The 288,358-nt window shown below is 34.1% G+C and overlaps 18 protein-coding genes and 3 long non-coding RNA genes across 31 annotated transcripts; 19 read left to right on the top strand and 2 right to left on the bottom strand.

Moving 5' to 3' along the window:
• Nucleotides 1-7,846: 7,846 nt before the first annotated feature.
• LOC123682500 lies at nt 7,847-11,227 on the top strand. Its single transcript, XM_045621145.1, has 2 exons — nt 7,847-9,363; nt 10,907-11,227. The coding sequence occupies exons 1-2, from the start codon at nt 8,282-8,284 to the stop codon at nt 10,929-10,931; spliced, it is 1,107 nt and encodes a 368-aa protein (XP_045477101.1). The 5' UTR covers nt 7,847-8,281; the 3' UTR covers nt 10,932-11,227.
• A 4,722-nt stretch (nt 11,228-15,949) lies between these two features.
• LOC123682491 lies at nt 15,950-19,009 on the top strand. Its single transcript, XM_045621129.1, has 2 exons — nt 15,950-17,144; nt 18,687-19,009. The coding sequence occupies exons 1-2, from the start codon at nt 16,063-16,065 to the stop codon at nt 18,709-18,711; spliced, it is 1,107 nt and encodes a 368-aa protein (XP_045477085.1). The 5' UTR covers nt 15,950-16,062; the 3' UTR covers nt 18,712-19,009.
• A 5,257-nt stretch (nt 19,010-24,266) lies between these two features.
• On the top strand, nt 24,267-27,445 carry LOC123682526. Its single transcript, XM_045621173.1, has 2 exons — nt 24,267-25,580; nt 27,123-27,445. The coding sequence occupies exons 1-2, from the start codon at nt 24,499-24,501 to the stop codon at nt 27,145-27,147; spliced, it is 1,107 nt and encodes a 368-aa protein (XP_045477129.1). The 5' UTR covers nt 24,267-24,498; the 3' UTR covers nt 27,148-27,445.
• A 5,245-nt stretch (nt 27,446-32,690) lies between these two features.
• Nucleotides 32,691-35,872, top strand: LOC123682017. Its single transcript, XM_045620391.1, has 2 exons — nt 32,691-34,007; nt 35,550-35,872. The coding sequence occupies exons 1-2, from the start codon at nt 32,926-32,928 to the stop codon at nt 35,572-35,574; spliced, it is 1,107 nt and encodes a 368-aa protein (XP_045476347.1). The 5' UTR covers nt 32,691-32,925; the 3' UTR covers nt 35,575-35,872.
• Nucleotides 35,873-36,731: 859 nt separating this feature from the next.
• On the top strand, nt 36,732-38,461 carry LOC123682019. 6 transcript variants are annotated; one of them, XR_006747760.1, is made up of 5 exons: nt 36,732-36,955; nt 37,011-37,148; nt 37,206-37,690; nt 37,753-37,924; nt 38,225-38,461. It is a non-coding gene; the product is annotated as an uncharacterized LOC123682019 (long non-coding RNA). The 6 variants fall into 6 exon arrangements; XR_006747763.1 differs by having other exon boundaries at nt 36,737-37,148; nt 37,206-37,507; nt 37,562-37,690; XR_006747762.1 differs by having other exon boundaries at nt 36,740-37,148; nt 37,206-37,471; nt 37,545-37,690.
• A 7,906-nt stretch (nt 38,462-46,367) lies between these two features.
• On the top strand, nt 46,368-49,534 carry LOC123682018. The gene is made up of 2 exons (XM_045620392.1): nt 46,368-47,681; nt 49,212-49,534. The coding sequence occupies exons 1-2, from the start codon at nt 46,600-46,602 to the stop codon at nt 49,234-49,236; spliced, it is 1,107 nt and encodes a 368-aa protein (XP_045476348.1). The 5' UTR covers nt 46,368-46,599; the 3' UTR covers nt 49,237-49,534.
• Nucleotides 49,535-54,788: 5,254 nt separating this feature from the next.
• Nucleotides 54,789-57,957, top strand: LOC123682523. The gene is made up of 2 exons (XM_045621170.1): nt 54,789-56,104; nt 57,635-57,957. The coding sequence occupies exons 1-2, from the start codon at nt 55,023-55,025 to the stop codon at nt 57,657-57,659; spliced, it is 1,107 nt and encodes a 368-aa protein (XP_045477126.1). The 5' UTR covers nt 54,789-55,022; the 3' UTR covers nt 57,660-57,957.
• A 3,246-nt stretch (nt 57,958-61,203) lies between these two features.
• LOC123682518 lies at nt 61,204-64,374 on the top strand. The gene is made up of 2 exons (XM_045621164.1): nt 61,204-62,521; nt 64,052-64,374. Exons 1-2 carry the CDS (start codon nt 61,440-61,442, stop codon nt 64,074-64,076), a joined length of 1,107 nt encoding a protein of 368 aa, XP_045477120.1. The 5' UTR covers nt 61,204-61,439; the 3' UTR covers nt 64,077-64,374.
• A 3,397-nt stretch (nt 64,375-67,771) lies between these two features.
• Nucleotides 67,772-70,790, top strand: LOC123682532. The gene is made up of 2 exons (XM_045621180.1): nt 67,772-68,937; nt 70,468-70,790. The coding sequence occupies exons 1-2, from the start codon at nt 67,856-67,858 to the stop codon at nt 70,490-70,492; spliced, it is 1,107 nt and encodes a 368-aa protein (XP_045477136.1). The 5' UTR covers nt 67,772-67,855; the 3' UTR covers nt 70,493-70,790.
• Nucleotides 70,791-74,036: 3,246 nt separating this feature from the next.
• On the top strand, nt 74,037-77,207 carry LOC123682464. Its single transcript, XM_045621077.1, has 2 exons — nt 74,037-75,354; nt 76,885-77,207. The coding sequence occupies exons 1-2, from the start codon at nt 74,273-74,275 to the stop codon at nt 76,907-76,909; spliced, it is 1,107 nt and encodes a 368-aa protein (XP_045477033.1). The 5' UTR covers nt 74,037-74,272; the 3' UTR covers nt 76,910-77,207.
• A 3,229-nt stretch (nt 77,208-80,436) lies between these two features.
• LOC123682628 lies at nt 80,437-83,622 on the top strand. The gene is made up of 2 exons (XM_045621362.1): nt 80,437-81,771; nt 83,300-83,622. The coding sequence occupies exons 1-2, from the start codon at nt 80,690-80,692 to the stop codon at nt 83,322-83,324; spliced, it is 1,107 nt and encodes a 368-aa protein (XP_045477318.1). The 5' UTR covers nt 80,437-80,689; the 3' UTR covers nt 83,325-83,622.
• A 3,221-nt stretch (nt 83,623-86,843) lies between these two features.
• On the top strand, nt 86,844-96,407 carry LOC123682124. Of its 3 annotated transcripts, none has more exons than XR_006747785.1 (3): nt 86,844-88,161; nt 89,693-93,730; nt 96,085-96,407. XR_006747785.1 is itself a non-coding variant. In XM_045620534.1 (2 exons), the coding sequence occupies exons 1-2, from the start codon at nt 93,473-93,475 to the stop codon at nt 96,107-96,109; spliced, it is 1,107 nt and encodes a 368-aa protein (XP_045476490.1). In that variant the 5' UTR covers nt 93,237-93,472; the 3' UTR covers nt 96,110-96,407. The 3 variants fall into 3 exon arrangements, 1 of the variants encoding a protein (XP_045476490.1); XR_006747784.1 differs by having other exon boundaries at nt 89,693-94,554; XM_045620534.1 differs by lacking the exon at nt 86,844-88,161 and having other exon boundaries at nt 93,237-94,554.
• A 3,221-nt stretch (nt 96,408-99,628) lies between these two features.
• LOC123681949 lies at nt 99,629-102,799 on the top strand. Its single transcript, XM_045620334.1, has 2 exons — nt 99,629-100,946; nt 102,477-102,799. The coding sequence occupies exons 1-2, from the start codon at nt 99,865-99,867 to the stop codon at nt 102,499-102,501; spliced, it is 1,107 nt and encodes a 368-aa protein (XP_045476290.1). The 5' UTR covers nt 99,629-99,864; the 3' UTR covers nt 102,502-102,799.
• A 3,221-nt stretch (nt 102,800-106,020) lies between these two features.
• Nucleotides 106,021-109,203, top strand: LOC123681950. The gene is made up of 2 exons (XM_045620335.1): nt 106,021-107,338; nt 108,881-109,203. Exons 1-2 carry the CDS (start codon nt 106,257-106,259, stop codon nt 108,903-108,905), a joined length of 1,107 nt encoding a protein of 368 aa, XP_045476291.1. The 5' UTR covers nt 106,021-106,256; the 3' UTR covers nt 108,906-109,203.
• A 3,269-nt stretch (nt 109,204-112,472) lies between these two features.
• On the top strand, nt 112,473-115,619 carry LOC123681951. The gene is made up of 2 exons (XM_045620336.1): nt 112,473-113,766; nt 115,297-115,619. The coding sequence occupies exons 1-2, from the start codon at nt 112,685-112,687 to the stop codon at nt 115,319-115,321; spliced, it is 1,107 nt and encodes a 368-aa protein (XP_045476292.1). The 5' UTR covers nt 112,473-112,684; the 3' UTR covers nt 115,322-115,619.
• A 3,310-nt stretch (nt 115,620-118,929) lies between these two features.
• On the top strand, nt 118,930-124,338 carry LOC123682827. The gene is made up of 2 exons (XR_006747886.1): nt 118,930-119,743; nt 124,010-124,338. It is a non-coding gene; the product is annotated as an uncharacterized LOC123682827 (long non-coding RNA).
• A 522-nt stretch (nt 124,339-124,860) lies between these two features.
• Nucleotides 124,861-130,593, top strand: LOC123682524. Its single transcript, XM_045621171.1, has 3 exons — nt 124,861-124,999; nt 127,580-128,075; nt 128,718-130,593. The coding sequence occupies exon 3, from the start codon at nt 128,876-128,878 to the stop codon at nt 130,400-130,402; it is 1,527 nt and encodes a 508-aa protein (XP_045477127.1). The 5' UTR covers nt 124,861-124,999; nt 127,580-128,075; nt 128,718-128,875; the 3' UTR covers nt 130,403-130,593.
• A 12,572-nt stretch (nt 130,594-143,165) lies between these two features.
• Nucleotides 143,166-159,415, top strand: LOC123681939 (serine/threonine-protein kinase pelle-like). Its single transcript, XM_045620319.1, has 7 exons — nt 143,166-143,468; nt 146,080-146,415; nt 149,318-149,465; nt 149,597-149,744; nt 154,272-154,406; nt 156,060-158,656; nt 158,716-159,415. The coding sequence occupies exons 1-6, from the start codon at nt 143,328-143,330 to the stop codon at nt 156,559-156,561; spliced, it is 1,410 nt and encodes a 469-aa protein (XP_045476275.1). The 5' UTR covers nt 143,166-143,327; the 3' UTR covers nt 156,562-158,656; nt 158,716-159,415.
• Nucleotides 159,416-166,714: 7,299 nt separating this feature from the next.
• Nucleotides 166,715-280,601, top strand: LOC123682301. 4 transcript variants are annotated; one of them, XM_045620855.1, is made up of 13 exons: nt 166,715-166,891; nt 186,050-186,373; nt 195,776-196,047; nt 198,348-198,622; nt 210,036-210,183; nt 232,072-232,531; nt 245,710-246,170; nt 247,000-247,300; nt 251,054-251,619; nt 261,530-262,191; nt 267,946-268,057; nt 271,206-271,417; nt 280,213-280,601. In XM_045620855.1, the coding sequence occupies exons 1-13, from the start codon at nt 166,855-166,857 to the stop codon at nt 280,403-280,405; spliced, it is 4,023 nt and encodes a 1,340-aa protein (XP_045476811.1). In that variant the 5' UTR covers nt 166,715-166,854; the 3' UTR covers nt 280,406-280,601. The 4 variants fall into 4 exon arrangements, with proteins under 4 accessions (XP_045476811.1, XP_045476810.1, XP_045476809.1 ...); XM_045620854.1 differs by having other exon boundaries at nt 166,716-166,891; nt 186,047-186,373; XM_045620853.1 differs by lacking the exon at nt 166,715-166,891 and adding an exon at nt 170,514-170,659 and having other exon boundaries at nt 186,047-186,373.
• Nucleotides 221,121-222,280, bottom strand: LOC123682303. Its single transcript, XM_045620859.1, has one exon. The coding sequence runs from the start codon at nt 222,263-222,265 to the stop codon at nt 221,276-221,278; it is 990 nt and encodes a 329-aa protein (XP_045476815.1). The 5' UTR covers nt 222,266-222,280; the 3' UTR covers nt 221,121-221,275.
• Nucleotides 269,045-270,338, bottom strand: LOC123682304. The gene is made up of 3 exons (XR_006747811.1): nt 269,913-270,338; nt 269,548-269,689; nt 269,045-269,223 (listed from the first exon to the last, which is right to left on the bottom strand). It is a non-coding gene; the product is annotated as an uncharacterized LOC123682304 (long non-coding RNA).
• Nucleotides 280,602-288,358: the final 7,757 nt, after the last annotated feature.

Genomic DNA, 288,358 nt, shown 5'->3' with positions numbered 1-288,358 from the left:
CTGGAGTTATATCTGTAGAATACCGCTCATTTTTCATCTTCACAAAAGCATGATCTAAGCAGGTAGCGGTAGTATGAGTTACTCTAGTAGAGGCATTAATGAGCGATACGAATCCCTTTTCAGATAACAAATTTATATATTCTTGAGTTAATTCATCGCTATCATCCATAAGGTCTATATTGATATCACCTATGATATAAAATTGGTCATATATTTCCACATTTACATTACTCAAAAAATGTTCGAGCCTATCATTGAACATCTGAATTGAGGTCGATGGTGATCGATAGATCGATATTATCGAGATTTTTTTCTTACTAATGTTAAATTCAGTAAAGACTGCCTGTGTTTCACCTAAGTTAATCCGTTTCGAAGTGGAACGAATAGTATCCCTAATATATACCATAATACCGTCACTTTTATTCAGGGGACTGCCATTGTATACACTGTTGTAACCGTGCATATTAAACAAACTAATATCATGCACTTTCCAAGTTTCAGATAAAATAATGCAAGATATGGGGTATTGATTTTCGAATTGAGACATGTATGCCTGAAACTCGTCGAAGTTTTTGCCCATACTGCGGATGTTTGTATGGAAAATTGTCAACTCGCTCTTGTTTTCAAGGATTACCTTTGGTCCCTCATGACTTTCCCTCACTAGTGTGCTTATAGGATCCACTTTATAGTCTCTAATATACTCATTCATTTTTATTTAAGCTACTTGTACGCTAGTTTGTGCAGGACAGTCTAATCAGTCGTCCTGGTTTTTAAATTCACCATCTCAGGAGCGAGTACTTGATGAAGAACCAGATCTTAAACTTTTGAGCCTATCTTTTTCTGCTGGGGCGGCAGTTGCCTTTGGATTGCTGTTTCTGTTAGTATTGATAGGTGTCTTTTTATCTCTTTTTGTTTCCTCTGGTATATTTTCCCTTTCGGGCTGAGCACCCTGCAGTAACACTTCGTCAAAGTTACGTGTCCTTGGCGTTGGTGGAGCACTGCTTGCTTTTCGTTCTTCTAGGCAGCTTTTTTCGTTTTTCTCTAGTTCCCCAACAGTATACGCTACATTATTGATATACAATCTGCTGCCTTTTATGTATGAGTTGTCATCCGGGTTTTGTCTTGCTTTATTAAGGTAATTTCTCAGGATTTTATTTTCGCACCTCTGTTTATAGGTAAGATCGTTAGAAATTCCAATGCCAGTTCCCCTTAACTTTCTGCACTGCTTTATGACCTCGAGTTTCTTCAAGTACGAAACGAATTCGACCTTCAGTGGGTTTCTTCCTTGCGTTCTCAATTTGTAGAGATTATTTAAGTCCGATGTATGGACATCAACATTCAAAAGTTTCTTGAGATATTTACAGATACCGGAAGGGGACACCTCTTCAGAGTCTTCTAACCCAAATATAATGATGTTATTTTTTCTTGTGGTTATCTCTAAGGCTTCTATTTTATCGTTGAGGACTGCATTTTCAGCTTCCAAATTGTTCACTCGGTGGTTAAGTTCCTCTATCTTCAACAGTAATTTACTTTCCGACGCCTCAATAGCGGATTTGATCTCTTTTCTGTTTTGGATAATTTCTTCTTTCAGTATTCTTACAGCTTTGTTCCAATCATCTGCCATTGAAATAATTAATTTTTAACCTGACGAAATGGTCCAAAATTTTCCACCACAGGTACCTTCAATGAATTCAATTTTCCGCGAAAGATTGCTTGCAGCAGAAACACACTCCACCAGCCACCGCAAAAAACTGCTAATCAGGCGAAAATCAAAAAGAAAGGGAAAAAAGGACAAAAAAAAAACAAGGACACACGCTTCACTCCTCTGTGGCCCGTCAGGGAGACTCAAATATGACAGACAGAAAAAGGCCACGGATGGAATAGGTGAAAAAACACAGCTGAGACAATCAGGGGATATTTGAAGGAGAGTGTGTGGTTTCCCTTATCGAGGGAACTCCCAACATCAGTCAGATGTTCGACTTAATGATAAGGAATCCTGAGGTAAACAAACAATGAAATCACGCCCAAAGAAGAGCGGACAGAATCCTTCAAGGAACAATCTGCAACCACAAAAATGTTATAAGAAGTGTACTTACAACAGGTATCTACTTTTCTAGATTTTAAATCACAACACCTCAACTGTGCGATGAAATTATATCAGAGCAGTGAAATATACGTGTGCATATGTAAATTGACTTGACTATTAGATTACTTAATATCTACTAGTAATATCAATGAAATATAAGCGAAATCAAAGAAATCATCAAAATAATTGAAAACATGCATTTTGAGAAAATGAAATTAAGATCTCGTCAAATAATAGAACATAGTCTGAATTCTCTTATGTTTTTCAAAATGACTGCATATTTTCATCTGAAAAAATCTCATCAATATTTATCGCTCAAATGATCTGTTCAGATGTCTGCAAACTTTTTTAATAATTTCAATATGATTGTGAAAAAAGTTTGCTAACATCTGAGCAGATCATATATGAGAGATGAATATTGAATTTTTAAAGATTGTGTTGTCAACTCTTTGCTATGATGCTGATGTACTTATTCTAATTGTGGGTATTTATTTTATTCCTAATAAGAATTGATTTTGGTGGTTTTCAATTAAATTTTCATGTGTTAAATTCATGTTCATAGGCATTTATTTGAAATAATCATTTAATAATGAATTTTATAGTGTACAATCAAATGTTTGTGATTCAATCTCAAAATTTGTTTTTTAATCAATAAAAGGTTTATTTTAACAGTCTGGCAACGACAATTTCCTTCAATCGCTGACATCTTGCCATTGATGAAATAAAAAAAATAAACACCTATATTTCTTGACATCTTAGTCTATATTCTCCATTTTGAATGATATCTCGAGATTATTTACATTTATTATTCAAGGAGAATATGGTTAATCAAAATGAATAACTTTCTTCATAATATCTACTTGAAGCTATAACGAAAATCATTCTGCAAAACTCAGGAAATACTTAATTTTTTTGATGAACCAAATGACCTCAAAAGTTGAAACTGATAAGTTTGTACATACAATAAAATATTCGATTTTTTTTTCAGTCCTATTTCAATCATTAATTCTTAATTTTTATTGATGTTGTAATGGATGCTTATAAATGTTGAAAGAGTAATACAAACACATTTATCTGAAGCAAGTGATGAAAATTGAAAACAACTTCTTCCTAGTGAAGATCATATAATGAAGAAAGACAGTTGAAGGCCTAAACTGTTTTATAATGTTTACTTGGGTCCATCAAGTGGAGTTGAGTATATTCAATATCAATATCAAATATATCAAATATGGAACTTATGTTTATTTTGTAAAAATTCAGTGTATAATGTCTCATTTTTTTATGTTTTCCTAATAAAACTTCATTTTTTAATTATTATTTCCAATAGAAAATCCTTTGAAATCATTGAAAAAAATTGAATTTATAAATTTATATCTTACTCAATATTTCGAAAACCATAATAATATTTGAGAAGCATTATTGAAGAAGAAAAATCAAACACTACGTTAACAAAAAAATTTATTTTTTATTTTCAGAGATGACTAATGAATCTTGGAGTTTGGTACATCCATTAGTACGTTAAATATTCATTTATATTTTTTATTTATTCAACATTAGCAAGAATTACAATTACAAGGATTCATAAAAAAAAAGAAGAAATTTACAATTGATAATGAACATAAACTATCAGATAAAACTCTTAAATATCAACAATATCACATAAAATAAACAACTCAGTAATTTCTACATAGGTACAAATATTCTTTCTTTAAAACAACTTGGGAAATGTTGAAAATGTCAATAAAGAAATGTGCTAGTCATAAAACCGCATGGTTCTAAAAAAAATGGATTTATTACATTATCTCAGTGAACACGAACAGGAAACACGTATATTTCGAATACTCTGTGGCAGACTGTGTTTTCTAATAGTTGTGATAATGATAGTGATCAAATTGTTTGTGAGTTATGAATAGTAAGATCTGATTGATAGATTCTACTAACTGTCATGAACGGGTTGGTCAGCGAATGTTGACCAATCGTTCACTTATCTCCGGTTGAGATGTTCTTTTAACCCCTGGAAGAGCGGTTTTCAGAGGTCTCGGAGAATTAATAATTATGTGAATTCACAAAGATCTTATACGTAAGTCCGGCCTGTCGCTTCAATGGACAGGTCTTATTAGTTGAATTTTCTTCTCTAGGGACTGGATTAGTTTATTGGGTCAATGAAAATCGATTTAAATTTTAAATTAAATATAATAAAGAAAAATAAAAATAACCAAAGTTACAATATCCCTTGAAATGTTGACTCAACGGCCAAAATTTTATAAAACAAAAAATGTCTCAAATAATCTGTTATTCAAACAAACGAAACAATATATCAACTTTGAATTTGGGAGAATCAGGACTACTCATATAAACTTATTTTCATCAAAAAAAAAAAACATTCAAACATCAACAAATAAACTAAAAAAGTAAATAGCCAAAAACTTGCCCTTATCCCACGATGCTAGGTGAGTATTTTAGGCCCTGCCTAAACCTAGTTCTAATTTTTTCAAACTGTTCACTCGAAACGTGTAATTCCTTATAGAACACTTCACTCCCGATCCGCGAACTCCGATCTAACCTAATTTATTCCAAAAACAAATTCTACACTTTATCCCAGAAAATTCCTATTTTACTATTTCTGACCTAATTCAACCGTTCTTAGAGTTAAAACAATTCCTTCTTCCAAAAAAACTTAAAATTCCATCAGCTCTCTATCATCTACTAAATTTCCTTTATTTTTGATTCAACCTTTAAAAAAATTACTCAGATCTTCAAAAGAAATTGTTTTAATCTAAGACCGGTTTCGCGACCGACGTTCTAATTCTCAACCTTTCTCAATAAGAGACCCTAAGCGATACTGACTAACTCTTTTGACCTCCACAAAAAATCCTAACATCATACTTCTCTAAGACCGCTCTAACTACTCCTCATGATACCATGTCAATTAGATCATTGGTTAGAACATTTTTCATCTTTTTTCAATAAGAGTCCTTACCTCTACTTCAAACTAAATTTTTCTGTCGATCTCAGCAAGAAACATACTTCAACTCCGCCTAAGACCTTTTTGCTGCGTCATCTGAGAAAGACCCTGACGGTTTTTTCGCATGTATCGAACTCAGATAAGTCAAGATTATTATTATTTTTCTTATCCGTAAAAAATATATCGATTTCACCAACGCCGTGAGACGGTTACTAAGAAAAGCATTGATTGGAAAATAAAACATCCTTATGCTAAGATAAGATCAGTCTAAACAAGTCGCGATCACTCTTTTGAATTTAACGTATATTCTCTCTGCATAATAATTTCTCATAATTTCGATAATTTTCAAATATCCGCTTTACTACACTAACTGCTTCATTAAAATTCTCTGGGGTCATCGAAATTTCAACAATTAATTATTATTATGACCATTCATTTTAAGATATTTGTTCATTTTTCTATAATTATACTTATGCGCATACTATTGCGACTGAACGTGCGTCGCGGCTCCCCACCGAATATTACAAACATCATTGTGTATGTTGCGAATTCCAGCTGTTGGATTCAGTCCACACAAAGTCGTGGGACGGATTGCTGATTTTCAGGTATAATTGGTGGCTGGCGTTTGCGTAATTTCCTTTAATTTTTCTTCCCGTGATCCTATTTCCTCCTTTATCGTGGCCTTCCCATCTGTGGTAAGTCTTCCTTACAGGCCCAAGGAAGTGAAGGGTTTACTTGTTTTCCTTGCAACCCTTTAATTTTCTTCAGATTCTTTGAGAAAGTATCAGTATGCCTCAGATTTGTCCTGTCTGTTCTAATATTACTGAAGGCGCTGGTCCGACGCATCAGTGCTCTGTATGTAGAAAACTTTTTCATTTAAGATTCGTTAATTTATCGGAAACGGAGGTCGATTATATGAGGAATTCTAACACTAAATGGCGGTGCCCCACTTGTGATTCTCGTAAACGAACTCTTCGTGGCAAGTCTCGGGGAGATAAATCGATCACTATGGAGCATTTTACGTTCCTTATGCAGCAAATAACGACAATTGCGGAAGAAGTCAAATCCATGAGAGATAACCAGGCTGTGTTGGTTGAGGAACTCGCAAAGTGCCGTACTACACTAGGGAACCATTCTTCTGTTCTGTCTGAGCATAGGAATGAGATCGATGAATGCCATGCTAAAATAGCTGCGCAAGAGGATCATCAGTCAAGTCTTAGCAGACATATTGAGAAAGTCCAGCAGGAAGTCAATGTTTTGGGAAGCTCTTCTCCTCGTGGGGGACCGCAGTCTGTCATATCGTCGTTTAATTTGATCCTAAATAATGTTCCGAAAAATTCGTCCGTGGAGGGTGGTAATCGGAAGGCATCGTATATTTTGCGCTCAATTGGGGAAATGTGTCTGTTCAAACGATTAGAACAAAACGTCTGGGTAGGATTTCGAATTCGAGGACAAGAGTCACGCTCCAGAGTGCTATGGATGTGATGTCTTTGCTGGGGAATAAGAAAAAATTACTGAACAATGAAACTTATAAACGTGTTACTGTCACGAATGATAAAACACCAATCCAACTTGCCGAAATGCAGTGCCTACGGAAGGAGCTCAAAACCAGAGAGGCGAAAAGTGAAAGAGACATAACTATCAAGTATAAAAAAGGCATTCCATCTATCGATACTTGAGTTGCTTCATTAAAAAACTAGCCCTTACAGTGAATGAGTGGAAATTTATTTACACCAATGGTCAATCCCTTCAAAGCTCAAAACTTTCTGAATTTTTGGTCTTCGTGCAGTCTTATAAACCCTTTATCATTTTCATTTCCGAATTCTGGCTCCAACCCTCTGTAGCAGACTCTGTTGTTAATATTTCAAATTACCAGCTTTATAGAGCTGACAGTACTACCACAGTAGGACATCGACGAGTTTGCATTTATTGAGGGATATTTTCCTTTTTTTTCTACAATCTCTGCCCATCGCGTTGATGTTTCTGGAAATGATAACATCTTCGTTGATATCATGTTTGGTTGTTTCCAGTTAACTATAGGCTGTGTTTATCGTCCGAGAGCCAGCCAATTTGACAGTATATTTTCTGCCCATTTGGCCTCCCTATCTAGAGAGAAAAAGAATCTGCTTATTGTAATAAGCAGATTCTATTTCTCTCTAGATGAAGTCTCCTGTAGGAGACTTCAACCTTCCTAACATCGATTGGCCTCTTGGCGGCTGCCTGCCTATCTGATCGCCTTCATATTTTTATGCAGAGATAGTCCTTGATTCGAGTCTTGTTCAGCTTGTGACCGGCCCCACTAGATTCCAAGCCGATCAGAATTAATCTCTGTTGGATTTGATATTGGTTAATGATGAAGACCTTATCTCAGATATCAACTGTTTACCACCATTTGGAAAATCTGACCATTTAACACTTGAATCAAACATTCAGTTTACTACATCGAAGAAGACCAACATTGTCAGGAGAATGATTAAGTCCATCGATTGTGATTCAAGTTTGAATAATATTCCTAAAATTGAAGAAATAATGGATATATGTTGCGCGGTTGTGAACATATCCAGCCTCATTTTTTCTGAAGATATTTTCTGAATGTTTTATTATTTTGTCTTAAAGTTCATTAGCCAATATAAATGGAAAATATGAAGAAACTAGTGTGTAGTCAAGCAATGGTTATTTGAATAATATGTATTTCGGCAAAGTATTATTGTTTTCAATTCATAATAATCATTCTTCTTAAATATTATTTTAAAATTTTCTTAATTATTTATAATCCATTCACCAGGTCAGAGGTGTGCTCAGCTTAAATATGAAGTTATTTTCCAACCTTTTATTAAATTCCTATTATTTGGATTTGTTTCTAAATATCAAAAATATTCAGTAGTACTGAGAAAAAAATTATTTTCATTTTTCATCATATTTTTTTCCTCAATAAATATCACAAGTATTCACGAAATACTTCTGGTTACCTACACTTGAAACGGATGTTTTAGAGGGCGCAGCCTACCCTTAAATAGGGATCAACTGATGAACCATAGAATAGAGCGCAGACATCACGTGCTTCTAAAAATAAATTTTAGGCGGGAAGACTCGACGACAATGTTTTTATTATCAATTATCGTGGAAAGATGCGATAATTGCGATCCTTATTTCATCAACTTTCTGTATTTTGATTAGGGCACTAAAATAGCTGTGATTGATTAATAGGTACTGACATGTTAGTTTGAATTATGGATCCTATTAGTTTTTCTGGAGACGACGATAATATAATTGAATTCCAAAAAAATACCTTGCAATTCAAAAAGGAACAAGAAGAGAGATGGACATCATTTTTTTCGAAACATTCAGTTGATATGGACTTGGAGTCTATTCCATCTGTTGGTATATATGAAGTCCGAAATGACTTCGATTCAAAAAGCGATGAGAACTCCTCAGTTGACCAATCTGACGAAATAATTGAATGCAAAAACAATGTAGAAGTAGCAAATGTGAGTAAAAATAATAGAAAAAAAGGGTTTCCTAAAAAAGTACCTACAGTCATAAGGGTAAATGATGAAAAAACTGATTCCTTACTTGAGCAGTCTGAAGAAATAATTAAATCAGAAAGTCATGAAGTACTTGAAAATATTGAAACCATCAAGAAAAATAAACTACCTAAAATAGTTCCTAAAAATAAAATAATAGGGTCAGATATATTACCAGTCAATGCAATTGAAAAAAGCAATACAAACTTTATTGTCGAACAATCGAAAAGAATCATTGAAACTGAAAGCAATGACGGAGAAAATGTAGGAAAAAAGAACAATAAAAAGGAGGTCTGTCAAATGATATCTACAGTTACAAATAGTTATTCTAAAGGATGTGGATATCAATTAAAATTATCAGATAATATGTCACAAATAGTAATCCAAAAAGTGCTGGTAAATTTTATTGAAGGTGAATTGAAAAGTAGATTAGGATATTATTTTGTTTTCTTATATAGCTCTTGCATACAAAGAGACAAAAATCAGGGCCTATGGAGAGATGTATTTGTGAAGGAGCTTATTAAGGTGGGAAAAAAAGTGAATAACAAGGACATTCTTACATACATACAAAGAATTTTTGATCCTGCTAAACCTATAAATTCTAAAGCTCTTATTGATACAGTAGAAAATAAATATAAAAGTGAACTAAGATCATATTTTGAAAGAGCATATGATAGTGATCATTCTTCTGATGAGGAAATTTGGAATAAGATACATTTGGAATGGAATAGATTGAATAAAAATATTCCTGAAAAATGTCTTTGTATATATCATAGACAACTATTTGGGTATGTATTGCTAAACTACTACTATATACAGGGTGTGTCAATAGTATAAGTACTTGATCGGTCGCTAACTCTGGTAAAATTTGGTCTGGGAGAATGATTCCAATTTTGACTAATTCAACATCAGTCAGCGCATAAGCTTGAATTATTTTTGAGCCTACAGGCTGGTCTGAAAGTTGTGAAACACCATACGTCCCTGGTTTTTCAAATGGCAATGCCAAATTTTAATATCATACTCATGATCTCTAGGAAATTCTGATTTCAAAATACCCCACTTGTATCATTTATGTGTGGTACTTTTTGATGTAGGCTACTTTTTTTTTGAAAAATTTCATGATTATAATGGTTTAAACTAAAGATCTTGAAAACCCTTCAAGATAATTGTTTTGAATTCCCAAAAAGTTTTCAAGTCTTCTGCAAATTTACAGATCAGTCTACATGAGGTCCAAAAGCCACTGCAATTTTTGAAAAATGACCTTTGAAGAATTTCAATACCTAAGTCCATTTTTTCATGCGCCCAATTTTTTTTCCTTTCGGATAGCCTAGTGAGCTGTCTTCTTTTTTTTGTCTAGATGTGTCTAAGATGAATAATTGAATAATTTTCAAATTGCTTCGCATTTCATGTTTCTTCCTGGGGGTAGTAGTATACTTTTCACACATACAATTTCACAGGGATAAGATTACTTAATATCTACTAGTAATATCAATGAAATATAAGCGAAATCAAAGAAATCATCAAAATAATTGAAAACATGCATTTTGAGAAAATGAAATTAAGATCTCGTCAAATAATAGAACATAGTCTGAATTCTCTTATATTTTTCAAAATGACTGCATATTTTCATCTGAAAAAATCTCATCAATATTTATCGCTCAAATGATCTGTTCAGATGTCTGCAAACTTTTTTAATAATTTCAATATGATTGTGAAAAAAGTTTGCTAACATCTGAGCAGATCATATATGAGAGATGAATATTGAATTTTTAAAGTTTGTGTTGTCAACTCTTTGCTATGATGCTGATGTACTTATTCTAATTGTGGGTATTTATTTTATTCCTAATAAGAATTGATTTTGGTGGTTTTCAATTAAATTTTCATGTGTTATATTCCTGTTCATTGGCATTTATTTGAAATAATCATTTAATAATGAATTTTATAGTGTACAATCAAATGTTTGTGATTCAATCTCAAAATTTGTTTTGTAATCAATAAAAGGTTTATTTTAACAGTCTGGCAACGACAATTTCCTTCAATCGCTGACATCTTGCCATTGATGAAATAAAAAAAATAAACACCTATATTTCTTGACATCTTAGTCTATATTCTCCATTTTGAATGATATCTCGAGATTATTTACATTTATTATTCAAGGAGAATATGGTTAATCAAAATGAATAACTTTCTTCATAATATCTACTTGAAGCTATAACGAAAATCATTCTGCAAAACTCAGGAAATACTTAATTTTTTTGATGAACCAAATGACCTCAAAAGTTGAAACTGATAAGTTTGTACATACAATAAAATATTCGATTTTTTTTTCAGTCCTATTTCAATCATTAATTCTTAATTTTTATTGATGTTGTAATGGATGCTTATAAATGTTGAAAGAGTAATACAAACACATTTATCTGAAGCAAGTGATGAAAATTGAAAACGACTTCTTCCTAGTGAAGATCATAATGAAGAAAGAAAGTTGAAGGCCTAAACTGTTTTATAATGTTTACTTGGGTCCATCAAGTGGAGTTGAGTATATTCAATATCAATATCAAATATATCAAATATGGAACTTATGTTTATTTTGTAAAAATTCAGTGTATAATGTCTCATTTTTTTATGTTTTCCTAATAAAACTTCATTTTTTAATTATTATTTCCAATAGAAAATCCTTTGAAATCATTGAAAAAAATTGAATTTATAAATTTATATCTTACTCAATATTTCGAAAACCATAATAATATTTGAGAAGCATTATTGAAGAAGAAAAATCAAATACTACGTTAACAAAAAAATTTATTTTTTATTTTCAGAGATGACTAATGAATCTTGGAGTTTGGTACATCCATTAGTACGTTAAATATTCATTTATATTTTTTATTTATTCAACATTAGCAAGAATTACAATTACAAGGATTCATAAAAAAAAAGAAGAAATTTACAATTGATAATGAACATAAACTATCAGATAAAACTCTTAAATATCAACAATATCACATAAAATAAACAACTCAGTAATTTCTACATAGGTACAAATATTCTTTCTTTAAAACAACTTGGGAAATGTTGAAAATGTCAATAAAGAAATGTGCTAGTCATAAAACCGCATGGTTCTAAAAAAAATGGAGTTATTACATTATCTCAGTGAACACGAACAAGAAACACGTATATTTCGAATACTCTGTGGCAGACTGTGTTTTCTAATAGTTGTGATAATGATAGTGATCAAATTGTTTGTGAGTTATGAATAGTAAGATCTGATTGATAGATTCTACTAACTGCTTCATTAAAATTCTCTGGGGTCATCGAAATTTCAACAATTAATTATTATTATGACCATTCATTTTAAGATATTTGTTCATTTTTCTATAATTATACTTATAATAATAATAATATATAGTTTATTGAAAAAGTACAATCTGTATAAAAAATCAATAACATTTAAAATATTGTTTCAATAAACCGCAAAAAACTCACTAAGGCAGATTGCCTGTGCGTGAGTTGTCAGGATTTAAGATATTGGCTGCTATACTAATTCTATTTTAAAAAATGTGTATAAACAAAATGTAGACAAGGAACAGATACCATGTAGATAAAAATGTATAATACTTATATAAATAAAATGTACAAACAAAACATTGCACACCTACAAAGCGTGCACAGATAAAATGGTATAGATCAAATGTGCACTAATGAAGGCATATATATATATACAATATAAAACGCAAGATATAAGAAGGTACCAACATAATACAGTGTCACAAATGTTTATTTTCTCATGTCTATTATTTTGACGAGTTCATTTCTCGGGTACTTTGCAATAAATTCATTCAATTTTTTCCTGAAGAGGCGTAGATTATGAAGTTCTCTTAGACTTTTGGGTAGAATCTGATACATTCTCGGTGCCAAATAAGCAAAACTGCGTTGGCCAACTGTTTTAGCTGAAAATGGAGTTTTGTAGCAAGTGCCATGGTTCCTCGTGTCATATTGATGTGTCAGAGATTGTAGACTTGATTTATTTTTGAATTGATATACCACAATGGAACGATAAAACGACTGCTTTATGTCGAAGATTTTTGCTTCTGTGTAGAGAATATCTGTCGGGTAGGTATGAGGTTTTCTTAAGATTATTTTCGAGATTTTTTTTTGTATTATACTAATTTTTTTGAGGTGTGTGTTCATTGCTCCACCCCACCCTATGATACCATAGTTTAATCGTGAACTTACTAAAGCATGATAGACCATTTTGAGTTTGGTTGTGTCCAGAAAGGTTCTCAGAAGTCTAAATTTATAGAGTAAACACCTGAGATTTCTGCTGAGGTTATCTATATGTTTATCCCATCTCAAATGTCTATCTATAATGATGCCCAAATATTTGATATAGTCGGTTCTTTCAATCTCATAATTCTCATCAATTTTCAGTGTTTCATAGTCTGGTAAGTTTCTATTTAAGCAAGAGAATGTGATATATTTTGTTTTTTCGAAGTTAATTGTCAATAAATTATAATCCATCCAATCTTTGATAGATTTCATGTCATTTTCAGCTTGGTCTTTGAGTTCTTTCCAGCTATCAGCTTGATATAAAATGGCTGTATCGTCTGCGAAACTAATTATCTTTCCACGGCTATCCAACTCAAGTAGATTATTTATATAAATAGTGAATAATATAGGCCCCAATACAGTTCCTTGTGGGACTCCAAACTTTACCTCGAAAGCGTCACTTATACAATTCCCTATTTATGCGCATACTATTGCGACTGAACGTGCGTCGCGGCTCCCCACCGAATATTACAAACATCATTGTGTATGTTGCGAATTCCAGCTGTTGGATTCAGTCCACACAAAGTCGTGGGACGGATTGCTGATTTTCAGGTATAATTGGTGGCTGGCGTTTGCGTAATTTCCTTTAATTTTTCTTCCCGTGATCCTATTTCCTCCTTTATCGTGGCCTTCCCATCTGTGGTAAGTCTTCCTTACAGGCCCAAGGAAGTGAAGGGTTTACTTGTTTTCCTTGCAACCCTTTAATTTTCTTCAGATTCTTTGAGAAAGTATCAGTATGCCTCAGATTTGTCCTGTCTGTTCTAATATTACTGAAGGCGCTGGTCCGACGCATCAGTGCTCTGTATGTAGAAAACTTTTTCATTTAAGATTCGTTAATTTATCGGAAACGGAGGTCGATTATATGAGGGATTCTAACACTAAATGGCGGTGCCCCACTTGTGATTCTCGTAAACGAACTCTTCGTGGCAAGTCTCAGGGAGATCAATCAATCACTATGGAGCATTTTACGCTCCTTATGCAGCAAATAACGACAATTGCGGAAGAAGTCAAATCCATAAGAGATAACCAGGCTGTGTTGGTTGAGGAACTCGCAAAGTGCCGTACTACACTAGGGAACCATTCTTCTGTTCTGAGCATAGGAATGAGATCGATGAATGCCATGCTAAAATAGCTGCGCAAGAGGATCATCAGTCAAGTCTTAGCAGACATATTGAGAAAGTCCAGCAGGAAGTCAATGTTTTGGGAAGCTCTTCTCCTCGTGGGGGACCGCAGTCTGTCATATCGTCGTTTAATTTGATCCTAAATAATGTTCCGAAAAATTCGTCCGTGGAAGGTGGTAATCGGAAGGCATCGTATATTTTGCGCTCAATTGGGGAAATGTGTCTGTTCAAACGATTAGAACAAAACGTCTGGGTAGGATTTCGAATTCGAGGACAAGAGTCACTCTCCAGAGTGCTATGGATGTGATGTCTTTGCTGGGGAATAAGAAAAAATTACTGAACAATGAAACTTATAAACGTGTTACTGTCACGAATGATAAAACACCAATCCAACTTGCCGAAATGCAGTGCCTACGGAAGGAGCTCAAAACCAGAGAGGCGAAAAGTGAAAGAGACATAACTATCAAGTATAAAAAGGCATTCCATCTATCGATACTTGAGTTGCTTCATTAAAAAACTAGCCCTTACAGTGAATGAGTGGAAATTTATTTACACCAATGGTCAATCCCTTCAAAGCTCAAAACTTTCTGAATTTTTGGTCTTCGTACAGTCGTATAAACCCTTTATCATTTTCATTTCCGAATTCTGGCTCCAACCCTCTGTAGCAGACTCTGTTGTTAATATTTCAAATTACCAGCTTTATAGAGCTGACAGTACTACCACAAAAGGACATGGACGAGTTTGCATTTATTGAGGGAAATTTCCTTTTTTTTTCTACAATCTCTGCCCATCGCGTTGATGTTTCTGGAATTGATAACATCTTCGTTGATATCATGTTTGGTAGTTTCCAGTTAACTATAGGCTGTGTTTATCGTCCGAGAGCCAGCCAATTTGACAGTATATTTTCTGCCCATTTGGCCTCCCTATCTAGAGAGAAAAAGAATCTGCTTATTGTAATAAGCAGATTCTATTTCTCTCTAGATGAAGTCTCCTGTAGGAGACTTCAACCTTCCTAACATCGATTGGCCTCTTGGCGGCTGCCTGCCTATCTGATCGCCTTCATATTTTTATGCAGAGATAGTCCTTGATTCGAGTCTTGTTCAGCTTGTGACCGGCCCCACTAGATTCCGAGCCGATCAAAATTCATCTCTGTTGGATTTGATATTGGTTAATGATGAAGACCTTATCTCAGATATCAACTGTTTACCCCCATTTGGAAAATCTGACCATTTAACACTTGAATCAAAAATTCAGTTTACTACATCGAAGAAGACCAACATTGTCAGGAGAATGATTAAGTCCATCGATTGTGATTCAAGTTTGAATAATATTCCTAAAATTGAAGAAATAATGTTGCGCGGTTATGAACATATCCAGCCCCATTTTTTCTGAAGATATTTTCTGAATGTTTTATTATTTTGTCTTAAAGTTCATTAGCCAATATAAATGGAAAATATGAAGAAACTAGTGTGTAGTGAAGCAACGGTTATTTGAATAATATGTATTTCGGCAAAGTATTATTGTTTTCAATTCATAATAATCATTCTTCTTAAATGTTATTTTAAAATTTTTTTAATTATGTATAATCCATTCACCAGGTCAGAGGGGTGCTCAGCTTAAATATGAAGATATTTTCCAACCTTTTATTAAATTCCTATTATTTGGATTTGTTTCTAAATATCAAAAATATTCAGTAATACTGAGAAAAAAATTATGTTCATTTTTCATCATATTTTTTTCCTCAATAAATATCACAAGTATTCACGAAATACTTCTGGTTACCTACATTTGAAACGAATGTTTTAGAGGGCGCAGCCTACCCTTAAATAGGGATCAACTGATGAACCATAGAATAGAGCGCAGACATCACGTGCGTCTAAAAATAAATTTTAGGCGGGAAGACTCGACGACAATGTTTTTATTATCAATTATCGTGGAAAGATGAGATAATTGCGATCCTTATTTCATCAACTTTCTGTATTTTGATTAGGGCACTAATATAGCTGTGATTGATTAATAGGTACTGACATGTTAGTTTGAATTATGGATCCTATTAGTTTTTCTGGAGACGACGATAATATAATTGAATTCCAAAAAAATACCTTGCAATTCGAAAAGGAACAAGAAGAGAGATGGACATCATTTTTTTCAAAACATTCAGTTGATATGGACTTGGAGTCTATTCCATCTGTTGGTATATATGAAGTCCGAAATGACTTCGATTCAAAAAGCGATGAGAATTCCTCAGTTGACCAATCTGACGAAATAATTGAATGCAAAAACAACGTAGAAGTAGCAAATGTGAGTAAAAATAATAGAAAAAAAGGGTTTCCTAAAAAAGTACCTACAGTCATAAGGGTAAATGATGAAAAAACTGATTCCTTACTTGAGCAGTCTGAAGAAATAATTAAATCAGAAAGTCATGAAGTACTTGAAAATATTGAAACCATCAAGAAAAATAAACTACCTAAAATAGTTCCTAAAAATAAAATAATAGGGTCAGATATATTATCAGTCAATGCAATTGAAAAAAGCAATACAAACTTTATTGTCGAACAATCGAAAAGAATCATTGAAACTGAAAGCAATGACGGAGAAAATGTAGGAAAAAAGAACAATAAAAAGGAGGTCTGTCAAATGATATCTACAGTTACAAATAGTTATTCTAAAGGATGTGGATATCAATTAAAATTATCAGATAATATGTCACAAATAGTAATCCAAAAAGTGCTGGTAAATTTTATTGAAGGTGAATTGAAAAGTAGATTAGGATATTATTTTGTTTTCTTATATAGCTCTTGCATACAAAGAGACAAAAATCAGGGCCTATGGAGAGATGTATTTGTGAAGGAGCTTATTAAGGTGGGAAAAAAAGTGAATAACAAGGACATTCTTACATACATACAAAGAATTTTTGATCCTGCTAAACCTATAAATTCTAAAGCTCTTATTGATACAGTAGAAAATAAATATAAAAGTGAACTAAGATCATATTTTGAAAGAGCATATGATAGTGATCATTCTTCTGATGAGGAAATTTGGAATAAGATACATTTGGAATGGAATAGATTGAATAAAAATATTCCTGAAAAATGTCTTTGTATATATCATAGACAACTATTTGGGTATGTATTGCTAAACTACTACTATATACAGGGTGTGTCAATAGTATAAGTACTTGATCGGTCGCTAACTCCTGTAAAATTTGGTCTGGGAGAATGATTCCAATTTTGACTAATTCAACATCAGTCAGCGCATAAGCTTGAATTATTTTTGAGCCTACAGGCTGGTCTGAAAGTTGTGAAACACAATACGTCCCTGGTTTTTCAAATGGCAATGCCAAATTTCAATATCATACTCATGATCTCTAGGAAATTCTGATTTCAAAATACCCCACTTGTATCATTTATGTGTGGTACTTTTTGATGTAGGCTACTTTTTTTTGAAAAATTTCATGATCATAATGGTTTAAACTAAAGATCTTGAAAACCCTTCAAGATAATTGTTTTGAATTCCCAAAAAAATTTTCAAGTCTTCTGCAAATTTACAGATCAGTCTACATGAGGTCCAAAAGCCACTGCAATTTTTGAAAAATGACCTTTGAAGAATTTCAATACCTAAGTCCATTTTTTCATGCGCCCAATTTTTTTTCCTTTCGGATAGCCTAGTGAGCTGTCTTCTTTTTATTGTCTAGATGTGTCTAAGATGAATAATTGAATAATTTTCAAATTGCTTCGCATTTCATGTTTCTTCCTGGGGGTAGTAGTATACTTTTCACACATACAATTTCACAGGGATAAGATTACTTAATATCTACTAGTAATATCAATGAAATATAAGCGAAATCAAAGAAATCATCAAAATAATTGAAAACATGCATTTTGAGAAAATGAAATTAAGATCTCGTCAAATAATAGAACATAGTCTGAATTCTCTTATATTTTTCAAAATGACTGCATATTTTCATCTGAAAAAATCTCATCAATATTTATCGCTCAAATGATCTGTTCAGATGTCTGCAAACTTTTTTAATAATTTCAATATGATTGTGAAAAAAGTTTGCTAACATCTGAGCAGATCATATGAGAGATGAATATTGAATTTTTAAAGTTTGTGTTGTCAACTCTTTGCTATGATGCTGATGTACTTATTCTAATTGTGGGTATTTATTTTATTCCTAATAAGAATTGATTTTGGTGGTTTTCAATTAAATTTTCATGTGTTATATTCATGTTCATTGGCATTTATTTGAAATAATCATTTAATAATGAATTTTATAGTGTACAATCAAATGTTTGTGATTCAATCTCAAAATTTGTTTTGTAATCAATAAAAGGTTTATTTTAACAGTCTGGCAACGACAATTTCCTTCATTCGCTGACATCTTGCCATTGATAAAATTAAAAAAATAAACTCCTATATTTCTTGACATCTTAGTCTGTATTCTCCATTTTGAATGATATCTCGAGATTATTTACATTTATTATTCAAGGAGAATATGGTTAATCAAAATGAATAACTTTCTTCATAATATCTACTTGAAGCTATAACAAAAATCATTCTGCAAAACTCAGGAAATACTTAATTTTTTTGATGAACCAAATGACCTCAAAAGTTGAAACTGATAAGTTTGTACATACAATAAAATATTCGATTTTTTTTTTCAGTCCTATTTCAATCATTAATTCTTAATTTTTATTGATGTTGTAATGGATGCTTATAAATGTTGAAAGAGTAATACAAACACATTTATCTGAAGCAAGTGATGAAAATTGAAAACGACTTCTTCCTAGTGAAGATCATATAATGAAGAAAGACAGTTGAAGGCCTAAACTGTTTTATAATGTTTACTTGGGTCCATCAAGTGGAGTTGAGTATATTCAATATCAATATCAAATATATCAAATATGGAACTTATGTTTATTTTGTAAAAATTCAGTGTATAATGTCTCATTTTTTTATGTTTTCCTAATAAAACTTCATTTTTTAATTATTATTTCCAATAGAAAATCCTTTGAAATCATTGAAAAAAATTGAATTTATAAATTTATATCTTACTCAATATTTCGAAAACCATAATAATATTTGAGAAGCATTATTGAAGAAGAAAAATCAAACACTACGTTAACAAAAAAATTTATTTTTTATTTTCAGAGATGACTAATGAATCTTGGAGTTTGGTACATCCATTAGTACGTTAAATATTCATTTATATTTTTTATTTATTCAACATTAGCAAGAATTACAATTACAAGGATTCATAAAAAAAAAAGAAGAAATTTACAATTGATAATGAACATAAACTATCAGATAAAACTCTTAAATATCAACAATATCACATAAAATAAACAACTCAGTAATTTCTACATAGGTACAAATATTCTTTCTTTAAAACAACTTGGGAAATGTTGAAAATGTCAATAAAGAAATGTGCTAGTCATAAAACCGCATGGTTCTAAAAAAAATGGAGTTATTACATTATCTCAGTGAACACGAACAAGAAACACGTATATTTCGAATACTCTGTGGCAGACTGTGTTTTCTAATAGTTGTGATGATGATAGTGATCAAATTGTTTGTGAGTTATGAATAGTAAGATCTGATTGATAGATTCTACTAACTGCTTCATTAAAATTCTCTGGGGTCATCGAAATTTCAACAATTAATTATTATTATGACCATTCATTTTAAGATATTTGTTCATTTTTCTATAATTATACTTATGCGCATACTATTGCGACTGAACGTGCGTCGCGGCTCCCCACCGAATATTACAAACATCATTGTGTATGTTGCGAATTCCAGCTGTTGGATTCAGTCCACACAAAGTCGTGGGACGGATTGCTGATTTTCAGGTATAATTGGTGGCTGGCGTTTGCGTAATTTCCTTTAATTTTTCTTCCCGTGATCCTATTTCCTCCTTTATCGTGGCCTTCCCATCTGTGGTAAGTCTTCCTTACAGGCCCAAGGAAGTGAAGGGTTTACTTGTTTTCCTTGCAACCCTTTAATTTTCTTCAGATTCTTTGAGAAAGTATCAGTATGCCTCAGATTTGTCCTGTCTGTTCTAATATTACTGAAGGCGCTGGTCCGACGCATCAGTGCTCTGTATGTAGAAAACTTTTTCATTTAAGATTCGTTAATTTATCGGAAACGGAGGTCGATTATATGAGGGATTCTAACACTAAATGGCGGTGCCCCACTTGTGATTCTCGTGAACGAACCCTTCGTGCCAAGTCTCAGGGAGATCAATCAATCACTATGGAGCATTTTACGCTCCTTATGCAGCAAATAACGACAATTGCGGAAGAAGTCAAATCCATAAGAGATAACCAGGCTGTGTTGGTTGAGGAACTCGCAAAGTGCCGTACTACACCAGGGAACCATTCTTCTGTTCTGTCTGAGCATAGGAATGAGATCGATGAATGCCATGCTAAAATAGCTGCGCAAGATGATCGTCAGTCAAGTCTTAGCAGACATTTTGAGAAAGTCCAGCAGGAAGTCAATGTTTTGGGAAGCTCTTCTCCTCGTGGGGGACCGCAGTCTGTCATATCGTCGTTTAATTTGATCCTAAATAATGTTCCGAAAAATTCGTCCGTGGAAGGTGGTAATCGGAAGGCATCGTATATTTTGCGCTCAATTGGGGAAATGTGTCTGTTCAAACGATTAGAACAAAACGTCTGGGTAGGATTTCGAATTCGAGGACAAGAGTCACTCTCCAGAGTGCTATGGATGTGATGTCTTTGCTGGGGAATAAGAAAAAATTACTGAACAATGAAACTTATAAACGTGTTACTGTCACGAATGATAAAACACCAATCCAACTTGCCGAAATGCAGTGCCTACGGAAGGAGCTCAAAACCAGAGAGGCGAAAAGTGAAAGAGACATAACTATCAAGTATAAAAAGGCATTCCATCTATCGATACTTGAGTTGCTTCTTTAAAAAACTAGCCCTTACAGTGAATGAGTGGAAATTTATTTACACCAATGGTCAATCCCTTCAAAGCTCAAAACTTTCTGAATTTTTGGTCTTCGTACAGTCGTATAAACCCTTTATCATTTTCATTTCCGAATTCTGGCTCCAACCCTCTGTAGCAGACTCTGTTGTTAATATTTCAAATTACCAGCTTTATAGAGCTGACAGTACCTACTACCACAAAAGGACATGGACGAGTTTGCATTTATTGAGGGAAATTTCCTTTTTTTTTCTACAATCTCTGCCCATCGCGTTGATGTTTCTGGAATTGATAACATCTTCGTTGATATCATGTTTGGTAGTTTCCAGTTAACTATAGGCTGTGTTTATCGTCCGAGAGCCAGCCAATTTGACAGTATATTTTCTGCCCATTTGGCCTCCCTATCTAGAGAGAAAAAGAATCTGCTTATTGTAATAAGCAGATTCTATTTCTCTCTAGATGAAGTCTCCTGTAGGAGACTTCAACCTTCCTAACATCGATTGGCCTCTTGGCGGCTGCCTGCCTATCTGATCGCCTTCATATTTTTATGCAGAGATAGTCCTTGATTCGAGTCTTGTTCAGCTTGTGACCGGCCCCACTAGATTCCGAGCCGACCAGAATTCATCTCTGTTGGATTTGATATTGGTTAATGATGAAGATCTTATCTCAGATATCAACTGTTTACCCCCATTTGGAAAATCTGACCATTTAACACTTGAATCAAAAATTCAGTTTACTACATCGAAGAAGACCAACATTGTCAGGAGAATGATTAAGTCCATCGATTGTGATTCAAGTTTGAATAATATTCCTAAAATTGAAGAAATAATGTTGCGCGGTTGTGAACATATCCAGCCCCATTTTTTCTGAAGATATTTTCTGAATGTTTTATTATTTTGTCTTAAAGTTCATTAGCCAATATAATAATAATAATAATAATAATTGACTTTATTCCCACAAAACAAGATCAATACAAATAATTTTACAAAGAAAAAAAATAACCTCGAAAATGTGAGAATAGGCGGAGTCCAGTGATGCACCTAAGTACATCTTCTGTTCAACTCAACCTAAACAAAATATAACAAATTTCATTGGTATAAAACAACCTAAGACGTCTAATTACATTAGAAAATTTATACATATATAATATTTACAATAACTCTCTCTCTCTCTCTCTCTCTCTCTCTCTCTCTTTCTCTCTCTCTCTTTCATTTGGTTAGGACTATTTAAATACACAATTCAGTCCTTCAAATTCGATTCTGCTCAAGTTGGTAATGAGAAAAAATACTGGACTTGAATTTTTGCAGGTTCAATATTTTTAGTTGAGAAGGAAGGGCATTGTACACAGAAGCGATGTTGTATGTGAAACACCTCTGGAAAAAAGTCGTCCTATGCGCCGGTGGTGTTATTAAACCTCTACTTCGTACATTTATATTGTGTACATGACTTCTGTAGATTATTTTTCGGTAGAGATATTTAGGTACTTTATTTACCAGGATTTTATGATAAAAACATGCAGCGTGATATTTACGGCGATAATCCATATTGAGCCAACTAATCTCTTTTAATTTATGCGATATTCTTTCGTATTTTCGGATACCATAAATGAAGCGCAGACATGAATTCTGAACCCTCTGAATTCTCAGTCTCTGAGCACTAGTGAGGCAATTGCCATAGACAACATCGGCGTAGTTGAAGGTTGATAGAACAAGAGAATCGCATAATAGTTTCTTCAATTTTTCCGGGATGAAATGGCGATTATTGTATATCGTTCTTAGTTTATACCGAGCACGTTGAATACAACTGGAAACATGTTTATCGAACCTTAAATTTGAATCCAATGTAAGTCCTAGATTTCGTTTGGCGTCTTCTATTTTCAGCAAATTATCTCCTATTTTTATTTTTATCATTTTCTTGATATCTTGAAAATGACTCCTTGGACCGAACAACATAACACAACACTTCTCTGGGTTTAGAAATAAATTGTGATCCAATGAGTACTTGCTCAATTCAGCGAGTTCGCGATTCATTGTTTCACATGTGTCATGAGCATTTTCCCTGTTGAATGACAAGTATACTTGAGTATCGTCAGCGTAATAATGTACTTTTGATTTTTTAAAGCAGCAGTTTTGCCCTGAGGTATAAATGGCATATAAAGCGGGGCCTAAGATTGAGCCCTGCATTACGCCGGTTGTGGTTATCAGATCCTGCGATACGGTGTTATCGATTATTACCCTCTGTGATGTTCCCTCAAAGTAGCTTCTGAAGAACTGGACTGCGCCCTCGTCCAGTCCGATATAGTGGAGCATTGCTAACAATACTGAACGATCCAAAGTATCAAAAGCTCGAGTGTAATCCAACAACACCAGCATGGTATACTGGTTATTGTCGGCTGCTCGAACTATATCATCTACGATATCAGATAGCGCAGTAGAGCAGCTGTGATCCTTACGAAATCCAGATTGCGTTTCTGGTAGTATGTTATTTGAGGTTATGTAGTTTAGAAGTTGTCCATTAATTACCTTCTCTAGGATTTTAGATAGGCATGGGAGAATGCTGATAGGTCTGAGATCTTTATACTCATTGGGCATGTTCACCTTAGGTTTCGGAATTAGAAGGGCTTTCTTCCATGATTTTGGATATATAGATTTTGTGATGCAGAAATTAATAGTATGAGTCAAATAAGGAAGGATGAAAGGACAGCATAGATGGATAGTATACATTCCTATTTCATCTAAACCGCATGCCTTGGATTTGATTTGGCTGATAATTTTGAGGATCTCAATTTCCGTTACAGTCTCGAATTTCAGTACAGAAGTCAAATTTTCTCTCTTGTTACTTGAATAATATGCAATTGTTTGATCTAAGTTTCTTGTGGTTTGAGGGATTGAGGAGATGAAATATTGATTGATTGATTGATTGATATAAATGGAAAATATGAAGAAACTAGTGTGTAGTGAAGCAACGGTTATTTGAATAATATGTATTTCGGCAAAGTATTATTGTTTTCAATTCCTAATAATCATTCTTCTTAAATGTTATTTTGAAATTTTTTTAATTATGTATAATCCATTCACCAGGTCAGAGGGGTGCTCAGCTTAAATATGAAGATATTTTCCAACCTTTTATTAAATTCCTATTATTTGGATTTGTTTCTAAATATCAAAAATATTCAGTAATACTGAGAAAAAAATTATGTTCATTTTTCATCATATTTTTTTCCTCAATAAATATCACAAGTATTCACGAAATACTTCTGGTTACCTACATTTGAAACGAATGTTTTAGAGGGCGCAGCCTACCCTTAAATAGGGATCAACTGATGAACCATAGAATAGAGCGCTGACATCACGTGCGTCTAAAAATAAATTTTAGGCGGGAAGACTCGACGACAATGTTTTTATTATCAATTATCGTGGAAAGATGCGATAATTGCGATCCTTATTTCATCAACTTTCTGTATTTTGATTAGGGCACTAATATAGCTGTGATTGATTAATAGGTACTGACATGTTAGTTTGAATTATGGATCCTATTAGTTTTTCTGGAGACGACGATAATATAATTGAATTCCAAAAAAATACCTTGCAATTCGAAAAGGAACAAGAAGAGAGATGGACATCATTTTTTTCAAAACATTCAGTTGATATGGACTTGGAGTCTATTCCATCTGTTGGTATATATGAAGTCCGAAATGACTTCGATTCAAAAAGCGATGAGAACTCCTCAGTTGACCAATCTGACGAAATAATTGAATGCAAAAACAATGTAGAAGTAGCAAATGTGAGTAAAAATAATAGAAAAAAAGGGTTTCCTAAAAAAGTACCTACAGTCATAAGGGTAAATGATGAAAAAACTGATTCCTTACTTGAGCAGTCTGAAGAAATAATTAAATCAGAAAGTCATGAAGTACTTGAAAATATTGAAACCATCAAGAAAAATAAACTACCTAAAATAGTTCCTAAAAATAAAATAATAGGGTCAGATATATTATCAGTCAATGCAATTGAAAAAAGCAATACAAACTTTATTGTCGAACAATCGAAAAGAATCATTGAAACTGAAAGCAATGACGGAGAAAATGTAGGAAAAAAGAACAATAAAAAGGAGGTCTGTCAAATGATATCTACAGTTACAAATAGTTATTCTAAAGGATGTGGATATCAATTAAAATTATCAGATAATATGTCACAAATAGTAATCCAAAAAGTGCTGGTAAATTTTATTGAAGGTGAATTGAAAAGTAGATTAGGATATTATTTTGTTTTCTTATATAGCTCTTGCATACAAAGAGACAAAAATCAGGGCCTATGGAGAGATGTATTTGTGAAGGAGCTTATTAAGGTGGGAAAAAAAGTGAATAACAAGGACATTCTTACATACATACAAAGAATTTTTGATCCTGCTAAACCTATAAATTCTAAAGCTCTTATTGATACAGTAGAAAATAAATATAAAAGTGAACTAAGATCATATTTTGAAAGAGCATATGATAGTGATCATTCTTCTGATGAGGAAATTTGGAATAAGATACATTTGGAATGGAATAGATTGAATAAAAATATTCCTGAAAAATGTCTTTGTATATATCATAGACAACTATTTGGGTATGTATTGCTAAACTACTACTATATACAGGGTGTGTCAATAGTATAAGTACTTGATCGGTCGCTAACTCCTGTAAAATTTGGTCTGGGAGAATGATTCCAATTTTGACTAATTCAACATCAGTCAGCGCATAAGCTTGAATTATTTTTGAGCCTACAGGCTGGTCTGAAAGTTGTGAAACACAATACGTCCCTGGTTTTTCAAATGGCAATGCCAAATTTCAATATCATACTCATGATCTCTAGGAAATTCTGATTTCAAAATACCCCACTTGTATCATTTATGTGTGGTACTTTTTGATGTAGGCTACTTTTTTTTGAAAAATTTCATGATCATAATGGTTTAAACTAAAGATCTTGAAAACCCTTCAAGATAATTGTTTTGAATTCCCAAAACAATTTTCAAGTCTTCTGCAAATTTACAGATCAGTCTACATGAGGTCCAAAAGCCACTGCAATTTTTGAAAAATGACCTTTGAAGAATTTCAATACCTAAGTCCATTTTTTCATGCGCCCAATTTTTTTTCCTTTCGGATAGCCTAGTGAGCTGTCTTCTTTTTATTGTCTAGATGTGTCTAAGATGAATAATTGAATAATTTTCAAATTGCTTCGCATTTCATGTTTCTTCCTGGGGGTAGTAGTATACTTTTCACACATACAATTTCACAGGGATAAGATTACTTAATATCTACTAGTAATATCAATGAAATATAAGCGAAATCAAAGAAATCATCAAAATAATTGAAAACATGCATTTTGAGAAAATGAAATTAAGATCTCGTCAAATAATAGAACATAGTCTGAATTCTCTTATATTTTTCAAAATGACTGCATATTTTCATCTGAAAAAATCTCATCAATATTTATCGCTCAAATGATCTGTTCAGATGTCTGCAAACTTTTTTAATAATTTCAATATGATTGTGAAAAAAGTTTGCTAACATCTGAGCAGATCATATGAGAGATGAATATTGAATTTTTAAAGTTTGTGTTGTCAACTCTTTGCTATGATGCTGATGTACTTATTCTAATTGTGGGTATTTATTTTATTCCTAATAAGAATTGATTTTGGTGGTTTTCAATTAAATTTTCATGTGTTATATTCATGTTCATTGGCATTTATTTGAAATAATCATTTAATAATGAATTTTATAGTGTACAATCAAATGTTTGTGATTCAATCTCAAAATTTGTTTTGTAATCAATAAAAGGTTTATTTTAACAGTCTGGCAACGACAATTTCCTTCATTCGCTGACATCTTGCCATTGATAAAATAAAAAAAATAAACTCCTATATTTCTTGACATCTTAGTCTGTATTCTCCATTTTGAATGATATCTCGAGATTATTTACATTTATTATTCAAGGAGAATATGGTTAATCAAAATGAATAACTTTCTTCATAATATCTACTTGAAGCTATAACAAAAATCATTCTGCAAAACTCAGGAAATACTTAATTTTTTTGATGAACCAAATGACCTCAAAAGTTGAAACTGATAAGTTTGTACATACAATAAAATATTCGATTTTTTTTTTCAGTCCTATTTCAATCATTAATTCTTAATTTTTATTGATGTTGTAATGGATGCTTATAAATGTTGAAAGAGTAATACAAACACATTTATCTGAAGCAAGTGATGAAAATTGAAAACGACTTCTTCCTAGTGAAGATCATATAATGAAGAAAGACAGTTGAAGGCCTAAACTGTTTTATAATGTTTACTTGGGTCCATCAAGTGGAGTTGAGTATATTCAATATCAATATCAAATATATCAAATATGGAACTTATGTTTATTTTGTAAAAATTCAGTGTATAATGTCTCATTTTTTTATGTTTTCCTAATAAAACTTCATTTTTTAATTATTATTTCCAATAGAAAATCCTTTGAAATCATTGAAAAAAATTGAATTTATAAATTTATATCTTACTCAATATTTCGAAAACCATAATAATATTTGAGAAGCATTATTGAAGAAGAAAAATCAAACACTACGTTAACAAAAAAATTTATTTTTTATTTTCAGAGATGACTAATGAATCTTGGAGTTTGGTACATCCATTAGTACGTTAAATATTCATTTATATTTTTTATTTATTCAACATTAGCAAGAATTACAATTACAAGGATTCATAAAAAAAAAAAGAAGAAATTTACAATTGATAATGAACATAAACTATCAGATAAAACTCTTAAATATCAACAATATCACATAAAATAAACAACTCAGTAATTTCTACATAGGTACAAATATTCTTTCTTTAAAACAACTTGGGAAATGTTGAAAATGTCAATAAAGAAATGTGCTAGTCATAAAACCGCATGGTTCTAAAAAAAATGGAGTTATTACATTATCTCAGTGAACACGAACAAGAAACACGTATATTTCGAATACTCTGTGGCAGACTGTGTTTTCTAATAGTTGTGATGATGATAGTGATCAAATTGTTTGTGAGTTATGAATAGTAAGATCTGATTGATAGATTCTACTAACTGCTTCATTAAAATTCTCTGGGGTCATCGAAATTTCAACAATTAATTATTATTATGACCATTCATTTTAAGATATTTGTTCATTTTTCTATAATTATACTTATGCGCATACTATTGCGACTGAACGTGCGTCGCGGCTCCCCACCGAATATTACAAACATCATTGTGTATGTTGCGAATTCCAGCTGTTGGATTCAGTCCACACAAAGTCGTGGGACGGATTGCTGATTTTCAGGTATAATTGGTGGCTGGCGTTTGCGTAATTTCCTTTAATTTTTCTTCCCGTGATCCTATTTCCTCCTTTATCGTGGCCTTCCCATCTGTGGTAAGTCTTCCTTACAGGCCCAAGGAAGTGAAGGGTTTACTTGTTTTCCTTGCAACCCTTTAATTTTCTTCAGATTCTTTGAGAAAGTATCAGTATGCCTCAGATTTGTCCTGTCTGTTCTAATATTACTGAAGGCGCTGGTCCGACGCATCAGTGCTCTGTATGTAGAAAACTTTTTCATTTAAGATTCGTTAATTTATCGGAAACGGAGGTCGATTATATGAGGGATTCTAACACTAAATGGCGGTGCCTCACTTGTGATTCTCGTGAACGAACTCTTCGTGGCAAGTCTCAGGGAGATCAATCAATCACTATGGAGCATTTTACGCTCCTTATGCAGCAAATAACGACAATTGCGGAAGAAGTCAAATCCATAAGAGATAACCAGGCTGTGTTGGTTGAGGAACTCGCAAAGTGCCGTACTACACCAGGGAACCATTCTTCTGTTCTGTCTGAGCATAGGAATGAGATCGATGAATGCCATGCTAAAATAGCTGCGCAAGATGATCGTCAGTCAAGTCTTAGCAGACATTTTGAGAAAGTCCAGCAGGAAGTCAATGTTTTGGGAAGCTCTTCTCCTCGTGGGGGACCGCAGTCTGTCATATCGTCGTTTAATTTGATCCTAAATAATGTTCCGAAAAATTCGTCCGTGGAAGGTGGTAATCGGAAGGCATCGTATATTTTGCGCTCAATTGGGGAAATGTGTCTGTTCAAACGATTAGAACAAAACGTCTGGGTAGGATTTCGAATTCGAGGACAAGAGTCACTCTCCAGAGTGCTATGGATGTGATGTCTTTGCTGGGGAATAAGAAAAAATTACTGAACAATGAAACTTATAAACGTGTTACTGTCACGAATGATAAAACACCAATCCAACTTGCCGAAATGCAGTGCCTACGGAAGGAGCTCAAAACCAGAGAGGCGAAAAGTGAAAGAGACATAACTATCAAGTATAAAAAGGCATTCCATCTATCGATACTTGAGTTGCTTCTTTAAAAAACTAGCCCTTACAGTGAATGAGTGGAAATTTATTTACACCAATGGTCAATCCCTTCAAAGCTCAAAACTTTCTGAATTTTTGGTCTTCGTACAGTCGTATAAACCCTTTATCATTTTCATTTCCGAATTCTGGCTCCAACCCTCTGTAGCAGACTCTGTTGTTAATATTTCAAATTACCAGCTTTATAGAGCTGACAGTACCTACTACCACAAAAGGACATGGACGAGTTTGCATTTATTGAGGGAAATTTCCTTTTTTTTTCTACAATCTCTGCCCATCGCGTTGATGTTTCTGGAATTGATAACATCTTCGTTGATATCATGTTTGGTAGTTTCCAGTTAACTATAGGCTGTGTTTATCGTCCGAGAGCCAGCCAATTTGACAGTATATTTTCTGCCCATTTGGCCTCCCTATCTAGAGAGAAAAAGAATCTGCTTATTGTAATAAGCAGATTCTATTTCTCTCTAGATGAAGTCTCCTGTAGGAGACTTCAACCTTCCTAACATCGATTGGCCTCTTGGCGGCTGCCTGCCTATCTGATCGCCTTCATATTTTTATGCAGAGATAGTCCTTGATTCGAGTCTTGTTCAGCTTGTGACCGGCCCCACTAGATTCCGAGCCGACCAGAATTCATCTCTGTTGGATTTGATATTGGTTAATGATGAAGATCTTATCTCAGATATCAACTGTTTACCCCCATTTGGAAAATCTGACCATTTAACACTTGAATCAAAAATTCAGTTTACTACATCGAAGAAGACCAACATTGTCAGGAGAATGATTAAGTCCATCGATTGTGATTCAAGTTTGAATAATATTCCTAAAATTGAAGAAATAATGTTGCGCGGTTGTGAACATATCCAGCCCCATTTTTTCTGAAGATATTTTCTGAATGTTTTATTATTTTGTCTTAAAGTTCATTAGCCAATATAATAATAATAATAATTGACTTTATTCCCACAAAACAAGATCAATACAAATAATTTTACAAAGAAAAAAAATAACCTCGAAAATGTGAGAATAGGCGGAGTCCAGTGATGCACCTAAGTACATCTTCTGTTCAACTCAACCTAAACAAAATATAACAAATTTCATTGGTATAAAACAACCTAAGACGTCTAATTACATTAGAAAATTTATACATATATAATATTTACAATAACTCTCTCTCTCTCTCTCTCTCTCTCTCTCTTTCTCTCTCTCTCTTTCATTTGGTTAGGACTATTTAAATACACAATTCAGTCCTTCAAATTCGATTCTGCTCAAGTTGGTAATGAGAAAAAATACTGGACTTGAATTTTTGCAGGTTCAATATTTTTAGTTGAGAAGGAAGGGCATTGTACACAGAAGCGATGTTGTATGTGAAACACCTCTGGAAAAAAGTCGTCCTATGCGCCGGTGGTGTTATTAAACCTCTACTTCGTACATTTATATTGTGTACATGACTTCTGTAGATTATTTTTCGGTAGAGATATTTAGGTACTTTATTTACCAGGATTTTATGATAAAAACATGCAGCGTGATATTTACGGCGATAATCCATATTGAGCCAACTAATCTCTTTTAATTTATGCGATATTCTTTCGTATTTTCGGATACCATAAATGAAGCGCAGACATGAATTCTGAACCCTCTGAATTCTCAGTCTCTGAGCACTAGTGAGGCAATTGCCATAGACAACATCGGCGTAGTTGAAGGTTGATAGAACAAGAGAATCGCATAATAGTTTCTTCAATTTTTCCGGGATGAAATGGCGATTATTGTATATCGTTCTTAGTTTATACCGAGCACGTTGAATACAACTGGAAACATGTTTATCGAACCTTAAATTTGAATCCAATGTAAGTCCTAGATTTCGTTTGGCGTCTTCTATTTTCAGCAAATTATCTCCTATTTTTATTTTTATCATTTTCTTGATATCTTGAAAATGACTCCTTGGACCGAACAACATAACACAACACTTCTCTGGGTTTAGAAATAAATTGTGATCCAATGAGTACTTGCTCAATTCAGCGAGTTCGCGATTCATTGTTTCACATGTGTCATGAGCATTTTCCCTGTTGAATGACAAGTATACTTGAGTATCGTCAGCGTAATAATGTACTTTTGATTTTTTAAAGCAGCAGTTTTGCCCTGAGGTATAAATGGCATATAAAGCGGGGCCTAAGATTGAGCCCTGCATTACGCCGGTTGTGGTTATCAGATCCTGCGATACGGTGTTATCGATTATTACCCTCTGTGATGTTCCCTCAAAGTAGCTTCTGAAGAACTGGACTGCGCCCTCGTCCAGTCCGATATAGTGGAGCATTGCTAACAATACTGAACGATCCAAAGTATCAAAAGCTCGAGTGTAATCCAACAACACCAGCATGGTATACTGGTTATTGTCGGCTGCTCGAACTATATCATCTACGATATCAGATAGCGCAGTAGAGCAGCTGTGATCCTTACGAAATCCAGATTGCGTTTCTGGTAGTATGTTATTTGAGGTTATGTAGTTTAGAAGTTGTCCATTAATTACCTTCTCTAGGATTTTAGATAGGCATGGGAGAATGCTGATAGGTCTGAGATCTTTATACTCATTGGGCATGTTCACCTTAGGTTTCGGAATTAGAAGGGCTTTCTTCCATGATTTTGGATATATAGATTTTGTGATGCAGAAATTAATAGTATGAGTCAAATAAGGAAGGATGAAAGGACAGCATAGATGGATAGTATACATTCCTATTTCATCTAAACCGCATGCCTTGGATTTGATTTGGCTGATAATTTTGAGGATCTCAATTTCCGTTACAGTCTCGAATTTCAGTACAGAAGTCAAATTTTCTCTCTTGTTACTTGAATAATATGCAATTGTTTGATCTAAGTTTCTTGTGGTTTGAGGGATTGAGGAGATGAAATATTGATTGATTGATTGATTGATATAAATGGAAAATATGAAGAAACTAGTGTGTAGTGAAGCAACGGTTATTTGAATAATATGTATTTCGGCAAAGTATTATTGTTTTCAATTCCTAATAATCATTCTTCTTAAATGTTATTTTGAAATTTTTTTAATTATGTATAATCCATTCACCAGGTCAGAGGGGTGCTCAGCTTAAATATGAAGATATTTTCCAACCTTTTATTAAATTCCTATTATTTGGATTTGTTTCTAAATATCAAAAATATTCAGTAATACTGAGAAAAAAATTATGTTCATTTTTCATCATATTTTTTTCCTCAATAAATATCACAAGTATTCACGAAATACTTCTGGTTACCTACATTTGAAAGGAATGTTTTAGAGGGCGCAGCCTACCCTTAAATAGGGATCAACTGATGAACCATAGAATAGAGCGCTGACATCACGTGCGTCTAAAAATAAATTTTAGGCGGGAAGACTCGACGACAATGTTTTTATTATCAATTATCGTGGAAAGATGCGATAATTGCGATCCTTATTTCATCAACTTTCTGTATTTTGATTAGGGCACTAATATAGCTGTGATTGATTAATAGGTACTGACATGTTAGTTTGAATTATGGATCCTATTAGTTTTTCTGGAGACGACGATAATATAATTGAATTCCAAAAAAATACCTTGCAATTCGAAAAGGAACAAGAAGAGAGATGGACATCATTTTTTTCAAAACATTCAGTTGATATGGACTTGGAGTCTATTCCATCTGTTGGTATATATGAAGTCCGAAATGACTTCGATTCAAAAAGCGATGAGAACTCCTCAGTTGACCAATCTGACGAAATAATTGAATGCAAAAACAATGTAGAAGTAGCAAATGTGAGTAAAAATAATAGAAAAAAAGGGTTTCCTAAAAAAGTACCTACAGTCATAAGGGTAAATGATGAAAAAACTGATTCCTTACTTGAGCAGTCTGAAGAAATAATTAAATCAGAAAGTCATGAAGTACTTGAAAATATTGAAACCATCAAGAAAAATAAACTACCTAAAATAGTTCCTAAAAATAAAATAATAGGGTCAGATATATTATCAGTCAATGCAATTGAAAAAAGCAATACAAACTTTATTGTCGAACAATCGAAAAGAATCATTGAAACTGAAAGCAATGACGGAGAAAATGTAGGAAAAAAGAACAATAAAAAGGAGGTCTGTCAAATGATATCTACAGTTACAAATAGTTATTCTAAAGGATGTGGATATCAATTAAAATTATCAGATAATATGTCACAAATAGTAATCCAAAAAGTGCTGGTAAATTTTATTGAAGGTGAATTGAAAAGTAGATTAGGATATTATTTTGTTTTCTTATATAGCTCTTGCATACAAAGAGACAAAAATCAGGGCCTATGGAGAGATGTATTTGTGAAGGAGCTTATTAAGGTGGGAAAAAAAGTGAATAACAAGGACATTCTTACATACATACAAAGAATTTTTGATCCTGCTAAACCTATAAATTCTAAAGCTCTTATTGATACAGTAGAAAATAAATATAAAAGTGAACTAAGATCATATTTTGAAAGAGCATATGATAGTGATCATTCTTCTGATGAGGAAATTTGGAATAAGATACATTTGGAATGGAATAGATTGAATAAAAATATTCCTGAAAAATGTCTTTGTATATATCATAGACAACTATTTGGGTATGTATTGCTAAACTACTACTATATACAGGGTGTGTCAATAGTATAAGTACTTGATCGGTCGCTAACTCCTGTAAAATTTGGTCTGGGAGAATGATTCCAATTTTGACTAATTCAACATCAGTCAGCGCATAAGCTTGAATTATTTTTGAGCCTACAGGCTGGTCTGAAAGTTGTGAAACACAATACGTCCCTGGTTTTTCAAATGGCAATGCCAAATTTCAATATCATACTCATGATCTCTAGGAAATTCTGATTTCAAAATACCCCACTTGTATCATTTATGTGTGGTACTTTTTGATGTAGGCTACTTTTTTTTGAAAAATTTCATGATCATAATGGTTTAAACTAAAGATCTTGAAAACCCTTCAAGATAATTGTTTTGAATTCCCAAAAAAATTTTCAAGTCTTCTGCAAATTTACAGATCAGTCTACATGAGGTCCAAAAGCCACTGCAATTTTTGAAAAATGACCTTTGAAGAATTTCAATACCTAAGTCCATTTTTTCATGCGCCCAATTTTTTTTCCTTTCGGATAGCCTAGTGAGCTGTCTTCTTTTTATTGTCTAGATGTGTCTAAGATGAATAATTGAATAATTTTCAAATTGCTTCGCATTTCATGTTTCTTCCTGGGGGTAGTAGTATACTTTTCACACATACAATTTCACAGGGATAAGATTACTTAATATCTACTAGTAATATCAATGAAATATAAGCGAAATCAAAGAAATCATCAAAATAATTGAAAACATGCATTTTGAGAAAATGAAATTAAGATCTCGTCAAATAATAGAACATAGTCTGAATTCTCTTATATTTTTCAAAATGACTGCATATTTTCATCTGAAAAAATCTCATCAATATTTATCGCTCAAATGATCTGTTCAGATGTCTGCAAACTTTTTTAATAATTTCAATATGATTGTGAAAAAAGTTTGCTAACATCTGAGCAGATCATATGAGAGATGAATATTGAATTTTTAAAGTTTGTGTTGTCAACTCTTTGCTATGATGCTGATGTACTTATTCTAATTGTGGGTATTTATTTTATTCCTAATAAGAATTGATTTTGGTGGTTTTCAATTAAATTTTCATGTGTTATATTCATGTTCATTGGCATTTATTTGAAATAATCATTTAATAATGAATTTTATAGTGTACAATCAAATGTTTGTGATTCAATCTCAAAATTTGTTTTGTAATCAATAAAAGGTTTATTTTAACAGTCTGGCAACGACAATTTCCTTCATTCGCTGACATCTTGCCATTGATAAAATAAAAAAAATAAACTCCTATATTTCTTGACATCTTAGTCTGTATTCTCCATTTTGAATGATATCTCGAGATTATTTACATTTATTATTCAAGGAGAATATGGTTAATCAAAATGAATAACTTTCTTCATAATATCTACTTGAAGCTATAACAAAAATCATTCTGCAAAACTCAGGAAATACTTAATTTTTTTGATGAACCAAATGACCTCAAAAGTTGAAACTGATAAGTTTGTACATACAATAAAATATTCGATTTTTTTTTTCAGTCCTATTTCAATCATTAATTCTTAATTTTTATTGATGTTGTAATGGATGCTTATAAATGTTGAAAGAGTAATACAAACACATTTATCTGAAGCAAGTGATGAAAATTGAAAACGACTTCTTCCTAGTGAAGATCATATAATGAAGAAAGACAGTTGAAGGCCTAAACTGTTTTATAATGTTTACTTGGGTCCATCAAGTGGAGTTGAGTATATTCAATATCAATATCAAATATATCAAATATGGAACTTATGTTTATTTTGTAAAAATTCAGTGTATAATGTCTCATTTTTTTATGTTTTCCTAATAAAACTTCATTTTTTAATTATTATTTCCAATAGAAAATCCTTTGAAATCATTGAAAAAAATTGAATTTATAAATTTATATCTTACTCAATATTTCGAAAACCATAATAATATTTGAGAAGCATTATTGAAGAAGAAAAATCAAACACTACGTTAACAAAAAAATTTATTTTTTATTTTCAGAGATGACTAATGAATCTTGGAGTTTGGTACATCCATTAGTACGTTAAATATTCATTTATATTTTTTATTTATTCAACATTAGCAAGAATTACAATTACAAGGATTCATAAAAAAAAAAAGAAGAAATTTACAATTGATAATGAACATAAACTATCAGATAAAACTCTTAAATATCAACAATATCACATAAAATAAACAACTCAGTAATTTCTACATAGGTACAAATATTCTTTCTTTAAAACAACTTGGGAAATGTTGAAAATGTCAATAAAGAAATGTGCTAGTCATAAAACCGCATGGTTCTAAAAAAAATGGAGTTATTACATTATCTCAGTGAACACGAACAAGAAACACGTATATTTCGAATACTCTGTGGCAGACTGTGTTTTCTAATAGTTGTGATGATGATAGTGATCAAATTGTTTGTGAGTTATGAATAGTAAGATCTGATTGATAGATTCTACTAACTGCTTCATTAAAATTCTCTGGGGTCATCGAAATTTCAACAATTAATTATTATTATGACCATTCATTTTAAGATATTTGTTCATTTTTCTATAATTATACTTATGCGCATACTATTGCGACTGAACGTGCGTCGCGGCTCCCCACCGAATATTACAAAGGATAAGCTAAAACGGACCAAATATTTGGACCCGATCAATGATTCGGGTTTCTTCGTGAATCGGCTGTGTCGTACATCCTCGAGTTCCCGAGGATCTGCAACTAAAATCATTACTTGACACTTGTCAACTGTCATGAATAGACACAGTGACAATATATTTGCCTCTATTTGGGTATATTCGAATTTTTCAAGTGAAAAAGTGTTGAAGAGCAATTTTTATTGCTTAATTCATACAAATATATTGGTTAATGAGGAAGAACAAATTTTACCCAAATTCCTAAATTATCTGAAAAAGTGAGCAGAATTTGGCAGATTGTTTCTAACGAAACTAATCATGGATATTTTTAAGTCATTACTTTCAAAACCAACAGAGAATAATGATGTGGCCTATTGTTAAAGAATATGAGCAGGTATTCATACAAATATGGCGATAGAGAGCTTGAATAAATATCCGAAATCTAATAAAATAGAAGGAAAAGAAAATAAGGTATTATACATAATTCTATTCTTGCAATTATCAATTTAAGAGTATTCATTGTTTTAGAGTTGACAAGCTATCAGATTTGTTGGAAGAAATAGTTGATGAAAAGATGTGGATGAAAATTATGAGAAATGAAAGACCTAACTCCAACAACTATCAACAAAAAATTTCTGTAGAATCTCATAAAAAAGCAGAAACATGAAAGACTTAATAGAGGAGGTCTGTATATGATGATAAATATTATAATACACAATTTATATCATCATGTGATCCAGATTGTGGTTTAGGATATTGTAGTCATTATTAAATATGCTTGCACAAATATAAATGTGAGTGTTCCACTAATAGCATCAAAGTTATATTGTGTAAGCATTTGCATGCTGTTACTATGTTCGGACAAAGAATAAATTCTGTTTAAGATGACGACAACAATTTAGAAATTAATGAGCCATCAACAAGTTAACTATAATGAAGATGGGGGACATTTTATAGATGAAACCATTTCTAGTTCACAAAATTTCACATCTATAAGCAATGACACAGAAAATGTAAGTTAAAAAAGCAAGCTCAATTCAAGTTTTTGTATAATTCATTATTTCAACTGTTTTAGGATTTGCTGAAATGTGTAAAACAATTGAAGACTCTCAATGCAGAAGGAAAGAGGAGATTATTTGCAACTATCAATGGAAAATTTTCCAAACATAGGGTCAATGCCAAGAAGAACTAACATCTAAGAAGTGAAAATTGAGAAGCAAATCTATTTCCCAAGAAAAAAATGAATAGTATGCATCTTCTATGAAAATGACTTTTCTCTAAATGCATATAAAATACCGTACGCAGACAGTGATTTGGAGACAGAAATGCAGCCCATTCCTTAGATAGAAGATTGAGGAGAAGAAGAAAATCCTGAATCCAAGTTATCTGAAGTCTGACAGTCCAAACAGAGTCCGGCAACCTAAGTTACTTTTGATGTGAGAAGAGAACCGAGAAGGTTATTTGTTCGATGTGCGAATGGCTGAGTCCTAGCACATAGTAAAGGATATAAGAAGAAGAAGAAATGCATATTCTTTTTTCATTTTTAGCAGAGACTACCAGAACTTCATAGCAAATAATTTAGAACATTGAAATGAGATTGACAAAAAAATCGAGGTAATAAATTCTAACTGAACCAGCATGTTACACATATAAGAGACGTACAATGTTCAAATGTGGATAGAAGAACCAGTCAATATCAAAATAAAATATGACATACATCCTTTACATAAATCAATGAAATTAATTATAATTAATATAATATAATTATATATAATTTTGAACAACTGTGAGTTTTCTTACAATAAACTACTTCCTGTATTGATTATACGATTTCATTTCCCATAACTCAATGAAAATGTATTCTCAACTGTATTGAACAGCCAAAATTCTCTATGCTGTAAAGAATTTGATACAGATTTTATTATATTTTCATTATATGCATTATATCCTAATCTGAAAATAAAATTACCTCATTAGCATTTTTAGTGATGGAGCGTCTGCCCAGTAATATCGTTAAACTATTCAGTATATTATTATAGAGTGCAAGAAAACCTAAAAATTAACAATTTGGATCTCTTATTAAAAAAAAAGAAATATTTAATTCATATTTATTATGATACAAGTGACAAAATTGGTCCTCCAATTTTTTTATCAATCATATACTTATTATTGTCCGAGTGTTTACTTAACCATAATCACTGAATGATATTACCCTTCTGTATTGAAACCCCAAGAGAAATCTTTTTTGAGATTCATGAGTGGTTTCTGAAAGATCTATATATAATAGTATAAGGGATGCTACAATCTGAAATAATCTTTTTCTTGCCCTGATCCTTCACATAACACATTGATTTGAAGTTTGAAATTATTATCAAGGTGAAATGTCAAACTAATCTATACTATATTAAACTCGTAAGCGCTCCTCCCACCGAAAATCGAACGATTTTGGACCGATTTTGCGGTCGAGTGTTCTCGGCTCTGGGAGAGATACGAGAAAAACTAAAAGTACGGAAAGAAAGAGAAAATGTCGAATTAACTAACGCGGATATTCCCGTTTCCCGATTTTTCGGGATTACCTGGGAATGAACGGATAAAGTTTGGGAAATTTCCCGACGAATTTCCAGATTCACGTCGACGTGAACGACCAATAGGAAAATACTACGATGTCCTTGGGTAGCAACGGGCCTAGCAACGTCCGCGGCAATTGACGTTTCTAGAATATTTAGGTTTTATATTATTTTTACTGTGTCCATTAGAGGGCTCTTGATGAATAGAACTATTTGAAATATGAATAACTGTATAATAAAATCAAGGATCAATCTAATAATCTATTCAAAATATTCTGACGTTTTAACCAATTCTGTGCTCATTCATGAAATCGTCGAAATACAGAATGAAAATGGGAAACGTCAGATGATATTTTAATGGAAATGTTGAAATTTGGACGAATCGAGAGGAAATATACAAGAAAAGATGAATCAGATGCGATTTATATCCCTTTTTCCATGTATATTTTATGATATTTTCAAGCGGAATCGTTTTGTGTCAGTGGAAAGCTTGGTTTGCCAGAAGCCTCTACAGGAGTCATTTGGTTATTTGAAAAGTTTTTAACGAGAAATTTGAGGAAATAATAGACTACACCTGTATGTACCGCCCTTTTATGATGGTATTTTTGCGTTTTGTTGATATTTTCATGGAAATTGGTCAAATCTTGAAGCATTCCGTTTCATGTGAATTGTTAAGGTAAATATATCATTTTGGAAAGATATCAGCATTTGAGGCGAAAAAAACTGGTAGGTAGAGATATTTTAATTCGATTTCCCTTATATTTAACGATTTTTCAAACGAAATTCATGAATTTATAGAATCTCTGTCACCAGTTATTTTGACATTATTCCTATAAGGAGCACAAATGCACATAATTATGCAAAGGCATTGTGGCCGGGTCGTTAGGGATGCGGTCGTACAATCTGAGGTCTCTTTTGGGATGCGAGTTCAAATCTTGCAGCAGGTGATAATTTTTTTTTTCTTAATTTTTCGCCAGTTATTAATTTTTATATTATTTGGCGGTGAATGCTTCGGATTATTGAAATGGATCAATTTTTTGTTTAGTCTATTGTGTGAATGATTTCGTAGTATACACATATAATTATGTTTTTCCGATTTTCAAAGTACATATAAGAATAACGATTATACATTGTTTTTTTTCAAGTTGCCTATTGGAGGTTTTTCGATAAATTGACCATATTATACAGGGTGTACAATTTTCGAGCGCCAATTATGCTTTTCTGTAAAATTGAAAACTTATGAAATCTGAAAATTGAAATTTCAAGTTAGATTTCTCTCACATAATTTGCGAAGATATACGTGCGATGAATAACGTTTATACAGAGTGTACAATTTCCGAAATGTCTCTGGAGAACTGAAAACTTTTCTTATAGTTGTCATGTTAGCTCTATAGGTTATCATTCAATTGCATAATTCTTGAAGGTATACAGGTGGGGATTGACGATTATATACAGGGTGTACAATTTTCAAGCGCCAATTATACATTTCTGGAAAATCGAGACCTTATGAAATCTGGAAATTGGAATAAGAGCTTTAGATTTGTTTTCTCTTGCATAATTTGCGAAGATATACGTGCGATGAATACTTTTTATACAGTGCGATATCGATTTTACAGGAGATATGGAAGTATTTATGAATGAATTGAAATATAGATCTATGGGCTATATTGATCAACCTAAAAGGTAGATCTATGGGTTATGATGATCTACCTACAAGGTAGATCTATGGACAACATTGATCTACCTACAAGGTAGATCTGTGGGCAACATTGATCTACCTACAAGGTAGATCTATGGACAACATTGATCTACCTATTAGGTAGATCTACAGGATATATTGATCTACCTACAAGGTAGATCTATGGGCGTACTAGTATACTATATTAAACTCGTAAGCGCTCCTCCCACCGAAAATCGAACGATTTTGGACCGATTTTGCGGTCGAGTGTTCTCGGCTCTGGGAGAGATACGAGAAAAACTAAAAGTACGGAAAGAAAGAGAAAATGTCGAATTAACTCCCGCGGATATTCCCGTTTCCCGATTTTTCGGGATTACCTGGGAATGAACGGATAAAGTTTGGGAAATTTCCCGACGAATTTCCAGATTCACGTCGACGTGAACGACCAATAGGAAAATACTACGATGTCCTTGGGTAGCAACGGGCCTAGCAACGTCCGCGGCAATTGACGTTTCTAGAATATTTAGGTTTTATATTATTTTTACTGTGTCCATTAGAGGGCTCTTGATGAATAGAACTATTTGAAATATGAATAACTGTATAATAAAATCAAGGATCAATCTAATAATCTATTCAAAATATTCTGACGTTTTAACCAATTCTGTGCTCATTCATGAAATCGTCGAAATACAGAATGAAAATGGGAAACGTCAGATGATATTTTAATGGAAATGTTGAAATTTGGACGAATCGAGAGGTAATATGCAAGAAAAGATGAATCAGATGCGATTTATATCCCTTTTTCCATGTATATTTTATGATATTTTCAAGCGGAATCGTTTTGTGTCAGTGGAAAGCTTGGTTTGCCAGAAGCCTCTACAGGAGTCATTTGGTTATTTGAAAAGTTTTTAACGAGAAATTTGAGAAAATAATAGACTACACCTGTATGTACCGCCCTTTTATGATGGTATTTTTGCGTTTTGTTGATATTTTCATGGAAATTGGTCAAATCCTGAAGCATTCCGTTTCATGTGAATTGTCAAGGTAAATATATCATTTTGGAAAGATATCAGCATTTGAGTCGAAGAAAACTGGTAGGTAGAGATATTTTAATTCGATTTCCTTTATATTTAACGATTTTTTAAACGAAATTCATGAAAATTCATCAATTTATAGAATCTCTGTCACCAGTTATTTTGACATTTTTCCTATAAGAAGCACAAATGCACCTAATTATGCAAAGGCATTGTGGCCGGGTCGTTATGGATGCGGTCGCACAATCTGAGGTCTCTTTTGGGATGCGAGTTCAAATCTTGCAGCAGGTGATAATTTTTTTTTTCTTAATTTTTCGCCAGTTATTAATTTTTATATTATTTGGCGGTGAATGCTTCGGATTATTGAAATGGATCAATTTTTTGTTTAGTCTATTGTGTGAATGATTTCGTAGTATATACATATAATTATGTTTTTCCGATTTTCAAAGATCATATAAGAATAACGATTATACATTGTTTTTTTTCAAGTTGCCTATTGGAGGTTTTTCGATAAATTGACCATATTATACAGGGTGTACAATTTTCGAGCGCCAATTATGCTTTTCTGTAAAATTGAAAACTTATGAAATCTGAAAATTGAAATTTCAAGTTAGATTTCTCTCACATAATTTGCGAAGATATACGTGCGATGAATAACGTTTATACAGAGTGTACAATTTCCGAGATGTCTCTGGAGAACTGAAAACTTTTCTTATAGTTGTCATGTTAGCTCTATAGGTTATCATTCAATCGCATAATTCTTGAAGGTATACAGGTGGGGATTGACGATTATATACAGGGTGTACAATTTTCAAGCGCCAATTATACATTTCTGGAAAATCGAGACCTTATGAAATCTGGAAATTGGAATAAGAGCTTTAGATTTGTTTTCTCTTGCATAATTTGCGAAGATATACGTGCGATGAATATTTTTTATACAGTGCGATATCGATTTTACAGGAGATATGGAAGTATTTATGAATGAATTAAAATATGGATCTATGGGCTATATTGATCAACCTAAAAGGTAGATCTATGGGCTATGATGATCTACCTACAAGGTAGATCTATGGACAACATTGATCTACCTACAAGGTAGATCTGTGGGCAACATTGATCTACCTACAAGGTAGATCTATGGACAACATTGATCTACCTATTAGGTAGATCTACAGGATATATTGATCTACCTACAAGGTAGATCTATGGGCGTACTAGTCTTGATATGAAACAAGCTAGTAGTATTTTTAAAAATCCATTTCTAGATATTTTAATGTCATTTCTTAAAGTTCAATCCATTATTACAAATAATAAATTTCTCAATTCACATAAAATAATTATAAGAAGCTTTAATTTGAATACTTATTCATAGTAACAAAAGGGCACTTTCAATTCAATCTCATCATACAAACTTCTCTTTCATATTATCAAATCACATTAATTGATCAATCTACAAATAAATATAATAATAATAAACAACTTCTATCATATTCGCATCAATGGTCACTTTAGTTCTATGTTGTGTAGCCTTTAGAAAAGTTTCCTTGGAAATTTTTGCAGTCTTTCCCTTATTGGCACTAGTTCAGTTCTGTATAGTGTGTTTATATTCAAAAATTGGTCTGCAGAAGATTTTGTATATTTTTGTAGCTGTTGATATAATAATACCAAATTTCATCTACAAAGAAAGCTCAATTAAAGACGAATTTTGGAAAATTCTACATATATACTGTTTCATTCCACTCCGCAATTAAAATGGGAAACAACAGAAAATGTAAATTTTGTTGTTGTTTGGAACAAAATAACATCAACGTCAAAATCGTATTTGAAGGGAATTCTCGACATTCTCGCGCATGACAGTTACTTTTCATTTAGGATCTTTGGGAGTACCCGTAACTCATGAGCTTCGGGTCCAAATATTTGGTCCGTTTTAGCTTATCCTATATTACAAACATCATTGTGTATGTTGCGAATTCCAGCTGTTGGATTCAGTCCACACAAAGTCGTGGGACGGATTGCTGATTTTCAGGTATAATTGGTGGCTGGCGTTTGCGTAATTTCCTTTAATTTTTCTTCCCGTGATCCTATTTCCTCCTTTATCGTGGCCTTCCCATCTGTGGTAAGTCTTCCTTACAGGCCCAAGGAAGTGAAGGGTTTACTTGTTTTCCTTGCAACCCTTTAATTTTCTTCAGATTCTTTGAGAAAGTATCAGTATGCCTCAGATTTGTCCTGTCTGTTCTAATATTACTGAAGGCGCTGGTCCGACGCATCAGTGCTCTGTATGTAGAAAACTTTTTCATTTAAGATTCGTTAATTTATCGGAAACGGAGGTCGATTATATGAGGGATTCTAACACTAAATGGCGGTGCCTCACTTGTGATTCTCGTGAACGAACTCTTCGTGGCAAGTCTCAGGGAGATCAATCAATCACTATGGAGCATTTTACGCTCCTTATGCAGCAAATAACGACAATTGCGGAAGAAGTCAAATCCATAAGAGATAACCAGGCTGTGTTGGTTGAGGAACTCGCAAAGTGCCGTACTACACCAGGGAACCATTCTTCTGTTCTGTCTGAGCATAGGAATGAGATCGATGAATGCCATGCTAAAATAGCTGCGCAAGATGATCGTCAGTCAAGTCTTAGCAGACATTTTGAGAAAGTCCAGCAGGAAGTCAATGTTTTGGGAAGCTCTTCTCCTCGTGGGGGACCGCAGTCTGTCATATCGTCGTTTAATTTGATCCTAAATAATGTTCCGAAAAATTCGTCCGTGGAAGGTGGTAATCGGAAGGCATCGTATATTTTGCGCTCAATTGGGGAAATGTGTCTGTTCAAACGATTAGAACAAAACGTCTGGGTAGGATTTCGAATTCGAGGACAAGAGTCACTCTCCAGAGTGCTATGGATGTGATGTCTTTGCTGGGGAATAAGAAAAAATTACTGAACAATGAAACTTATAAACGTGTTACTGTCACGAATGATAAAACACCAATCCAACTTGCCGAAATGCAGTGCCTACGGAAGGAGCTCAAAACCAGAGAGGCGAAAAGTGAAAGAGACATAACTATCAAGTATAAAAAGGCATTCCATCTATCGATCATTGAGTTGCTTCTTTAAAAAACTAGCCCTTACAGTGAATGAGTGGAAATTTATTTACACCAATGGTCAATCCCTTCAAAGCTCAAAACTTTCTGAATTTTTGGTCTTCGTACAGTCGTATAAACCCTTTATCATTTTCATTTCCGAATTCTGGCTCCAACCCTCTGTAGCAGACTCTGTTGTTAATATTTCAAATTACCAGCTTTATAGAGCTGACAGTACTACCACAAAAGGACATGGACGAGTTTGCATTTATTGAGGGAAATTTCCTTTTTTTTTTCTACAATCTCTGCCCATCGCGTTGATGTTTCTGGAATTGATAACATCTTCGTTGATATCATGTTTGGTAGTTTCCAGTTAACTATAGGCTGTGTTTATCGTCCGAGAGCCAGCCAATTTGACAGTATATTTTCTGCCCATTTGGCCTCCCTATCTAGAGAGAAAAAGAATCTGCTTATTGTAATAAGCAGATTCTATTTCTCTCTAGATGAAGTCTCCTGTAGGAGACTTCAACCTTCCTAACATCGATTGGCCTCTTGGCGGCTGCCTGCCTATCTGATCGCCTTCATATTTTTATGCAGAGATAGTCCTTGATTCGAGTCTTGTTCAGCTTGTGACCGGCCCCACTAGATTCCGAGCCGATCAGAATTCATCTCTGTTGGATTTGATATTGGTTAATGATGAAGACCTTATCTCAGATATCAACTGTTTACCCCCATTTGGAAAATCTGACCATTTAACACTTGAATCAAAAATTCAGTTTACTACATCGAAGAAGACCAACATTGTCAGGAGAATGATTAAGTCCATCGATTGTGATTCAAGTTTGAATAATATTCCTAAAATTGAAGAAATAATGTTGCGCGGTTGTGAACATATCCAGCCCCATTTTTTCTGAAGATATTTTCTGAATGTTTTATTATTTTGTCTTAAAGTTCATTAGCCAATATAAATGGAAAATATGAAGAAACTAGTGTGTAGTGAAGCAACGGTTATTTGAATAATATGTATTTCGGCAAAGTATTATTGTTTTCAATTCATAATAATCATTCTTCTTAAATGTTATTTTAAAATTTTTTTAATTATGTATAATCCATTCACCAGGTCAGAGGGGTGCTCAGCTTAAATATGAAGATATTTTCCAACCTTTTATTAAATTCCTATTATTTGGATTTGTTTCTAAATATCAAAAATATTCAGTAATACTGAGAAAAAAATTATGTTCATTTTTCATCATATTTTTTTCCTCAATAAATATCACAAGTATTCACGAAATACTTCTGGTTACCTACATTTGAAACGAATGTTTTAGAGGGCGCAGCCTACCCTTAAATAGGGATCAACTGATGAACCATAGAATAGAGCGCTGACATCACGTGCGTCTAAAAATAAATTTTAGGCGGGAAGACTCGACGACAATGTTTTTATTATCAATTATCGTGGAAAGATGCGATAATTGCGATCCTTATTTCATCAACTTTCTGTATTTTGATTAGGGCACTAATATAGCTGTGATTGATTAATAGGTACTGACATGTTAGTTTGAATTATGGATCCTATTAGTTTTTCTGGAGACGACGATAATATAATTGAATTCCAAAAAAATACCTTGCAATTCGAAAAGGAACAAGAAGAGAGATGGACATCATTTTTTTCAAAACATTCAGTTGATATGGACTTGGAGTCTATTCCATCTGTTGGTATATATGAAGTCCGAAATGACTTCGATTCAAAAAGCGATGAGAACTCCTCAGTTGACCAATCTGACGAAATAATTGAATGCAAAAACAATGTAGAAGTAGCAAATGTGAGTAAAAATAATAGAAAAAAAGGGTTTCCTAAAAAAGTACCTACAGTCATAAGGGTAAATGATGAAAAAACTGATTCCTTACTTGAGCAGTCTGAAGAAATAATTAAATCAGAAAGTCATGAAGTACTTGAAAATATTGAAACCATCAAGAAAAATAAACTACCTAAAATAGTTCCTAAAAATAAAATAATAGGGTCAGATATATTATCAGTCAATGCAATTGAAAAAAGCAATACAAACTTTATTGTCGAACAATCGAAAAGAATCATTGAAACTGAAAGCAATGACGGAGAAAATGTAGGAAAAAAGAACAATAAAAAGGAGGTCTGTCAAATGATATCTACAGTTACAAATAGTTATTCTAAAGGATGTGGATATCAATTAAAATTATCAGATAATATGTCACAAATAGTAATCCAAAAAGTGCTGGTAAATTTTATTGAAGGTGAATTGAAAAGTAGATTAGGATATTATTTTGTTTTCTTATATAGCTCTTGCATACAAAGAGACAAAAATCAGGGCCTATGGAGAGATGTATTTGTGAAGGAGCTTATTAAGGTGGGAAAAAAAGTGAATAACAAGGACATTCTTACATACATACAAAGAATTTTTGATCCTGCTAAACCTATAAATTCTAAAGCTCTTATTGATACAGTAGAAAATAAATATAAAAGTGAACTAAGATCATATTTTGAAAGAGCATATGATAGTGATCATTCTTCTGATGAGGAAATTTGGAATAAGATACATTTGGAATGGAATAGATTGAATAAAAATATTCCTGAAAAATGTCTTTGTATATATCATAGACAACTATTTGGGTATGTATTGCTAAACTACTACTATATACAGGGTGTGTCAATAGTATAAGTACTTGATCGGTCGCTAACTCCTGTAAAATTTGGTCTGGGAGAATGATTCCAATTTTGACTAATTCAACATCAGTCAGCGCATAAGCTTGAATTATTTTTGAGCCTACAGGCTGGTCTGAAAGTTGTGAAACACAATACGTCCCTGGTTTTTCAAATGGCAATGCCAAATTTCAATATCATACTCATGATCTCTAGGAAATTCTGATTTCAAAATACCCCACTTGTATCATTTATGTGTGGTACTTTTTGATGTAGGCTACTTTTTTTTGAAAAATTTCATGATCATAATGGTTTAAACTAAAGATCTTGAAAACCCTTCAAGATAATTGTTTTGAATTCCCAAAAAAATTTTCAAGTCTTCTGCAAATTTACAGATCAGTCTACATGAGGTCCAAAAGCCACTGCAATTTTTGAAAAATGACCTTTGAAGAATTTCAATACCTAAGTCCATTTTTTCATGCGCCCAATTTTTTTTCCTTTCGGATAGCCTAGTGAGCTGTCTTCTTTTTATTGTCTAGATGTGTCTAAGATGAATAATTGAATAATTTTCAAATTGCTTCGCATTTCATGTTTCTTCCTGGGGGTAGTAGTATACTTTTCACACATACAATTTCACAGGGATAAGATTACTTAATATCTACTAGTAATATCAATGAAATATAAGCGAAATCAAAGAAATCATCAAAATAATTGAAAACATGCATTTTGAGAAAATGAAATTAAGATCTCGTCAAATAATAGAACATAGTCTGAATTCTCTTATATTTTTCAAAATGACTGCATATTTTCATCTGAAAAAATCTCATCAATATTTATCGCTCAAATGATCTGTTCAGATGTCTGCAAACTTTTTTAATAATTTCAATATGATTGTGAAAAAAGTTTGCTAACATCTGAGCAGATCATATGAGAGATGAATATTGAATTTTTAAAGTTTGTGTTGTCAACTCTTTGCTATGATGCTGATGTACTTATTCTAATTGTGGGTATTCATTTTATTCCTAATAAGAATTGATTTTGGTGGTTTTCAATTAAATTTTCATGTGTTATATTCATGTTCATTGGCATTTATTTGAAATAATCATTTAATAATGAATTTTATAGTGTACAATCAAATGTTTGTGATTCAATCTCAAAATTTGTAAAAGGTTTATTTTAACAGTCTGGCAACGACAATTTCCTTCATTCGCTGACATCTTGCCATTGATAAAATAAAAAAAATAAACTCCTATATTTCTTGACATCTTAGTCTGTATTCTCCATTTTGAATGATATCTCGAGATTATTTACATTTATTATTCAAGGAGAATATGGTTAATCAAAATGAATAACTTTCTTCATAATATCTACTTGAAGCTATAACAAAAATCATTCTGCAAAACTCAGGAAATACTTAATTTTTTTGATGAACCAAATGACCTCAAAAGTTGAAACTGATAAGTTTGTACATACAATAAAATATTCGATTTTTTTTTTCAGTCCTATTTCAATCATTAATTCTTAATTTTTATTGATGTTGTAATGGATGCTTATAAATGTTGAAAGAGTAATACAAACACATTTATCTGAAGCAAGTGATGAAAATTGAAAACGACTTCTTCCTAGTGAAGATCATATAATGAAGAAAGACAGTTGAAGGCCTAAACTGTTTTATAATGTTTACTTGGGTCCATCAAGTGGAGTTGAGTATATTCAATATCAATATCAAATATATCAAATATGGAACTTATGTTTATTTTGTAAAAATTCAGTGTATAATGTCTCATTTTTTTATGTTTTCCTAATAAAACTTCATTTTTTAATTATTATTTCCAATAGAAAATCCTTTGAAATCATTGAAAAAAATTGAATTTATAAATTTATATCTTACTCAATATTTCGAAAACCATAATAATATTTGAGAAGCATTATTGAAGAAGAAAAATCAAACACTACGTTAACAAAAAAATTTATTTTTTATTTTCAGAGATGACTAATGAATCTTGGAGTTTGGTACATCCATTAGTACGTTAAATATTCATTTATATTTTTTATTTATTCAACATTAGCAAGAATTACAATTACAAGGATTCATAAAAAAAAAAAGAAGAAATTTACAATTGATAATGAACATAAACTATCAGATAAAACTCTTAAATATCAACAATATCACATAAAATAAACAACTCAGTAATTTCTACATAGGTACAAATATTCTTTCTTTAAAACAACTTGGGAAATGTTGAAAATGTCAATAAAGAAATGTGCTAGTCATAAAACCGCATGGTTCTAAAAAAAATGGAGTTATTACATTATCTCAGTGAACACGAACAAGAAACACGTATATTTCGAATACTCTGTGGCAGACTGTGTTTTCTAATAGTTGTGATGATGATAGTGATCAAATTGTTTGTGAGTTATGAATAGTAAGATCTGATTGATAGATTCTACTAACTGCTTCATTAAAATTCTCTGGGGTCATCGAAATTTCAACAATTAATTATTATTATGACCATTCATTTTAAGATATTTGTTCATTTTTCTATAATTATACTTATGCGCATACTATTGCGACTGAACGTGCGTCGCGGCTCCCCACCGAATATTACAAACATCATTGTGTATGTTGCGAATTCCAGCTGTTGGATTCAGTCCACACAAAGTCGTGGGACGGATTGCTGATTTTCAGGTATAATTGGTGGCTGGCGTTTGCGTAATTTCCTTTAATTTTTCTTCCCGTGATCCTATTTCCTCCTTTATCGTGGCCTTCCCATCTGTGGTAAGTCTTCCTTACAGGCCCAAGGAAGTGAAGGGTTTACTTGTTTTCCTTGCAACCCTTTAATTTTCTTCAGATTCTTTGAGAAAGTATCAGTATGCCTCAGATTTGTCCTGTCTGTTCTAATATTACTGAAGGCGCTGGTCCGACGCATCAGTGCTCTGTATGTAGAAAACTTTTTCATTTAAGATTCGTTAATTTATCGGAAACGGAGGTCGATTATATGAGGGATTCTAACACTAAATGGCGGTGCCTCACTTGTGATTCTCGTGAACGAACTCTTCGTGGCAAGTCTCAGGGAGATCAATCAATCACTATGGAGCATTTTACGCTCCTTATGCAGCAAATAACGACAATTGCGGAAGAAGTCAAATCCATAAGAGATAACCAGGCTGTGTTGGTTGAGGAACTCGCAAAGTGCCGTACTACACCAGGGAACCATTCTTCTGTTCTGTCTGAGCATAGGAATGAGATCGATGAATGCCATGCTAAAATAGCTGCGCAAGATGATCGTCAGTCAAGTCTTAGCAGACATTTTGAGAAAGTCCAGCAGGAAGTCAATGTTTTGGGAAGCTCTTCTCCTCGTGGGGGACCGCAGTCTGTCATATCGTCGTTTAATTTGATCCTAAATAATGTTCCGAAAAATTCGTCCGTGGAAGGTGGTAATCGGAAGGCATCGTATATTTTGCGCTCAATTGGGGAAATGTGTCTGTTCAAACGATTAGAACAAAACGTCTGGGTAGGATTTCGAATTCGAGGACAAGAGTCACTCTCCAGAGTGCTATGGATGTGATGTCTTTGCTGGGGAATAAGAAAAAATTACTGAACAATGAAACTTATAAACGTGTTACTGTCACGAATGATAAAACACCAATCCAACTTGCCGAAATGCAGTGCCTACGGAAGGAGCTCAAAACCAGAGAGGCGAAAAGTGAAAGAGACATAACTATCAAGTATAAAAAGGCATTCCATCTATCGATACTTGAGTTGCTTCTTTAAAAAACTAGCCCTTACAGTGAATGAGTGGAAATTTATTTACACCAATGGTCAATCCCTTCAAAGCTCAAAACTTTCTGAATTTTTGGTCTTCGTACAGTCGTATAAACCCTTTATCATTTTCATTTCCGAATTCTGGCTCCAACCCTCTGTAGCAGACTCTGTTGTTAATATTTCAAATTACCAGCTTTATAGAGCTGACAGTACCTACTACCACAAAAGGACATGGACGAGTTTGCATTTATTGAGGGAAATTTCCTTTTTTTTTCTACAATCTCTGCCCATCGCGTTGATGTTTCTGGAATTGATAACATCTTCGTTGATATCATGTTTGGTAGTTTCCAGTTAACTATAGGCTGTGTTTATCGTCCGAGAGCCAGCCAATTTGACAGTATATTTTCTGCCCATTTGGCCTCCCTATCTAGAGAGAAAAAGAATCTGCTTATTGTAATAAGCAGATTCTATTTCTCTCTAGATGAAGTCTCCTGTAGGAGACTTCAACCTTCCTAACATCGATTGGCCTCTTGGCGGCTGCCTGCCTATCTGATCGCCTTCATATTTTTATGCAGAGATAGTCCTTGATTCGAGTCTTGTTCAGCTTGTGACCGGCCCCACTAGATTCCGAGCCGACCAGAATTCATCTCTGTTGGATTTGATATTGGTTAATGATGAAGATCTTATCTCAGATATCAACTGTTTACCCCCATTTGGAAAATCTGACCATTTAACACTTGAATCAAAAATTCAGTTTACTACATCGAAGAAGACCAACATTGTCAGGAGAATGATTAAGTCCATCGATTGTGATTCAAGTTTGAATAATATTCCTAAAATTGAAGAAATAATGTTGCGCGGTTGTGAACATATCCAGCCCCATTTTTTCTGAAGATATTTTCTGAATGTTTTATTATTTTGTCTTAAAGTTCATTAGCCAATATAATAATAATAATAATAATAATTGACTTTATTCCCACAAAACAAGATCAATACAAATAATTTTACAAAGAAAAAAAATAACCTCGAAAATGTGAGAATAGGCGGAGTCCAGTGATGCACCTAAGTACATCTTCTGTTCAACTCAACCTAAACAAAATATAACAAATTTCATTGGTATAAAACAACCTAAGACGTCTAATTACATTAGAAAATTTATACATATATAATATTTACAATAACTCTCTCTCTCTCTCTCTCTCTCTCTCTCTCTTTCTCTCTCTCTCTTTCATTTGGTTAGGACTATTTAAATACACAATTCAGTCCTTCAAATTCGATTCTGCTCAAGTTGGTAATGAGAAAAAATACTGGACTTGAATTTTTGCAGGTTCAATATTTTTAGTTGAGAAGGAAGGGCATTGTACACAGAAGCGATGTTGTATGTGAAACACCTCTGGAAAAAAGTCGTCCTATGCGCCGGTGGTGTTATTAAACCTCTACTTCGTACATTTATATTGTGTACATGACTTCTGTAGATTATTTTTCGGTAGAGATATTTAGGTACTTTATTTACCAGGATTTTATGATAAAAACATGCAGCGTGATATTTACGGCGATAATCCATATTGAGCCAACTAATCTCTTTTAATTTATGCGATATTCTTTCGTATTTTCGGATACCATAAATGAAGCGCAGACATGAATTCTGAACCCTCTGAATTCTCAGTCTCTGAGCACTAGTGAGGCAATTGCCATAGACAACATCGGCGTAGTTGAAGGTTGATAGAACAAGAGAATCGCATAATAGTTTCTTCAATTTTTCCGGGATGAAATGGCGATTATTGTATATCGTTCTTAGTTTATACCGAGCACGTTGAATACAACTGGAAACATGTTTATCGAACCTTAAATTTGAATCCAATGTAAGTCCTAGATTTCGTTTGGCGTCTTCTATTTTCAGCAAATTATCTCCTATTTTTATTTTTATCATTTTCTTGATATCTTGAAAATGACTCCTTGGACCGAACAACATAACACAACACTTCTCTGGGTTTAGAAATAAATTGTGATCCAATGAGTACTTGCTCAATTCAGCGAGTTCGCGATTCATTGTTTCACATGTGTCATGAGCATTTTCCCTGTTGAATGACAAGTATACTTGAGTATCGTCAGCGTAATAATGTACTTTTGATTTTTTAAAGCAGCAGTTTTGCCCTGAGGTATAAATGGCATATAAAGCGGGGCCTAAGATTGAGCCCTGCATTACGCCGGTTGTGGTTATCAGATCCTGCGATACGGTGTTATCGATTATTACCCTCTGTGATGTTCCCTCAAAGTAGCTTCTGAAGAACTGGACTGCGCCCTCGTCCAGTCCGATATAGTGGAGCATTGCTAACAATACTGAACGATCCAAAGTATCAAAAGCTCGAGTGTAATCCAACAACACCAGCATGGTATACTGGTTATTGTCGGCTGCTCGAACTATATCATCTACGATATCAGATAGCGCAGTAGAGCAGCTGTGATCCTTACGAAATCCAGATTGCGTTTCTGGTAGTATGTTATTTGAGGTTATGTAGTTTAGAAGTTGTCCATTAATTACCTTCTCTAGGATTTTAGATAGGCATGGGAGAATGCTGATAGGTCTGAGATCTTTATACTCATTGGGCATGTTCACCTTAGGTTTCGGAATTAGAAGGGCTTTCTTCCATGATTTTGGATATATAGATTTTGTGATGCAGAAATTAATAGTATGAGTCAAATAAGGAAGGATGAAAGGACAGCATAGATGGATAGTATACATTCCTATTTCATCTAAACCGCATGCCTTGGATTTGATTTGGCTGATAATTTTGAGGATCTCAATTTCCGTTACAGTCTCGAATTTCAGTACAGAAGTCAAATTTTCTCTCTTGTTACTTGAATAATATGCAATTGTTTGATCTAAGTTTCTTGTGGTTTGAGGGATTGAGGAGATGAAATATTGATTGATTGATTGATTGATATAAATGGAAAATATGAAGAAACTAGTGTGTAGTGAAGCAACGGTTATTTGAATAATATGTATTTCGGCAAAGTATTATTGTTTTCAATTCCTAATAATCATTCTTCTTAAATGTTATTTTGAAATTTTTTTAATTATGTATAATCCATTCACCAGGTCAGAGGGGTGCTCAGCTTAAATATGAAGATATTTTCCAACCTTTTATTAAATTCCTATTATTTGGATTTGTTTCTAAATATCAAAAATATTCAGTAATACTGAGAAAAAAATTATGTTCATTTTTCATCATATTTTTTTCCTCAATAAATATCACAAGTATTCACGAAATACTTCTGGTTACCTACATTTGAAACGAATGTTTTAGAGGGCGCAGCCTACCCTTAAATAGGGATCAACTGATGAACCATAGAATAGAGCGCTGACATCACGTGCGTCTAAAAATAAATTTTAGGCGGGAAGACTCGACGACAATGTTTTTATTATCAATTATCGTGGAAAGATGCGATAATTGCGATCCTTATTTCATCAACTTTCTGTATTTTGATTAGGGCACTAATATAGCTGTGATTGATTAATAGGTACTGACATGTTAGTTTGAATTATGGATCCTATTAGTTTTTCTGGAGACGACGATAATATAATTGAATTCCAAAAAAATACCTTGCAATTCGAAAAGGAACAAGAAGAGAGATGGACATCATTTTTTTCAAAACATTCAGTTGATATGGACTTGGAGTCTATTCCATCTGTTGGTATATATGAAGTCCGAAATGACTTCGATTCAAAAAGCGATGAGAACTCCTCAGTTGACCAATCTGACGAAATAATTGAATGCAAAAACAATGTAGAAGTAGCAAATGTGAGTAAAAATAATAGAAAAAAAGGGTTTCCTAAAAAAGTACCTACAGTCATAAGGGTAAATGATGAAAAAACTGATTCCTTACTTGAGCAGTCTGAAGAAATAATTAAATCAGAAAGTCATGAAGTACTTGAAAATATTGAAACCATCAAGAAAAATAAACTACCTAAAATAGTTCCTAAAAATAAAATAATAGGGTCAGATATATTATCAGTCAATGCAATTGAAAAAAGCAATACAAACTTTATTGTCGAACAATCGAAAAGAATCATTGAAACTGAAAGCAATGACGGAGAAAATGTAGGAAAAAAGAACAATAAAAAGGAGGTCTGTCAAATGATATCTACAGTTACAAATAGTTATTCTAAAGGATGTGGATATCAATTAAAATTATCAGATAATATGTCACAAATAGTAATCCAAAAAGTGCTGGTAAATTTTATTGAAGGTGAATTGAAAAGTAGATTAGGATATTATTTTGTTTTCTTATATAGCTCTTGCATACAAAGAGACAAAAATCAGGGCCTATGGAGAGATGTATTTGTGAAGGAGCTTATTAAGGTGGGAAAAAAAGTGAATAACAAGGACATTCTTACATACATACAAAGAATTTTTGATCCTGCTAAACCTATAAATTCTAAAGCTCTTATTGATACAGTAGAAAATAAATATAAAAGTGAACTAAGATCATATTTTGAAAGAGCATATGATAGTGATCATTCTTCTGATGAGGAAATTTGGAATAAGATACATTTGGAATGGAATAGATTGAATAAAAATATTCCTGAAAAATGTCTTTGTATATATCATAGACAACTATTTGGGTATGTATTGCTAAACTACTACTATATACAGGGTGTGTCAATAGTATAAGTACTTGATCGGTCGCTAACTCCTGTAAAATTTGGTCTGGGAGAATGATTCCAATTTTGACTAATTCAACATCAGTCAGCGCATAAGCTTGAATTATTTTTGAGCCTACAGGCTGGTCTGAAAGTTGTGAAACACAATACGTCCCTGGTTTTTCAAATGGCAATGCCAAATTTCAATATCATACTCATGATCTCTAGGAAATTCTGATTTCAAAATACCCCACTTGTATCATTTATGTGTGGTACTTTTTGATGTAGGCTACTTTTTTTTGAAAAATTTCATGATCATAATGGTTTAAACTAAAGATCTTGAAAACCCTTCAAGATAATTGTTTTGAATTCCCAAAAAAATTTTCAAGTCTTCTGCAAATTTACAGATCAGTCTACATGAGGTCCAAAAGCCACTGCAATTTTTGAAAAATGACCTTTGAAGAATTTCAATACCTAAGTCCATTTTTTCATGCGCCCAATTTTTTTTCCTTTCGGATAGCCTAGTGAGCTGTCTTCTTTTTATTGTCTAGATGTGTCTAAGATGAATAATTGAATAATTTTCAAATTGCTTCGCATTTCATGTTTCTTCCTGGGGGTAGTAGTATACTTTTCACACATACAATTTCACAGGGATAAGATTACTTAATATCTACTAGTAATATCAATGAAATATAAGCGAAATCAAAGAAATCATCAAAATAATTGAAAACATGCATTTTGAGAAAATGAAATTAAGATCTCGTCAAATAATAGAACATAGTCTGAATTCTCTTATATTTTTCAAAATGACTGCATATTTTCATCTGAAAAAATCTCATCAATATTTATCGCTCAAATGATCTGTTCAGATGTCTGCAAACTTTTTTAATAATTTCAATATGATTGTGAAAAAAGTTTGCTAACATCTGAGCAGATCATATGAGAGATGAATATTGAATTTTTAAAGTTTGTGTTGTCAACTCTTTGCTATGATGCTGATGTACTTATTCTAATTGTGGGTATTTATTTTATTCCTAATAAGAATTGATTTTGGTGGTTTTCAATTAAATTTTCATGTGTTATATTCATGTTCATTGGCATTTATTTGAAATAATCATTTAATAATGAATTTTATAGTGTACAATCAAATGTTTGTGATTCAATCTCAAAATTTGTAAAAGGTTTATTTTAACAGTCTGGCAACGACAATTTCCTTCATTCGCTGACATCTTGCCATTGATAAAATAAAAAAAATAAACTCCTATATTTCTTGACATCTTAGTCTGTATTCTCCATTTTGAATGATATCTCGAGATTATTTACATTTATTATTCAAGGAGAATATGGTTAATCAAAATGAATAACTTTCTTCATAATATCTACTTGAAGCTATAACAAAAATCATTCTGCAAAACTCAGGAAATACTTAATTTTTTTGATGAACCAAATGACCTCAAAAGTTGAAACTGATAAGTTTGTACATACAATAAAATATTCGATTTTTTTTTTCAGTCCTATTTCAATCATTAATTCTTAATTTTTATTGATGTTGTAATGGATGCTTATAAATGTTGAAAGAGTAATACAAACACATTTATCTGAAGCAAGTGATGAAAATTGAAAACGACTTCTTCCTAGTGAAGATCATATAATGAAGAAAGACAGTTGAAGGCCTAAACTGTTTTATAATGTTTACTTGGGTCCATCAAGTGGAGTTGAGTATATTCAATATCAATATCAAATATATCAAATATGGAACTTATGTTTATTTTGTAAAAATTCAGTGTATAATGTCTCATTTTTTTATGTTTTCCTAATAAAACTTCATTTTTTAATTATTATTTCCAATAGAAAATCCTTTGAAATCATTGAAAAAAATTGAATTTATAAATTTATATCTTACTCAATATTTCGAAAACCATAATAATATTTGAGAAGCATTATTGAAGAAGAAAAATCAAACACTACGTTAACAAAAAAATTTATTTTTTATTTTCAGAGATGACTAATGAATCTTGGAGTTTGGTACATCCATTAGTACGTTAAATATTCATTTATATTTTTTATTTATTCAACATTAGCAAGAATTACAATTACAAGGATTCATAAAAAAAAAAAGAAGAAATTTACAATTGATAATGAACATAAACTATCAGATAAAACTCTTAAATATCAACAATATCACATAAAATAAACAACTCAGTAATTTCTACATAGGTACAAATATTCTTTCTTTAAAACAACTTGGGAAATGTTGAAAATGTCAATAAAGAAATGTGCTAGTCATAAAACCGCATGGTTCTAAAAAAAATGGAGTTATTACATTATCTCAGTGAACACGAACAAGAAACACGTATATTTCGAATACTCTGTGGCAGACTGTGTTTTCTAATAGTTGTGATGATGATAGTGATCAAATTGTTTGTGAGTTATGAATAGTAAGATCTGATTGATAGATTCTACTAACTGCTTCATTAAAATTCTCTGGGGTCATCGAAATTTCAACAATTAATTATTATCATGACCATTCATTTTAAGATATTTGTTCATTTTTCTATAATTATACTTATGCGCATACTATTGCGACTGAACGTGCGTCGCGGCTCCCCACCGAATATTACAAACATCATTGTGTATGTTGCGAATTCCAGCTGTTGGATTCAGTCCACACAAAGTCGTGGGACGGATTGCTGATTTTCAGGTATAATTGGTGGCTGGCGTTTGCGTAATTTCCTTTAATTTTTCTTCCCGTGATCCTATTTCCTCCTTTATCGTGGCCTTCCCATCTGTGGTAAGTCTTCCTTACAGGCCCAAGGAAGTGAAGGGTTTACTTGTTTTCCTTGCAACCCTTTAATTTTCTTCAGATTCTTTGAGAAAGTATCAGTATGCCTCAGATTTGTCCTGTCTGTTCTAATATTACTGAAGGCGCTGGTCCGACGCATCAGTGCTCTGTATGTAGAAAACTTTTTCATTTAAGATTCGTTAATTTATCGGAAACGGAGGTCGATTATATGAGGGATTCTAACACTAAATGGCGGTGCCTCACTTGTGATTCTCGTGAACGAACTCTTCGTGGCAAGTCTCAGGGAGATCAATCAATCACTATGGAGCATTTTACGCTCCTTATGCAGCAAATAACGACAATTGCGGAAGAAGTCAAATCCATAAGAGATAACCAGGCTGTGTTGGTTGAGGAACTCGCAAAGTGCCGTACTACACCAGGGAACCATTCTTCTGTTCTGTCTGAGCATAGGAATGAGATCGATGAATGCCATGCTAAAATAGCTGCGCAAGATGATCGTCAGTCAAGTCTTAGCAGACATTTTGAGAAAGTCCAGCAGGAAGTCAATGTTTTGGGAAGCTCTTCTCCTCGTGGGGGACCGCAGTCTGTCATATCGTCGTTTAATTTGATCCTAAATAATGTTCCGAAAAATTCGTCCGTGGAAGGTGGTAATCGGAAGGCATCGTATATTTTGCGCTCAATTGGGGAAATGTGTCTGTTCAAACGATTAGAACAAAACGTCTGGGTAGGATTTCGAATTCGAGGACAAGAGTCACTCTCCAGAGTGCTATGGATGTGATGTCTTTGCTGGGGAATAAGAAAAAATTACTGAACAATGAAACTTATAAACGTGTTACTGTCACGAATGATAAAACACCAATCCAACTTGCCGAAATGCAGTGCCTACGGAAGGAGCTCAAAACCAGAGAGGCGAAAAGTGAAAGAGACATAACTATCAAGTATAAAAAGGCATTCCATCTATCGATCATTGAGTTGCTTCTTTAAAAAACTAGCCCTTACAGTGAATGAGTGGAAATTTATTTACACCAATGGTCAATCCCTTCAAAGCTCAAAACTTTCTGAATTTTTGGTCTTCGTACAGTCGTATAAACCCTTTATCATTTTCATTTCCGAATTCTGGCTCCAACCCTCTGTAGCAGACTCTGTTGTTAATATTTCAAATTACCAGCTTTATAGAGCTGACAGTACTACCACAAAAGGACATGGACGAGTTTGCATTTATTGAGGGAAATTTCCTTTTTTTTTCTACAATCTCTGCCCATCGCGTTGATGTTTCTGGAATTGATAACATCTTCGTTGATATCATGTTTGGTAGTTTCCAGTTAACTATAGGCTGTGTTTATCGTCCGAGAGCCAGCCAATTTGACAGTATATTTTCTGCCCATTTGGCCTCCCTATCTAGAGAGAAAAAGAATCTGCTTATTGTAATAAGCAGATTCTATTTCTCTCTAGATGAAGTCTCCTGTAGGAGACTTCAACCTTCCTAACATCGATTGGCCTCTTGGCGGCTGCCTGCCTATCTGATCGCCTTCATATTTTTATGCAGAGATAGTCCTTGATTCGAGTCTTGTTCAGCTTGTGACCGGCCCCACTAGATTCCGAGCCGATCAGAATTCATCTCTGTTGGATTTGATATTGGTTAATGATGAAGACCTTATCTCAGATATCAACTGTTTACCCCCATTTGGAAAATCTGACCATTTAACACTTGAATCAAAAATTCAGTTTACTACATCGAAGAAGACCAACATTGTCAGGAGAATGATTAAGTCCATCGATTGTGATTCAAGTTTGAATAATATTCCTAAAATTGAAGAAATAATGTTGCGCGGTTGTGAACATATCCAGCCCCATTTTTTCTGAAGATATTTTCTGAATGTTTTATTATTTTGTCTTAAAGTTCATTAGCCAATATAAATGGAAAATATGAAGAAACTAGTGTGTAGTGAAGCAACGGTTATTTGAATAATATGTATTTCGGCAAAGTATTATTGTTTTCAATTCATAATAATCATTCTTCTTAAATGTTATTTTAAAATTTTTTTAATTATGTATAATCCATTCACCAGGTCAGAGGGGTGCTCAGCTTAAATATGAAGATATTTTCCAACCTTTTATTAAATTCCTATTATTTGGATTTGTTTCTAAATATCAAAAATATTCAGTAATACTGAGAAAAAAATTATGTTCATTTTTCATCATATTTTTTTCCTCAATAAATATCACAAGTATTCACGAAATACTTCTGGTTACCTACATTTGAAAGGAATGTTTTAGAGGGCGCAGCCTACCCTTAAATAGGGATCAACTGATGAACCATAGAATAGAGCGCTGACATCACGTGCGTCTAAAAATAAATTTTAGGCGGGAAGACTCGACGACAATGTTTTTATTATCAATTATCGTGGAAAGATGCGATAATTGCGATCCTTATTTCATCAACTTTCTGTATTTTGATTAGGGCACTAATATAGCTGTGATTGATTAATAGGTACTGACATGTTAGTTTGAATTATGGATCCTATTAGTTTTTCTGGAGACGACGATAATATAATTGAATTCCAAAAAAATACCTTGCAATTCGAAAAGGAACAAGAAGAGAGATGGACATCATTTTTTTCAAAACATTCAGTTGATATGGACTTGGAGTCTATTCCATCTGTTGGTATATATGAAGTCCGAAATGACTTCGATTCAAAAAGCGATGAGAACTCCTCAGTTGACCAATCTGACGAAATAATTGAATGCAAAAACAATGTAGAAGTAGCAAATGTGAGTAAAAATAATAGAAAAAAAGGGTTTCCTAAAAAAGTACCTACAGTCATAAGGGTAAATGATGAAAAAACTGATTCCTTACTTGAGCAGTCTGAAGAAATAATTAAATCAGAAAGTCATGAAGTACTTGAAAATATTGAAACCATCAAGAAAAATAAACTACCTAAAATAGTTCCTAAAAATAAAATAATAGGGTCAGATATATTATCAGTCAATGCAATTGAAAAAAGCAATACAAACTTTATTGTCGAACAATCGAAAAGAATCATTGAAACTGAAAGCAATGACGGAGAAAATGTAGGAAAAAAGAACAATAAAAAGGAGGTCTGTCAAATGATATCTACAGTTACAAATAGTTATTCTAAAGGATGTGGATATCAATTAAAATTATCAGATAATATGTCACAAATAGTAATCCAAAAAGTGCTGGTAAATTTTATTGAAGGTGAATTGAAAAGTAGATTAGGATATTATTTTGTTTTCTTATATAGCTCTTGCATACAAAGAGACAAAAATCAGGGCCTATGGAGAGATGTATTTGTGAAGGAGCTTATTAAGGTGGGAAAAAAAGTGAATAACAAGGACATTCTTACATACATACAAAGAATTTTTGATCCTGCTAAACCTATAAATTCTAAAGCTCTTATTGATACAGTAGAAAATAAATATAAAAGTGAACTAAGATCATATTTTGAAAGAGCATATGATAGTGATCATTCTTCTGATGAGGAAATTTGGAATAAGATACATTTGGAATGGAATAGATTGAATAAAAATATTCCTGAAAAATGTCTTTGTATATATCATAGACAACTATTTGGGTATGTATTGCTAAACTACTACTATATACAGGGTGTGTCAATAGTATAAGTACTTGATCGGTCGCTAACTCCTGTAAAATTTGGTCTGGGAGAATGATTCCAATTTTGACTAATTCAACATCAGTCAGCGCATAAGCTTGAATTATTTTTGAGCCTACAGGCTGGTCTGAAAGTTGTGAAACACAATACGTCCCTGGTTTTTCAAATGGCAATGCCAAATTTCAATATCATACTCATGATCTCTAGGAAATTCTGATTTCAAAATACCCCACTTGTATCATTTATGTGTGGTACTTTTTGATGTAGGCTACTTTTTTTTGAAAAATTTCATGATCATAATGGTTTAAACTAAAGATCTTGAAAACCCTTCAAGATAATTGTTTTGAATTCCCAAAAAAATTTTCAAGTCTTCTGCAAATTTACAGATCAGTCTACATGAGGTCCAAAAGCCACTGCAATTTTTGAAAAATGACCTTTGAAGAATTTCAATACCTAAGTCCATTTTTTCATGCGCCCAATTTTTTTTCCTTTCGGATAGCCTAGTGAGCTGTCTTCTTTTTATTGTCTAGATGTGTCTAAGATGAATAATTGAATAATTTTCAAATTGCTTCGCATTTCATGTTTCTTCCTGGGGGTAGTAGTATACTTTTCACACATACAATTTCACAGGGATAAGATTACTTAATATCTACTAGTAATATCAATGAAATATAAGCGAAATCAAAGAAATCATCAAAATAATTGAAAACATGCATTTTGAGAAAATGAAATTAAGATCTCGTCAAATAATAGAACATAGTCTGAATTCTCTTATATTTTTCAAAATGACTGCATATTTTCATCTGAAAAAATCTCATCAATATTTATCGCTCAAATGATCTGTTCAGATGTCTGCAAACTTTTTTAATAATTTCAATATGATTGTGAAAAAAGTTTGCTAACATCTGAGCAGATCATATGAGAGATGAATATTGAATTTTTAAAGTTTGTGTTGTCAACTCTTTGCTATGATGCTGATGTACTTATTCTAATTGTGGGTATTCATTTTATTCCTAATAAGAATTGATTTTGGTGGTTTTCAATTAAATTTTCATGTGTTATATTCATGTTCATTGGCATTTATTTGAAATAATCATTTAATAATGAATTTTATAGTGTACAATCAAATGTTTGTGATTCAATCTCAAAATTTGTAAAAGGTTTATTTTAACAGTCTGGCAACGACAATTTCCTTCATTCGCTGACATCTTGCCATTGATAAAATAAAAAAAATAAACTCCTATATTTCTTGACATCTTAGTCTGTATTCTCCATTTTGAATGATATCTCGAGATTATTTACATTTATTATTCAAGGAGAATATGGTTAATCAAAATGAATAACTTTCTTCATAATATCTACTTGAAGCTATAACAAAAATCATTCTGCAAAACTCAGGAAATACTTAATTTTTTTGATGAACCAAATGACCTCAAAAGTTGAAACTGATAAGTTTGTACATACAATAAAATATTCGATTTTTTTTTTCAGTCCTATTTCAATCATTAATTCTTAATTTTTATTGATGTTGTAATGGATGCTTATAAATGTTGAAAGAGTAATACAAACACATTTATCTGAAGCAAGTGATGAAAATTGAAAACGACTTCTTCCTAGTGAAGATCATATAATGAAGAAAGACAGTTGAAGGCCTAAACTGTTTTATAATGTTTACTTGGGTCCATCAAGTGGAGTTGAGTATATTCAATATCAATATCAAATATATCAAATATGGAACTTATGTTTATTTTGTAAAAATTCAGTGTATAATGTCTCATTTTTTTATGTTTTCCTAATAAAACTTCATTTTTTAATTATTATTTCCAATAGAAAATCCTTTGAAATCATTGAAAAAAATTGAATTTATAAATTTATATCTTACTCAATATTTCGAAAACCATAATAATATTTGAGAAGCATTATTGAAGAAGAAAAATCAAACACTACGTTAACAAAAAAATTTATTTTTTATTTTCAGAGATGACTAATGAATCTTGGAGTTTGGTACATCCATTAGTACGTTAAATATTCATTTATATTTTTTATTTATTCAACATTAGCAAGAATTACAATTACAAGGATTCATAAAAAAAAAAGAAGAAATTTACAATTGATAATGAACATAAACTATCAGATAAAACTCTTAAATATCAACAATATCACATAAAATAAACAACTCAGTAATTTCTACATAGGTACAAATATTCTTTCTTTAAAACAACTTGGGAAATGTTGAAAATGTCAATAAAGAAATGTGCTAGTCATAAAACCGCATGGTTCTAAAAAAAATGGAGTTATTACATTATCTCAGTGAACACGAACAAGAAACACGTATATTTCGAATACTCTGTGGAAGACTGTGTTTTCTAATAGTTGTGATGATGATAGTGATCAAATTGTTTGTGAGTTATGAATAGTAAGATCTGATTGATAGATTCTACTAACTGCTTCATTAAAATTCTCTGGGGTCATCGAAATTTCAACAATTAATTATTATTATGACCATTCATTTTAAGATATTTGTTCATTTTTCTATAATTATACTTATGCGCATACTATTGCGACTGAACGTGCGTCGCGGCTCCCCACCGAATATTACAAACATCATTGTGTATGTTGCGAATTCCAGCTGTTGGATTCAGTCCACACAAAGTCGTGGGACGGATTGCTGATTTTCAGGTATAATTGGTGGCTGGCGTTTGCGTAATTTCCTTTAATTTTTCTTCCCGTGATCCTATTTCCTCCTTTATCGTGGCCTTCCCATCTGTGGTAAGTCTTCCTTACAGGCCCAAGGAAGTGAAGGGTTTACTTGTTTTCCTTGCAACCCTTTAATTTTCTTCAGATTCTTTGAGAAAGTATCAGTATGCCTCAGATTTGTCCTGTCTGTTCTAATATTACTGAAGGCGCTGGTCCGACGCATCAGTGCTCTGTATGTAGAAAACTTTTTCATTTAAGATTCGTTAATTTATCGGAAACGGAGGTCGATTATATGAGGGATTCTAACACTAAATGGCGGTGCCTCACTTGTGATTCTCGTGAACGAACTCTTCGTGGCAAGTCTCAGGGAGATCAATCAATCACTATGGAGCATTTTACGCTCCTTATGCAGCAAATAACGACAATTGCGGAAGAAGTCAAATCCATAAGAGATAACCAGGCTGTGTTGGTTGAGGAACTCGCAAAGTGCCGTACTACACCAGGGAACCATTCTTCTGTTCTGTCTGAGCATAGGAATGAGATCGATGAATGCCATGCTAAAATAGCTGCGCAAGATGATCGTCAGTCAAGTCTTAGCAGACATTTTGAGAAAGTCCAGCAGGAAGTCAATGTTTTGGGAAGCTCTTCTCCTCGTGGGGGACCGCAGTCTGTCATATCGTCGTTTAATTTGATCCTAAATAATGTTCCGAAAAATTCGTCCGTGGAAGGTGGTAATCGGAAGGCATCGTATATTTTGCGCTCAATTGGGGAAATGTGTCTGTTCAAACGATTAGAACAAAACGTCTGGGTAGGATTTCGAATTCGAGGACAAGAGTCACTCTCCAGAGTGCTATGGATGTGATGTCTTAGCTGGGGAATAAGAAAAAATTACTGAACAATGAAACTTATAAACGTGTTACTGTCACGAATGATAAAACACCAATCCAACTTGCCGAAATGCAGTGCCTACGGAAGGAGCTCAAAACCAGAGAGGCGAAAAGTGAAAGAGACATAACTATCAAGTATAAAAAGGCATTCCATCTATCGATCATTGAGTTGCTTCTTTAAAAAACTAGCCCTTACAGTGAATGAGTGGAAATTTATTTACACCAATGGTCAATCCCTTCAAAGCTCAAAACTTTCTGAATTTTTGGTCTTCGTACAGTCGTATAAACCCTTTATCATTTTCATTTCCGAATTCTGGCTCCAACCCTCTGTAGCAGACTCTGTTGTTAATATTTCAAATTACCAGCTTTATAGAGCTGACAGTACTACCACAAAAGGACATGGACGAGTTTGCATTTATTGAGGGAAATTTCCTTTTTTTTTCTACAATCTCTGCCCATCGCGTTGATGTTTCTGGAATTGATAACATCTTCGTTGATATCATGTTTGGTAGTTTCCAGTTAACTATAGGCTGTGTTTATCGTCCGAGAGCCAGCCAATTTGACAGTATATTTTCTGCCCATTTGGCCTCCCTATCTAGAGAGAAAAAGAATCTGCTTATTGTAATAAGCAGATTCTATTTCTCTCTAGATGAAGTCTCCTGTAGGAGACTTCAACCTTCCTAACATCGATTGGCCTCTTGGCGGCTGCCTGCCTATCTGATCGCCTTCATATTTTTATGCAGAGATAGTCCTTGATTCGAGTCTTGTTCAGCTTGTGACCGGCCCCACTAGATTCCGAGCCGATCAAAATTCATCTCTGTTGGATTTGATATTGGTTAATGATGAAGACCTTATCTCAGATATCAACTGTTTACCCCCATTTGGAAAATCTGACCATTTAACACTTGAATCAAAAATTCAGTTTACTACATCGAAGAAGACCAACATTGTCAGGAGAATGATTAAGTCCATCGATTGTGATTCAAGTTTGAATAATATTCCTAAAATTGAAGAAATAATGTTGCGCGGTTGTGAACATATCCAGCCCCATTTTTTCTGAAGATATTTTCTGAATGTTTTATTATTTTGTCTTAAAGTTCATTAGCCAATATAAATGGAAAATATGAAGAAACTAGTGTGTAGTGAAGCAACGGTTATTTGAATAATATGTATTTCGGCAAAGTATTATTGTTTTCAATTCATAATAATCATTCTTCTTAAATGTTATTTTAAAATTTTTTTAATTATGTATAATCCATTCACCAGGTCAGAGGGGTGCTCAGCTTAAATATGAAGATATTTTCCAACCTTTTATTAAATTCCTATTATTTGGATTTGTTTCTAAATATCAAAAATATTCAGTAATACTGAGAAAAAAATTATGTTCATTTTTCATCATATTTTTTTCCTCAATAAATATCACAAGTATTCACGAAATACTTCTGGTTACCTACATTTGAAAGGAATGTTTTAGAGGGCGCAGCCTACCCTTAAATAGGGATCAACTGATGAACCATAGAATAGAGCGCTGACATCACGTGCGTCTAAAAATAAATTTTAGGCGGGAAGACTCGACGACAATGTTTTTATTATCAATTATCGTGGAAAGATGCGATAATTGCGATCCTTATTTCATCAACTTTATGTATTTTGATTAGGGCACTAATATAGCTGTGATTGATTAATAGGTACTGACATGTTAGTTTGAATTATGGATCCTATTAGTTTTTCTGGAGACGACGATAATATAATTGAATTCCAAAAAAATACCTTGCAATTCGAAAAGGAACAAGAAGAGAGATGGACATCATTTTTTTCAAAACATTCAGTTGATATGGACTTGGAGTCTATTCCATCTGTTGGTATATATGAAGTCCGAAATGACTTCGATTCAAAAAGCGATGAGAACTCCTCAGTTGACCAATCTGACGAAATAATTGAATGCAAAAACAATGTAGAAGTAGCAAATGTGAGTAAAAATAATAGAAAAAAAGGGTTTCCTAAAAAAGTACCTACAGTCATAAGGGTAAATGATGAAAAAACTGATTCCTTACTTGAGCAGTCTGAAGAAATAATTAAATCAGAAAGTCATGAAGTACTTGAAAATATTGAAACCATCAAGAAAAATAAACTACCTAAAATAGTTCCTAAAAATAAAATAATAGGGTCAGATATATTATCAGTCAATGCAATTGAAAAAAGCAATACAAACTTTATTGTCGAACAATCGAAAAGAATCATTGAAACTGAAAGCAATGACGGAGAAAATGTAGGAAAAAAGAACAATAAAAAGGAGGTCTGTCAAATGATATCTACAGTTACAAATAGTTATTCTAAAGGATGTGGATATCAATTAAAATTATCAGATAATATGTCACAAATAGTAATCCAAAAAGTGCTGGTAAATTTTATTGAAGGTGAATTGAAAAGTAGATTAGGATATTATTTTGTTTTCTTATATAGCTCTTGCATACAAAGAGACAAAAATCAGGGCCTATGGAGAGATGTATTTGTGAAGGAGCTTATTAAGGTGGGAAAAAAAGTGAATAACAAGGACATTCTTACATACATACAAAGAATTTTTGATCCTGCTAAACCTATAAATTCTAAAGCTCTTATTGATACAGTAGAAAATAAATATAAAAGTGAACTAAGATCATATTTTGAAAGAGCATATGATAGTGATCATTCTTCTGATGAGGAAATTTGGAATAAGATACATTTGGAATGGAATAGATTGAATAAAAATATTCCTGAAAAATGTCTTTGTATATATCATAGACAACTATTTGGGTATGTATTGCTAAACTACTACTATATACAGGGTGTGTCAATAGTATAAGTACTTGATCGGTCGCTAACTCCTGTAAAATTTGGTCTGGGAGAATGATTCCAATTTTGACTAATTCAACATCAGTCAGCGCATAAGCTTGAATTATTTTTGAGCCTACAGGCTGGTCTGAAAGTTGTGAAACACAATACGTCCCTGGTTTTTCAAATGGCAATGCCAAATTTCAATATCATACTCATGATCTCTAGGAAATTCTGATTTCAAAATACCCCACTTGTATCATTTATGTGTGGTACTTTTTGATGTAGGCTACTTTTTTTTGAAAAATTTCATGATCATAATGGTTTAAACTAAAGATCTTGAAAACCCTTCAAGATAATTGTTTTGAATTCCCAAAAAAATTTTCAAGTCTTCTGCAAATTTACAGATCAGTCTACATGAGGTCCAAAAGCCACTGCAATTTTTGAAAAATGACCTTTGAAGAATTTCAATACCTAAGTCCATTTTTTCATGCGCCCAATTTTTTTTCCTTTCGGATAGCCTAGTGAGCTGTCTTCTTTTTATTGTCTAGATGTGTCTAAGATGAATAATTGAATAATTTTCAAATTGCTTCGCATTTCATGTTTCTTCCTGGGGGTAGTAGTATACTTTTCACACATACAATTTCACAGGGATAAGATTACTTAATATCTACTAGTAATATCAATGAAATATAAGCGAAATCAAAGAAATCATCAAAATAATTGAAAACATGCATTTTGAGAAAATGAAATTAAGATCTCGTCAAATAATAGAACATAGTCTGAATTCTCTTATATTTTTCAAAATGACTGCATATTTTCATCTGAAAAAATCTCATCAATATTTATCGCTCAAATGATCTGTTCAGATGTCTGCAAACTTTTTTAATAATTTCAATATGATTGTGAAAAAAGTTTGCTAACATCTGAGCAGATCATATGAGAGATGAATATTGAATTTTTAAAGTTTGTGTTGTCAACTCTTTGCTATGATGCTGATGTACTTATTCTAATTGTGGGTATTTATTTTATTCCTAATAAGAATTGATTTTGGTGGTTTTCAATTAAATTTTCATGTGTTATATTCATGTTCATTGGCATTTATTTGAAATAATCATTTAATAATGAATTTTATAGTGTACAATCAAATGTTTGTGATTCAATCTCAAAATTTGTAAAAGGTTTATTTTAACAGTCTGGCAACGACAATTTCCTTCATTCGCTGACATCTTGCCATTGATAAAATAAAAAAAATAAACTCCTATATTTCTTGACATCTTAGTCTGTATTCTCTATTTTGAATGATATCTCGAGATTATTTACATTTATTATTCAAGGAGAATATGGTTAATCAAAATGAATAACTTTCTTCATAATATCTACTTGAAGCTATAACAAAAATCATTCTGCAAAACTCAGGAAATACTTAATTTTTTTGATGAACCAAATGACCTCAAAAGTTGAAACTGATAAGTTTGTACATACAATAAAATATTCGATTTTTTTTTTCAGTCCTATTTCAATCATTAATTCTTAATTTTTATTGATGTTGTAATGGATGCTTATAAATGTTGAAAGAGTAATACAAACACATTTATCTGAAGCAAGTGATGAAAATTGAAAACGACTTCTTCCTAGTGAAGATCATATAATGAAGAAAGACAGTTGAAGGCCTAAACTGTTTTATAATGTTTACTTGGGTCCATCAAGTGGAGTTGAGTATATTCAATATCAATATCAAATATATCAAATATGGAACTTATGTTTATTTTGTAAAAATTCAGTGTATAATGTCTCATTTTTTTATGTTTTCCTAATAAAACTTCATTTTTTAATTATTATTTCCAATAGAAAATCCTTTGAAATCATTGAAAAAAATTGAATTTATAAATTTATATCTTACTCAATATTTCGAAAACCATAATAATATTTGAGAAGCATTATTGAAGAAGAAAAATCAAACACTACGTTAACAAAAAAATTTATTTTTTATTTTCAGAGATGACTAATGAATCTTGGAGTTTGGTACATCCATTAGTACGTTAAATATTCATTTATATTTTTTATTTATTCAACATTAGCAAGAATTACAATTACAAGGATTCATAAAAAAAAAAAGAAGAAATTTACAATTGATAATGAACATAAACTATCAGATAAAACTCTTAAATATCAACAATATCACATAAAATAAACAACTCAGTAATTTCTACATAGGTACAAATATTCTTTCTTTAAAACAACTTGGGAAATGTTGAAAATGTCAATAAAGAAATGTGCTAGTCATAAAACCGCATGGTTCTAAAAAAAATGGAGTTATTACATTATCTCAGTGAACACGAACAAGAAACACGTATATTTCGAATACTCTGTGGCAGACTGTGTTTTCTAATAGTTGTGATGATGATAGTGATCAAATTGTTTGTGAGTTATGAATAGTAAGATCTGATTGATAGATTCTACTAACTGCTTCATTAAAATTCTCTGGGGTCATCGAAATTTCAACAATTAATTATTATTATGACCATTCATTTTAAGATATTTGTTCATTTTTCTATAATTATACTTATGCGCATACTATTGCGACTGAACGTGCGTCGCGGCTCCCCACCGAATATTACAAACATCATTGTGTATGTTGCGAATTCCAGCTGTTGGATTCAGTCCACACAAAGTCGTGGGACGGATTGCTGATTTTCAGGTATAATTGGTGGCTGGCGTTTGCGTAATTTCCTTTAATTTTTCTTCCCGTGATCCTATTTCCTCCTTTATCGTGGCCTTCCCATCTGTGGTAAGTCTTCCTTACAGGCCCAAGGAAGTGAAGGGTTTACTTGTTTTCCTTGCAACCCTTTAATTTTCTTCAGATTCTTTGAGAAAGTATCAGTATGCCTCAGATTTGTCCTGTCTGTTCTAATATTACTGAAGGCGCTGGTCCGACGCATCAGTGCTCTGTATGTAGAAAACTTTTTCATTTAAGATTCGTTAATTTATCGGAAACGGAGGTCGATTATATGAGGGATTCTAACACTAAATGGCGGTGCCTCACTTGTGATTCTCGTGAACGAACTCTTCGTGGCAAGTCTCAGGGAGATCAATCAATCACTATGGAGCATTTTACGCTCCTTATGCAGCAAATAACGACAATTGCGGAAGAAGTCAAATCCATAAGAGATAACCAGGCTGTGTTGGTTGAGGAACTCGCAAAGTGCCGTACTACACCAGGGAACCATTCTTCTGTTCTGTCTGAGCATAGGAATGAGATCGATGAATGCCATGCTAAAATAGCTGCGCAAGATGATCGTCAGTCAAGTCTTAGCAGACATTTTGAGAAAGTCCAGCAGGAAGTCAATGTTTTGGGAAGCTCTTCTCCTCGTGGGGGACCGCAGTCTGTCATATCGTCGTTTAATTTGATCCTAAATAATGTTCCGAAAAATTCGTCCGTGGAAGGTGGTAATCGGAAGGCATCGTATATTTTGCGCTCAATTGGGGAAATGTGTCTGTTCAAACGATTAGAACAAAACGTCTGGGTAGGATTTCGAATTCGAGGACAAGAGTCACTCTCCAGAGTGCTATGGATGTGATGTCTTTGCTGGGGAATAAGAAAAAATTACTGAACAATGAAACTTATAAACGTGTTACTGTCACGAATGATAAAACACCAATCCAACTTGCCGAAATGCAGTGCCTACGGAAGGAGCTCAAAACCAGAGAGGCGAAAAGTGGAAGAGACATAACTATCAAGTATAAAAAGGCATTCCATCTATCGATACTTGAGTTGCTTCATTAAAAAACTAGCCCTTACAGTGAATGAGTGGAAATTTATTTACACCAATGGTCAATCCCTTCAAAGCTCAAAACTTTCTGAATTTTTGGTCTTCGTACAGTCGTATAAACCCTTTAGCATTTTCATTTCCGAATTCTGGCTCCAACCCTCTGTAGCAGACTCTGTTGTTAATATTTCAAATTACCAGCTTTATAGAGCTGACAGTACTACCACAAAAGGACATGGACGAGTTTGCATTTATTGAGGGAAATTTCCTTTTTTTTTCTACAATCTCTGCCCATCGCGTTGATGTTTCTGGAATTGATAACATCTTCGTTGATATCATGTTTGGTAGTTTCCAGTTAACTATAGGCTGTGTTTATCGTCCGAGAGCCAGCCAATTTGACAGTATATTTTCTGCCCATTTGGCCTCCCTATCTAGAGAGAAAAAGAATCTGCTTATTGTAATAAGCAGATTCTATTTCTCTCTAGATGAAGTCTCCTGTAGGAGACTTCAACCTTCCTAACATCGATTGGCCTCTTGGCGGCTGCCTGCCTATCTGATCGCCTTCATATTTTTATGCAGAGATAGTCCTTGATTCGAGTCTTGTTCAGCTTGTGACCGGCCCCACTAGATTCCGAGCCGATCAGAATTCATCTCTGTTGGATTTGATATTGGTTAATGATGAAGACCTTATCTCAGATATCAACTGTTTACCCCCATTTGGAAAATCTGACCATTTAACACTTGAATCAAAAATTCAGTTTACTACATCGAAGAAGACCAACATTGTCAGGAGAATGATTAAGTCCATCGATTGTGATTCAAGTTTGAATAATATTCCTAAAATTGAAGAAATAATGTTGCGCGGTTGTGAACATATCCAGCCCCATTTTTTCTGAAGATATTTTCTGAATGTTTTATTATTTTGTCTTAAAGTTCATTAGCCAATATAAATGGAAAATATGAAGAAACTAGTGTGTAGTGAAGCAACGGTTATTTGAATAATATGTATTTCGGCAAAGTATTATTGTTTTCAATTCATAATAATCATTCTTCTTAAATGTTATTTTAAAATTTTTTTAATTATGTATAATCCATTCACCAGGTCAGAGGGGTGCTCAGCTTAAATATGAAGATATTTTCCAACCTTTTATTAAATTCCTATTATTTGGATTTGTTTCTAAATATCAAAAATATTCAGTAATACTGAGAAAAAAATTATGTTCATTTTTCATCATATTTTTTTCCTCAATAAATATCACAAGTATTCACGAAATACTTCTGGTTACCTACATTTGAAAGGAATGTTTTAGAGGGCGCAGCCTACCCTTAAATAGGGATCAACTGATGAACCATAGAATAGAGCGCTGACATCACGTGCGTCTAAAAATAAATTTTAGGCGGGAAGACTCGACGACAATGTTTTTATTATCAATTATCGTGGAAAGATGCGATAATTGCGATCCTTATTTCATCAACTTTCTGTATTTTGATTAGGGCACTAATATAGCTGTGATTGATTAATAGGTACTGACATGTTAGTTTGAATTATGGATCCTATTAGTTTTTCTGGAGACGACGATAATATAATTGAATTCCAAAAAAATACCTTGCAATTCGAAAAGGAACAAGAAGAGAGATGGACATCATTTTTTTCAAAACATTCAGTTGATATGGACTTGGAGTCTATTCCATCTGTTGGTATATATGAAGTCCGAAATGACTTCGATTCAAAAAGCGATGAGAACTCCTCAGTTGACCAATCTGACGAAATAATTGAATGCAAAAACAATGTAGAAGTAGCAAATGTGAGTAAAAATAATAGAAAAAAAGGGTTTCCTAAAAAAGTACCTACAGTCATAAGGGTAAATGATGAAAAAACTGATTCCTTACTTGAGCAGTCTGAAGAAATAATTAAATCAGAAAGTCATGAAGTACTTGAAAATATTGAAACCATCAAGAAAAATAAACTACCTAAAATAGTTCCTAAAAATAAAATAATAGGGTCAGATATATTATCAGTCAATGCAATTGAAAAAAGCAATACAAACTTTATTGTCGAACAATCGAAAAGAATCATTGAAACTGAAAGCAATGACGGAGAAAATGTAGGAAAAAAGAACAATAAAAAGGAGGTCTGTCAAATGATATCTACAGTTACAAATAGTTATTCTAAAGGATGTGGATATCAATTAAAATTATCAGATAATATGTCACAAATAGTAATCCAAAAAGTGCTGGTAAATTTTATTGAAGGTGAATTGAAAAGTAGATTAGGATATTATTTTGTTTTCTTATATAGCTCTTGCATACAAAGAGACAAAAATCAGGGCCTATGGAGAGATGTATTTGTGAAGGAGCTTATTAAGGTGGGAAAAAAAGTGAATAACAAGGACATTCTTACATACATACAAAGAATTTTTGATCCTGCTAAACCTATAAATTCTAAAGCTCTTATTGATACAGTAGAAAATAAATATAAAAGTGAACTAAGATCATATTTTGAAAGAGCATATGATAGTGATCATTCTTCTGATGAGGAAATTTGGAATAAGATACATTTGGAATGGAATAGATTGAATAAAAATATTCCTGAAAAATGTCTTTGTATATATCATAGACAACTATTTGGGTATGTATTGCTAAACTACTACTATATACAGGGTGTGTCAATAGTATAAGTACTTGATCGGTCGCTAACTCCTGTAAAATTTGGTCTGGGAGAATGATTCCAATTTTGACTAATTCAACATCAGTCAGCGCATAAGCTTGAATTATTTTTGAGCCTACAGGCTGGTCTGAAAGTTGTGAAACACAATACGTCCCTGGTTTTTCAAATGGCAATGCCAAATTTCAATATCATACTCATGATCTCTAGGAAATTCTGATTTCAAAATACCCCACTTGTATCATTTATGTGTGGTACTTTTTGATGTAGGCTACTTTTTTTTGAAAAATTTCATGATCATAATGGTTTAAACTAAAGATCTTGAAAACCCTTCAAGATAATTGTTTTGAATTCCCAAAAAAATTTTCAAGTCTTCTGCAAATTTACAGATCAGTCTACATGAGGTCCAAAAGCCACTGCAATTTTTGAAAAATGACCTTTGAAGAATTTCAATACCTAAGTCCATTTTTTCATGCGCCCAATTTTTTTTCCTTTCGGATAGCCTAGTGAGCTGTCTTCTTTTTATTGTCTAGATGTGTCTAAGATGAATAATTGAATAATTTTCAAATTGCTTCGCATTTCATGTTTCTTCCTGGGGGTAGTAGTATACTTTTCACACATACAATTTCACAGGGATAAGATTACTTAATATCTACTAGTAATATCAATGAAATATAAGCGAAATCAAAGAAATCATCAAAATAATTGAAAACATGCATTTTGAGAAAATGAAATTAAGATCTCGTCAAATAATAGAACATAGTCTGAATTCTCTTATATTTTTCAAAATGACTGCATATTTTCATCTGAAAAAATCTCATCAATATTTATCGCTCAAATGATCTGTTCAGATGTCTGCAAACTTTTTTAATAATTTCAATATGATTGTGAAAAAAGTTTGCTAACATCTGAGCAGATCATATGAGAGATGAATATTGAATTTTTAAAGTTTGTGTTGTCAACTCTTTGCTATGATGCTGATGTACTTATTCTAATTGTGGGTATTCATTTTATTCCTAATAAGAATTGATTTTGGTGGTTTTCAATTAAATTTTCATGTGTTATATTCATGTTCATTGGCATTTATTTGAAATAATCATTTAATAATGAATTTTATAGTGTACAATCAAATGTTTGTGATTCAATCTCAAAATTTGTAAAAGGTTTATTTTAACAGTCTGGCAACGACAATTTCCTTCATTCGCTGACATCTTGCCATTGATAAAATAAAAAAAATAAACTCCTATATTTCTTGACATCTTAGTCTGTATTCTCCATTTTGAATGATATCTCGAGATTATTTACATTTATTATTCAAGGAGAATATGGTTAATCAAAATGAATAACTTTCTTCATAATATCTACTTGAAGCTATAACAAAAATCATTCTGCAAAACTCAGGAAATACTTAATTTTTTTGATGAACCAAATGACCTCAAAAGTTGAAACTGATAAGTTTGTACATACAATAAAATATTCGATTTTTTTTTTCAGTCCTATTTCAATCATTAATTCTTAATTTTTATTGATGTTGTAATGGATGCTTATAAATGTTGAAAGAGTAATACAAACACATTTATCTGAAGCAAGTGATGAAAATTGAAAACGACTTCTTCCTAGTGAAGATCATATAATGAAGAAAGACAGTTGAAGGCCTAAACTGTTTTATAATGTTTACTTGGGTCCATCAAGTGGAGTTGAGTATATTCAATATCAATATCAAATATATCAAATATGGAACTTATGTTTATTTTGTAAAAATTCAGTGTATAATGTCTCATTTTTTTATGTTTTCCTAATAAAACTTCATTTTTTAATTATTATTTCCAATAGAAAATCCTTTGAAATCATTGAAAAAAATTGAATTTATAAATTTATATCTTACTCAATATTTCGAAAACCATAATAATATTTGAGAAGCATTATTGAAGAAGAAAAATCAAACACTACGTTAACAAAAAAATTTATTTTTTATTTTCAGAGATGACTAATGAATCTTGGAGTTTGGTACATCCATTAGTACGTTAAATATTCATTTATATTTTTTATTTATTCAACATTAGCAAGAATTACAATTACAAGGATTCATAAAAAAAAAAAGAAGAAATTTACAATTGATAATGAACATAAACTATCAGATAAAACTCTTAAATATCAACAATATCACATAAAATAAACAACTCAGTAATTTCTACATAGGTACAAATATTCTTTCTTTAAAACAACTTGGGAAATGTTGAAAATGTCAATAAAGAAATGTGCTAGTCATAAAACCGCATGGTTCTAAAAAAAATGGAGTTATTACATTATCTCAGTGAACACGAACAAGAAACACGTATATTTCGAATACTCTGTGGCAGACTGTGTTTTCTAATAGTTGTGATGATGATAGTGATCAAATTGTTTGTGAGTTATGAATAGTAAGATCTGATTGATAGATTCTACTAACTGCTTCATTAAAATTCTCTGGGGTCATCGAAATTTCAACAATTAATTATTATTATGACCATTCATTTTAAGATATTTGTTCATTTTTCTATAATTATACTTATGCGCATACTATTGCGACTGAACGTGCGTCGCGGCTCCCCACCGAATATTACAAACATCATTGTGTATGTTGCGAATTCCAGCTGTTGGATTCAGTCCACACAAAGTCGTGGGACGGATTGCTGATTTTCAGGTATAATTGGTGGCTGGCGTTTGCGTAATTTCCTTTAATTTTTCTTCCCGTGATCCTATTTCCTCCTTTATCGTGGCCTTCCCATCTGTGGTAAGTCTTCCTTACAGGCCCAAGGAAGTGAAGGGTTTACTTGTTTTCCTTGCAACCCTTTAATTTTCTTCAGATTCTTTGAGAAAGTATCAGTATGCCTCAGATTTGTCCTGTCTGTTCTAATATTACTGAAGGCGCTGGTCCGACGCATCAGTGCTCTGTATGTAGAAAACTTTTTCATTTAAGATTCGTTAATTTATCGGAAACGGAGGTCGATTATATGAGGGATTCTAACACTAAATGGCGGTGCCTCACTTGTGATTCTCGTGAACGAACTCTTCGTGGCAAGTCTCAGGGAGATCAATATATCACTATGGAGCATTTTACGCTCCTTATGCAGCAAATAACGACAATTGCGGAAGAAGTCAAATCCATAAGAGATAACCAGGCTGTGTTGGTTGAGGAACTCGCAAAGTGCCGTACTACACCAGGGAACCATTCTTCTGTTCTGTCTGAGCATAGGAATGAGATCGATGAATGCCATGCTAAAATAGCTGCGCAAGATGATCGTCAGTCAAGTCTTAGCAGACATTTTGAGAAAGTCCAGCAGGAAGTCAATGTTTTGGGAAGCTCTTCTCCTCGTGGGGGACCGCAGTCTGTCATATCGTCGTTTAATTTGATCCTAAATAATGTTCCGAAAAATTCGTCCGTGGAAGGTGGTAATCGGAAGGCATCGTATATTTTGCGCTCAATTGGGGAAATGTGTCTGTTCAAACGATTAGAACAAAACGTCTGGGTAGGATTTCGAATTCGAGGACAAGAGTCACTCTCCAGAGTGCTATGGATGTGATGTCTTTGCTGGGGAATAAGAAAAAATTACTGAACAATGAAACTTATAAACGTGTTACTGTCACGAATGATAAAACACCAATCCAACTTGCCGAAATGCAGTGCCTACGGAAGGAGCTCAAAACCAGAGAGGCGAAAAGTGAAAGAGACATAACTATCAAGTATAAAAAGGCATTCCATCTATCGATCATTGAGTTGCTTCTTTAAAAAACTAGCCCTTACAGTGAATGAGTGGAAATTTATTTACACCAATGGTCAATCCCTTCAAAGCTCAAAACTTTCTGAATTTTTGGTCTTCGTACAGTCGTATAAACCCTTTATCATTTTCATTTCCGAATTCTGGCTCCAACCCTCTGTAGCAGACTCTGTTGTTAATATTTCAAATTACCAGCTTTATAGAGCTGACAGTACTACCACAAAAGGACATGGACGAGTTTGCATTTATTGAGGGAAATTTCCTTTTTTTTTCTACAATCTCTGCCCATCGCGTTGATGTTTCTGGAATTGATAACATCTTCGTTGATATCATGTTTGGTAGTTTCCAGTTAACTATAGGCTGTGTTTATCGTCCGAGAGCCAGCCAATTTGACAGTATATTTTCTGCCCATTTGGCCTCCCTATCTAGAGAGAAAAAGAATCTGCTTATTGTAATAAGCAGATTCTATTTCTCTCTAGATGAAGTCTCCTGTAGGAGACTTCAACCTTCCTAACATCGATTGGCCTCTTGGCGGCTGCCTGCCTATCTGATCGCCTTCATATTTTTATGCAGAGATAGTCCTTGATTCGAGTCTTGTTCAGCTTGTGACCGGCCCCACTAGATTCCGAGCCGATCAGAATTCATCTCTGTTGGATTTGATATTGGTTAATGATGAAGACCTTATCTCAGATATCAACTGTTTACCCCCATTTGGAAAATCTGACCATTTAACACTTGAATCAAAAATTCAGTTTACTACATCGAAGAAGACCAACATTGTCAGGAGAATGATTAAGTCCATCGATTGTGATTCAAGTTTGAATAATATTCCTAAAATTGAAGAAATAATGTTGCGCGGTTGTGAACATATCCAGCCCCATTTTTTCTGAAGATATTTTCTGAATGTTTTATTATTTTGTCTTAAAGTTCATTAGCCAATATAAATGGAAAATATGAAGAAACTAGTGTGTAGTGAAGCAACGGTTATTTGAATAATATGTATTTCGGCAAAGTATTATTGTTTTCAATTCATAATAATCATTCTTTTCAAATGTTATTTTAAAATTTTTTTAATTATGTATAATCCATTCACCAGGTCAGAGGGGTGCTCAGCTTAAATATGAAGATATTTTCCAACCTTTTATTAAATTCCTATTATTTGGATTTGTTTCTAAATATCAAAAATATTCAGTAATACTGAGAAAAAAATTATGTTCATTTTTCATCATATTTTTTTCCTCAATAAATATCACAAGTATTCACGAAATACTTCTGGTTACCTACATTTGAAACGAATGTTTTAGAGGGCGCAGCCTACCCTTAAATAGGGATCAACTGATGAACCATAGAATAGAGCGCTGACATCACGTGCGTCTAAAAATAAATTTTAGGCGGGAAGACTCGACGACAATGTTTTTATTATCAATTATCGTGGAAAGATGCGATAATTGCGATCCTTATTTCATCAACTTTCTGTATTTTGATTAGGGCACTAATATAGCTGTGATTGATTAATAGGTACTGACATGTTAGTTTGAATTATGGATCCTATTAGTTTTTCTGGAGACGACGATAATATAATTGAATTCCAAAAAAATACCTTGCAATTCGAAAAGGAACAAGAAGAGAGATGGACATCATTTTTTTCAAAACATTCAGTTGATATGGACTTGGAGTCTATTCCATCTGTTGGTATATATGAAGTCCGAAATGACTTCGATTCAAAAAGCGATGAGAACTCCTCAGTTGACCACTCTGACGAAATAATTGAATGCAAAAACAATGTAGAAGTAGCAAATGTGAGTAAAAATAATAGAAAAAAAGGGTTTCCTAAAAAAGTACCTACAGTCATAAGGGTAAATGATGAAAAAACTGATTCCTTACTTGAGCAGTCTGAAGAAATAATTAAATCAGAAAGTCATGAAGTACTTGAAAATATTGAAACCATCAAGAAAAATAAACTACCTAAAATAGTTCCTAAAAATAAAATAATAGGGTCAGATATATTATCAGTCAATGCAATTGAAAAAAGCAATACAAACTTTATTGTCGAACAATCGAAAAGAATCATTGAAACTGAAAGCAATGACGGAGAAAATGTAGGAAAAAAGAACAATAAAAAGGAGGTCTGTCAAATGATATCTACAGTTACAAATAGTTATTCTAAAGGATGTGGATATCAATTAAAATTATCAGATAATATGTCACAAATAGTAATCCAAAAAGTGCTGGTAAATTTTATTGAAGGTGAATTGAAAAGTAGATTAGGATATTATTTTGTTTTCTTATATAGCTCTTGCATACAAAGAGACAAAAATCAGGGCCTATGGAGAGATGTATTTGTGAAGGAGCTTATTAAGGTGGGAAAAAAAGTGAATAACAAGGACATTCTTACATACATACAAAGAATTTTTGATCCTGCTAAACCTATAAATTCTAAAGCTCTTATTGATACAGTAGAAAATAAATATAAAAGTGAACTAAGATCATATTTTGAAAGAGCATATGATAGTGATCATTCTTCTGATGAGGAAATTTGGAATAAGATACATTTGGAATGGAATAGATTGAATAAAAATATTCCTGAAAAATGTCTTTGTATATATCATAGACAACTATTTGGGTATGTATTGCTAAACTACTACTATATACAGGGTGTGTCAATAGTATAAGTACTTGATCGGTCGCTAACTCCTGTAAAATTTGGTCTGGGAGAATGATTCCAATTTTGACTAATTCAACATCAGTCAGCGCATAAGCTTGAATTATTTTTGAGCCTACAGGCTGGTCTGAAAGTTGTGAAACACAATACGTCCCTGGTTTTTCAAATGGCAATGCCAAATTTCAATATCATACTCATGATCTCTAGGAAATTCTGATTTCAAAATACCCCACTTGTATCATTTATGTGTGGTACTTTTTGATGTAGGCTACTTTTTTTTGAAAAATTTCATGATCATAATGGTTTAAACTAAAGATCTTGAAAACCCTTCAAGATAATTGTTTTGAATTCCCAAAAAAATTTTCAAGTCTTCTGCAAATTTACAGATCAGTCTACATGAGGTCCAAAAGCCACTGCAATTTTTGAAAAATGACCTTTGAAGAATTTCAATACCTAAGTCCATTTTTTCATGCGCCCAATTTTTTTTCCTTTCGGATAGCCTAGTGAGCTGTCTTCTTTTTATTGTCTAGATGTGCCTAAGATGAATAATTGAATAATTTTCAAATTGCTTCGCATTTCATGTTTCTTCCTGGGGGTAGTAGTATACTTTTCACACATACAATTTCACAGGGATAAGATTACTTAATATCTACTAGTAATATCAATGAAATATAAGCGAAATCAAAGAAATCATCAAAATAATTGAAAACATGCATTTTGAGAAAATGAAATTAAGATCTCGTCAAATAATAGAACATAGTCTGAATTCTCTTATATTTTTCAAAATGACTGCATATTTTCATCTGAAAAAATCTCATCAATATTTATCGCTCAAATGATCTGTTCAGATGTCTGCAAACTTTTTTAATAATTTCAATATGATTGTGAAAAAAGTTTGCTAACATCTGAGCAGATCATATGAGAGATGAATATTGAATTTTTAAAGTTTGTGTTGTCAACTCTTTGCTATGATGCTGATGTACTTATTCTAATTGTGGGTATTCATTTTATTCCTAATAAGAATTGATTTTGGTGGTTTTCAATTAAATTTTCATGTGTTATATTCATGTTCATTGGCATTTATTTGAAATAATCATTTAATAATGAATTTTATAGTGTACAATCAAATGTTTGTGATTCAATCTCAAAATTTGTAAAAGGTTTATTTTAAGTCTGGCAACGACAATTTCCTTCATTCGCTGACATCTTGCCATTGATAAAATAAAAAAAATAAACTCCTATATTTCTTGACATCTTAGTCTGTATTCTCCATTTTGAATGATATCTCGAGATTATTTACATTTATTATTCAAGGAGAATATGGTTAATCAAAATGAATAACTTTCTTCATAATATCTACTTGAAGCTATAACAGAAATCATTCTGCAAAACTCAGGAAATACTTAATTTTTTTGATGAACCAAATGACCTCAAAAGTTGAAACTGATAAGTTTGTACATACAATAAAATATTCGATTTTTTTTTTCAGTCCTATTTCAATCATTAATTCTTAATTTTTATTGATGTTGTAATGGATGCTTATAAATGTTGAAAGAGTAATACAAACACATTTATCTGAAGCAAGTGATGAAAATTGAAAACGACTTCTTCCTAGTGAAGATCATATAATGAAGAAAGACAGTTGAAGGCCTAAACTGTTTTATAATGTTTACTTGGGTCCATCAAGTGGAGTTGAGTATATTCAATATCAATATCAAATATATCAAATATGGAACTTATGTTTATTTTGTAAAAATTCAGTGTATAATGTCTCATTTTTTTATGTTTTCCTAATAAAACTTCATTTTTTAATTATTATTTCCAATAGAAAATCCTTTGAAATCATTGAAAAAAATTGAATTTATAAATTTATATCTTACTCAATATTTCGAAAACCATAATAATATTTGAGAAGCATTATTGAAGAAGAAAAATCAAACACTACGTTAACAAAAAAATTTATTTTTTATTTTCAGAGATGACTAATGAATCTTGGAGTTTGGTACATCCATTAGTACGTTAAATATTCATTTATATTTTTTATTTATTCAACATTAGCAAGAATTACAATTACAAGGATTCATAAAAAAAAAAGAAGAAATTTACAATTGATAATGAACATAAACTATCAGATAAAACTCTTAAATATCAACAATATCACATAAAATAAACAACTCAGTAATTTCTACATAGGTACAAATATTCTTTCTTTAAAACAACTTGGGAAATGTTGAAAATGTCAATAAAGAAATGTGCTAGTCATAAAACCACATGGTTCTAAAAAAAATGGAGTTATTACATTATCTCAGTGAACACGAACAAGAAACACGTATATTTCGAATACTCTGTGGCAGACTGTGTTTTCTAATAGTTGTGATGATGATAGTGATCAAATTGTTTGTGAGTTATGAATAGTAAGATCTGATTGATAGATTCTACTAACTGCTTCATTAAAATTCTCTGGGGTCATCGAAATTTCAACAATTAATTATTATTATGACCATTCATTTTAAGATATTTGTTCATTTTTTTATAATTATACTTATGCGCATACTATTGCGACTGAACGTGCGTCGCGGCTCCCCACCGAATATTACAAACATCATTGTGTATGTTGCAAATTCCAGCTGTTGGATTCAGTCCACACAAAGTCGTGGGACGGATAGCTGATTTTCAGGTATAATTGGTGGCTGGCGTTTGCGTAATTTCCTTTAATTTTTCTTCCCGTGATCCTATTTCCTCCTTTATCGTGGCCTTCCCATCTGTGGTAAGTCTTCCTTACAGGCCCAAGGAAGTGAAGGGTTTACTTGTTTTCCTTGCAACCCTTTAATTTTCTTCAGATTCTTTGAGAAAGTATCAGTATGCCTCAGATTTGTCCTGTCTGTTCTAATATTACTGAAGGCGCTGGTCCGACGCATCAGTGCTCTGTATGTAGAAAACTTTTTCATTTAAGATTCGTTAATTTATCGGAAACGGAGGTCGATTATATGAGGGATTCTAACACTAAATGGCGGTGCCTCACTTGTGATTCTCGTGAACGAACTCTTCGTGGCAAGTCTCAGGGAGATCAATCAATCACTATGGAGCATTTTACGCTCCTTATGCAGCAAATAACGACAATTGCGGAAGAAGTCAAATCCATAAGAGATAACCAGGCTGTGTTGGTTGAGGAACTCGCAAAGTGCCGTACTACACCAGGGAACCATTCTTCTGTTCTGTCTGAGCATAGGAATGAGATCGATGAATGCCATGCTAAAATAGCTGCGCAAGATGATCGTCAGTCAAGTCTTAGCAGACATTTGAGAAAGTCCAGCAGGAAGTCAATGTTTTGGGAAGCTCTTCTCCTCGTGGGGGACCGCAGTCTGTCATATCGTCGTTTAATTTGATCCTAAATAATGTTCCGAAAAATTCGTCCATGGAGGGTGATAATCGGAAGGCATCGTATATTTTGCGCTCAATTGGGGAAATGTGTCTGTTCAAACGATTAGAACAAAACGTCTGGGTAGGATTTCGAATTCGAGGACAAGAGTCACGCTCCAGAGTGCTATGGATGTGATGTCTTTGCTGGGGAATAGGAAAAAATTACTGAACAATGAAACTTATAAACGTGTTACTGTCACGAATGATAAAACACCAATCCAACTTGTCGAACTGCAGTGCCTACGGAAGGAGCTCAAAACCAGAGAGGCGAAAAGTGGAAGAGACATAACTATCAAGTATAAAAAGGCATTCCATCTATCGATACTTGAGTTGCTTCATTAAAAAACTAGCCCTTACAGTGAATGAGTGGAAATTTATTTACACCAATGGTCAATCCCTTCAAAGCTCAAAACTTTCTGAATTTTTGGTCTTCGTACAGTCGTATAAACCCTTTATCATTTTCATTTCCGAATTCTGGCTCCAACCCTCTGTAGCAGACTCTGTTGTTAATATTTCAAATTACCAGCTTTATAGAGCTGACAGTACTACCACAAAAGGACATGGACGAGTTTGCATTTATTGAGGGAAATTTCCTTTTTTTTTCTACAATCTCTGCCCATCGCGTTGATGTTTCTGGAATTGATAACATCTTCGTTGATATCATGTTTGGTAGTCTCCAGTTAACTATAGGCTGTGTTTGACAGTATATTTTCTGCCCATTTGGCCTCCCTATCTAGAGAGAAAAAGAATCTGCTTATTGTAATAAGCAGATTCTATTTCTCTCTAGATGAAGTCTCCTGTAGGAGACTTCAACCTTCCTAACATCGATTGGCCTCTTGGCGGCTGCCTGCTTATCTGATCGCCTTCATATTTTTATGCAGAGATAGTCCTTGATTCGAGTCTTGTTCAGCTTGTGACCGGCCCCACTAGATTCCGAGCCGATCAGAATTCATCTCTGTTGGATTTGATATTGGTTAATGATGAAGACCTTATCTCAGATATCAACTGTTTACCCCCATTTGGAAAATCTGACCATTTAACACTTGAATCAAAAATTCAGTTTACTACATCGAAGAAGACCAACATTGTCAGGAGAATGATTAAGTCCATCGATTGTGATTCAAGTTTGAATAATATTCCTAAAATTGAAGAAATAATGTTGCGCGGTTGTGAACATATCCAGCCCCATTTTTTCTGAAGATATTTTCTGAATGTTTTATTATTTTGTCTTAAAGTTCATTAGCCAATATAAATGGCAAATATGAAGAAACTAGTGTGTAGTGAAGCAACGGTTATTTGAATAATATGTATTTCGGCAAAGTATTATTGTTTTCAATTCATAATAATCATTCTTCTTAAATGTTATTTTAAAATTTTTTTAATTATGTATAATCCATTCACCAGGTCAGAGGGGTGCTCAGCTTAAATATGAAGATATTTTCCAACCTTTTATTAAATTCCTATTATTTGGATTTGTTTCTAAATATCAAAAATATTCAGTAATACTGAGAAAAAAATTATGTTCATTTTTCATCATATTTTTTTCCTCAATAAATATCACAAGTATTCACGAAATACTTCTGGTTACCTACATTTGAAAGGAATGTTTTAGAGGGCGCAGCCTACCCTTAAATAGGGATCAACTGATGAACCATAGAATAGAGCGCTGACATCACGTGCGTCTAAAAATAAATTTTAGGCGGGAAGACTCGACGACAATGTTTTTATTATCAATTATCGTGGAAAGATGCGATAATTGCGATCCTTATTTCATCAACTTTCTGTATTTTGATTAGGGCACTAATATAGCTGTGATTGATTAATAGGTACTGACATGTTAGTTTGAATTATGGATCCTATTAGTTTTTCTGGAGACGACGATAATATAATTGAATTCCAAAAAAATACCTTGCAATTCGAAAAGGAACAAGAAGAGAGATGGACATCATTTTTTTCAAAACATTCAGTTGATATGGACTTGGAGTCTATTCCATCTGTTGGTATATATGAAGTCCGAAATGACTTCGATTCAAAAAGCGATGAGAACTCCTCAGTTGACCAATCTGACGAAATAATTGAATGCAAAAACAATGTAGAAGTAGCAAATGTGAGTAAAAATAATAGAAAAAAAGGGTTTCCTAAAAAAGTACCTACAGTCATAAGGGTAAATGATGAAAAAACTGATTCCTTACTTGAGCAGTCTGAAGAAATAATTAAATCAGAAAGTCATGAAGTACTTGAAAATATTGAAACCATCAAGAAAAATAAACTACCTAAAATAGTTCCTAAAAATAAAATAATAGGGTCAGATATATTATCAGTCAATGCAATTGAAAAAAGCAATACAAACTTTATTGTCGAACAATCGAAAAGAATCATTGAAACTGAAAGCAATGACGGAGAAAATGTAGGAAAAAAGAACAATAAAAAGGAGGTCTGTCAAATGATATCTACAGTTACAAATAGTTATTCTAAAGGATGTGGATATCAATTAAAATTATCAGATAATATGTCACAAATAGTAATCCAAAAAGTGCTGGTAAATTTTATTGAAGGTGAATTGAAAAGTAGATTAGGATATTATTTTGTTTTCTTATATAGCTCTTGCATACAAAGAGACAAAAATCAGGGCCTATGGAGAGATGTATTTGTGAAGGAGCTTATTAAGGTGGGAAAAAAAGTGAATAACAAGGACATTCTTACATACATACAAAGAATTTTTGATCCTGCTAAACCTATAAATTCTAAAGCTCTTATTGATACAGTAGAAAATAAATATAAAAGTGAACTAAGATCATATTTTGAAAGAGCATATGATAGTGATCATTCTTCTGATGAGGAAATTTGGAATAAGATACATTTGGAATGGAATAGATTGAATAAAAATATTCCTGAAAAATGTCTTTGTATATATCATAGACAACTATTTGGGTATGTATTGCTAAACTACTACTATATACAGGGTGTGTCAATAGTATAAGTACTTGATCGGTCGCTAACTCCTGTAAAATTTGGTCTGGGAGAATGATTCCAATTTTGACTAATTCAACATCAGTCAGCGCATAAGCTTGAATTATTTTTGAGCCTACAGGCTGGTCTGAAAGTTGTGAAACACAATACGTCCCTGGTTTTTCAAATGGCAATGCCAAATTTCAATATCATACTCATGATCTCTAGGAAATTCTGATTTCAAAATACCCCACTTGTATCATTTATGTGTGGTACTTTTTGATGTAGGCTACTTTTTTTTGAAAAATTTCATGATCATAATGGTTTAAACTAAAGATCTTGAAAACCCTTCAAGATAATTGTTTTGAATTCCCAAAAAAATTTTCAAGTCTTCTGCAAATTTACAGATCAGTCTACATGAGGTCCAAAAGCCACTGCAATTTTTGAAAAATGACCTTTGAAGAATTTCAATACCTAAGTCCATTTTTTCATGCGCCCAATTTTTTTTCCTTTCGGATAGCCTAGTGAGCTGTCTTCTTTTTATTGTCTAGATGTGTCTAAGATGAATAATTGAATAATTTTCAAATTGCTTCGCATTTCATGTTTCTTCCTGGGGGTAGTAGTATACTTTTCACACATACAATTTCACAGGGATAAGATTACTTAATATCTACTAGTAATATCAATGAAATATAAGCGAAATCAAAGAAATCATCAAAATAATTGAAAACATGCATTTTGAGAAAATGAAATTAAGATCTCGTCAAATAATAGAACATAGTCTGAATTCTCTTATATTTTTCAAAATGACTGCATATTTTCATCTGAAAAAATCTCATCAATATTTATCGCTCAAATGATCTGTTCAGATGTCTGCAAACTTTTTTAATAATTTCAATATGATTGTGAAAAAAGTTTGCTAACATCTGAGCAGATCATATGAGAGATGAATATTGAATTTTTAAAGTTTGTGTTGTCAACTCTTTGCTATGATGCTGATGTACTTATTCTAATTGTGGGTATTTATTTTATTCCTAATAAGAATTGATTTTGGTGGTTTTCAATTAAATTTTCATGTGTTATATTCATGTTCATTGGCATTTATTTGAAATAATCATTTAATAATGAATTTTATAGTGTACAATCAAATGTTTGTGATTCAATCTCAAAATTTGTAAAAGGTTTATTTTAACAGTCTGGCAACGACAATTTCCTTCATTCGCTGACATCTTGCCATTGATAAAATAAAAAAAATAAACTCCTATATTTCTTGACATCTTAGTCTGTATTCTCCATTTTGAATGATATCTCGAGATTATTTACATTTATTATTCAAGGAGAATATGGTTAATCAAAATGAATAACTTTCTTCATAATATCTACTTGAAGCTATAACAAAAATCATTCTGCAAAACTCAGGAAATACTTAATTTTTTTGATGAACCAAATGACCTCAAAAGTTGAAACTGATAAGTTTGTACATACAATAAAATATTCGATTTTTTTTTTTCAGTCCTATTTCAATCATTAATTCTTAATTTTTATTGATGTTGTAATGGATGCTTATAAATGTTGAAAGAGTAATACAAACACATTTATCTGAAGCAAGTGATGAAAATTGAAAACGACTTCTTCCTAGTGAAGATCATATAATGAAGAAAGACAGTTGAAGGCCTAAACTGTTTTATAATGTTTACTTGGGTCCATCAAGTGGAGTTGAGTATATTCAATATCAATATCAAATATATCAAATATGGAACTTATGTTTATTTTGTTAAAATTCAGTGTATAATGTCTCATTTTTTTATGTTTTCCTAATAAAACTTCATTTTTTAATTATTATTTCCAATAGAAAATCCTTTGAAATCATTGAAAAAAATTGAATTTATAAATTTATATCTTACTCAATATTTCGAAAACCATAATAATATTTGAGAAGCATTATTGAAGAAGAAAAATCAAACACTACGTTAACAAAAAAATTTATTTTTTATTTTCAGAGATGACTAATGAATCTTGGAGTTTGGTACATCCATTAGTACGTTAAATATTCATTTATATTTTTTATTTATTCAACATTAGCAAGAATTACAATTACAAGGATTCATAAAAAAAAAAGAAGAAATTTACAATTGATAATGAACATAAACTATCAGATAAAACTCTTAAATATCAACAATATCACATAAAATAAACAACTCAGTAATTTCTACATAGGTACAAATATTCTTTCTTTAAAACAACTTGGGAAATGTTGAAAATGTCAATAAAGAAATGTGCTAGTCATAAAACCACATGGTTCTAAAAAAAATGGAGTTATTACATTATCTCAGTGAACACGAACAAGAAACACGTATATTTCGAATACTCTGTGGCAGACTGTGTTTTCTAATAGTTGTGATGATGATAGTGATCAAATTGTTTGTGAGTTATGAATAGTAAGATCTGATTGATAGATTCTACTAACTGCTTCATTAAAATTCTCTGGGGTCATCGAAATTTCAACAATTAATTATTATTATGACCATTCATTTTAAGATATTTGTTCATTTTTTTATAATTATACTTATGCGCATACTATTGCGACTGAACGTGCGTCGCGGCTCCCCACCGAATATTACAAACATCATTGTGTATGTTGCAAATTCCAGCTGTTGGATTCAGTCCACACAAAGTCGTGGGACGGATAGCTGATTTTCAGGTATAATTGGTGGCTGGCGTTTGCGTAATTTCCTTTAATTTTTCTTCCCGTGATCCTATTTCCTCCTTTATCGTGGCCTTCCCATCTGTGGTAAGTCTTCCTTACAGGCCCAAGGAAGTGAAGGGTTTACTTGTTTTCCTTGCAACCCTTTAATTTTCTTCAGATTCTTTGAGAAAGTATCAGTATGCCTCAGATTTGTCCTGTCTGTTCTAATATTACTGAAGGCGCTGGTCCGACGCATCAGTGCTCTGTATGTAGAAAACTTTTTCATTTAAGATTCGTTAATTTATCGGAAACGGAGGTCGATTATATGAGGGATTCTAACACTAAATGGCGGTGCCTCACTTGTGATTCTCGTGAACGAACTCTTCGTGGCAAGTCTCAGGGAGATCAATCAATCACTATGGAGCATTTTACGCTCCTTATGCAGCAAATAACGACAATTGCGGAAGAAGTCAAATCCATAAGAGATAACCAGGCTGTGTTGGTTGAGGAACTCGCAAAGTGCCGTACTACACCAGGGAACCATTCTTCTGTTCTGTCTGAGCATAGGAATGAGATCGATGAATGCCATGCTAAAATAGCTGCGCAAGATGATCGTCAGTCAAGTCTTAGCAGACATTTGAGAAAGTCCAGCAGGAAGTCAATGTTTTGGGAAGCTCTTCTCCTCGTGGGGGACCGCAGTCTGTCATATCGTCGTTTAATTTGATCCTAAATAATGTTCCGAAAAATTCGTCCATGGAGGGTGATAATCGGAAGGCATCGTATATTTTGCGCTCAATTGGGGAAATGTGTCTGTTCAAACGATTAGAACAAAACGTCTGGGTAGGATTTCGAATTCGAGGACAAGAGTCACGCTCCAGAGTGCTATGGATGTGATGTCTTTGCTGGGGAATAGGAAAAAATTACTGAACAATGAAACTTATAAACGTGTTACTGTCACGAATGATAAAACACCAATCCAACTTGTCGAACTGCAGTGCCTACGGAAGGAGCTCAAAACCAGAGAGGCGAAAAGTGGAAGAGACATAACTATCAAGTATAAAAAGGCATTCCATCTATCGATACTTGAGTTGCTTCATTAAAAAACTAGCCCTTACAGTGAATGAGTGGAAATTTATTTACACCAATGGTCAATCCCTTCAAAGCTCAAAACTTTCTGAATTTTTGGTCTTCGTACAGTCGTATAAACCCTTTATCATTTTCATTTCCGAATTCTGGCTCCAACCCTCTGTAGCAGACTCTGTTGTTAATATTTCAAATTACCAGCTTTATAGAGCTGACAGTACTACCACAAAAGGACATGGACGAGTTTGCATTTATTGAGGGAAATTTCCTTTTTTTTTCTACAATCTCTGCCCATCGCGTTGATGTTTCTGGAATTGATAACATCTTCGTTGATATCATGTTTGGTAGTCTCCAGTTAACTATAGGCTGTGTTTGACAGTATATTTTCTGCCCATTTGGCCTCCCTATCTAGAGAGAAAAAGAATCTGCTTATTGTAATAAGCAGATTCTATTTCTCTCTAGATGAAGTCTCCTGTAGGAGACTTCAACCTTCCTAACATCGATTGGCCTCTTGGCGGCTGCCTGCCTATCTGATCGCCTTCATATTTTTATGCAGAGATAGTCCTTGATTCGAGTCTTGTTCAGCTTGTGACCGGCCCCACTAGATTCCGAGCCGATCAGAATTCATCTCTGTTGGATTTGATATTGGTTAATGATGAAGACCTTATCTCAGATATCAACTGTTTACCCCCATTTGGAAAATCTGACCATTTAACACTTGAATCAAAAATTCAGTTTACTACATCGAAGAAGACCAACATTGTCAGGAGAATGATTAAGTCCATCGATTGTGATTCAAGTTTGAATAATATTCCTAAAATTGAAGAAATAATGTTGCGCGGTTGTGAACATATCCAGCCCCATTTTTTCTGAAGATATTTTCTGAATGTTTTATTATTTTGTCTTAAAGTTCATTAGCCAATATAAATGGAAAATATGAAGAAACTAGTGTGTAGTGAAGCAACGGTTATTTGAATAATATGTATTTCGGCAAAGTATTATTGTTTTCAATTCATAATAATCATTCTTCTTAAATGTTATTTTAAAATTTTTTTAATTATGTATAATCCATTCACCAGGTCAGAGGGGTGCTCAGCTTAAATATGAAGATATTTTCCAACCTTTTATTAAATTCCTATTATTTGGATTTGTTTCTAAATATCAAAAATATTCAGTAATACTGAGAAAAAAATTATGTTCATTTTTCATCATATTTTTTTCCTCAATAAATATCACAAGTATTCACGAAATACTTCTGGTTACCTACATTTGAAAGGAATGTTTTAGAGGGCGCAGCCTACCCTTAAATAGGGATCAACTGATGAACCATAGAATAGAGCGCTGACATCACGTGCGTCTAAAAATAAATTTTAGGCGGGAAGACTCGACGACAATGTTTTTATTATCAATTATCGTGGAAAGATGCGATAATTGCGATCCTTATTTCATCAACTTTCTGTATTTTGATTAGGGCACTAATATAGCTGTGATTGATTAATAGGTACTGACATGTTAGTTTGAATTATGGATCCTATTAGTTTTTCTGGAGACGACGATAATATAATTGAATTCCAAAAAAATACCTTGCAATTCGAAAAGGAACAAGAAGAGAGATGGACATCATTTTTTTCAAAACATTCAGTTGATATGGACTTGGAGTCTATTCCATCTGTTGGTATATATGAAGTCCGAAATGACTTCGATTCAAAAAGCGATGAGAACTCCTCAGTTGACCAATCTGACGAAATAATTGAATGCAAAAACAATGTAGAAGTAGCAAATGTGAGTAAAAATAATAGAAAAAAAGGGTTTCCTAAAAAAGTACCTACAGTCATAAGGGTAAATGATGAAAAAACTGATTCCTTACTTGAGCAGTCTGAAGAAATAATTAAATCAGAAAGTCATGAAGTACTTGAAAATATTGAAACCATCAAGAAAAATAAACTACCTAAAATAGTTCCTAAAAATAAAATAATAGGGTCAGATATATTATCAGTCAATGCAATTGAAAAAAGCAATACAAACTTTATTGTCGAACAATCGAAAAGAATCATTGAAACTGAAAGCAATGACGGAGAAAATGTAGGAAAAAAGAACAATAAAAAGGAGGTCTGTCAAATGATATCTACAGTTACAAATAGTTATTCTAAAGGATGTGGATATCAATTAAAATTATCAGATAATATGTCACAAATAGTAATCCAAAAAGTGCTGGTAAATTTTATTGAAGGTGAATTGAAAAGTAGATTAGGATATTATTTTGTTTTCTTATATAGCTCTTGCATACAAAGAGACAAAAATCAGGGCCTATGGAGAGATGTATTTGTGAAGGAGCTTATTAAGGTGGGAAAAAAAGTGAATAACAAGGACATTCTTACATACATACAAAGAATTTTTGATCCTGCTAAACCTATAAATTCTAAAGCTCTTATTGATACAGTAGAAAATAAATATAAAAGTGAACTAAGATCATATTTTGAAAGAGCATATGATAGTGATCATTCTTCTGATGAGGAAATTTGGAATAAGATACATTTGGAATGGAATAGATTGAATAAAAATATTCCTGAAAAATGTCTTTGTATATATCATAGACAACTATTTGGGTATGTATTGCTAAACTACTACTATATACAGGGTGTGTCAATAGTATAAGTACTTGATCGGTCGCTAACTCCTGTAAAATTTGGTCTGGGAGAATGATTCCAATTTTGACTAATTCAACATCAGTCAGCGCATAAGCTTGAATTATTTTTGAGCCTACAGGCTGGTCTGAAAGTTGTGAAACACAATACGTCCCTGGTTTTTCAAATGGCAATGCCAAATTTCAATATCATACTCATGATCTCTAGGAAATTCTGATTTCAAAATACCCCACTTGTATCATTTATGTGTGGTACTTTTTGATGTAGGCTACTTTTTTTTGAAAAATTTCATGATCATAATGGTTTAAACTAAAGATCTTGAAAACCCTTCAAGATAATTGTTTTGAATTCCCAAAAAAATTTTCAAGTCTTCTGCAAATTTACAGATCAGTCTACATGAGGTCCAAAAGCCACTGCAATTTTTGAAAAATGACCTTTGAAGAATTTCAATACCTAAGTCCATTTTTTCATGCGCCCAATTTTTTTTCCTTTCGGATAGCCTAGTGAGCTGTCTTCTTTTTATTGTCTAGATGTGTCTAAGATGAATAATTGAATAATTTTCAAATTGCTTCGCATTTCATGTTTCTTCCTGGGGGTAGTAGTATACTTTTCACACATACAATTTCACAGGGATAAGATTACTTAATATCTACTAGTAATATCAATGAAATATAAGCGAAATCAAAGAAATCATCAAAATAATTGAAAACATGCATTTTGAGAAAATGAAATTAAGATCTCGTCAAATAATAGAACATAGTCTGAATTCTCTTATATTTTTCAAAATGACTGCATATTTTCATCTGAAAAAATCTCATCAATATTTATCGCTCAAATGATCTGTTCAGATGTCTGCAAACTTTTTTAATAATTTCAATATGATTGTGAAAAAAGTTTGCTAACATCTGAGCAGATCATATGAGAGATGAATATTGAATTTTTAAAGTTTGTGTTGTCAACTCTTTGCTATGATGCTGATGTACTTATTCTAATTGTGGGTATTTATTTTATTCCTAATAAGAATTGATTTTGGTGGTTTTCAATTAAATTTTCATGTGTTATATTCATGTTCATTGGCATTTATTTGAAATAATCATTTAATAATGAATTTTATAGTGTACAATCAAATGTTTGTGATTCAATCTCAAAATTTGTAAAAGGTTTATTTTAACAGTCTGGCAACGACAATTTCCTTCATTCGCTGACATCTTGCCATTGATAAAATAAAAAAAATAAACTCCTATATTTCTTGACATCTTAGTCTGTATTCTCCATTTTGAATGATATCTCGAGATTATTTACATTTATTATTCAAGGAGAATATGGTTAATCAAAATGAATAACTTTCTTCATAATATCTACTTGAAGCTATAACAAAAATCATTCTGCAAAACTCAGGAAATACTTAATTTTTTTGATGAACCAAATGACCTCAAAAGTTGAAACTGATAAGTTTGTACATACAATAAAATATTCGATTTTTTTTTTCAGTCCTATTTCAATCATTAATTCTTAATTTTTATTGATGTTGTAATGGATGCTTATAAATGTTGAAAGAGTAATACAAACACATTTATCTGAAGCAAGTGATGAAAATTGAAAACGACTTCTTCCTAGTGAAGATCATATAATGAAGAAAGACAGTTGAAGGCCTAAACTGTTTTATAATGTTTACTTGGGTCCATCAAGTGGAGTTGAGTATATTCAATATCAATATCAAATATATCAAATATGGAACTTATGTTTATTTTGTAAAAATTCAGTGTATAATGTCTCATTTTTTTATGTTTTCCTAATAAAACTTCATTTTTTAATTATTATTTCCAATAGAAAATCCTTTGAAATCATTGAAAAAAATTGAATTTATAAATTTATATCTTACTCAATATTTCGAAAACCATAATAATATTTGAGAAGCATTATTGAAGAAGAAAAATCAAACACTACGTTAACAAAAAAATTTATTTTTTATTTTCAGAGATGACTAATGAATCTTGGAGTTTGGTACATCCATTAGTACGTTAAATATTCATTTATATTTTTTATTTATTCAACATTAGCAAGAATTACAATTACAAGGATTCATAAAAAAAAAAGAAGAAATTTACAATTGATAATGAACATAAACTATCAGATAAAACTCTTAAATATCAACAATATCACATAAAATAAACAACTCAGTAATTTCTACATAGGTACAAATATTCTTTCTTTAAAACAACTTGGGAAATGTTGAAAATGTCAATAAAGAAATGTGCTAGTCATAAAACCACATGGTTCTAAAAAAAATGGAGTTATTACATTATCTCAGTGAACACGAACAAGAAACACGTATATTTCGAATACTCTGTGGCAGACTGTGTTTTCTAATAGTTGTGATGATGATAGTGATCAAATTGTTTGTGAGTTATGAATAGTAAGATCTGATTGATAGATTCTACTAACTGCTTCATTAAAATTCTCTGGGGTCATCGAAATTTCAACAATTAATTATTATTATGACCATTCATTTTAAGATATTTGTTCATTTTTCTATAATTATACTTATGCGCATACTATTGCGACTGAACGTGCGTCGCGGCTCCCCACCGAATATTACAAACATCATTGTGTATGTTGCAAATTCCAGCTGTTGGATTCAGTCCACACAAAGTCGTGGGACGGATAGCTGATTTTCAGGTATAATTGGTGGCTGGCGTTTGCGTAATTTCCTTTAATTTTTCTTCCCGTGATCCTATTTCCTCCTTTATCGTGGCCTTCCCATCTGTGGTAAGTCTTCCTTACAGGCCCAAGGAAGTGAAGGGTTTACTTGTTTTCCTTGCAACCCTTTAATTTTCTTCAGATTCTTTGAGAAAGTATCAGTATGCCTCAGATTTGTCCTGTCTGTTCTAATATTACTGAAGGCGCTGGTCCGACGCATCAGTGCTCTGTATGTAGAAAACTTTTTCATTTAAGATTCGTTAATTTATCGGAAACGGAGGTCGATTATATGAGGGATTCTAACACTAAATGGCGGTGCCTCACTTGTGATTCTCGTGAACGAACTCTTCGTGGCAAGTCTCAGGGAGATCAATCAATCACTATGGAGCATTTTACGCTCCTTATGCAGCAAATAACGACAATTGCGGAAGAAGTCAAATCCATAAGAGATAACCAGGCTGTGTTGGTTGAGGAACTCGCAAAGTGCCGTACTACACCAGGGAACCATTCTTCTGTTCTGTCTGAGCATAGGAATGAGATCGATGAATGCCATGCTAAAATAGCTGCGCAAGATGATCGTCAGTCAAGTCTTAGCAGACATTTGAGAAAGTCCAGCAGGAAGTCAATGTTTTGGGAAGCTCTTCTCCTCGTGGGGGACCGCAGTCTGTCATATCGTCGTTTAATTTGATCCTAAATAATGTTCCGAAAAATTCGTCCATGGAGGGTGATAATCGGAAGGCATCGTATATTTTGCGCTCAATTGGGGAAATGTGTCTGTTCAAACGATTAGAACAAAACGTCTGGGTAGGATTTCGAATTCGAGGACAAGAGTCACGCTCCAGAGTGCTATGGATGTGATGTCTTTGCTGGGGAATAGGAAAAAATTACTGAACAATGAAACTTATAAACGTGTTACTGTCACGAATGATAAAACACCAATCCAACTTGTCGAACTGCAGTGCCTACGGAAGGAGCTCAAAACCAGAGAGGCGAAAAGTGGAAGAGACATAACTATCAAGTATAAAAAGGCATTCCATCTATCGATACTTGAGTTGCTTCATTAAAAAACTAGCCCTTACAGTGAATGAGTGGAAATTTATTTACACCAATGGTCAATCCCTTCAAAGCTCAAAACTTTCTGAATTTTTGGTCTTCGTACAGTCGTATAAACCCTTTATCATTTTCATTTCCGAATTCTGGCTCCAACCCTCTGTAGCAGACTCTGTTGTTAATATTTCAAATTACCAGCTTTATAGAGCTGACAGTACTACCACAAAAGGACATGGACGAGTTTGCATTTATTGAGGGAAATTTCCTTTTTTTTTCTACAATCTCTGCCCATCGCGTTGATGTTTCTGGAATTGATAACATCTTCGTTGATATCATGTTTGGTAGTCTCCAGTTAACTATAGGCTGTGTTTGACAGTATATTTTCTGCCCATTTGGCCTCCCTATCTAGAGAGAAAAAGAATCTGCTTATTGTAATAAGCAGATTCTATTTCTCTCTAGATGAAGTCTCCTGTAGGAGACTTCAACCTTCCTAACATCGATTGGCCTCTTGGCGGCTGCCTGCCTATCTGATCGCCTTCATATTTTTATGCAGAGATAGTCCTTGATTCGAGTCTTGTTCAGCTTGTGACCGGCCCCACTAGATTCCGAGCCGATCAGAATTCATCTCTGTTGGATTTGATATTGGTTAATGATGAAGACCTTATCTCAGATATCAACTGTTTACCCCCATTTGGAAAATCTGACCATTTAACACTTGAATCAAAAATTCAGTTTACTACATCGAAGAAGACCAACATTGTCAGGAGAATGATTAAGTCCATCGATTGTGATTCAAGTTTGAATAATATTCCTAAAATTGAAGAAATAATGTTGCGCGGTTGTGAACATATCCAGCCCCATTTTTTCTGAAGATATTTTCTGAATGTTTTATTATTTTGTCTTAAAGTTCATTAGCCAATATAAATGGAAAATATGAAGAAACTAGTGTGTAGTGAAGCAACGGTTATTTGAATAATATGTATTTCGGCAAAGTATTATTGTTTTCAATTCATAATAATCATTCTTCTTAAATGTTATTTTAAAATTTTTTTAATTATGTATAATCCATTCACCAGGTCAGAGGGGTGCTCAGCTTAAATATGAAGATATTTTCCAACCTTTTATTAAATTCCTATTATTTGGATTTGTTTCTAAATATCAAAAATATTCAGTAATACTGAGAAAAAAATTATGTTCATTTTTCATCATATTTTTTTCCTCAATAAATATCACAAGTATTCACGAAATACTTCTGGTTACCTACATTTGAAAGGAATGTTTTAGAGGGCGCAGCCTACCCTTAAATAGGGATCAACTGATGAACCATAGAATAGAGCGCTGACATCACGTGCGTCTAAAAATAAATTTTAGGCGGGAAGACTCGACGACAATGTTTTTATTATCAATTATCGTGGAAAGATGCGATAATTGCGATCCTTATTTCATCAACTTTCTGTATTTTGATTAGGGCACTAATATAGCTGTGATTGATTAATAGGTACTGACATGTTAGTTTGAATTATGGATCCTATTAGTTTTTCTGGAGACGACGATAATATAATTGAATTCCAAAAAAATACCTTGCAATTCGAAAAGGAACAAGAAGAGAGATGGACATCATTTTTTTCAAAACATTCAGTTGATATGGACTTGGAGTCTATTCCATCTGTTGGTATATATGAAGTCCGAAATGACTTCGATTCAAAAAGCGATGAGAACTCCTCAGTTGACCAATCTGACGAAATAATTGAATGCAAAAACAATGTAGAAGTAGCAAATGTGAGTAAAAATAATAGAAAAAAAGGGTTTCCTAAAAAAGTACCTACAGTCATAAGGGTAAATGATGAAAAAACTGATTCCTTACTTGAGCAGTCTGAAGAAATAATTAAATCAGAAAGTCATGAAGTACTTGAAAATATTGAAACCATCAAGAAAAATAAACTACCTAAAATAGTTCCTAAAAATAAAATAATAGGGTCAGATATATTATCAGTCAATGCAATTGAAAAAAGCAATACAAACTTTATTGTCGAACAATCGAAAAGAATCATTGAAACTGAAAGCAATGACGGAGAAAATGTAGGAAAAAAGAACAATAAAAAGGAGGTCTGTCAAATGATATCTACAGTTACAAATAGTTATTCTAAAGGATGTGGATATCAATTAAAATTATCAGATAATATGTCACAAATAGTAATCCAAAAAGTGCTGGTAAATTTTATTGAAGGTGAATTGAAAAGTAGATTAGGATATTATTTTGTTTTCTTATATAGCTCTTGCATACAAAGAGACAAAAATCAGGGCCTATGGAGAGATGTATTTGTGAAGGAGCTTATTAAGGTGGGAAAAAAAGTGAATAACAAGGACATTCTTACATACATACAAAGAATTTTTGATCCTGCTAAACCTATAAATTCTAAAGCTCTTATTGATACAGTAGAAAATAAATATAAAAGTGAACTAAGATCATATTTTGAAAGAGCATATGATAGTGATCATTCTTCTGATGAGGAAATTTGGAATAAGATACATTTGGAATGGAATAGATTGAATAAAAATATTCCTGAAAAATGTCTTTGTATATATCATAGACAACTATTTGGGTATGTATTGCTAAACTACTACTATATACAGGGTGTGTCAATAGTATAAGTACTTGATCGGTCGCTAACTCCTGTAAAATTTGGTCTGGGAGAATGATTCCAATTTTGACTAATTCAACATCAGTCAGCGCATAAGCTTGAATTATTTTTGAGCCTACAGGCTGGTCTGAAAGTTGTGAAACACAATACGTCCCTGGTTTTTCAAATGGCAATGCCAAATTTCAATATCATACTCATGATCTCTAGGAAATTCTGATTTCAAAATACCCCACTTGTATCATTTATGTGTGGTACTTTTTGATGTAGGCTACTTTTTTTTGAAAAATTTCATGATCATAATGGTTTAAACTAAAGATCTTGAAAACCCTTCAAGATAATTGTTTTGAATTCCCAAAAAAATTTTCAAGTCTTCTGCAAATTTACAGATCAGTCTACATGAGGTCCAAAAGCCACTGCAATTTTTGAAAAATGACCTTTGAAGAATTTCAATACCTAAGTCCATTTTTTCATGCGCCCAATTTTTTTTCCTTTCGGATAGCCTAGTGAGCTGTCTTCTTTTTATTGTCTAGATGTGTCTAAGATGAATAATTGAATAATTTTCAAATTGCTTCGCATTTCATGTTTCTTCCTGGGGGTAGTAGTATACTTTTCACACATACAATTTCACAGGGATAAGATTACTTAATATCTACTAGTAATATCAATGAAATATAAGCGAAATCAAAGAAATCATCAAAATAATTGAAAACATGCATTTTGAGAAAATGAAAATAAGATCTCGTCAAATAATAGAACATAGTCTGAATTCTCTTATATTTTTCAAAATGACTGCATATTTTCATCTGAAAAAATCTCATCAATATTTATCGCTCAAATGATCTGTTCAGATGTCTGCAAACTTTTTTAATAATTTCAATATGATTGTGAAAAAAGTTTGCTAACATCTGAGCAGATCATATGAGAGATGAATATTGAATTTTTAAAGTTTGTGTTGTCAACTCTTTGCTATGATGCTGATGTACTTATTCTAATTGTGGGTATTTATTTTATTCCTAATAAGAATTGATTTTGGTGGTTTTCAATTAAATTTTCATGTGTTATATTCATGTTCATTGGCATTTATTTGAAATAATCATTTAATAATGAATTTTATAGTGTACAATCAAATGTTTGTGATTCAATCTCAAAATTTGTAAAAGGTTTATTTTAACAGTCTGGCAACGACAATTTCCTTCATTCGCTGACATCTTGCCATTGATAAAATAAAAAAAATAAACTCCTATATTTCTTGACATCTTAGTCTGTATTCTCCATTTTGAATGATATCTCGAGATTATTTACATTTATTATTCAAGGAGAATATGGTTAATCAAAATGAATAACTTTCTTCATAATATCTACTTGAAGCTATAACAAAAATCATTCTGCAAAACTCAGGAAATACTTAATTTTTTTGATGAACCAAATGACCTCAAAAGTTGAAACTGATAAGTTTGTACATACAATAAAATATTCGATTTTTTTTTTCAGTCCTATTTCAATCATTAATTCTTAATTTTTATTGATGTTGTAATGGATGCTTATAAATGTTGAAAGAGTAATACAAACACATTTATCTGAAGCAAGTGATGAAAATTGAAAACGACTTCTTCCTAGTGAAGATCATATAATGAAGAAAGACAGTTGAAGGCCTAAACTGTTTTATAATGTTTACTTGGGTCCATCAAGTGGAGTTGAGTATATTCAATATCAATATCAAATATATCAAATATGGAACTTATGTTTATTTTGTAAAAATTCAGTGTATAATGTCTCATTTTTTTATGTTTTCCTAATAAAACTTCATTTTTTAATTATTATTTCCAATAGAAAATCCTTTGAAATCATTGAAAAAAATTGAATTTATAAATTTATATCTTACTCAATATTTCGAAAACCATAATAATATTTGAGAAGCATTATTGAAGAAGAAAAATCAAACACTACGTTAACAAAAAAATTTATTTTTTATTTTCAGAGATGACTAATGAATCTTGGAGTTTGGTACATCCATTAGTACGTTAAATATTCATTTATATTTTTTATTTATTCAACATTAGCAAGAATTACAATTACAAGGATTCATAAAAAAAAAAGAAGAAATTTACAATTGATAATGAACATAAACTATCAGATAAAACTCTTAAATATCAACAATATCACATAAAATAAACAACTCAGTAATTTCTACATAGGTACAAATATTCTTTCTTTAAAACAACTTGGGAAATGTTGAAAATGTCAATAAAGAAATGTGCTAGTCATAAAACCACATGGTTCTAAAAAAAATGGAGTTATTACATTATCTCAGTGAACACGAACAAGAAACACGTATATTTCGAATACTCTGTGGCAGACTGTGTTTTCTAATAGTTGTGATGATGATAGTGATCAAATTGTTTGTGAGTTATGAATAGTAAGATCTGATTGATAGATTCTACTAACTGCTTCATTAAAATTCTCTGGGGTCATCGAAATTTCAACAATTAATTATTATTATGACCATTCATTTTAAGATATTTGTTCATTTTTCTATAATTATACTTATGCGCATACTATTGCGACTGAACGTGCGTCGCGGCTCCCCACCGAATATTACAAACATCATTGTGTATGTTGCAAATTCCAGCTGTTGGATTCAGTCCACACAAAGTCGTGGGACGGATAGCTGATTTTCAGGTATAATTGGTGGCTGGCGTTTGCGTAATTTCCTTTAATTTTTCTTCCCGTGATCCTATTTCCTCCTTTATCGTGGCCTTCCCATCTGTGGTAAGTCTTCCTTACAGGCCCAAGGAAGTGAAGGGTTTACTTGTTTTCCTTGCAACCCTTTAATTTTCTTCAGATTCTTTGAGAAAGTATCAGTATGCCTCAGATTTGTCCTGTCTGTTCTAATATTACTGAAGGCGCTGGTCCGACGCATCAGTGCTCTGTATGTAGAAAACTTTTTCATTTAAGATTCGTTAATTTATCGGAAACGGAGGTCGATTATATGAGGGATTCTAACACTAAATGGCGGTGCCTCACTTGTGATTCTCGTGAACGAACTCTTCGTGGCAAGTCTCAGGGAGATCAATCAATCACTATGGAGCATTTTACGCTCCTTATGCAGCAAATAACGACAATTGCGGAAGAAGTCAAATCCATAAGAGATAACCAGGCTGTGTTGGTTGAGGAACTCGCAAAGTGCCGTACTACACCAGGGAACCATTCTTCTGTTCTGTCTGAGCATAGGAATGAGATCGATGAATGCCATGCTAAAATAGCTGCGCAAGATGATCGTCAGTCAAGTCTTAGCAGACATTTGAGAAAGTCCAGCAGGAAGTCAATGTTTTGGGAAGCTCTTCTCCTCGTGGGGGACCGCAGTCTGTCATATCGTCGTTTAATTTGATCCTAAATAATGTTCCGAAAAATTCGTCCATGGAGGGTGATAATCGGAAGGCATCGTATATTTTGCGCTCAATTGGGGAAATGTGTCTGTTCAAACGATTAGAACAAAACGTCTGGGTAGGATTTCGAATTCGAGGACAAGAGTCACGCTCCAGAGTGCTATGGATGTGATGTCTTTGCTGGGGAATAGGAAAAAATTACTGAACAATGAAACTTATAAACGTGTTACTGTCACGAATGATAAAACACCAATCCAACTTGTCGAACTGCAGTGCCTACGGAAGGAGCTCAAAACCAGAGAGGCGAAAAGTGGAAGAGACATAACTATCAAGTATAAAAAGGCATTCCATCTATCGATACTTGAGTTGCTTCATTAAAAAACTAGCCCTTACAGTGAATGAGTGGAAATTTATTTACACCAATGGTCAATCCCTTCAAAGCTCAAAACTTTCTGAATTTTTGGTCTTCGTACAGTCGTATAAACCCTTTATCATTTTCATTTCCGAATTCTGGCTCCAACCCTCTGTAGCAGACTCTGTTGTTAATATTTCAAATTACCAGCTTTATAGAGCTGACAGTACTACCACAAAAGGACATGGACGAGTTTGCATTTATTGAGGGAAATTTCCTTTTTTTTTCTACAATCTCTGCCCATCGCGTTGATGTTTCTGGAATTGATAACATCTTCGTTGATATCATGTTTGGTAGTCTCCAGTTAACTATAGGCTGTGTTTGACAGTATATTTTCTGCCCATTTGGCCTCCCTATCTAGAGAGAAAAAGAATCTGCTTATTGTAATAAGCAGATTCTATTTCTCTCTAGATGAAGTCTCCTGTAGGAGACTTCAACCTTCCTAACATCGATTGGCCTCTTGGCGGCTGCCTGCCTATCTGATCGCCTTCATATTTTTATGCAGAGATAGTCCTTGATTCGAGTCTTGTTCAGCTTGTGACCGGCCCCACTAGATTCCGAGCCGATCAGAATTCATCTCTGTTGGATTTGATATTGGTTAATGATGAAGACCTTATCTCAGATATCAACTGTTTACCCCCATTTGGAAAATCTGACCATTTAACACTTGAATCAAAAATTCAGTTTACTACATCGAAGAAGACCAACATTGTCAGGAGAATGATTAAGTCCATCGATTGTGATTCAAGTTTGAATAATATTCCTAAAATTGAAGAAATAATGTTGCGCGGTTGTGAACATATCCAGCCCCATTTTTTCTGAAGATATTTTCTGAATGTTTTATTATTTTGTCTTAAAGTTCATTAGCCAATATAAATGGAAAATATGAAGAAACTAGTGTGTAGTGAAGCAACGGTTATTTGAATAATATGTATTTCGGCAAAGTATTATTGTTTTCAATTCATAATAATCATTCTTCTTAAATGTTATTTTAAAATTTTTTTAATTATGTATAATCCATTCACCAGGTCAGAGGGGTGCTCAGCTTAAATATGAAGATATTTTCCAACCTTTTATTAAATTCCTATTATTTGGATTTGTTTCTAAATATCAAAAATATTCAGTAATACTGAGAAAAAAATTATGTTCATTTTTCATCATATTTTTTTCCTCAATAAATATCACAAGTATTCACGAAATACTTCTGGTTACCTACATTTGAAAGGAATGTTTTAGAGGGCGCAGCCTACCCTTAAATAGGGATCAACTGATGAACCATAGAATAGAGCGCTGACATCACGTGCGTCTAAAAATAAATTTTAGGCGGGAAGACTCGACGACAATGTTTTTATTATCAATTATCGTGGAAAGATGCGATAATTGCGATCCTTATTTCATCAACTTTCTGTATTTTGATTAGGGCACTAATATAGCTGTGATTGATTAATAGGTACTGACATGTTAGTTTGAATTATGGATCCTATTAGTTTTTCTGGAGACGACGATAATATAATTGAATTCCAAAAAAATACCTTGCAATTCGAAAAGGAACAAGAAGAGAGATGGACATCATTTTTTTCAAAACATTCAGTTGATATGGACTTGGAGTCTATTCCATCTGTTGGTATATATGAAGTCCGAAATGACTTCGATTCAAAAAGCGATGAGAACTCCTCAGTTGACCAATCTGACGAAATAATTGAATGCAAAAACAATGTAGAAGTAGCAAATGTGAGTAAAAATAATAGAAAAAAAGGGTTTCCTAAAAAAGTACCTACAGTCATAAGGGTAAATGATGAAAAAACTGATTCCTTACTTGAGCAGTCTGAAGAAATAATTAAATCAGAAAGTCATGAAGTACTTGAAAATATTGAAACCATCAAGAAAAATAAACTACCTAAAATAGTTCCTAAAAATAAAATAATAGGGTCAGATATATTATCAGTCAATGCAATTGAAAAAAGCAATACAAACTTTATTGTCGAACAATCGAAAAGAATCATTGAAACTGAAAGCAATGACGGAGAAAATGTAGGAAAAAAGAACAATAAAAAGGAGGTCTGTCAAATGATATCTACAGTTACAAATAGTTATTCTAAAGGATGTGGATATCAATTAAAATTATCAGATAATATGTCACAAATAGTAATCCAAAAAGTGCTGGTAAATTTTATTGAAGGTGAATTGAAAAGTAGATTAGGATATTATTTTGTTTTCTTATATAGCTCTTGCATACAAAGAGACAAAAATCAGGGCCTATGGAGAGATGTATTTGTGAAGGAGCTTATTAAGGTGGGAAAAAAAGTGAATAACAAGGACATTCTTACATACATACAAAGAATTTTTGATCCTGCTAAACCTATAAATTCTAAAGCTCTTATTGATACAGTAGAAAATAAATATAAAAGTGAACTAAGATCATATTTTGAAAGAGCATATGATAGTGATCATTCTTCTGATGAGGAAATTTGGAATAAGATACATTTGGAATGGAATAGATTGAATAAAAATATTCCTGAAAAATGTCTTTGTATATATCATAGACAACTATTTGGGTATGTATTGCTAAACTACTACTATATACAGGGTGTGTCAATAGTATAAGTACTTGATCGGTCGCTAACTCCTGTAAAATTTGGTCTGGGAGAATGATTCCAATTTTGACTAATTCAACATCAGTCAGCGCATAAGCTTGAATTATTTTTGAGCCTACAGGCTGGTCTGAAAGTTGTGAAACACAATACGTCCCTGGTTTTTCAAATGGCAATGCCAAATTTCAATATCATACTCATGATCTCTAGGAAATTCTGATTTCAAAATACCCCACTTGTATCATTTATGTGTGGTACTTTTTGATGTAGGCTACTTTTTTTTGAAAAATTTCATGATCATAATGGTTTAAACTAAAGATCTTGAAAACCCTTCAAGATAATTGTTTTGAATTCCCAAAAAAATTTTCAAGTCTTCTGCAAATTTACAGATCAGTCTACATGAGGTCCAAAAGCCACTGCAATTTTTGAAAAATGACCTTTGAAGAATTTCAATACCTAAGTCCATTTTTTCATGCGCCCAATTTTTTTTCCTTTCGGATAGCCTAGTGAGCTGTCTTCTTTTTATTGTCTAGATGTGCCTAAGATGAATAATTGAATAATTTTCAAATTGCTTCGCATTTCATGTTTCTTCCTGGGGGTAGTAGTATACTTTTCACACATACAATTTCACAGGGATAAGATTACTTAATATCTACTAGTAATATCAATGAAATATAAGCGAAATCAAAGAAATCATCAAAATAATTGAAAACATGCATTTTGAGAAAATGAAATTAAGATCTCGTCAAATAATAGAACATAGTCTGAATTCTCTTATATTTTTCAAAATGACTGCATATTTTCATCTGAAAAAATCTCATCAATATTTATCGCTCAAATGATCTGTTCAGATGTCTGCAAACTTTTTTAATAATTTCAATATGATTGTGAAAAAAGTTTGCTAACATCTGAGCAGATCATATGAGAGATGAATATTGAATTTTTAAAGTTTGTGTTGTCAACTCTTTGCTATGATGCTGATGTACTTATTCTAATTGTGGGTATTTATTTTATTCCTAATAAGAATTGATTTTGGTGGTTTTCAATTAAATTTTCATGTGTTATATTCATGTTCATTGGCATTTATTTGAAATAATCATTTAATAATGAATTTTATAGTGTACAATCAAATGTTTGTGATTCAATCTCAAAATTTGTTTTGTAATCAATAAAAGGTTTATTTTAACAGTCTGGCAACGACAATTTCCTTCATTCGCTGACATCTTGCCATTGATAAAATAAAAAAAATAAACTCCTATATTTCTTGACATCTTAGTCTGTATTCTCTATTTTGAATGATATCTCGAGATTATTTACATTTATTATTCAAGGAGAATATGGTTAATCAAAATGAATAACTTTCTTCATAATATCTACTTGAAGCTATAACAAAAATCATTCTGCAAAACTCAGGAAATACTTAATTTTTTTGATGAACCAAATGACCTCAAAAGTTGAAACTGATAAGTTTGTACATACAATAAAATATTCGATTTTTTTTTTCAGTCCTATTTCAATCATTAATTCTTAATTTTTATTGATGTTGTAATGGATGCTTATAAATGTTGAAAGAGTAATACAAACACATTTATCTGAAGCAAGTGATGAAAATTGAAAACGACTTCTTCCTAGTGAAGATCATATAATGAAGAAAGACAGTTGAAGGCCTAAACTGTTTTATAATGTTTACTTGGGTCCATCAAGTGGAGTTGAGTATATTCAATATCAATATCAAATATATCAAATATGGAACTTATGTTTATTTTGTAAAAATTCAGTGTATAATGTCTCATTTTTTTATGTTTTCCTAATAAAACTTCATTTTTTAATTATTATTTCCAATAGAAAATCCTTTGAAATCATTGAAAAAAATTGAATTTATAAATTTATATCTTACTCAATATTTCGAAAACCATAATAATATTTGAGAAGCATTATTGAAGAAGAAAAATCAAACACTACGTTAACAAAAAAATTTATTTTTTATTTTCAGAGATGACTAATGAATCTTGGAGTTTGGTACATCCATTAGTACGTTAAATATTCATTTATATTTTTTATTTATTCAACATTAGCAAGAATTACAATTACAAGGATTCATAAAAAAAAAAAGAAGAAATTTACAATTGATAATGAACATAAACTATCAGATAAAACTCTTAAATATCAACAATATCACATAAAATAAACAACTCAGTAATTTCTACATAGGTACAAATATTCTTTCTTTAAAACAACTTGGGAAATGTTGAAAATGTCAATAAAGAAATGTGCTAGTCATAAAACCGCATGGTTCTAAAAAAAATGGAGTTATTACATTATCTCAGTGAACACGAACAAGAAACACGTATATTTCGAATACTCTGTGGCAGACTGTGTTTTCTAATAGTTGTGATGATGATAGTGATCAAATTGTTTGTGAGTTATGAATAGTAAGATCTGATTGATAGATTCTACTAACTGCTTCATTAAAATTCTCTGGGGTCATCGAAATTTCAACAATTAATTATTATTATGACCATTCATTTTAAGATATTTGTTCATTTTTTTATAATTATACTTATGCGCATACTATTGCGACTGAACGTGCGTCGCGGCTCCCCACCGAATATTACAAACATCATTGTGTATGTTGCGAATTCCAGCTGTTGGATTCAGTCCACACAAAGTCGTGGGACGGATTGCTGATTTTCAGGTATAATTGGTGGCTGGCGTTTGCGTAATTTCCTTTAATTTTTCTTCCCGTGATCCTATTTCCTCCTTTATCGTGGCCTTCCCATCTGTGGTAAGTCTTCCTTACAGGCCCAAGGAAGTGAAGGGTTTACTTGTTTTCCTTGCAACCCTTTAATTTTCTTCAGATTCTTTGAGAAAGTATTAGTATGCCTCAGATTTGTCCTGTCTGTTCTAATATTACTGAAGGCGCTGGTCCGACGCATCAGTGCTCTGTATGTAGAAAACTTTTTCATTTAAGATTCGTTAATTTATCGGAAACGGAGGTCGATTATATGAGGGATTCTAACACTAAATGGCGGTGCCTCACTTGTGATTCTCGTGAACGAACTCTTCGTGGCAAGTCTCAGGGAGATAAATCAATCACTATGGAGCATTTTACGCTCCTTATGCAGCAAATAACGACAATTGCGGAAGAAGTCAAATCCATAAGAGATAACCAGGCTGTGTTGGTTGAGGAACTCGCAAAGTGCCGTACTACACCAGGGAACCATTCTTCTGTTCTGTCTGAGCATAGGAATGAGATCGATGAATGCCATGCTAAAATAGCTGCGCAAGATGATCGTCAGTCAAGTCTTAGCAGACATTTTGAGAAAGTCCAGCAGGAAGTCAATGTTTTGGGAAGCTCTTCTCCTCGTGGGGGACCGCAGTCTGTCATATCGTCGTTTAATTTGATCCTAAATAATGTTCCGAAAAATTCGTCCGTGGAAGGTGGTAATCGGAAGGCATCGTATATTTTGCGCTCAATTGGGGAAATGTGTCTGTTCAAACGATTAGAACAAAACGTCTGGGTAGGATTTCGAATTCGAGGACAAGAGTCACTCTACAGAGTGCTATGGATGTGATGTCTTTGCTGGGGAATAAGAAAAAATTACTGAACAATGAAACTTATAAACGTGTTGCTGTCACGAATGATAAAACACCAATCCAACTTGCCGAAATGCAGTGCCTACGGAAGGAGCTCAAAACCAGAGAGGCGAAAAGTGAAAGAGACATAACTATCAAGTATAAAAAGGCATTCCATCTATCGATACTTGAGTTGCTTCATTAAAAAACTAGCCCTTACAGTGAATGAGTGGAAATTTATTTACACCAATGGTCAATCCCTTCAAAGCTCAAAACTTTCTGAATTTTTGGTCTTCGTACAGTCGTATAAACCCTTTATCATTTTCATTTCCGAATTCTGGCTCCAACCCTCTGTAGCAGACTCTGTTGTTAATATTTCAAATTACCAGCTTTATAGAGCTGACAGTACTACCACAAAAGGACATGGACGAGTTTGCATTTATTGAGGGAAATTTCCTTTTTTTTTCTACAATCTCTGCCCATCGCGTTGATGTTTCTGGAATTGATAACATCTTCGTTGATATCATGTTTGGTAGTTTCCAGTTAACTATAGGCTGTGTTTATCGTCCGAGAGCCAGCCAATTTGACAGTATATTTTCTGCCCATTTGGCCTCCCTATCTAGAGAGAAAAAGAATCTGCTTATTGTAATAAGCAGATTCTATTTCTCTCTAGATGAAGTCTCCTGTAGGAGACTTCAACCTTCCTAACATCGATTGGCCTCTTGGCGGCTGCCTGCCTATCTGATCGCCTTCATATTTTTATGCAGAGATAGTCCTTGATTCGAGTCTTGTTCAGCTTGTGACCGGCCCCACTAGATTCCGAGCCGATCAGAATTCATCTCTGTTGGATTTGATATTGGTTAATGATGAAGACCTTATCTCAGATATCAACTGTTTACCCCCATTTGGAAAATCTGACCATTTAACACTTGAATCAAAAATTCAGTTTACTACATCGAAGAAGACCAACATTGTCAGGAGAATGATTAAGTCCATCGATTGTGATTCAAGTTTGAATAATATTCCTAAAATTGAAGAAATAATGTTGCGCGGTTGTGAACATATCCAGCCCCATTTTTTCTGAAGATATTTTCTGAATGTTTTATTATTTTGTCTTAAAGTTCATTAGCCAATATAAATGGAAAATATGAAGAAACTAGTGTGTAGTGAAGCAACGGTTATTTGAATAATATGTATTTCGGCAAAGTATTATTGTTTTCAATTCATAATAATCATTCTTCTTAAATGTTATTTTAAAATTTTTTTAATTATGTATAATCCATTCACCAGGTCAGAGGGGTGCTCAGCTTAAATATGAAGATATTTTCCAACCTTTTATTAAATTCCTATTATTTGGATTTGTTTCTAAATATCAAAAATATTCAGTAATACTGAGAAAAAAATTATGTTCATTTTTCATCATATTTTTTCCTCAATAAATATCACAAGTATTCACGAAATACTTCTGGTTACCTACATTTGAAAGGAATGTTTTAGAGGGCGCAGCCTACCCTTAAATAGGGATCAACTGATGAACCATAGAATAGAGCGCTGACATCACGTGCGTCTAAAAATAAATTTTAGGCGGGAAGACTCGACGACAATGTTTTTATTATCAATTATCGTGGAAAGATGCGATAATTGCGATCCTTATTTCATCAACTTTCTGTATTTTGATTAGGGCACTAATATAGCTGTGATTGATTAATAGGTACTGACATGTTAGTTTGAATTATGGATCCTATTAGTTTTTCTGGAGACGACGATAATATAATTGAATTCCAAAAAAATACCTTGCAATTCGAAAAGGAACAAGAAGAGAGATGGACATCATTTTTTTCAAAACATTCAGTTGATATGGACTTGGAGTCTATTCCATCTGTTGGTATATATGAAGTCCGAAATGACTTCGATTCAAAAAGCGATGAGAACTCCTCAGTTGACCAATCTGACGAAATAATTGAATGCAAAAACAATGTAGAAGTAGCAAATGTGAGTAAAAATAATAGAAAAAAAGGGTTTCCTAAAAAAGTACCTACAGTCATAAGGGTAAATGATGAAAAAACTGATTCCTTACTTGAGCAGTCTGAAGAAATAATTAAATCAGAAAGTCATGAAGTACTTGAAAATATTGAAACCATCAAGAAAAATAAACTACCTAAAATAGTTCCTAAAAATAAAATAATAGGGTCAGATATATTATCAGTCAATGCAATTGAAAAAAGCAATACAAACTTTATTGTCGAACAATCGAAAAGAATCATTGAAACTGAAAGCAATGACGGAGAAAATGTAGGAAAAAAGAACAATAAAAAGGAGGTCTGTCAAATGATATCTACAGTTACAAATAGTTATTCTAAAGGATGTGGATATCAATTAAAATTATCAGATAATATGTCACAAATAGTAATCCAAAAAGTGCTGGTAAATTTTATTGAAGGTGAATTGAAAAGTAGATTAGGATATTATTTTGTTTTCTTATATAGCTCTTGCATACAAAGAGACAAAAATCAGGGCCTATGGAGAGATGTATTTGTGAAGGAGCTTATTAAGGTGGGAAAAAAAGTGAATAACAAGGACATTCTTACATACATACAAAGAATTTTTGATCCTGCTAAACCTATAAATTCTAAAGCTCTTATTGATACAGTAGAAAATAAATATAAAAGTGAACTAAGATCATGTTTTGAAAGAGCATATGATAGTGATCATTCTTCTGATGAGGAAATTTGGAATAAGATACATTTGGAATGGAATAGATTGAATAAAAATATTCCTGAAAAATGTCTTTGTATATATCATAGACAACTATTTGGGTATGTATTGCTAAACTACTACTATATACAGGGTGTGTCAATAGTATAAGTACTTGATCGGTCGCTAACTCCTGTAAAATTTGGTCTGGGAGAATGATTCCAATTTTGACTAATTCAACATCAGTCAGCGCATAAGCTTGAATTATTTTTGAGCCTACAGGCTGGTCTGAAAGTTGTGAAACACAATACGTCCCTGGTTTTTCAAATGGCAATGCCAAATTTCAATATCATACTCATGATCTCTAGGAAATTCTGATTTCAAAATACCCCACTTGTATCATTTATGTGTGGTACTTTTTGATGTAGGCTACTTTTTTTTGAAAAATTTCATGATCATAATGGTTTAAACTAAAGATCTTGAAAACCCTTCAAGATAATTGTTTTGAATTCCCAAAAAAATTTTCAAGTCTTCTGCAAATTTACAGATCAGTCTACATGAGGTCCAAAAGCCACTGCAATTTTTGAAAAATGACCTTTGAAGAATTTCAATACCTAAGTCCATTTTTTCATGCGCCCAATTTTTTTTCCTTTCGGATAGCCTAGTGAGCTGTCTTCTTTTTATTGTCTAGATGTGTCTAAGATGAATAATTGAATAATTTTCAAATTGCTTCGCATTTCATGTTTCTTCCTGGGGGTAGTAGTATACTTTTCACACATACAATTTCACAGGGATAAGATTACTTAATATCTACTAGTAATATCAATGAAATATAAGCGAAATCAAAGAAATCATCAAAATAATTGAAAACATGCATTTTGAGAAAATGAAATTAAGATCTCGTCAAATAATAGAACATAGTCTGAATTCTCTTATATTTTTCAAAATGACTGCATATTTTCATCTGAAAAAATCTCATCAATATTTATCGCTCAAATGATCTGTTCAGATGTCTGCAAACTTTTTTAATAATTTCAATATGATTGTGAAAAAAGTTTGCTAACATCTGAGCAGATCATATGAGAGATGAATATTGAATTTTTAAAGTTTGTGTTGTCAACTCTTTGCTATGATGCTGATGTACTTATTCTAATTGTGGGTATTCATTTTATTCCTAATAAGAATTGATTTTGGTGGTTTTCAATTAAATTTTCATGTGTTATATTCATGTTCATTGGCATTTATTTGAAATAATCATTTAATAATGAATTTTATAGTGTACAATCAAATGTTTGTGATTCAATCTCAAAATTTGTAAAAGGTTTATTTTAACAGTCTGGCAACGACAATTTCCTTCATTCGCTGACATCTTGCCATTGATAAAATAAAAAAAATAAACTCCTATATTTCTTGACATCTTAGTCTGTATTCTCCATTTTGAATGATATCTCGAGATTATTTACATTTATTATTCAAGGAGAATATGGTTAATCAAAATGAATAACTTTCTTCATAATATCTACTTGAAGCTATAACAAAAATCATTCTGCAAAACTCAGGAAATACTTAATTTTTTTGATGAACCAAATGACCTCAAAAGTTGAAACTGATAAGTTTGTACATACAATAAAATATTCGATTTTTTTTTTCAGTCCTATTTCAATCATTAATTCTTAATTTTTATTGATGTTGTAATGGATGCTTATAAATGTTGAAAGAGTAATACAAACACATTTATCTGAAGCAAGTGATGAAAATTGAAAACGACTTCTTCCTAGTGAAGATCATATAATGAAGAAAGACAGTTGAAGGCCTAAACTGTTTTATAATGTTTACTTGGGTCCATCAAGTGGAGTTGAGTATATTCAATATCAATATCAAATATATCAAATATGGAACTTATGTTTATTTTGTAAAAATTCAGTGTATAATGTCTCATTTTTTTATGTTTTCCTAATAAAACTTCATTTTTTAATTATTATTTCCAATAGAAAATCCTTTGAAATCATTGAAAAAAATTGAATTTATGAATTTATATCTTACTCAATATTTCGAAAACCATAATAATATTTGAGAAGCATTATTGAAGAAGAAAAATCAAACACTACGTTAACAAAAAAATTTATTTTTTATTTTCAGAGATGACTAATGAATCTTGGAGTTTGGTACATCCATTAGTACGTTAAATATTCATTTATATTTTTTATTTATTCAACATTAGCAAGAATTACAATTACAAGGATTCATAAAAAAAAAAGAAGAAATTTACAATTGATAATGAACATAAACTATCAGATAAAACTCTTAAATATCAACAATATCACATAAAATAAACAACTCAGTAATTTCTACATAGGTACAAATATTCTTTCTTTAAAACAACTTGGGAAATGTTGAAAATGTCAATAAAGAAATGTGCTAGTCATAAAACCACATGGTTCTAAAAAAAATGGAGTTATTACATTATCTCAGTGAACACGAACAAGAAACACGTATATTTCGAATACTCTGTGGCAGACTGTGTTTTCTAATAGTTGTGATGATGATAGTGATCAAATTGTTTGTGAGTTATGAATAGTAAGATCTGATTGATAGATTCTACTAACTGCTTCATTAAAATTCTCTGGGGTCATCGAAATTTCAACAATTAATTATTATTATGACCATTCATTTTAAGATATTTGTTCATTTTTTTATAATTATACTTATGCGCATACTATTGCGACTGAACGTGCGTCGCGGCTCCCCACCGAATATTACAAACATCATTGTGTATGTTGCGAATTCCAGCTGTTGGATTCAGTCCACACAAAGTCGTGGGACGGATTGCTGATTTTCAGGTATAATTGGTGGCTGGCGTTTGCGTAATTTCCTTTAATTTTTCTTCCCGTGATCCTATTTCCTCCTTTATCGTGGCCTTCCCATCTGTGGTAAGTCTTCCTTACAGGCCCAAGGGAGTGAAGGGTTTACTTGTTTTCCTTGCAACCCTTTAATTTTCTTCAGATTCTTTGAGAAAGTATCAGTATGCCTCAGATTTGTCCTGTCTGTTCTAATATTACTGAAGGCGCTGGTCCGACGCATCAGTGCTCTGTATGTAGAAAACTTTTTCATTTAAGATTCGTTAATTTATCGGAAACGGAGGTCGATTATATGAGGGATTCTAACACTAAATGGCGGTGCCTCACTTGTGATTCTCGTGAACGAACTCTTCGTGGCAAGTCTCAGGGAGATCAATCAATCACTATGGAGCATTTTACGCTCCTTATGCAGCAAATAACGACAATTGCGGAAGAAGTCAAATCCATAAGAGATAACCAGGCTGTGTTGGTTGAGGAACTCGCAAAGTGCCGTACTACACCAGGGAACCATTCTTCTGTTCTGTCTGAGCATAGGAATGAGATCGATGAATGCCATGCTAAAATAGCTGCGCAAGATGATCGTCAGTCAAGTCTTAGCAGACATTTTGAGAAAGTCCAGCAGGAAGTCAATGTTTTGGGAAGCTCTTCTCCTCGTGGGGGACCGCAGTCTGTCATATCGTCGTTTAATTTGATCCTAAATAATGTTCCGAAAAATTCGTCCATGGAGGGTGATAATCGGAAGGCATCGTATATTTTGCGCTCAATTGGGGAAATGTGTCTGTTCAAACGATTAGAACAAAACGTCTGGGTAGGATTTCGAATTCGAGGACAAGAGTCACGCTCCAGAGTGCTATGGATGTGATGTCTTTGCTGGGGAATAAGAAAAAATTACTGAACAATGAAACTTATAAACGTGTTACTGTCACGAATGATAAAAAAAAATCCAACTTGCCGAAATGCAGTGCCTACGGAAGGAGCTCAAAACCAGAGAGGCGAAAAGTGAAAGAGACATAACTATCAAGTATAAAAAGGCATTCCATCTATCGATCATTGAGTTGCTTCTTTAAAAAACTAGCCCTTACAGTGAATGAGTGGAAATTTATTTACACCAATGGTCAATCCCTTCAAAGCTCAAAACTTTCTGAATTTTTGGTCTTCGTACAGTCGTATAAACCCTTTATCATTTTCATTTCCGAATTCTGGCTCCAACCCTCTGTAGCAGACTTTGTTGTTAATATTTCAAATTACCAGCTTTATAGAGCTGACAGTACTACCACAGTAGGACATCGACGAGTTTGCATTTATTGAGGGATATTTTCCTTTTTTTTCTACAATCTCTGCCCATCGCGTTGATGTTTCTGGAATTGATAACATCTTCGTTGATATCATGTTTGGTAGTTTCCAGTTAACTATAGGCTGTGTTTATCGTCCGAGAGCCAGCCAATTTGACAGTATATTTTCTGCCCATTTGGCCTCCCTATCTAGAGAGAAAAAGAATCTGCTTATTGTAATAAGCAGATTCTATTTCTCTCTAGATGAAGTCTCCTGTAGGAGACTTCAACCTTCCTAACATCGATTGGCCTCTTGGCGGCTGCCTGCCTATCTGATCGCCTTCATATTTTTATGCAGAGATAGTCCTTGATTCGAGACTTGTTCAGCTTGTGACCGGCCCCACTAGATTCCGAGCCGATCAGAATTCATCTCTGTTGGATTTGATATTGGTTAATGATGAAGACCTTATCTCAGATATCAACTGTTTACCACCATTTGGAAAATCTGACCATTTCACACTTGAATCAAAAATTCAGTTTACTACATCGAAGAAGACCAACATTGTCGGGAGAATGATTAAGTCCATTGATTGTGATTCAAGTTTGAATAATATTCCTAAAATTGAAGAAATAATGAATATATGTTGCGCGGTTGTGAACATATCCAGCCTCATTTTTTCTGAATGTTTTATCATTTTGTCTTAAAGTTCATTAGCCAATATAAATGGAAAATATGAAGAAACTAGTGTGTAGTGAAGCAATAATGGTTATTTGAATAATATGTATTTCGGCAAAGTATTATTGTTTTCAATTCATAATAATCATTCTTCTTAAATATTATTTTAAAATTTTTTTAATTATTTATAATCCATTCACCAGGTCAGAGGTGTGCTCAGTTTAAATATGAAGTTATTTTCCAACCTTTTATTAAATTCCTATTATTTGGATTTGTTTCTAAATATCAAAAATATTCAGTAATACTGAGAAAAAAATTATTTTCATTTTTCATCATATTTTTTTCCTCAATAAATATCACAAGTATTCACGAAATACTTCTGGTTACCTACACTTGAAACGAATGTTTTAGAGGGCGCAGCCTACCCTTAAATAGGGATCAACTGATGAACCATAGAATAGAGCGCTGATTTCACGTGCGTCTAAAAATAAATTTTAGGCGGGAAGACTCGACGACAATGTTTTTATTATCAATTATCGTGGAAAGATGCGATAATTGCGATCCTTATTTCATCAACTTTCTGTATTTTGATTAGGGCACTAATATAGCTGTGATTGATTAATAGGTACTGACATGTTAGTTTGAATTATGGATCCTATTAGTTTTTCTGGAGACGACGATAATATAATTGAATTCCAAAAAATACCTTGCAATTCAAAAAGGAACAAGAAGAGAGATGGACATCATTTTTTTCGAAACATTCAGTTGATATGGACTTGGAGTCTATTCCATCTGTTGGTATATATGAAGTCCGAAATGACTTCGATTCAAAAAGCGATGAGAACTCCTCAGTTGACCAATCTGACGAAATAATTGAATGCAAAAACAATGTAGAAGTAGCAAATGTGAGTAAAAATAATAGAAAAAAAGGGTTTTCTTAAAAAGTACCTACAGTAATAAGGGTAAATGATGAAAAAACTGATTCCTTGCTTGAGCAGTCTGAAGAAATAATTAAATCAGAAAGTCATGAAGTACTTGAAAATATTGAAACTATCAAGAAAAATAAACTACCTAAAATAGTTCCTAAAAATAAAATAATAGGGTCAGATATATTACCAGTCAATGCAATTGAAAAAAGCAATACAAACTTTATTGTCGAACAATCGAAAAGAATCATTGAAACTGAAAGCAATGACGGAGAAAATGTAGGAAAAAAGAACAATAAAAAGGAGGTCTGTCAAATGATATCTACAGTTACAAATAGTTATTCTAAAGGATGTGGATATCAAATTGGGTATGTATTGCTAAACTACTACTATATACAGGATGTGTCAATAGTATAAGTACTTGATCGGTCGCTAACTCCTGTAAAATTTGGTCTGGGAGAATGATTCCAATTTTGACTAATTCAACATCAGTCAGCGCATAAGCTTGAATTATTTTTGAGCCTACAGGCTGGTCTGAAAGTTGTGAAACACCATACGTCCCTGGTTTTTCAAATGGCAATGCCAAATTTTAATATCATACTCATGATCGCTAGGAAATTCTGATTTCAAAATACCCCACTTGTATCATTTATGTGTGGTACTTTTTGATGTAGGCTACTTTTTTTTTGAAAAATTTCATGATTATAATGGTTTAAACTAAAGATCTTGAAAACCCTTCAAGATAATTGTTTTGAATTCCCAAAAAGTTTTCAAGTCTTCTGCAAAGTTACAGATCAGTCTACATGAGGTCCAAAAGCCACTGCAATTTTTGAAAAATGACCTTTGAAGAATTTCAATACCCAAGTCCATTTTTTCATGCGCCCAATTTTTTTTCCTTTCGGATAGCCTAGTGAGCTGTCTTCTTTTTTTTGTCTAGTTGTGTCTAAGATGAATAATTGAATAATTTTCAAATTGCTTCGCATTTCATGTTTCTTCCTGGGGGTAGTAGTATACTTTTCACACATACAATTTCACAGGGATAAGATTACTTAATATCTACTAGTAATATCAATGAAATATAAGCGAAATCAAAGAAATCATCAAAATAATTGAAAACATGCATTTTGAGAAAATGAAATTAAGATCTCGTCAAATAATAGAACATAGTCTGAATTCTCTTATATTCTTCAAAATGACTGCATATTTTCATCTGAAAAAATCTCATCAATATTTATCGCTCAAATGATCTGTTCAGATGTCTGCAAACTTTTTTAATAATTTCAATATGATTGTGAAAAAAGTTTGCTAACATCTGAGCAGATCATATATGAGAGATGAATATTGAATTTTTAAAGTTTGTGTTGTCAACTCTTTGCTATGATGCTGATGTACTTATTCTAATTGTGGGTATTTATTTTATTCCTAATAAGAATTGATTTTGGTGGTTTTCAATTAAATTTTCATGTGTTATATTCATGTTCATTGGCATTTATTTGAAATAATCATTTAATAATGAATTTTATAGTGTACAGGGTGGGCAAATTTCGATGTTTTAGCACTACAACTTTTAAACCAGAGGAGATAGACAAAATCTGATACCCACTTCTCGATCTCTTTTTCTGAGAAACTAACGAGGGTAGTATTCATTTTTGGCCACCTTCTTTTGTTTTCGAGTTATAAGCTAAAATTGGAAATATGGCGATATCGAAAAACATTTATATCTCCGCTAATACTGATGATAGAGCTCTGAAATTAAAACATTATACAGGCACTTTTTTACGTAGAATCCAGTGGCGTGCTCGTATTTCCAAAAAGGTTTTTAATTACGAAGCTATGACCCAAAGTTATGTTTTTTCAAATGGGAACACTAGATTTTTGTGTCATTTTCTGAAAGCTTGATTTTTCCTGATTTCAAAAATATATAACATCGTATGATTCGGATCAATATAAATAATAGAAAATGGCCAAAAACCTCTTTTCACCTAAGAGTCTCAATATTTCTATGGTTTCAACTGTTGATGAACACAGAAAAATTGAGCTTTCTAAAACAAGAGCAGTGTCCTTCCGTCAATCTGATTATTTCTATGCTTTTCACTTATTTCTAAAAAATTCGAATCTAGATATGTTTCATAAATTTTTTTATAAAAATTTATTTGGAAATAACGGAGAAACCACAAGATCGAATTTTTCAATCGAAATTGTTGTATTGAGATGCATGTATCAGGAGATTATTTACATAGGTCTCTAGAATCAATACGCACAAATACCAATCCATTTTAAACAGCATATGAAACATTGCATATATGATTGAACTCAACATTTTAATTTCGAAGGGACAAACAAGAAATAATATTTAACCTAATAATGATAACAATTGCACAATGCACAGTCGACACCTCTTCTCGATATTTCAATAGATGAATATTTGAAACTGTGTTCAAGCTACCTAGGAAACTTTTTCCAAGTTCGTTCATCTTTTCGAAACTATTTGTTTAAAATAAATATAGATTTGAAGTTTGTAGAAATAAGTGAAAAGCATAGAAATAATCAGATTGACAGAAGGACACTGCTCTTGTTATAGAAAGGCTCATCAACAGTTGAAACCATAGAAATATTGAGACTCTTAAGTAAAAAAAGGTTTTTGACCATTTTCTGTTATTTATTTTGATACGAATCATACGATGTTATATATTTTTGAAATCAGGAAAAATTAAGCTTTCAGAAAATGGCACAAAAATCTAGTGTTCCCATTTGAAAAAACATAACTTTGGGTCTTAGCTTCGTAATTAAAAACCCTTTTGAAAATACGAGCACGCCACTGGATTCTACGTAAAAAAGTGTCTGTATAATGTTTTAATTTCAGAGCTTTATCCTCAGTATTAGCGGAGATATAAATGTTTTTCGATATCGCCATTTTTCCAATTTTCGCTTATAACTCGAAACAAAAGAAGGTGGCCAAAAATGAATACTACCCTCGTTAGTTTCTCAGAAAAAGAGATCGAGAAGTGGGTATCAGATTTTGCCTATCTCCTCTGGTTCAAAAGTTGTAGTGCCAAAACATCGAAACTTGCCCACCCTGTACAGTGCATCCCATTTTGGGTGAGACTGCCAGGTTTCTCACTTGTTATTTAAGATAGAGCCTTGCGGTTTTCACGTTCCTGTCCTACTTTTTCGTGAAACTCAAGTTGGTCTAATCAGATTTTGCATAACTGTTTCCGTTCAAGAGATACAGGGTGATTTTGGAAATTGATACTTTTCGGACCCCTCCTTTATCTCCGAAGTTATTAGAAATAATGCTGAGGTAAAAGCTACGTCTGAATCAGAATTTTGCGTAGAATCCAGTGGCGTACTCAATATTTTTTTTCGGGGTAAGGTTTTGAAGATTCAACACAAACCTATATTTTTTTTAATGGAACACCCTATATATCATTACTTCGTTGAATTCGTTATTTTTTTCCCTTCAACATGATATATGATACTATGTAGGTAGGATGTTCAGAAATGTTAAAAAAACACTAAAACGTCAAATAATGATGATTTTTTTGTAAATGGGCCATGAATTTTCTTTGTTTCAATAAGAGGATTATTACTTTCGATTTTTAAAAATAGTAGGTCATTGATGACACAAACATCCTTGTTGTTATTATGGCTACTATGCATTTGGGAGCATTGTTTTATCAAGTAGGCATTGGAGGGAAAAAACCAATCTGATCTAGCTGTCATCGCTATAAATTATTGTTATTATTATTGATTCTTCTTTTCTATGAGAAATCCATTGCCCATTAACAAAAAATCATCATTATTTGATGTTTTAGTGTGTTTTCAACATTTCTGAAAATCCTACCTACATAGTGTCATATATCATTTTGAAGGGAAAAAAAATAACGAATTCAACGAAGTAATGATGCACATAGTGTTCCATTTAAAAAAACATAAGTTTGTGTTGAATCTTCTAAACCATACCCCGAAAAAAAATATTGAGTACGCCACTGGATTCTACGCAGAATTCTGATTCAGAAGTAGTTTTTACCTCAGCATTATTTCTAATAACTTCGGAGATAAAGAAGGGCTCCGAAAAGTATCAATTTCCAAAATCACCCTGTATTTTTTGAACGGAAACAGTTATGCACAATCTGATTAGACCAACTGTAGTTTCACGAAAAAGTAGGACAGGAACGTGAAAACCCCAAGGCTCTATCTTATATAACAAGCGAGAAACCTGGCTGTCTCACCCAAAATGGGATGCACTGTACAATCAAATGTTTGTGATTCAATCTCAAAATTTGTTTTGTAATCAATAAAAGGTTTATTTTAACAGTCTGGCAACGACAATTTCCTTCAATCGCTGACATCTTGCCATTGATGAAATAAAAAAAATAAACACCAATATTTCTTGACATCTTAGTCTATATTCTCCATTTTGAATGATATCTCGAGATTATTTACATTTATTATTCAAGGAGAATATGGTTAATCAAAATGAATAACTTTCTTCATAATATCTACTTGAAGCTATAACAAAAATCATTCTGCAAAACTCAGGAAATACTTAATTTTTTTGATGAACCAAATGACCTCAAAAGTTGAAACTGATAAGTTTGTACATACAATAAAATATTCGATTTTTTTTTCAGTCCTATTTCAATCATTAATTCTTAATTTTTATTGATGTTGTAATGGATGCTTATAAATGTTGAAAGAGTAATACAAACACATTTATCTGAAGCAAGTGATGAAAATTGAAAACGACTTCTTCCTAGTGAAGATCATATAATGAAGAAAGAAAGTTGAAGGCCTAAACTGTTTTATAATGTTTACTTGGGTCCATCGAGTGGAGTTGAGTATATTCAATATCAATATCAAATATATCAAATATGGAACTTATGTTTATTTTGTAAGAATTCAGTGTATAATGTCTCATTTTTTTATGTTTTCCTAATAAAACTTCATTTTTCAATTATTATTTCCAATAGAAAATCCTTTGAAATCATTGAAAAAAATTGAATTTATAAATTTATATCTTACTCAATATTTCGAAAACCATAATAATATTTGAGAAGCATTATTGAAGAAGAAAAATCAAACACTACGTTAACAAAAAAATTTATTTTTTAATTTCAGAGATGACTAATGAATCTTGGAGTTTGGTACATCCATTAGTACGTTAAATATTCATTTATATTTTTTATTTATTCAACATTAGCAAGAATTACAATTACAAGGATTCATAAAAAAAAAGAAGAAATTTACAATTGATAATGAACATAAACTATCAGATAAAACTCTTAAATATCAACAATATCACATAAAATAAACAACTCAGTAATTTCTACATAGGTACAAATATTCTTCCTTTAAAACAACTTGGGAAATGTTGAAAATGTCAATAAAGAAATGTGCTAGTCATAAAACCGCATGGTTCTAAAAAAAATGGAGTTATTACATTATCTCAGTGAACACGAACAAGAAACACGTATATTTCGAATAAGAAAAAAGAGGTTAACCGTCTTACGAGTGACAGCTCTTCCTAATTTTCTCTCCAAATTTCGCTAATTTTGAGTAAATTTTTGTACTAACAATCAGAAAACTCTACTAACTCAGTGTTGTGTTTGTGGAAACTGTTGGTAAGTCCATTTTTAATTTTTTTCTCACCTTCCTGATTTCACATAAAGGGTTATAAAAAACGGTAGAGTGATAACGAAATAATTTAATACGATCTCAATGGACTGGTCGTCGGGGGATCCTCCGGATCTCCCGGAGGATTCTCCAGACCCCCTTGGGGATTCTTCCACCTCAAGTCAAAGCAAAATCTCTCGCCCTAAACCCCCACTCTCTCCAAAAGTATTTGATCGCTTAACTAAAAAGTCCCAATCTACTTTCTCTTCTATCCTAACCAAGGTACCTGAAGAGTCCTTCTCTCAGTATTCACTAGCAGATGTTGCATTACTTTCTAGGGAAATCAACAGTGTCATAGATATATCTAAGGATGATTCAGAATTATTTGCAGAAGCCTCATGTGCTTCTCAGACAGTTTCTACGCTTTTATCCCGCCTTTCTGAAAATTCTCAGTCTCCAAACAACAAACCCCAAAGGAAGAAAATATCTCATACTTACTCCATCGGTGACTGTGGCCCCTTTATGGTAATTGTAGAATCAAAGGCAAACGACAATATTGGAAATATGCACCCGATGAATTTTGGTAAAGAATTAGTCCGACTCAAGGTTCCAGGCGTCAAAGACGTGAACAAAAAAGGAAAAAAAAGAATTTCTGTAGAATTCACTAACTCTCTTTGTGCCAACGAATTTTTGTCAAAAAATCCTTTCATCAACGACCCCAACATCGATGTCTTCGTTCCTTCACGAATGGTTTCTAGCAGAGGTGTCATAAGAGACGTAGGATCTGATATAACTGAAGAAGATATACTAAATCACTCTCATTCCAGAATAAAAATTATTGGTGCCCGCCAATTGAATAGAAGAGTCACCAGAGAGGGTGTCACTTCTTATATTCCTTCTAACTCTTGGGTTCTCACCTTCCACGGCAAAATTTTGCCTGAGAAGATAGGTATTTTTGGCGTTATAAGACATGTGAATTTGTATGTTGGTCCAGTGATCCAGTGCTACAATTGTTTAAGATACGGCCACACAAAGGTAAACTGTAATTCCCCTAAGGAATCAAGTAAATGTCGAAACTGTGGTGAAAAACATGATGAATCAGAATGCCCCAATACATCAAACCCCAAATGCTTTTTTTGCCATGGTGATCATGCTGCCACAGATAGAAAATGTCCTGAATACTCCAGACAAAAACAAATTAACAATCTAATTGCTCTTGAGAACATCTCATACTTTGAGGCGATGAAGTTGGTCCCAAAATCATATGCTGACAATCTTCCTGATAAGGAAGCAGTGAACCCAGTCACCCGTCCATCATCTTTCCCCCCCTTGGTGCGTCAGGAAAAGAGGTACAACTCCCCTCAGGATGCTACACTAATATCCGTCCAGAACAGAAGCTCTCTCCTCCAACCCAGTCACCCAAGAACATCATATTCAACACAATTGAAACGAAGAAAACTTCCCCAATCCCCTGGTTACAATAGGGAAGCCCACAATAACCAGCTTCTCCACCTATCCCTTCCACTCTCCCCAATTCCTTCAGAAAAATCTAACCTCCCAACAATTCCTTCACAAAAATCTAACCTCCCAACAATTCCTTCAAGAAGTCTTCCCAAAATATCCCTATCAGACGAAGACCTTTTCAAAATTCTAGCACAACGTATATTCAATAATTTTGATTCTGAGTTAGTTAAGAGCCTTATGAACTTTTTGACCAATAATCAACCATCGACATCATCTTCTCAGCTTCCTCAAAATATAAATAAATCTGTTAATCCTGTCCCCACTGTTCCTAATAAATAAACATCAATTATTCCTCTATACCACCTATTTTGCTGTCAGTTTCATTTCCCTCTCTAATCCTAATGTTTAAAATCCTACAGTGGAATATTAGATCTATAACATTCAACAAAGACAACCTACAATATAACATAGAGGAATATCATCCGAACATAATACTCCTTTCAGAAACTTGGCTGAAAATCGACCAAACCTTTAAGATACCAGGCTATAACATAATTAGACAGGATAGAAGTACTAGAGGAGGCGGTATAGCCTCGCTCATTAAAGATAACCTGCTTTTCACTGATCATGTCCTCAGTTTATCTCCCCCAGATGGTGTCAACATTCATGCATTTAAAGTTGACCACCTTTCAATTGTGAACATCTACTGCCCTCCAAATATTGTTCTTCCGTTAGATTTCTGGCATAATCTGACCTCTGCCCTCATTTCTCCCTATCTCATCTGTGGCGACATTAATGCTCAGAACCCCTCCTGGGGTTCTCACAATAGAAACAGAAATGGGAATATTCTTGAACGGTTCCTGCTATCAAGCGATTCATGTCTCCTCAACGACGGATCTTCTACAAGAGTCACCCCTCCAGATAAGTCCAGCTCACCAGATATTTGTCTCTGCTCCCCTGATATTAGGATCGACACTTCATGGGAGGTTCTCCCAGATCCAGGTGGGAGTGACCACTACCCCACTTTAACGACAATTATGGATCTCAGCTTACCTGAATTTCCTCAAAACTTCTTTTCAACCTCCAAATACAACATTAAAAAGGCTAACTGGTTGTTGTTTCAGGAACTAATTATCCACGAGATCGAACGACAAGATATTCAAGGTCTGGATGATATTCGAGCAATAATTTTATCTGCAGCTGATCGTTCAATTCCTGTAAAAAAACACCCTGAAAAACTCTCCAGCTATAGGGTTCCCTGGTGGGACGACGAGCTAACCACTCACGTAAAAAACAGGTCAGAGGCCTATAAAAAATACCGCCTCAATCCCACATTAGAGAATTACTTGAATGCAAAACATAAACAAGCTACAACCAAACGAAAAATCAGAGAAAAGAAGAAAACATCCTTCAGAGAGTTCTGTGAGAGTCTGTCAGTAAAAGATAGTAAAAATCTTTGGAGAAATATCAGAAGATTTCGCTCTGGAGTCTCCCCAAGCCCGTCAAGACGAGCCTCTCCTTCTTGTGGTAGAGAAATCCTCTCTAGACTCTGTCCATCTCCTCAGCTTGATTTGAACGAAGAAGATAGAACCCCTCTTAGGAACATTGATCCTCCGCCAGGTAACCACTCCATGTTATTCTCTCCTTTTACTTTATGTGAGATGTCGAAAACCATCCATCGTAAAAAGGACTCCGCACCTGGTAAAGATGCGATAACGTACTCAATGTTAAAGCATCTTCCCATTCAGGCCAAAAATGTTCTTCTTCAGGTATACAATAGATTATTTACAGACCCCAATATTCCTCCATCCCTCAAAGAAACAATAATTGTTCCCATTTGCAAACCAGGAAAGCCCCCCCACGACCCCAACAGCTACCGTCCCATAGCCCTCACCTCCTGTCTGCTAAAAATTTTTGAGACCCTTATGGCGTCAAGATTGGAGAGAGTTTATGAGCTAAACGTGCCATCAAATGAACCTCAATATGGCTTCCGAAAGGGCAAATCGGTGACTGATGCGCTGACTGCTATTACAGTCCCAATTTACTCGGCGTATGCAATGAATGAGATAACTCTTGTTGTTTTCCTGGATGTTAAACAAGCTTACGACTCTGTAAACTTTGATATTTTAAAATCAGTTTTAATGGCAGAGGGTGTCCCCCTCCAGATTATTAATCTCCTACGAAACCTCATAGTTGATAGAAGTATTTTTCTACTTGACCCATGTCTCAATGAACTAATTGGTCCGGTATCATCTTTCCTAGGCTTGGCTCAGGGTTCCCCCGACAGCTGCCCTCTGTTTAACCTCTTTGTTAAAGGTCTTTCTTCCTTTCTGATCATCCCAGGAGTTGAAGTACTTCAATACGCAGATGACACTACTGTGAAAGCTTCGGGAAAAACATTCAAAGAAGCCTTTGAGAATATGTCCCGGGCATTAGCCCAGGTTGAGGAATGGACACGAAGTAGAGGCCTAACCATTTCGGCAGAGAAATCTCAAGCAATGTGCTTCCACAAGAGAAAAATCTTGGTCAATCTCCCTACTCTTTATATATTCGATAATGCCATCCCCTGGAAAACCTCCACCAAATATCTTGGAGTTACTTTACAGGTCAACATGAATTGGTCCCTCCATATTGAAAACATGTGCTCGAGAGCTACTAGGAACATCAATGTCATGAAGTCGTTGTGTCGGACATGGTGGGGGTCTCACCCTCAAACCATGTTAACAATTTATAATGCAATCGTCCTTCCCTTTCTTGACTATGGATCTGTCTTTCTTGGCAGATGCTCCAAGTCTGTTCTCTCTCGACTTGATAGGGTCCAATATTCGGCTATCAGAGTAGCACTAGGCTACATGAAGTCCACGCCTATAAATGTCCTCCTCGCAGAGAGTGGTCAACTTCCCCTGTCCTACCGTCGCCTCTGGTTGGCGATCAAGTTTTTGTCAAAGCTAGCTAAGATTTCTCCAAATCCCCTTCTCCAAAGGCTGTCACAACTTTTTTCTTGGCGTCATGCATGGGGTAGTAGACCTATGCCACCTATATTAGAAGCTCTCAATATGCTCCCAGAGACTGGCTCCTTCTATTCCTCTCCCCTCCTTCCTTGTTTCCAGGTTCCCTTGTGTGTCCACTATCTTGACGTTCCCTATTATTCTTTGAACCTTCGTAAATTGGACTTAGACAATTCAGGTTTGTTCGATGAGAGATGCAGGGATAAATTCCCCGATTTCTCTTTGCTATTCACTGATGCCTCAAAATCGCGAGACCAGGTTGGTATTGGTATATATAGCCCTGGAAATATTTCTTTCAGTGGGAGAGTCCCCTCAAGCTTTTCCATTTCATCTGCTGAACTCCTCGCGATTGATAAAGCCCTATCCATTATTGAGGGAATGACTGATGATGTCCTCATCATTTCTGACTCCAAGTCCGCTCTTGAAAAACTGAAAGGTTGGTTCCCCCATTCCAGTAACGATCACATAACTCTGTCAATTCGAAATAAAATTTACCGCATCACCCAAACTAATCGACAAATTAAATTTGTGTGGGTTCCCAGCCACACAAACATCACTGGTAATGACCAAGCAGATCGTCTTGCTAAAGAGGGCAGTAAAATGTCCCATACCCTTACTATTAAGGGCGATATAAAAGAACATTGGCCCTCATTCAAACGCAATATATGGGAAAGATGGAAGACGGAATGGAAGCAAACATCTCTTCATAGAGGTCACCTTTATTCGACCATGATTAACGTTGACCATTTTAGTAGAAAACCCTGGTTCCACTCATTTGCTGATCTCCCTAGAGGTAATATCACAACAATGAACAGACTCAGAGCAAATCACTGCTGTTCTCCGGCTCATTTGGCTAAAATACAAGTTAGGGATGATGACCTTTGCGAATGCGGAGAGAGAGAGGGGACTTACAGCACATTTTCTTTTCGTGCTCTCTAAATGATGTCAAGTGCAGAAATTTATATGATGACCTCTGTAAGATATACGCTGATCACAACTTCCCACTTAATATTCAAGATTTGATATTCTCTGAGAATGTACTGATATATAGGTCACTTTATGGTTTTTTAAATTCATGTGGGCTTAAACTGTAATGTTTTTTTTACAAAATACTAATAATCCCTTCATCCTTTCAGTTCCACAAGTGTTGTCTTTTGTACCGCTCCCCCTGCCCTGGAGCTGGAAAAATACCAACCTCTAATAGTATTGATTGTATTGTACATTGTTCTAAGTTCAGAATAAAAGATAATCTAGTTTAACAAATCTCTCAGTTACAACGAAATGTTCCATGTGTAGATGGCCTCGCTGCCAAGCACAATAAAAGAAGAAGAAGAAGAAGATATTTCGAATACTCTGTGGCAGACTGTGTTTTCTAATAGTTGTGATAATGATAGTGATCAAATTGTTTGTGAGTTATGAATAGTAAGATCTGATTGATAGATTCTACTAACTGCTTCATTAAAATTCTCTGGGGTCATCGAAATTTCAACAATTAATTATTATTATGACCATTCATTTTAAGATATTTGTTCATTTTTCTATAATTATACTTATGCGCATACTATTGCGACTGAACGTGCGTCGCGGCTCCCCACCGAATATTACAAACATCATCCTTTAATTTTTCTTCCCGTGATCCTATTTCCTCCTTTATCGTGGCCTTCCCATCTGTGGTAAGTCTTCCTTACAGGCCCAAGGAAGTGAAGGGTTTACTTGTTTTCCTTGCAACCCTTTAATTTTCTTCAGATTCTTTGAGAAAGTATCAGTATGCCTCAGATTTGTCCTGTCTGTTCTAATATTACTGAAGGCGCTGGTCTGACGCATCAGTGCTCTGTATGTAGAAAACTTTTTCATTTAAGATTCGTTAATTTATCGGAAACGGAGGTCGATTATATGAGGGATTCTAACACTAAATGGCGGTGCCTCACTTGTGATTCTCGTAAACGAACTCTTCGTGGCAAGTCTCAGGGAGATCAATCAATTCTCCTGTAGGGATTCTAACACTAAATGGCGGTGCCCCACTTGTGATTCTCGTAAACGAACTCTTCGTGGCAAGTCTCAGGGAGATCAATCAAGTCTCCTGTAGGAGACTTCAACCTTCCTAACATCGATTGGCCTCTTGGCGGCTCCCTGCCTATCTGATCGCCTTCATATTTTTATGCAGAGATAGTCCTTGATTCGAGTCTTGTTCAGCTTGTGACCGGCCCCACTAGATTCCGAGCCGATCAGAATTCATCTCTGTTGGATTTGATATTGGTTAATGATGAAGACCTTATCTCAGATATCAACTGTTTACCACCATTTGGAAAATCTGACCATTTAACACTTGAATCAAAAATTCAGTTCACTACATCGAAGAAGACCAACATTGTCGGGAGAATGATTAAGTCCATTGATTGTGAGTCTGTGTCACAATGCTTGTCGGGTGTCGAATGGGAGAATGAGTTGGGGGATCTGGATGTGAATTCGATGTAGGTCAGGTTCCTGTTGAGCATGCCGTTTCGATGAACACCTCACGCAGGGAAATTAAATACAATGTCAGCAAACCATGGATTGACTTTAACTTGGTGTAGAGGATCCGTCATAAAAAAAAACTCTTTGGCAATTCCTGCGAACTAGACTTGATTCTGACTAACGTATCCACCGCTCTTACTCTGATGCTTTGGATCAAGAGATAAGAAAGGCTAGGAGGCAATACGAGACCAAGATTGGATTGGGCAGTGACCTAAAGAAATTCTTCAAGTACATGCGATCATCCCTCAACTCTGAAGTTTCAACACCACTGGTAAGGAATGCTTCTGGTTCGATATGCGGGAGCCTCCAGGAGACCTCTGAAGTTTTGGCAGATGTTTTTTCGGCTTTTCGTTGAGCCTGATGGTCCTTTACCAGACATGAATTCACCTTATGTAGGTCAATCCCTGTGTGATGTTGAATTCGACCGGGAGACTATTCAGAGACACCTTGAGAGTCTGGACACATCTTCAGCACCGGGCCCTGATGACCTGACAACCCAAATTTTGAGGTCTTCTGTAGCCTCATTATCAAAACGCTAAAAATTATTTTCGAGAAATCTTTCCGGTCTGGCACTCTACTATCTTCCTGGTTGTCGGCGTCAGTCACAGCTATATTTGAAAAGGGTGATAAATTTTATCCACACATCTACCGACCAATCAGTTTGACGTCGCTCGCATGCAAGACTATGGAGAGAATAATTGCGAATCAAATGATGGAATTCCCTCTCGCCAATAAATTAATTCCGAACTGCCAGCACGGGTTTCTGCCCAGTAGATCGGTCATTACCAAACTCCTGGAGTGCCTGGATAACTGGACCAGGAGCAATGATGCGCGAGTCCCTGTTGATGTTATTTACCTGGACATCTCGAGGGCATTTGACAGGGTGCCGTTAAGGCGACTTATTGCGAAGTTAAGAAGGTTCTGGGTAAGGGGTCAATAGATTCGAGCATTTCTAAGTGAGAGGAAGTTCTTTGTGAGGGTTTCTGGATCTGTCTCCAGCACTAAAGATGAAACTAGTGGGGTACCTCAGGCAGGGCCCCCGCAACCGCGCGTTCAACGCGTGCACCGCACGCGGGCGCCACTCTGAAGGGGCGCCAAAATCTCTTATAGACCGCATGAAAAACCGAAAGACCAAAGGTTTTTGAAAAAGTTTTTTTTTTATTTTTTCAACAATTTTCAACGTGCAAATCACACATCCAAACAAGTTCCCGAACCCGAACGTCGCAATCCCCATAAAATAACCTCGGCCACAGATTGCAATTATACGATTCTTTTCGAGTAAACAAATCATAAATAATCATCCCTTTGTCGGTACGGGATTTTTGTATGGACCACCTGCACCGGACGGCGGGCACCATTTCTTCGATCTTCACTAAAACGCATATGGTACACATAAACAATCATAAATACCGAAGCAATAGCTTTTAGCCAGGGGAATTACTGAAACTTTCGCCACCATCTGTAGGAAAAATATACAGGTTACAAAGAATTTCTAAAACTACCAAAATCTGCTTGCTATGCTATAACAGCAGAAACCTATCCAAAGAATAGTTATTTTGTTTCGAAACGTTTAGGGGTTGAGGTCAAGACGCAAAAAATTAAAATACTCAGATAATTAAAAAGATTTGTATTTAGTATAATTGTGGTTTGTTTTTTTTCTGTTTAAAATGGTGCACATCCTAAATTAGCCATACCTATATACTATAATATTATTTTTATTTGCTTCAAATAAGGAAGTATTGTTTGTAATCGTGAAAAAATTGAATCGACTTTGATATTTTGAATTTGTTACCTGCGGCCACCATCATATTATACTTAATTTTTTTTTTTAATATGCACCCTGGATCTGTATTATTTATTTGATGTTCGTAGCCGCTTGACATTCTAAAAAAATTATATTTCACCTTTGCCAAAAATTAATTATTATAACAGTAACAGGGTATGTGCTTCAGATCGGTCTTAACTTATTATTATTATTATTAATATTAAATCCGTTTAGGTTTAAAGGCTCGGATTTAAGGTTTAAATTCATAAAAATGAAAACATACGGACATGCGGTTTTGATCGAATGCTTGAATAAAATAATGAAAACTTTAAAAAATGTATTATGCAACAACTGACAGCATAAAGTTCCATCCAATAAAGGTTGCTGATAGTTTTTTGAACCCTTCTACAAATAAATTCCTAACAAAAACTGAAACATTTTTTGCCGATTATCCTGCGACGTTTTTCTCCACTTCCCCCCTTTAAGGGGCGCCAAAATATTTTCGGCACGCGGGCTTTGATGGCCCTTGCGGGCGCCCTGACCTCAGGGATCCGTTTTGGGGCCACTGTTGTTCCTTCTTTATAAATCTGATTTGCCTACTTTTTTGAGAGTTCTATGCTCGATGTTTGCAGATGGCACCAAGCTTTTTGCTCCTGCCACAGACCATAAAATATTACAGGAAGAATATTCTACTCAAATAGTGTGAAGATTGGCTGCTACCTTTGAACCTCAACAAATGTGTCGTTCTCCACATTGGCAAGAAGAACCTCCGTACTCGCTACGTTATAGCTCACCACCAACTGAAGCAAACTTCCTCGCAGCACGATCTTGGCGTCATCGTCTCCAGCGACTTGAGTTCGTTCCAACACATACAGAATATTTGTGCTAAGGCTCGAAAGATAATACATCAATAGGGGGCCACCCGTATACCATATGGACTTGTTAGACCTGCTTATGATGACCGCTTGAGGATCATGAATTTGCCGAGATTCACTGACCGCAGAGATAGAGGTGATCTGATTTTCACATACAGTCTTGCACAGGAGTCTTGGACTTGATTTATCTGAGCTATATACACTCAACCTTAACAACCTGAGAGAACATAATTTGAAGCTCCACAAAGGAAATTTCCGGACAACGCCAAAACAGCACTTTCTTGCCAACCGAGTTTTCCAAGGTTGGAATTAGTTGCCAAATGGAGTAGTGAACTCACCCAGTGTTAATGTGTTCAAGAATCGGTTAGATCTTCTCAGATTATATGATGTTTGATTCAGTCTAGTGGTATATTTGATTGTGTTAGTTCTTTTGGGATTGCGTAAATTTCGATTGAGTTTGTTGGTACATAGTGAGAGCGTAACCTTTTTTTTCTCCAAATGTTTCGATTGATTATTTAGAATTTTGTGTTCTGTTTATTGCTTTCTGAACATTTCTTTCTAGTATGATTTGAACCGCTTTATTTATGGCATACATCTCCGCAGAGAATACCGACCAATGATCTGGAAGCTTCCCGCATGTTTACATTGACCATGCTAGAATCCACACCCCATAACCAACCGAATCCGGACTATGTGACCTATACGCGTCCGTATACATCTCAACAAACCCAACAAATTTCTCTCTCAGCAAACAATTCAGCATTGCTACATTTTGAATCGAACCTTTCTTCAGATCAGACTGATACATTTCCACTCTCTGGGTTCTGATACCCACATTAGTTAAGAAGTAGGGTAGAGAGGAGTCCTGCCACACTAAGTCACCTTGACCCTCCAACATCTTAAAGGCCTGTATATACCCCGGTATGAGGTCATTGAACCACAAGCCATTCAGCATACACAGGGAATGGAACGAGAATCTATGAAATTTCGTCACATTTGAATGGTAGCCATAGGGCCAGTTGCACCATTTGCCGAATCGTTGATTAAAAATTTAAACATTGATTACTTTCTGATTTCTCTTGCACCATCTGTCAAATGACGTTTAATGTAGCCTAATCACCGATTACACTAAACAGGAAAATTTGGACGTTTATTTTCCCGATTAGTTTTAAACAGGGTTCTTCGCATAGACCTAATATCAATTTGATATAATGTCTATGGTTCTGCGCAACTCAAAACGTCAAAACATATGACTTATTACATAACTAAGATGCATAGAATACCTGGTGTGTCTACTTATACCTGTAAAACTTTCAGACAAAACGGGAGATTTTTCGGATTTATACCTACTTGATTTCGAGGGATCGCGGGCTTTTCAGATGGCGCATACATCGTTTACATTTGACATTTCTCTCAATTCTCGACTCTTGTGAACCAAGGGCGTAGATCTTTTTTTTCTTGGGGAGGGATAATCGAAAAAAAATTTTTGATGACAACTTTTATTCATATCTGTAATGTTAGAAAAAGAAGTTTGATAATGAAGTTTGAACCAAATTACTCGGAATAATTTTTGTTGTTACTAATTCGGTTGTTCCTACCTTGTTCTCAAATAAGTGTTACGAAGGAAAATGAGAAATTACTTGGATAATTTTGAGAAAAAAAAGTTTCATGAATATGAGCCCACAAAGGCTTTGCTTTCAATAAACAGGTTGTTTCTAGTGTGTCGTACAGTTTATCAAATATTCATTAATCTTCGCTACAGATTAGGTAAATAAATACCAAAACTTATAATTAATGCATTCATTAGAGCTTACTAGCTGGATCTTTATAATAATTTGGATTTTCCTGAGGATTACTAGTGATTTTTCTCGAAATCGATAGCAGATACGACAAAACTATAACAAACCAAAAAGTGTAGTACTGGACCAGATTTTTTTTTCTACATTTTTCTAAACTAACAGCCATTCACCAAAATATAGTTTTGGAGGAAGGAAGCAGGCATCCTTCCAGAAAATATATCACCCTGTAGATTTGCATTCAAAATTAGCATATCACATAGTGAAAACTTTAAACTGAAATATCTATGGCCAATTCATATTAAATATCTTGTGAAGGGAAGGTTATACGAGAAAATAACTTGAAATTCAACACAAGTATCTCAAAACAAAATGTTTGGGGACTCATGTTATAGGACTTTTTTTCTTAAAATGATCCGAAAATCTGTCATTTTCATTTGTATCTCCAATTTAGGAGCACCGTGTAATTACCCCCAGTATACCCCTATTTCTACGCTCTTGTCGTGAACTTTGAGTATAGAACAATAATATTTTATATTCTATGGTCTGTCATTATATTCCATTCATTTGAGTGAAAATTCGATATGAACTGAATTGTAATTTATTGTGAATGTTTGCAGTGTCTAAAATCAGTATTTCCTTTATAAACGGCACCAGGCAGATGCGGGAATTCGAAAATTTTTAAAGAGCGCCCCCTTACAGAACTCTGGTGAAGCACACCACCAAAGCCACAGGTGGGTCTCCCAAAAAGTCTGAAACAATATCGAATCAGTAAACACACCAGGTATTCTATGCATCTTATACATAACCATAACCATTATGTCTTTATGGATACAACCTGATGGTGTCACATTATATGTTTCTGTGTTTGGTTTTGTGAGGAATTTCAAAATTGAAATATGGATTCTGATTCACATCGTGAATTATCATGCAATGACAATTTATAATGATAATTTGTGATTTATTTCAACTTTGTCACCACAAGAACAGAGAACATTATACTAGAAAATTGAAATTCCTGATTTTTCTATGATCACCGTCGATATTTTGAAATGTTGCCAAACATATCTCATGTTTAGCTAAACATCGATTATTATCAAACGGTGCAATCGGTAGAAATTATAATCATCGATTAGTACTAAACATTGATTAGGTAAACAGCGTTTATTTTTTGAATGGTGCAATTGGCCCATAATCTTCTGTATTTCAAGGGGGGCTCACCACACTCAGAGAGTAGGACATTTGTAGGAGGGGACCTCATTAAACCCAAAGATGTTCGAATGGCAGTGAATTGGATTTTATCCATCTTATTTAACTCCACTTTGGCACATCTCCTATGGGAGATGTGCAAGGATGCCCCCAAAGTCAAATGATGGTCTGAGAGGTCCCTGTATATGTTTAGGAGAGGGATGAGAATGCCAAGATGGTCTGCACAATCTCTTTATAATCTTGCATTGAGCTGTCGCCTCGACACTCATGTTATCGATATGTTTGCCCCATTTGAGCTTCTGCTGGAATGTGATCCCCAAATATTTCACTTGTTGCGTCCAAAGAAGGCCTGGTCATCAATCACGGTCTGGCTCGATACCGGTGGTGAGATCTCTCTAGAGAAAACAATAGACGATGATTTAGCGGCGTTAATTTTCATATTGCGAGTAGACAGCCATGCATAACTATTTTCAAAGAAACCATTCAACCGGTCAACAATATCAGCCACATCCTTCCCCGAACTCAAAACGACGAAATTACTGCATATTGAATTAACTCAACTTCCTCCGTTCTCTGGCGGGAAACGGGAATATAAGTCAAATAAAGGAGGGCTCAGTGGCGATCCCTGCATCAATCCGTTCATGATTTCCTCCCGAAACTCTTCCTCAGTAGACCCCTCTGATGGTGACGACTCTGTTCCTAAATATCTGGTATATCAAGTTTGTTATGTTTCGAGGAACCCCTGCTTCAATAAGATCCCACCGTAGGATATTCAGGTTCACACTGTCATATGCACCGGATATGTCAAGGAATTGTTACAAATTACAATTACAAATTGTTTTTTATTTGAAGGCATGATATATGTGAGTCGTCAGAAATGTGTGACAGTCAGTGATAGATCTACCCCTGCGAAAGCCAAAGGATTGTGCCGAACCAAGTCGAGCCTCGATAATCCCCTCGATTCTCTCCAACATTTTTTCCAGTATCTTGGTTATGCATGGGGAAATAGTAATTGGGCGGTAGCTGGTGGCAACATTAATAGGGAGCCCCTTCTTTAAGATTGGGACAACGAGGGACGTCTTCATGGCAACGGGACTGTATCCCCCTGCAGAAGACCATTATGCAGGTCCAAGAGGACGATCCTGGCAGACATGGATAAATGAGCCAGAATACTATAGTCCAATCCATCCAAACCGTGAGTGAAATTTTTCCTCACATGTCCCTGCAGCATTGATCCGAAATCCCATTTCCTTCATACCCCGGGGGGTTACCAGAAAACCTTTTCACCAACCTCCAAAATTCGTTTATGTCTCTGATTGATAGATCCTCAGTGAATTTCCTAAAGGATTCTCTCTTCTTCCTCCTAATTACGCGGCTGGTTTTAGCTATTTGCTGTCTGAGCTGTAGGAAGTTCTTGATTGTGGAACTCCTTTTATACTCAGCCATATAAGTTCTCCTATTGGCGATTTCTGCTAATACCTCATCATCCCACCAGTGGACACTGTGTCCAAAATGGTTTTAGCTCATATTTCGGGATAGATCTTTCCGCTGCCTTTCGAATAATATCAACGAGTTCCGAGAATTTACTTATCTGCTGATTATTCATCAGCTCCTCTAGACTCCGGACAAATTGTGCCCAGTCCGCTTTTTTGGTATTATATTCCTAAGAGACCGTCTACTAGTAGGAGGTGCAGTGGAGCTATCCAACACCTCTATGAAAATTGGGAAATGATCACTGTAACCAGCACACTTAATGCCAAGAACCTGTACCAGGTAAGATGGTATGGTAAAATTAAAAATAAAAATATTAAATATAGAAAAATATGTAAATGTGTTCATAATCAATAATGAAAATTTTAAGTCCTCATAGGCCTCGATTGTATTCAAAAATTTAAGTTGATACAAAATGAAAGATGAGAGATAGAACAAAAAGATTCCGAATCTAATAAATTAATGAATGAGTATCAAATTAATTTTAATGAACATGTAGAGATAAATACTTTTAATATTTCAATGAATCATTTGAATAATAGTGAAAGAAAAATAATAACAGATTTAGTAAACAAATATAAAAATATTTTTGCTAAAGATAAGTACGATATAGATACCGTAAAAGACTATGAAGCAAGAATAGATCTCATAGTAGATAAATATTGTAGTAAAATGCCTTATAGATGTACAATTGATGACAAGAAAGAAATAGAAGAACAAATATCTCAATTCCTTGAAAAAAAATTGATAGAAGAATCATATAGCCCTTTTGCTGCCCCGGTAACTCTAGCCTTTAAAAAATATGAAAATAGAAGATCAAGATTATGCATAGATTTTAGAGATTTAAACAGAATAATAGTTCCTCAATCACAACCGTTCCCATTAATAGAAGACCTAGTAATCAAAACAAGAAACTGCAAATTTTTTGATATTAATTCTGCTTTTTGGTCAATCCCTTTACGAATTGAAGATAGAAGAAAAACGGGATTTGTAACCCAAGAAGGTCACTTCCAATGGACTTGCCTACCATTCGGATTAAAAACATCTTCGGCTATTTCCCAAAGAATTCTTAGTAATATAATAAGAAAAAACAAATTATCAGATTTCACAGTTAACTATATAAACGACATTTTAATATTTTCAAAATCCTTTGAAGAACCCATAGATCATTTGACACAGTAGTCATTAGAAGCAATCATGAAAGAAGGATTTCGATTAAAACTCTCGAAATGCACATTGTCCCCAAGTATTCTACTAAACTCAGTCTTGCCATTTGGACCTTAAAAAAGGTACTATTAGAATTCTGTAGTATAATTATGTTGATTGAACCGTTCACATATTATATGCACACGATTGTTTTTCGTCATTTTTCGAAGTCTTCCATCCTTGCATAACTTTCAATATCACTAGTCTGAACTGAAACAAATGATGATACCTACCGCCTTTACCTAAAATGAAAATATTATGTACAGAGTAACACACTTGTTCCTTACGCTGTGTCCTACGTGAGCGAATTATTGCGAGCGATTACAGCGACGCGACCAAACGCGATATATCAAACCTTGGAATATAATAGCGCTGTCCTACGTGCAGTCGTATCGGTCGTAAAACTGTTTCAGCCGAATTTCGCGCTCTGTCGGCGATCAAATTGTTTGATATTTCCAAGCGGAATACGCGCGAACTTCAGTAGTTCTTGTTGATGCAGGCACGTTTGCTTCGACGCTCTACAATGAATGATTTAAACGAAGTTTTAATACTGGCTGTTAGAAATTCCAGTATACTCTGGGACAAGACTGATAAAAGATATCATAATCGACTGTTGGTGGATAGAGAATGGAGTAGAATTGCCGATGAACTGGGGGAAACAAGTGAGATTGACAAATTAACTATAGTATTTTATACACTGGGAGAAGTGTTTATTTGATATTATCGAAAATGCATTATAGTTAATGGATCATTTATTGGATCTATGGTCAAACAAATATTAGTTTCATGGAAATAAATAATTTATTTGAAATCCCACCAAAAATCATCATTTATTATTCCACTTCATTTATTTACGCATAACTTATATTACTAATGCTGAAGAAATATCCATTTGAAGGAAATAAATATAGTTGAGGTTAATATATCATTGAGTAATAATAAATAAACCTTATTTATATGTAATACGTAGGTATCCATGCAGATTGAAAAAAAATATTTCAATTCAGTAATGGTTTACGTATTTGTTAGATTTTTTTTTATTGTTTCTATATAGTCAAATGTTGTAGGAACTGTGGAATAAATTTGGAGAAGTCCTTAATTGTTTATATAAGTGGTGAAACTCTCCAAAATTCATTCGTTCCAAAAAAATTTAATTTGTTGGATTTCTCTTTCTTCCCATTTTTCTGCGTCTTACAATTAGCATTTTTGAAGCCACATTTTCACATATGAATAATTTACGTTTTCTTGACCACCTCATCATAACTGTTTCTCTACAAGCGTATGACAACGGACTGATCTTCCGCAATGCACAATTTCAACCCAACCCAACCATATTTATGTCGCGTCGTGTCGCGTTTGTAGATTTCAACGTAGGACAAAAAAAGTCGCGCTGCTCACATCGCTCGCGTAGTACATAAAATTGGCGTCGCTCGCGTCGTAACATTAGTCGCTCACGTAGGACATAGGGTAATAGCGCTGTCCTACGTGCAGTCGTATCGGTCGTAAAACTGTTTCAGCCGAATTTCGCGCTCTGTCGGCGATCAAATTATTTGATATTTCCAAGCGGAAATCGCGCGAACTTCAGTAGTTCTTGTTGATGCAGGCACGTTTACTTCGACCGCTCTACAATGAATGATTTAAACGAAGTTTTAATACTGGCTATTAGAAATTCCAGTATACTCTGGGACAAGACTGATAAAATATATCATAATCGACTGTTGGTGGATAGAGAATGGAGTAGAATTGCCGATGAACTAGGGGAAACAAGTAAGATTGACGAATTAACTATAGTATTATATACACTGAGAGAAGTGTTTATTTGATATTATCGAAAATGCATTATATTTAATGAATCATTTATTGGATCTATGGTCAAACAAATATTAGTTTCATGGAAATAAATAATTTATTTGAAATCCCACCAATAATCATCATTTATTATTACACTTCATTTATTTACGCATAACTTATATTGAGAATGCTGAAAAAATATCCATTTGAAGGAAATAAATATAGTTGAGGTTAATATATCATTGAGTAATAATAAATGAACCTTATTTATATGTAATATGTATCCATGCAATATTTCAATTCAGTAAAGGTTAACGTATTTCTTAGATTTTTTTTTTGTTGTTTCTATATAGTCAAATGTTCACTATATAGTCAAATGTTGTAGGAAGCAATCTATAATAACTGTGGAATAAATTTGAAGAAGTCCTTAATTGTTTATATAAGTGGTGATACTCTCCAAAATTCATTCGTTCCAAAAAAAATTTATTTGTTGGATTTCTCTTTCTTCCCATTTTTCTGCGTCTTACAATTAGCATTTTTAAAGCCACATTTTTACATATGAATAATTTACGTTTTCTTGACCACCTCATTATAACTGTTTCTCTACAAGCGTATGACAACGGATTGATCTTCCGCAATGCACAATCCCAACCCAACCATATTTATGTCGCGTCGTGTCGCGTTTGTAGATTTCAACGTAGGACAAAAAAGTCGCGCTGCTCACATCGCTCGCGTAGTACATAAAATTGGCGTCGCTCGCGTCGTAACATTAGTCGCTCACGTAGGACATAGGGTTATAGAAGTCTGAAAAGTTTTTATATTTATTGTAAAATCAAATTTTAATAACGCAAATACACACACAACTAATACAACAAAACACTCCAATGTCAACATTCATAGTTCTACGTCTGCTCACCTTAGAGCTGCATTCTTATTTTCAGATGCCTATACATAAGAAAATAATGCCCACTAAAAAAATTCATTTCATTTTGATATTCTATGCTTGGGAGCAATGTTCAAACCATAGATAACCTAGATTGGTTTGTCTATGGTTCAAACGATGTCAGATATATGTCATAATCAGCTGTTAGTAGATATGTAATTGTGGCATTTCTACAATTTTACTTGATGAAAGAGCTTTTGGAATAATGATATTGTTTGTTCTGTTGTGAGAAGTCAGGTTTACTAATTAGTTCTTTTAGAAAGTTCTAAGTAATATGGAATTTACAGCTGATAAAAAATTGTATATATATGAATTACCCTACCTGGAGTTGAAAGCCTGCTGTAATATTTTGGACGAAAAAAAAATTTGGAAAGAATTGAGTATTCATATGGGTTATGATAGGATCACAATTCAGGTATTGAGAAAATATAATATATTCTTTGCTTCATTTACAATAAATGTATTTATTTAGTAATCATGTAGTATAGGTCTCAATTGGATTTCAGTTTTTTGCATTTCCTTGAATATTTTCTTGCAATTTTTTCTTCATCTTGTAAATACCTTTTTTCATTGAGTGGAGTCATTTCAGCATTTGCCAATGGGTCTTCTAGTATTGGGAATTCTGTTTCGAGCAGTCTTAGATTCTACCTGCGTCCATTTCACTGATGTCATCGTTCCGATATCTCCGTTTTGTCCCCTATTGTCAATGTCTCGAATCTGACATTCCTCTGAAATGGTTGCATTCCTCTGTCTGACCCTCACTGTGTACCCAGCTATGGTTTTTAGTGTTCTCATCTCTGAAGTTCATAGGATGGACTTGGTTCTTTTGTTATCTACTCTAGTTTCTATTGCATATGTCGTAATGTGTCTAACACAGATTTTGTAGATCCTGGTTTTGGTATGTTTGCCTATTCAAACTTATGTGCTATTTTATTAGACTGTTGAATTCAACACTATAACCGCTTATGCCACCGACTTACATCTGCTAAGAAGGTCATATCTGAATTTAGGTGAATAGAATGAGATGGAAAATATAGTCAATTCTTGCTGGGTTGAATAGTCTAGCAGCTTTCTGATAATTCCACCTGGATGGGTTAAATACTTCCCTAACGGTGTCATTATTTCTGGTGCTGATTCGCTTAGAGCCAGGAAAGTGAGCGTCTAGCAGTACTCTTAGGCTCTATTCAGGATAATTGATGTAATTCCCGCATGGCTTCTTAATTTGGCCAATTGGGTTAGAGTGTTCTTCAGATAGTCTAGCTGCGGTGGCTGTTTAGTCTATTTCCTCACAGAAGCTTCCCCAGGACTTACTTTTGGCTTTCTAAATTCTTTGTTATAATTTGTGAGGGCCAATCGATAGTCATCCCCGCTGCCCGGTTGCTTGGCTCTATTGAAGGCTTTCCTAGTTCCTCTCTTGAAGTCCTCCAATTCATTATTCCACCAGGGGACGTCCCTGGAGATCGTCTTCTTCCTGAGTGGATAGCTATTTTCATATGCTCCCTTCAAACACGATGTAAAGTGAGCAGATGCATCTTCCCACTCTTCATCTGAGTTGATGTGTATTTCAGGCCTTCCAGGAACATCAGTTCTCAATCGGTCATCGTGGGTATCCTGCACTCAACATCAGTTGAAGAGGTATTCAAATTCGATTGCCATATGGTCGGTCCGATGGTTCATTCGAAATTCTCCAACCCGTGAGCATATTGGAAGTGAAGGTGAAGGTCTATTACTTCCCTTCTGATTGCATTCATATTCTATTGCTCACATTCGCTAACTCTATGTTATAAGAGAAAAGAAAATCAATCAAGTACTCAACTCCACAATTCATCTGTCTGTGCTTCCCCATTTCATGTGTTTTGCATTTGTATCGCAGTACAGGATCATTTGTTTCTTCTCTTTGCGGCACCATTCTACGAGACTTCGAACTTCCTCCGGTGGTGATTCGGCAGCGTCACCCGGAAGGTAACCCGGGCCAAATACTATCTGCCTTCGGCCACTTCCAGCCAGCACCACAACCAGACAGCAGCTAGATTCCTAGTTAGAAACTCTGTAAGTTGAGGGCAAGTTAATCCTTTTCTGAGTATTAGACAAGCTCTTGGACCTACTAACATATCATCTGATATAAGGTATTTGGGAGGCCTCTGATTTGGCCCCCATTTTCCAGGGCAGGCCTATATACTATTGTATATAATTAATAACTAGCTTAAATATGGTTTATTTACTGACCAACTAATATTGGCATTCCAATTCATAAAAAAGGCGATGAGCTATTTGAGAACTACTGCATCGTCAGTACTTTGCCAAGTTTTTCAAACATTTTTGAGCATGTTATGAGCAGGAGATCAAAAAGTTTTATAGAGGAGTGCAACATTTTTCCGACTTCACAATATGGGTCTCTAATTGGATCGTTTTTCTTCTTTTGATTATTTTATATTGTAATAAAACCTCGAATTATGTAGATATTTGTGAATGCAGTAGTGGACTTTAAATAGTCTGTTGTATTCCTTGTATGTAATAAATAAATAAATAAATAAATAAATAATCAACACAGACTGCAATATATGAGTTCACAAAGGTGATACAGAATTGAACAGGACAATCTAGCTCTAATTATTGTCTTGATATTGATGATGGACTATATGTTAGATAGTTTTGGGCTGGGCTTGGCCATCATCCAAGATGATGGAAACAGCCACTATCTAACTATCTAGCTCTAGCCCTGTTCATCAATCTTAGAAGAGCCTATTACTGTATAACCTGACCATACAGCTGCTACCTGATTATTATTATTCATTGGTATATTCATTGTTTGAGATCAGTTATGCAAATTTAGTTTCTGCGATTCTAAGGGTGGCAGTTTGTAAGACATAAATTGTCAAAAAACCTTGAAATGTCATTAAATATAGGTTCTTGATTCAACATTAATTATATTTTAGAATTGTTTTTAAAACAATGTCAACATTCATAATATTAATTTGTTGTACTGGTAGTCAATAAATTTTCAATACTGAAAAATTTTGTTCTAGGAAGTCGAAAGAGAAATATTCCTTGGTAAATCACCATCAGAAAAACTCCTGTCTTTGTGGGGTGACCTGAATCATACAGTTTTGGAGCTCTTCATATTAATTCTTCGCATGAAAAATTATGAAGTTATAAATATTTTGAAGAAATTCATCAATCCAAATGTACTAATGAAGTTGCAATTGAAGGATTATCAAAGATATGAGAAAAAAGATAATACAAACAAAAGTGAAAAAATATTGAATATCCCAAAAACCCCTGATAATTTCATAAGTAATGAAAACAATGAGAGCAGTATAGAAGTGAAAATAAAATCCAAAGTACATCATTTAGTACCTCAAGTAAGTAATTTTCAAAGTTTTTTTTGGGAATATGTAATCTCAGTTAATTTGTTGGATGACAGCTAATGGAACTAATTCAAAATTAAAAAATTTAATTTAAAAAAGTGTCTCGAGCCTGCTTAAGTACTGTGTTTTAGATATAAGTTTAATCTTTTGTCTCTTTTATTAAACTCTACCACATTTTTAAATAATCAGCATTAACGATATTCACTCATTTTTGAAGATGTTATTAATCAACAAAAGTGGAAAATTATCGGCTTTTTAGACATGGTATATTCGCTTTCTCATCTGACATTTCTCTAACTTTGTACAGTTGTACAAACTTGTTGTAGTTTATGTAAGATAGTAGTTGTTTGATATTCTCATCCTTGAATTTTGAAGGTAGTGAGCATGAATGCAAAAGCAATAGAAAAGAGAATATAAGATAAACAGAAGACGTTCGCATTCATTAAAATTTTTTTATGAAAATGTCTAACATACGATTGACGAGCATTTTTTATCGCCTTATTCTTTCAAAATTATGATATTTGAATCCTCGATTAAGTATATTGCAGACGATGCGCTCAACCCGATACACAGGTGGATGGTAGATATTGAATTCTTGATTTTTTCAAATCCACCGAGTAACCCACAATGTCCAAATAAAAAAAAACAGAACACACAAACAACTTGAAGTTGAACACAAAATACCCAAATTTCAGGTCCGTTGAATGACAAATTTAGGTAATGAATCCTAGACACACGACTCCGAATCAAATTCCATATCAGAATATGGTAACGGTATCCAACAAAACGTTCGGGGTTCTCAAGCATCGCGTTTGCCGCTTTACGTCGTTTCGTAAAAAGAAACAGAAGTGCGGAACTTCTGAATACTTTCATAAAAAAAAACGCATTTTTGTTCTTTCAGAATTTGTCAGGGAAGCTGTGCTTCTCTAGCTCCAATGGTAAATAAGCCGCTGTGAAATTAGAACAACATTGACTAATGACTGTGAAACATGTAGGATTATATTTATTTTTTAATATATTGAGAAGATATAATGAGCAATTATACAATTGATAACATCGTCAGTGCTCTGTCTGATGAATCTTCAGATGTCTAACGAAACTAACTCTGCATAATAACTTTCACGAGACCAGGAAAATTTCAGATGAGTCTCTGTTACTCATGTCTGAATGCCTTGATGGTAGGGATTGGTCGGAACTTGTTCGATGAGACTGATTGCAATGCGGTTTTAAGCAAATTCATCGGTAATATGATGAATGTAAGGAAAATTGAAATATGGCAATGACGAAATTGCCTCTTTCCTTGAGGCCAAGTATCTTGGCCTCAGCTTCGACAGTCAGCTGAGTTGGAAAGGGCATGTTGATATGGCTTCATTCTGTTACGCACTCAGAACCATCTCGAGAGTGTTGAATAAAGAGGCTGCTCTTTCAGTCTACTATGGCTATGTTCTGTGGAGTCTGAGCTATAGCATAATGTTCTGTTGGTGGAGGGCATGAGTGTTTAGGATGCAGAAAGTTTATGTGAAATACTAGTTCAGATTACCATGGAGAGAGAGTTGCAGAAACAGATTTATAGAGAACAGAATACTTACCTTGCTTTGTTTGTATGTTCTTCAGGGTGCATTGTTTGTGAGTTACAACACTGCTATTTTTAAGCACAATGAAATATCCCACATTCATGATACTCGAGATAATTCATAACCATTTCCAAGCCATATAAAAATTAAGAAGATGAAAGAATTGGAAAAGGTTGATATATACTTTTAAAAATTTAAATTTTATTGAATTATTTGAAATTAATGAGTTGTGCATTAACGTAGAGAAAACATGCGCTATTCTACTAAAACCCTCACATTCAGGATTTGAAACTCCGTCTCACATCCATCTAAATGATGGCAAAATATCCCTACAGACCTCGGGCTGCTTTTTGGGACTCACAATTGATGAAAACCTGAACTGGAGTGAGCATATATCAAAGCTGTCCATCAATCTGGGATCGATATGCTATTCTTTAGGTTTCTTGAAAAATGAACTAGACAGTGCATCAATGAACATTATTTACCAAGCAACTTTTGAATCCAAGCTAAGATACGGCATCATGTTTTATGGAGGAGCAAGTAATATGGAACAAGTATTTAAGATGCAAAAGCGAGCAATTCGCACAATTATGAGAATGACGAGTAGAGAGACATGCAGAGAAGTATTCCTGAAAAATGGATCACTAACGGCAACTGCCATACACATCCAGGAGTGCTTGATATTCCTCTTCAAGAACAAGAACCACTTTGAAACCAAAACTCCCACCACATATAACACAAGAACAGTAGAATTAAAATTTCCAAAACATCGGCTCACACTAACAGAGAGAGGTCCTGAATATAGATGTATAATGTATTATAATAAGATGGCAAACTTCATAAAAGATTCATCAAACCTTAAGTTATTCAAAAGGCAAATCTACAAACTATTGCTGCAAATTGAACCATACACAATAGAAGAATTTTTGAACTATGATATCAAAAATGGAAACAAATATAATTAATGGGCGTTGAACCCAGTGACACTATTTCAATTCAAGTGGATAATGTAACATTGTATATACATCTTCTTTATTTGAAATAAAGTTTGTTTATTATTATTATTAATGTGAAATATGACCAAGTGTATTGTTTTTTGTAATTTTATCTATATTTTGTAATTGTTTATTATGTTATATTTGTGTATACTATATTTTCCCTCGAAATCGTAGAGAGAAGCAAATCAGATCAATTAATTCAAACATAAGACAGATGATATGACGTGTTTCACACAATAATCGTGAAATGGAATGAAATATACTAATATATAATAATAATATGTAATATACTAATATATAATAATAATATGTTTTTATTGACAGGGCGAATTGACAACAGATTCTGTAAAATCTTGGGTGGATGTGAAATTACCCATACCGACAATACCTTATGATGATTTAAAACAGGCTACTAATAATTGGGATGAACATACATTTTTAGGGAAAGGAGGCTTTGGTACTGTCTTCAGAGGTAATATAAATATTACTTGTGATGATTTTTCTAATATTTTAATCAATTATTTGTATTACAATTTGAAAAATTATTGAAATTTGTATGAGCAGAGGAACCTACAATAATTTTCTATGCAATTCAATTTTCAGGTACTTGGAAATGTACGGAGGTTGCTATCAAACGAATAGAGAGAAAGGAAGAAAATACTAACACTTATATTGAGCAGATGAAGCAATCCATGACAGAACTCTACTGTTTGAATGCTTATAGACATGATAACATACTTCCGTTGTATGGGTATGTAACAATTGTATTCTATGAAGCTTGAGGTATTTTTCAAAAATTATATATTAATTCAAAGAGAGGGATTATCAATCATTATGTTCAATGATCAGACACAAGACCTATAGATTCAATCCATTAAACTATCAAAATATTTTTTGCATGATTTTAACAATTGAATAGCATGTGCAATAATTTTGAAATAAATCAAACCACGGACATTCAATTCTTTCTCAAGCATTTTTCAAAAATTTATTTTTTCGGCAACCGTCCGGGAAGTGCTCACTTCCCGGACGCTTTTTCTCTGAGAAAGTAGCATTTCCCGGCCTAGTCCGGAAAGTACGTACTTCCCGGACTAGTCCGGAAAAGAATCATAGAATCCATAGCAACCGAGATAACGGCTGACAGTTCATATGAAATTAGTTGTCAAAAATTTGCATGTTTTTTGATCGCAATCGCAATAAAATATGGAAAGCAGCAGCGATAGTGTTATTTTACATGGTTGCCGAAAAAATATTGTACGCAACACGCCCGAAAATGGTTTTTTTGGACTCACAGACTTCCAGGACTCGCTAACGCTCGTCCTGGAATTTTGTCTATTCGTCCAAAAAAACCCTATTTTCCGGACTTGTTACGTAAATTACTATTATGAATCTATGAACAGGGTGCTGCAATAGTGCTTTGAGCTTCCATAGCTGCCAAACCAGACATTTTGGCAATTTTGTTGGAAAGCAGGTTCCTTGTACTTTAATTTCTACATCTTGGAATTATTTTTTCTACATGTGTGCGCTTTCAACTCTTTTTCCATATGCATTAAGTCAAAAATAGTCACTTTCTCGCATAGTGCGGGAAAAACTCTTGCTATATCTTTTCCACACGTATATGCGTGCGGGAAAGAAATACTAGTGGATTTTTCCGTACGCAAGTATCAAAGAATAAATTAAATTCTGTCATGTCTCTATGTACCGAACGCCCAATTAAAGTCAAGGATGGGATAACTATGGTAATGACAGAATTACACCCGTCATTCATGTGCCATTGTTAATCTACTCCGCCTTTAAAATATCTTCGAGCTCTTCTTTCGCTTAGTTGCTTACCTCTACCTATCGACCGACGATCCAAACTGAATCCTTATTACCTTATTCCCGAAATCGCTTCATCCCTCAATCTCTACCACCCAATCACACGATGGCTTGATTCGGTTTACGTCGTATAGTCGTAGATCGGCCAACTCGGGCCACAGCTCGAGTTGCAACGGGAACGAACGGGGATTCACGATTTACCGAATCGTATGGTTTCACTGGGTCTTCCGAGTTGACTCGGATAAACGCAAAGGTAAATCGAGCTGACTATTGAGATTGCAAATCGAGTTAATCGAGTTGAACAGCTCGAGTTGCCCATCGCTACTTCATAGCTTCAAAGTTTGCATGGTAAATGGTTTTCAAAGTTTCCTGGTTCAAATATTTGGACAGGACTCTGATTATTAACAGGTGCTGTTGAGTTTTTGTTTGACTTGAGTTATATAACTTTCCCATTTCAATTGATGTACGTTTCATCATATAATGAGACATACATAGGCCATTCTTTACCAGACTTCCGCGTCGTGATGATCATGGAATGAGTCTGTATTTAAAATCAATTTATTTTTCGGAAACCATGTTGTGAGAATTTCGATAACTTTATTACTTTTACTGATCATATTATTACTAGCGCAACCAGTTGCTCTAATCCATTAGGAAATGGAGACGCGCGAGACAACTCCGTTCCCTATGTGTTTAGTGCAACTTATACACTAGTTGTACTAATTCAGTACAACTTATAAATAGTAGTAGTAACAGTCCTTTATTGTTCATAAACAAACAAATGGCCATCGACCTAAGGTCCTTCAGCCTTTTGATTTATACATACATATATAAGTTCTTTTTTACAACTAAATACATATAATATATATTGTATTGTATCTTACATTAATAATTGTACAGTTATTATCCAGTGTTCGCTAGTGCCTCAAATAGGGTCTGTGTGGGCTATTTTCTATGTGTTGAATGATGTTCCTCTCTGTGGTATATTTCAGTTATTGTAGTGATTTCTTTTAGTCTGTTGTAAAATTTCTTGTTCAGTTCAGTGAATCTACTCATTATTGGTTCAATCCCAGTCGACGAATATTATAGTTGATTAGGTGGGTTGTGCAAAATATTGTTGGGGTGCCTTATTCTTGAGATAATTCTAAGGGATGTTGTTTCTGCCACTTGAAGATTTTTTAATGCTGGTGTTCTGCAATTTATATATATTGGATGCGCATATTCTATTAGGGGCCGACATATGGTTTTATATATTTTGGTGACATTTTTTAAATTAATTCCTTTTCTTCTGTGCGTGAGTTTAGAAAAGTACTATTTTGGTCTGTAAGTTGAAGTTCAGTTTGTTATCAATTTGCACACCCAGGTATTTCATTGAAGCTGATGGCCTAATGTTTACTCCATTAATACGGACAGTTTGTGATGTTGGGGATATTCTGTGATTGAATATCATAAAACGGGATTTGTCTGCATTTATCTTCATTCTCCACAATTGAAACCACAGGCATATTTTCTCGGCGAGCAGCTCTGTATTCTTGATGCAGTTATTGATAGATGTCTCATGTGCTATTAATATTGTATCATCTGCATATTGTAAAATATACAAGTTTGGATCAGCAGTGGATATCATCATATCATGGCAAAAAAAAATGAACAAAAGTGCCGAGAGGGGACTTCCTTGAGGGATACCTTGCTCAGGGCTGAAATACTCTGATATACATGTTCCAATTTTAACTGCTAGCTCTCTTTCAAGTAGGAATTGTTGACATATTCTGATGAGTTGGTAAGGAACTTTATTTTCGTACAGCTTGTATAGTAGCCCTCTATGCCACATGGTATCAAAAGCTTTCTGGATATCTAGACTCATTGCCGTAGTTTTATAGTTCTTCAAAGTGGCGTTTTGTGCGTTAGACACCAAAATTGATAGTGGATGAGTAGTTGATCTTTTATTTTGGAAACCAAATTGGAACTTTGGAATACAGTTTTCGATATGACTTGATAGTAGTTTTCTTATTACTTTTTCATACAATTTTCCCAGTACCGGTAGCAGGGTGATAGTCCTGTAGTTTCCAACTTTAGTGTTATCTGAGTTTGGTTTTGGTACATTTATTATGTAACCTTTTTTCCATATTTTCGGGAATATACAATTGTTCAAACAGTATTCATAAATTTTCATTAGGTGTTTATGTGTTGTTTCGCTAATTTGGTTACAAATGACATTTGCTCCCTCTATCTATGTTTATTACTCTGAGGGTGTATGCCTTAAAACAATACAATACTTACATAATATAAATAAAGCTTACAGAAAAAATATAAATTTGGCGAACGTTGTTGTTTTCTCCAATTTTTTTAAAGAATATCACCACTAATAATGAGTTGATAATGTCACTTTTGTGAGCATGTCAGGTGATTTAACTCGCCGTGCTTTGAAGAGTAAACATGATGAGTACCGGCTCATCTCTCTCCGGCCGCCCGTTTTCGGCTTTGCGATTTTCACATTTTTTTTACTGCCCATTGTTTTCAGCTTAAATTCTGTATTTTATGTTTTTGTCACTTGTATATCTCACTTCGTCTATATGACGAGCCAAGATAAATTTATACTTATACATTAGTTTTTGATTTTGTATTTAAGCTATAAGAAGATTTTGAATTGTTGGATGTTTAAGAAGCGTTATATCTTTAACGATTCTCAAACATCAATATTCAAGTTAATTTAAAATAAAAGCAGGTGGAAGGAAAGGATAGGTGTAAAACAAGCCACTTGCGCTTAGGTTGCCTGACTTCCTCTCGATGTGGTATTAGAGATCTTTTTCTATCGATTGTATCACATTTGTACTACACATAAATAAAAATTATAAATCACACCAAAAAAAAGGATTTTCCAATTTCTTTGTGTGTATAATAATTTTTAAAAATTCTGTAAATCAAAAGAAAAAATTAATAATCTCAATCAATCTGCCGCCCCTTAAAATTTGCCGTCCTAGGCTTCAGCCTACTCTGCCTGCTGGTAAATCCTCCACTGCTTTGAAGTAATTTATCCTGACCATCTTATGTATGAAACATTTTTATCTTTGGGAAACTCATTTTATGCGAAGGAGACAAAATGCTTTTCGAGGAGATTAATATTCTGCAAAGAAAAATGATTATTCTCTATTAAACAAATTGCTTGGTCATATTGAATATCTGCATTAGATGACCCTCTGAAGACTAAGAAACTTTAATTGTTATTTCAGTGGATCTTTCAAAATTGGTCATTCAAATTTAATTCTTCTGTGCGGGTGTATCTCACTGAATTTCTCCTAAATGACAGATTTTGATGAGATTTTGTATGTATGTTCAAGTGAATTCCAGAATGGTTTAAGATCCACATTTTTCCCAATGTTTTTTTAATTCATTTTTTATGTACTTCAAAAATTTTAAACTTTTTTTTACTGAATTCTCAAATCTTTTTATTGTACAACAGATTCAGTATGGGCGGTCCACAGCCATGCCTAGTCTATCAATACATGCGAGGAGGAAGCTTGGAAGGAAGACTAAAAAATTCAAAATTGAGTCTAAAATGGTCTACAAGACTCAGTATAGTTACAGGAACTGCTAGGTAAGGAAATTAAAGTTTTTGTCCATGCTGTTTTGTTTCCGTTAAAAAATATGGTAGTTGCAATATAAATACTATTCTAGGGATAGCAAGTGTTCATAAAGTGGGAGTGCTGGTAGTTTTGCCTTTTCAGTGGTTTCTCTATTATAGCTGTGTACTAGTGGTTCCATAATATTTTTGTTATTTTGGTTTTTGATAAATTTAATTTTTTCAGATACACCTAATACTTTTCATCGATAAACACGAATAACGGAACATAAAATGATACTTCTTGCCTTATGTTGTAACTTTCTTCAGCATCTTCAACATCTTCCATAATTTCTCTCCACAAAACGAATCTTTGAAGATTGTTATTCATTATTATTGTAGTAGCTAGCCGATATAACCAGTGATCTAATTTAATTTAATCCGAGCTATGTAGATATCTATAACACAAGATAGATATAATGAAAAGCACAAAACAAAGAAAGAAGTAAGTTTATGTATTCTAAAATGTCACATTATTGGTCCTCCCCGGTTGATCCCCTGAAATTACCCAGTAGAAGCATCAGGGAGCCATCCTTCTATTACCGTCCGATAAAAAGACATTCAAGAATACCATTTATCGATTGTCAGTAGAACCACGTCACCGTTCTCTCGATTGTTCTACTCCCTTGTTTTCAAGAATAGGGTTCCTGGTCCTCTTCCACGCGATCCCGCTGATCCTCGGACCTGTCCGTCACTTACCAGGAACTTTCTCATTGTCCTTGCTGCACCTAAAAGAACAGTTTTTTCATTATATTACATATAGGTATACTCACTGAGTCCTTGGTGCTTGAGATTTTGGTTACTACTCCTGTTTTTGAGATGATAATTGCGATAGTTCCCGTTGATATCATTTCTCCATTGGCACTCATCTGAAACTTGAGATCACTATATTTTGAAATTTTTTCGACGTGCTTTTGACGCATGTTCTTGTTATTTGGTATTGCTACATCGATGAGTATTGCTGTCTTCTTATCTCATCGACTGATAAAATATCAGGTCTGTTGTGGAAACTGTTTCGTCAGTGAAAACCTTACGATCCCAGTACAGTTTATAGCGTTCATTCTCCAGGATGGCCCCGGTCGGTAGTATGGCACTTTTTCCGAATGAATTAGTTTCTAAGTGGTTGCCAATTCTTAGTGGAGTATCTTCCTAAATGCATCATGTCTCTCTTGAAGCAACCTTTTATCTGTCTCTTGTTTGAATTAATTCTTGATTAATTGATTTGATTTGTTTTCCTCTACGATTTCGTGCTAACCTCTTTATATACATTTTCTGCATACATTTGACATCCATCCGTGAATATGTTGGATTGTTTTGAATATGTTTGTAGTAGTTTCTTCTTCTCTTTGAGATCACTTGATCTTAGATGGCGATGGCTAGGAGAAACCCTTCCATTTCAAGATACATTCCTCTTGATGTGATCTAATAGTTTGCAGCTTAAATTATGACATGACCCTGGTTGAACTCGTTGAAATGCCTTCCATACACCCCTCCTCATCTTTTCAGTTTTTCTTGGTGGTATGAAATATGGTCTTTATGCAAGATATTATAATGTTATAAAATATATCGCAAAAAACTTGTAAAACCTCCATGCATATTCGCAATATTATTTGATGTCTTTTTTTACAGAGGCCTACAATTCCTGCACACAATAGGGGAAAAGCCACTTGTACATGGCGATATCAAACCTGCTAATATATTATTAGACGAAAATGATTTTCCTCGTATTGGTGACTTTGGCTTAGCTCGTGAAGGACGTCATGAGGAATACATACACCTGAGCAAAGTCCATGGTACAAGACCATATTTACCGGATGAATTTATCAGGGAAAAAAAGTTTTCGATCAAAGTTGATACTTTCAGTTTTGGAATTGTACTCTTTGAAATTGCCACAGGTCTCAGTGCTTACTCTAATAAAAGATCGCCGCAATTACTTAGAGATTTGGTTCTTGACTATAAGGATGATATTTTGAAACTAAAGGACAATAAGGAAGATGGTGGCATCAATCTTTTTAGAGAACTTATAAGTATTGGGAAGATCTGTGTTAGTAAAAGAGCTAAAGACAGACCTAAAATGGTTGAAGTGCTCAAGAAACTTGAGGACTGTATCAAGCTCGAAGAGCAGACTTAGCATTTTGGCGATGTGTTCTCAAGCCAATTACAGTAACTTTATTCCCACAGAGGCGACAAGGGGTAATATATCTATCAAAAAACAGCCATTTTTTGTCAATCATTTTTGGGGGGGTTTTTGAATTGAATATCGGTATCCTGCGGCTATATTTCATGTTTTGGTCTCTATTCTTTTAAGACGTGATATTCAGCCCTATTCTGTAAAATCAAATTGAATAGAGATGGTATGGGTCGAATAGAAATAGACTGGAATCGTTTCGAATTGGTATTCTGTAACTCAAGTAGAATTACTATAGATATCAATTACGAATTACATTTAGGGATAGAAGAAGAATTGAATACAGAATGCCAAATTTGGATGTGATAGAATTGAAACATATCTTAGATTAAGATCCGAATCATTCGTTTCTATTTGAGTTACAGAATAGAGCCCAATATGTAGTCTATGAATTCGATTCAGTAGATGTTGATTCAAATTAAATGTGGCATGATATCAATTATTCGGAGGGTAGATGAAAATATTGGTAGGAAGCATTCAAAATAGAAGAAATTAATTGAAAATTTTCGAATTTAGTTCCCATTTGCTCAACGAAATACAATATCGGTATAATTGAAATTAAATAAAATAAAACAGGTATTAAATTTTTAATTTTCTCGAAAGATATTATTCTGTTGAAAAGGAATGATGACGTATAATTTTGAAAAATTACTGTTTTTGAAATTGAATTGAAACTAGTTAACAATATGTTCAAATCCAGAGAAGTTTTAGCTCATCATATTGGAATTGTTATATCTGTAGGAGTTTATCATTGATATTTAAATGTAAGAATGGCGCATTCAACAAAAAATAGAAAAAAATAAACTATTAGTGTTTGGCATTTTAATAACAATTTTTTGTTTGTTTCAAGGCCAATAAAATACTTATAGAAATTTTTTTTTATTAATCCCTTGTGTAATACAAAATCTATACATAAAGTCAAATTTTAAAATTTTTACAATGTAAATATAATTTTTTTTTAATTTCACAAGGCTGCTTGTTACAAAGGCCTACATCTGATTGAAAGATTACTTAATCCGACCCTGATCTTTCTCCCATTCTACTGGTCACATTTTTTTCTGGCACTATAACTGCTCATAACGTGTCCTCTCTATTCTATCTCGATGTCCATAGGTTACTTTGTAGCTACATTAGCGCCTCATATTTATCCTTTTCCGCTGTATAGTTTCTCAACACTTCTACCATAAGAGATTATTCCTCCTTATCTCTACCCTCCATAATTCATAGAATATGTATCTATGCTCAAAATAACAGTTATTTTCAATGCCCGACAAAAAATGGCCGATTTGTACTACGTGACCGTGATTAACCAATAGAAAATCGATCCGTCTATGTCGCCATTATGGGAATTTAGTCACTGTTAAGCCAATTTTGAAGGTGCGCCCTCTCTCTGAGCATTGCGGCGTTTCATTCCGAGTCCGAGAGCACTGGTGGAATCATCATTTAGGCAACCCGGTACGTAATACACCTTCCCTCTCCATCGTGGAGGGGTGACTCTGCCTTAGTGCGGTGGGTTTTATATACCCGCATATAGGCCCTTAACCTCAGAATTGTCAAATGATCGTGTCAAAATCAAGACGTCGGACGTAAACATTCCTGAGTTTGGAAGCATTTTTCTTGCGAAATAGAAATAAAAGCTGCGAAATCGATTTATTTGAAGACTTCAGGGAACTATTATGTGAATACTTTGGATCAGTCAACATATTTTCAAAGGATGACCAAAACAACGATTCTCATCTTTCTGGAAGAAATTGAACAGATTTTGGAGTATCCATACAATTAGTTAGTCGAAGAAGAGTAGCGATATACCGGTTTCACCCTTGTTGGGTATCATCAGTACCGCATAACTCAACCCAAGATGACGAACAAAGGAAATAGTAGGCACCTTCTTGAACGCTGGCAGATGCAAAGCAGTATGATTACTGCGATTTATTTATTACAAAAGGAAATTATGGAGAAAAAACAGTTTTATGCAATGGCTGTTTCCCTCTTGTATCAGGACTCATCCATTGCACTCATATCAAGATTGAAACACCAGGTAAACTATTAGTAGATTGTATTAAATCAGCTCTCTACTTTTTTTTTTTTCATTTATAGGGGGAATGATGCAAGAGTGTTTAGCAACAGAAAATGATCATTTTCTATGAACGTGCAAGTTGTTTGAAAAGCTAATGTGGAAGCCATAAATGTTCGTGCAGTTCTCGTCATGATTCAACTTTATTTCAAAATATTAGAATGAGGGATGAATTAGAAGATAGTTAGTATCCTAGTTTTTTGTTACTAGGTTTGTTTCTCATAATATGATAGTGGATATCCTATTAAAAATTATCTTTTAACCCACTTGGACCAACCTTCATCATCATCAGAACATTTATACAATAAATCACTTACTAAAACAAGAAATTCTATTGAACATTTTATTGGAGTATGGAAAAGAAGATTTCCAGTCCTAGTTTATGTAGAAACTACAATGAATATGATAGTTGCCAATGTTATGTTGAACAATATAAGCAGAGAAGTGAATGAACCTCCATCACCTGAAAATATTTTATAAATATCAGAAGAAAACCTATAAAAAAAAGTAATGAATATAAACACTTATAATAATCATGGATCATTGGATTCAGGATTCAGACTGTGTTCACATTTTGTAAGTCAATACTTCGAGACTTTGATAAATTAAAAATTTTCTTCCCCATATTGAAATTAATATGTGAGAATTTATGAATAGTTTTTTCTTGAATTAATTATTTTGTAAAAATGTTTTTTATGGTATAAAATAAATAACTTACATGAGGCAATGTATATTTAATTTCATATTTCCTAAATAAATCTTCCTAGTTTAACACTCGATTTGATTCACATTATGATTTTTTTTCAACATCTACATGATTTTATTCAAGTATCTAACTATAAATTGTTTTTTTGCGGTAAAAGTAGCTAAGTGTCTTGGGCAGTGTTTGCAGTTTTTATTTCTATCTCCAATTGAAAGTGTCTTAGGCACTTTTCGTCTTTTTCATTTCCATCTCCAATTAAAACATTTGGATTTTCATTTCCTACTTGTGTAAATAGCTCTTCGACCAGGCTTCTTCAGAACTTATCATTTACAAGTATTTACAATACTTGCAACGAGATTCACTACTTTTGTGATGTTTTTAATATAGGGTTAATTAACTTTCTGAAAAAATATTCTTATTGCTCGTCAACTTAAACTTTATTCTAAACATGTATCAGGTGTCCCAAATTCGGAGTCTAGTGCCACCTCATAAATTGAACTGTTTTCAAGTTATAAGAGAAAATTGGAAAATGGTGTGAAATGAAAAGTTCTCATAACTTCTTTATTACTGGTGCTATCAACGTGAATCAAAAAGACATTTTACAGGCACTTTTTTCAGTAGAATCCATTAGTGTAAAAAAAACTTTTATTTGCAATTAGTTATAAACAAATTTGTGTTTTTCTAAATCACCTTTTTTTCCCTTAATCTTAAAAAATAGTAATTTTTCGGCAACCGTCCGGGAAGTGCTCACTTCCCGGACGCTCTTTCTCTGAGAAAGTAGCATTTCCCGGCCTAGTCCGGAAAGTACGTACTTCCCGGACTAGGCCGGAAAAGAATCATAGAATCCATAGCAACCGAGATAACGGCTGACAGTTCATATGAAATTAGTTGTCAAAAATTTGTATGTTTTTTTATCGCAATCGCAATAAAATATGGAAAACAGCAGCGATAGTGTTATTTTACATAGTTGCCGAAAAAATATTGTACGCAACACGCCCGAAAATGGTTTTTTTTGGACTCACAGACTTCCAGGACTCGCTTACGCTCGTCCTGGAATTTTGTCTATTCGTCCAAAAAAACCCTATTTTCCGGACTTGTTACGTAAATTACTACTACGTACCAAGTCCGGAAAATAGGGTTTTTTTGGACGAATAGACAAAATTCCAGGACGAGCGTAAGCGAGTCCTGGAAGTCTGTGAGTCAAAAAAAAACATTTTCGGGCGTGTTGCGTACAATATTTTTTCGGCAACCATGTAGAATAACACTATCGCTGCTGCTTTCCATATTTTATTGCGATTGCGATAAAAAAACATGCAAATCTTTGACAACTAATTCCATATGAACTGTCAGCCGTTATCTCGGTTGCTATGGATTCTATGATTCTTTTCCGGCCTAGTCCGGGAAGTACGTACTTTCCGGACTAGGCCGGGAAATGCTACTTTCTCAGAGAAAAAGCGTCCGGGAAGTGAGCACTTCCCGGACGGTTGCCGAAAAAAAAGTTTTTTCAGAGGAAGAAATGCAAAATAACACAAATTGGACTAGTAGTAGTATTGAATGTTATTGAATGGTTTCCTTCAAATCATTATTGAAATAACAGAAAAACATCGTTTTTTTGAAGATCAGAATATAATGAACGTTTGTATAAAACTGAAAGTATCTTGATCACTTACCCCAAATTGAAAGAGAGAAGTCCATTCTCGCCTGCCACATTTTTGTTGTGAACCTCAAAAATACCAAACTTAAATCAAGGAAAAATAAAAAGGTTCACACATACATAAAATATTTCTGTTAATATTTTAACCATACCGAACATGACTATGAAATAACAAACAAATATAAAAGACATAAATATGTATATAAAGAGATATTTCTAAATATCCATGAATATATCTTACTGTGGGCAGGAAGACCTCGGTCGATAGCCCTTTGAAAAGTTTTCAATAAAGTTATTCTCTCTCTCTCTTACTATTTGGATTATGGACCAGTGAAAATCCGATTTTATGGAATCTCAAAGTTGTTACAAAAACTTAAATTACACTTGTAAATAGCTGTTGGAAGGAATTGCTATTTTGATAATTTTTTTTTCTTTCGTTGAAGGCATCGACTGATATGGTCATTAACCTCTAACCTAAGCATCACCGGACATGTACAACATCCATGACCTAGTCAGGATTCGAACCCGGTACCTTCGGCACTACAGTCGATTTCTCTGTCCACTGCACTACCGAGGCAGTCTTTTGGAATTATAGTAAACAGAATTGATTTAAAAAAATCTCTTCTTTCAGAGCAATACTTGGAGTTTCTTCACCAACATACTATTTCGAATGGTACTATACATATAAAAATAATATAAAATAAATAAATGTAATGAAAAATATAAGAGACAGGGCAGGTACGAACGTTCAAATGTTGGTTCTCATCGCCCAAAAGATGGAAGAATTTATACCATGGTTGCGCCAATCTTCACTAGAAATGGCAAGTGTCACTCAAATTTCTGTTTCCATGATGCTCTGGGCTCCTTCAGGTTGTGACACTCTTGGTTGGTTGTTATTGGTTTCAAGTTGGTGGTTGGTTCAGAAAATCATCATAAACATTTGGGTCACCTTGAGAAAAATTGAATAGTGAATTTGTATTAAACATAAAAGATGTTGTAGTGGCTCTGTCAGCTAACAGATGGCGCTATGGGAGTTCGCGCCACAGTACTTCGGCTCCGGCGGATTTAAAGGTGTCGTTGCAACGGAAAAGGAAAGGTCACCTTTCTACTCTGTTATCTGTGGTCACCTCTCACGATGGTGTATGTTTCGCGCAGAGATCGCTGGATAGCCCATCTGAAGTGAAGAGTCTACCAGCGATATCGGGACGAAACACCAAACCCCTGGGAGAGAGCGCATCTCGTAAATTGGCTCGAGAACAACTCGCCAAAATGTGAAAACAATTAAATTTTCATGGGAGATTTTTTGATTAAATTTGCAAAAAAAATTATGTTATCTATCCATTATTAGTATTTACTTGAATTTCTGGTTCCATGTAGCTCCTTCAGGTTATGACATTCTTGATATGATTTCAAGAATTGATGGTTTGTTCACCGAAAAATCAAATACAATGATTACACCTTCAAAAAAATAAAAGAGTATTTAAAGAATAAGTTTTTCATTTGAAGCATAAATGTTTGAGCCGGAAGAATAATTATATAAAACTTACCTGATACCGATTAATGGAACTATTATTATAAAGACCATTATAAAGTAATATCAAGAAAACTTGTAAGGAATGTATGCATGTGTTATATAAGTATTTGAAGACCATTATAAAGTAATAATAATAATTAAATCCTCCTTTAAGACATCATACAAATGTATAGGAATAGTCAACGTGAAAAAAAACATAACATATTGAAAATATAAAGAGAACACAGCTCAAGTAAGAGTAAGTATTAAAAAAGTCTCAAATGATAGAATTAGCAAAAAACTTTGAATTCTGTAAAAGTATTCCATTCAATCAACATTGATTTTACTTCCTTCTTAAATTGTTTTTCACCAATTCCCTTAAAATGTTTAGTGTGATTATATAGTTTAATTCCTGTGAAGATAGGTGACTACTCATACTTTTGAGTATTATGCTTGGGAATACATATGAAATATCATCATGCCTAGTATTGTAGCTATGAAAATCTGTACAGTGCATCCCATTTTGGGTGAGACAGCCATGTTTCTCGCTTGTTATTTAAGATAGAGCCTTGCGGTTTTCACGTTCCTGTCCTACTTTTTCGTGAAACTCAAGTTGGTCTAATCAGATTTTACATAACTGTTTCCGTTCAAAAGATACAGGGTGATTTTGGAAATTGATACTTTTCGGACCCCTCCTTTATCTCCGAAGTTATTAGGAATTATGCTGAGGTAAAAACTACATCTGATTCAGAATTCTGCGTAGAATCCAGTGGCGTACTCAATTTTTTTTTTCGGGGTATGGTTTTGAAGATTCAACACAAACCTATATTTTTTTTAATGGAACACCCTATATATCATTACTTCGTTGAATTTGTTATTTTTTTCCCTTCAAAATGATATATGATACTATATAGGTAGGATGGTCAGAAATGTTGAAAAAACACTAAAACGTCAAATAATGATGATTTTTTGTAAATGGGGCATGAATTTTCTATGTTCCAATAAGAGGATTATTACTTTCGATTTTTAAAAGTAGTAGGTCATTGATGACACAAACATCCTTGTTGTTATTATGGCTACTATACATTTGGGGGCATTGTTTTATCAAGTAGGCATTGGAGGGAAAAAACCAATCTGATCTAGCTGTCATCGCTATAAATTATTGTTATCATTATTGATTCTTCTTTTCTATGGGAAATCCATTGCCCATTAACAAAAAATCATCATTATTTGATGTTTTAGTGTTTTTTTAACATTTCTGAACATCCTACCTACATAGTGTCATATATCATTTTGAAGGGAAAAAATAACGAATTCAACGAAGTAATGATACACATGGTGTTCCATTAAAAAAAAACATAAGTTTGTGTTGAATCTTCAAAACCATACCCCGAAAAAAAAATTGAGTACGCCACTGGATTCTACGCAGAATTCTGATTCAGACGTAGTTTTTACCTCAGCATTATTTCTAATAACTTCGGAGATAAAGAAGGGGTCCGAAAAGTATCAATTTCCAAAATCACCCTGTATCTTTTGAACGGAAACAGTTATGCACAATCTGATTAGACCAACTTGAGTTTCACGAAAAAGTAGGACAGGAACGTGAAAACCGCAAGGCTCTATCTTAAATAACAAGCGAGAAACCTGGCTGTCTCACCCAAAATGGGATGCACTGTACATGTTTCAAGTTTTTTCAAATTTTGGTGAACATAAATTAGACAATTGAACATGTATATAGAAGGGAATGTTAATATTTTATTTCCCTTGAATATGGACGACATGAGTCTCGAGGTCTCATGTTGTAAATGAGACGAAATACACGCTCAGCATCTGGATATGAATCCCATATTGAACCACGTTATATAATAGCAAAGGTGACTATATACACTGCTAAAATACATCCCAACGAGATAATCTAATGATATTGAACTCTTGAGGCGAGAAATAGCAAAGTAGGATTTACTGATTTTGTTACATACGTGGTCAATGTGGGACCATCTTAACTTACTGTCCACACGTACTCCCAGAAAACTGACACACTCCGCTGACCGTCTACAGTGAAATTAAGACCGTCCCTGATCTGAAATTTGATGATCAAGTTATAAAATCCTTTTCAACTTCAAGTTTGTCTTGAAAAAGATGGTCGAGAATTAGAGCTTTATGGTCACTATCACAACATCAAGAAAACTTATAAGGCATGCTTTACAAGTTTTCTTGATGCTACTTTATAATAGTCTTCAATGTCTGCATCACATACTTAATACCTTCGATGAATTACCTCAGCAGGTGAGTTGATAATCTTGAGCCACGATTTTAAAATGATTTGGATTATTCTTAGGAAACCGATCTCTCTTGCTCTGAACATCTTTCCATCCATGTACAAAGCATGTATATTTGTCCAATCTTCATATTTTTCACAATAAATCTAGAAGTGTCAAAATACCTCTTATTACTCGATATTTGGGATAATGTGAGAGACCTATGTCCAACAATGTACGCAAAGGGTTGTATGATGATGATGATGATGATGACTCGATATTTGGGATGACCTCTTCCTACGAAGGTTCGAATTCAAAAAAACTAAAAGCAATATTTCTATCTGTGGATCATTTTTTTTATCGAAAATCAGTAATAACCAGAGATATCTCTGGTTATATGATTAGAGTTTTGCAAACAGGTACCAATGTCCATCAAGAAGGCAACAATTATTGAATAACCTTCGGTGAAAAGGAACATGCATATTTTAATGATCTTCAATGGGGTCTTTCATCTCTTCATCGGATTTCCTTGAAATGTGAAAGCATTCCACTTTATTTTTACGTTATAGAACCTAAATTCCTATATATGAAATCATGACTGTATGATGAAAATAATATAAACTGATTATTTTCTATGTCAATAATTCTGAATGGACTATGGATAGATACATGGGCGCCCGCAAAAATTTTTCTCAGGGGGGGCAAAATGAAAATTATTGAAAAACGATAAGGCGTCCATGATTGTCATTGAAAACAGGAAAATTGTTGTGAATCCATTACTTTCCTTTTTTCCTTGCCCTTTGGATTGAGAAAGTTATATTGAGGGTGAAAAATGAGACATTCGAAATTTCAGGGGGGCCATGGCCCCTCCTGGTTATTTGATATAACGAACCAAATCCATCGTACAAATTTAGTAATAAATAAGGGTTAATTACATAAAATTTCCATTGGATATACCTACGCCATCAATTATCCAAATTTAAGAATGTAATTCAACTAATTGCATAAATAAATTTTAGCGATCATACTCGCCAAAAGAAATCAGAATCATATAGGTAGTATATCACAGGCGTAGCATAGCCAGGATGGGGTTTAAGGGGTTTTGCGGAAATAAAGTTATTTTACTTTCGATCAAATCTGAGTTCAATGTTAATCAATCGAGAAAGACCGAGGTCATAAAAATATTTCGTGTTTAGAACTTTGCCAAACTAACCAACCCCAACAGCCTTGAAAAAGGAGAAATTTGTCTCCGAAACGTCGCGTCGGCGAGTTTTAAAATAAAGATTTGAAAAAGGAAAACAACTGTCCAAATTTCCTCAATCATAGTTCTCACCAAATAAAGATATCAAGTCCATCTCTGGATATTATCTTAAAAGAATGATTTTAGAGGTGGACAAGTGCTTTTTTCCATAAAAACTTCTTCATGAATAATCAATAAGATTAAATAATATAAAGTATAGTACCTAATACATCTGAATGAATGTATTTTGAGATTTGCACTTTTTGCAGTTTTCTGTTTATTGAGAGCTGGTGAGTGGTGAATGATGTCTCGCCATAGTAGAAAGTATAAATTCAATTGATTCAATGAAAATTTATGAGTTTTAGTTTCACCCAATATAGACATAGTGGCTTCAGTAAATCGATAAGGTAAAATGACGAAAAAATTTAAGTTCTCTGTTATACAAGTCGACCAGAAGAATTATTCTATTTTATTATCCTTCGCTCTTATATCTAAAAGGAACACATGAACTCCAGCTAAAACAAGAACCATTCGTTTCCGCCCTATTAAAAAAACGAATACCATCCTGCATCCGTAAATAAACGCTGAACGCTAAGTAGGCACCTGTGACTTCGTAGCTTATTTATTTGAGAAGATCATAGGGGATTGCATATTACACTCTTTTCGTTACCAGTCAGTTTCGCTTTCAAGTGCTTGGCGTCGGCGCACAGAATAGCAAAGCACGTGGGATATAGATTACAGAATAATAACAACAATGTTGAAAGTCCTGTTTCCTTGGAAGCAGAACAATAGAAATGAAAAAGGTGCTCTCCGCAATGAAACAAACTGAAGGTATGTTTTCATTTTTGATTTCTTTCATATTTACAAATCCGTTTTATTATAACATACCTTTAAATGATTGATCCAGACACTTTAAGAATGATAACATAATTCAATATTTGAATCATTGATGTTTATAATTGATCTTATGCTTCAAAATGTATTTGTTTATTTACAATTTTAATCATCTCCTAATCGGATCATTATCATGTTCATTGGAAGGATTTATTAGCGCAAGGAATGATTTCGATTACAGCTTCCATAATTCTTATTATGTATTTATATTCTCCTCATAATCTTTGAAATGACTGCAATTCAAATTCATTTGACAGCTAACCTAACCCCCAAATTTTTGTCAATTTATGATTATTCTTATTTTTATCAATGGTTATCACTATATTTGATTTTATATTATATTGAAATGAAATATGCTAGTGAGGTGAATATACGCACTGGATTATAAATTGACGAGTGGCTGATTCATTGGTGTCTACATCTTTTTTGTAAAATTATTGTTTTCTAACATATTTTCTATCTTTATGGAACAAACAGAAAATCACTATGGTGAATCTCTTTGAAGGAAGGGGATATGAGATTTCATGAAAGATAAAAATATAATAGACAGTGGGTAAAATATAGGTAATATTTACCTACCAAAATATATTTTTGCCACGGAAATATGACTCACCAATTTTAATACCATGAAATCCAGAAAACACTTTTGCATTTTTATAATTTTGTACCATGAAGGAGTGAATACAATTTCTTCGTCATATAGGTACTATTAGCAACTACTTTTTGAAGGTACTTACATTGTTGAATATTTTTATTTCAGAGGAATCTGTGCGATATAGCAATTTAGATTTATATTATTATACAGGGTGTTTCATTTTATACCGAATGAACCTATATAGTCATGTAGATGATACCGAGAGAATCATTTTTTGCCTTATGACATATACCTCGTTTTCAAAGCATAAGCGAGATACAGGCTGTGCAACGTCAATTCTGATCAATATTCTATTGAGTGTGGTCAGTTATGTATAACCTTTGAAGTTATGATTTTCCGTCAAATCAGAGTATTTTTGAGTGCTCAATTCAGAGGAGGTAAAGAACCTTGAAAAAAATTCAAAATGGCGGAAAACCTGCAACGTTTGAAATTTTTTTTTAGACCTAAGATGTCTAAAAACCTTGTGTATGGACTGATTAGATTTTGATTTGCCAATTTTGAGAATATCAGTTAAGCTTCTGATTGGCTAGGATCGGGTTTTAATTAATGAAAAGTATGACACAAAATAAAACAAATATTTTCAATTTGGTTGAATGTCATTACATTCAAAAATTGACGAGTGCATATACTAAGATGTCTAAAAACATAGACATCTTAGCATATACCATGTTTTTAGACATCTTAATTCACAGATTACAAATATCTGTAATCTGTGTCTTAATTGCCTCCTTTTCATTTTTGTTTTCACGATGCTATAAATGTTGAACTGTTTTAGGCGTTACGAACGAAAGATTTATTTATTATATGTTTTTACTCCCAAAGTTGGATATGAACAGTGTATGAAGATCAACTTGAAATAATTTCGAATCTTCGTTGTTATTCAATTTAATCCCCAAATCGTTGATATCCACTTTTTGATAGTAGAAGTTGTAAATTTCTCACGAAAATAATTAGAATATTTTTCCAATGTTATTCTAGAATTTTCTCTATTGATATTTCTCTTGAATTTTCCTTTGGTTTTAGTGAAGCTATCTATACTATTTTTTAGACATTTAAAGTACCTAGTTACTCAACTGGATTCCGAGTTATATGCGTTTATTAGATTTCACATTGATTCAATAAGTGTTAATATCTTTTGTATTGTTATGTTCTCTATGTGGTTCATAGATCGATATATCAATGAATCAGTTCAATCCATAAATGTCAAAATAAACAATAGTTGCCTAACAGGTGTTTTGTTCCGAGGTTTTTCTATAAATAATGGCTCAAGAAAGATATACACATATAACGCATATAACTCGGAATCCAGTTGAGATAGGTATAGGGACGTGAATAAAAAAATTGTAGAGTGTGTTGTACTGATTCCAAAAATTAAAAAATATACTAGGTGTCTAATTTGAAAAAATAGACTTTTTTACAATTTTGTAACTTGGCAAATGATGATTTTTTTTGGTCCGTCCTGTATCATTGACAACCATAATTCAAGAGCAGTGACACAGATCAGATCAATATCTAACGACTTGCAAAATTTCTGACTTAAATCTCAAATATTGAACGAACTAGAGTCATTTTCGTAATACGCCAATTTGATCAAACATTTCGAAAAATAATTAATAACTAAAAAACCGTTGAAGATAGGGAGCGACAAGTAAGAGTGAATAGATTCAATATTTTATGGATTATCATAAAAAAATAGAAATACCGGATGTCCTATTCAAAATAACAAAGTTGTTGCCAAATTGTCGTACATCCGGCAACACTGGAAATGTGAAATTATTTTAAAAATGTACGTTACATGGCCAAATATCTATCCACAAAATTTGAAATCTTTACCATCAATAGTTTCCATAATAATCTAATAGGCCACCCACTTTGGGACACCCGATATACAGAGTGGGCAACATATTGATAGCAACTTCATTTTTTCAAATGGAACACCCTGTATAATTTTCTATATTTGACTAGCTCTTTTTCACCTGATTTCAAATATATAACATATGTTTGGTCTATCTCTCTTATACTGAGTACCACAGAGTTTCAAATTTTAAGAACCACCTGGCAAGCTAAGTAATCAGTTTTCAAGTGGAAGACTGCGATAACTCCAAATGTCCTTTTTTGAGTTATCTCGTTGCCAACGATATACGTTTTTCACTATGAATTGGAATTCGATGATTTGGATTCAACTCCATATATTCTCTCCTTGTAGCTTTCTCATTTTTATTGTTCTCCCCATAAAGCGAAAATATTTCATATTTTTCCGCTTTTGTGTAGTGCATATTCGATGAATGGTTTTATTCAATGACAAACGTATGTTTTATATCGTTGCCAACAAGATAACTTAAAAAAGGGCATTCTGAATTATCGCAGTTTTCCAATTGAAAACAGATTACCTACTTAGCTTGCCTTAAAATATGAAACTCTGTGGTACTCATAATAAGAGAGATAGGCCAAACATATGTTATATATTTGAAATCAAGTGGAAAAGAGCTAGTCAAATATAGAAAAATATACAGGGTGTTCCATTTGAAAAAATGAAGTTGCTATCAATATGTTGCCCACTCTGTATATATTTCGTTTTGTGAAATCATTTTAAAAAACACTAGTCGATTTCATGAAACTTTTGTAGAAAACATTTTTTTGGACCTCTTCTAGTAACAAAGTTAGAGGGGGGGTCAAATAATGTTGAAAAACCCGGTACAAAGCAAGCAATAATTTTTCCGTTGCTTACTATCCTCAAATAGATGAATATATTTGTTTCATCTCACGTTCCGAGAAAGACCAACTATTCATTATTGATTATGTAATCAGAACCTACCTGTTTTGTAAATGAATTATATGCTAATCATCCGTGGCCTTGATGTCTATTGGATTTTCTTAGCACGTCTGTTGTCTTATACGTTCCAGATGAACTTGAACTACCTACTCATGAGTGAAATTGAAAAAGGGAATAGAAATTTGCGATACATAAAATTTTCTTAAGAATTTTTGATGAGCCTGTAAAATGGCGAGGCTATCAAGAACAGACGAATTGAACATCAGAATAAAGAAAGGTAACTGCTATTATTCATTAAAACACTAAAACTCTGCAACTTTCTTTCAGTTACATGCGCCAATAGCGGATTTTGAGACCACACAACTGTATAAATAAAGGCGAACTTGGCGCATGAAAGAAATTGCGTTTAAAATCTTCTGACATCATGTCAGTACTTGGTTCAATTTTTTTTTCTGATATTTTATATTTTCTATGGTCTGAAGACGCTATCAGTACAAAATATCGCACGAATTTGGAATTTGATGTTTAACATCTACTTCGGAAATATTAACTTTGTCGGTTTTATGTTCACGCAAATATTAAGTGATGTTTTCAGATATTCTTCTTGTTTCGGGTGACATAAAATTTTGCATGAAGCTTGAAATTGTAATTTCACATTCAATTGTATTATTTCATTTCGATCGAATTGAATGTCTTGAAATTATCAGGAAAACCTCTAGTCATATTTTGTGAATTGACTTGACTGCGACATTCGAGATACCATTGAGAAAATATAAATTTCTATCATGATATGTATTATGACGGAAAGATAGAGCGATTTTTTCAGTAAACGTGCGCTCAAAACATCAGAAAAATACTGACGTGAAGTCAATTCTACTCAATAATCGTTTATTCCGAAATTTGGATACATACAGGATAAACTTATTCACGGAGGCGTGAGCCTGTACGTGATTTATAATTAACAACATAATTTACAGTATCCTAACAATGAAGTACGATGCAAATCGTGACACATTATTTCTGGATATTATTATGAGATGTGTTTATGTGAACGGAATATAATTGTTCACACCAGTAAGTGTGATAATTTGGGTTTATAAGTGAGTCCTCTTCTCTTTTCCATTATCCAATTTTTCAGTCCTTTCTTGTATCTTTTATATCTGTATATTTTTTAAGATCAGTGATAAAGAGTGATAAAAATGTTTAACAGTGCTCTCTGAGGGAATTTCAAGTTGAGGCTAAACAATTGTGAAATAGTTTACTTAATTGGGACCATTGGAAAGATAGTCAGTTGTTCTACAAATCTATATGGTTTTTAAAAGAGTTGATTCATGCTGAAGTTGATAATTATTCTATAATTTGAATTTTCAGTGTTGATTTTTATCAACATATTTGTAAGTTTACTTTCTGAAATTGAAATTGGCAGGTCACATGTTTGTCGGCATATGCCGGTGTAGTTAGATTAGGCTTCCATACCTCGTTCCATACACTAAAAGATTTCAGAAACTATACTCCTGTGTTTTCTGTTCCTCTGTTTTTACCTTGAGTGACCTAGACCTTCCTGACTGTGTTTAAACTAAAGTCTCCCTGGTCTTTCTCAGTGGAATGAAGCGTGTGTCCCTCGATTTCTCTTCCCTCCTCAAATACAATAGCGAAATATTTTTTTTATTCTTGCTATGAGGTGATATGATGACAAACCAAGATATACAAAACCTCACTTTGGAACAACTTTTCATAGAGATTCGAGAAGTAAAAAATTGTATATCTGTATCAGAAGTGAGTCTTCGATTAAATATTCAAGAGCTGAAAAGTAAATTTGATCTATTGGAGAGGGAAAACAAAGAATAGAGAGAGGGACTCGAGAGTGCTAACCTATTAGGAAACAAGAAAAACATTATAGTTTTCGGATTGGAGCGGGAATCTAAGCTCTCAACGGAGCTACTGTGCTGTGAACTGAATGGATTGTTGGGCACTCGGGTTGATGTGTCGGAAATAAGTGATTACTATAAAAAACTGCCCATTTAAGATAGAATTTGTGTCATACCAAACAAACAAAAATATATTCAACCACGTTAAAAAGTTGAAAGGTTTAACGGTGTCGATTTCGAATGATTTATCACCGAAACAGCGTCAAGAGAATAGGAGGCTCAGATCATTTTTGTTGGAGGCCAGAGAGAAGTCTACAGAAAATTCTTATATAAAGGAAAATAAGTTGGTGGTTGGGCAGGTTGCCTGCGATTTAGAGGATTTGTAGTTTTCCCAGGAAAAAACTAAGGTAAATAGTTCACCGGGTACACCTACAATTGGGAATAGTAACCAAACGCTGGTGGAAATTGGATCCAAACCAATAAATTTAGCTCCTGGACCATCGGCGATTAGTGAAGGGAAATGAGGGAAAAAGATATTGACACCACATTTGGCAACACATAAGAGGTCTAGATACCTATTATTAAAAAATTTTTATATATGTATATGAATATATAGAGTGCACAACATATTATGAAGCGAAATAAATTTCAGATACTAAAACCAAAAAAGATGAAATTAACTCTTACGTTTAGTATTTGTAGTTACATTTTGTATTTGAAGTTGTTGCAATGAATCGGCTTATCAGAGACTACGAATTTATATCACATGACATTACTGTTTTGGAAAACATCTATAACACAAAGGATTACAACTTGAACTAAAAGCTCAACATTCTGCATATGAACATCAGAAGTATTTCACAGAATTGCGTCGAGTTCTGCACATTTCTAGAATATATATCGCAAAATTATGCGATCATCGTATTGTCTGAAACATTCCAGATCGAAAATATTGATTTATTTTGTATAAACGGATATCATTGCATTTACAATGGCGGAGAGTATAATAAGAACGTCATAACGTATATTAGGGAGAATATTTGTTTGAGAGATGAAATTGTTAATATTGGTGAAACTGAAGCTATCGAAATTTCGAAGAAACAGTATTCCGAACTGAAAAATCAATAGAAAAACTTACCCAACATGAAAAAACAAGAATTAGAAAAGTTCATGGCAAAAAACCATTCAGAAACAAAGGCCATCTGGTATTCTGTGAGAAATACTGGGTGTCCCGGGAAGAATGCGACAAACGGATACCATGAATTAAGGTCATCATGGAGGACTAGAATCAAAAGGTTTCAATCCCCTGAGTGCCTCCGTTTGGGATATACAGGGTGATGTTCATCTCATGAGTGAAATTTCACAGTTCAATAACTTTTTAACTAATCGACCGAATAATTTCAAATTTTGCAGTTTTGTCACCCTTTACTATCGCCCTCCTTCAATATTTCTGAAATCGAATAAATCAGATCCGGACTAGGAAAATTTTAGACTTTTTCTATTTTCGTGAATATTAGATCACCCTGTACATGAACATACCGATTTTTTTTTGTTTTCGTAACCACAAAGAATGAATTCATAATAAAAACTCTAAATCTCTGCTTGGCACGGCCATACAGGGTGATCAATAAACCTTTCCTTATGAGTGAAATTTTTTAGTTCAATAACTCTTCAGCTAATCCGTCGAATAATTGAACATTTTGAAGTTTTGTCACGCTTTAGTATCGCCTTCCTTCAATACTTCTGAAATCGAAAAAACCCTGTACGTTAATATCATAATTTTTTCTCGTTTTCGTAATCACAAAGATTTAATTCATAATAAAAACTCTAAATCTCTGCTCGAAACGGTCTTACAGGGTGATCAATGTTCATTCCCTTATGAGCGAAATTTTTTCAGTTCAATAACTCTTCAACTAATCCACCGAATAATTGAAAATTTTGAAGTTTTGTCACGCTTTAGTATCGCCTTCTTTCAATACTTCTGAAATCGAATAAATCCGATCCGGACTAGGAAAATTTCAGACTTTTTCTATTCTCGTGAATATTGGATCACCCTGTACGTTAATATCATGATTTTTGTTTTGTTTTCGTAATCACAAAGATTTAGTTCGCAATGAAAGCTCATGTTAGAATATTACTTCATCCGAACACATTACGAGAGAGACAACCAACATTACATCCTACCCTACACTCGTAGTTACTTCATATCGTAGGGCGGCGCTGCGAGGCTGCGCGTGACGAGGCCATCGAGGGCTATCGAGCGAAAGACCAAGAATCGATCTTCAATGATCTTAGTTTTAGACATCTTAGGTCTAACCTATATGATGAGTCTATTCGACATCGAGCTTGCTCGGAGAGAGATATTGTAGAGAGAATAAACGATTAAAACATTATCTGTGTATTAGTGAATCCTCTGCTAAACCTTTAAATCCAACAACTCTAAATCTCTGCTTGCCACCGTCATACAGAGTGATCAATAAACATTTCCTCATAAGAAAAATTTCATAGTTCAAAAAATCTTGAACTTATTGATAGAATTGTTCCGAATTTTGCAGTTTTGTCACCCTCTACAAGTGGATTCTTTGAAATTTTCTCAAACTGAAAAAACAAATAATTGTTTCAAAATTCTTCACGGCCCATAGGTCAAAAATTACGGGTATTGTTGATTCCATCGCCATCGATTCATCGTTTTTCTATGATCTGTGATCCTCTGAAAAAGCCAATTAAACAATCAAGTTTGACATCTAACCTGCTCCATTTGGCTATTTGCTCTGTTAATAAATTTATGAATGCCTTTTAAATATTCTCACGAAGAATATACGGATATGATTCTCGTGTATAGTTTTTGTGAGTGCAATTCCAGGGAATCAGTAAGAGAATACGCAGAAAATACTCTAACTGAAGAATTCCCCATCATACACTTTTCACAAGAATTTATAGACAGCTCCGTGAGAAGGGAAATTTTGAAATTGAAGTTGATCGTGCCACAAGACAAAGTTCAAATGAAGAGAATATGATCCTGGAACTAGTGACCGAAAATTCATCTACCAGTACACGCAGAATAAGTAAACAGCTGAGGATCTCTAAAAACAGGGCACATAAAACAATAAAAAAAGCTAGAATGCATCCTTATCATCAACAAATTGTGCAAAAATTAGAACAAGGTGATGAAATTCCAAGGCTCATTTTTTCTCAATGGATTATAGGCCATAGAAGAATGATTTCTCGGATTTTGTTCACCGATGAATCGCAATTCACTAGGAATGGAATCAATAGTTCTCGTAATTTCCACTTATGGGTTCAAACTAATATAGTATATCCAAAGTCACTTGGAGGAAGATGAATATTTCAATTATACAAGGTTTGTCCAAGTTTCCAGAAATTCCTTTGGGCCCAGTGAATTTATTGCCTAACAATACTTTTAGATAAACCCCGGTATTTTGCAGATCGCGGTATCCACTTCAAAGGGACATCTATGGCCAAGAGTTTTTATGGAATAGTTCAAGTGACTTTGAATAAACTATACAAGATCAGTAATTAAAAAAAAATCCCAATTCAGAATCTCGGTAAATGTTTGGTGCGGTATCTACAATAATTGTTTGATTGGCCCTCATATATTCGAAAATAGGTTGACAGGAGAAATTTATAAGAATTTTTTGGTACATACTTTGCCTGGTTTATTAGGAAACATTCCAATGGAAACATTGTGGTTGCAACAAGATGGAGCTCCTGCATACTATTCAATAGAAGTGCGCGAATATTTGAATAACATTTTTGAAAAAAAATGGATTGGCAGGGGTGGACTGGTGGACATGTGGCTTGGCCTCCCCGATTCCCTGATCTGACACCCTTAGATTATTTTTTATGGGGAGCGCTTAAACAAGAGGTCTATGCGGTACAGATCAGCAGTAGGGAGCAACTGCTACAAAGAATAATTGATGCTTGCGATATTATCAAATATCGACCGAATATTATAGCGAAATCTGTGAGAGAACTTTATTTACGGGCTCAAAAGAGTATTGAAATGGAGGTATACCATTTTGAACAATTCCTGAACTGCAAATGTTTTCTTTTGTCTCGTTTTTGATAAATTTGTTTTGAGTTCGATATTTTCAATTCATTTGCTCTTTTTCTTTATTATCCAGTTTGTTGATTAAAACATTTCTCAAATAAATTCGTTTTATTTATTTTTATCTACTTAACCAATTTTATTTGGTCATGAAACTAAAATCATAATGTTCACGTACCGGTGATCCAATATTTTACCAGAATAGAAAAAGTATAAAAAATTACTAGTCCGGAACTGATTAATTCGATTTCAGAAGGAAGGCGATAGTGAAGGGTGACAAAACCTCAAAAATTTGAAGTATTCCGTAGATTGGATGAAAAGTTATTCAAATTAAATTTATTCATCAAAATATTGCACTAAAAAATTTCACTTATAAGGGAATGTTCATTGATCACCCTGTAAGACTGTCTCGAGCAGAGATTTAGAGTTTTTATTATGAATTAAATCTTTGTGATTACGAAAACGAGAAAAAATCATGATATTAACGTACAGGCTGATCCAATATTCACGAAAATAAGAGAAGTCTAAAATTATCGTAGTCCGGATCTGATTTTTTCGATTTCAGAAGTATTGAAGGAAGGCGATACTAAAGCGTGACAAAACTTCAAAATTTTCAATTATTCGGTGGATTAGTTGAAGAGTTATTGAACTAAAAAAATTTCACTCATAAGGGAATGTTTATTGATCACCCTGTATGGCCGTGCCAAGCAGAGATTTAGAGTTTTTATTATGAATTCATTCTTTGTGGTTACGAAAACAAAAAAAAATCGGTATGTTCACGTACAGGGTGATCTAATATTCACGAAAATAGAAAAAGTCTAAAATTTTCCTTATCCGGATCTGATTTATTCGATTTCAGAAATATTGAAGGAGGGCGATAGTAAAGGGTCAAAAACTGCAAAATTTGAAATTATTCAGTCGATTAGTTAAAAAGTTATTGGACTGTGAAATATCACTCAAGAGATGAACATCACCCTGTATATCCCAAACGAAGGCACTCAGGTGATTGAAACCTCTTGATGAGGGTCCTCCATGATTACCTCAATTCATGGTATTCGTTTGTCGCATTCTTCCCGGGACACCCTGTATATATAGAGAGGATACACCTGTAACAAGAATATATCACATTAAAACGGAGCGTGGTTCGATCGACAATCAATTGAGTATTGCTGAAGCATTTAATGAATACTTTAGCGCATTAGGACAACAATATGCAGATAATATACCAGATATTAAAGGTTATAGAGAGATTGACACTTGGCAGAATACAACCTTTTTTTTGAAGCCTATAGACCCACAAGAAATAGAATATACTGAAGAAAAACTCGAAATAGGAAAGTCACTCGGAATTGATGGTTTGCGAGCAGAAACGTTGAAACTGATAAAAGTAGAAATTTCCAAACCTCTGGCTTATATAATAAATTATTGCTTCATTTGCTCTCAGAATAGTACTTTTATGAATTTTCTAAAATTGGGCTTAATCAAACCACTCTACAAAACAGGCGACAAAACTGAAATGTACAACTATCTCATTATTGTCTACTATTTCAAAAATTGTTGAAAAGGTAGTGAAGAATAAAATGGTCAGCTTTTTGGAGAAAACCAATGTTTTGGAGGACGCTCATGTGGATTTAGGAGAGGGAGGTCGACGGAGGATGCAATAAGGGAGCTAACTGGAAGAATATATGAATCTTTGGATAAACGGATTCCTAGCTTGTGCATTTTTGTTGACTTTGCAAAAGCCTTCGACACCGTATGCCATGGAAGACTCCTTGGGAAATTGTGGGGAAACGGATTTCGTGGTACAAGTTATAAATTACTTCAATCATATCTTAATAAGAGACAACAAATTGTGGATGTGAACGGAAATTAAAGTTCTCCAAAAATAGTTAATTACGGTGCTCCACAAGGCACAGTGATTGGCCCGCTGCTGTTCCTGATCTACATCAACAGCTTGTTGAAGTCCGGAAGCACGGGTAGAATTTAAAGAAAACCAGATACATGCCTTTTTCCTCTTATAATTCAGATCTGCCATCGATGGAAGATCTTGATATAAATGAACTCGTGACGATACCAGAAATAACATCAATTAAATATCTCGGAATAATGATTGACGCTGACCTGAAATGGGATCACCACATAAAAAATACGGTAAGAAAATTGAGAGGACTTCTATATAAGTTCATACTTATGAAAACATATTTGAATAACACTAATCACCTATTGATGTTATTTAAGGCATTAATAATTAATAATAAAAAAAGAATATAGCTACCAAAAAACAAGAGTAAACAAAAGAATAGGACAAAGATCCTGTTTTTACCTGGCCCCAAGGATACATCAAAAAATTCCTGAAAATCTAAAAAAAAATAAAAAATTACATATATTATAGAAAAAAGGCTAAACTATGGCTAATAGAAAGAAGTAGGGATCATATAAGCAAAATAATGAATCAGGAACAATAAGAATCAAATAAAAAAAATGAAATCAATACTTACTATTTAAAGACACATGAACCCGTATATGAATACCTCCCTCCGATTGGACCTATACCCTATACCCCTGAAATGCTGTTCACCCTTGGAACCTACCCGATTCTGAATCTAGACTCATTAATGCTTCAAGTATGATTCGGTAAGCGAGCATCACCATAAAAAAAAATCTACATTAGAGTTGACCTCAATTAGCAGAACTGAATCTGAGGAACTAAGCAAATTGGCAAATATTGAAAAAATCTCCACTTATCTAATAATAAGATGATGGATTTTGATTCCTTCCACTGGAACAGCATGATGAGTGCTTGACGAGCCGTTGTTCGAGATCTTCTCCTCAGGTGAATGTTCAAGTCCAAAATTCTAGTTATTTTGTTAAAGAATCCCAAAAAAAATCTACGAATGAACACAAAAAATTTATTAGACGTATCAACTTTAACGTGAAAAATAATTATTTTTTAACTTACCCTCAATTTGAGGATTAACGTGACTGAAGGGTGATTCAGGCTATCCGAATTCAATCGTCATAACGCCTCTCGAAAGCATTACAATCTAAGGCTAGGAACATAGTGAAGCGACCAAGAAGTGCGAAGAGGATAGCGGTTCCCGAGAGTAGCGGCGATGACGAGGTGTCATCTCATAGTGAGGCGAACAAGAAATCAAGGCGATAGTCGAGTTTGATTATTATAGAGGAGGCGCGTTTCCGAAAAATGGATTCATACTGTTAGAAAATTCGTTATTGAAACTCCGGTATGTAATGAAAAATGATGAAAATAGAAGAACTTATGGTATTCACGAAATTAATAAATCTAGGAAAGTACATGGTGAATTTCATCACTTGTATAAAGAATTACATGATCATCCAGAGAAATTTCTTTTATATTTCCGTATGAATATTGCAACGACTACATTCTGGAAAAAATTGAATCTTAATTAATGAAAAACTGGACTAATTTCATTCGCGACCCTATCACTCCCACGGATTAATTACTTGTTTGTTTCATTTCATCCGCTACAGCATCCTATAACTTGTCCAAAATATATCAATTATGATGTTGAGCATCTCTCTGATTCCACGAATTACTTTTCACAAACATCGAACTTATGAATGCCTCCTTTTCCAATTTTATTTATTACTTGCGCAGCTGCGCGGCGATCAAAGAAAACAAACTTCCCCGATCTCGCCTCTATCCTCGCTTAACCGCCTCGCGCAACCGCATTTAGGATCGCTGCACTATGTACTACCCTATTAGAATATATTCGTTTGAATTCGCCTCTATCCTCTCTACTATCCTCTTCGCTCCTCTTGGTCGCTTCACTATGTTCCTAGCCTAAGTTCTTCTAGGAATCCAGATTTCTCGGAAAATGTAGATTATGCCGCCCACAAATGTTTGCCGTCCTTCTAGAGCGGTTGAACCATTATTTTAAATTTGAATGCGTCTACGCCCTACACTAGTTGATTTGATCTAAAAAATAATGTGTGAAATTCATTGAATTTGAAGTAATTTGTTATATATATTTTTCTGGGAATTAGGATTTCTCGGAAAAACTAAGAAATGACGCCCTCCAATATTTGGCGCCCCAGCAAAATGCTGGTTTGTCGGCCTCTAGAACGGGCCCGGTTGGCATAGCATCGGTCCTTAACTGTTTTTCCGCGGAAAATAGTCCAAAGGATTGAAATCGTAGTTCCGAGGCCACTCGACATAGCCAAGACGGCATATAATACGATTAGGGAATTTGGTGCGCAAAAGATCGATTGTGACATGAGCTGCATGAGCCAAAGGTCGGCCAAATCCATGTTTTCAATTCCAGTAAAAAAATCTGAAAAAAGGCAGAATTCTCCTCAGTCTAGTGAGATTGATGGCAGGGTGGTGTTCCTGAATAGATTACAGCAACCACATTCTCGTCTGTGCGCACCTTGCGACAACGGGAACCATAAGGCCCGGTGCACACATCCGACTTTTGCAGTTACGACACCCGTTGCGGTGTCGTACCTATTCAATGCACACTACATACGACACCGGCGTGGTTGCGGAGTCGGACAGCGTTGCCGTTCGTACGATAATTATCGTTTTGTACGATAATTTGCTGCTCAATACTATGTACGATACCGCATGTACGATAATAGCGTTTTGTACGATAATTTCAGTGTACCTATCATTTGACCTAAAGTGTTCATAGATACTCAAAATATAATGAAACTCAGTATGACCAGATTTAGTAGATATCCAAATTTTCAGTGGATTTTTGCATTTTCAGGAAGTTTTTAGTAGGAAGAAATAATTTGATAGATTTTAGTAGTTTTAAAAAATCTAACCGAGACAGTTGGTAATGTCTAGACTCAAGAATGTTCCGATGAATCAATTCATTGTTCATTGGGGTTCTACGTTCTACGTGAATCTAGGAGAATGAACCTACTTAAACATAATAAAATCATAAAACTCCTTTGGTGGCTGTCAGTTGAAAATAAATACAAAGAATCATGGAATATCCGAACTCCGGAGGGACGAAGGGTCCTCATTAAAAACAGATGGTGTTCAAACTTCAGTTGAAATACCATTATCTCTCATTTGGTATTCTGTGTAGTGAAAAAAAATTGTTGTAACTGGAATTTCATTGACAAATTTGTCTGGCTGAATATTTCAGATTTGAATATATTCATTTCATATAACAAAATCGTTTTTTTGATGATCTTTATTTTATAGAGAATTTTTACGAAGATATATCTCTGTATTTTCAATCAATTCAATTATTTAGATTCATATTATTTTATATGTGGTTATGGGAGCAAATGTTCAATTGTTGAAAGCACATTAAAAAGACTATCAAAAATATACTGCCGTTTCAATTGAAAAGGGCGTATCTGCAAAAAAGCACATTTGGGATATTTGTCTTTGAAGACTTTCATTTCATCCACAGATTCAACCGACAGTCTGTGAATAGGATAATGCAGGTTGTCTGATCTTGCCTAATAATTAATTAATTATTCATTTACCGTTTTGTTTAAATAAAAAATATATTACTTATTCGATATATTGCTTGTTTTTTCATCCTTGTCCACAAATTATCATATTCTCGCAAAAATTTCCTTTATTTCGAATGTGTACGATAAAAATCAGTGGGATACGATAATATGTACGATAATGTACGATAATTTTGAACACGCGGTACGATATTTTCGGCTTGTCGGCCTGGCAACGCTGGAGTCGGATCAATTCACTAGTTCACACTGCCAGTGTGTGTGTGTGTGCGATCGGCGCTCGATATTATTATATAATATAATATATAATTATATATAGTTATATTATAATGGACGACCATCGCAAAAAAATTGTTCAATGAACTGCTTGATAAAGGGTCAATAAACTATATATTATATTATTATTATTATAATGCTTCTATGAATGCAACTTCATCTCCATTTGACCGACCTTCTAACTCTTATAGTTTTAAAGTTACCAATACAATCCCATTAAAAAAGTGGCCACTCTGTATATTTCCACAAGAGACATGTTTCACATACTTATAATTCAATTTCCATATCCTCGATAAAAATTCAAAGATATTGAAGTGCCGATTTTCAATACTTAATGCTGAATAAAAGGAGTTTTGCACTCGTGTAATCCTTGGTGTTAGCGGTCCTTTCATAAGCACCATAATTTTCAAAACGAAATGAAAGGAGATTTGATATTTAAAATGTGCGTGTGAGGTCTAATTGCGCCAATTAAGTTCATTAACTAATCAAATATTTACGTTTAATGATCCAAGTTAACACCATCTGAAAATTTGTATTTCTAATAACTGGAAAAATAAATATTCATTCGAATAGTTGTTAAAACACGACAAGAAGGCAAAATATCCTGAAAATCATTCCAGTCAAAGATTAAAAAGAGATTCAGTAATTATTCGTTTTATCATGGCATCAGAAAAATAATTATAACGAACTTCAACTCCTTCAACAGAATTAAAAAAATTCATTAAAAATTTCGTTCGTTTTCGTTTCGACATAGGTCATTCGAGAATATTCAACCCTAAAATTTGTCTAGACTTGATAAGTGATTGCCAATTATCGTCGTTTATTATCGCTTACATAAATCTAATGCGATATTTGCATTAATTGAATTTTCGGAGAACAATTTAATTTTCACAATAATAATCGAGTAGGTAACACAAAAACGTCTTATTTCTACCAGTTTGTTATCTCTGACAAAAAGATTCAATCTTTTGATACAGAAACATAATTTTATAAGAAATTTATAAGTTCAATGAATAGCTCAATATCCAATTCCCTCTCCGCCATTTTATGCGAACTCACGACAAACGTCGTATGTGTGCGCGGGCCAATTTGGAATAGAGTACTGAGAGATCGCATCTACGACTGCGGCACAGTTGCGGCCTAGAGGGACATGCTACCAAAAAACGACCGTAGGCTGGCAGTTACGACGTCGCAACAGCACGGCGGGTAGTGTGCATGCTCCCATTTGATTCTTTGTACCACAGGCCGCAAGTACGACACGACGACGGTGTCGTAACTACAAAAATCGGATGTGTGCACCGGGCCTAAGCCCCGGTGCACACATCCGACTTTTGCAGTTACGACACCCGTTGCGGTGTCGTACCTATTCAATGCACACTACATACGACACCGTCGTGGTTGCGGAGCCGGATCAATTCACTTCAATGAAGAGCTCAATATCCAATTCCCTCTCTGCCATTGTGCGAACTCACGACAAACGTCGTATGTGTGCGCAGGCCAATTTGGAATAGAGTACTGAGAGATCGCATGTACGACTGCGGCACAGTTGCGGCCTAGAGGGACATGCTACCAAAAAACGACCGTATGCTGGCAGTTACGACGTCGCAACTGCACGGCCGGTAGTGTGCATGCTCCCATTTGATTCTTTGTACCACAGGCCGCAAGTACGACACAGCAACGGTGTCGTAACTGCAAAAATCGTATGTGTGCACCGGGCCTAAGTGTTGTCCTTGTCCACTAACATACGAGTCTCGCAACCTTTTTGCACAAACTGGGTGACTGCCTCATTTCGGCCAAAACTTCTGTTCAAAAAACCAACTTTGAATAGTATATTCTGAAACAACGCATGAGTGTTGGAATTGCCTTTTGCAACGAGTATTAGACGATATTTTCTCTATTTCAGTCAATTCTTGTGAAATATTGTCGAAATTTAATGCAAAATTCAGATTATACATCCTAGTGACTTTTGTGTTGTATCTTGGCAGTTGGTGTGACTGTTACGAAAATTGACAGATTACGGAATTTGAATTTGAATCGTTCGTTTCGAATTTTGAAATAATTTATAATTATGCATTAAATTCCTGAATAATGTCTGACGAAATCGATTCAATACCACCAGAATTAAGAGAAAATGCGAATAATGTTGCAAATCATTTCACCATATCCAAAATATATTGACAATTGAAATTTCTTGAAATTTGATGGGATCGGAAGTAGACAACCACAAAACGAAAAATATAACTGAATATTTCCCTCCTGTCAAAAATTCTATGTATCTGGAGAACAATTATCGAAAATTACAGCGATAATTGCATTGTAGGAAGCGAAACTGCACTGCGATAATTGTTTTGTTCATAGATGCATAGTTTCTATGCATCTTACACAGTTCGATTCTATGGCAATTCCATTCTACATCAGTTTGACAAGTGATGTAACAGTTTATTCGGGAAATATTCCCCCGAATTACACTCGTGCATCAAAATGACCGGATAATTTCGCATTCCAGCGTGTTTTCTTTGAAAAACTGCATTCGGTCATTTTCATTTTTGGAGAAAGAGCCCTCCACCTTCGGTGTCGGGCTCTTTCTCCAAAAATGAAAATGAACTCATGCAGTTTTTATGACAACACGCTGTCATGCAAAATTATCGGTAATTTTGATGCACTTGTGCAATTACCTACGAATATTTCCCTCCTGTCAAAAATTCTATGTATATGGAGAACAATTATCGAAAATTACAGCGATAATTGCATTGTAGGAAGCGAAACTGCACTGCGATAATTGTTCTGTTCATAGATGCATAGTTTTTATGCATCTTACACAGATCGAATCTATGGCAATTCCATTTTACATCAGTTTGACAATTGATGTAACAGTTTATCCGGGAAATATTCCCCCGAATTACACTCGTGCATCAAAATGACCGGATAATTTCGCATTCCAGCGTGTTTTCTTTGAAAAACTGCATTCGGTCATTTTCATTTTTGGAGAAAGAGCCCCCCACCTTCGGTGTCGGGGCACATTTCGTTCCGCTGAGGTATGATACCTATTTTCTGTCAAGGTTTCGGGCGGAAAACAACTGTCATTGGAAACACTTATCGGCCAACTCTCTATGTGGCTTCTTCACACATTGTAAAGGGTTTTCATTAGAGTTTCATTTTGATATTAAAAGAAAAAAAGTATATTGCAATCGAAATTAATGTTCATTTTATTGCAAAGTGTATATTCCATTAACGATGGAAAACGATGACAGCTACCCAGATAGCGGGCTATTCCAAATTAAAATTTTTAATGGAAAAGTTTTATATGATGTAGGTAATCTTTTTATTTTCCATTCATTCCATCTGGATTCATCCATCTGAATAAAAAATATCGGCAATAATGAAGTGGATGATATAATAATTTTATTGAAATTAAACCCAGTACACGATAAAAAGTCTTAACAGAGAAGATACATTTCCTGCAGAAATTGAAAAAAAAGGAAGAGTAAGTATAAACTGCGGTTTATATGTACTATCATAGATTATTTAATGTGCCTTTGAGATTTTAAGAGTTCATTCATTTTGGGTCCTTCTAAATGAAGTAATGCTAATAGATTTTTGGGTACGAATGGAGCAGGTATTCGCTGTTATAGATAGCAAAATATTTTTAACGATTCACCTCCTCTCTTTTCACGGAAATTGTTGAAGTTAAAATAAGCCTATTTCTCTAAAAAAAATATATCTGAGCAAAAATATATGTCTATTATTTGAGAAATTTGGCTGTGAAAAGGTAACAGATGAGTACATACTCAGATTCGGTTTTATTTCATTACCATGAAATGTATTTTTATATCCACTTCACAACATTATAGCAACACATCAATTTTCTGATTTTAAACATTGTTAATCCGTCAGTGGGACGTTATAAGAAGTTAGGTCAATTTTCTTGCTATGTCCTTCTTCAGACTGCTGGCACTCACAATGTGTGCTTTTTCCACAGCAGAAACAGTACTTGATGAACAACCACCAGAAGAGCTTCCCTTGCTTCCCTGTCATGTCTGCAGCAGAACATTTTTACCGAAACCTCTCGAGAAGCACATTCGCATATGCGAACAGACGGCTCGAAGGAAACGCAAACCTTTCGATTCGCTGAAGCAGAGGGTTGAAGGTACTGATATGGCTCCTTTCTACCAGAAGAGTTATTTGAAGAGGAGCAATCCAGAAATGAGCAGTCAAGCTATGGCTGGTGACGTGTATGGAAATAATAAACAGAGCAAGTGGAGGGAGAAACATTTTGAATTGCAGAAAACTATCAAGCACGCTAAAGGTTAGTATTATCATTGTATATGTAATGTGAGAAAAAGAGGTTTTAATAACGACCTTTGAACCAAATTTCACTTAATATTTTTTTATTAACAATTGTTCTTACCTTATACTGAGTTTTCCTAACATGCAGTTACGAATGAAAATAAAGCTTCCTTGGATAATTTTAAGAATGAAAATTCCCTTAAACACGAGCCCGCAAACGCTTTGTTTTCGAGATACAGGGTGTTTCTTGTATAGTCGTACTTAGTGATCCTTATATCAGTTTATCGAATCTTCATTAATCTTCGGTACATAATTGATAAATAAGTACCAAAACTTATAATAGATTTATTCATCACAGCTTACTAACTGGATGTTTATAATGATTTGGATTTTCCTGAAGATGAGACACTACAGGTACTATTTGAATTTTTCTTCTCAAAATCGATAGCAGATACGACAAAACTGCAACAAACTAAAAAGTGTAGTACTAGTACTAGTACTTTTCACATTTTCTAAAGTACCAGTGCTTCACCAAAAAATAGTTCTGGAGGAAATAAGCGGGAACCCTTCCAGAAAAAATATCGCCCTGTAGATTTGCATACAACATAAGCACAAGATGAAAACTTTAAATCTGGATATCTACCCCAATTCAAGTTGAATATCTTGTGAAGGCTTGAATTTTAACACCGGTATCTCAAAAACAAAGCGTTTGCGAACTCATATTATAGGCCTTTTTTCTTAAAATGATCCGAGAAATCTGTCATTTTCATTTGTACCTCCAGATGACAGATGGCAAATAAGGAGCATCGTCGACAATGCGGATAGCTAAAGGAGAATAATAAATCTCAGACATAGACGTGCTCGTAGATCAATGAAAGTACTCATTTTGAAAGCGATAATAAACTCATTAACCGTAAAAGGGTCCGATTTTTTATTGCCGTGTCGATTTCGAAAGAAAGTAAAATGATTATTGGTTCTTTTCATAGAATAATTTTCGTTTTTCGGTATGCAAGAATTCTGAAATTTTATATTTTGGAAATCTTGGGGTGTGAATTATCTCCAGTACAACCAACCCTTCCCCCCCATTTGTTTCTATAAACTTTTGAAAGATTATGGACGGGTAACAGAAGAATTATAACAGAACTTTATTGAAGTGAACTTATTCACAAGCTGATAATTCACATTGTGCTGATCGAGCATATTTCGTTCTGACAAACCTTAATGTTCGGTCATTAGGCAGTAAAATTGACGAATTCACCCATTTTTTGAAAGAAACAAACATTGACATAGGATGTGTAACAGAGCATTGGCTCTCGTACGATATTCTCGAAAGGATTAACATAGATGGATATGTTGTAGCCAGTACGTTCTGCCGAAGGTCATCACGTCACGGAGGGGCTGCAGTTTTCGTCAAGAATGGTGTGGGGTTCAAGGAACTGCAGAATATAAGATGTTTGTCTGTTGAGAAAGAGGTGGAGATTGCTGCTGTAAGAATACCGGATCAGAACCTTATTGTAGTAGTTTTTTATCGGCCCCCAAGTGGTAATATTTCGACCTTCCTGCTAGTAGTTCAGAGGGCACTTGATCTTTGCCTTGAAGACCACGATACCGATCGAATAATATTTGCTGGTGACTACAATATTGACTTTTCCAAACAGTCTAAAGAAAGAACTGAGACAATAGAAGTTTTTGCTTCCTACAACATGAGCTATCTTTTCCATGAATCATCAAGAGTAGGCCAGGGGTCCTCAACCGTATTGACAACATATTCGTTAATTTTCCCCCTGGAAGTGGCGAGCTGAAGACGGTTGAACCCCACCTCTCCGATCATCGTGCGCAGATTTTCGGAGTCTCGTATGCTCGCAGTCAGCCAAAGAAAAAAAAATCGAGAAGGGTTAGACCTGCCAATGATGTCAACACTTTCAACTTTGTAGAGATAATAAAATCCGAAGATTGGTCCCTTCTATACAAGAATGACGCAGAAGAACAGTATGATAATTTCCATAACAGATTTCTAGAGGTATTCAATGAATCCTTTCCTGAAAAAGAAATAAAAATCATGGAACGCAAAAGGTATAAACCAACAAAAATAATAAAGGACCTCAAAAACCAACTGGAAGCAGCTAAAACTATTGCGGAGGTAAGAAAAGATCAAGAAAGCAACGAAATATACAAGATTCTGAAGGAAAGATTGAAGATAGCAATTACAAACTCGCTAAAAACAAGAAATGCAAAACGACTCAACAAGGCAGAAAACAAAGTACAGGAAATTTGGAAGCTGATCAACAGAGAAACGCAAAATAAAAGGACAGTGAACCGTGTGGGCGAGAGTATAGGACCAAACAACTTGAATGAATTCTTTACGATGGCTGGCAGGAATGTAGCGGATAAGGTGAACACAAATATTGCGGCCTCGAACGCTCTTTTAAGAAACAGCAAGTTAAATAATTCGGATACGTTGTTTTTATTTCCAGTGACCGAGACAAATATTGAAAGTGCAATCAAAGCTCTCAAAAACAAGAATTCTAAGGACTTCTATGGAATATCAGTGTCTCTGGTGAAGCGATTTTTACCATTCATAAAAACAGTATTGTGTAAAATCTTGAATGATTGTATTGAGCAGGGAATATTTCCTGAAAAACTGAAAAGAGCAATAGTTACACCGATTGCAAAAAAAGGAGACCTTGAGCAGTGTTCTAATTATAGACCAATTTCTGTCCTTCCGGCATTTTCAAAAGTATTTGAGCTTGTCCTAAAAAATAGTCTAGTTGATTTCTTGGAGAAAAGGTCACTGCTTCATGCGAGTCAACATGGTTTCAGAAAGTCAAAATCAACAATAACAGCGATGATTGATGTACTCGAGACTGTTCTGGAGGCTTATGAGAACCGTGAAGAAGTGGAGATGACGTGTACCGATCTTAGCAAAGCTTTCGATAGTGTGAACCATAGTGTTCTTTTGCAAAAGCTGGAGTATTATGGTGTTCGAGGTAAAGCATTGGAGATTTTCAGCTCATATCTGGCCAATAGATCACAGGTAGTGAAATGGAATGGAGAGATGTCGGATTTACGATCGATAGAGGTTGGAGTACCTCAGGGATCCATTCTTGGTCCAGTACTGTTCGTTATTTTCACAAATGATCTTTTCAGTAACATACCATCCAACAAAACTTGCAGCTATGCAGATGATACTTCTATCCTGAATAGATCAATAAAGAGGGAAAATTTGATCAAAAAGTCGGAAGATTGTGAAGTGAAGGCGCGGGAGTGGTTCTCAGCAAATGGACTATTAATGAATGATTCCAAAACACAAAAAATCATTTTTACGAACAAAGCTGATATTAACACATCTCTATCCTATCTGGGGTTGGAATTCCAGTCTAGTCTGAGTTGGAAGAACCACATTTCTAACCTTTGTCGGAAACTGTCAACTTCCATTTTCATGATCAGGAGAATGAGAAAAATTGCTGGTCCTGATATTGCGAAGCTAACGTACTATTCATCCTTCCACGGTGTGGCCCTGTATGGTGTCTTGCTGTGGGGTCTGAGTGCGGATGCTGAGCGAGTCTTAATCCAACAGAAGAAAGCAATACGCGCCATCTTCCACATGAAAAATACAGACAGTTGTGGAGAGGTATTCAATTTTGACTATAACGGCAGCCTTTATACTTACTTGCGCCAATTACGTCCACCAAAACCATGATAGGTTTCCGAAAAATTATAATTTTCACGAATATAACACACGCGAGAAAAATAAATTTGCTATCCCTTCTGCAAGACTAAAGAAGACCCAACAAGGTCCGAATCATACATGTTTGAAAATTTATAATAAACTTCCAGATCATATCAAGGAATTGAGTCCAGCTGTTTTCAGTAAAAAAGTAAAGGAAATACTATTGGATCATACAGTATACAAGTTGAGCGATTTCTTGAATGAGTGAATTTATTTTGTCATTTTTGTGCATATGTGTATTCTTGATATTGTGCGATGATTTGTACTTACATGTTATGAGGTTTTTTTATTTATATATTGACTTTCAATGCTTTTTACCTGATATGATGTTTTAATTTATATAATGACTGTCAATGCTATCTATATATTATAATGCTTTTATTTATATTATTGGCTATCAATTACTATTTGTTAATATTGTTAATAATTCAAGATTTTGTTTCGACAAGCCATGTAAATTTTTGATGGCAAATATTTGTACATGTTAGGATTTTCTTGTGTGCAAATAAATATTATTATTATTATTATTCAAAATACAAAAAGTAAATTTTTTCGAATGAAGAAATAAGGTCATTAGCACTATTATTCCTTGTATTTGTCAACGATATTGGAAGGGTGATGAGTTTCAACTTGTTCTTGCTGACGATTAAAAGTTATTCAGGCAGATTTCTTGTTCTGTTGATTGTGAACTTCTACAACGGGATCTCGATGAATTGATGAACTGGTGCCTAGAAAATCACATGCAGTTCAATGTTGACAAGTGCTAGGTGATGAGATTTAGAAGACTAAAATCTCCCTCTAAGTTTGAAGGTCATTTGAATCAGGAATCTCTCATATGGACAAATTAAAGACTTAGGAGTCTATTTCGATTCAAAACAAATTATAGTTTCTACAGTCCATAATCTAGAGCTCTTCGCCTAGCTAACACATGTCAGGCTGATATATTTTTAATATCTGTATTCAGTTATTCACCCTGAAGAAGCACTTCGAATCCCAAGCTCTTACTATTTCGCTGGCATCTCGGATCTGATTTAGACTAATGCCCAAAATTAATGAAAACGTTTTTGATAATGTGTATTTCTTTTCTTGAAAATTTAACCTTATGAATGAGTGCTCGTGATACTTATGTGCCTGTTTATTTATGTTCTTATATTTTATATTAATTACGCACAGGTAAATATTTCACGAAATAAATATTTTATGTTCATTTCGAATAAACATGACTTTAGCCTATACGCGTAGGATAGTAAAATCTCCTCGACGTCGGCTTCTCACTCCCCGTTAACATTCACTTAATCCAAGATAATTAAAATATCAGAAGGTTAGAGCTCGTCGTGTCCGGTCTTTATGGTCCCCCTGGTTCTCGTAGGTCTTCTGGTTCTCTTACACGCGATCCTTGGACCTGTCCGTCGCTTCCTAGGAATTTTCTCACCGTCCTTGCAGTACCTAAAAGAACAGCTTTCTGCATTATAATATTACTCACTAAGTCCTAGCTGCTTGATATTTCTCTTGAGATTTTTTGGTACTATTATGTTGTTGAGACGATAATTGAAATAGTTCTCGTTGATATCATTCCCCACTGCCGCTTTCTCTGAATTCCAGGTCCCTATATTTTGAAATTTTTTCGACCTCCTTTTGACGCATGTTGTTGTTATTTGGTATTGCCACGTCGATGAGTAATGTTGTCTTTTGATGTTTATCGACTAGCAGTATATCCGGCCTGTTGTGAGGGACTGTTTTATCAGTAAAAACTGTACGATCCCAGTACAATTTATAGCGTTCGTTTTCCAGGATGGTTTCCGGTTGGTACTTGTAGTATGGCACTTTTTCACAATGAATTAGTTTTAAAATGGTTGCCAATTCTTGGTGTAGTATTTTTCCTACTGCATCGTGTCTCCTTTATATTCATTTCCTGCAAACATTTGAGATCCTCCCGTGATATGTTGGATTGTTTCATTCGTTGGACACCCATAACGGCATCGATCGTCATCTGTAATAGTTCGATCCTTAATGATATGCTTGCAGTAATTTTTCGTTGAGATCATTTGATTTTGGATGGCTTAAAGAAATCCTTCCGTTGCTGGGTACATTGCACCTGATGTGATCCAATAGTTCGACGTTTCAATGTCGACATGATCCTGGCTCACCTCGTTGAAATGTCGTCCATGTAGGGATTGTCTTGTATGACAATTGCTCCTTGTGCAGTTGTAAAGGTGTTGATTCGTCTGCTTCACACATTATTTTGTAGACCTCTGACTTACCTGATTTGTCTTTGAAGTATGTTCGTAGGCATTCTATTTGCCCATGGGAAAGTTGATAATGATGTCTAGTAGACCTCTGCCTCCTTTATTCCTCGGTAGTGTCGTCCTCTCAATGCTACTTTTCGGATGGTGCTTTTGTGCTTTTGTCAAGGTTCTCATTTTACGTTGCAGGTTTTCTGTATCTGTTTTACTTCATGGAGTTATACCGAAAGAATATGTTAGAATTGAACATGCATATGCATTGATAGCTCTCGTCATGTTCTTGCTGTTGAGGTTTGTTTTTCAAATTCTGTTGATTCTCCTAATGAACTCAGTTGTTAAGTCTTTCATTCCTAGGTATTTATAAGGATCGTCCGATTTCATTGCTTCTATCTCCTGTCCGTTGGAAAGAGTGATCGGTTTATCTTGAATTTTTCTACGCTAATAGTACGACACTTGTCCAGTCCGAATTTCATCCCCACGTCTCTCGAAAAGTTTTCTACCAGTTTGACCATAATTTGTAAGTGGTTTTTGTTGCCTGTTATAAGTTTTAGGTCATTCATATATAGCAAATGATTGAGTGCAATAGTTTTACTATTGCCTTTGACATTAAAACATTTTTCAGTAGCATTCAGTTGTTTAGAAAGGGGTGTCAGCTTCAAGCAGAACCATAAGGGACTTGGAAAATTCCCCTTTTTATTGGAATCTGTTTAGTAGTTTTGTTCGCCGTAGAAAGTTCGATATTCGTTCTCCAGTTGCACATTGCATACTTCAGAAAGTTTATTGTAATTGGATCGATCCTGTATAATTCCAAAATTTTTGTTAGCCAACTAAGTGGAATAGAGTCGAAGGCCTTCTTATAGTCAAAATATGTCATGAAAAGATTTCTGAGTTTTTTGAAGTTGCATATAATGGAATCTATTATCAGCAGTTCCTTCGACCTTAGTACATTCTTAGAACATCCTTTCTGCTGTGCTGTCATTAGATTATTTGTCTCGCAATGTTTGTAGATACAGGATGCTGAACATGATTTTATATATTGTTGGTAGACATGTAATTGGTCTGTATTTTGATGAATCTGCTGTGTGTTGCAGATCGTCGGTAGGAGGTAAGTGGTCAAAAATTTGGGCAATTCCGTTGGATTACTTATGACACTATTAATGGTTTCAACTAGCCTGCCGTGTATACACCTAAATTTCTTCAACCAAAAGTTGTGGATTCCATCTGGGCCTGGTGATTTTCAATTGGGTGTGTTCTTCAATATTCCATGGAATTATTCTATAGAAACTGCGTTATGCGGCTTCTGTTCTATTGTCTCACAGGATTTCTCTTCACTTATCCAATTTGCCTGGGAGTTGTAGGGGGTCGATGTAGCCAGTTGATCTGCCCAAAAATTCACAATATCCTTGACGCTTGGATAACTTCCTGGTGTTGCTGACATTTTATTGTTTTATATTCTATAGAGTTTTCTTTTTCTGCTTTTCGAAGATCATATTATCCTGTTTTCTTCTATAGCTCTCATTGTATCTTTTCAGTCTTTCGGAGTACAACCTCAGTTTTTGTTTCAGTGTCTAAAAGTTGTTGAACATTCTCGTTGTTTGGATCATACGTTGTATGTTGCCGGTGACGATCCATTATTATATTCACCATTTTTTGTAGATTTCTAGACGGCGAACCTTTTGCAAATTGGATGAGTTTCCCATCTATTCATTTTGGCAGATAATCGCTCCAGTCTCTGGTCTTCTTCTGGATTTTCAACGGGTGCAGAAAAATATTCCGTCGTTGCGCATCTCTAATTGGTATCACATCTGCGTTGTTTTGTTCCTCAGAGTTCATTCGTGTGTGATGTTGGGCTGGTTTTTATCACAATGATAGTTTTCTTCAAATGTCTCTTCGTTGTTAGTTAGGTTCTCGGTTCTCGTTCTGTAGCCTCAGTTGGACTTCATTTATTATGGTGTTTAGTCTGTGATGTTCTCATCGGGTACAAGTTTATTTCTCAATATGACCCGGTATTGATCGTCTACTCTTTGCTCAGAAACTTGGAGTTCGGGATACTTTCTGTGGAATTCTGCAAACAACTTTTGCGGGTAGCCTACTTTAGTACTCTGTCCCAGACGTCCCGCATGCTGTCATATCCAGTGCCGGCTCCAGACACGCCCTGACGAATCTCAGGCAGCGGCTCAATATTTCTATTCCTTGAGAATGAACATTATTATTATTATTACTATATTTTAATGAGAATTTGTTATTGTTAAAATTTTTCATCAATGTAAAATGGCTTTGACGTCTGATTAAATAAATAATTAAACGTAATGATAAAAAATAAAAACTGCGAAAATTCTTTTTGAAAAAATTCAAAACCGAGGAATGATTTTTCATTAACTTCACCCTTATCGATTGGTCATCATAGTTACCGAAGATCCTGTATATTCAAAATTGGAATTTTGAATTTCATGTTATATTTCGTGTGTACTGCATTATCAGAACCTAAGAAAATTCAAGCAAAATATCGAAAAAAAGAGAATAGCACCGACGTGAATAGAGCTTTAAAGCGCTCTTTCATTCATACGCCAATTGCGTCCTTGGGGATCACATATACCTATGCACAGTTATTTGGTGTCCAAAGGCGCAATGAGCATGGATGAACGAGCGCTCAAAAGATTTTATTTTTTTTGTATAGTAAAACAATATTGATTGGATTTTGGTCGATCAGAGTACTTTTCTTTTCCGAATTTTTTAAATAAACGCATGGAAACTGTTGTCAAAATCATGATGTACTAAAATGTGGGTTGTCAAGTTTTCATAGACAATTAAAATGTCATCATTTTGAATTTGTCGTATTGTAGGTTTTTTCGAAATATTCTGTTGAAATTAAACGGTTTAGGTGGAATGTTCTCCGAATAGTGTAATATTCGAACGTGAACGAAAAAAAAATTACATTTTTTTCATTCGTCCATTCCCAGAATATGATGGATTCGATTGAAAGCAGACAAAGAAACAAATTTTGAATGGAGGTGAGATTACCTTTTCTAAATACATTACAAGATATGATCTGAACAAGCTGAAGCTTAGCTCCGCTGCTTACAGCGGAGCTAGACTTTTCAATCATCTACTTGATATGCTGAAGTTTTTGAAATAGAAAAGAAGTAAAATCACTTCTAGCTGAGAGATGCTTTCACAGAAGAAATCAGTATTTCAATTCAATTATTGTCTGATTTATTTTTTTCTTGGGTAGTTTTCTTTCTTTTTTCATAATTATCGTTGAATTCTATTCAGACTCAATTTGTCGAAAATGGTGAATAAACTATTATTGTTGATGGTATACCTTCTCAACAATGGAATGAATCCATTGCTTCTTTTTGAAATATACTGTCTTTTTTAAATCAAAATTAAATCTCTTTTCAAAAAACCCTTTATTTTTTCCTTCTTGATTTATTGTAGTAATTTGCAGGAACCAAATTAGATATGAATACAAATCCGCCGACAAACATATCCATAACTCCAAACAAGAAAGTGGGCCATTCCACTATACGTCAGGTTTCTACCAACGAACGTTGTCCGGTTTGTGATCGGTCCTTTGGACCCAAAGCCTTCGATCGCCACGTAGAATTCTGTAGAGAGCAGAAGAACAGGGTTCCGGTACACAAATCTCCTGCTGTAGTTCAACAAGCAAAAGAGAGGTTAGAAGCTAGGATAAATTACAGGGTGCCACCCCTGAAACAAGTGAGTACAATTGTTTTTGATTCATTGAAAATATGAATTCCAACCGTATTTGGTTTCACGATCTGACATGAATTCTTCAATATAAGGCTGACTATAAATTTAGGCCAGATGAAAGTCCTTTTTAGAATGGCGTTATATGTTATTCTTGTCCACTTTAGTGCTAGATCTCATTTCATACCATCACTTTTGATCTTTTTTGCGACAATCTCTAAAAAATTTATGCCAAACTATTGTCCTGGCAATATTGCTTCATTTTTATTTCTGAGCCCTCGAGCGAATCAATCGCTCTTTTTTTATCACTTCTTTCATCGCTTCATCGACAAAAAAAATGTCTGTCCTTAGGGCTTATATAATCCAAAAATGATCATAAAAATAAATCTAAAAGTGGTCACTGTTTAGTGTTCATTTTGATCTGAAGTAACCATTGGATCGTTGTTATTTCAATAATAAGTAGGTAAAGGTCGATAGCGAACATGAATGGATCATAAGGTCCAGGAACTTAATAATAATAATAATATGGTCTTTATTATGCAGTTTTCATAAGATCACCAGAGGGAGGGTGAAGTCTAGCAGATCTTTTCAGTTTAACCCATTAGCGCCCAGCGTCCTCTTTTGAGGACGGCGATTATTTAAAAAAGAATGAATGGGGGGCTCTTGTTATGTTTATATATTTGACAGTTCACTCGAAAATATTATTTAATAAACTAGATTAATAAAAACTGAATAAATTAAAATAAACAAATTGAATTTTTTTCATAAAATGTACCATTTTGGATATAATCGAGTACAAAGCAAAGACCATCAATGAAAATGAACAAAAATTAATTTTTCAAATCAACCCATTGTAGTGATCAATGAAAATACAAAAATTGCCGTAGTGTACTATAACGCTTTCTGATGGCATTCAATTGAACATTACAAAAAGAACATCTGTTAGACGCTCAAACAATAAAAATTATTCACAAAAATTTGAATTGTCTAAGTGTCTGACAAATGTCAGATTTTTTATTTTTTTCCAAATTTAACACCCTGTATCTCTAAAACGAAGCTTGTTAGGATATATGTTTATATGAACATTTTTTCATGAAAACAGTTGTTCTATCCGACGCCAAAGTTATTGAACTTAAAACTGGACCAACCTGAATTTTTATACTCGAGGGGGAAAAAGATTTTACTGTCTACCAGGTCGAAGGAACTGATGTACCGGTCTGCCTTCAGAAGTTTAAACTTCTGAAACTTCGAAGAATAATATATATGAATTTAAAGTTTCCTAAAATAACTATTTTTCAAAAAAAAAATTTTTAATTTTCAAGTTCACTACCGCGATAATCGTCTGCCGTTTCATTTTTGCATAGCTATAAGCATGTATTTTGACATATTAAATCGGCAGCTTTCCTAAATACATTTTTAGTTCATAAAATTTTCACACCTGTCGCTCCTGATGATAGCTGAGGCCACCGCAACCACGCTTAGCTATCCCCCATATCATGATCGGTAGGTACAACAGACTCACTGAGGAAATTTTAGGCTTTCCTAAAATATGTGTGGTATGCCATCCACTGGCTCTTAGACTATATGCTGACAGTCTCTTTACAAAACCTGAAATGCGAAGCATTTTGAAAACAATTTTAGGCACAACATGTCTCAAAAAACAATCAAAGCTACTCACTAGGGTATCCGACAGGCAAAAAAAAATCAGGGCATGCAAGTTGAATCATTCATTATGTAATGACCTTAAAAAAATTCAGTCAGTCCATTTGACTTATTGATATTTTTTCGGTTATCCGTACATTTGCAGAATACTGCAAAACTTCTCAAGAATTCAATAAAATAAATTGGACATTTATTTCGAACGGTTTTCAAAATATGATTTTTTGTTTAAACCATTATATCCATGAAATTTGTCTATAAAAGGGGCCTTCGTCAAAAAGTACCATAGATAAAGCATTTCGAAATCATAATTCCATGGAGATTATTAGTATGATATAAAAATTGGGCATTCTCATTTGAAGAATTGGGATGTATCGTGTTCCACCACTTTTGGATCAGCCTATAGAGTCAAAAAATAATTTAAGCTTATGAGCTGAGTAGGTTCTGCCGATTCCGTCGTAATTGGAATCATTCTTTTAGTCCAAAATTTTCAAGAGTTATCTACCGATCGAACAATTTGTCAAAAGATGACATCTTCAGAAGGGACAGCTTTCCAGATAGCGGGCTATTCTAAATGAAACTTCTTATTGGAAAACCCTCCCTTTGAAATATTTTCAATTTATCATATTGATGAATATTTTCTTCCGTAGACTAAACGATCCTTGGTTCGAGAGAAGTATTGTCCTTCTAGTCAGACCAATCTTTTGCATCGGTCCAACTCAATTGTCTCAGGAAAAAACTCCAATGCTCTTTCTTCATCTGTCACAACCATGTTGCCGAACAGGAGACAATCCATGAACGATAAAATGATCGAAAGAAATAGCAAGACAGAGATAGTAAGCAAGACTAGATTAGACAAGACGATGGGAGATTGTGGAGATATCAAAGAAATTACTAAGAACGAAAGCAGCAACAGTAATAAAAGGTAAGTCCGTATATTAGATTAATGATCGAAGACACCTCATGGGATGTCGTCATATTTATAATCTCAATAATTTTATTGAATGTTTCACAAAAAATCTCTTTGCGATGAAACATTTTCATTTTATTTTATACTATTCAATCTTCTTGAACAATTGCCATGTAGACATAACTGAGATATAATTCAAATAATTGAAAAATGGAGTTATTCGATTCCGATTTTCGGTCTAATCTTACTAATTGATTTAGGAATTAGCCTCTATGATTTAACCTAATAAAAATCAGGTCAGTTGAAACAGTAATTCGACAATACAATATTATATATATTATAAGAAGAAATTTTAGTTGCGCTATAACTACAGATTGTGAATGTAAAAAGTATTCCCGATTTTAAATATTTCTTCATTAGTACATTAGTTGTTCATAAATCTTGCTATATTTTTCGATAAAAAGATTTTCATGAGAACCTTTCTATACGTATACTATACAGACGAAGATCCAACAAGAAACGATTTTTCCAACATTGATATTTTGCTACCACTTTAACTTTACAAATTCACAATCTACAGGATATTCCTAAAGTTCCTAGAGTTCATAATTTTTTCTTCCGGAAATATTTCCGTTCTTCTGTTAATTTCAGTTTTTTGTGTAATCACTTGATGCTAGATCTTTGATGACTTAGAGTTTTTAAAATTGGAGATAAAGGTGATCCGAAAAATTTCAGGCCAATATGTGTAACCCCAGTTATGACCAAAATATTCGAGAGGTGCATGGTATGTAGACTGACCAAATACCTATCTCAAAATATCTCAGAATATTCTCAGAGAGAATCTTTCCACCGAGGATGCGTTATTTTACTTCACCAATAAGATTCACAATCAACTTAATATGAATAAAAAGGTGATCGGCATATTCCTCGATCTTGCAAAGGCCTTCGACAGCATTTCACATGAACATCTTATGGAAAAACTAGAATTATATGGTATACGAGGAGTTGTAAATGACCTTTTCAAGGATTTCTTAACGAATTGTGTATCATACGTGAAAATTAACATCACCTTAGCGAACCCCAGAACGTGAAGTATGGTATCCCACAGCAGTGCCGTATCTAGGGCGCGGCAAAGGTGGCACTTGCCACGGGCGCAAGGTCTGCAGGGGCGCCCAAAAATATCAAGAGTAAAAAATATTGGAGCGCCAGACATAATAATTCGAAAGATCACAACTCGGTTTTCACGAATACGCCTCGCAACGAGCAATGCCGAGGAATCTGGAAAGCAAGGACGGAGATCTTTCTTATTTCTTGGTTCTCGAAAATAAAACAACGTTTACTCATATCTGTAATAGGAGAAAAAGAGTTTTGATAACGAAGTTGGAACTTAATTACACAAAAATAATTTTTTTTTTATCACCAATTCGATTGTTCTCACCTTATACTGGGTTTTCCTAAAACGGAGTTACGAAGGAAAATATTCCTTGGATAATTTTAAGAAAAAAAAGTCCCATAAACATGAGCCTGCAAACGCTTCGTTTTCGAGATACAGGGTGTTTCTTGTATATTCTTTTTAGTGATGCTTATAGTTATTAGTTTATCGAATCTGTATTGATCTTCGCTACCGAATTTGTTGATAAGAACCATAAGTTATAATTAATTTATTCATCACAGCTTACTAACTGGATTTTCATAATAATTTGGATTTTCCTGAGGATTACCAGAGAGCTGTTTGAATTTTTTTTTTCGAAATCGATAGCAGATACGAAAAAACTACAACAAACCAAAAAGTGTTCTACTAGACCAGAGTTTCTTTTCACATTTTTCTATAGAACCAGTGCTTCACCAAAAAATAGTTCTGGTAGAAAGAAGCAGGTACCCTTCCACAAAAAATATCACCCTGAAGATTTGCATGCAAAATATGCATATCACAAGATGAAAACTTTAAATCGGAATATCTATGCCAATTCAAGTTGTGAAGGGAAGGTGCTATGAGAAAAAAAACTTTAACACCGGTATCTCAAAATCAAAGAGTTTGCAGATTCTTGTTATAGGACTTTTTTCTCAAAATGATCCGAGAAATCTGTCATTTTCATTTGTACACATTAGGAACACTGTTTAGATATAATCAATTCAAAACTGATATCTGCACAATTAAATTGCAATTTGAATGAATCACGGCCAAGACAATTTTTCAATACGAATTACTCAGTTCAGTACTTTGATAACTACAGTATTGAAATTTTGTGACGAGAATTCAGAAAGGATAATGAGAAAAATAAGAATTTTTCTTTTCATAGAAATAAATGAGTGTTTGTATTGTGCCCACATGTAATGGGTGTTTTTTTCGAGGTATATAGCTTTAAATTGGCATTACTGTTCAAGATGGCGACCGATTTAACAGCTGTCAAGTGATTTATTCTCAGTTTGGTTTGGCAATTGATCATGAATAGACTCACGCCTGAACAACGCTTGCAAATAGTGCAATTTTATTTCGAAAATAATGGTTCTGTGCGGAATACGTATCGCGCACTACTTCCATTTTATTTTGTTTAGCTATGAAGCGCACTTCTGGTTGAATGGCTACGTCAACAAACAAAACTGCCGCATTTGGAGTGAAGTTAATCCTCAAGTGTATGTCGAAACACCGTTACATTCAGAAAAACTGACTGGTGCGCTTTATGGGCTGGTGGAATCATTGGTCCGTACTTCTTCAAAAAAGATGATGGTCAGAACGTTACAGTCAATGGTGATCGGTATAGAGCCATGATTACTAACTTTTTCATTTCTGAATTGAACAACCATGAATGATGTCCAGGAGCTGTGGTTCCCACAAGACGGCGCAACATGTCACACAGCTCGTGCCACAATCGATTTATTGAAAGACACTTTTGGTGACCGCCTAATTTCACGTTTTGGACCTGTGAATTGGCCTCCAAGATCTTGTGATTTAACACCTCTAGACTACTTTCTGTGGGGCCTTGTGAAGTCATTGGTCTATGCGAATAAGCCACAAACCCTTGACCATTTGGAAGACAACATTCGCCGTGTTATTGCCGATATACGGCCACAAATGTTGGAAAAAGTCATCGAAAATTGGACGTCCAGATTGGACTACATCCGAGCCAGCCGTGGCGGTCATATGCCAGAAATCATATTTAAAATGTAATGCCATTATCTTGCGGATAAATAGAATTCATGTCAATCGAATAATCCATCGTTGTTTTATTGCAATTTAAAGTTCTATAGCTCTAAAGAACCAGCCTTTACATGGTATAGCAAAAATATCAAACTCGTTCTCTGTATATTCCACTAGTTCAAGAAAATAAAGCGAATAAAAGTGCTTGACATAACCAAATCATATTTATTATAAAATATATATCGGGTGTCCCAAGGTGAGTGGCCTATTAGATTATTATGGAAACTATTGATGGTAAAGATTTCAAATTTTGTGGATAGATATTCGGCCATGTAAGGTACATTTTTAAAATACTTTCACATTTCCAGTGTTGCCGGATGTACGACAATTTGGCAACCACTTTGTTATTTTAAATGGGACATCCGGTATTTCTATTTTTTTATGATACTCCATTAAATATTAAATCTATTTACTCTTACTTTTCCATTCCTATCTTTAAAGGTTTTTGAGTTATTAATTATTTTTCGAAATATTAGATCAAATTGGCGTTTTACGAAAATGACTCTAGTTCGCTCAATATTTGAGATTTAAGTTAGAAATTTTGCAAGTCGTTAGATATTGATCTGATCTGTGTCACTGTTTTTGAATTATGGTTGTCAATAATACAGGATGGACCAAAAAAAATCATCATTTGCCAAGTTACAAAATTGTAAAAAAGTCTATTTTTTCAAATAAGACACCTAGTATATTTTTCAATTTTTGGAATCAGTAGAACACACTCTATAATTTTTCTATTCACGTCCCTATACCTATCTCAACTGGATTCCGAGTTATATGCGTTATATGTGTATATCTTGAGCCATTATTTATAGAAAAACCTCGGAACAAAACACCTGTTAGGCAATAATTGTTTATTTCGACATTTATGGATTGAACTGATTCATTGATATATCGATCTATGAACGACAAGGGAAAATAACAATACAAAAGAAATTAACGCTTATTGAATCAATGTGAAATCTAATAAATGCATATAACTCGGAAACCAGTTGAGATAGGTATAGGTACGTGAATAGAAAAATTGTAGAGTGTGTTGTACTGATTCCAAAAATTGAAAAATATACTAGGTGTCTAATTTGAAAAAATAGACTTTTTTAAAATTTTGTAACTTGGCAAATGATGATTTTTTTTGGTCCGTCCTGTATTATTGACAACCATAATTCAAAAGCACTGACACAGATCAGATTAATATCTAACGACTTGCAAAATTTTTGACTTAAATCTCAAATATTGAGCGAACTAGAGTTATTTTCGTAATACGCCAATTTGATTTAAAATTTCGAAAAATTATTAATAACTCAAAAACCGTTAAAGATAGGTATGGAAAAGTAAGAGTGAATAGATTTAATATTTTATGGAGTATCATAAAAAAAATAGAAATACCGGATGTCCCATTCAAAATAACAAAGTTGTTGCCAAATTGTCGTACATCCGACAACACTGGAAATGTAAAATTATTTTAAAAATGTACCTTACATGGCCGAATATCTATCCACAAAATTTGAAATCTTTACCATCAATAGTTTCCATAATAATCTAATAGGCCACTCACCTTGGGACACCCGATATTTAACCATATAAAAAAAACAAAAAACACAAGAACATTTGATTTTATTTACTTATTATAAAAAAAGTCTTCTGTTTTTCTTTCTGAATATGTCAACTTCATGAGAGCTAACCCATTCAGTCTATTTTCACTAGTTTTATCTCTCAAGTATGTTTTGAGAAAAAAAGGATTTTCAAAATCACTTTTTGAAAGGACCCCGCACGTTTAGTACGGGAAATGGCTTTCCGTGAATTTGGCTGAATTTTTGATATGTTGTAGTTCTTGATGAACTGATCAGAAAAGTCCTTAGTCACAAAGCTCAAAAATGGACAGTTTTCGAGATATGGAGCTTTGAAAATGGATTTTTTGCAATTTTTGGGGTTTTTGCTCATCAATCGGGGAGCTCTCATTTCTGGTTCTGATGGAATTTGGATGTTCGGCGGCCAGAACCCGACTGAGAAATGATCTACCTTGGTTATATTAGGCACCGCCATCGATAATTTTTTATACACTGCTCCACATTGGCTATGAAATGAGATATAAAATCCAAGATCTTCCATACATCTTTTCAAGCCACAAGATGACGCCAGAATAATTCACATGACCGAGAAACGACATATTGTGAGATTTTTTTAAGACAGGCCATAATATCTGAATCCTCATATATCTGATGTCCAATAATATCAAATATGTTAGCCGAAATGTTCATAACCAGGCACCGCTAGCTGTAATGGGGGAAAATGGGAAAATCATAATCATATTTCCTCGGGGATAACAATTGTGATCACTATTGATCTCATTTACATATGATATGTGATTTGTTTCTCACAAATCTCGATAATCTGACAATGGGGTGCCAAGACATTTTCCTTGGAATGTCTCGAAATTGATGATAGCATCTCACAGACAAACGAATCCGTGAAAATGTCTGCAGTTTTGATGCAATATAGTACTATACGGGTAGAATATAGAAGTCCAAGTGTTGGAAGCTAACTATGAATGGAACATCCGATATTAACCCACGAATTCTTGAAAATAATTTTTTTTTTCTATGAACTTTTTGAACTTCACACATACGAATGAATATTATCTAATAATATGATCGTTGGCTAAATGAACGAGTAGATCAATCAAAAACAATATAATAATGAGAATAACATTCATAATAATAATAACAATAATGATAATTTTGCCCTCGATTCGATTCATAACATTCTAAATGATTTCTTGAGATTGCTAATATAATTTCAAATTGTTTTTTGTTTATTATCATTATTGTTATTATTATTATGAATGTCACTCTCATTATTATATTGTTTTTGATTGATCTACTCATTCATTTAGCCAACGATCATATTATTAGATAGTATTCATTCGTATGTGTGAAGTTCAAAAAGTTCATAGAAAAAAAAATTATTTTCATGAATTCGTGGGTTAATATCGGATGTTCCATTCATAGTTAGCTTCCAACACTTGGACTTCTATATTCTACCCGTATAGTACTATATTGCATCAAAACTGCAGACATTTTCACGGATTCGTTTGTCTGTGAGATGCTATCATCAATTTCGAGACATTCCAAGGAAAATGTCTTGGCACCCCATTGTCAGATTATCGAGATTTGTGAGAAACAAATCACATATCATATGTAAATGAGATCAATAGTGATCACAATTGTTATCCCCGAGGAAATATGATTATGATTTTCCCATTTTCCCCCATTACAGCTAGCGGTGCCTGGTTATGAACATTTCGGCTAACATATTTGATATTATTGGACATCAGATATATGAGGATTCAGATATTATGGCCTGTCTTAAAAAAATCTCACAATATGTCGTTTCTCGGTCATGTGAATTATTCTGGCGTCATCTTGTGGCTTGAAAAGATGTATGGAAGATCTTGGATTTTATATCTCATTTCATAGCCAATGTGGAGCAGTGTATAAAAAATTATCGATGGCGGTGCCTAATATAACCAAGGTAGATCATTTCTCAGTCGGGTTCTGGCCGCCGAACATCCAAATTCCATCAGAACCAGAAATGAGAGCTCCCCGATTGATGAGCAAAAACCCCAAAAATTGCAAAAAATCCATTTTCAAAGCTCCATATCTCGAAAACTGTCCATTTTTGAGCTTTGTGGCTAAGGACTTTTCTGATCAGTTCATCAAGAACTACAACATATCAAAAATTCAGCCAAATTCACGGAAAGCCATTTTCCGTACTAAACGTGCGGGGTCCTTTAGTTTATTTCTTCAAATCGATTCCTACGAATATATTTAGGAGATAAACACCGTCGTAGTATTCATACAACAGAGTTCTCAAATTCAAATTTATGTGTAGAAAATTAATATGCAAAAAACCGGCGAAAAAAGGAAAATTTCTCCTTTTCTGCATTTTTTCAATGTTTTATCATGAAATTTTGGTGGCAAACCTTAGATTCGAATTCTGTGCCCCAGAAACAAAGAAAATAAATCGAAGAAATCAAAGCTACCCCATCAACCGGGGTTTAGCAGAGATAGGTAAAATGCGCCAATTTTGAACTATCGTTTGAGCCAGTTTTATCGGACAAAAAACTTGATGGAAGAAAACGCCAGAAGATGAAATTTTTTTTGTATTTTTTTTTAATGTTCCGTCACGAAATTTTGGTGCTAAACCTCAGATTCGGATTCAGCACAAAAAAAAAATACATGCGATCGAAGAAATCAAAACTACCCCATACTTTCCCTTGAGGGCCATATGTGAGCACAAATTGACTAGATTACGTAGAGGTAATTAAATTACCGAACGAACGATCTGAAGTTACTACTTCAGATTCAGATAATTCAACATATCTACTGAATTAGATCGAATAAAATTCGTTAATGCATGTTTAGAATTGATAAAAAATAGAAAATCTCATTACTATTTTCTTACGAATATACACTCCTGTTAACTTGATGTTTCGTTTTAATAAATTTTGACATCTTAAACATTTCGGGGGGGGGGGGACTTTTAACAACCAAAGCCCCCCCCCCCCCTGGCTACGCCCGTGCACAAATATAACTCCTCAGAGTTAGGTGCAATGAATTCCTTACACACTGAAACAATTCATTATTCAATGTTATATTTGTTCAATAAAAGATTATATTCTATTCTATTTTTAAACTGGACGTATAAACGAAAATGGCAGATTCCTCAGATTATTTTGAGAAAAAAATAGTCCCATTAAAATGTGCCCGCAAACGCTTTGTTTTCGTGATACAAGATGTTGAAGTTTTTTCTCATAGCACCTTTCCTTCACAAGATATTTTTTTTTGTCTTAGCGGCGTCGACTGCATGGTCCTTTTGCCGCTTTTCAACTTGAATTTTGCATAGATCTTCCAATGCCCAAAGTATCCAAATAGTGCCCGCTTCTTTCCTGCAGAACTTTTTTTGTGGATCACTGGTGATTTTGAAAAATGTGAGAAGAAACTTTGGTCCAGTACTACTCTTTTTGGTTTGGATTTCGAGAAAACAAAATTCAAGTAATTCTCTATTAATCCTTGAAAAAATCCGGATTCTAGTAAATATCGAGTTAGTTAGCTGTGATAAATACATTAATTATAAGAAACTTATAACTGAGAAACTACAAGAATCACCCTGTATTTTGAAAACATTGCGTTTTTAGGCCAATGTATACGGGACTTTTTTACTTAAAATTATCCACTGAATCTCTCATTTTCCTTTGTAATTGCAATTTCGGCACACCCTGTAGATTTTCATTGGTTTAACAAGGTCTCTATAAATAATTATGGACTTTGAAATATTTTTGATTTACTCATTGAGAGTTTGGAAACAGAAATCACAATATTTCAATAAGAAGTCATAATGAACAATTCATCAAGTTGCACTACAACTTTCAAACCAGATGAGATAGAAAAAATCTGATACCCCATTCTCGGTATCTTTTTCTGAGAAACTAACAAGGGTAGTATTCATTTTTGGCCACCTTTTTTTTGTTTTCGAGTTATAAGCGAAAATTGGAAAAATGGCGATATCGAAAAACATTTATATCGCCGCTAATACTGATGATAGAGCTCTGAAATTAAAACATTTACAGGCACTTCTTAACGTTGAATCCAGTGGCGTGCTCATATTTTCTAAAGGGTTTTTAGTTACGAAGCTATGACCCAAAGTGATTTTTTTTCAAATGGGTATGACACAACTTGTATAAATGATGATCTAGTGCTCTATATTGTTGAAAATATATAACATGAACATGATGACTCACCACCCCATAGATGTAGACAGATATTTGGTTAAATGAAAATTTCCCGAATAATTAATGGCAACTTTGTTCGGCGTATCTTGACTAGTGAGATCTTCATTTATGAGGACATATAAAAAATATTGTCTATTGTTGAATTTACATCTCATCAACAATAACCGATAGAATTCAAGATGCAAATAAGAAAAAATTCTAATCTGATCCGCCGAGTACCAGTCTTTATATCGTCGTTGGGATTCTAGCATTCAACTCAGATGTGGACATTCGAACGATTTTTGAAATATCAAGATTTTTTCTAGTCATAGGTACTAATCTTCATTATTTAAGAAGGTTCATCCAATGTTTAAGTTCAAACATATTCTTCTAAACGAAAACGTATCGAACCTATGTGGGTAAAAAAAAATTTAAAGGATGAGTATCAGAGTGTCATCTGTTAAAGTTTGTTATAGGGTTTGCTGAACAGGCTGTATATCGAAACAAATCAATCTTCGACCAAATCTTGAGTTTACCAAACAATTGGTGAAAAATACGAATAACGAAGCAATTACATTAAACAGTTTTATACATGTTATTGAATTCGATAAACAAATCATCCCTAGAAAACAAAGAAAACTAATAAAACAATGGTAGTTCCCAGATCATCATAATGCAGAAGGCATATGGCAGATGGTCAAAATTTCCAAGAAGCAAACTTTACCTTACAGAGAGAAAATTAGATTTTCTCAGAAATTTTCTTCTTCAAATATTTTTCATGCAGAAAAAAAAATTAATATATTTAAATTAATTTTTTTTTCTGCATGAAAAATATCTGAAGAAGTACACATAATGTAGTCAGCTCATTCTGTAAACATATTTTTATTCCCAACTTTTTAATGTTTGTGAGTTGATTTTCTGACCATACAATGATTTTGATGGTGTTACATTCAAACGTAAAACAAAACTTCATTGAGACAATACAAGATTGACAATCAAACATTAGTCGGAAAGACCAAGTGTTAAGTTCTTCATCCTAACATGAAATTCAATGACTATTACGTTCATGTTATAAATAAGACTCACAGAAACCTGAGCCATTTATAAATTATAAATTCACTTCAGTTGACACAATTGAATTGTATAATTCTTTAGTACGACCAAACCTTGAATATAGGTACCACAAGCTGATAGCAATAAATCTCTTCACATAGTTTCTTGTTATTCGAAATATTTTTGAGATCCATATTGATTCAGGAATTACTATAAATCAAAAAAATTAACACGGCGAACACTCACAGAGGAAGTAATTTTTGAGGTTATAGATTATTCAGAAGGGCCTAAGTCCTTCTTAAGCCATGAATATGACTGCTTAAAATGGGAAAACTCAACAGGCACTTAATCTGTAGTGCAAGATTCAAATCTCAAAATTAAAGATGTCCTTAAGACAGGTTCGACGGTGCAAGTGGCCATAAGCAAAATGAAATAACTACAGATATCAATAGTGAACACGAGGAAATTTAAGCTTATCCCGAAATCAACTGAATGAGAAAATGTAACTCAGAGCGCAAGGAATTCTGGTCCTCTAAAAACTTGAGAATCTAAATATTTTATCGATAAAAAAATACAATTATTTGTTCCGAAAACCTATTGCACGGAATTTTTTCTTTTAGTAAAACATCTTATTTTTGAGAAATATCTTCCTAATGATGTTCTCAAATTAAATAAAGTGAACGTAATGTTATTGTGGAGACATCTTCCAAAATCCAAAATCTTAGTGTGAACAGATTCGATCGTGTTGAAATTGTACGTGTAGATATCAAAGGACAATTTAGAATTTCGTGAGGAATTTGTTATTGATCGTCTTGTCAGAATTATATAAAATTTAAGCAGAATATAAAAATCAATTCTGGGACAACAGATCTAAACGATTTGAAATTTATGGTTTAGAATGTTTAGATGAAAAAAGCTTTGTGCAGAATTATATATTTGTCGTGTCAAATCAGCCATAGAATATATATATTTTTGACGAAAATAGTGAAAATACCCGAAAGACATTAAACGCTGATAAAGCCTCAACCAATTCAAAAAATGCCAAATATTTCCGTAAAAACACAGTCGAAGTGGGTTTTTTGTATAATTGAAAAACTTGAGTATTCATTGCGAATTTCATGAAGGTATGGATGAACTTTTCGACAACAAGAGCTTCATATAAATCATATTCCATAGGCGCATAAATGAGCAAGCGCTCAAAAGCTTATGACCAAAAATTAGTGTTTCTCTTGATTTTTTTAGTGATATCGAACGATTATTACCTTGCTGTGAGTAGGGAGAAAGGAAGGGGTTAGACATTTCGCGATGAACGTCATTCGCGTACAAATCATTTTCCGTTCTCCCTACACCATTCAGATGTTTCCTTCAATATCCCGAAATTCTAAAACCCTTTCCTTTCCATCCCACAGCTTCCACACCAAACGGATCATCCCCGCTAAGAAAATAAATAAAACTGAAATAAACGACTCCCTCCAGGGCATTACTGTATCATCTTTGAGTGTTGAGAAAGATAAGAAGTTAGTTACTTGGAAGGACACTGTAAAGGCTCAGCCAAAGGTCAGTACAAGTATTCACATAAGATACACAAACACAACTTTATAGTTAGGATATGATTTTATTCACGAAGGGAAATTACAAGAAATAAGTAATAAGGCTCAAACAATTTATAAATTTATTCAACTTTTTGAGATACCGATATATTCAGAATAACATTATTAGCAACAAAATAAGATGTAATGTATTATTATCTCACTTGAGTTAATTTTTATAAATGTGTACAAAGTTTCAACACCATCGAAAACTGACAATTTAGATATAAAAACTTTGAAGCACTTGTTTCCTTGAGAAATATTCTTTTTTGCTATACAGCGTGAGTCATTGACTTGTACATATATTTTAACCGAAGATTCCTGAGGTCAAAAGAAACACTTTTTTCCTTTATAGTTTTTTCCGATTCGGCCCGGTTACAAAGATACAGGCTGTTGAAAATCGATTAAAAAAAATGTGATTTTCGGCTATATCTCGTAAATGGTTCTATTGAAGGAAATGATTTTTGGAATATAGCTTTTCCTTGATGTGATACATCTTCTCTGAACACAAGATTTCCTACACATCTTTCAGTTTCTTCATTATGTATATTACATCCCATAAAAATACCAGAAATTCGAAGAACCCAATTCTTCAAAGTAATTTGAACATTCATTTAAAAATATTTGGCTAATTTGAAAAATAAAAGTATTCTTCATTTTTTCTCCTACAAAGCGCCGTTTTCGAGTAACTTGATTAAAAATAAAAAAAAATATTTTTTCGGCAACCGTCCGGGAAGTGCTCACTTCCCGGACGCTTCTTCTCTAAGAAAGTAGCATTTCCCGGCCTAGTCCGGGAAGTACGTATTTCCCGGACTAGGCCGGAAAAGAATCATAGAATCCATAGCAACCGAGATAACGGCCGACAGTTCAAATGAAATTAGTTGTCAAAAATTTGCATGTTTTTTGATCGCAATCGCAATAAAATATGGAAAGCAGCAGCGATAGTGTTATTTTACATGGTTGCCGAAAAAATATTGTACGCAACACACCCGAAAATGGTTTTTTTGGACTCACAGACTTCCAGGACTCGCTTACGCTCGTCCTGGAATTTTGTCTATTCGTCCAAAAAAACCCTATTTTCCGGACTTGTTACGTAAATTACTAATCTGTGAAATTCAAAAAATTGGGTACTTTGGCTAAATGCAACTCTGTTTTGTTGTGGAGAAACAACCACAGAAATGAATATTTACTATGATGTCATGTCTCAGATTTTAGAATTGAAGTACTAGCCAACTTAGTTTGAAAATGAAGATTTGAATAAGCTCACCTCAACTCCTCGATTTGATTACAAATTACTGACCTTTGACACAGCTCTGATAATATGAAGATACTTCATTAAAATCAACATTCTATTTTGAAAAGTCCAGATCACCCATAAAGCCCATGTTTAAAAAAGTTTTTGCAAAATAGTCCCATTATAATGACAACAATCAATATCCCACTGAAGACAGCTGCTATCGAACATTACTGTATTCTTCTATAGGTCACTAAAACTCACATCGAAATACCACTAGGTACATACTAGACAAATTTTCATGTGATTGAGATTGAATACTTTTTGCTTTTCAATAAATTCATCCTAGAGCATAATATGATTGACCTACTTCCAAGAGTGCCATAATTGTTTTAATGTTAAAACAAATTAGGTGAGTTGAAAGAAACAGGATATTCAATTGTGGATATTTATATTGAATACTTCTAATTTATTTTCAATGGCAAAATCAAGATGAATCAAGTAGTGAAGTTGGCTATAATGTAGGTACATATTATAGAACAAATTTGATTACAAGTGGAGTCTAACATTTTCCATTGATTACAGATCCATAACATTTCATTCCAATATTTTCATACTTCATGGCTTCAACAATATTGATGCAGTTCAATATTTTCATGAGATAATTGGAACAAATCATATGTTTCATTTCATAGAGGAATTGCTTTCTATCAGAATTCACAGTGATTTATTCTGTATCCACACAATTATTTTGCAAATTGTTTTAAAATTTCTTGAAAATATGTATGGAACTTCAATATTCTGTTGGGTTTCTTCTAAACTTCGATGATTTTCATTTCATGCTAACATAATATCAAATATCATAACAACAATAACAGTGTAAACTGTAAATGAATATTTTAGGTTAGAACATAGATTATTAGAACAGCTGTGTTTAAATTTGCAACACTCGAAATTTGAAGTTCAAACTTAAAACCACAGACTAGTAGTCTGTGTTCGAACTTTCACAGTCACAGATAGATGACTATTATTTAATAATAATAAATAAACATTTTGGAAATAAGTGATGAAACTAACAATGAGTACAATATTTAGTACAATTTCCAAACGAGTAATATCATCGTATGATATTAATTATTTATCTGGTTATCTAATGTATCAGCAATATAAATTGCCATCAACACCAACCATTGTCAGACAGAAGGTCTCCGCGCCATCACGTAGGAATCATAATCGAAAGTAACCCAAGGAGAATGCATGTCATTTCGTTTGTTTGTCATCTTGGGTAGGGTTATGCGGTACTGATGATCCCTAATAAGGGTGAAACCGGTATGTCGCTATCCTCCCTTGATGACATGCATTCTCCTTGGGTTACTTTCGATTATGATTCCTACGTGATGGCGCGGAGACCTTCTGTCTGACAATGGTTGGTGTTGATGGCAATTTATATTGCTGATACATTAGATAACCAGATAAATAATTAATACCATACGATGATATTACTCGTTTGGAAATTGTACTAAATATTGTACTCATTGTTAGTTTCATGACTATTATTTATTGAGAATGTAAGGTTAAATGGCAATTCTTGTACGAAATGAAATAAATGATATATCATATTATAAATGCGATATAATAAATGAATGGATATGAATTATGAATATCAGAACTAAGCTAATATGGGTGGTAGCGAGCTCAATTCGTTATGATTATTGAAAACGAAATAGAAAATCAAGAGAAAAATATGTAATCTTTATCGTCAATGAAATTGGAATAACTCATTTATTGTATCATAAATACTACTTTGTTCAACAAATGGAATGTTAAAAGTGAGTTCATGATGACTTTTCTAATTTAGTAGCTTATTTCCAAAGTTCAAATGGTATATCTTATACTAGCAAAAACTTCAGTGTTCCGGTTTCCAGGGGTGAATTAGCTCATTTTGAAAATTTAAAATGGCTATATCTTTGTAACCGGGCCGAATCGGAAAAAATGGTAGATTTAAAAAGTGTTTCTTTTGACCTCAAGAATCTTCGGTTAAAATATATGTACAAGTCAAAGACTCACCCTGTATATGATTTTTCGTAATTTTTTTTTGTTCTATTGAACGGTTTATTTGTTTAACTGTCTTCACCTTTCTTAAAAAAAAAACGTATCGATTATCATCATTATTTGATGCCTCTGCGTATAATTTGAAATAGTCCTACTATGAAAACAAGAATTTTCTTGTTAAATTTCAGTAAAAATTTTCTTCCACACTAGATTGGCATATATATCTGTATGTTTTATAGGTATGGTGGATTTATGATTTTAAAGGAAATTGGAAAAAAATAATAATTTGAAATAGGATTAATGATGATGTAAGTTTTCAAGAATTATTTTGTTCAAAAGTTGTTCATTTAGTAACACAGTGTGAGAGAACTTTCACTATTATTATGAGTCTCTTTGAAAATTTTGAAAATGATTTTTAGTTAGCAAACACAAGCTTTACCGAGTGGGTGTTATAAAGTAGGAGATTGATTTTGAAGTTCTTTTCAATGGTGCTTCTAAAAGACTACATAGTAGGATAAACGCATAGTTCGAAAATCAATCGTCATAAGTATTTGAGTTATCGGAACTCTTGAATACTGCATGGCAGCAATGTAACTCAGCCTTATTTTGTGAATGAAAATTAAGATGGAATGTGTTGATGAAGCCTAAACCTATTTCGTGTTATGTCCTAACCGTAGATAAAATATGTTTATGGTCAGGTGGCGTAAAGTCGGTTAGTGAAACAAAACATCTTTCCAATCTTTGTACTAACTCAAAAATTGACAAGCGCCAATTTTATTGAAATGGAATAGGTCCCGCAACTAGTTCTGAAAATACTAATAGGTACTTAAATCTGCCTTCAAGAATAACTTCTTCTTGTTACTATAGAGCTTGACTTTTGAATAATTCAGGGCGATTTTTGATGGAATCGATAAAAAGTCCTATGATAAATTAGACAAAGTGATTTTGAGTTCAAAAATACGATAACATATGACATTGAAAAGATGCCTGAGAAAAAAAACAGAGGCTCCACCAAAAAAATTTAAGAACCCGCAGTCCGTAAGTTTGAAAAAAACGAATAATAATAAACTTGGAAGACGTGTTAGTAGACTCATTTGCTATAGCTTCAGCCATATTTAGTGTTAACCAATAATCAACAATAAACAATATATTTGAGTTCTTGTGATTTTCAAAAGATTTTTCACCTTACTTCATTTTCCCCAATTTTTTCTTCGATGACCGAATTTGAATATAATTTTGGATTATTTCGTGGCCAGCGAGAAGTCCGGATCCAACACCGTTAAAATAGACGAAGCAGTGGGAAGATTTAGAGTAAATTTCATATAGTAAGTAACAGCTGAAGGAATATGAAAGATGGTACTTGTTTGAATAAGGAATGGTGGAGGTCATTTCAAACATAATTTATGAATACATTTTCTACTGAAATTTTGAGTTTAATTGAAATAAAAAAAATATTTAATTCATTACTTTCTTTTTTTTGCTTCTATACTTTTTCAAATCAAAATCTGCTAAAACAAAACAAATGCCTGCATTCCAAAGAAAACTCTTTAGGAAATGAAGAAGGATTTTGGCAAATAAAATAAAATAAAACGAAGTAATTTCCACTATGTTATTTAATTGTTAGCAACAATTGTTTCGCCACACTGTGGCTTCATCAGGCTACATTTCTGAACTGATAAGAGTACAAAGGTTTTCGGAATCTTATATAGGAACAAAATTGACACAAAAATATTCGAAAGGGTATAAATTACAAAGTTATATTGGACCATTTACAGCCTGGGATTTCCAAACTATCGGAAGAAATTCAATAAAGGGGATGAGTTTACATCCGTTTGTTCGTTCAACAGAATTCAACAGAATTTGGCAAGTTTTTAAAATAATTTTTCATACATAAATTGTGAAATTTACTATTCTTTTCTTCATATACCAGTCTTCAAATCATAGTTTAAATGCGAACAATGCAAAAAAAGTAGTGGATCCAGTCAAGTGCTATAACTGCTTAGAAAACTTTCAACCTAACTGTATGGAACAGGCTGCAAGTCAAAAATATGCTAACTGCAAGCACGAAGAAACCAACGTCTACAAAATGGCGAGAGAAATTGGAGAACTACAAAAAGATGAACAATATATTGAACATTGAAGTAATAAACTTCCGAAAGTTACTAAATGAATCACAAGAAAAGAATAGAATACTTATGGAAAATAACGCTCTACTCATGGAAAAAAAATGGAAATACAAAATCAGGAAATCATGAAAAACATAAATTTAATCACAGCGAAAACTTTAAACAAAGGAGAAAATCACAGCAATCAAGAACATAGTTAACAAAAGAACCTACGCAGAAAAGACAGCTCTAGGAAGGAGCAGGAACATCGAACATCAAATCAGCCAAAAAAAAAGAGCAATCATCAACACAGCAAGTTAATGAATGGAAAATAATTACTAGATCTAAAAACAAAACCAGAACAATGGATTTACTTAGGTAGAATGAAGGGAAATGATATTTCGGAACAACAAACCAAAGATTACCTTAGAGAAATGAATGAAAACGAAGAAATAGAGGTCAAAAAACTGAACATACAAGGCAATAACTCGGCATTTAGTGTTGGAGTCTACACGGAGGAACTGTATAACTAAGTCTGCAATCCTGCAGTATGGCCGGAAGATGTGGTTGTAAGGGAATTTTCGTTGCGAAACTTATTTCGAAAATCAAGGACCATCACAGATGAAATCATCTACCTCAAATAATCAGTTGAAAAAGACACATACTACTATGTGAAGGATAATCTAAGAAATAAGTGCAAGATAAAAAAATATTTCAATAGACTGAGTATTCCCCCTGTAATTGGATGCTCTGCAGAATATGAAAACTAGCCACCACAAAAAACTGGTCATAATATGCATATACGGACCAAATACACCAACTTAAGAAAATTTGGAAGTATTCTTTGAACAAATCAACAAAATTCTCGAATCTCTAAATACAGATAAAGATACAGCTTACATTATAGTAGGAGATTACAATATCGATACAATGAATAAATCAAATAAAAAAACACTTTATTGTCGATGTTGCAAACCTACAACATTAGCCCTCAAGTTAATGAACCCACAAGAATAACATCATTCTCTGAAAAATGCATACACAATATATTACCACAGATTACTTAGTCTGTGATATTACTAACATCAATGAAGGAAGGGTATCTGTAATACAACCACACCTATCTGATCACCATGCACTACATTATGAATTCAAACATCAAGATAATCCGGCGCAAAAGAAGAAATTAACAAGAATACGGAAAACCAATGATGACAATATAACACACTTTGTCGAAGACTCAAAAAACGCAGACTGGAACGAGATATATGAATTTGATGACACATATGTCAATGGTATATGAGAGAGTCGAGAAATTAATCTATATCTCCGAAGTAACACCAGATGATAATAAAAACCGTAAAACAAATCGAAAACCATCCTCCAGAGGTTATGATGATATTACGATGAGTATAATAAGAATAACCATATCTCCAATAGCACCAATAATAGCATACATTACAAATAAAGCATTCACTGAAGGAATTTTCTTCGAGGCACTAAAGATGGCTGTAGTGAAACCTGTTTACAAAAAAGGATTCAAGGAAGATCTGAATAGTTATCTTTCAATTTATATGTTTTCAACTTGGGCCAAACTGTTCGAGAAAGTATTTGCAAACCAGTTAATCTCATTTTTCAAGAAGAACAAAGTCTCCACTAGGCATCAGCATGGAAATGTGGATGGAAAAAGTACCGAAACAGCAATATATGAATTGACACAAGAAATACTTGATTCTGAAAAAGTACTAGCTGCGTTATGTACTCATGTATATGTCGAAAGCTTCTGATTGCGTAGATCACACCAGACTTCTTGAAAAGTTGAAACAGTGTGGCATATGCAACAAGCAATTAAAATTTATAATGAGCTACCTGAGAAACGGAACTAAAAAAGTAATCATAAAAATAGATAATCAAATCTACATATCTGAGGAAGAATACATTTTAATGGGAGTCAACAAGGAAGCATACTAGGTCCATTGCTATTTGTCGTTCATCAATGACTTACCAGATAAAATGGAGGAAATTACCCAGGAGGTTGACCTAAATACAACTATCTATGCTTATGATGTAGGTACTGTTAATAAAGCAGAACACATCCAAACACAATTGGGAATCCATTATGAAAGAAGTAGATAAATGGTGCAAGAACAAACAACAAACAACAAACAAACAAAAATTCATCATAAACTGCACTGATAGAAGTAGGAACACCCTACCAAACGATATAACCCACAGTAACATCGTTAAATTATCTGAAGTTTCTAATGTAAGAAATAATACCAGCACCCAAGATGCAGAGTTCATTATAAAAAACACTGTTGAACTAACTTACTTTACTATACAGGATCTAAGTCGAAGTGATATCAGTATTACCATTGAGGGCCGGATCAAAAAAGTCTAGTTAGAGCGACGGTACCTTGGTACTTGCTCTGTAGAGTACCTTTTGAAATACCATTGGGTCCTTTTGAGTTGCGAAATTATATTTCGAACTTCCTCCGCGGTGGTTGACTGTATGATGTCCTCTTGGTCGGGTGTTTTCCGTCAATCAATAAATAATAATAATAAACGCAATTTATTGACCCAAGGGCCAAATGGCCATCGACAGTATTAGTCCTACAGCCAGGTTAATTTACAATAACTGAAATATAAGATTAAACAATGTTTGCAGATAAATAGTTTGGAGATTTAACATTTGGACGGAAAGCAAAAAAAAAAACATTATATTATAGTGGTGAATCAACTAGATTTTGAAGTGGTAAACATTAATTGGCATCTTCAGTGGGCAGGACTGTCTCTGAACTCCTCAAGATGTTCTCTGATGGTCTTTAGAGGATGTTTTGCTCTGGGCTTGGAATGCTGGTTTCGTTGGATTAAGTGTGGTTCCAGGATTTCCCAGTTGTTCGGCCTTTGGGCAAATTTCATGGACAGCTTCCTGATTCTGTCTGCTATAGGCTCAACCTTAAACAACTTATACAGCAATGGGTTTGGAGGATTGTGTAACGGATTATTCGGATGGCGAATTTTGGTTATTTTTCTCATTGCTGTTGTTTCTGCCGTTTCAAGTGGTCTAATGGACCAACCATTAGACCACTTACTACTTTACTTGGGCTCCTACAGCCCAAGTAAAGGTTGTGCCCATAATCCATAAGAGGTCTGCATATACTTTTGTAGATAGTGGCAGCAGTCTGTCTGTTAATGCCCTTATCCTTGTAGGTAAGACTGCGGAATATTTCAGCTCTGGAAATTACCCTTTTTTTAACTAAATTACTGTGGTATTTGAAATTCAGCTTTTGATCCAATTGAAATCCTAGATATTTTAGGTTAGCTTTAGGCTGTATGTTGTGCTGGAAGATTGTGATGCTTGGCGAATAACTCGTAATTTTATGATTGAATATTATTAACTCGGTCTTAAGGGGGTTCAATTGTAGTTTCCATTTCTTCAGCCATTCAATTGTAGCCTCTATTAATTCTTGTAGAGCATTAATAACTTGTGGTAGGGTTCGTTTGTGGGCAACTAAGGCTGTATCGTCAGCGAACTGGAGAACGTATTGGTGGAAGTCAACGATAGAAGCGGGCATATCATGGCAGTAGATTTTATAGAGAAGAGGTGACAGTGGTGAGCCCTGAGGAAGACCTTTTTCGATGGTGAACGTTTGAGATTTGTTGTTCCCTATTTTTACCCTTAACTTTCTGTCAGTGAGGAATTCCTTTATGATTTCAATCAGAGATGTGGGTACATCGAGTTTATACAGCTTGTAGAGTAACCTTGTACCATACACTGTCAAACGCCTTTTGGATATCTAAAAACAAAGCAGCGGATTTCAGGTTGTTCAGTTTGGCAGTTTGTACATTTGATGACAAAATTGTAAGTGGATGGAGGGTAGAGCAGTGCTCTCTGAAACCAAACTGGTGAATAGGAATGCGCCCTGCAATTGCTTCAGATAGTTTGAATTTCACGGTTTTTTCAAATAATTTTCCGATTGTTGGCAGTAGCGTTATTGGCCTGTAGTTGTTTATTTTCTTGGGGTTACTATTGGATTTGTGAATGACTATAATATCTCCTATTTTCCATTCTGGTGGGAAGTATTGTTTGTTTAGACAAAACTGAAAGATAGATATTATGAAAAGGTGGACTTCAAGACTTAAATTTTTCACCACCCTCCACGATATAGAGTCAGGACCTGGAGCTGTATTTTTTTGACTCTGAAGGATGTTAAAGTATTCTTCTTGGTTGACCATGATATTGCTTGCTTCTTCGGAATTTTTCCTGAAAAAATTTTCATTCCAGTCGTTTACCATGGAGTCAGTGCATCTATCAAAGTTGTCCTGTGGCGAACCATTATAAAGTTTTGAAAAATGTTCTCCGAACAACTCTGCTTGTTGAGCATCGGTGTTATAAGTTATTCCATTTTCCTCAATAGTTTTAATACGAGGAGCTTTTTTGTATCCAGATAGTTTTTTTATTTCTTGAAAAAAACGTTTTCCTTGACAGTTATTAATTTCTTCGTATGCAGCCAGCCATTTGTTTTGTTTATAATCTTGGATAAGCCTGTGAATGTTCTTATTGTATCTGTTTATTATTATTCACGGTACATTCTTCTTCTAATTTTAATCAATCGAATGATGAAGGGCGGGAGTTCATGTGAATGGTAGATGATAGGCCTTTTCGGAGTGTTATCCAATGTGCTGATTTCCAAGGTTTTTAGAAAATCAGAAATCACATTCCTGTCAAGTGGCTGGTCACTGACATCTTCAATAAATTTTTCCATACATGTGTTTATCTTTTTTATGTTGGACTTATGGAAATTGTAGTGGAGTTCGTCATTTATTGAATTGTTCAGTGTTACCTGAAGTTTAAATATAATAGCTTGATGGTCTGCCCCCAGGTCTGGAATGACGTCGATTGTCTTCAGGCAATTATCAAGAGTATCTAAAATAGGTTAAATGTCAAGTATTGTAGATATCATATACATAATATATAAGAAATACTGTAAATTTAACTGTGCAAAACCCACGCGCAACTTTAGTTTTAGTGGGATTTCAATGTTTATTTACATCTCAACTATTCTTTTATTATCTATGTAAAACATTTTTTTGGTGAATAAACTTATTATTATTATTATTATTATTATATATTACGGTCTGGCGTGCTGTCGTTGTTATTAGGCATCAGGAAGGTTGGAGGAGTTTTCGCCATTATGCAGTTAGAATTTTTCAGGAAATCCTTGAGCTTTTTGTGTTTCGCTGCGGTGTTTAAATTGAGGTCGCCGATTATGATGAAGTATTGGTATCTAACTGCCATATTGAGAATAGTTTCCTCTATTTCGCCATTGGGATGAACATACAGTAAGAAGACATGTAATTCCTGGTTTTTCAGTGGAAAAATGATATGTAGCACTTCGTTCAAAGGATTTCTGATGAGGGGACCATTGCACTTTTTCATATTGAGAGGAGAATGCGACATTGCCAGGCTACCACCTCTGGTATTTAGATTTGTTATATTGCCATCATGTTTTATAATGTCCCAGTTCCTGTAACTTATTTCATGTTGAGGTTTAGTTTTAGTTTCAACAAACAGTGCCGACTTGATGTTGTATTTTTCAATAGTATTATTGATGAGGTATTTTTTGGGTAGGTAGCTATTTACATTGCAATAGATGAAATCCACTTCACAATCGAACGTTCCGGCTCATATTTTGATGGACTGTCTCAGTCGGGGAATTAGGCTCGTCGAGGTCTGAATCAAACATAAGTATGTAGACCCAGTTGTTTCCAACGAAGATGAGGGCTGTGTCAATATTATACTCAGAGATGAATTTTTTCTTCAATTTTTCAATTAGATTTTCTCTATTCGAGTTTTTAGGGTTGTTCAATTTTGAAATATAAGTGTTGACAATTGTATCGTGGATGGTAACTGGAGCGTGAATTCTTGAGTTTTTACAGATTTTTGGGTCGATTTGGTTGCTTCTTTTGTTTAGTGTTTTTACTGGTAGATTGGGAATGCCTTCAATGGGTTGAGTGGGGCGCTTAGGGCACTTGAAAGACCAGGCCTGATGATCTGTTGAGCCACAGCCGTTGCATTTTGGGGGGAGATTTGATTTGCACTTATTTGTAGAATGTTCCTCATTGCATTTCAAACATTTGGTGGGTTCGGTGCAATCTTTGGTGCAGTGTGTGTACTGCAAGCATTTGCTGCAAGGGAGCGGTGCTGGATCTGGAGCATTGCTTGGGTATGCTGGATAATGTCTGCTTTTGTAGAAAACACCCTCAGATAGAATTTTCTCGTAAGTGTTAATGTTTCCGGTGATAATTCGTATTAAGGATGTTGGTGTGTTAGTTTGCTTGGAAATGATTCGCTTGGAATATCTGAACTCGTAGTTTGCTTTTTTCAAGTGGTTGTTTAATTCTTCATCATTGATTTCTTTTTCAACTCTCGCAATTACACAGGAGTAATTTGGAAGTGGAAGGGATCTTTCCTTGTTCCTTTGGATGTAGGGTGTAGCGGTGGAATATTCGTTAATTTTCTTACTGTTTTTCATTTTCTTGAGCGTTTCTTCAATTTTTGCTTTTGGGGTATCTGTTTTGAGTAAAAATCCTTTTTTCGTTTTCAGAATTGTATCCTTATTTTGCGGTCTTTCCTTTTCCCATATATCCGCCATTTAGATTCTGGTATTGATATTGGTGTCTGTATTTATAAAGTAGAGTGAATTGTATTTTTTGTTAATTATGTCTTTCATTGTTTCAGAAATAAGTGAGTTATTATTCTTATGTTGTTCATTCAAGTTTATATTTTGATGAATTGTAATGTTTGGCACGTGTTCATTCATTGTTTGGTTTGTAGTTCTGGTCTCTTTAGTATTTTGAGTTGCATTTTTATTGGATGGAAATCCCTTAAATGGGCCATATTCTTCTTTATCACTACCTGTGATTTTGTTTACTCTGGCAATGTTTATGTTTTGAGTTGATTGCGGGCGTACACGTGTGACATCATTGGAATTCCCAGTTGTATGATAATTATTTCCGTGATTATCCTGATAAGCGACTTGTGTTGATTCATCCTTTCCCACAGATGGAAATGCGAGTTTTTTAGATTGTTGTTGAGTTGGCGAGTTAGGATTTTTTTTTCTTTTCCTTTTGTGATGAACTGATCTCCATTCCCCATTATCATCAATTTCCATTTCAGAGTATTCACCATCACTTGAAGAATTCATGACGGGTTTTATATTGAATTAGTGCGAAAATAAAATACTTTGAATTAATTTTCCGATAAACGCTGTGATAGACGACCGATCGCGGCAGATGCTACACATGGAATGTCCGTCAATCAATTTTCACGTATTTTGCACTTTATCCATGAGGTCTAGGTCTGCATAGGCAATGTTTCGCTATTTTTTTCTTCCGGTAGCGGTAGCGAGCCCCAATGAACAATCTACGTGGAACCAAACGATCTTACGATCTAGACTAGACAACTACTGTGTAGATCAGAGGTTGCAATACCAAATGTTTATATGATCGGTAATTTATATTTCTGCTTTTCATATTCAGCTATTCATATTATGTAGGTGAACATTAATTCCTGACCACAAGTATCGTAGGATGTATATCATATGCATCACGGTCCACAACAGGATCATATACCGAATGAAAATATTCAGCAAAGGAATTAGCGGTTGGTTTGGGCCCACCATAAGTTTTTCCGGCCTCCACTATGTCTTATCTCTCCAGGAATTCTAGAGTTACCCTTCTTCTCATCAATAAAAGACTAGAAAGGGGAGGGATCTTGTATAAGCTTATCATCTGAGCTTTTAATGAAGTGCTTATTAACCAAGTCAAGGTCATGTTTGATGTTTCTTCTCAATTCTTTGTACCTCCTCAAATATAACTCTTCAACATGCCTCCTGAAATTACTTAGAGATTTTGTCTTCTTCAATATGTTGTTAGTTATAATCGAATTGAAATAAGAAGGAAAATGTCTTTTTCTTTCGACCTTAAAAGGCACAATTAGCGAAAATATATCATTCAATATCGCATAAAACCTACAGGTTTTATGTTGCATGTTACAACATGCAACATCGTTGCATGTTGCATGTTCTAACATGCAACATCGATATCCTGGGTCGACTCAAAAACATCATCCCATGCGATATCTTATCATCTGGTACATAAGCAGAAAATTAGCCTTACGCATGGGCGCCCGCAGAAATTTTTCTCAGGGGGGGGGCAAAATAAAAATTATTGAAAAACGATAAGGCGTCCATGATTGTCAATTGAAAACCGGAAAATTGTTGAGAATCCATTAGTTTCTTTTTTTCCATGTCCTTTGGATTGAGAAAGTAATATTGAGAGTGTTGTGCTGAAAAATGAGGCAATCAAAATCGCAGGGGGGGAGGGGCATGACCCCCCTGGCCCTCCCCTGCGGGCGCCCATGGCCTTACGAAAATTGAACTCTCCAGCATTGACAAAGTTCACTCCCATGGGCGGAATATGTTCCCACCTACAGGAAACGCATAAATGAAGCGGATCAACACTTACCAGAGTGCGTCCACAGAGATGTGACTTGGAACATTTGAAAATACTAGATCTAGCAGTCTATAATTATTATCAACCAAATTATCAAATTGATCAAGGTTAAGAATTTCCGCCAATACCCTCTAAGGATAGACACCTTCCATCGAAGGCGGGTCGTTTACAAACTGAGGTGCATTGAAATTAATTAATGAATTAACAATTTATTCCATTTATTTCTGACACTTAAATAGCTAAAAGCTGGTATCAGAGCCTACATTTACATTATATGTATTATATTATATTAAAAAAAAACAACCATTAATTCCCCATATATAATAATAATAATAACAACGTATAAAGAAATTATCTAAGTTTAAGGAACTCCTTGAGGTCATGGCACATTTTTCTAATATTTCCCCTGCATGTTATTTCCACAGGAATATAATTGAAAACACCAAGAGCCCGAAACATTGGAGAATTCTGTGCGATACATGTTCTTGAATAGTTTTTTCTCATATCATTTTTACTTCTGACGTTATTATAATGCGTTTCATTAACTATGCATAAAGTGGCTTGTGTTCTCAATAAATTATTCTTCATTTTGTAAACCAATTTCGTCTGTTCCAGTTTTTTCAGTTCATTTATGTTTAATGTCGAAGCCGTTCGTGTAAACAAGTCCAAATTGTAGATAAACTTGTTCTGCACTCTCTGAATTTTCTCTAATCAATATCTTGCAGCATTTCCCCAACAAGGAATTAAATATCTCAGCTGAGATTCTATGAAACTTCTATAAAGTAATTCTCCCAATTAGTTAGTTAGATATATCCTACCATTGGATATATCTTTTTTGATAGATAATCTATATGAGACCTCCAACTCAACTTATTACCTTAAATTAGACCCAAATATCTATATTCCATCATTGACTTGATTTTTATCCTATTAATTATAATGTTTATATTACAGGTTATTTTGTTTTTTTTTTTGATTGAACAACATATACAAGGTTTTATCTATATTGATACTCAGTTTATTGTAGCACAGCCATTCGTAGTACATTTCAAGATCACAATTGAGATAATATTCAAGTAGCTTCAAATCATGCGAGGAAAGCACCAGCACAGTGTCGTCCGCAAACATAAAGTATTTAGACATCAGCTTCAAAAGCTTGAACATATATCAAATATTCCAGCGAACCCAACACTGACCCCTGTGCTACACCTTCATTTAGAATTTGCTCATCACTGTTCGTTCACTGATGTATAGTGCTTTCAATTCATTGAATAGAACTTCAAAAGTTATTGGGCTACACCTCGAAAATCCATCTTCTCGAAATTATTCATTAGGTGCCCAATATCAACTGTATCAAATACCTTCTGTTGATCAACAAAAACCGCAACAACATATTTATTTTGATCCAGTTCCTGTATAATGTATTCCAATAAATCTACTGTTATACCCAAGGTATAATATAATATATTCTTCTTTATATAAGATGTTATTCTTTTCTTGATAAAATTTTCCAAAATCTTAGAGAAAGTACTTATTATGGAGATAGGTCTATAGTTATTCATATCATTCCTTTCTTCCCTTCTTGAAAATAGGTTTCATCTTAGCTGTTTTAAATTGGTCTGGAATTTCGCCCCTTTCAAATATATCATTTATAAGCTGAAATATAGTGTTCCCTATAATTGGAAATAGTTTAATTATATCCTGTTTGGTGATATTATCATTTCCTGGGCTACAGTTATCTTTATTTTAAGTTTATTTGTCATTTCCAAAACTTCGTTGTAGTCAGTGGGTGTTATAAATATAGAATTTGGTATTTCTTTTCTTTGAATTTTGAAGACTCATTGATCTGAATTTTTTCGGCCAGTTTCATGACTACAGTTACACAATGCTTATTGAACTCCTGGGATATTTTACTTTCATCTTCAATTATTTTTCCATTAGTAGTGATTACCCTATTAACATTCTTGTTTTTGGATTTATTATTTCCACAAGTGCTATTAAGTGCCATCCATGTTTTTTTTTATGATTCCTTCAACTTTTTTTCAGTGTACTGTCTTTTCAGAGTTCTTCGCATGTTATTTGCTCGGTTTTTAATGAGGTGAATGCTTTTTTGGTTATTTCATTTGGTACTTTTTTCCATCGTGCATACATTTGATCTCTTTCGTTCATCAGTTGCAAATATTCTCTAGTTATCAAATTGTTTCCTGTTTTTATTTTAAAAGCATATTGCTTGGTGTACAACAATTTCGTTTCATTAATTATTTTTATTAAAGATTTGAAACTATCTAGCGAAGTCTGTTGAAGTCTTTCCTTAACAGACTCCATCCAACTAATTTGTTCCTGTTCCTGTGTATCTTCTGTGTATCCCTCTTTGGGTTAGCCATATTTTCTACTTTAAAATAAATTACTTTATGGTCTGTTAGAAAATTATCAAATAGATCAATTGAACACTTGATTTCATTATTCGATAAAACATGATCTATTATAGTAGGAGTAGTTTTGGTAATCCTTGTAGCATGATTTGCGGACAGTAAATTCTGTATAGTGAATCCATTACTCAATAAGATATTTTAGTAATCATTTAAATCAGTTTCATTGTCAAGTAAATTGATATTCATATCCCCAAGTATAATACAGTTTTTTCTTTGCGATTCCATTATTTTGTCCAGTTCAGTAATAAACTTTTGGATTTTACAATCGGGTGGTCTGTAAACACCGATTATGTTGAGATTTTCTTCAATAAGATATATAGACAGAACGCTGCATTCATCATTGGATTTATCATCTTGATTATATATTATAGAATTCCTTATATACACACTTGTTCCTCCACCTCTTGTATTTCTGCAGTTATGAACTGCATTAAAACCTTTAATGTTAAAAAATGATGTTTTGTTATCATAACTCCATGTTTCCGTCAACAGCAGTATATGCACCTCTCCATAACCACCGTCATGAATTATATCTTCGGAATCATCCAATTTGTTTCTTAAACTTCTAATGTTGAAATAAAGAACATTCAAATCCGCAACAACCATCCCGAAACCAACATAAATCAAAATCCCAAACTAAAATAGTCACCTATATATTGGTTATTTTATTAAGGTCTTCTTCACATGTCATCTTTACTGGTGTACTTGAATCAATTGTTCTGATGTATATGTTGCCATTCGAGGTATATACACTCTTAAACTTGTGTATAGATCTCAAATCTCTAACTTTTTCATTAATCTTTGAATATATTCAGTTAGGTTTTCGTTGAAGTAGATATGTATTTAGATATAGAGCCGTTGAGCCAGGTTTCTGTGAGACACACAATATCATTATCACAATTCACTGACTTCTTGTAAATATAAGATACTTTAGATTTTAATCTGCTCACATTTTGATACAGAAAAGAAATACCTATCACCATCACCATTTTTCAAAGATCGAATCAAATCATCCTCTCCAAGTCACTTTCAGTCAATATTTTCAACACTTTGGCTTTATCATCTTTTCTGGCATAAATAAAACCTTCCTTAACCCAGATGAATTTATAATTGCGTGTTTTGGATAACTCCCTCGTTCTTTTCAATAAGATTTTGTTGGATATTGTGGGATGTTCATTTATAAACAACTGGTTGGAAACGTCATCAACCTTAAGTCCGGGAGATGACGATCCCATTGATTTGCGCTTAATCTTGGATGCTGCCAAGAATTTATCTCTCTTGAATTTCCGACTGAATTAAACAATTATTGGTTTCGGTTTCCCAACAAGAGCAGTGTTGTTAGCCCTGAATAAAGACTCAACACGGGAAGGAGATATAGGACAATCAATATACTCGGAAATCCAAGAATTTCCAGGTTTTTCGTTAACTGTTTCGACCTTTTTGTTCAAGTTGAGAACATCCCTATTCAGAGAAATGTTCTCTTGGGTTAACTTTTCGATCAAGCCCAACTTGTCGTTGACCTCATTGATGATCATCTGAAATGATGAAATCTGATCGGTGCAGATATTTCTTTGTTTTTTATTCAAATCACAAATATCATCCTGAGTCCTCCGGACGATGTTCAAAGTGAGAGCTGATATGGATGGATCGATAATTTTCTCCTCATCTTCAGGGATTATCACAGTGGACGATCGGTTAGACTTCATTCGGTCTACATTCTGGGCACAACCATGAAGCACCAGGTAATTGAAGATCCGCAACAGACTGCTTACTCAGGCCCATAGCAGAACGATGAGCATTTAACAGCACATTTAAATCCAGGAGTTCTGTTTGTTAAACCCGAGGTGCAGGTCCTACAAATCATCATGATGCTCCCGTACAGTGAAGGTATCAATTAGTAGAAATCCCGTTCAGATGTGAAATATGGGATGTTACCTTATCTTGATAGGAGAATTATCGTTTCGTTTCTTATTTTTTTTGAAGTACCTCCTTGAACTTATAGGGAATGTGACGTAATTTTCACAACTCAAAACACCAGTTTAATAGTTTCAAATCTCAGAGAGCGACGTAAACACGGTTGTTGACTTCAATCTGTCCCACTCTACTTTTAACCATAGTTAGAATAATCCGATTCAGGTCAAATATGCGCTGTTTTATTCGATAGATTTTTGTCATTTTGGGGGTAAATATCATTATGCCTCTCTTATAGAAGCCTTCGTCCCTATTGGCAAAAAATTGAAACAATCAATTTTCACAAGCTTCTGTTGAAGCGAATTTTTCGCCAGCAAAATTGTTCGCCATGGACAGGAACATATGGTAATCACTTGGTGCCAGGTCCGGATTATAAGGTGGATGCATAAGAATCTTTCAACCAAGCTCCTAGAGCTTCTGGCGAGTCATCGATTTGTGTGGCCTGGCGTTGTCCCGATGGAACAAAATTCCTCTCCTATTGGTCAAAATAAGCCGCTGATTGCTTCAAACATTGTTAACAGTACAGTCCCGAGTTAACATTTGTGCCGTACAGGAACAGCTCATAGTAGATAATTCACTGCCAATATCAACAAACACACAGCAAAACCTTCCGGATCATCAATTCTAGCTTGGCCACCGTTTCTGCCAGATTACCGCGTTTCTGCCATGATCGTTTTCACTTGACGTTGTCGTAAGTGATCCACTTTTCATCACTAGTCATCAACTGTCCGAAAAAATGGATCGATGAGGTTTTTTTTTGCGTTAACCTATGGGTTAACACAAAACAAGAAGAAGCTCGATATGGCTCGACATGCTGATTTTCTTTTGAGTTCAGCCTTATGCAATTGGTCCCAAACGGTTTTTTGTTCAATATTTAGCACTGGTACAAAAAAAACTGTGCTCACATGACGGTTGGATCCGACAATGTCCATGTTTTATCGAGATTCTCGACATTATAGTAAATCTTCAGCATCATACAAGAATAACAAGAAATATATTTGGTCTTCCAGTGCATGGTGCCTTTTTGACATCGAACAAAATCGACGAAACCAAAATTGCGGATGATTGGCCATAAAAACTATATACATTTTCAGCTGCCTGGCTTGCATTTTCGCCTTTGAAAAAACTAAAATATTGCGTATTTTCTCTTTGCTAGTGTCCATCTTTGAAATGCGCTCAAACTAAACTAATCCAATTAATCTGAGAACTCTCAAAAGTTTTTATCGTACGATATCTCATATTTCTAACGGCATCTAGTGGAACCCAATCGGACTTTACAACGCGAGATACAGATAATAAAAGCCATCTATAAAAATAATGGATTTCTTTCGACTATACCCAATAGTTTGAAAATATGTTAAATATTTCGTAGATATTTTGGGCGATCAATGTATATAATTATGTAAAAAGGTTATAGACTTCACTCTAAAATGATTTATTGTCACAATTTTTACAATTTAGAGTATTCTCTAGTATGAAACCAATAAGAAGACTGGGTTGGGTACACTTTAGTTAAGAACTAATAAGAGGACTCGGTTGAGTACTCTCTAGTTAAGAACTAATAAGAGACTGACTGTACAGTGCATCTGTAGCAATTTGAACAGTTTAAGCTGTAAGATATTATGCAATGTGTATGAATTTTTTTATTATTCATTTGTTGCTATTAGGTAGGTACCTACGTTTTGTTTTTCATATAAGTGATGAGTGTATTATATTTGTTTGCTTACTCTGCTATAAATAAAATCACAAATGAAAATTATCCAATTAATCCTTTTTTTCATATGGAAAATCCATTGCTCATTAACAAAAAATCATCATTATTTGATGTTTTAGTGTTTTTTTTAACATTTCTGACCATCCTACCTATATAGTGTCATATATCATTTTGAAGGGAAAAAAATAACGAATTCAACGAAGTAATGATATATAGGGTGTTCCATTGAGAAAAATATAGGTTTGTGTTGAATCTTCAAAACCATACCCCGAAAAAAAAAATTTAGTACGCCACTGAATTCTACGCAAAATTCTGATTCAGACGTAGTTTTCACCTCAGCATTATTTCTAATAACTTCGGAGATAAAGGAGGGGTCCGAAAAGTATCAATTTCCAAAATCGCCCTGTATCTCTTGAACGGAAACAGTTATGCAAAATCTGATTAGACCAACTTGAGTTTCACGAAAAAGTAGGACAGGAACGTGAAAACCGCAAGGCTCTATCTTAAATAACAAGCGAGAAACCTGGCAGTCTCACCCAAAATGGGATGCAGTGTACGAGCACTGTTGCTTATTTAAAGCCCTGTCGGAAATAACAATAATTTGGAGAAGATTTTGTTTTGGATGAAGAGGAAGCCCTTCAATATAAATATGTCAACTTATTCTGTAAACGTTTACACAAACCTGTCACTACACGGGGAGACAGAGTTTCTGTTGAAGTTTTCATCTGTTCTCTTGTATCATACGTTGAAATGTATGATGCCCCGTTTACATTTCCTATTCTGCTAGTTTGGATATTTTTAGTTATTTTTATCTAGTTCACCGAGAGTGCATGGTAACTCTGGTTTGTGTTTTATACATATTGGAATTGAAATTTGAGACAGTGTAAAATAAAAAAGTTCTCGCATAAATAGGAGGGTCTTCGAACTGTGTGAAGCTGGCACCTTAAATGCGAATTTGGGATCAAATTTTCAGAATCGTTTGTCCATCGTAGGTCCACATTTGTCCACTTTTTTTTTCATTTGTCCAGGCACCGTTCGAGACATATTAGAAAAGACATCCGGAAAAAAGGGGGGAAAAAAGTGGACCTACGATGGACAAACGATCCTGAAATTTTGAACTCAAAATTAACATTTGGGGGTGCCAGCTTTACACAGCTGGGTCTTCGAATAGGAAGAGTCTATGGTCGAATTAAGTATAATTCACATAACCGAACATAGTCCATATTAATTCGGAAATAAAATATACAAAACATCTCAATATGATATATATCTCAACAAGAACAACCATGGTTTTTTTTCTGTAATTTAAATAGAGAAATCATCCAATTGATATCTATGGTCCGTTGCGAGTACGATCCTGGCAGTTTGTTAGAAGCGAAGAGAGGATAGGATTTATGAGTTTCACCAATAACAGTTGCCCTTTGCGCAAACCATACGATTTACTTTGTTTATATTGCTCCGTCTTATATTTGAACGGACTGCAAATGAAACCAGATTAATTATGTTGCTAGTACTTCATTAGTGCAAAATTCCTGAGGAAGGTTGCTTGTGCATTAAAGAACTTTATCGATCGTTATTCCTACCTGAATGGCTTCAATGAACTGCGTTATCCTACTACGTAGTCTATATAATATCAATAAAATGGAAAATGCTCAGACCTAACAGAATTTTAGAGAATGTCTATTCAAATCACATTCCTAGATAATCGAATCTCTTTTTGGACATCGTATGTAACTTTTTGAGGGAGTCGCTTTTAAAATCATGAATCTCCCACCGTATGTAAGGAAATTATCGCATACTATGAGTTTATTTGAACGTACGTTATTAGGTCACCTCATCCATTTCACTGACCACCACCAGCAGCATTGTGAAGAGAAATGTTGATTGTATTAACAAGGAAGGATCGAGAAAGTTAAATGAATTAGACAAGTCGTCATCTTTAGGTAAAGTGTTCAAAAACAGGTTAATGACGGAAAAATTGAGCATGTTGATGAGGAATAAGAAATCGGAAGAAATTGAAGCTACGGAAGATCCGGCGGAATCGACGAACTTGAACGACACATACACGATAAAAGCGACACTGTCAGCTGATCTAGCGCTAATTGATTCTAATGAAGAAATGCACGACGTAGGTAATGATGAAGCATTAGATTTTTCAGAACTCAACGATATAAGTGAAGAAGGAGAATTGGAAGTTGAATCTCAGAAAGATATGACGGAATCACAGTCTAATAACTTCAATAGAATGACGGTTTCATATATCAAAGACGTCGAAGATGGGGAGCAAGGTAAAATTTTGCCACAATTTGATTCAAATGATTTGCATACGGTTTTCGTCATCAGTAATTTCATCTGCGCAGTTATTTCTTCAAAAGTTTTCCATCACCCTGTTTCTCAGAAAGTTAGTCATTTAAAGACAAAGCGAATAACAATATTAGTATTGAACTTAATTAAGAATAAAATTTACAAAAAAAACACGATGCATTCTATTATGTTAAAATTTTCACACGAAGAAGACACAAGAAAACACAAAATTTAGTGAAGGTTAAAATTACTCGTGACCGTTCTCATCGAATCTAATAGTTCTTATAAAATTCACATTGGCCTCTTGAGGAACATCATTATATTCTAGGCGTAACCTCGAACTCCTGCAGTGTTTTATTCGAGTAATAACTGCTCTAGAAAGCAGCAGGTCAGTTCAGGCTTTGAATGTCTTCACCCTCGAAATGAATTTCAATCATTAGAGCGAGGTAAGATCGAGCATTGTTGTCCACAAATACAAAATTTTCACAATATGCTTCATAGTTGAACAATTGGGTGCCTCATCATACCCTTCCGTACGTACATCGATCATAATACCTCCTATAATATATAGCTGGAAGGCTCTAGTTTGTTCTGTTCATGTGCGTAGTAATGCCATGTGTTCTCTAAGGGCCAATGCACACTGAACGGGCGTAAGACGAAGACGTGGCACTCATATCGTTTCTAAGGCTAGAAACATAGTGAAGCGACCAAGAGGTGCGAAGAGGATAGTAGAGAGGATAGAGGCGAATTCAAACAAATATATTCTAATAGGGTAGTACATAGTGCAGCGATCCCGAATGCGGTTGCGCGAGGCGATTAAGCGAGGATAGAGGCGAGATCGGGGAAGTTTGTTTTCCTTCATCGCCGCGCTACTGCGCAATCAATAAATAAAATTGGATATTGACGCATTCATAAGTTCGATATTTGTGAAAAGTAATTTGTGGAATCAGAGAGATGCTGTTAAGTTTTGATCAAGGTTCGTAGAACTCAGCGCCGCCATTGTCGAAAGATTCACCCCTGAAGTTAGTTATAGATAATTCCGCGCACTTTATTTGTGTGCTACGCGCAGTCGTCCTTATAATGACGGCTGGCTATAATGATAATTTAACTAGGTCCGTTTTATCTGTAGCACTTCTATGTTCTTAACCCTTTTCGATGGTTCGACAAAAGGGTCGAGAGGGGGTAAGACATCGAACCGTCCCTTCAATCAGTTCGAGTTCAAGTCAGTTCAGTTATATTCTACATACAGTCTAGTAAGTACAAGTCAAGTACAGTATAATATAGTTCGTCGTTGCTCTCGCCCCTTGAGACACAGTGTTCAGCTTGCACATTTCAAGTTAGTGAAATATTGGCCTAGTCGCCACGTGGTTAAAAAAGACCCTTCAGTCGGTCATCTTCATTAGTATCCTAGTCGGTAAATTGTTATTGGATAAGTGCGTGGAACTGATTCATAGTTTTCGATAACTAGTTAAGCGAATCTTGTAAAGTGTACATTGTGTAATTGTATATACAGGGTGAGTCTTTGACTTGTACATATATTTTAACCGAAGGTTCTTGAGGTCAAAAGAAACACTTTTTTCATTTACCATTTTTTCCGATTCGGCCCTGTTAAAAAGATATAGCCATTTTAAATTTTCAAAATGAGCTAATTCACCCCTGAAAACCGGAACACTGAAGTTTTCTCAAGCATAAGATATACCTCTTGAACCTTGGAAATAAGCTACTAAATCAGAAAAACCATCATAAACTCACGTTTAACATTCCATTTGTTGAACAAAGTAGTGTTTATAATCAAATAAATGAGTTATTCCAATTTCGTTGACGCTAAAGATTAAATATTCTTCTCTTGATTTCTATTTCATTTTCGATAATTATAACGAATTGAGCTCGCTACCACCCATATTAGCTCTGATACTCATATCCATTCATTCATTATATTTCATTTATATGATATCGTTGTTTATTTTTCGTGCAAGAATTAACCTTAAAATCTCAAATAAATAATATTCATCTATGAAAGATCTAACACAGACTATAGTAATCTGTGGTTTTAAATTTGAATTTCAAATTTCGAGTGATGCCAAATATAAACACAGCAGTTCGGTTCGAATAATCTATGTTCTAAGTTCTAACCTAAAATTTTCATTTACAGTTTACACTGTTATTGTTATGAGATATTTGTTATGAAATGAAGCATTTGATTTGTTCCAACTATCTCATAAAAATATTGAAATGCATCAATATTTTTGAAACCATCAGTATGAAAATATGGAAATATGTAAAATATTCTGGCTCTGTAATCAATGGAAAATGTTAGACTCCACTTGTAATCAAATTTGTTCTTAATGTGTACCTACATTATAGCCAACTTCACTACTTAATTCATCTTGATTTTGGCATTGAAAATAAATGAGAAGTATTCAATGTAAATATCCACAATAGAATATTTGGTTTCTTTCAACTCACCTAATTTGTTTTCACATTAAAACAATTATGGCCCTCTTGGAAGTATGTCAATCATAAGCTCTTAGGATGAATTTATGGAATAGCAAAAGAATAAAAGTATTCAATCTCAATCACATGAAAATTTGTCTAGTATGTACCTAGTCCTAGTGATATGTTTCGATGTGAGTTTGAATGAGCCGAAGAAGAATACAGTATTGTTCGATAGCAGCAGTCTTTAGTGGGATATTGATTGTTGTCATTATAATGGGACTATTTTGTGAAAACTTTTTTAAACATGGGTTTTATGAATAATCTGGACTTTTCAAAAAGAATGTTGATTTTAGTGAAGTATCTTCTTATTATCAGAGCTGTGCCAAAGCTCAGTGATTTTTAATCAAATCGAGGAGTTGAGGTGAGCTTATTCAAATAACTTCATTTTCAAACTAAGTTGGCTAGTACTTCAATTCTTAAATCTGAGACATGACTTCATAGTAAATATTCATTTCTGTGGTTTTTTTTTCCACAATAGAACAGAGTTGCATTCAGCCAAAGTACCCAATTTTTTGAATTTCACAGATAATTTTTTTTTTTTAAGATCAAGTTATTCGAAAACGGCGCTTTGTACGAGAAAATATGAAGAATACTTTTATTTTTCAAATTAGCCAAATATTCTTCAATGAACGTTCAAATTACTATTAAGAGTTGGTTTCTTCGAATTTCTGGTATTTTTATGGTATGTTATGTTCATAACAAAGAAACAGAAGAATGTGTATGGAATCTGGTGTTCGGAGAAGATGTATCACATCAAAAAAAAGCTATATTTCAAAAATCATTTCCTTCGATACAACCATTTACGAGATATAGCCGAAAATCACATTTTTTTAACGATTTTCAACAGCCTGTATCTTTTTAACCGGGCCGAATCGGAAAAAATGGTAAAGGAAAAAAGTGTTTCTTTTGACCTCAGGAATCTTGGGTTAAAATATATGTACAAGTCAAAGACTCACCCTGTATAAACCTACTTCAATAAATAGTGTGGAAAATTTCATGGTCCTTCGAACTTCAACAACCCAGCACCTAACAGTCCAATTTATGTATGGATGTTCTCATCTATTAGCAAAATAATTTGGTCCTTCGAGCCGGATATAAATTTGATCCTTGGAGCCGTATATAAATTGGAGATATCCCTGAAGAAATTATCAACTTCCACAATTGAAGTATAACACACGTGCCTGAAGCAGACATATTGGTTAACTTTATCAACGCATGCGCAAAGTGTGGTGAATTCTTTCGCAACAAGAGGTCGCTGTCTACGACGTATCGTTCCTGTCCAGAATCCATTTTGGTTCCAGTGCAAGCAGTTTTGGAGAGTGATAAGTCAATTTTAGAATTTTTATTCATTTTATATATAATTTTTATTTATTTTATATATTTCCTTAATTATTTCTTTTGTTCAAAATGTCTAATATCGATAATTTGATTAAACAAAGAACCATACTTAAGAGTAAACTAACTAGAATGGCCAATTGGTTCGGCCAAGATAATAATAAAGATAGAGAAGAATGTAGTGCTCGAAAATGTCAAATAGAGCAAATCTTCAAAGACTACGAACTTGTTCAAACTCAGTTGGAGTTATTTGACTCTGCCTCATATGAAGAGGACAGAGATATTGTAGAAAATAAGTATTTTAAGGTTATATCTATGGCAACGAGAACTATAAATCAGTTCGAAAACTCGCAAAGTCAAAATCCTAATCCTTATCATGCTAACACGTCGAACAGAACGAACAAAAATAAATTTTTCAAATGTCTTATGTGTAATACGGATGAACATAAGATATATTCGTGTAGGAAATTCATGAATTTGTCTCATAACGATCGTCACAGTCTTGTGAAAGAAAAGAATGCTTGTCTGAATTGTCTTACGTTGGGTCATAGTGTACAATCGTGTTCTAGTCAACACACATGTTTCAATTGCCATGAAAAGCATCATAGTTTGCTCCATTTCAATAGGACTTCAACTCGCCATTATTCTAATGAAGTTCCTAATCCAAGATCCAACAACGAAGTATCCAGATCAAATAATCTGTCACAAATTCAGAATGAATCTCAAGCAGTTTCTCATTTGTCTACTAGTGCTCAACCATTCATTACAACTCGTAATGAAAATATTAGTCCAGGTCGAAACGTGTCTAGTCTTTCATCTCTATCTTCTAATGACCAAGTTCCTTTAGCTACTGCCTGTGTAAAATTATATGATTCATACAACAATCAAGTTATTGTTCGTTGTTTGACTGACTCCGCAAGTCAAACGTCTTTCATAACTGAAGATCTGGTCAACAGACTTCATCTCGAACCTTACAATCAAACGATTCAAATTTCTGGCATCTCACAAAGTTGTTCTATGTCAAATAGAATGATAGATCTAACAAATCATCCATTAGTATATCCTCATCGAAAGATTAAGGTCTCCTGTGCTATCCTCAAGGAGATATCTAATCAATCTCAACACATTTTATCTTCAGCAAAAGAGAATGTTGAACGGATAGTCAAAAACAAAACCATTCGGTTTCCATCGGGTAGGTTTCAAGTTGACCTACCATTCAAAACTCCAAACGAACCATTTAAATTAGGTGATTCGTATTCGCAAGCGAAGAAAAGATTCTTGAATCTCGAAAGAAGAATACAAAATAATCAGGAACTGAAACATCAGTATTCGGAATTTATAAAGAATTATATATCCCTAGGGCATGCAAAATATTTCTTCCCTCATCATTGTATAATGCGTGAGCAAGGCCTCACAACTCAACTTCGAGTAGTTTTCGACGGTTCAATGAAATCTTCATCTGGCTTTTCTATCAAAAGTTATACAGTACAACCCGACTTGTTCGAGTTTCGTACGTTCCAATATGTCATGATTGCTGATAATTCAGTCACTTCAAATCTAATTACAGCTAAAAGTCGTGTTGCACCTTTGAAAATTTTTACTATACCCAAGCACGAACTAATAAGTGCAGTACTTCTGTCTACCCTTGTTTCAAAAATTTCAACTTTAGTAACAATTGACTTACGAAATATAAATTCTCTAAATCTATGGTCTGATTCGAAAATAGCATGGATTCGATCACATCCATCACGTTGGTCTGTATTTGTCTCAAATCGAATTGTGCAAATTCAGGACAATTCCAAAGATGCTACTTGGCGACATATTCGATCGCACCTGAATCCTGCAGATATACTTTCGAGAGGGTCATTGCCATCACAATTACTTGTCTCAGATTTATGGTGGCAGGGTCCCGATTTTCTTCTTCAATCAAATCTACATCTAACACCGCCGCTTAAATGGCCTTTAGCCCGTGTAGTAGAATTGATTCCCGGAAAAGATTCACGCGTTCGCATTGTTCGTGTTAGAACTCAAGGAGGAACATTCACTAGAACAATCAATAAGATATGTCCACTTCCATTCTGCACGGAAAACATTGACAATCGAGTATGATTATCAATATGACTCTTTCTTTCTTTACTTCTCTTATTTTTTATTTAATTTTTTGTTTATTTTATTTGTTCCAAGAAATTATTTTCTTTATCATCACATCAATTTTTTTTTTTATTCATTTTCACTTTTATCCTTAACCTGGACGGTTCAGCCCGGGGAGTATGTTAAGTTTTGATCAAGGTTCGTAGAACTCAGCGCCGCCATTGTCGAAAGATTCACCCCTGAAGTTAGTTATAGATAATTCCGCGCACTTTATTTGTGTGCTACGCGCAGTCGTCCTTATAATGACGGCTGGCTATAATGATAATTTAACTAGGTCCGTTTTATCTGTAGCACTTCTATGTTCTTAACCCTTTTCGATGGTTCGACAAAAGGGTCGAGAGGGGGTAAGACATCGAACCGTCCCTTCAATCAGTTCGAGTTCAAGTCAGTTCAGTTATATTCTACATACAGTCTAGTAAGTACAAGTCAAGTACAGTATAATATAGTTCGTCGTTGCTCTCGCCCCTTGAGACACAGTGTTCAGCTTGCACATTTCAAGTTAGTGAAATATTGGCCTAGTCGCCACGTGGTTAAAAAAGACCCTTCAGTCGGTCATCTTCATTAGTATCCTAGTCGGTAAATTGTTATTGGATAAGTGCGTGGAACTGATTCATAGTTTTCGATAACTAGTTAAGCGAATCTTGTAAAGTGTACATTGTGTAATTGTATATATAAACCTACTTCAATAAATAGTGTGGAAAATTTCATGGTCCTTCGAACTTCAACAACCCAGCACCTAACAGTCCAATTTATGTATGAATGTTCTCACCTAATAGCTACAGATGCTTAACATCATAATTGATATATTTTGGACAAGTTATGGGATGCTGTAGCGGATGAAATAAAACAAACAAGTAATTAATCCGTGGGAGTGATAGGGTCGCGAATGAAATTAGGCCAGTTCTTCATTAATTTAGATTCAATTTTTCCCGGAATGTAGTCGTTGCCATATTCATACGGAAATATGAAAGAAATTTCTCTGGATGATCGCGTAATTCTTTTTACAAGTGATGAAATTCACCATGTATTTTCCTAGATTTATTGATTTCGTGAACACTACAAGTTCTTCTATTTCATCATTTTTCATTTTCATTACATACCAGAGTTTCAATAACGAATTTTCTAACAGTATAAATCCATTTTTCGGAAACACGCCTCCTCTATAATAATCAAACTCGACTATCGCCTTGATTTCTTGTTCGCCTCACTATGAGATGACACCTCGTCATCGGCGCTACTCTCGGGAACCGCTATCCTCTTCGCACCTCTTGGTCGCTTCACTATGTTCCTAGCCTTAGTCTCTTCCATGTACTTTAATGTTCCAATGCACAAAGAGGCGACGTAGCACTTGCGTCCGGCCAGCCTGTCCTTACCACATCTCTTCCAAAGGCCAATGCACACCTAACTGAAGTCCGTGGCACGGACTTGAATCGCTGTTATGTCTCTTCCATGTACTCTAATGATCCAATGCACACAGAGGCAACGTGGCACTAGTTTCTGCCAGCCCGCCATTGCCACTTCTCTCCAAGTCGCTCGTGGCGTATAGGAACAGACGCGTCCGTTGTACAACGCTTGTTGCATACCTACTCAAAATGAGAGTCGAAATTGAGTTCAATATTCAATTTTGTCTAGAAATTGAAATCTTTTCTGGTACATTGAAAATAGTTCATTCCCAAGCAATATCTTATTCACCGATTAGTCATCGTTTTTTTTTTTAATAGCAAACATAACTCATCAGTAGTAAGATATTAAATAAAAAATAAAAATAAAATAAATAATTTATTGAATCTCTTAGGACAAATTATGTATGAGATAAGTCAGTTAAATACAATATAATGCGACATATACTGGCACTAATAAATAAATATGTAGATATATAAAAGTACAATATACAGATAATATAAATACAAATACAAAAAAAAGAAAGAAATTTGACATCAGGACAGTTTGTCATTCAGAAATTCAGCAACACTATAAAAACATTTTTTCAAAAGCATTGACTTAACAGTTTTTTTGTACTCTCGAGAGTCCAGGCGCTTAACATTTTTGGGAAGGTGATTAAAAAACTTAATGCCCTGGTACAGCGGAGAATTCTCGAACTTGGTAGTTCTATGCCTGGGGAAGCACAACATATCATCATTCCTGGTGCCATAACTATGATGATCCGAAAATTTTGACATCAGGGAAATGTTATCTCTAACGTATATCAGACAACTCAAGATAAATATACAAGGGAGAGGCAAAATTCTATATTTTAAGAAGGCGGGTCTGCATGACTCAAGCGGACCCAGACCGAGCATCATGCGAATAATGCGCTTTTGCGCAATGAAAATACGGCCGGCATCTGTCGAATTTCCCCACAAAATAATGTTATAACTGATGTTACTGTATACCAGGCTGTAATAAACATTAAATAAGGATGTCAAAGGAAGAGAATTTTTCACTCTATTTATAGCAAAGTATGATTTGCTCAACTTTTTGCTGAGGTTATCTACATGATCGCTCCATCTGAGTCCGCCATCGACATAGACACCCAAAAATTTAGTGACGGACTTTGAGGTTAATGTTTCATGATCATATTTAATGGTCAAAGGATGATTCGAGCGATTACTAAATTTGAAAAATAAGCATTCCGTCTTGGATATATTCACCATTAGATTATTCGAATGACACCAGGAACAAAAGTCACGCATGATCAGGCCGCAATTAACAGTAAGCTCCTCAACGCTCCGTGCCGTAACCACCATCGACGTGTCATCAGCAAATAATACTAAAAAGGATGCCCCAACGTATTTAGGTAAGTCATTAATAAAAAGTGAAAAAATGAGAGGTCCCAACACGGAGCCCTGAGGAACCCCAATATCAACAGGAAATCTCTCTGAGGATGAGCCCTCAACTCTCACATAAAATGATCTTCCCGAGAGATAACACATTATCCAGTCTAAAAAGACACCCCGGAAACCCAAATCATACAACTTGGTCCGAACAAAACCAAGCCCAAGACTCTCGAAAGCACGCGCGAGGTCAAAAAATAATCCCGCTACAAACAATCCCTCGTCTAAACGTTCATAGACACACTGGACAAATTCACCTGCTGCCGTCTGAGTAGATCGTCCTATTCTGAAACCGTGTTGATTTTTACAGATAATATCGAATTTATTTAAATAATTCATGATTCTGTTATGAACAATCCTTTCAATGATCTTAGAAAACACGCTCAGTACTGAAATCGGTCTATAATTTGTTATATCATCAATAGCATTCTTTTTGTGAATTGGCGTTACAGCTGCGATCTTTAACCTCGTCGGGAACCTACCGGAAGCAACTGACAAATTCACGATATGTGCAAGTGGACTTGCGATAGCTGAGCTCATAGCTTTTACTACTCTCGTAGACAAGTGATCCAGTCCAGTACTACTTTTATTATTTAAGTTCGTAATTGTCGAAATTACTTCCTCCACGCTAACTGGATAGAAAAAAAAAGTTCCGTTTGACACCATCTTAGATGTGCAAGACAATGACCGAACGGGTCCGAAATATTCATCGAGCGTAGAAACTACCACTGATGAAAAATAAGTGCCAAAAGCATTTGCAACTTCTTGCGGTTCCGATATGGTTACGTCATTGACATTCAAATTAATTTTTTTTAAACTCAAATTTTCGCGTCCAGTAATAGTTTTAACTAAATTCCAAACCGTTTTGTTTTTATTACTAGAACATTCAATGAGATTGGTATTATAACTGTACTTGGCTTGTCTTAGTAAAGCACTATAATCGGACTTAGCTCTCTTATAGGTGTTCGCAGCTTCTTGTGTGTGCATGTTCAGTCTGACCCAATGTAAGTACTTTAAGTTTACACTGGCTCGACGAATTTCTGGTGTGATCCAACGGTAAAGATTACTTGACGCACGTCTGACTGATCTAATGGGACAATATTTATCCACAAGCCAAGTCACAATATTTGAGAAGGAATCAAAGCAAACATCCAACTCGTTTATAAGATAGATTTCGTCAAAGTTCCCGGATCCACTATTGAACTGCAAATTTAACAAATTGCTCGTCGAAATATCTCTTATTCTACGACATGCATAAGCGACCGGTGGAGGTGGATCGCCGCGAAATGTACACCTCAACAAAAATGCCATATGATCGGCAATATTGCCCTCGAAAACAGTCGGCGTGAAGTCACTTGCATCAACAGTGGTCAAAATATAGTCTATTTTAGATTCGGATCTATTACCCCTACCATCGACAGAAATTCTAGTTGGCTGCAGGCAAGTTATCTTCAAGTTAAAACTACTAATTAAGTCATATAGCATCTTCCTATGGTTACAAGATTCGTCAAGATAATTTATATTAAAATCACCACAAACAAATATTACAGGGCTAAGACTACTACAAACCTGCAGAACATGCCCCAAAACATCTAAAAATATCCCAACATCACCTGAAGGAGGTCTGTAGACACTAATTACACACACTACAGAGGCACCGATATTCAATCTCAAAGCACACAGTTCGCAGTGCATCTCCACAGAAAATCTCCCAAGATCCAGATCCACAGCCTGGAGACCCCTCCGAACAAGCAGCATCGAACCACCATGAATCCTGCTCGGACGGCAATACGAAGCAGCAAGCTCAAAACCAGGAACAGCCACGGATTCCAGTGCAGTCTCATCACACCAATGTTCCACCAGACTTATGATATGAGGCTCCAAATCTTCCAACAGAACCTCAAGATTGTTGAACTTATTGAGCAACCCTTGTACATTTAGTTCTAAGAGACTAACACTGTACTGCCTCCCGGAAAGCAGATCGGTTGGTTTTCTACTTTCCGGTGGAAAAAATATCTGACCGATGCATTATTAGGCCAATTGGTTGCATCAAGTGCCTTTTCTTTCTCACTTCTTAGCAGAGTTACCTTGAAGGAGGCATATTCATTTGGCCGCTTTGACTTGATGGCCTCACATCCCACATCTTTGAAATTTTTGTTCAGAAATGATCGAATATTGTCAATAGTGGTTTCAGGTTTCAGATTGGACACGTGAAAAGCAATCCTCCTCTCAATTCCAGAAACGTCTGAGGTTCCGTCGTAACTTCCAACAACCAGAGAAGGTCTGAACTTACGATGATTCGTGTTCTTCTTGTGAGTCACTTTGTGCCAATCGTTGTTTTTATTGGAAGATGATTCAGTTTTGTCTTTAGATTGTTGAACTTTAGATTTGGAATCTATTTTAGCACATTCGCTATTTTGACCAGTCTTGTCTGAAATCAGATTTGAATCTTCCTCGGAAACCGGAGCTGGCTCCGCCACTGGAGATGAGTATTTCGACAATCCCGTATCTTCCGATGAAACGTGTAAAGGAATCCCCATTTTTTTGGGAAACTCCGACCTCATCTGTTGCGTTGTGATATCGAGCATCTGATTCAACAATTTAATCTTATCATTTAGTTCATTGATTAGCACATTCTTCTGCCTTATGACATATTTGAATATATTTATGTCGATTTTGTTATCAGAAGAAGTTGATAAATTTTCAAGGGCTTCGAAAAAACCATCGGTTTTATCGTCTTCGGAGTCTGAATTCGTGCAGCATTTTGTGAGTTTTTCCCCAATCCGGGGTAATTTTAACTTTTTAGCACACCCACTATGATAGTAACTGTCACAATTAACACATTTCACAAAAGAAACTACTTTTCTTTTACAAGTTCTGCAAATAATTTCCGCACGTTCGGTAGCACGTCCTTCACCCGTCATGTTCAACATAACAACTTATTGGTCTAGGAAGAATAAGCATCTAAGTATTTCAATGATTCGTGGTTCTAGCAAGATGGCTGTCCAAGTCACAACATAAGAGTGGTCACACAATATCTTAAAACGACTTTTTTGGACCGTATTTTTTCCACAAATGGCACGATCAAATGGCCCTCCAAATCACCAGATTCATCTCCCAATTTTTTTAGATTTTGTATTGGAATTTGTTATTGTTTTTCATTATATTCTCACTTTCGTAGAATTTATTTTAATTTCAAACCATTTATGGCGAAAAAAAACCTAAATATTCATTTTCAAAGAGAACATTATTCGAGTAATTTATTGTCGCAAATAAATTCCTCGCATGAAATGAATTAAAACTGGTGTAATTATTTTCAACCAATTTGGTTTTATAAACCAATGCACTTGAAGAGCGACTAATCGATTATCGCACCGCCACGTGGCCCTGTGACAATCCTCACTTCGTCATTCAAAGATAACACTTGTTTATTCGATATTGTATCACGCAGATGTTTTGATTGTTGCACTGTTCCTCTGGACCACGAGTATTCTCTGGGAAAAAAGTTGAATATCTTATTTTTTGGAATGTATGTTTCAAACATGAATATAAACCTTCTGCTCTCCGTCTGTAAGTAATCTTTTTAAACTCCTAGGTATATCACATAAAGGTTGTTTATCTAGAAAGCGATTTCACACCCACGAGATATCGCCTTGGCAAACTCCTAATCTAGCTCACAAATCTCTTGGAGTGGTCTTCTTCAACTGAGCAAACAATTGTAGCCCGGTACAGTTCAGATATTGAACATCGCTTCATTTTTAATTAAGTATTCACTTAATTTTTATAGGAATTTTATGTATTATTCATAATCTTTTCTACTTGAAAAAATCATAGGATAGGAATGGTATTGAAATCAAAAGAAAAAATGACATCAGTATGAATATATAGGGTGATGTGAAACTTTTGAATCTATGTGTATTAATATAAATTGTGTAAATTGAAAATTGAAATTATGTATAATTATACTAAAATTATGTCTATTTATCAAGGATTTACAGATGTGTTGCTCTTTCTCTGTACCAAACTTCCACTTTTTTCTCGTTCTTTCTATCTCTGGCAGACATCGCTTCTCCTACCTTGTTCTTCCAGCTTCTCCATGGTCGTCCTCTTTTTTGGCCTTAATCTTATATTTTTCGGGCCATCTATCGTCTTGTATTCTATACATGCCTCCTTTAAATTTCTTCCGTCATTCATTCATATTCATTTCTTTCTTTATAGTTCCATATCTAATTCTGTCTAGGCTTGATCGCTTACAGCTTCGTTTGAGGAAGTCCGTAAATTATATTTGAAATTCATTTGAATCATGAAATACAATATTAGAAATATCGATATAATTTCTCGTCCAGAGGTCGAGAACTTCGCCAAGCTGAGCCTGGACCACAATGCCGACTTTTCTGATAAATATAATATCACCAGCTCAGACGAACAATCCGAGCAGGAATATATCAGTAGAGAAAACGAATGTGTAAAATTTGATTCTGGAGAAGACACGAAAACGGAAGACACGAGTAGTCTATGCCTGCGTCTACCACTTGAAGGCATGGAATCCAGGGTCAAGTTGAAAAACAACGATTTGGACCCTGATCAAAAACTCAGAAATAACATCAAAGGCTTCTACGAAATAATGAAGGCACGCAGGCGGAAAGTAGCAAAAGAGAGAGAGCAGCTGTGTTTGTTAGAAAGTAGCAAAGATATACGGTGCCATCTAGATTCTACATCGGTAAAACTTTCTGCAAAATCTTCGAGAGCAGAGAGTGAAGTGGTCGAAAAATTTGAAGAAAATGACCTGAGTGAGAAAGCAGGTGTGGTACGTTCACTCGAAAAATACTCATTTGAAACGTTATACAGAATAGCTCACAGTCCAGCCGAATATTTCCTCATTAATTCTTCTGAGAAATAATTTATTTTAAGGGGTTGACATAGGCCATGATCATACACCGGAAGATCCAATAACAAAAAGCCCCCCTCCAAATAAAAATTGACCTATCTGAACTTATGTGGGCTAACCTGTATATGAATTCCAAAAACTTCAGATGATGCAATTCCTCTTCTTCAAAGTTGATGTTAGAATCCTCTGTACTATAGTTAAAGATGGTCTGATTATAATTTCACTGCGAAAATTCATAATTAATTCTATACCTAATCTCCATTATTTAGTCACGTATACGACAACATGATCACTAAACTTAATGAAAATTATACAATATACAGGATATTCCACCATTGACGCGACGCTCTATTACGGTTAAGTGTTGACATTTTCGATTTTTTTTTTCGATACCGTATCATAAGGCTCCATTAGAGCTACAATCTCAAATTGTTTGAAAATGCACAGGTGTACTTAAAATGTTTAAATGACCAAGCATGTTTTCTTCGTATTGAACATCCTGTTTTTTATTTAATTTACTCTTTTTAGGCATATCCAGTGTATTTCCACAAACAATTTGAAAATTCAACTTTAATAGACACCAATAATACCGAGTCGAAAAAACATTCGAAAATTTCATCGCTCAACCGTAATAAAGCATTGGGTCAATGGTGGTACACACTGTTTGCAACAAATTCTAATTTTCTTCTCCTTTTCCAATCTTCTGATCCAGAATTTCGAATCAATCGGTTATCACTGATTTCTATAGGAGTTGCCCCTGGACATTGTGGAAACCGATTCTAGGATCACCAGAACCGACTTCATTCGAAATGAAAAGAGAAATGGTACCATCCGAAGTGCAGGTTCCGTATCGAAAGGAAATATAACTTTTACAATAGCCTCGAGACATTTGAGAACGTGGAAAAGAAGAAAGAAAACGAAAAAATATCGTATGTGTGTTAAGTGTTTCATCCGAAACATAAGAAGAAGCAGACATCTCCGATGGAAGAATAAAATGGACGCATTATATCGTTCGCATCTCGAAACTTCAGACGTTGAAACTGGCTCTGGTGAGGCCTTATCCTATAACGAATTCAGTTTTGGCGTAGCTTCCGTATATCAATCAAACGCAATTCTATTTTCTGTGAAATTTTCAACCACCACGTGATTTTACGCGTATCAGTCAAACTTTGGTTCTATTTTTTTATTCGCAAATTAAAAAAATTCATTATTATTGTTTGAGGAAATTATGTGAAAACTCCATAAAAATCGGTGATTTCGTTTTGAACTAAGCAACCACGTGGTGGTGTTGCCCGTAAGGCTCTAAAATCATTGAGATTCTTCTCTCACTATACCTTATTATGAAGAACAGTATTTGGAACATTCAGTTTTAAGGCTCTAATATATTTGATGCTCTTCTCCCTCTATATATACCCTTTTATGAAGGAACTATATTTAGAAGAAACATCAAAATTATGACAATACCAAAACCTTCAATCGGTTTTTTTTTTGTATATGTATATACTATCATAATTGTCTGTTACATGGAGTAACTTTATACGAAAAAAAAAACTGATTAAACAAGATCAAATGCAAAATTATATGATTACTGTTGACAACATTATTGAACTGCATCAGCTCACATACGGAGAGAGCTTCTATGAGATTGAATATTTTCTTCTACATTACTATACATGATAGTACTATCACCGTGAAAATGAGCCTTTACATACGGTATGCTAATATTCGTTCCTAATTTCGTTCGTAACGCGCAGCTACACCACTATCGAGGTTCGCGAGGCTTTAAAATGAATGTTTTCAACATCGTTTGAAATAAAAGATTGAACATTGTTTCAATCAAGGAAATGATTATAAGGTTTTAATTCAATTAAGGGGCATAATGATACAACTCTTCAAATCAATTTCGAGCCTTCTTCAGTTTTTCTGAAGAAGGCTCAAAATTGAGCCGAAAGTTAGGAATGAATCAATAAAGAGTTGTTCATTTGACTCTCAATTGAACTAAAACCTTATAATCATTTCCTTGATTTTTTAGAACGCAGTTGAGATAGTGCAACACAAAAATTATCAACTTCAGTATCAGCAGAGGAAATGTGAACGGGAAGAGACAAAAATCTCAGTCTCCCCGTATGTAGTGACTGGTTTGTGTATACATTTACAGAATGAGCTGACATATTTATATTGAAGGGCTTCCTCTTCATGGAAAACAAAATTTTCTCCATCCTCTTTCTTCACCAACGGTTGACGACTTCATAATTAAATCTTAAAAAAAAAAGAACCAGAAAGGAGTATTAAATATTAGTTTCCATTATATTGATCTGAAGTTGGCGACCCATTCTAAAAAAAAATCTGAAACCGTATGGATAGTTTGGAAACCATCATGAAATTAATAAATTGGACAATTATTCAACAAGTGGTCAATGATTTCTTCTACACCACACTCACATAGTGGGCTATCAGTAGAATGCCATTTGAAGAGCGTACTATTACAACGACTATGACCACATAGTTCGCGAAACATTACCAAAGCGCAGCTGGAGTGGTGTTTCGCGAACTACGTCGAGTAAAAAGATTCGTATAATCGAAATATATTGTCTTTGCTCGAGTTGGTATTCGTTACGATTAGAGAATGAATTATTCAATAATTATAATCAAAGCATTGCATTCTGATAATTCAATGACATTTCACTCAACTAGACGAACGTTCAAGAATGTTACTATGGATGACCGAATGCAGGATTTGGGAAAAATAAAATTTCATTTAGTTGTCCAAACAATTGAATTGGATAATCTTTGACAGGTACTTTGAAGCATAATATGACATTTCATACCTTTATATATCTCAAGTTCAAATACATAAGTTTCCCAAGCACTAATATCATTAATTTAACGTTGACAACTATTATTATTATTTCACTGAATCGGTGTCGTTATGGCTCTGTTAACCTGCCGGGAACTGCGATCTCATCTGCTGACTTACCCATGCGGTACAAGAATTATTTACACCGACAATGTCTTGTCGGCAGTCCCACCATTAACCGAAGCTCAGCTAGTGTTATTTTCAGGAGTTTCCTGGTAGAGGTCTATAAAAGCACCACCAATTTCTTCACCTGAGCAAGATCATGAGTGTTCCTCCAGAGGGTTTTCCTATTGTCCCGCTCCCATTGTTAGAGTGCTGTCTTGTGTTTGTATTTTCGAAGCCCACAGAAGGGCTCCGAGGACCAACAGGTGTCAGCCTTGATGCCTTTTTCGCAAGTTCATCGGCGTTTTCATTTCCTTCAATGCCACAATCCCCAGGTACCCATAAAAGAGGTACTTTATTGCCTCTGGCCAGATGCTTTATGTTATTAAGGCTCTCCCATGCAGTAAAGACCCCTGGCTATATGGTTCCAGGGACTTCAGTGATAATATAGGTATACGCACCCCTTTGGGGTTTCTTTCGAAACACTCTTGGGTGCAAGTATAGACAGCTAGTGCCTCGGTTTGCAGGATAGAGAGCTCATTTCCCTTTTTCTGATTTTGATCTATCGGTATACCATATTTAGGACTTTTTGTCCAAGCGATTTACTCCTCATATGTCCAATACAGTTTCCCGGACGGAGATTCCCATTACGGGATATTATTATTGCTTCCAGCAGGCTACATTTCCTCACATGTGGGGTAAGGGAGGTAGATCGAGTATAACCTCAAGCGATGCCATGGGAGTTGTGTGTATAGCTCCCGTGACACCAATACAGGCCAGCCTCTGTAGTTTCAGCAGTAGGCCGCTTGTGCTGACTTCTTTGGATTTTGTCCACCATGTTATAGGAGCATAGGGGACAATGGGGCGTATTATTGCTTCGTAAAACCACAGTCACATATCCGGTTTCATTACCCATATCTTTTCAAAGAGTCTTTTGCAGGCCCACATGGCTGCAGATTCTCTGGGAAGTTTATTGTATATATGTTTCCTCCAGTTGAGCTAAAAAAATATAATTAAATAAAAAATATAGGTAGGTATCTAGAAAAAATACGACCATCAAATTATTAAAGATAGCTGAATAGATTGATTACCATTAAATACATACGTTTAGTCTGTTCACCTACAATTTCAAGAAATAGCGAAAATATCAGTAGCAGAACAAATTAACCTAAATAATCAATTATAGGAGAAGAAAGATTCTGAATTGCCTCCTCGCTTGCTACGATCCAATACTGAGTTTGTACAATTTTCACATCCGATTTTGACCTAATTTCGCGAGAATCATTCAACGGAAGCGTCATCTGCTTTGAGAAAAATTTGCCAAACTACCTATATAATAGTTTAATAGAGCTTGAACACTTTTAATAATAATACAAGATAGAAATATTGTTGGCATGAATTTTTCATTATTATAATCTGGTAGATAATTTCATAACATTTATTTTTTACTGAACACAAATGTCAGCTCAGCTTGACATTCTAACTGTTAAACCTTAGACAACAACCATCTAAACTTCTCATGCAGCTGAAAAAACTCCTGTTATAATGATCCTTTTATATAACCTTCATACAATGAGCTTGTCTAATTATTATAGCGCTCTGGATCAGTTTCCAGTTGTCACTGTTTGAATCGTGGAGATTCAACTTAGAATCGGAATCCAAGATTTATAAGGAAAATATCTAGTAACACTCCATTTATGGAAAATTGATTTAGGGCCTTAAAATACTGTTTGCTTCTATTTCTATCAATGTGAAATTTGCTATCAACTATACGGAATCTACGACAAATACCATTTTCTAATTGGTTTTCAACAATTCGTCATTCAATGCATGTCTTGTACAGAGAGTCCTCAAGTCTTGCAAGAGACAGAGAGTCCGGATCAATCTAAAGACCCTACAATCTGCACGAACATATTGTTCAGAAAAAGTATAAGTGCTGACTGCATGAAGAAGGACCGATCGATTTTATACAATGAAGAAAATGAAACATTTCAGACAGAAAAAAATTTTCGTAGCCATCCGAATATTTTACTGATGCATGAAAATAGCCATGTGACCAATACCAATCATAGAACAAGCTCCGAAAATTCTTTCGATTATGTGATTCCGAGAAAAAAACGGAAAATAAGTGCATCGTTTATGAATCTCATGTCAGATGAAGAAAAAACTGAAATAAACTTGAAACAGAATATAAGCAAGATAAGGAAAAGAAAGAAAGAAGAAGAACCGCCACTTATATTGGACTATGACAATATTGGGCCCAGTGCTAGCATTACTTCTGCGTCAGTTCTGTACATAAACAAGGTTTTTACAAATTTGGTAACACCCGAAAGAAGCGAAATTGAATCTGTTGATGATTATGAAGATGAAGAAATCAAAGAATATGGGGATGAAGAATTGGAAGGTTGGGTGAGTCACCAAATTAAAATTTGGAATTTACAAATTGAGAATCTACTGTCATTCGAGAGTTTTTTTAATAGATTGAAATTATGTAGTATGTAATAATGGATATCTACGTAGAATTCATCTACGACATACTCCAAATTTTGAAAAGTTAGATAATCTAAACAGAATTTAAACGACGCCGATATCAGATTTCACTTCCAATCAGAAAGAAAACTGACGTCTAACTTTCATTTCAATTAAAATCACATTATCACATATACAGGGTGGCCCATTTTAAAACAATCCACTGAAATAACTGCTTAGGAAGAGCCTGGATCAACAAATGCTCCAAATCTGTTGTTTATTTGAGTAAAATAATAATAATATCAATAGAAATTTGTATAGGATATGAAATAAACGATACGGGTAATAGAATACGACTATAAAAGTTTAATGATGAAGGATATACAATTCAAAAATTAAAAAATTGATAACTTTGTGTCCATTTCTCCACAATAATATATCTTTTTTTTGGTTTATTTTTCTTTTGGAATATAATTCCAATTCTAAATATGAAAGGATTGATAACTAACCAAAAAAAAATTCAAAACAATTAAAACTGTACAAATTGAGTAAACGGTTAACCAATTAAATAAATTAATTAACATAAGACAGACGTACGGAATTTTTTGTATTCAATAATACAATTTTTCCTTATCAGTGTTTTATAGTCCAACAAAATTACTGAATTTACAACACACTACTTGTATATCTACTTCACAAAAATTGCAATAGAGGAACCTCAAACTAACAAAAGATAAGTGTTTCTCTATCAAGGATGCGAAGTCATAGATTTATTTTTTTTTATTCTCATGAAAATCATATACAAGTCGACATTTACAATTGAAAAAACAATTTTAAATTTATCCTTTGGTTGGTAAAGACTCTTGATCAATAAATGATTACTTCAAAAAACTAGTGGAAAAAATTTAAGAATCAATATAAAATTCAAAATTTTTAGGGGTTTTTCAAACGGCAGTATTCTTGATAAAATGGTCGTATCTCAATTTGAAAACAAAGCTTGAGGTTTATAGTTTAGAGATCTAATGAATACAGTATCTAAAATTCCTGCGAAATTTTTTCAGTTTTTATTTTTGGCATACAGACTTGGAAAATTTTTTTCCAACTCAACCACTCAGCTCCAATATCCTTCTTTCAAAAATTTGATACGAAAATCTTCTCGCTCAAATATCAAACTTTTAATTGAAAATGACCTTTTTGTCTTTAACCATCAATATTTCACCAATCCATGATTGAACAGAAAATTTAAGGGATGTTTTGGAATCTTGACTCTACAAGAAGTAGCTATTGAATTTTTGAATATCGAGGAAACCATCAACATTAAGTATGCGTTTTACAGTTCAATATCACCACAAAAATCCCAGAGAAATTCAATTCAATCCATGAACCGTTTTTTTATTTGATTCTATCGAATTTTCAAAAAAATTGAAGGATCACGATTTTTGATTTGAATATTCATAATCTCCCACAAAATAAAGCAATGAAATTGTCAAGTTTTTTTTCTGCATTTTTATCTATAACAGAAGAGAACAATAACAGAGTTCATGAAATAAATTTTTTGAAAATGAAAAAAATTTTTTTTTCACTTTTAATTTTTTTTTAATGGCTCCAAATAAAACAATTGAACATGTTTTCTTCATTTCTAATGCGATTCCGTAATTTCATTTCATGATATTGATGATAAAAACCAAATTAAATTCGAAATGAAGCTGATATACCCAAGGGAATTTCGAACTCTATCTACTCGCTTTTTAGAAATTGCATATCTCAACTTTCCATCTATCGAACTTTCACAACGCTAAAAGGAGCCAGTTTATTTTCAAAACGAATTAGAAAATTTGAAAATTATTTTTGAGTATCTTTCATGGTTAGACGGCATTTATCAGAGCCGGTGATTGCTCGTTTGATCTCTCTGCTTGAAGAAGGTTACAGTCAACGTGATGTAGCCATCCGGATGAGTGTTAGTCAACCCTTCGTATCTCGAACTTATGCGCGATACCAGGAGACGAACCAATACAATCGTCGCCCTGGACAAGGTCGCCATTGTCCCACGACTGTTCGCGATGATCTAGCAATTGTTCGACAAATCGGAAACAATAGCGAGAACGAAACATTTCTTCTCGAACAGTCATCAACCGCCTTCGCGAAACTGGATTAAATGCACGACACCCTAATCGTGTACCCATGCTGAGATCAAGACGTCGCCGGGCTCGTTTAGCATATGCTAACGCACATCGGTCTTGGACATTAAGGCAATGGGAAAATGTTTTATTCACTGACGAATTCCATTTCAACCTTCTTGGGGGAGTCAAATTGTACTGCGCAGACGACAACATCAGAAGGCGTTCATTCTAATGCAAGATAACGCACGTCCACACACAGCCAACATCGCCAGACGTTTTTTTGAACACCATAACACTGAATTGCTGCCACACCCACCAATGAGTCTAGGCCTCAACCCTATTGAGCATGCTTGGGACATAATGGGCCGTCGTGTGCACAGGGAGTATCCAAATTTGCGGAACTTTGCCGAATTACAGCGTGCACTTCTGCAAATTTGGAACTCCATTCCCCAACGCTTGGCAGCCGTTATTGATAACAGAGGTGGATATACCAGTTATTAAAAGGACAGCTATAATTTCGATAGTTTCTTGATATTTGATATCACACACCTTATCTATCCACCTTATCTTGAAGGTTCTCCCTGTTCGTCCACATTTCGAAGGCCTCCAGGCGATCACTAATATCCTGCTTTATTGTCCAAGCTTCCATTCAATAGAGGAGCACAAGGAATACGTAATATTTCAACAACCTGACCTTGAACTGTAAACTGCGATCTTTTCCACAAAATACCTTTCCCATCTTATTGAATACATTTTGGGCTTGGCCAATTCGCACTTGAATTTCCTCCATACACTAATTACTCTCATTAACAATGGTTCCCAGGTATTTATACTTCCTCACCTTTTCCACTGGCTGTCCTTTAATCCATAAACTCTCAGGTTTTTGTTTTGCTTTCGTTATGGTTCGTAAATTTTGTCTTCTTCACATTCAATGTGAGCTCACATTTCTCGTTATTTTCTACCACTCGATCTAATATTACTTGTAGATCTGCTAACGACTCTGCAATGAGTATGGTGTCGTCGGCATATCTTATGTTGTTGATTGGTCTTCCATTAACTTTTATGCCGATTGTTGTCACTGCCAGCATTCTTTCAGAATACTGATTAAATAGAAATGGTGACGATACACACCCCTGTCTCACTCCTCGCTTTATTTGTATGTTCTCTGAAGTGTCATTACCCAGTTTGATATTAGCCGTTTGATTGAAATACAAATGTGCTATTATCCGGATATCCTCATCATCTAGATCTTTCACTTTGAGGAGCTGCATCAGGTTGTCATGGCGTACTTTATCAAAAGCTTTGTAGTCTAAAAAGCAAACATATAGTGGTTGATTGATATCCATACATCTTTGAGCCAACACATTGAAGGTAAAAAGTGCCTCTCTTGTTCCCATCGAGCTCCTGAAGCCGAAATTCTCAAATTTTACTGCTTCTTGTCTTTGATCATCGAAAAATTCCTGTATGTACCCCCTCCATCTTGCGAGTTTTCTTCCTGTGTCGACAATAATCTGGTCTTCTTTGTTCAAGAGTATATCACATCTATTCATAGTTCTTAAAACCTGTTAGTTCCTTGATCTTTTTGTGTAAATTGAAGTGATCGTATTTACTCTGTAAATCTTCTGTTTCAACACACTTATTTTCATACCATTTTTTTTTGGCTTCTATTATTTTCTTTCTTATCTCCTTATTTATGTTGTTGTATTTTTCACGGTCTTTATTCTTCCAAGGTCGCCTACTTTCCATCAGTTGAAATATCTCCTCGGTCATCCAGGATTTATTACCACTTTCATGGGCAACCCCCTTTTTTGAAAGGTCTCGACTGGGTGTCATTATTGCCGACTTAACTGACTCCCATTTTTTGGAAGTAATCTGTTTAATTCCACTTCAATATCTTCGATTAATTGATTCTTTATCGATTGTTCATTCAGCTGTGTCAAGTGTCTTTTATTGGTTTGTTGGGGTGTGATCAGATCAGATGGTTATGATCTGTTTTTGCATCAGCACCAGTGTTTGCTTTGACGGACTTGATAGAATTCCTAAACCGTTTGTTCATTAAAATGAAATCTATTTGATTTTTGACGACTCTTCTAATCCTATCTGATAATGATTCCCATGTGTAAAGCCTTTTTGAATGTTATTTGAAGCATGTGTTTGCAATTACAATGCAGATTCTTGGCAGAATTGCTGCAGTCTGTCTCCTCTTTCATTTCTTATTCCTAATCCAAACTCGCCAATGATATATCCCACTTTTCCTCTTCCTATCTTCGAATTGAAGTCACCCATTACAATTGTAATGTCTCAGCTTCTAAAGCCTTTCGTATGTCATCGTAGAATTGTTCTAATTCGTCTTCACCCTTGTCAGCAGTAGGAGCATATGTTTGAACTATGTTCAAAATTCCCTCAGTTCTCTTCATCCTTATCATGAAAACCCTATCTGAGATAGGTTTAAAGCCCGTTACGCATCTAGAGAGGTTCTCTTCCACCGCTATTGTTACACTATTCCAAAGCTGAGAACTGCCGTTTGATATTCAACTATCCTGTATTTGGCCATCTCGTCTGGCTCAGTCCCATGATGTTGACGTTAAGTCGTTGCATCAATTGAAGCACATTAAATTTTTCGGCTTCATATATAGATCTGATAATCCATGTACCGACCTTCAGCTTTTTCAACTTGTTATTAGCTAAATCCAAAACCGTCCCCCCAGAGATCCGATTGGGGGACTTGAAACTCCGGAATATTTTTCTTTGAACCCAGCCATTTTGATCAAACTAGGGATATCCCTTAGGATATTTAATGTGGTAGTCATCCCGTGGCTTTCCACATCCTTATGCCGTTGACTGCTTACATTCATAGTTCTTCCGCCTTCAAGGCCAGTTTCCCAACCTCAGAACAAAGGAGTGCCCTTCCTTGACCTATTTCTTCGCCCATCAGTGTTGGAAAGTCGAAGGAGAATTGTTTATACCGACAATTGTTCGGTTGGATTATTGCAAAGGTTTCGATAACTTATGGCAATCCATAATTACATCCACTATCATTTGAAGTTTTCTCGACAGGAAACCTTTTGCAAATTGTGTTAACCTTCCTATATCTTGTCGGAGGCTATGTACTTGGCTGCTAGACTTATTTGCCAATATGATTTGTTATGGTGTTTTTCTGGACTGGTTGCTCACTTCTAGGTTTGGCTTCACACCGAGCACTGCTGATATTGTTGAGGCTGCACAGTAGGAAATAAGAAGCAACGACTCGAGGTTGTGGTCATTCGGAAGAAAATTTTGTATTATTTCCTTGTTTTTTATATGAAAAATAAGTGATAGTTTTTTCGATGTCTTCAGTTTAGGAAGGATAGGTCGTTTAAAAGTAATCAGTACCCTCGAATTCTATGAAATATATATTCATTGTACCAAATAATCACTCCAATAGATCTCTTTGGCTGTCTGCATTTTCGGCGGCTGTAGTATATATAGGGTGTTTCATTGGGAAACGGAAATACTTCACAGGTGCATAGGTGGCACCAAGGCGGTTCTGGAGATACCCCATTTATTGGGTCTTACTGTCTTCGTAGCCGAGATACAGGGTATTTTATGAATTTTGCCCGTTTATTTCTGAGGCCATATCAAAAGAACCACCCGGTTTATTTTCTTCATATTTGGCAAATATGTTCCTTATTGAGAGCCCAAACGTATCATGCAATAGCCGCCTTGAAATTCTAGGTCCGGGTTAATAAAAAATTATGAATCGTTTGAATCCTCGAAACAACACCCTGTACATCGGAATTTGGAAAATCTGTTTTAATATTCGGAAACACCACTAAAAACTAAACTGAAACGTGTACTTCAAATTTCCGCGCAGACAGTTTTACTGCGCAAATTTTCAACGAAAAAGTGAAGTTTTTGAGAACTTGAATACCTGGAAGTGGTTTGAAGTGACTTTTAACAATAAATTATCAAAAATATTGAATCCATAATTATTTCAACATTACTTTGTAATTAATTTTTACATTGGTTTTCCTTTTTATGGCTGTATTCTATTTCAGTTTCTATTCATTGAGAATTGAGTTGCATTAAGTTGATATCGTATATTTTGAAACAATTATGAACAAAAAACATTATAACAAAATATACAGGGTGTTTCCTAAACATGCGGCAAAAATTCAGGGGGTTGTTCCTTGGACTATTCTAAGAATATTTTGTCCTTTGATGATTTTTGAAAAACCTATTTGTTTCGAAGATATAGGGGAAACAAAATTTCAGATAATAACATTTTATTATGAAAAATTACATGAAAATTCAACTCAACCTACAAAAACTGTTGCATGTCAGTCATCTCGGTGTTTGTATAGCGATTCATAATAGTCAAAGATAAAATGTTAATTGCTAATACATCACAAAACGAATTCAAATGAAAACCGTGTTTAATCTGTATTCCTTTACCATCTGCACTTATCAATTTTTAGTCAAAAAACTGGCCGTTTTTAGTAATTGGAATGTTGTTAAACAAATTTAAAAATAAATTGTACCTACTTAGTAAACACAGTGCGGTACGCATTTTTATTTAAACTATTATTAATTTTAAAAATATGAAAAATGTTGTTCGCCCTGTATCTTCGAAACAAAGAGGTTTTTCAAAAATCATCCAAGGACAAAAGATGCTTAAAATAGTCCAAGGAACAACCCCCTGAATTTTTGCCGCATGTTTAGGAAACACCCTGTATAACATTTTGATCTGAACATTTTCTTCTTGCTCGTTTCAGAATATCTCGAACTGCTTTCCGAATCACATTTGTATTGTTTTTCATTTTCTGGCTAGTCTCTTCTATTTTTCTGATTAGCTGATCCCGAGTATTGATTTCAAAAATGAACTAACAATTTCATGTGACCCCAGACATAATAATCCACGGGATTCAAACCAAATTCTCAAAAAATTTCACTTTTATGTTGAAAATTTGTGCAGTAATGAGAAACGACGAGAGATAAACTCAAAAATAAAATCTGAAATGGTATACAGCTATAAAAAAGAATAGCAATGTGAAAATGAATTACAAAGTAATGTTGAAATAATTACGGATTCAATATTTTTGATAATTCATTGTTAAAAGTCACTTCAAACCACTTTGAGGTATTCAAGTTCTCAAAAACTTCACTTTTACGTTGAAAATTTATGCAGTAAGACTGTCTCCGCGAAAATTTGAGGTACACGTCTCAGTTTAGTTTTTAGTGGTGTTTCTGAATATTAAAACAGATTTTACAAATTCCGATGTACAGGGTGTTGTTTCGAGGATTCAAACGATTCATAATTTTTTATTAACCCGGACCTGGATTTTCAAGGCGGTTATTGCATGATACGTTTGGGCTCTCAATTAGGAACATATTTGCCAAATATGAAGAAAATATACCCAATGGTTTGTTTGATATGGCCTCAGAAAGAAACGGGCAAAATTCACACTGTATCTCGGCTACGGAGACAGTAAGACCCAACAAACGGGGTATCTCCAGAACCGCCTTGGTGCCACCTATGCACTTGTGAAGTATTTCCGTTTCCCAATGAAACACCCTGTATAATCCGTCCATGCTCATGTCTTTCTGGTATCAAATCTGGGTTATTTGGTTCCTCGGTATTCATTTGTGTATTGGTGTTGTGTTGGTTTTCATCATAATTGTGGTTTTTTTCAATTTTCACTTCGTTATTAGTGAAATTCCTGTTCTGAAGCCTCAATTGGACTTCATTTCTTATGGTGTTCACAGGTACTCATCGGGTACTAGTTTATTTCTCAATATGACCCGGTATTGGTCGGCTACTCTTTGTTCAGAAACTTAGAGTTCGGAATAGTATTTAGGGAATTTCTGCAATCAACTTTTGCCGGTAGCCTATTTAATCCTCTTCCATTTTTGTCACTCCATAGTATATGCGCATGATCGTTTCATTTATAGAACTTGTCCATTTCATGCGTCTGCTTGGTAGACCTGCTCGGGTGAGTGCTGGTTGAGGAATCTGCGCAGCACCTTCAGCAGTCGGATAAACTCATGTTATTCTTCTCCTAGAATGTTGAGATTATGGAGACGTAGCATTCTGTTCGACAGACGCCTGTCTTCTCAGCACTCTGCCACCGACGTCCCGTTATTGTGATGTCCAGCGCTTTTTACGATCTTCAGGGCTACGTGGAGGAATTCTTGAGCTGCTTTCACACGGCTTCGTCCGTCACTCTGGACAGGGACCCTTCGACAGTTTTCAGCTACCCGGTTCAGGAAGCAACTGAAATCTGCGGTGGGAAGGAGTCGATTCAGCTCTTCTCGACTTTAGCCTATACGCGTAGGATAGAAAAATCTTCTCGCTGTCGGCTTTCTAACTCCCCGCTAAGAGGAACTTTCACTTAATTCAAGATATTTAAAATATCAGCAAGGAAGAGCTCGATCGTGTTCGGTCCTTGTGATCCCTCTGGTTCTCTCGGTCTTTTTACACGCGATTCTTAGGCTTGTCCGTCGCTTCCTAGGAATTTTATCAATATCCTTGCAACACATGAAAGCCCTTATTTTTATTATTGAGATTAATATTCTCCAAAGAAAAATGTATATTCCTCTATTCAAAAAATTCACTTGACCTTGTAATAAAACTATGGTCACATTCTCTCTGAAAACTAGGAAACTTTCATTTGAAACATTTTTAGATCCAGGCTCGTCCAAAGGAGTGATTTCAGTGGATATTTCAAAATAGGTCACTCTGTATGATAAACGACCAGGCATTTAACTTCACTTTATTTTTTCTTTTCAAATCACATAATACTCAACATCAGCCATTATTTCTACATCAATCGTAACTGATCACGTAGAAGAGAAGGCTCCATTTTAGAATAGATTTAAAATAATGTACATCATAAATATACACACCAGCAAAATTGGTGGAACGGGAAGTTCATTATCTGGCCGATTTCAGCAATAATTTTTTTGAATTATAGCTTGAATCATCGGGAACATAAAAGTTCAGATGCCGTTTTGAGTTACGTCGTAAGATAAAATAATGCATTTCGTATGTTCGCCCTTAGAATCCTTTTCACTTTGCGACTCCCAGATATTCGTCAATCTTCAACTGTTGATATTCAAATTAGCAGGCTACTTTATAAAATAATTTTCATTCATGATGATGAGTGTATAACATAATGATAAAGTATATACCGGGTGGTTCAAGAGCCTGGAAACGGTGAATTTATTTCGCGCACAGGTGTTAAATCGGAATTCTGATACTGGGGTCTTTAGTAATTTCGCCCGAGGAATCGAATGGGCCATCAGATTTCGGGCCCAAAAGGGCCTTATACGAGATATAAGGCCCAACTCTGAAATTTCAAATCCAAAACCATCTTTTTTATTTTGAAACCAAAATTTTTCCGTCCATTTTTGGGCCCTATGCAGCATTTTATGTTCAGAAATCCGGGGCCGTTCATGCAGATCTGGATGCAAAAATTCATTATTTCATTATTTTTGAATAAAAATGATTTTATAAGGTAGTGATCTAATTTAAGAATAAGAATAAATGTTCTATTTCCTCAGAAATACACTCTATACAGTCCTAAATTCAATAACAAAAGTATATCTGTATATTCAGTTAAATCGAGGTATTTTGAATATCCATAGTTGAAAATTGACGAAGATCCGGGAGTCGCAAAAAAAAAAGAAAAAGATTCTAGTGGAAAATACGAAATGCATTATTTCATCATAATGATAGAGTATTTGTTCAGGAAGTTGCCGAAGAAGAGTTGCGTAAGGAACTCGAAAAAAGAAAAATGTTGACCAGATGCGAATCACCGACAAAGTTATCCAAAAACAACGTTGACAGTTTCGTGTATGAGGAATCGGGTAATTCAATTGGAAGATCCAATGCTAATATCGATATGAAACGAACTGAGTCTGTGAACACTCTGAAGAATAGCTCAGCATGTACCATTGTCAACATAAATTGTGGAGGAACTACATCAGCCAAGAGCTTGGTGCTTCCTGGATTAGGTCGAGAAAACGAAGTCAAAACTATTCAAATGGCACAAGAAAAAATGGAGATTTCTAAGGAAACATATCTACCCGAACCAATAGTAATTAGTACTCCCATTGAAAAGAAACCTTGCCGTCTTCCTAGAATAATTCCTCGTAATAAACAAACTGACCTTTCGAGATCTCTAGAAGAGTCAACCGAAACAGATATCAAACTACCCGTTATAATTAATCTGTTGTCACTAAAGGAACAGGGCGATGAAGTAACTATGCCAAATGATGAGCTAATTCAAGTACCAAGTAGGGCCACGAAAGATTTAATTTCATTCTGTCAACAAACAAGCAAGATGTTCATAGATAAAAGTTCGAGTATCAATAAATATGATATTATGGAAGAGCCCAGAAACAAGCTAAGGTAGTGTATATATGGACACTTCATATAACTTTAATTAATTGATGTTTATTTCTTTTAAACATTTTAACGTTTCGGACGCGATCTTCACTTACTGAAGGTTAGTATCTGAGGTTTAATAATTTCGTTTTCAGAATAGTTACTGGTAATCGACAATATTGTTGTCAAACGAATCTCTACAGTAATTACCATCAAAAATAGACCAGCAGAAAGCGAAATTCCACACGTGCGCAAAGCCGTAAGCTTTATTTCGTTTTCAGAATAGTTACTGGTAATCGACAACATCGTTGTCGAACAAATCTCTACAGTATATTCCATCAAAAATAGACCAGCAGAAAGCGAAATTCCACACGTGCGCAAAGCGGTACGCTTATAAGTTCCGACAATTCATCATTCGCCCTTGCGCTTGGACCGCCGCCAAAACTGACATCGGATATTTGACGCGGCGCCAGATTGTCAAATATCAGTTAATAAAACAAGACACAACTTTTTTTTGTGAAAATGCAACTTTTGCAGAATATAAAAAATTACTAAGCGCCAATTTTATTGAAATCGAATAGGCGAAGCAGGAAAAGCAGGAAGGCGAAATTTTATTTTGCGGTTGCGCCAAAATGTCTGGCGGAGGCCCTGCCTTGTGCACCCAGATTATCGGAAATTCGCAGATAAATAAAATCATAGTGATCTGAAATGCAATTTGCAAGTGGACATTAGACCCAATAACATACTTCTAGTACAAAACATAAAAGGGCGGTTTCTCGAAGATTAAAACAATCAAATTTCAACAAAATGGTTCGAGAAACTGACTTATTTATGTTTCTATAAAAAATGCATCGTGCTCCTTTATCCTTAGTTCCCAAATACATCAGCCCTTCACCAATTTTCGTTCTAAGGGACAATTAACTCTAGAAAAAAAAAAACTTATCGGACCAGCAGAAATCAAAGTTGAAAATTAATCAACAAGAAAACAACAAGGGGTATTGCCATCGATAGTATAGGTATAAACCGGTTTCGATTTTTTGAGGGTAAATAAGTATGGTATAGCTCAACCAAGGATGACAACCAAATGGACCAAATTAGATCAAGGGGTATTTGATTGAATCTGAAACTGTTGTATTACTGCTTTCCATATATGTATATTCCTGGTTAGTCCCATAGGTACAGCGTTAGAAAGTCGTTATACAATGGCATTGGTTCCCACATTCCTAGTAGTCGACCCAAGTTTTTATTTCATTTATCTCCCAATGATTTGGGTCATAAATATGTAAATAATAGATCATAGTGTAAAATTTGCAGTATTTTTTTTCCTAATGCGACGTTTTCTGACTTTTCACTCCTGCTGTGAGCTGTGGAATGTTTCCATGTTCCTAAAATAAATGAAGGAATACTTTTTACATTCATGAACACAATTTATTTCAGTATCTATGTATTTACCTATATAAAATTTTGTGGTCTCCACACTTGAACGAGTGCAGGGTTTTCCAATAAGAGGTTTCATTAGTTTCATTCATTTAATGGCCCTCTATCTGGGCAGCTATCACTTTTGACATTTGACAAGTAAAAACTACGCCATTACTGAAAATGGAGCGATGCGCGCTTCGACAATGCATTAAAATTCTTAAAATTTCACTACAAGAATGGTGAAAATTTTGCAGTCACAGTTCGCAAAACTAAAGCACTTCTGGGTTGTCGTAAAGTCCCTTTTCCACCGGCAATAGTGAAACTGATGAAAAAAATTGAGCTGTTGAGACAAGTTATTGATGTGAAGACTCTAAACCGTATGCGTCGTAACTGTGCAGAACAACTGATAACATTGCTGCTGTTACCCATAGTGTTCACGAAAACCCATGTTTATCGATTTCTTTTCGATCTTGGGAGTTAGGCACCACAAAGGACATTACACCGTATTTTGCATAAAGTCTCAAAAGGATTTGAAAGTTCAGTTATTTCCCAAAAGACAGGCCCCGAAACAATCGCAATTTTGCAAGAAAGTTGCCTGACCGTGTTATTTTTCGAAGTGGTCATCACAATTGGCCACTTAGATCTTGCGATTTAATAACTTTGGGGTCACGTTGAAGATGAGTTCTATGCTAATACTCCACAATCGATTCAAGACCTTAAAGATGGAATTCGTCAAGAACATACAGCTAGTCGCTAATGTACGAATTGGTCATCAAAAATTTCATGGAGAGGATATGGTACTGCAACCGTAACCGTGGCGGTCATTAGGATGGTATCGTTTTCCATTGTTAATGGCATACCTTCTTCTTCACAATTAAATTCATTGATTTCTCTTGAATTTAAAGACCGGCTAATGAACAAAAATTGGACATCAATTTACCAAATCAATAACATTAATGATTAGTTTGTAGCATTTGAGAGAATATATTTGCAACTTTTCAATAATTCGTGTCCATTAAGAAGAATAACTGTTGAAAATATGGGAAAGAAAATGAAGTGGAAGTCATGAAGACTCGCATTAAGTGAATATGATGAAAAGTTACTGCAGAAATATAAGGAAAGAAAAATAGAATATGGCAGATAATTGAACAGAAATAAAACCAAAAAAATTGAAAATCTAATTCAAACCTCGGAAAACATAAGTAGGCTGTCTGGTCTATTATAAATTCATTTAAAGAAGGAAATACCGACAACATTTCCCCATCAAAGAAAATCCTATCAAAAGAGCAAATGAACCCAATGAATACTTTATTAATATTGCTCCAGAACTTACGAAAAATTTGATTATATTTTACAACGGTAACAGGACTAATAAAAAAGATTTGAATGAATCATTATATGTGAAACAAGTATTAACAGATAAAGTAGCGAAGATTATAAAATACTTGGAAAATAAGCACAGTGCTGGAGTGGATGGTGTTTCTAACAGTATTATAAAACAAACGGTTTCTAAAATATGAATTTCAATTATATGTTGAACAACTCTTTTAGAACAGTAATTTTTTCAGGTATATAGAAAATAAGCATATTGCTATCTTTTTCGAAAATTTTCAAATTGTTTGTGAACAAATGATGGAATTCTTGTTGAAAAATATGGTGATAATAGAAAATCAATATGGATACTTAATATTGTATCAGATTTTGAAGGGAAATGTTTGGCTTTGGGACTCTTTCTGGACCTAAACAGGGCTTATGATTGTCTTGATGCAAAGAAGCTTTGTATGAAGTTACAATCTTATGGTGTGAGAGGTCCAGCCCTTCAATGAGTGAAGTCGTATTTTGAAGACAGGAAGCAGGTTTTTCAGATCAAGGCAGGTTACCAGGGAGCGAGATCAGAGATGAGAACAATAAAAATGGAGATTCCACAGGGAAGTATAGCTGAATCCTTGTTTTTCATTACATATTTGAATGATCTTTTTCTTGAAGAACATTGGAAACATGACAGGATAAATGTTGTAAACTATGTAGATGACACGAATATTGCAGCAGTTCAACATCAGTGACCAAAATTGAAGCAGATCCCACTCCAAACACTGCAAATGACAGAATTATGATCTATGGATAATAACTTGTTATTGAATAAGGACAAAACTAATTTGATTTTTTCCACCCTACTAATTGCAGTCTATAGCCGTTAGATCCAGACTGGTTTACGACCTAATCTGGCCTAAATGATGAACCTAGCAGACTGCGTAGTCTGGGGAAGATTTTAAATCCTAGCTACGGTAATGATTTACCGATTATTGGTGCTAACACAGTGGAAATGAACACCCTTATTCTTGTCGAGGATTTAGTATTATGTGCATTTCTTTTGTTTGAAATTCGTGATCTTCCATGAATATAGGAATGTTGTATGAGGGTCCGGAATATAAGGGGAACCGGAAGAACCGTATAAAAAATTTTACCATGTCAGAATCAACCAAATTCCTGGTATTATATATAGATCAAATTCTTAATTGGAAAAAGTATAGTATAAAATTAGGGAGTAACTTGGAATCATCCATTTACTTTCTCAGAATCATGACTATCATTATTTGAAATACAAAAGAGAGCCCTAAAACTACTAAGTAAAACCAGCTATTAGCAGTCCTGCAGAGGTCTTTTCAAAGAAAATGCGATGTATATCCAGCAATGCCTCATTTTAATGTTCAAAAATAAACACCTATTTGAAGAAAATAAGAAGGCTTTGAACCAAGAAATGTAAAAGTACCTTTATCCCAGGCATGATCTTACTACTAGATAGGCTAGATATAGAACATTAAAGTTATTCAACTCACTCCAACTAACATTCAAAAAATAGACAACAACAAAATTTTCAGGAAGGAAGTCTTCAAGTTTCTGCTCGAAATGGAATCATGAATGATTTTTGTTGCATGTGAATTTATTTTTATTTTTTGACACTGCATCATTTCATTTGATCAATTTCATTTGTAATAGGGTGATTTGGAATGAAGATGATTATTTTTTTTTCTTTCGTTGAAGGCATCGACTGCTTTGGTCATTAGCCTCTAACCTAACTATCACTGAACATGTACAACATCCATGACCTAGCCAGGAGACGAACCCGGTACCTTTGGCACCACAGTCGACATCTCTGTCCACTGCACTACCGAGGCAGTCTAAAATTGATTATTATTATTATTCAATATACCCGAATCCTCTTATTGGAAAACCTTTTATTTAGAATACCGATCAATTTATGGTCCAAGACATATCAGAAAAACTTCAAAAAACGGAATTCGAGTATATTGAAGCAAAACTACAGTACTGAATAAAGGAACAACCCAGAGACTCAATATTTGAGTAGCAGGTTTGGAGCTGAATTACTCAGAAGTAATTAATGAATGGGTGACAACCAAAAATGATTGTTATTTTATTTTTTCAATATCTGTAAAATTGTGATAGGAATAGAATAAGCAGAATTTTTTTGGAAATACCTTTTTCTTGTGCGAAAAAATTATTTGAATACGAAAAAACCGATTGAAAACTTGAGAAGAAAATTGAGACTTTACTCATTTTTAATTTAATTATTTGACGTAATGAAAAATATCTGTAATTTTCTAGTTCGACTGAAACACTTACCAACTTAAACTATGACCCATTCGAGAAAGCTCACCTACAACTGATGGAACTCATTGCGGACGACATCACGATACCTTCATACAGCAACACGACCAGTTCACGTTCCACACCAACCACCGAATTCCTTCCGTTTTTCTCCGCTAGCTCATCTACTCCGAAAAAATCAGTCAAAATAATCGACAATAAATCAGGTGAAAAGAGGGCGTCAGTCATCGATCCACCGTACAGTTTTCAGGACAACAGGACCAGCAGGGACCTCGATCAGGAGTTCGAACTGTTGGAAAGCCTCATGAACAACAATCTGGACGAGGCATCTGATAACAGTCGTCACTCGAGATCGATTGACAGGGTCGGTCTTCTCCATCGCAAGGAGCTCTCGGACGACATCGATGTAATCGATCCGAGTCTGATTAACGAGCAGGACAATTTGCACATTCCGGAACATCTGCCTTCGGACGACCACTCGCCAAATTGTAATGAGGCCTATAACAGGATCGAGTACGCCAAGCGAAACTCTCGCGAGTCGCGGATCAGCAATCGCCCTTCTCGATCGTCGATCAAGCCGACTGTACGCTCGTTGCCCCTCATAAAGCCAGGTCAGGTGAGGCCGGCACCGGACGGCTCGTCGGCCGAATCGCAGATCAGAGAGGGTCGACACGATTTTTCGAGGTTGTATCAAACGAGCAAATCTAAAAGTAACACAAGGATTGATTTTAGCCCCGAATCGCGGAAGAACAAGAACAATAGAAGATTGGAGACCAGTAGTCTGAGCGTACAAACCAGCATGGAGATCAGAAAAACGTCGGCTGAGGGACTGGAGGAAAAAGAGGTGAGTATAATAGCTTCTTCATGAAACATGATTGAAATAAAAATATGTATTCAAACTAATTTCGAGACCCTACTTTGATATTTTCACAACACATACAACATAGAGCGTATTCGACTGTCTGCTAATTGATGATGACCAACGCCCAGGTCGTCCTGTCACTAATTCAACTTTGGAAACTGACCAAAATCAACCAAATTGTGCGTGCAGATCGTCGATATAGTATCCGGATGCACAATTTGGTTGATTTTGGTCACTGTTTCCGAAGTTGAAACAGTGACATAGCGACCTGTTCGTTGGCCATCTTCAGTGCTCTCGTGGCCCTCAATGAAGCGCTTACACCACTCAAAAACACGCGCACGAGATAGAGAATTGTCCCCATAGGCCTCTTACAACAATTTATAGCACACCGTCGGAATTTTTTCAATTTAACGAAAAATTTGAGATTGATACGTTGCTCCTGCTTTTCGTCATACATGGTTTTCGGCACGAGATAAAAACACGTTTGTTTCAAACCGCTATTGCACAAATACAATAATAGTGACGAGAACGTGTTTTGGCACGTACATAGACAAGATATCTAGATACCCAAACCCAATGCACTACTCGTCTTTTCCCCACCCCTCTAGGCGCGCAGTCTCGTTATTCAATAGCCAGACCTCGTATGCCTTTGAAAACACTTCACGGGAGCACCATAGAACAAGTATGTATAGAATGGAAACTCTCATGATAAAATTAACACTGCTTTCAGCGACCTCTTGCGGTTGTTTGTGAAATTATAAAATGAGCGCGCGAAAATTTGAAATGCTTTGTATTGAAAATATTTCAATTCAATTCAAGATTTTGAATGTGAAAATAAACAACGTACGAAAATAAGGTAATAAGCATTTCTTTTTGAATGAGCTATATTACCATTATATTCCTGTACGAGTTCTTTCACATCCAATATATTTGACAAGAATAGAGGCTTAAGTTCAGAGAAAACACAAATTCATATAAAAAAATCATCTATTTAAAATTTTACATTTTTTTAAATATTTCTAGTATGCCAAATTTTTAATGTGTCCTTCACAATTGCATATTCAGGCTATCAAACAGCTTATAGATAAAAATGATCAGCTCTGCAGTGCCCACAGCCTCTAGTGTCAATTAATTGTTGTCCTCGATATCTGTAGGAAGCAAAACATTCATAAGTACTTATATTTTCATCAAATTTATTGCAATAAATAGTTCTTAATTGACTCAATCAGAATTGAAAACTTTAATATATCATTTGTTTAAAATGTTGGAACTCACAACTACTTCCAAAAGTGTGCCCGATTAAAAGCTGTTGGAGAAACATAATTCATCAGTCTACTGAAATTTGCTGATGAATTAAGTTTCTCTACATTTTTTAGCCGCTCTTTGTATGATGAAACTTTTTTTGGATAATTCTCAGTTTTCTACTCTGATCAATCAGACATTTTGATAGATAACGTTCATTTTCAGTTAACCTTTTTCTATATATTATTGAAGTTTTCTGAGGGTGCTTAAAATTCTTCAAAGTCTCTGTTGATACTTCCCTCTCAACATCACTTTGGAGATGTATTCCTTCAGTGTCATGAACTTCTCCATCTTCCCCTTGATTTGAAGATCCTGTGAAATATAAATAGAAAAGTAAATAATAATTTTTTTGCCAATCATATATATTTATATATACATATGCAAAACTACTATTGAGGGTAAGTTTTAAAACAAAGATAATATTTATGGACAGCCGAAACATTCGTCTACGGTTAGCACTTCTCCTTGAGGACTATACTTAATCGCTTATCGTTTAACTTTTATACAGAAGAAAATATAACAAAATTTAACTCACCAGGAAGAAATAATTCAGGGATAGCAGTTGTCAAATTCCTTTAAGGCTATCTAATTTCACTTCTTACAAATTTGTTGAGGAGTTTTAGAGTTGAGCAATGGATAACTAACTTTTTCGAGCCAAAGTTTGAAAATTGTTGGCTGCTTCTCTTCATTCGAAAACGATGACGTTTACTATACATATCTCCACAGTTAGGAACACAATATTTGTTGGATTTCAAAGTTGACTGCGACATAATAAATCTCTTACCAAAAATAAGGTTCGACGGATCAACTGAAAATTTTTGAGGTTAAGTAAATAATTCTCGAGGTAAACAGAAAATCAGCGATGCGAGCGGTCTCTGGAAGGTGTTGGTGGAACTAAATTACTGTTTCAGAGTTTAGTACCTCAGTTTCTCCTCTATATATACTTACTCTATGGGGAGCACTCGCGGCAGAGGAAGAAAATGCTTGTGCAGGTGTAATATACAATGCCGATATGATTAGAAGAGCAATAAATAGCAATCTCTTGTTTCCAAAATTTATTTTGATACTTCATTTTTAATACTATATTACGAATTGAGCTGATAACATCAAATATGATCACTAAAGAAATAAAAGACGCACAGAACCGTATTTTTGAAAAGTTACAAGAAACATGAATTCTTTCGTTTACCATTCTTATGGAAAAAGTGTGTTACTTAAAGCAAAAAGTGAATTCATTTGACTGAATTATGATTTTTCCATGGAAATAACGACATTTCCCTAAAACGTGTAAGGAACATTTAGATTTCGGAGTTTGAAAGAAAAATCTCAATAATAGGTATACCCTGAAAATTTTGAAATTACACAAAACATCTTGAAGTTGAAGGGTTGAAAGAAGTGGAAAAACACACAAAATTTAAACAGAGTTGGACTGCTGATTCCCAAATTATGTATATCAGAAATTCAGGTCAACCTGCAATCACCTCTAGGCTATGGCCTAGACATCACTCATGTCATGTAACACTCTGCATATATCGAAGGGTTAAAATTTAACTTATCAAGTATCAATTATTATTCAAATATGCTTCTTATTATTCGAAGAAAATTGTTCCAAATGAGAGATAAATAATATTATGTTGCAAATATTCTATGTTTACATGCTATGTCACCGCTCACTTCAGGTTTGTATTCAGAGATCGGATTATAATGGTTTGAAGATTGAAAACTACGAAATTTCGAGAGAAAATCAATCAAATACGTAATAAGGGAGCAACAACTTCTGACTTCACTTCATCACTTCAGTGCTGTTCTCATTTATTTTTCCTTCAAGGAATGCTTCAACCTAACTAGGATGCCAACGGCAGAAGAACTTTATCCGGATAATCCTACGATGTACGAGGAGTTTAGAAAATATGAAGAAATGTATAGAAGAGAAAAAGAGAGTAGGAGTAGTTCTTCTAAAAAACAAAAGAAAAAAACAACGGATTTTGGAATTAATATAGAAGAAGACAGTAAAGCCTATGGAGATTCTGCTTATGGAAGGTAAGTCAATTTTTGCATTATTTGAATATTACATATCACATGTATATATATATATATATATATATATATATATATATATATATATATATATTCATAAATGATCTGCTTATGTAGTTAATTTGTTCAGTGATTTGCCGATTTCTTTAGTATAGGGGAACTCGAATAAGACCAACTTTTTTCTTTTAGTTGCTTATAATTCATGTTGACATTTTGAGGTTCTAAATAGATTAAATAAAATCATTATTATCATTTCCCCGACTAAAGTCGGCTTTCTCATACCCGCTAAGAGAATATTCACTCAATAATCATATTATTCCGTTTTCTTCTATAGCTCTTTTTGTATCCTCTCAGTCTTACGAAATACACACTAAGTTTTTGTTTCAGTGTATCCAAAATTTGTCGATCATTCCGTTGTTTGGATCATATGTTGTATGTTGCCGGTGACGTTCCAAATATATTCACCATTTTTTGAAGTTTTCTAGACGGCGAACCTTTTGCAAATTGGGTGAGCCGCATCTTGTCGGATGCTATGAACTTTGTCTTGTAGCATTTCAAAGCAATTTTTGTTGGTTTTCCCTGGCTGGTTGTTGAATTTTAGGATTTGGCTTCACACCTAGCACTGTTACTATTGAAAAAGCTGCACAGTATGTGATAAGGTGCAATGAGTCGAGATTTTGGTAATCAGGAGGAAACTTGGGAATAATCTACTTGTTGGTCATAATCAGAAGATGAGATAGTTTCTTGGATATGGTCAATCTTGGCAGAATCGGTCGTCTCAATGGATCTGCGCCTTCAAAGTTTATGACGCATCTATTCATTGTGGCAGTTAATCGCTACAGTAGTTCTCTTTAGTCTTCTTCTGGATTTTCGACGAATGCAGAATATATATTCCGTCGTTGCGCATCTCTTATTGGTATCACATCTGCGTTGTTTTGTTCCTCAGGGTTCATTTGTGTGTTGATGTTGTGCTGGATTTCATCACAATGATGGTTTCCTCAAATGTCGCTTCGTTGTTAGTGTTCTCGTTCTCTAGCCTCATTTGGAATTCATTTCTTATTATTGTAGGTAACCTATTTTATCCTCTTTCATTTTTGCTATTTCATAGTATATGAGCATGATTGTTTCATTTGTCAAACTTGTCCATTTCATGCGTATTCTTGGCAGACTTACTTGGATGAGTGCTTGTTGGGGATCTTTCACAGCATCTTCGGCAGTCGGAGACTCTCGTGTTATCCTCCTTCTAGAATGTTGAGATTATGGAGGCGTAGACAGAAGCCCGTCTCCTTAGCACTCTGCCACCCACGTGCCGCATGCTGTCTTGTCCAGTGCCGGCTCCAAACACTCCCTGACAAACCTCGGGCAGAGGCTCAATATTTTTATTCCTTATTCACCATCATTTATGGGATCCTCCGTGTCGTGGAGGAAACTGCCTTTGATCGCTTTTTACGATCTGCAGAGCTAGAGTGGAAGAACTCTTGAACTGCTTTCCACACAGCTTCGTCTGTTACCCTGAACAGGGTCCCTTCGTCAGGTTTCTGTTTACCGGGTCAGGAAGCACCTGGAATCTGCAGTGGGCGGGAGTCGATTCAAATCTCCCGATAGGTGAATCCCTAATTTCCTGATTTATCCTGACTTTAGCCTATACACATAGGGTAGAAAACTATATTTTATAATACAATAAGAGTTCAGATTCCTATGAACTCAACATAACAAAAACAAACAAAAACATGTTACACTGATATACCCGAATAAAATTAACAAAATAAGTACGTTACTGAAGAAATACCGAGAGAAATACGTCCAGTCGGTTCTTGAAAGTATTCACAGATGGCGATTCCGTAACACAAACAGAAAGGTGGTTCCATCTTTCGAAAATCCTATTCGAAAGGAAGTTTCTTCTGGGAGTCGTGCGAAAATTCTCATTTCGCCTTTCACTGTAACAGGGGCGGGTAAAACCGTACGTAATGCGTGACGCACGTCGCTGCACATCCTCGAGAAGCACCTCGTCGCGAACCAAATCCACACTCCACACGGGTCCCACAGACTCCAAAATTGGCCTCATGTTTGTTTTTATGAGCATGGAACATGTTGATAGATCACAGCCTTGGAAAGACTTCTTTAACATGTTAACATAATTAGTAATTCGGTTGCCTTGATCGTGGTATTAGTGATATGCTCCGACCAGGAAAGTTCCGCATTTATAGTAACATCCAAGTCGACGTGGCTTCTTGCGGAAGAAATCAGTTGGTTAGTTAAGCAGTAGTTACGTACGGTTGTGTTTGCCGATGTGGAGAACCAAAGAAGAATTCCCAAAGTTGATGGTAGAAGCCACTTTTGGGACCAGAGAAACAAGGTGTCCAGATCATCTTGTAAAACTTGCCCGCAGTCCAGAGCGTTATTGGAAATTTAATCACACTCGGCAAACATGATGAGCCACGAACGCACATTACTGAGAAGGTCAGATGTATACAGGGTGAGTCTTTGACTTGTACATACCGAAGATTCTTGAGGTAAAAAAAAAACACTTTTTTCATTTACCATTTTTTCCGATTCACCCCCGAAAACCGGAACACTGAAGTTTTCCCAAGCATAAGATATAGCTTTTGAACCTTAAAAATAAGCTACTAAATTAGAAAAACCATCATAAACTCACGTTTAACATTTCATTCGTTGAACAAAGTAGTGATTATAATAAAATAAATGAGTTATTTCAATTTCATTGACGCTAAAGATTAAATATTCTTCTCTTGATTTTCTATTTCATTTTCGATAATTATAACGAATTGAGCTCGCTACCACCCATATTAGCTCTGATATTCATATCCATTCATTTATTATATTTCATTTATATTATATCGTTGTTTATTTCATTTCGTACAAGAATTGCCATTCAACCTTACAATCTCAAATAAATAATATTCATCTGTGAAAGTTCTAACACAGACTATTAATCTGTGGTTTTTAGTTTGAATTTCAAATTTCGAGTGTTGCCCAATATAAACACAGCAGTTCGGTTCGAATAATCTACACTGCGCAAAAAAATTAACGCACATTATGGAAATCTCAAATTCATTCTACAACTGAAGGTGTTCTCAATGATAATTATTTTTATCAGAATTATGCATACATATCAAATGAATAATGTATTGGGTAGGCATGCATATGTTATCCACTTTCAACGTTTTTCTTCAATACAGATGTTTTTTCCCAGCAGGAATAAAAAAAAATGAGATTATCAGATTTTGAATGTATTGGCTCCATTCTGAAATCAGTTGTTCTCGATCAATTCTAGTGATCAATAGTTTTTCTTTCGTTTGATTTTCTACACTCGATCGCTATGCAACGCGAAACACGCAATTTGACCCAAGAGGAATGTGCCCAAGCGGTAGTTTTGCGAAAAGAAGGGTGGATATACACAAGAATTGCAGAAAGGTTTGGAGTTTCCCATACAAGTGTGTCCAGAATGTTGCAGTGATTCAGGGAGACAGGTATGAATGTCCGAAGACCAGGACAGGGTAGACCACGGGTAACAACTGCCATTCAACAACGTTACTTGAGAGTTTCTTTGTTGAGACAACGGTTTGCAACCGATCGCCTCCTTCAAAATCAGCTTGAGCAAACTCATGGGGTGCAAATTAGCACTCAGACAATAAGAAATCATCTCAGAGAATATGATTTAAGGCCTCGTGTCGCGGCAAAGGGCCCAGCTCTTGCCCCAGCCCATCGAAGGGCGCGTTTGGATTTTGCGAGAGAGCAATTCCTTTGGGAAGAGGCTGATTGGGAAAGAGTTCTCTTCACAGATGAGTCTAGATTCTCCCTCTACCATTGTGATCGACGTTCCCTTGTATATAGACGTCCACATGAAAGATATGCTCAGTGCAATTTCCTGAATACTTTCGGGGGAGGATCGATTATGGTATGGGGTGGAATATCTTTGACTGCTCACACAGACCTAGTGGTCGTTGATAATGGAGCTATGAATGCTAATAGGTATATAAGGAACATTCTTGAAGAGCATGTAGTGCCATTTGCCCCATACATTGGTGAACATTTCATTTTTATGGACGATAATGCCAGACTCCATCGTGCTCGCATCGTTCAGGAGTACCTTGAAGAGGTTGAAGCCTCTCGAATGGAATGGCCAGCAAGAAGTCCAGATCTCGATCCGATTGAGCAGGTTTGGGACAACCTCAATAGAAGGCTGAGAAGTTTAGAAAATCATCCAGCTACTCTTAATGACTTAGGAATCCAACTCAGAAAAATCTGGAAAGGATTAGATAAGAACATTTCAAGATCACTCATTTTGAGTATGAACCGTCGTTGCCGAGCTGTAATTAACGCAAGGGGTGGAAATACCAAGTATTAAATCACTTATCAGCATTCCAGTATTTTGAAAATTGTTTATTTCTCTTCTTTCACATAAGATTCGGTGAAATCCTGAATTTTTCTTCCATTTAATGTGTCTTGTTTCGTTCAAAACCTTCCCGAGAGAACATAAAAAATAAGTTATAAAGTCAATGTAGAGTTAACTTTCATTAAAATTGAGATTTTCAGAATGTGCGTTAATTTTTTTGCGCAGTCAGTGTATGTTCTAACCTAAAATTTTCATTTACCGTTTACACTGTTATTGTTATATGATATTTGTTATTATGTCAGCATGAAATGAAAATCATCGAAGATTTGAAGAAACCCAACAGAATATTGAAGTTCCGTACATATTTTCAAGAAATTTGAAAACAACTTCCAAAATAAATGTGAGGATACAAAATAAATCACTGTGCATTCTGATAGAAAGCAATTCCTTTATGAAATGAAGCATTTGATTCCAACTATCTCATAAAAATATTGAAATGCATCAATATTTTTGAAGCCATCAGTATGAAAATATGTGAAATGTTATGGCTCTGTAATCAATGGAAAATGTTAGACTCCACTTGTAATCAAATTTGTTCTTAATGTCTACCTACATTAAAGCCAACTTTACTACTTAATTCATCTTGTTTTTGGCATTGAAAATAAATGAGAAGTATTCAATATAAATATCCACAATAGAATATCCTGTTTCTTTCAACTCACCTAATTTGTTTTCACATTAAAAAAATTATGGCCCTCTTGGAAGTATGTGAATCATATGCTCTTAGGATGAATTTATGGAATAGCAAAAGAATAAAAGTATTCAATTCAATCACATGGAAATTTGTCTAGTATGTACCTAGTGGTATGTTTCGATGTTAGTTTGATTGACCCGAAGAAGAATACAGTATTGTTCGATAGCAGCAGTCTTTAGTTGGATATTGATTGTTGTCATTATGATGGGACTATTTTGTGAAAACTTTTTTAAACATGGGCTTTATGAATAATCTGGACTTTTCAAAAAGAATATTGATTTTAATGAAGTATCTTCTTATTATCAGAGCTGTGCTAAAGCTCAGTAATTTGTAATCAAATGTTGGAGTTGAGGTGAGCTTATTCAAATAACTTCATTTTCAAACTAAGTTGGCTAGTACTTCAATTCTAAACTCTGAGACATGACATCATAATAAATATTCATTTCTGTGGTTTTTTTTTCCACAACAGAACAGAGTTGCATTCAGCCAAAGTACCCAATTTTTTGAATTTCACAGATTATTTTTTTTTGAGATCAAGTTATTCGAAAACGGCGCTTTGTACGAGAAAATATGAGGAATACTTTTATTTTTCAAATTAGCCAAATATTCTTCAATGAACGTTCAAATTACTCTTAAGAGTTGGTTTCTTCGAATTTCTGGTATTTTTATGGGATTTAATGTTCATAATAAAGAAGCAGAAGAATGTGTATGGAATCTTGTGTTCGGAGAAGATGTATCACATCAAAAAAAACTATATTTCAAAAATCATTTCCAACGATAGAACAATTTACGAGATATAGCTGAAAATCACATTTTTTTAACGATTTTCAACAGCCGGTATCTTTTTAACCGGGCCGAATCGGAAAGAATGGTAGAAGAAAAAAAGTGTTTCTTTTGACCTCAGGAATCTTGGGTTAAAATATATGTACAAATCAAAGACTCTCCCTGTATAAGAGGAACAAAAATGGCCCAAGTACTGATTCCTGAATTAGTTAGATTCCTGCATTAGTTACATTCCTCGCATCGGATACTGATTCACTCGCTCGTGCGCGAAAACTTTTCGAATAAAGAAAAGCCTCTTTCCAAAGCAATAAATCTCCCCGCAATCCAAGATGTTCCAACTTCTGTAAGAGACTTCTGTGAGGGACCCGGTCGAATGATTTGGAAAAATCCAAGTGAATGACGTCCACGGGTATATTCACGTAGAATAAACGGGTCCAGATGTCGAAAGATCCCAGAAGATTAGTGATGATAGAGCGTCCTGGTAGGAATCCATGCTGGCAATCAGGGATTAAATTGTTTTCAAGGGCGAATTCTCGCACTCTGTCCATCATAATATGTTCGAGAAACGGTCGAGACAAGGCTGATCGGACGATAATTTTCAGCACTCAGTTTATCTCCTTTCTGGAAAACAGGAGTAACCAGAAAATGAAGCCTGGTGCGAGAATGCAACGACTTGTGGAAAATCCTCGACACTGGAGATGAAAGCTTGGGAGCACAATTCTTTAATATTGCTTCTCGATGAGTGCCTCAGAAAAATCGATCTCAGAAAGTGATAAGGATGTACGAGGAGTAGACAATGTTGGCAATTGTTCACTTTCGTGTATGAACGCTGATGCGAAAATCTCGGTGAACATATTGCCACTCTCTTCGTACTTATGCACGTAGAAACATTGTTGTTGCGAACTGAGGGTGTTCTGACTTCGGAGCATAAAGAAGATCTCAAATATTTGGAGAATATCTTGCGGTTTTTGGAGCTGGCAAGTTCCTTCTCATAGCTTCTCTTGGCTTCCCGTATTACACCCGATAGATGATTGCTATAGTTTCTGCGTGAAATGTAGTCAGAATGCAGCTTGCGCCGAATGTTCCTTTGCTCTATAGATTTATTATTATCAAAAAAAAAAAAAAAAGAGTATTAATTTCCACCCATGAACTCAAAATTACAAAAATAAAATGGAATTCATAAACAACTAGAATACTACAGAAACTGCACATATTCAAAGTCACTTAACTAAGTGAATTTAAACTTACAAAATGAATACTTCCGAAAATATTAAAGATAACCACACATAAGCACAGTTACTTAATTGAGTTAAAGGCGATTCTGCTCTCGAATAAACTGGCCGAGTCGGCTCTTGAAAGATTTCACCGAAATTGCACCAACAACACCATTTGGCAACCCATTCCATCCACCGGCCTGGCATATTCCGCAATATAATGCTCGGCACGTTGCCAGGCTGCAACACCTGAACGATCTCTGTATAATATAGGTCATCTGTCTGGCCTTTGCTGTCACAACCGCCACGTAGTGAGACCAGCTCAAATCACAGGGCACTACATATGATGCCCAGATCATTATAATGTTGTTCACGAGGTATAATATCCTATGTAAGCGCAAAGTGAAGAAGCTGCTCACTCACTATTTCTCCAAGACCTTGGACACCGAAGAGGTAAGGCTTATGGGTCGATAATTATTGGGAGATAGCTTGTCTCCTTTTTTGAATATAGGTGTAACCGAAGCCCTCAACAGGTCCCTCGGAAGAGTGGAAGTATCCAAGAACTCCTGAAAATGAGGGAGAGGGGGAGAGCAATGGCAAGGCACTCCTTCTCAAAGTGAAAGAGTAAAGGCCATCAGGACTAGGAGAGGACGCTGCCTTGAGATTCATCAGATGTTTGAGCACCATTTCCTCACTGACAGCCACAGTCCCAAGTTTTGCACTTGGACTAGGGATTCTTTCCAGCGAGCATTCTTTTAAGGTCTGAGAACAGGAAAAAGTCGCTGGGGGCCCGATATGGCGAATACGGTGGATGCAGATGCAATTCGAAGCCCAATTTTGCCATTGTTTGCATTGATTTGTGACAAGACGCATTGTCTTGATGAAACAGTACCTTTTTTTCTTAAAATGGGGCTGTTTTTAAACGATTTCATCCTTAAAACGATATGTTGGAGTTCTAGGTTTTAAATACACAGAGTATTCACTAATACACAGTTTAAGTTTTATAGTTTGATATAATCTCTAGGATATCTCTCTCCAAGCGAACTCGTAATTGAAGGACTGATATCTAAGGTTAGACCTCTGTCATTCGCTCAAGATCATTGAAGATTTATTCTTGTTGTTTCCCTCGATAGCCCTGGATGGCCTCGTAACTCGCTTAAAGCGCCGTGGTGGGAGATGAAGTAATGCTAAGAGTAGGTGGGATGTAATGTTGGTTGGTTGCCTCTCTCGTAATTTGTTCAGATGAAGTAATACTCTAACACGATCCAATAACGCTATACAGGGAGTTTCAAGTTTGACAGCCTATTAGACGTTTCTAGAGAACAGGGCCGATTTGAAATCTGAAAATTCGGAATATGACATTGTTCATGATGCCCTATTCAGCAAAAATATTTTCGAAGTTCAGCACTTCCGGTTATACAAGAATTAGAAAAAAATTAAAAAAAAATTTTTTTTTCAATTTTATGTCTTATATATTATCAAGATTTTCATTTTCAATAATTCTTTCCTAAAATTATTTCGTAGGGTCAATGACCCTACATTTTACATACATTTTTACTACATTTTATTCAGTGAAATTTCACTGAATAAAGACCCAAGAAAATTACACTTTCAAATATATATATATTTAATGTAAAAATTATCAAAATGAAACTACTATATTTAATTCCTATCATGTGTTATATTCCAGTTTAAACAGAAAACAGCAAATAAAGGATCCAGAAGGTTCAGATCAAGCTGGAGAATTCGGATCCAAAGTGCAATCATCATCAACAAATTCTGGCGAAAGACTTCCGAAATACTGTCACGAATGCGGTAATAAATATCCAGTAGCTACAGCCAAATTCTGCGTCGAGTGTGGTGTGAAGCGACTTGTATTGTGATAAGGAATGAAAAAATCATTGATGCTTTCATACTGTGCAATATCTAAGCAATTGAAAGAGGTCTTCGGGTATATTTAATATTCGTCCAGTGCTATTTTTATCTACTCATTTTATCATTTTTGACAATCTGTAAGTTCATTTTAATATATTGCTTATTATATATATATATATTGATATTGGCGAGAGGTTGACCATATGTTTTGCTTCACTTTCATTTTTTCTAACTGTTAGTAGGTATTATTTCCGTTTTAGTTGTATAACAATATTTTTACTCATTGATGATATACAATAACACGAGATTGTTGGCCAGTGTTTTCGAATATGCTTAGGAGAACTGTTCTTCAACAGTTTATTTTGTTCATATATTGAAGAAACTCTATCGATATATGTTTCTGAGATATAGAAGAAGAAATATTATATTTAGTATTTGAAAGTCTCAAATTAAAAACAAAATTTAATCAGTTGACACTGTTTTCAGTTATATTTCAGTGTCCCAAATTGTATCATTCCGTGAAATTTGTTTCAATTATTTGGAAACAATAAACTTTTTAATTCAAACTTTTTTAATTTCATTAGAGCAGGCATGTCAAACATGCGGCCCGAATACAAAATTACAAGTGAAAACAGATATGCATAATCAAGAAAATGCAAGTTTGCCTATGCCGTGCAAAATGTACAGAGAAAAAATTACAAGCCTTTTAGCAGATTTTGAAAATTTCCAGTTCATCAATTGGTAATGGAACATTCCGAAGAAAATATTCAATTAAATTGAAGGTATGATATCCCGATTCTCAAAAGGTATGTAGAAGATTGTCTAATTATAAGATTATAACATCAGAAAATAAAATTGCAAAGACAATGGATTACTTAAACAATTCTCATGAAAAATTGAAATTCACCTGAAATTTATAATCAAATCAACTTTTTTGATATCACTGTCATCAGAGAAAATAACTCGATGAATACAAAAATGTTGAGAAAAACTATAAACTCAGACAGAATACTTGATTTCAATTTCATACATAACATAAGGCAAAGGCGGTCCTAGCCTTAAATTTTGGGGATCGCCCTTATGGTCTTCGAGTTTTTTTATGGGACTAATTATGTTAATCGGTATCAAGTCATAACCTCTCAAAAATATTTATAGGTGTACAACTTTGCTTCCGCCGTTTTGCTATCGATGGCTTTAGTGGTAAGTGGTAGTCGAAATGAATAGATCGTATATGTCATACAATAAGCTCAGGTATTTGTGAACATAACGCCATCGAAATATTAGTCGATTTGTGTCTGCATCATAAAGCTATTCTTGATTAAACATGTCAGCTTACGGGCCAAATTCTCGTAATTTGCGGGAGGTTTTAATTTTCTGCTTTAATATTATGAAATCTGTGGCTGAGACTCATCGAATGCTCTCAAATACCTATGGTGAGGCCGCTATTAGTGAATGAACGTGCCGAGAGTGACTTCAACGCTTCAAGAATGGTGCTTTTGACGTCGAAGACCAGCATGGTGGTGGAAGAGAGAAGGTTTTCAAAGATGCAAAATTGAAGGCATTAGTTGATCAAGACTCGTGTCAAATGCAACAGGAATTGTCAGGATCATTGGAAGTGACGCAAAAAGCCATTTCAAAACGCCTGAAAGTCATGGAAATGATTCAGAACAAGTCCGCTTGTCCTATGCCATATGCATCTTCAACTGGGAAGTATCATAGGGCTTTATTTTACGTTTCACCTCGTACGTTTCCTAGAAGGAAATATCCAATTGACAAAAATGGTTCATTATAAATTGAATTGAAAGTGAATCATTATTTCCACTCCAAAGAAATACCATTTATTTCTCAATGAAGTGTCACCTTCTCGGACTCCTTCTGTTTGTAGAATGATAAAAGTACACAAAATAGCAATTTTCGTCATTTGTTTTAGTTTACTGAATTTCTTGGATGCTTGTGTTCTGAACAAAGTGCAAAAAAAGTGAGTTTCTTAATGAACCATAAATGTATTTCTACATAGTTCAACACAAATGTTTTTGTTCACAATAGTCAATCGATTCAAATGTTTGATTTTCATCAATACTACAAGTTGAAAACAATTAATATATATATACAGGGTGAGTCTTTGACTTGTACATATATTTTAACCGAAGATTCTTGAGGTCAAAAGAAACACTTTTTTCATTTACCATTTTTTCCGATTCGGCCCTGTTAAAAAGATATAGCCATTTTAAATTTTCATAATGAGCTAATTCACCCCTGGTAACTGGAACACTGAAGTTTTCTCAAACATAAGATATACCTTTTGAACCTTGGAAATAAGCTACTAAATTGGAAAAACCATCATAAACTCACTTTTAACATTACATTTGTTGAACAAAGTAGTATTTATAATACAATAAATGAGTTATCCCAATTTCATTGATGATAAAGATTAAATATTTTTCTCTTGATTTTCTATTTCATTTTCGATAATCATAACGAATTGAGCTCGGTACCACCCATATTAGCTTAGTTATGATATTCATAATTCATATCCATTCATTTATTATATCGCATTTATAATATATCGTTGTTTATTTCATTTCGTACAACAATTGCCATTTAACCTTACATTCTCAAATAAATTAAATTCATCTATGAGTGTTCTAACTCAGACTAGTAGTCTGTGGTTTTAAGTTTGAACCTCAAATTTCGAATGTTGCAAATTTGAACACAGCAGTTCGAATAATCTATGTTCTAACCTTAAATATTCATTTACAGTTTACACTGTTATTGTTATGATATTTGATATTATATTTGCATAAAATGAAAATCATCGAAGATTTGAAGAAACCCAACAGAATATTGAAGTTCCATACATATTTTCAAGAAATTTAAAAACAATTTCCAAAATAATTGTGTGGATACAAAATAAATAAGTGTGCATTCTGATAGAAAGTAATTCCTTTATGAAATGAAGCATTTGATTTGTTCCAACTATCTCATAAAAATAATGATCTGCATCAATATTTTTGAAGCCATCAGTGTGAAAATATGGAAATGAAGTTTTATGGCTCTGTAATCAATGGAAAATGTTAGACTCCACTTGTAATCAAAATTGTTTTATAATATGTACCAACATTATAGCCAACTCTACTACTTGATTCATCTTGATTTTGCCATTGAAAATAAATGAGAAGTATTCAATATTAATATCCACAACTGAATATCCTGTTTCTTTCAACTCAACTACCTATTTGTTTTCATATTAAAACAATTATGGCACTCTTGGAAGTATGTCAATCATATACTCTAGGATGAATTTATGCAATACCAAAAGAATAAAAGTATTTAATCTCAATCACATGAAAATTTGTCTAGTATGTACTTAGTGGTATGTTTCGATGTGAGTTTGAATGACCAGAAGAATACAGTATTGTTCGATAGCAGCAGTCTCTAGTTGGATATTGATTGTTGTCATTATAATGGGACTATTTTGTGAAAACTTTTTTAAACATGGGATTTATGGGAAATCTGGACTTTTTAAAATAGAATGTTGATTTTAATGAAGTATCTTCTTATTATCAGAGTTGTGCCAAAGCTCAATAAATTGTAATCAAATCGAGGAGTTGAGGTGAGCTTATTCAAATAACTTCATTGTCAAACTAAGTTGGCTAGTAATTCAATTCTAAAATTTGAGAAATGACATCATAGTAAATATTCATTTCTGTGGTTTTTTCACAACAGAACAGAGTTGCATTTAGCCAAAGAACCCAATTTTTTGAATTTCACAGATAATTTTATTTTTTTGAGATCAAGTTACTCGAAACCGGCGCTTTCTAGGAGAAAATATGAAGAATACTTTTATTTTTCAAATCAGCCAAATATTCTTCAATGAACGTTCAAATTACTTCTAAGAGTTGGGTTTTTCGATTTTCTGGTATTTTTATGGGATATAATGTTCATAATGAAGAAACTGGAAGATGTGTAGGGAATCTTGTATTCGGAGAATATGTTTCACATCAAGGAAAAGCTATATTCCAAAAATCATTTTCTTGAATAAAACAATTCACGAGATATAGCCGAAAATCACATTTTTTATCGATTTTCAACAGCCTGTATCTTTGTAACCGGGTCGAATCGGAAAAAACTTCAAAGGAAAAAAGTGTTTCTTTTGACCTCAGGAATCTTCGGTTAAAATATATGTACAAGTCAAAGACTCACCCTGTATATATGTTATAAAATATTCTGCCCTATAATATTCAAAGAAAAAAATGAACGTTTTATCAGTGAAGTGAACATATATTGTTTCATTGTCGGCACATTTTGGAGCGCTCGTTCTCTGAAAGGCTTAATCTCTTTGTCACAATATCTGTACGAAATTTAGGCATCCCGGGAATGGTCGTAAACTAAGTTCGACTCGATGTGTTCCCTTAGGCTAAGAACATAGTGAAACGACCAAGAGGTGCGAAGAGGATAGTAGAGAGGATATAGGCGAATTCAAACAAATATATTCTAATAGGGTAGAACATAGTGCAGCGATCCCGAATGCGGTTGCGCGAGACGGTTAAGCGAGGATAGAGGCGAGATCGGGGAAGTTTGTTTTCGTTCATCGCCGCGCTGCTGCGCAATTAATAAATAAACTTGGATATTGACGCATTCATAAGTTCGATATTTGTGAAAAGTAATTTGTGGAATCAGAGAGATGCTCAACATCATAATTGATATATTTTGGACAAGTTATGGGATGTTGTAGCGGATGAAATGAAACAAACAAGTAATTAATCCGTGGGAGTGATAGGGTCGCGAATGAAATCAGTCCAGTTTTTCATTAATTTAGATTCACTCTTTCCAGAATGTAGTCGTTGCAATATTCATATGGAAATATGAAAGAAATTTCTCTGGATGATCGCTTAATTCTTTATTCAAGTGATGAAATTCACCATGTACTTTCCTAGATTTATTAATTTTGTTAACACTACAAGTTCTTCTATTTTCATCATTTTTCATTACATACCAGAGTTTCAATAACGAATTTTCTAACAGTATAAATCTATTTTTCGGAAACGCGCCTCCTCTGTAATAATCAAACTCGACTATCGCCTTGATTTCTTGTTCGCCTCACTATGAGATGACACCTCGTCATCGCCGCTACTATCGGGAACCGCTATCCTTTCTGCTATCCTCTTCGCACCTCTTGGTCGCTTCACTATGTTCCTAGCCTTAGGCTAGGAACATAGTGAAGCGACCAAGAGGTGCGAAGAGGATAGCAGAAAGGATAGCGGTTCCCGATAGATGACGAGGTGTCATCTCATAGTGAGGCGAACAAGAAATCAAGGCGATAGTCGAGTTTGATTATTATAGAGGTGCGTTTCCGAAAAATGGATTTATACTGTTAGAAAATTCGCTATTGAAACGCTGGTATGTAATGAAAAATGATGAAAATAGAAGAACTTATAGTATTCACGAAATTAATAAATCTAGGAAAGTACATGGTGAATTTCATCACTTTTATAAAGAATTACATGATCATCCAGAGAAATTTCTTTCATATTTACGTATGAATATTGCAACGACTACATTCTGGAAAAAATTGAATCTTAATTAATGAAAAACTGGACTAATTTCATTCGCGACCCTATCATTCCCACGGATTAATTACTTGTTTGTTTCATTTCATCCGCTACAGCATCCTATAACTTGTCCAAAATATATCAATTATGATGTTGAGCATCTCTCTGATTCCACAAATTTCTTTTCACAAATATCGAACTTATAAATGCCTCCTTTTCCAAGTTTATTTATTAATTGCGCAGCTGCGCGGCGATGAAAGAAAACAAACTTCCCCGATCTCGCCTCTATCCTCGCTTAACCGCCTCGCGCAACCGCATTCGGGATCGCTGCACTATGTGCTACCCTATTAGAATATATTCGTTTGGATTCGCCTCTATCCTCTCTACTATCCTCTTCGCACCTCTTGGTCGCTTCACTATGTTCCTAGCCTTAGGCTAGGAACATAGTGAAGCGACCAAGAGGTGCGAAGAGGATAGCAGAGAGGATAGCGGTTCCCGAGAGTAGAGGCGATGACGAGGTGTCATCTCATAGTGAGGCGAACAAGAAATCAAGGCGATAGTCGAGTTTGATTATTATAGAGGAGGCGCGTTTCCGAAAAATGGATTTATACTGTTAGAAAATTCGTTATTGAAACTCCGGTATGTAATGAAAAATGATGAAAATAGAAGAACTTATAGTATTCACGAAATTAATAAATCTAGGAAAGTACATGGTGAATTTCATCACTTGTATAAAGAATTACATCCAGAGAAATTTCTTTTATATTTCCGTATGAATATTGCAACAACTACATTCTGGAAAAAATTGAATCTTAATTAATGAAAAACTGGACTAATTTCATGCGCGACCCTATCACTCCCACGGATTAATTACTTGTTTGTTTCATTTCATCCGCTACAGCATCCTATAACTTGTCCAAAATATATCAATTATGATGTTGAGCATCTCTCTGATTCCACAAATTACTTTTCACAAACATCGAACTTATGAATGCCTCCTTTTCCAATTTTATTTATTACTTGCGCAGCTGCGCGGCGATCAAAGAAAACAAACTTCCCCGATCTCGCCTCTATCCTCGCTTAACCGCCTCGCGCAACCGCATTCAGGATCGCTGCACTATGTACCACCCTATTAGAATATATTCGTTTGAATTCGCCTCTATCCTCTCTACTATCCTCTTCGCTCCTCTTGGTCGCTTCACTATGTTCCTAGCCTTAGGCTAGGAACTTTATACAAGTGATGAAATTCACCATGTACTTTCCCAGATTTATTAATTTCGTGAACATAACAAGTTCTTCTATTTCATCATGTTTCATTACATACCAGCGTTTCAATAACGAATTTTCTAACAGTATAAATCCATTTTTCGGAAACGCAAGTCCTCTATAATAATCAAACTCGACTATCGCCTTGATTTCTTGTTCGCCTCACTATGAGATGACACCTCGTCATCGCCGCTACTCTCGGGAACCGCTATCCTTTCTGCTATCCTCTTCGCACCTCTTGGTCGCTTCACCATGTTCCTAGCCTTAATGTTAGAGTATGCAATCAAACCCGCATACTCTTTCCTCTGTTAATTCAAGTAATAAAAAATGTTACTAGTTACTTTATGAGCACACACAAAACTATTGTATTTTTGTCCACCCTGTACCAATCGGAATCAATTACTCGATTACAATGCGATTACTCTAGCTGAGCTGATTCCAAAAATGTATCACATGTTGATTCCAATTGGTACAGAGTGGACAAAAATACAATAGTTGTGTGTGCTCATAAAGTAACGCGTAACATTCTCTATTAGTTGAATTAACAATATTATCAAAAATACTTATTGTCTAGAGGCAATTGGTTTGAATGTAGCACCCTGTAGTTTGCTACATTTTTAGATTAATGAAAATGAGCTGTTTCCAAACATGTTTGGTACTTGTGGTCTAGCAGACAGAATATGAAAGAAATTATTTCTTATCAATTTAAAAAACATAGTCGTCTAGTTTTTTGTGAAATGTCATTATTTGTTTAGTAATTTATTGGTGTTCAATGACAGTTTAGTACTACAATATTTTTGGTATTCGTGAATGTTTCAATTATTGCTCAGATTTAATTTATTATTTTTGTCCACCCTGTACCAAATGGAATCAACATGTGATACATTTTTGGAATCAGCTCAGCTGAGTAATCGGAAAATGAAACAAAATGGGGGTGTTCCCTTTAAAAAAATGACGGTGACGTCATTACTCGAAAGTAATTTACCCTGTATATTATATTATTATTTTAAAATACGGTAAATTAAAATAAAAAATCGACGTGTTTCAGGGTTATTTCTCGAATTGGTCTGTTTAGCTAAAATTGAATTTGTTCCATACTTTACGGACACAGTATATTTCTTACACGTTTTAGACAAATATCGT

The sequence above is a fragment of the Harmonia axyridis genome, chromosome 6 (genome assembly GCF_914767665.1).
Source record: "Harmonia axyridis chromosome 6, icHarAxyr1.1, whole genome shotgun sequence".
Lineage (NCBI taxonomy): Eukaryota > Metazoa > Arthropoda > Insecta > Coleoptera > Coccinellidae > Harmonia > Harmonia axyridis.
The sequence above is the reverse complement of the archived record's forward strand: the minus strand, read 5'-3'. Positions and strand labels throughout refer to the sequence as shown.

Bases quoted from the DNA above. Each gene is read 5' to 3' on its own strand.
- LOC123682124 (XM_045620534.1), top strand. From the start codon at position 93,473: ATGGATCCTATTAGTTTTTCTGGAGACGACGATAATATAATTGAATTC. The intron at 94,555-96,084 runs GTATGTATTGCT...TTTTTTTTTCAG, and splicing joins TATCATAGACAACTATTTGG to TCCTATTTCAATCATTAATT.
- LOC123682500 (XM_045621145.1), top strand. From the start codon at position 8,282: ATGGATCCTATTAGTTTTTCTGGAGACGACGATAATATAATTGAATTC. The intron at 9,364-10,906 runs GTATGTATTGCT...TTTTTTTTTCAG, and splicing joins TATCATAGACAACTATTTGG to TCCTATTTCAATCATTAATT.
- LOC123682301 (XM_045620853.1), top strand. From the start codon at position 170,611: ATGGCGAGGCTATCAAGAACAGACGAATTGAACATCAGAATAAAGAAA. The intron at 196,048-198,347 runs GTGAGTACAATT...TTTCTTCCGTAG, and splicing joins GGGTGCCACCCCTGAAACAA to ACTAAACGATCCTTGGTTCG. The intron at 262,192-267,945 runs GTAGTGTATATA...GATTGATTTTAG, and splicing joins GAGCCCAGAAACAAGCTAAG to CCCCGAATCGCGGAAGAACA.
- LOC123681939 (XM_045620319.1), top strand. From the start codon at position 143,328: ATGGAATTTACAGCTGATAAAAAATTGTATATATATGAATTACCCTAC. The intron at 143,469-146,079 runs GTATTGAGAAAA...ATTTTGTTCTAG, and splicing joins ATGATAGGATCACAATTCAG to GAAGTCGAAAGAGAAATATT. The intron at 149,745-154,271 runs GTATGTAACAAT...ATTGTACAACAG, and splicing joins AACATACTTCCGTTGTATGG to ATTCAGTATGGGCGGTCCAC.
- LOC123681949 (XM_045620334.1), top strand. From the start codon at position 99,865: ATGGATCCTATTAGTTTTTCTGGAGACGACGATAATATAATTGAATTC. The intron at 100,947-102,476 runs GTATGTATTGCT...TTTTTTTTTCAG, and splicing joins TATCATAGACAACTATTTGG to TCCTATTTCAATCATTAATT.
- LOC123681951 (XM_045620336.1), top strand. From the start codon at position 112,685: ATGGATCCTATTAGTTTTTCTGGAGACGACGATAATATAATTGAATTC. The intron at 113,767-115,296 runs GTATGTATTGCT...TTTTTTTTTCAG, and splicing joins TATCATAGACAACTATTTGG to TCCTATTTCAATCATTAATT.
- LOC123682303 (XM_045620859.1), bottom strand. From the start codon at position 222,265: ATGGCGGATATATGGGAAAAGGAAAGACCGCAAAATAAGGATACAATT.
- LOC123682628 (XM_045621362.1), top strand. From the start codon at position 80,690: ATGGATCCTATTAGTTTTTCTGGAGACGACGATAATATAATTGAATTC. The intron at 81,772-83,299 runs GTATGTATTGCT...TTTTTTTTTCAG, and splicing joins TATCATAGACAACTATTTGG to TCCTATTTCAATCATTAATT.
- LOC123682491 (XM_045621129.1), top strand. From the start codon at position 16,063: ATGGATCCTATTAGTTTTTCTGGAGACGACGATAATATAATTGAATTC. The intron at 17,145-18,686 runs GTATGTATTGCT...TTTTTTTTTCAG, and splicing joins TATCATAGACAACTATTTGG to TCCTATTTCAATCATTAATT.
- LOC123682464 (XM_045621077.1), top strand. From the start codon at position 74,273: ATGGATCCTATTAGTTTTTCTGGAGACGACGATAATATAATTGAATTC. The intron at 75,355-76,884 runs GTATGTATTGCT...TTTTTTTTTCAG, and splicing joins TATCATAGACAACTATTTGG to TCCTATTTCAATCATTAATT.
- LOC123681950 (XM_045620335.1), top strand. From the start codon at position 106,257: ATGGATCCTATTAGTTTTTCTGGAGACGACGATAATATAATTGAATTC. The intron at 107,339-108,880 runs GTATGTATTGCT...TTTTTTTTTCAG, and splicing joins TATCATAGACAACTATTTGG to TCCTATTTCAATCATTAATT.
- LOC123682017 (XM_045620391.1), top strand. From the start codon at position 32,926: ATGGATCCTATTAGTTTTTCTGGAGACGACGATAATATAATTGAATTC. The intron at 34,008-35,549 runs GTATGTATTGCT...TTTTTTTTTCAG, and splicing joins TATCATAGACAACTATTTGG to TCCTATTTCAATCATTAATT.
- LOC123682018 (XM_045620392.1), top strand. From the start codon at position 46,600: ATGGATCCTATTAGTTTTTCTGGAGACGACGATAATATAATTGAATTC. The intron at 47,682-49,211 runs GTATGTATTGCT...TTTTTTTTTCAG, and splicing joins TATCATAGACAACTATTTGG to TCCTATTTCAATCATTAATT.
- LOC123682532 (XM_045621180.1), top strand. From the start codon at position 67,856: ATGGATCCTATTAGTTTTTCTGGAGACGACGATAATATAATTGAATTC. The intron at 68,938-70,467 runs GTATGTATTGCT...TTTTTTTTTCAG, and splicing joins TATCATAGACAACTATTTGG to TCCTATTTCAATCATTAATT.
- LOC123682523 (XM_045621170.1), top strand. From the start codon at position 55,023: ATGGATCCTATTAGTTTTTCTGGAGACGACGATAATATAATTGAATTC. The intron at 56,105-57,634 runs GTATGTATTGCT...TTTTTTTTTCAG, and splicing joins TATCATAGACAACTATTTGG to TCCTATTTCAATCATTAATT.
- LOC123682526 (XM_045621173.1), top strand. From the start codon at position 24,499: ATGGATCCTATTAGTTTTTCTGGAGACGACGATAATATAATTGAATTC. The intron at 25,581-27,122 runs GTATGTATTGCT...TTTTTTTTTCAG, and splicing joins TATCATAGACAACTATTTGG to TCCTATTTCAATCATTAATT.
- LOC123682524 (XM_045621171.1), top strand. From the start codon at position 128,876: ATGTCCCGGGCATTAGCCCAGGTTGAGGAATGGACACGAAGTAGAGGC.
- LOC123682518 (XM_045621164.1), top strand. From the start codon at position 61,440: ATGGATCCTATTAGTTTTTCTGGAGACGACGATAATATAATTGAATTC. The intron at 62,522-64,051 runs GTATGTATTGCT...TTTTTTTTTCAG, and splicing joins TATCATAGACAACTATTTGG to TCCTATTTCAATCATTAATT.